Source organism: Schistocerca nitens, chromosome 1, assembly GCF_023898315.1.
Source record: "Schistocerca nitens isolate TAMUIC-IGC-003100 chromosome 1, iqSchNite1.1, whole genome shotgun sequence".
NCBI classification, from domain to species: Eukaryota; Metazoa; Arthropoda; class Insecta; order Orthoptera; family Acrididae; genus Schistocerca; species Schistocerca nitens.
In genome coordinates, this window is record NC_064614.1 from 206,947,547 (window position 1) to 207,235,904 (window position 288,358).

A 288,358-nucleotide genomic window follows, 5' to 3' on the forward strand; every position below is an offset into this window, starting at 1 on the left:
TTACGAGAGAATATTGTTCCTAGCAGTTTGTCATCAGTAGAGTAATTGTACAGCATTGGATTTCTTTTCCTGTCTACGTGCAGTATGTCACTTTTTTTTTCTTTACGTTGAGAATCAACTACCAAGACTGCAGCATTCATCCGTCCTCTGAAGGTCATCCTGCATATCGATACTGCCTTCGAGCGTTCTTACTTTCTTATAGACAACCGCATCATCTGCGAACAGTCCTACGCATTGTAATACACTGATGTTCATAAATTAAAGATAATGCTGATACATGGTGAAACAATGCTCTGGTTGGCGGTTTTCCAGAATTAAATCACATCGGGGTATGACCATTCGGTGCGTCTGACTTGCGGTCGTCGCACGGTGGCGCTGGCAGCAGTCCACATACGCACAGGTGTGTTGGTGCATATCGGAGTACGGTGCAGCGAGTAAGTGTGCAGACGTTTTCAGACGTGCGAATGGTGATTATGTGTTGAAAATGGCTCAAAGAACACATATTGAAGGCGGTATGAGGGGTAGAATACCAGGGTGACTGGAGGTTGGTCAAACACAGCAGGTTGTAGCTTGGGTCCTCAGTGTGCCACAAAGTATGATCTCAGGATTATGGCAACGATTCCAGCACACAGGAAACGTGTCAAAGTGCTACAGTATGGGACGTCCACAGTGTACAACACCACAAGAAGACCGATATCTCACCATCAGTGCCCGCAGTCGGCCACGGAGTACTGCAGGTAGCTTTGCTTGGGACCTTACTGCAGCCACTGGAACAGTTGTCTCCACACACACAGTCTACAGACAACTGAACAGACAAGGTTTATTTGCCTGGAGACCTGCAAGGTGCATTCCACTGACCCATGGTCACAGGAGAGCCCGTAAAGCCTGCTGTCAAGAAAACAGTACATGGTCATTGGAACAGTCCTCCTAGGTTATGTTCACGGACGAGTCCAGGTATAGTCTGAACAGTGATTCTCGCCTGGTTTTCACCTGGTGTGAACCAGAAACCAGATAGCAACCCCTTAATGTCCTTGAAAGGGACCTGTATGGAGGTCGTGGTTTGATGGTGTGGGGTGGCCTTATGATTGGTGCACGTACACCCCTGCACGTCATTGACAGAGGAACTGTAACAGGTCAGGTGTATCGGGACGTCATTTTACACCAGTATGTCCGCCTTTTCAGGGGTGCAGTGGGTCCCACCTTCCTGGTGATGGATGATAACGCACGGCTCCACAGAGCTGCCATCGTGGTTGAGTACCTTGAAACAGATGATATCAGGCGAATGGAGTGGCCTGCCTGTTCTACAGACCTAAACCCCATCGAGCACGTCTGGGAACCTCTCGGGCGACGCATTGCTGCACGTCTTCAAACCCCTACGACACTTCAGGAGCTCCGACAGGCATTGGTGCAAGAATGAGAGGCTATACCCCAGCAGCTGCTCGACCACCTGATCCAGAGTATGCCAACCCGTTGTGCGGCCTGTGTGCGTGTGCGTGGTGATCATATCCCAGCCGGCCGCGGTGGCCGAGCGGTTTTGGCGCTACAGTCTGGAACCGCGCGACCGCTACGGTCGCAGGTTCGAATCCTGCCTCCGGCATGGATGTGTGTGACGTCCTTAGGTTAGTTAGGTTTAAGTAGTTCTAAGTTATAGGGGACTGATGACCTTAGAAGTTAAGTCCCATAGTGCTCAGAGCAATTTTTTTTTGTTATAAACCCAACTTAATGCAATTAACAGTTTAAAGGAAATTTCAGCAATAAAAAAAAATTTTTTTCCTCCAGAGGAACATGCAGCCCCACTCTGAAACATTTCAACATAAGGTGAAAACACCAAAAATTCAGATATTCAAAACAACTTGCAAATAAATAATTTAACGGTTCAAATTGTTCAAATGGCTCTGAGCACTATGGGACTTAACTTCAGAGGTCATCAGTCCCCTAGAACGTAGAACTACTTAAACCTAACTAACCTAAGGACATCACACACATCCATGCCCGAGGCAGGATTCGAACCTGCGACCGTAGCGGTCGCGTGGTTCCAGACTGAAGCGCCTAGAACCGTTTGGCCACTTCGGCCGGCAATAATTTAACGCATCACTCACAAAACTACACGAATTATTTCACACATACAGTCTATTACGAGCTCAACAGGCATTTCTGCCAGCTGTGCGATACCTAAATTTGACTGATACCGAATAAACACAGCTCGAAAGAATGGTCTTCCAACATACTATAAAACAACTTTATAATAAGATGACTGCTTTTTTAGCATTTAAATTTCTGCATAACAGTTTTTGTACTAACAAGCTACAGTTGCTGTCTCTTACTTGCTACAGACAGACAAACACATCCGTCAACAAATGATTGATTAACGAGGTGGCAATTCAGAGCTAGCAACTTCTTGTAACAACTGATTCTCAAATGCTGCCACGAAAAACATTCTACAAAACAGAATCACACAAATTGAAGTTCCACTCACTACAAAATCCAACAAATCACGCAATATAAATAATGGTCACTTCGTAGCAATGGAACTGAAAAACATTACACACTCAAGTGTGCTTCTGACTCACAACAGTTCTTTTAAGTGCATACACCACACAGCTCAAAATCTATATCCCAAGCAATATTAGTAGAACTGGAAATTTGCAATTTAAACGCACGAAGTTTAACAAGATCTAATGTAATAATAATAATAAGTAATGATCATGAACTATAATAAAAGTATATGAAAATTTCGGCCTTAGCCAGGTGACGAGAACCACACTAATGCAGTTTCCTGTTACACTCGAGTGCTAGGCCCAACAAACAGCAGCTGGCCATGGAGAACCACGCTAAGCAAGCGAGCATTCATTCCTCCCCACATGCTCGCAGACAGCCACACTCATCGCAGTCCTTAATCGGCAGGCACCAGTTGACTCGTCGCCGCTGCCGTCCTGTCGCCCCTTTTCCGACGACCAGCCGACCGATCGACCAACTGCCTTCCGTCTGCGTCGACCACGGCCCCGGCGCGTACTTGCACCGTTCGGACCTGCCTGCTGCTGACTGCCAACTCGTCCAACCGCGGAGTAACGACGAACCCGACTCAGTGCACAAGCCAACAGCGACTAAGCCTTACAAGGGGAGGCCGCCAATTGTGAAATTCAGATTCGATTCATACTGCGCATAATAAAAGCTCATGGCCAGAGGTGTAATGTGGCAAAGCACCAAGATGCACTTCTCAGCCGATGTCGAGAAAATCGACAGTTAAAAGAAACCGTTGCGGTGAAATACTCTCTACGAGTAACAATTTTCTACAGTGTCGTGGCGCAGCGGTAAGCGCTCGGGTTCGTAATCCGAAAGTCGCCGCATCGAATCTCGCGCCATGCAATTTTTTTTATTATTAGGTTTTTGTAAGTTATATATATAAACTATTAATGAATTGCTTATGCATCTTGGTGAAGGCGGATCGCTCTCCAATTGTACCGCCTCCATTTTTCCGTTTGTTTAACAGGGTGTATCAAAGCTCTCACGTCCGCACTGATTATATATATATAATTCCCGGCAATCAGTTGCAACAATTATGCATATAATAAGTTGTTGTAAGTCGTTTGTCGTGGAAAAACTGGCGACTTCGAACATCATTATGTTTTCCGCAAACAAAGTTGTATTTCAGAAATGTTATTAATTGTCTTCATAATGTTAACCACGTATAGTTAACGGAAGACGTAGAAACGATATTCCGAAACGAATACTTATAGCGTAAGTCAAACATTCAAATTAGAATAGACACCAAATGGTTCAAATGGCTCTGAGCACTATGGGACTTAACATCTTAGGTCACCAGTCCCCCTAGAACTAGAACTACTCAAACGTAACTAACCTAAGGACATCACACACATCCATGCCCGAGGCAGGATTCGAACCTGCGACCGTAGCAGTTGCGCGGTTCCGGACTGCGCGCCTAGAACCGCTAGACCACCGCGGCCGGCAGAATAGACACCCCACGAACACAAATTTGCTGTGGCAGGTATGAAATATAAACTCCGTTACTCGCTCGTTACACTTGAAGGACAGATGTTGAATGGGCCGAAACGAGCCGCCGCATAACAGCATAGTTGCCTGCTAACTTCGAAAGAAGGTAGATGCGGTCCCTAGCGCAACTTATAACATCGTCGAAAATCAGTGCGGACGGGAGAGCTTTGGTACACCCTGTTAAAAAAAACGGAAAAATGGAGGCGGTACAATTGGAGAGCGATCCGCCTTCACCAACATGCATGAGCAATTCATTAATGTTTGAATTACAAAATACTAATAATAAAAAAAAAATTGCATGGCGCGAGATTCGATCCGGCGACCCTCGGATAACGAACCCGAGCGCTTACCGCTGCGCCACGACACTGTCGAAAAATGATTACTCGTAGAGAGTATTTCACCGAAACGGTTTATTTAACTGTCGATTTTCTCGACAACGGCTGAGAAGTGCATCTTGGTGCTTTGCCACATTACATCTCTGGCCATGAACTTTTATTATGCGCAGTATGAATCGAATCTGAATTTCACAATTGGCGGCCTCCCCTTGTTAGAGCCGACCGACTAACATGCGAGTGTCTGCCTTCTGACTGACTCTGTCGCCTCACTGCACCGACTCCCAGACTGAGCGACTAACCGACTGACCAGACTCGCCGGGGCTGACCGACCGACCCTCTCGCCATCTCCCGACCGAGCCGTCCTCCAAAAACTCTTCCTTCGCGCCAACAGCGCTTGGCGATCACTCCCCCTATCGCTACGGCGAAAACAAGTGAATAATCTTGCGGGTAAATCAAATGAGCCGAGCCGTTACACGGCTCAGGAACTATCCCGGCATTTACCTGGAGCGATTTAGGGAAATCACGGAAAACCTAAATCAGGCCGGCCGCTGGTGGCCGAGCGTTTCTAGGCGCTACAGTCTGGAACCGCGCGACTGCTGCGGTCGCAGGTTCGAATCCTGCCTCGGGCATGGATGTGTGTGTTGTCCTTAGGTTAGTTAGGTTTAAGTAGTTCTAAGTTCTAGGGGACTTATGACCTCAGCAGTTGAGTCCCATAGTGCTCAGAGCCATTTGAACCATTTTTGAACCTAAATCAGGATGGCCGGACGCGGGACTGAACCGTCGTCCTCCCGAGTGCGAGTACAGTGTGCTAGCCACTGCGCCACCTTGCTCGGTCTGGAGTAAGTTACGACCCAAGAATGAAACATGGTGGGGGATAGGATGATGATTTTGGCAGCCATATCTTGGTATTCCATGGGTGCCACGGTTGTGGCTGCTTTACAAGGATTATGTGACCGTTTTGGCTCATCGCGTCTATCCCGTAGTGCAGTGTTTGTTTCCCAATGGTGATGATGTGTTCAAAGACGACATTCCCCCGGTTCACACAGCTCACGTCGTCCAGGACTGGTTTTTTGAGTACGAGGAAGAGCTGTCATACCTCCTCTGACCATCGCCGTTACCATAGCTCGGTATTAATGAACCGTTGTGGTCTACTTTGGGGAGAAGGGCGCGTAATCGCTGTCCACCTCCATTATCTTTACCTGTACTTGCCATTATTTGCAGAAGAATGGTATAAGATTCCCTTGAAAACAATAGAAGTCTTATGTTTATCCAGTCCTAGATGACTGGAAGATGTCTGAATGCCACTGTGTTTCCTCCACCTTATTAGATATAATTGTTTCCATATTTTTGTTCACCCACTGTGTATGAAGACGTTCGATATGCACGAATCTGTTCCACCATCTTGCATTTGCCGACAAAAATGTCAACCGCCTGAGATCACGTTTTGGTCCAAAATCGTTGAAGCAGACCATACTTAGTTTCATGAGGATTAACCAGAAACATTTATGTCTAAATCTGTACTCTTGACAGTCACTTTACGATACGTCGCGAGAGTACTTCTGCTATCTCTATCACTATCGCATTCCTTTTCGCTTTGCGTCTGACGCGCACGAGGATTGACTATAGATAAGGCACACTATTAGCTCTGATTCTCTGACTTTCCCATTAAGGTCAATTCGCGAGATGTGTATGGGAGGAATAAATAAGTTGTCTGACTTTTTTGAAGGTAAGCCCTCGAAATTTTAATAGGAAATCTCTCTGTGTTGCCCAGCGCCCTGTTGCACCATCTACTGCTGGAGCTTGTTGAGCATCCCTGTAACGCTCTCGTACTTACTGAACGAACTCGTGACGAAATGTACCGCTCTTCTTTGGATCTTCTCTGTCTCTCCTATCCCACACATATCTGTTCTACAGGTGTCCCCCTCCTGAGTTTAAACACTTCCGCTGTCCACCTGTCTACCCAGACATGAACATTATTGAGGATATCTTGGGTGCCTTGCAACGTGCTGTTCGGAAGAGCTCTCCATCCCTCGTATTCTAGCGGGTTACTGGACAGTCCTGCAGGTTCATGGTGTAAGTTCCTTGCATCACTACTTCAGACATTAGTCAAGTCCATGCTACGTCGTGTTGCGACCCTTCTGCGTCATCGAGGGGATCCCTACACGATATTACGTAGGTGCACCAGTTTCTTTGGCTCTTCAGTATATATACCGGGTGATCAAAAAGTCAGTATAAATTTGAAAACTTAATAAACCCACGGAATAATGTAGATAGAGAGGTAAAAATTGACACACATGCTTGGAATGACATAGGGTTTTATTAGAACCAAACAAAAAACAACAACAACGAAGTTCACAAAATGTCCGACAGATGGCACTGGACAGCAAAATTGCTACCGTGATGGGTGAGAGGCACGCCGATATGTTACAGAATCGCATCATCCCCAGCCTGGCTGATAAACACCTACTGAAACGTACGATGTTTATGCAGGATGACGCTCTACCCCATATTGCTAGACGCGTTAAAGATCTCTTGCGGGCGTCGTTTGGTGATGATCGTGTGCTCAGCCGCCACTTTCGTCATGCTTGGCCTCCCAGGTCCCCTGACCTCAGTCCATGCGATTATTGTCTTTGAGGTTACCTGTAGTCGCAAGTGTATCGTGATCGACCGACATCTCTAGGGATGCTGAAAGACAACATCCGACGCCAATGCCTCACCACAACGCCGGACATGCTTTACAGTGCTGTTCACAACATTATTCCTCGACTACAGCTATTGTTGAGTAATGATGGTGGACATATTAAGCATGTCCTGTAAAGAACATCATCTTTGCTTTGTCTTACTTTGTTATGCTAATTACTGATATTTTGAATAGATGAAGCGCCATCTGTCGGACACTTTTTGAACTTTTGTATTATTTTGGTTCTAATAAAACCCCATGTCACTCCAAGCATGTGTGCCAATTTGTACCTCTCTATCTACATTATTCCGTGATTTATTCCGTTTTCTAATTTATACTGACTTTTTGATCACCCTATACACACACACACACACACACACACACACACACACACACACATATATATATATATATATATATATATATATATATATGTATATATATATGTGTGTGTGTGTGTGTGTGTGTGTGTGTGTGTGTGTGTGGTCCTCTTACTGCCCTTAATGACACGCTAAATGCGGAAATATGTAAACACATATTGTAGCATTGTGTTCTGCATACAGCAGAACATTATTCCCAAACTTTTTCCCAAACTGGTATTCCGCAGGGAGTGAATAATTGCTCCGCGAAAAATTACTAGTTACATTGAATTCCATTCGTCGACATTTTGACGCTACTAATTACTTTTCTTAAAATTTCTTTATCGTTTCTGTGTTATTATGGTTTAAAATATATGTAATCGCTGAATGAAACAAGTTTTTCTCATTTTTAAAAGTATCACTAACCTCTATAATGAACAAGGTCTTCTACCGATGTACCAGGATTGTCAAAGGGTTGCGTTCAGAGGAAAGGAGAAATCCGTGCAGTACAGGAACAGTTTCGAGGATGATGACTGTATCGGGACGATAATGCACTCTGGCAAAAGGACCATTGTTAGGCAACAGTTTGTTGACAATGACATTCATGAAATGGACTGAACTTCCGGAAGTACTGACCTGAAGCCAATGGAGCGCATTTGGGATGAGTTAGAAGGTCGACTTCGTTCCAGATCCCAGCGTACAATATAAATACCTTCTCTAGTTTCGGTCCATGAGGAAGTATGGGCTGCATTTCTTGCACACACTCTCGGACATCTCACTGACGGTGTCCCCAGCAGAACTGAAGTTTTCATAAAGACATAGGGTGGTCTCACACACACCATATTAGTGTCCACTAATAGATAGGCGGATACTTTCGATCAAATAATTTCGTTATTCGGACATACAACAGCATTCGTAGTTAAGCATGAGTTCATTTACATCTATCGCGAACCATATGTGGGTTATAAAACTTTTAAGACGATTTCAGTCTGTTGAAAACAGTGTGTAGCGTTCTACGGATAAGAAACCATACAACAGCCGAGCCAGTGGAAGGCTGCTATACGACAGTTGGTAAGCTCCACCATGAGTTTGTTCTTCAGGGTATTACAGTTGACCAGCATTACTACTATTAAGGGCCGAAACAATTATTTATTCTTAATACTCCGAACAAGTTTTTTTAAAAAGTTTCTGTGTTTCTAGTCCTTTATTGTGAACAGCACGGCATGCAGCCTGTAGATTGTAAACGGACCTCATCTGCCTTTTCTTCTTGTCACTGGAAAACCTAGAAACCTTACGCATTGGGAAAAAAATCATGCCGATGGAATGAACTAAAAATGAACTCAGGTGAAAAATCTGAAAAAGCGAATGTGCCTATGCACGTGATCTATGATACGAATATTCCTCATACCACCTATTGCCGAAATGGGCACATGATCATGGACGGCACTAAGCACACAGCTCAATTATCACTGCCAGCAAAACATAAGCAGCTCAAAAACGTATTTCTATCAAAATAGTATAACAATAGATTCTCTGTTATACTCCCTTTTAGATGGTAGCGACGAAAAGAAGATGGAGAACTCACTATAATGAAACAGCATTACAATGATTACGTGAAGCACTGTGGTAAAAAGCTGCCTGCACAGTAGCGAAGAGAAGGTTGGCTCCTCGCACAGCTTTGAGTAACAACGTCGAAGTGATCGGAAACAAAATGAAGTGACACCTAAAAATGAATTATTCTCATAACTTACGAGCGATAAAACAAAAATCGTTAACACTAAACCACTCCGATGTAAACAGTGCCTCTGCACGCATGAAGGTTGCTCTACGAATTCAAAACAGCGTTTAATAGAGGCAACTAGTGGGACAAGCTGCCAACAGCGATTCTCCGTGCTTAGTTGTAACTATTTTTAGTCCCCCTCATATCGTCAGTAACACAGTATCTCAGAAATGCCTAGAAACGTATGAGAGCTTATTTTTAAAATCAAGAAAAGATTGTTGTCAGTCTGGCTAACTTTTTTCTCCGTCAGATAGCCTATCTGTTTAGTTCCCAGTTGTGTTGGTTAGCAACGCACTGCAGTCTATATTGAGTCAAAATGCACATTTCTTACAGAACGTTGAATATGCTAAGTGAATTGTTTTTTATTCCTACGGTGAGTGAATCAACTTAGATGATAAAGCAAACAGATTCTGAGGTTCGATACTGGAAATGGAACTATTTTAAAGATCCCACTTATTTTTGCGCAACTCTCTGAAAGCTGTGTCTGCAGGTCGTGGTCTAGGGGCTAGCGTTGTTGCCTCTGGATCACGGGGTCCCGGTTTCGCTTCCCGGCCGGGTTGTGGATTTTCTCTGCCCGGGGACTGGGATTTGTGTTGTTCTCATCATTTCATCATCATCATCATCATTTGTGAGAGTGACTAGATTGGATTGTGAAAACAAAATGGACTGGGTAAAAATTGGGACTTTGTACGGGCGCTGATGACTGCGCAGTTCAGCGCCCCACAAACCACGCATCATGTGGAAGCTGTCACAGTGATTTCACTTCATCTGCTGCTTTAGAAGTACCCTGCAGCACCAGACTCAATTTAGTTTGATTTATGTTTTGTATATGGAATTAGAACTCTACCCTATAATGGTAGCATATTATGTTGCCCATGAAAAAGTGATTGAATAGCACTCACTTATTGAAATCATTTTGCTGCTATGAATTGGACTTTTCTTAAAATAAGACGCTCCAGTTTCTATATAAGCAGCAGTTCTTTTCAGTCACTCTAGACACAGACACGAATCATACTCATGTACCAGCGAGAACTCTTTCACCCAGTAACACTTTGTCACGGACAATAACAGCGTTGCTGTCTCTAGATCGTTGGTTCGACTCCCAGCCGGGTCAGAAATTTTCTCCGCTAAGGGACTAGGACTTTGCGTTGTCCTTATAATTTCATATCATTACTGACGCGCTTGTTACCGAAGTGGCGTCAAATATAAAGTCGAATTGCTCCAGACGCGATGGGTGAAGATCTTTGCACAGAAAGTAAATAGGTCACGTGAGAGGGCAAAGGGATAGACGTGTTAAGCAAAGACCGAATTATTAATGTTAACATAAGTAAAGAGATTTTTCTAAATACCACCTACTCTTTTTTTGCCTATACTCACGACGAATGATGATGTTATAAACTCAGTAAACATCGTTTTAATATTTACTTTAATTTCCATGACCTATGCAGCATCTGTTGTAGGAGTAGCCAGTTCAACACACGTACCAGTTGTAAAATCGGGATTTATGGACCATCACCGAGACGAATAATAGATTTATTGAAAGTAACTGAATAACAACGCGATCGGACTTCACATTTTTCAAGTTTAGTTTTGAGATTGAGAAAAATTCACGTCTTGAAATTTAAGTAAAAACAGTCTTGACGGCAATAAAATATTAATTGGCAGTGGTAACCGGTTTCGGTCAAAATGTGGTGGAGGTAAACGGAGCAGGTATCGTGGGTCAAAGAACGTCAGCTGCAGTCGAGATTGTTTTTAATTCAATTTTAAAATATTTTATCGAGACCACTGATATCCTGCACGAGAAGTGCTGTCAAAAATTAGTAATTCACGTTTTGTTCTGTGAGCCCTTCGTACTGAGAAATTCTGATGGACAATATCGACCTGTTCTTCAAAATAGAAAACAATAACTTCCAACCAGTGCTTTAGAAAAAGGCTGTGGCAGATTGTACCTTATAGCTATGTGGAAAGGCATCCGTTTTACGTGATTACGAGTGAGACTGAATTTTTCTTTGCACGGTTCTAGGCGCTCAGTCCGGAACCGCGCGACTGCTACGGTCGCAGGTTCGAATCCTGTGTGTGATGTCCTTAGGTTAGTTAGGTTTAAGTAGTTCTAAGTTCTAGGGGACTGATGACCACAGATGTTAAGTCCCATAGTGCTCAGAGCCATTTTTTTCTTTCCATTCTCATAAAGTAATTAACAAGCTCCGTTTCTACAACGATTGTCGCCGCTAATTGCATTCCTAGCCTCTCTCTTTCTGCCACAGTCACTTCATTTACCGCTTCTTTATTTCTAATGAAGTTGTCTTCGCCTCCTAGTAGCTACTGTAACCTTCATCGATTTAAGCCTACTTTCTGCAGTCAGACCTTGGTCTCGCTACATACTTCTCTCCACTACCAAATAGACGATTTGTTGATGCCACGTGATACCCTCCGCCACCCTCCGCCACGCACCGTCAGGTGGCTTGCGGAGTATGGATGTAGATGTAGATGTAGACCAGCGGTGTAGATGTCCCTAAAACTGTCTGCAGACGATACGAGGCACATGTTGATGGGCGATGATCTGCACACAGCTCAGTTGGCAAGTCCATCCAAAATCAGGAAATAAAAAAAGTATATTTTCAGCAACATACTGTTTCCACTGTGTCCTCATTTTAGCACTGCTTGAAATGGTGATCACAGAGAGAAGATTGGGTGCAGATACGTTATCGTTTCCCAGCCGGAACGTGAGCAAAAAATGATAAGATTACAAAAATTCCAACTCTGTCATTACCTTTACCACCGATTATAATCTCTATGTTAACGGCATTCCAAGCTCAAATCTGAAGAAATCAAAATTGTCGTGCATATTGTCTTGAGAACAGGTGTGCGCATTATGAGATTAAAGACAATGTTTGGGACACTCACCTTAGGAACCTTAAATCAATAGATGGATGATTAGACAGTGATGGATACTGTAGTAAAATCCTTAGTTTATAGAAGGCAAAGTAGATGCAATAAAAACGATTCTTGAGAGTTCCTTCTGAAATAAGGAGAATCTCTCGACTTACGAAAACGTAAGAACGAATGATGCCTTAAGCTTCAGATAGACTGTGAAGGAAAGCGGATCGCCAAAATCGAAGGGAAAGAACTGTATAATGCTCTGCGAACGCGATGGATGGGGAAAAGGTGTGTACCAGAGCACATAGTAATTCAAGGAAAGTTCATAGGCGTGTTTCTACATCTGAAAAATGATATCTATTCAAGTTACGAGCCAGTCGCCTAAGAGTGGCACTAGTAGCGCTACACTGAGGACATAAATCAGGTTTGCTTTAAATACAAGCTGTAACGGTCTGGAGCGTAAGTTAGCTTTGAGATTCGACGCGGTAAGCGGATGTTGGTCAAGAATGCTTTTATGGCGACAAAGACATCATTATTAACATCTCATAAGTTCGAAAGAGGTCGTTTAATAGCACTAGGATGAGCTAGCTGTTCCTTCTACGATATTCCAGAAAGGTTTGGCAGAAATGTGACCTCTGTACACGAATGCTGGCAGCACTGGTTACGAGAATGTTCGCTCGCAAGAAGACCGGGCTTCAGACGGCCACATGGCGCATCGTACTGCATCCCCAGCAACAAAATGGTTCAAATGGCTCTGAGCACTATGGGACTTAACATCTATGGTCATCAGTCCCCTAGAACTTAGAACTACTTAAACCTAACCAACCTAAGGACATCACACAACACCCAGCCATCACGAGGCAGAGAAAATCCCTGACCCCGCCGGGAATCGAACCCGGGAACCCGGGCGTGGGAAGCGAGAACGCTACCGCACGACCACGAGATGCGGGCCCCCAGCAACAATTGGCACCACACTAGTCCAACGAAATGTTACAAATCGGTTATTTCAAGGACAGCTACCAGCTAGAAGCCCTCCAACATGCAACCCCATACCACCGTTATTTACGAGTTCAGTGGTGTCAAACGAGAGCTCATTGGACAGGCTGGCTGGCTGTTACGTTTCTCGATGAAAGCTGGTTCTGCTTCGGTGCCAGTGATGATCGTGTGCTGGTTAGAAGGAACCAGTTGAGGACCCGCAACAGACCTGTCAGCTTATCAGACACATTGGACCTGCACCTTGTGTCATGGGCTTGGACGCGATTTCGTATGATAGCGGGAGCACTCTCGTGGTTATCCGACACACCGTGACTCAGTCTGTACGTCAGTCTGGTGATTGAGGTGCTTTCCAACAGATTGGTCGTCCACATACGTCTGATGTAACGCTACATGCTCTGCAGAGAGTCAACATGTCGCCTTGTCTTGCTCGATCACCAGTTCCTTCTTCAATCGAGCACATATGGGACATCATCGGACGACAGTTCCAGAGTAGTCCACAAACAGCATTAACCGTCCCTGTACTGGCCGATCAAGTACAACAGGCATCGAACTCCATCCCACAATCTGACATCCGGCATCTGTACACACAACGCATGCACGTTTGCATGCTTGCTTTCAACATTCTGTCGGTTCACCGGTTGTTAATGTACTAGCATTTCATATTTGCAATGGCTTATCTCGCACTTATGTTAATCTGTGGTCTTGCAATGTCAATCACTTAAATATCGTACCTAGACAAAGGCATTCCCGAAATTTTATTACTCTACATTAATTTTTTTTGTGATTTTTTTCCCATCTCATACAATCTTATCTCGCTGTTGGCGTCTTGCCTCGGTGCGGAGAATAACAGATTACTAGAATCCTGAGAGGTCATAGTCTAGTGACGCATGGTTTCCTACTATCGTGAGAGAACCCATCTAGGTTCGATGCTCGTGACGTACAGATTTTACTATGCCATATATTAATAGAATGGATTTTACCTGCATATGAGAAGTCAGAAGACAAATGTCAAACTGATCTCCAAGCAGACGATGAGAAGAATGTCTTAAGATTTTTAAAGTATTTGGAGATGTCTGATTTACTCTGCAAATTAGCATGGAGGCAATTTTGATGTGTCATCAGGGTGCCTGACAAACCCAGGTATTTTTGAATGTGATCAGTAAGCCACACTTTATTTTAGCTGTTATTCTACTGTCGAATACGGACTTTACCAGTGCATTTTTACATCGATATCGTTACAGTCTGCATCAACAAGTATAGTTGGGTAGTTAAATGTTTACGACAGTGGGAAAAACCGATTGTTATCTTAGGTGAGTTTGTATTTCATGTTCTTTTTGTTTTATCCATTTTAAGCATATTTATCTCAGACTGTTTCTGCAAGTCACTAATAATTTCACTGTTTAGTCGAATAAATTCACAAACAAATACTCAAGTGCACTTACGATACGCATTGTTTCGGCTTCACACGCAGTGTTAACATTTTGTAAACAATGTATTTGGAATATGGGTTTGTTGCTATAGAAACCATAGCCCAGACATTGGAAAAGGATATGTTCCTTAAGTAACTTATCCTCTAGTACCATGGAACTTATTCCTTGGTTTATTAGCAGATGCCCTAGCATCTTCTCCCTTCTTCTTGGCAGTGTTTGGCACGTATTCCTTTCCTCGTCGATCACTTAGAGAACCTCCTCATCCACTATCTTATCAACCCACGTAATTTTCAACACTCTAACCCTCTTCTGTTGCGCCACATCTCAAATGTTTCGATTCTCTTCTGTTCCGGTTTTCTCTCAGCCCACGTTTCGCTGCCACACAATGCTGTGATACAAACGTACATTCCTGAAATTAATATCTATGTTTGACGCTAGCAAACTTCTCTTGGACATGAATGTCCTTTTGCCAGAGCTAGTCTGCTTTTTATGTGCTCCTTATTCCACCCATCATTGGGCATTTTGCTCCCTAGGTAGCAGAATTCCTTAACTTCGTGTTCTTCGTGATCCCAGTTTCTGATTATAAGTTTCTCGCTGCACTCAGTTCTAATATATCACTTTCCTTTCGTCTTCCTTCGATTCACTTCCTGTCCATGTTCTCATTAGACTGTTCAGTCCATTCAACAGATTCTCTGATTCTTCTTCACTTTCACTCACGATGCAATCTCATCAGCGAATCTTATCATTGATATCCTTTCTCTTGCACTGTAATTCCACTCTTGAAGCTTTTTCTTTTGTTTTAGGCATTGTTTCCTCGGCATATAGATATGTCAGTAGGGGCAAGAGACTATAATGCTGTCTTATGCCCTTGTAATCCGAGCACTTTATTCTTGGTCTTCCAGTGTCATTGTTCCCTCTCGTTTCTTGTACATACTGTATATCGCCCGTCTTCCCCAATAGCTTCCCCCTATTTTTCTCAGGATTTCGAACATCTTGCACCACTTAATATTGTCGATCGCTTTTGACAAGTCGACAGACCCGATGAACATGCCTTGATTTTTCTTCAGTCTTGCTTCCATTATCAACCGCGACGTCATTATTGCCTCTCTGGTGTCTTTACCATTCCCAAATACAAACTGATCGGCATCTAACAGGTCCTCAATTTTCTTCTTTATTCTTATGTACGAGGGTTGGAACTTAAATAGTGGCAACTATTCATTCACAACCGATACAAAAGAGTTACATGTTTGCACCTGTTACTGTCTTTCAAAGTAGTCACCAGCGTTGTGTAGAACCCGTTGCCAGCGATGTGGAAGGCGTAGTACACCGTTAGCAGAGCCTGTTCTGTTGATGGTGCGAATGGAGCGGTCTACTGCCTGTCGAATCTCTGGAACAGTTCTGAAGCGAATGCCACGAAATGATTCCTTCATCTTCGAAATCAAATCAAAGTCACAAGGACTTAAGTCCGGGGAGTATGGTGGATGGTACAGTACTTCGCCGTCCCATCGACCGAACAGAGCAGCCACGGCTTGCGCTGTATACACCCGCGCATTGTCGTGCAAAATGATGGGTGGGTTGCGCAGAAAGTGTCGCTGCTTCTTTCACAAAGCTGGTCGGAAGTGATACTCAAAAAACGAACAGTAATACTGTGCATTGACGATCTGCCGTGGTAGAACGTAATGCGTTAGGATAACACCATTACAGTCGTACACGAGAATCACCATAACTTTAGACCGCTCCATTCGCACTATCAACAGAACAGGCTCTGCTAACGGTATACTACGGCTTCCACATCGCTGGCAACAGGTTCTGCACAACGCTGGTGACTACTTTGAAGGACAGTAACAGGTGCAAACATGTAACTCTTTTGTATCGGTTGTATTCTGCACAACGCTGGTGACTACTTTGAAGGACAGTAACAGGTGCAAACATGTAACTCTTTTGTATCGGTTGTAAATAAATAGTTGCCACTATTTAAGTTCTAACCCTCGTAAATTGTTCTTGTCAGCAAATTGGATTCATGAGCTTTGAAGCTACGTGTGCGACGGACCTAATGATGGTGGGATTTACCGACTAGTGACGAGACTGGCCGAGTCCGGGACCACACTCGTGCAGCACGTTGACGAGTGGAGTTTTGCACGCGGCGGCCGGCTCTGCTGTTGGCGGCGAGCGGCAACAGACAAACTACGCGACGCCCTGCCCACAGATCTAAGCGGCAATGTTCACTGGCGGATCTGGATTAACTCTCTATATCGCTACACATGTAAAAATAAGATTCACCAGCTTCACTTTTACTCGTGAGACAGGGTTAAACCTCTTACAACACCGAAGTCAATAGCTGAAAGTCATGTAAGTAGAAACGTAACTACTTTCAAGAAAGGATCCGAGCTCTGACCACTGTTGTGAAATATATTCACCGCTAACAGTTCAGTGCACCAACTCCAACCGGCCACTAGCAGCTCTCGACTATAATCACAAAAACAAGACAGAAATACACTTTAAAATTAGTTGGGGAGAGTCACAAAATAAAACGTCGCTTTCAAATTTTTATGGAACGAAATTAAATTCATTGGTACGAACTAAGCAGTGACAACTCCGTCAGTTATATATCCAACTCCACCTCAAGCTAGCTCATGGTTGCGCACTCTGCTGTGAAGTCTTTCTTTTCATCGAACAAGCTCACTCTCAGTAATCCGCAACACATGGCGGGAGAAACAGGAAAATTCCTAAGGAGAATTCAACGCCCTTGCAGGGGAATGCACTTTCGGATGCTTTGCAGGCTTTCCGTGCTGGAAAAGTTGCATCGCTGACCAGAAAAGATCGCTAAGTCCAGTCTTCCGGGACGATAACCACTGCAAAACGCAAACATTGCCCCAGGTGGCCCACGACTTGCCATCTCAACCTCACAAGGGCTGCCTTGTGACCACGCGATTTCACGAGTGCGAAAAAACCGCTCCACGAAACTAAGTACCACAAAGGCCCTTCAGGCAGCCAGAGTCACGGGCAAAATCGTCCATTATCATTAGCCACTTCGTGCTCCCGCCTACAGCGCCTGTTTAATTTGCAGCCTTCCTGCGAGATCTTAAGAACTCTTTGTGCAAAGTATGTTGGAAGCAATGGCTGTCATGGAGAAGTCACACGCTCTCAAAATCTGCCCAGTCGGCTCCGAGCCCCATCCATTCAGAAAAGATCAGGGAGAGTCTAGTCCATCAACTTCACCAGGGACTGCGTCTACACGTCATCGCTGATTTCGCCCAAATTCATAGTACAGGGTGATTCAAAAAGAATACCACAACTTTAAAAATGTGTATTTCATGAAAGAAACATAATATAACCTTCTGTTATACATCATTACAAAGAGTATTTAAAAAGGTTTTTTTCACTCAAAAACAAGTTCAGAGATGTTCAATATGGCCCCCTCCAGACACACGAGCAATATCAACCCGATACTCCAACTCGTTCCACACTCTCTGTAGCATATCAGGCGTAACAGTTTGGATAGCTGCTGTTATTTCTCGTTTCAAATCATCAATGGTGGCTGGGAGAGGTGGCCAAAACACCATATCCTTAACATACCCCCATAAGAAAAAATCGCAGGGGATAAGATCAGGGCTTCTTGGAGGCCAGTGATGAAGTGCTCTGTCACGGGCTGCCTGGCGGCCGATCCATCGCCTCGGGTAGTTGACGTTCAGGTTTCATAACTAACCTTTTTCGTAGGACTCTCCATACAGTTGATTGTGGAATTTGCAGCTCTCTGCTAGCTCTGCGAGTCGATTTTCCTGGGCTGCGAACAAATGCTTGCTGGATGCGTGCTACATTTTCATCACTCGTTCTCGGCCGTCCAGAACTTTTCCCTTTGCACAAACACCCATTCTCTGTAAACTGTTTATACCAACATTTAATACACCACCTATCAGGAGGTTTAACACCATACTTCGTTCGAAATGCACGCTGAACAACTGTCGTCGATTCACTTCTGCCGTACTCAATAACACAAAAAGCTTTCTGTTGAGCGGTCGCCATCTTAGCATCAACTGACGCTGACGCCTAGTCAACAGCACCTCAAGTGAACAAATGTACAACTAAATGAAACTTTATACCTCCCTTAATTCGCCGACAGATAGTGCTTAGCTCTGCCTTTTGTCGTTGCAGAGTTTTAAAATCCTAAAGTTGTGGTATTCTTTTTGAATCACCCTGTGTATTCAGGGCTACGCCAGAAACAAAGTGACAGAAGTAGGAGCTCCAGATTTGGAAAAAATAGCATTTTTGGTGCGCATCGGGCGAGCATACTCTAAGATAAAAAAGAAAAGTGATGCATCACGAAGAAATTATCCGAATGCTACTGCTGAACATTTGAATGATTTATTCAACAGAAAGCGCTTCACAAACTGAGCAAGTCAATAACGCGTTGGTCCACCTCTGGCCCTTAAGCAAACTGTTATCGAGCTTTGTATTTATTGGTAGACTTGTTGGATATCCTCCTGAGGGACATCGAGCCGAATTCTGTCCAATTGGCATCTTGGATCGTCAAGATACCGAGATTGTTGGAAGGTGCTGCCACAATACGTCTAGCGTTCTCGGTTGGGGAGAGATTCGGCGACCTTGCTGGTCAAGGTATGGTTTGTAAAGCAGCAGAAACACTCACCGTGCGCGGGCGGCCATTATCTTGCTGAAATGTAAGCTCAGGATGGCTTACGATGAAGGGCAACAAACTGGGGAGTCGAAATCGTATTTTGCTGTAAGGCAGGCATGAATAACAGTGAAGGTAGTCCTTTGCCCTCCTTCTCGTACCATTAATGAAAATATTTATAAATACAGTATATTGAGCATTATTTGTGGCCGAGCGGTTCTAGGCGCTTCAGTCCGGAACCGCGCGACTGCTACGGTCGCAGGTTCGAATCCTGCCTCGGGCATGGATGTGTGTGATGTCCTTAAGTTAGTTAGGTTTAAGTACCGGGTGATCAAAAAGTCAGTATAAATTTGAAAACTGAATAAATCACGGAATAATATAGATAGAGAGGTACAAATTGACACACATGCTTGGAATGACATGGGGTTTTATTAGAACAAAAAAATGCAAAAGTTCAAAAAATGTCCGACAGATAGGCCTTCATCTGATCAGAATAACAATAATTAGCATAACAAAGTAAGACAAAGCAAAAATGATGTTCTTTACAGGAAATGCTCAATGTGTCCATCATCATTCCTCAACAATAGCTGTATTCGAGGAATAATGTTGTGAACAGCACTGTAAAGCATGTCCGAGTTATGGTGAGGCATTGGCGTCGGATGTTGTCTTTCAGCATCCCTAGAGATGTCGGTCGATCACGATACACTTGCGACTTCAGGTAACCCCAAAGCCAATAATCGCACGGACTGAGGTCAGGGGACCTGGGAGGCCAAGCATGACTAAAGTGGCGGCTGAGCACACGATCATCACCAAACGACGCGCACAAGAGATCTTTCACGCGTCTAGCAATATGGGGTGGAGCGCCATCCTGCATAAACATCGTACGTTCCAGCAGGTGTTTATCAGCCAGGCTGAGGATGATGCAATGCTGTAACATATCGGCGTACCTATCACCCGTTGCGGTAGCAGTTACAAAACCAGAATCACGCATTTCCTCGAAGAAAAAAGACACGATAATGGTAGATGTGGTAAATCCAACCCATACCGTGACTTTCTCGTCGTGCAATGGAGTTTCCACGACAGTTCTAGGATTTTCGGTAGCCCAAATTCTGCAGTTGTGGGCGTTGACAGACCCTCGGAGCGTGAAATGAGCTTCGTCGGTCCACAACACGTTACTCAACCAATCGTCATCTTCCGCCATCTTTTGAAACGCCCACACCGCAAATGCCCTCCGCTTCACTAAATCGCCAGGTAACAGTTCATGATGCCGATGGATTTTGTACGGATAACATCGGAGGGTACGCCTCAGTGCCAATCAAACAGTAGTGTAAGGAATGCCGGTGCGACGTGCGACTGCACGAACGCTGACTTCCCCGTGCGTAGACGAACCCGCTACGGTCTCCATTTCTTCCTGAACTGTCTCAGCAGCGTTACGCCTTGTGCTCGGTCGGCCACTACGGGGTCTATCGTCTAAACAACCCGTGGCTTCGAATTTCGAAATCATTCTCGCCACAGCTGCTTTTGTCAACGGACTTTTTACCCGTTCGAATCCCCTTCCTATGGCGATAGGAGCGTAACGCTCAACTAGCACATTCCCCATTCTGATATTACAGCTTCACTAAAAGCGCCTTTTCAGGTAACGTCATCATGCTGCGACTGGTGGCGCATCTGATTCTCTCTCTCTCATTACAGCTCCTTTTATACACGATTGTCATGCGCAGTCACTGACGTTTTGCTGTCCAGCGCCACCTCTTGGAATTTTTTTTTTGTTCTAATAAAACCCCATGTCATTCCAAGCATGTGTGTCAATTTTTACCTCTCTATGTACATCATTCCGTGGTTTATTAAGTTTTCAAATTTATACTGACTTTTTGGTCACCCGGTAGTTCTAAGTTCTAGGGGACTGATGACATCAGATGTTAAGTCCCATAGCGCTCAGAGCCATTTGAACCATTTGAGCCGGCCGGAGTGGCCGAGCGGTTCTAGGTGCGACAGTCTGGAGCCGCGCGACCGCTGCGGTCGCAGGTTCGAATCCTGCCTCGGGCATTGGTGTTTGTTAGGTTTAAGTAGTTCTAAGCTCTAGGGGACTGATGACCACAGCAGTTAAGTCCCATAGTGCTCAGCGCCATTTGAACCAGTTTTGAACATTTGAGCATTATTTCAGTCTATTTGCAAGGCAAGTAATGTAAAAACTGAAAATAAAAAAGTTTTCGCGTATAATCGATGCACATCCTTGGATTAGCGTTCTGTGCCCCTTCCGCTTCGCCAAGCGAACGAAGTTGCTCGTGTCTCTCCCAACCCGAGTCGAAAATGCTATTTTTTCTAAGCGCTTCGCCTCCTGAAGCTTCCACTTATGTCACTTTCATTTCTGGCTAAGCCCTCCATATATCATAAGTCAGTACGAAATCGGTGATGACAAGTAGGAGCTGTCTTCTTGTCATCCCGAACAAAATCCCACCTCAACTACTAAACGGAAACTAGGCACTCGTAGCCGGTTATATCTAACACTCACGGGTGGCAGATAAGAGATATGTTACAAACTCCTTCGGAGACAGGCAGCTAAGCACGATATCCTGAGAAGAGTAGATTCGAGTACAAATTTAGGAGTCTTGCATTGGTAATACGGTTTATTTCTGCACAGTAGTAAACAAGTGTTTCAGCTTCTTATATGTCCACCGTCCGAGAGCAAGGTACCGACTGGAGGGGTAATCGCGCCGAGAGCTCGTAAAGTGTAGCGGCGGCGAGCCGTGGCGTCATGCGGGCTGCAGATCCGGCTCGCGAGACCCCGAATACGGCAGCAGCAAGCGGCTTAGCGCTCACCGACACTCACCTGGCAACTGGCGCGCCACGTAAACACCGCCGGCCGCGGGGTGGGGGCAGCCGCCTCGTCCCACACTTGCTCTTGAGGCGTCCAAGTTCGAGGACTGCAAAGTGACCGCATCTCCGAGGGCAACGTGGAAATCTCCGAGGCCTACAAGAAGCGACAGACTCACCAGGGGAATAGATGACGGTCCCAACAACTTGCACTTCGAATACACTATGGGAGTGGCAGTGGACAATGTCTTACAAATATTTATTATTGAAAACAGTCTTGACCACGATTTATTTATCAAGGTGACCGGTTTCGACCACTACTGTGGTCATCTTCAGACGTACAAGCTGTATACAAAGCTTTAATTAGAGGACTACATACCGGGTGATCAAAAAGTCAGTATAAATTTGAAAACTGAATAAATCACGAAATAATGCAGATAGAGAGGTACGAATTGACACACATGCTTGGAATGACATGGGGTTTTATTAGAACCAAAAAAATACAAACGTTCAAAAAATGTCCGACAGATAGCACTTCATCTGATCAGAATAGCAATAATAACGATAACAAAGTAAGACAAAGCAAAGACGATGTTCTTTACAGGAAATGCTCAATATGTCCACCATCAACAATAGCTGTTGTCGAGGAATAACGTTGTGAACAGCACTGTAAAGCATGTCCGGAGTTATGGTGAGGCATTAGCGTCTGATGTTGTCTTTCAGCATCCCTAGAGATGTCGGTCGATCACGATACACTCGCGACTTCAGGTAACCCCAAAGACAATAATCGCACAGACTGAGATCTGGGGACCTGGGAGGCAAAGCATGACTAAAGTGGCGGCTGAGCACACGATCATCACTAAATGACGCGGCAAGAGATCTTTCACGCGTCTAGCAATATGGGGTGGTTCTAATAAAACCCCATGTCATTCCAAGCATGTGTGTCAATTTTTACCTCTCTATCTACATGATTCCGTGGTTTATTACGTTTTCAAATTTATACTGACTTTTTGATCACCCAGTACATTAAAGAAAATACATAATGTTATAAAGCTATAAAACGATGAATTACCATTGACTAGGAATCTCTTTCTGTTGGGGAATCACTACTGGAGAAACCAGTCCACGTCTTACTATATGCAATGCAGGCTCCGCCCACTTCTGACGGCATGATGTCATTACTAACCAATGAGTTATAAGTCGAATAACAATTTAAAATTTCTTAGTTAAAAGAACATTGTCAAGAATTAAAAATAAGTACACACTAAACTTAGCTTATTAAACAGTTATTGTCAATTAAGAAGCGTTAAAAATATATAAATATGTAGCATAAATGAACTTCGGTTTGGCAGACATAGGTTGCCCTCTCAAGGCCAACATGTCCACACCGCTACGTTCGTAGTGCGCCTAATAGATGTTTGCTCATCATACTCATTACTCGTGGCAGATTAATCTACCAAGTCCCGTACGAGTTCCGGCATAGCGAGTGCGTTCGCACGAGAAGGTCAATGGCCGGGAAGCCATATTTTAACTATAAATGACGGTAGTATCAGTTCCCGAAATGATGAATGTGGATCTCACGGGAGCGTGAAAGGGATAAGTCCCTGCAGGCGCACTATCCTCTGTGCCCTCGGTGGCTCAGATAGATAGAGCGTCTGCCATGTAGGCAGGAGATCCCGGGTTCGAGTCCCGGTCGGGACACACATTTTCAACATGTCCCCAATGAAGTATATGAACGCCTGTTTGCAGCTAGGGTATCCATTTAATTATCATTTCATTCTAGCAAAGCTGCATGGTCATCAACGGTAACTGTTCTTTCGGGAACTGATACTACCGTCATATATAGTTACTATTAAATAAGCTTATAAGAATCGGCTGATTGGTTTAAAAGAGGGGGAAGGGACCTAACTGCTATGTCATTGGTCCCGTAAAACATGTCACGTATAATAATTGTCTTCAAGTGTCATTGGTCCCGTTCTTGCAGGATATTTTTCCGGCAGCAGCGATGTCGGAGGTTTGATGTTGCACCGGATTGCGGATGTTCATGGTACACTAGTGAAATTGTCAATCGGGAAAATCGCCACTTCATCGCTACCTCGGAGATGCTGGGCCCTATCTATCGTGCGCTAACTCCACGTTCAAACTCACTTAAATCTTGATAACCTGCCATTGTTGCAGCAGTAACCGATCGAACAACTGCTCCAGACACTTGTTGGCTTATATAGGCCTTGCCGACCGCAGTGCGCGTTCTGCCTCTTTACACATCACTGTATTTGAATACGCATGCGAGTGGTTCTAGGCGCTACAGTCTGGAACCGCGCGACCGCTACGGTCGCAGGTTCGAATCCTGCCTCGTGCATGGATGTGTGTGATGTCCTTAGATTAGTTAGGTCTAAGTAGTTCTATGTTCTAGGGGACTGATGACTTCAGAAGTTAAGTCCCATAGTGCTCAGAGCCATTTGAACCATTTTTATCCGTGAACAAGGTATAAGGCATAAAGAAAAGTACCTCTTCCAGTCAGTAAGGACATCGGCTTGTAAAAGTTCAATAACAAATAATAAGATACCAATTTGTAATAGTTCTCCATACAAGATAAAAATTACGCTATCATTCTGACATTTTAGTAAAACCCTAAATCATTCTTACTTGATCACTGGTGGTCTCCATATAAGATAAAAATTACGCTATCATTCTCACATTTTAGTAAAACCCTAAATCATTCTTACTTTATCACTGGTGGTCTCCATATAAGATAAAAATTACGCTATCATTCTCACATTTTAGTAAAGTCCTAAATCATTCTTACTTGATCACCGGTGCTATTCAGTGGCGGAATCTTTGCAACATGTGAAATATAAAACTTGAAACACAGAAGTGCAAAATATCTTACTGCAAGTATTGCAAGATGTCTTGCAGATAAAGGCAATCGAGCAAACACACCACTCAGAAAGAGCGCACTTACACTTGGATAACTCTGAATATTACAGTAAATTCTTTTGGTAAACAAATAAGGAAGTATCAGAACGTATTAGGAAACGCGGAGATTTGTAATTGGCTCCAGAGGAACGTGTACTAGAAATACATCACGAGTTACATAAGTAATCTACATTTGTACTCATTAGGCTGCATCGACCATACACTTACGACCAAACTCTGTATCTCACAATCTCCTGAAAGCTTTACTGACAGGTGTGTTATTAAATGACACTTGATCATAACAAACTGTAGTGTTATTACCTAACACTTGATTATAACAAACTGTTGCAAGGATTACGCGTTTTTCATAGATCTTCGATACTTCGTTGCCTTGAAACGGCATACTTTCATAATATGCAAGTTAAAAATCAAATGGCTCTAAGCACTATGAGACTTAACATCTGAGATTGTCATCAGTCCCCTGGACTTAGGACTACTTAAACCTAACTAACCTAAGGACATCACACATCCATGCCCGAGGCAGGATTCGAACCTGCGACCGCAGCAGCAGCGCGGGTCCGGACTGAAGCGCCTAGAACCGCTCGGCCACAGCGGCCGGCTATGCAAGTTACAATAATTCTTTAACCACCAATAAGACGATTCCCAGAATTTTATTACAACAATTCGTACAAATAAAGATGGATTTTTCGAGAGATCCGCAGTTTACTGGTGCTTAGAAACGTCATATACAGGGTGAGCATTAATAAAACCGACAAACGGCAAGGACTGATTTCTGACTCGAAATGGAGGAAAAAAGGTCTCATGAACATGTGTCCAGAAATGAACGGGGTGCGTGCAACGACAATAAAGAGTCCCGGAATTCAGCAAAGAGCTGCAACGCATCAACATCACAACGAATGTTCAAAGTGGCTTCTATTAGATGCAATGCACGCAGGATGAACATAATCCTACTTTGGCTTACATCATGTTGCGGACCACCTGCCTGAAGCTTGTATTAGGGTTAGTCTCAATATTCTGAAGAGCCCGGTCCTCCAAATCTGTTGTACGTTCAAAATGGTTCAAATGGCTCTGAGCACTATGGGACTTAGCTGCTGAGGTCATCAGTCCCCTAGAACTTAGAACTACTTAAACCTAACTAACCTAAGGACATCACACACATCCATGCCCGAGGCAGGATTCGAACCTGCGACCGTAGCGGTCGCGCGGTTCCAGACTGTAGTGCCTAGAACCGCTCGGCCTGGTGTATGCGCAGGACGCCATCTCCCTAGATGTTCGTCTGTTTCAAAGGACCCGTGATGACACAAAAGTCCAAAAAAGGGCTTGAAATGTTGTTTGATGTGGTTGGTGTCGGTGAGGTTACTTGTTTCGGTGTAGGCCTTGGCCATAACCATGTGCTTGGCTATACACACACACCATCTCGGCTTGTTTTTGACATGAATACCGGACCATTCTCTTGTTTACAGTACATTGCTCAATCACACAGCCTATAACACATAAGGAGCACATGGTTCGTTGTCAGAGGAACTTTCATTCATCAGCGGCATCTACCGTGGCAACTATGCCTTTCTGGACCTTTTTCCCCTTTCCCAGACAGGGATCCGTTCCTGGAGTTTGGCGGTTTTGTTACCGTTCACCCCATACACTAAACGTAGGCTTCAATAGTAAGCCAAAATGGCGCTCCACGACTCTGTACTGATGAGAAAAAGCGTCATCTGACGAGGTGGCACTCTTCCGTCTCATCAGTCCACGTTCAACCGGACGTACAGAATATTTCTGGCATGCTATTCTACTGGTCATTAAAATTGCTACACCAAGAAGAAATACAGATGATAAACGGGTATTCTTTGGACAAATATATTATACTAGAACTGACATGTGATTACATTTTCACGCAATTTGGGTTCATAGATCCTGAGATATCAGTACCCAGAACAACCACCTCTCGCCGTAATAACGGCCTTGATACGCCTGGGCATTGAGTCAAACAAAGCTTGGTGGCGTGTACAAGTACAGCTGCCCATGCAGCTTCAACACGATACCACAGTTCATCAGAGTATTGACTGGCTCATTGTGACGAGTCGGTTGCTCGGCCACCATTGACCAGACGTTTTCAATTGGTGGGAGATCTGGAGAATGTGCTGGCCAGGGCAGCAGTCGAACATTTTCTGTATCCAGAAAGGCCCGTACAGGACCTGCAACATGCGGTCGTGCATTATCCTGCTGAAATGTAGGGTTTCGCAGGGATGAAATGAAGGGTAGAGCCACGGGTCGTAACACATCTGAGATGTAACGTCCACTGTTCAAAGTGCCATCAATGCGAACAAGAGGTGAAAGAGACGTGTAACCAGTGGCTCACCATACCATCACGCCAATTCATACGCCGGTATGGCGATGACGAATACACGCTTCCAATGTGCATTCACCGCGATGTCGCCAAACACGGATGCAACTATCATGATGCTGTAAACAGAACCTGGATTCATCCGAAAAAATGACGTTTTGCCATTCGTGCACCCAGGTTCGTCGTTGAGTACACCATCGCAGGCGCTCCTGTTTGTGATACAGCGTCAAGGGTAACCGCAGCCATGGTCTCCGACCTGTTAGTCCATGGTGCTGGAAACGTCGTCGAACTGTTCGTGCAGATGGTTGTTGTCTTGCAAAGGTCCCCATCTGTTGACTCAGGGATCGAGACGTGGCTGCACGATCCGTTACGGCCATGCGGATAAGATGATTGTCATCTCGACTGCTTCTGATACGAGGCCGTTGGGAACCAGCACGACGTTCCGTATTACCCTCCTGAATCCACTGATTCCATATTCTGCTAACAGTCATTGGATCTCGACCAATACGATAAACCGCAATCGCGATAGGCTACAATCCGACCATTATCAAAGGTGGAAACGTGATGGTACGCATTTTTCCTCCTTACACGAGACATCACAACAACGTTTCACCAGACAACGCCGGTCAACTGCTGTTTTGTGTATGAGAAATCGGTTGGAAACTATTCTCATGCCAGCACGTTGTAGGTGTCGCCACCGGCGCCAACCTTGTGTGAATGCTCTGAAAAGCTTATGATTTGCATATCACAGCATCTTCTTCCTGTCGGTTATATTTCGCGTCTGTAGCACGTCATCTTCGTAGTGTAGCAATTGTAATGGCCAGTTGTGTAGATGTATTCCAATATCTTCCGGTACAGTCTATACCCTCTACAGCCTGGAATTGTATACTAACTTCCAGGTCGGACTTGGATGCGCCATGTGCAGCTCGTTACCGATGGGATGACAGTGCACTGTGGTCTGCATTGTCAAGCCCGCTTTTCACCAGTTGGGATAAAACAAGGAAGATGCCTGGAATACGATCTCAGAGATGCAGCCAATGCCATTGTCAGTGTCTCGAGCGCTTACAGAAAGGATAATTAAGATCACATTGCCGGAGAGAAAATTAGTACACTTGGAAAGATGACGTCGATTTCTATCCGATGATAGCATTTGCTATCTGGCGTGTAATGGATGTGTTGATAATAGTTTCAACGTCGACCGCCAACGGATGGCATAGTGGTATAGCTATCAGAGCGCGATTGTATCTACCCTTTCATAGAGAATGCTAACAGCGGGAACGTTTGAAGCAAGCAGCTAACCATGTCGCGGAGGCGCATTAGTGCTTCCTACAGTCAACTGGGGGAGCCTGAAAGGGGTCAAATTGCTGCCATCCGAGTGCCACAGTGGTCCACAAAAGTTAGACGTGCTGCGTTAGCTGAGCAAAGAAGCCGGTTTCAATGGGCACGTGGACATTATCACACCCGTAGACGGGATTGGTTCAAATGGCTCTGAGCACTATGGGACTCAACATCTGAGGTAATCAGTCCCCTAGAACTTAGAACTAGTTAAAGCTAACGAACCTAAGGACATCACACACATCGATGCCCGCGGCAGGATTCGAACCTGCGACCGTAGCAGTCGCGCGGTTCCGGACTGAAGTTTCTAGAACCGCGCGGCCGGCTAGACGGGATTCTGGACGTCCACGCAACACAGACGCCAGCCCTTACGGTCATACTGTAAGGGCAGCAGTGGCAGACCATACAGCTATCACAGCCAGATATGAGAGCTTATAAACCCAGGCGTGTCGACACGAACTGTAGCGGAACGTTACTAGCAGTGCGACTATGGCCAAGCACACCTATAGCCTCTCTTCCACTCACGCCACATCATCGACGTGCACGCGTTTATCTCATTTATTGTCATCTTCTACTACCGTAAAGCCACCTGGTGTCCTTATTCCATTTACTGGCGTCACTAACTTCCTGCCTTACGTGCCCGTCAGCGGCAGCACAGCGCGTATCGGTAAGTGCACTGTCGTACCATCCCTGGAGCGACCGATAGTATTTCCGGGTCGTCGTGTGTCTGGCGGTCAGTTGGAGATGGACCAGGAGTGCAGTCGGGACGCAGCAGCAGTGAAGTCGGGGGACGGAGCGCCGGTGAGGCGCCGACAGCAAGTGCTCGCCGACCGCTGGCGACACACGTGAACTGTCCGACGGAGGGAGATTGGAACGGGACGACCGTTGGTTGGTCGTTCGGTTAGTCGTCTCAGCGGCCGACGTATATTTGGTCCTTTCACCGTGCTATAGGACTGCTCGTTGGCTGTATGCTGGTTCTTTATATATTTTTAATTTATATTGAACGTGTGTGACCATGTCCTCGCGTTACCTTAGAGAATTGTACTCGACTTGCGTCCTGGCTGCTAATATACCAGGCCCATAAGAAATGGTGTGTATATTGTGACCCTTATTTGATTAACTTGATAAATAAATTAATTATTTTTGAGTTTCTCTAAGATAACACGTTCTGGGGTGGTTGAATTCAAAGCCGTCACTATAGCAGCTGGTAGCCTATCTAAATTCAAATTGCAGGTTATTTATGTCTTTCATTAAGTTTAGGAAATCGAACTGAATAAGATACATCCTACACGTTTCATGTGTCAGGTGACTGGGGGAATATTTCTTAACTGAAATGCTGACTCTCATTTAATAGATTTATTTTCTACTTTGATGAAAACTTCAGAAGCCGACACATTACAATTTTTCTTTAGTTACAAGACTTATGTCTGAATCAGCGTTACCTCTCATGGGTAGGACAATGGCAAAACGAAAACACTACACGAATAATTTGATATGCCACATAATTTCATAATAACACAAAAAATATATGACACATAATTTCATAATAGCACAAAAAATACATAAGTGGGCCACACCGTCTTTAGCGGGAAAATCGTCATTCATTCTTTAAGACTCACTTATCGTCATGCATGAATTACACCACTAGAAATTTAAGGTAGACCACGGCTGAAGGTAGACAACCTCTATCAGAGAAAAGATTCTGCGCAAAAATGATGTACTATTGGCGCCAAAATGAAGTGCGAACTGAACTCACAAAGAAAGTACAAAAAATAATTAAATTTCTCTACAGAAATTTCTCGATCTACCATCCGATACGCAATCTGCACTCATTGAGCTAAAAGTGAAGCTTATAACTCGCGAAATAGCTACATAACTGATGGTTCCTGTTGCATGCTCACTACAAAAAAGCAAAATTTCACAAACAAATTTCAGAGAAAACTATTGCAAATAAATTAAAACCGTAACCTGTACCGATGAAGGTATGTTGAATGCGTGCTATGAGCATGACCTGTCGTGAATTTTTAGCAATATTACCTCATTTCTATCTCACCAAATCTGCGAGCTGCTGTGCTCCCGCGTCTGGTCCGTCTCATGGCTGGCCCCACAGTGCTCTCCACGCGCCAAAATCCGACCAACGTTCCTATTCAGACGCGGTGCAACCTACCCTCGTGCCTATTTTCATCTTTGCTTGCTGCTCTGGCCTACCTGCCGTTATTCTCGTAATGTTGGCAATGACTGCTATTCCCTCAAACTGTTCCCTTTGGTCCATTCTCCCGCTACATTTGACTTCCATTCATACCCATGCTCACTCATACAGGATGGAACAAGGAGCTACATATAAACGGCGTGTGACCTCTTTGTGAAATGATGAAAAGAAATAAACAAATGTGTCACATATTCCTTTCACCCAGCGAAGTACTGAAGCTGGTAGCAATCAAAGAAAAACTTATATCTCGATGTAGAAAACATAATTACTTCCTACTGTAACCTGAGGCAAAACGAAAGTAAAGCCTCAACCGTTTCCGGGCCGGGAGCTGGTCGGTTGGCGTCGAGCAGCGTGGCATTCTTGCGTCTCATCAGTTCAAACGGACGTACAGAATATTTCTGACATGTTAGATGGTTCAAATGGCTCTGAGCACTATGGGACTTAACTTCTGGGGTCATCAGTCCCCTAGAACTTAGAACTACTTAAACCTAACTAACCTAAGGACATCACACACATCCATGCCCGAGGCAGGATTCGAACCTGCGACCGTAGCGGTCTCGCGGTTCCAGACTATAGCGCCTAGAAACGCTCGGCTACCACGGCCGGCTGACATGTTAGATACTGCCTCACACGTTCGGAAAGACTCCCGAACGTGGTTTCTCGACGCTCTGATGTCGGGAGCTCGGCACGTTCAGTTCCCATCGTTGGGAGCACGGTCCATATGGCGACTGCATAAGAGAGCGCCGTCGATGCGCCGAGAGATTACTGCAGCCTGTGTTATCCGTTAGCGTACCCCTGACCTACTTAGGAAAACATTGCTCGGCGGCATAACGACTGGCGCTGCCCACGCCGACGAGCTGGCGTCCTTCCTGGCCGGGTAAGGCCTCCGCGAGGGACGCGCGCGCCTCGACCCTGGCCTAGCGCCTCGCACCCGACACGTCACGCCGTCTCGCCTCGCGTCGCAGCAGCGCTCGCAATTAGCGAAACAATGGCGCTGCCGGAGCCGCGCCGCCTCGCCGAGGTGCGACCACGGTCCTTACCGGGAATGCCTACCTGCCGCCGCGCCGCGGCGCGGGCCGTGACGTCACCGGGCCGAGCTCCCGGCACGTCGCCGCCAAAAACTGCGGACGGCGGTGGTGGGGGTCGGGCGAGCGAGGAGAGGTGCGAGATTTAAAAAGACGTTGCATCAGGAGCCGGGGCGCGGTGGTGGGGGGCGCGCACGGCCGCGGGGAGGGGGCAGCGGCGGGTGGGGGCCGGAGAAGGGCACCGCGTGGCATGACGCGCCGCCCGTCGCAGCGGCCTTCCTGCCGCTCGAGCTAGTCTCGGCCCGGAGCCGTCGGCGAGCGTCGCGCCGAGCTCCCCGCGCACCCCATCTTTCCCTCGTATTACGCCCCCCTCCCCACCGACTGCCTACGCGAGCGGCGGCCGCAGTCCGAGGTGCCCTGCCGCCGGCTTCCAGGCGCTGGCGATGACGCCGGACGCGTGACGTCACCAATGGTGGCGCCGCCGGGGGACGCCGCGGCAGCGCCGGGAAATGCGTCGGTGTCGCCGGTGAGTAGCTGTCACGCACACACGCTCGGCCCGCGGTCGCCCCCTCCTCCGCGGCTCCTCCTCCCATTCAGAAACGCGGCGCGCGCGGCCCGGCTTGCGCCAGTGTCAGCTGGCCGCTGCTCTCGGCCGGTCGCTCCGACGGCCTCGTCCTCGCTCGGTGCGCGTCAACCCGGTGGTGGCCGCGCTAGTTGCCGTGGTGGTGGTGCTCCCCAGTGCTCGACCGACCCCCGATTATTACGACCTAATTTTTTTTTTCATTCTTTCGACCCGCGCGCTGTGCGTTATTTGTGCTGGTGGGGGAGGTATTATGTGCTGCTGAGCTGGCATGGGTGGCGCGAGCAGCCGCCGAGGGGCCAGCGGGCGCCATGCCGGCTGCGACGATGAGAAGGCTGCGGCCCAACGACGAAGACTCGGCCAGTGAATCGTCGGAGGAGTTCGTAGACATCCTGCAGGTGCAGCAGCTGCTGCTGGGGGCGGCGGCGGCGGCCGCGGCCGGCGGGGGTGGCGGGGGTGGCGCCGGGGGTGGAGCCGACCCGCCCGCACCAGCGGTCGCGCCGCACCTCCATGCGCCCAGCGTCGACGATCTGCTGGCGCTCTGGCTCGTACCTCCAGGTGCGCCTTTACTTCACTATCACTGTGTCATCGCCGAAGGTAAAATCTGTGGGTGAATAGCTCGCGTCACGTTACTCTTCAAACTACTCGACTACCTCCATCTGATAAGGTACCACAATCGTACAAAAAGTGCAACTTCCAATATTGGTTAATTTCGACTGTTATGCCATTGTCAATCGGTAGCTGTCGTGTGCCGCGCGGGATTAGTCAAGCGGTCTCAGGCGCTGCAGTCATAGACTGTGCGGCTGGTCCCGGTGGAGGTTCGAGTCCTCCCTCGGGCATGGTGTGTGTGTTTGTCCTTAGGCTCATTCAGGTTAAGTAGTGTGTAATCTTAGGTACAGATGACGTTAGCAGTTAAGTCCCATAAGATTTCACACACATTTGAACATTTTTTGGTAGCCGTCGTGCATGTGGACTGCCCACCATGCTGTCCAACCAAAGGCAAATGGCGGGTAAACATAAAACTTACGACGTGATGTACCAACTCACTGCATGTAAGTCTTACTGCTGCCCACCATACATTGCTAGATGGACAGGCTGGTAGCCATCTACCTCTTGACAATGCTGCAATAGCCGAAACTAGCCAACAGTGGAAAATAAACAATAATTATTGTCATTTCAATACTCGACGTTTCGACCCCTCTGCTGGGATCATCTTCAAGTGTCCTCTGGTATCCACTGTTGGCTGAACCCGACGCGACCTACTCACCCTAATGATGTTACCTTCAAAGACGACGGACACGACTTATGCAATAATGCGCAGGTATGCAACCATAGGTGGTGTGTTGTTTGATACCTGTCTAGTTTCGCTCATTTGCTGCGGTGGCAAAAATTTAAGATTTTAAAGCACACCTTGGCATCGTCGTCAACGCAGAGTAATGTTATTTGGAATTGCTGGATCTGAAGAGTGATGTGATGTAGGAATGTGATGGACTCTTGAAAAACCACGCCTTCCTAAGCCATTCTTATCGAGCGACATTGTCAATACAAACTTAACATTAATAGTGATTACATGAAGCTCTTCTACAGATATAGTACCTAACATGCGCAACACTGTCAGTTTCCATAATATAAATCGAAATTGTCCATCACATCCTTATTTTCTAGTAAGGTTAGAGTCGTAAACGTGGTGTCTCACGATCAGCCTGCGTTTCTTAGTGTATATACTCTGCATTAGACCCTATTTCTAAATAATGTTCCCAGTTACATGATTTATAGATTGTCGAGGAAGCAGCCAGACTATCTACATCACCGGGAATGAAAACGCAGTCGTTAGACTGACGTTGCTCTCGCTTCTGTTACGATTAGGCATCGAGACTGTCATTCAAACAGTTCGGGAAAATGAGTGTTTTATAATCTTTTGTCGCTGCAGTGTCATCATATGCTTGCTATTTACCGCCATCTGATGCTTTATAGCTTTCTTTATTGCTATCAATTTCGATTGTAACAAATAATCATAATCGTTAGGGACAAGATCGATTTGAGTCACAGAATCTGTCTGTATATGCACATCGTGTTCCATCAATATATAAAGCCTTTGGGCCTCTTGGCAATGTCTGTTTCACTGTTTTGACATTAGGTGTAGTGGAGTGTGACATCATATATGCAGCTGCATACATACCGTGACTGAAAAATTTCGTGCGCTTGATGATGATTTGGAAGAATGGGAACTGGTAACGATAGTGTTTTCAAAGTAACTGAGATAGTTCTCTAGAATTTTCAATAAAGTCTGCAAGCTCTGGAGCACGAAATACTGAAACTATTTAAAAAATTGTGATAAGGGACAATTGTAAATGATGCCTTGCCGATAGAACTCTCATGTCCGGTTTCGCGGCTCTGGAAGTGCTCCATTATGTATTTTGATTTTGGCTCAATTATCACTTGATACTGCAGTGCATTCTTCAGAACAAGTGTTTCGATATTGAAAACGTAGCTTAGCGCCGTCGACGTTTCAGCCAGTGCACTATTCTTCAGCATACTGAAACTATAATATGTTTAGGTACATTGCTGTGGTTTAGTTTAAATAGTGATCAGTGTCCGTATTGAGTAAATGAAAATAATTTTGAGACGTTACAAGCGATAATTTTATATGACTCGTCAGTTGCCTGAAGTGATTAGTGCTGCTAACTGGAACAGTCTCAAGCTGTGTACCAGTACAGTTTTCGTCCGATCCACTATCTCCTATGAACACCCAAACTTCCATTAACATGGACTCGCCTTGTTGTGATAGGAAGTGGGTCATGCAACGTTTTATTGCTAATTGTTAATTTAACAATTAATGTGACGGATTTCACCATATCATTTTGTTTCAGCTATCAACGTTAGTGCTTAAGCTGCGGAAGTTCGCGTTTCGTGTCACTTCGCTATTTTTGGTTAAGCGTGGTGTTTAATGCACATTTTCCCTCTACCTCTGAATCAAAACACTGTCAAAAACGATGAACTAACAACTACTAAACGTGAATGTTATGGGCAGATTATCTCCGTGTTTCCGAATCAGTTCTAACAAATAGTCACAATAACGTGACTTCCTTTGTCGGCTTATTATGTAGAAGTAAAGCAAGTAAGGTGCAGACGTCATTCCTCGCACATTCATATCGTTGCCGGTAGCATCTCTGACCTTAGACCCTCTGGAAAATGAGTCACATTTAGAGGTCGCCGGCTGTGAGTTGACTCACGTTGTGTCTGTGCGACAGGTTGACATTGCAGAATGCCTTGCCCGCCACTAAAGCCGCGAGGAGTCTCGTCTGCGACGGAATCGGTTCTAATAGTCTGCGTTTCTCCCGCTTCTGCTGCAATTGGCGCGCCTGCTGTGTGAGTCGACTGTGACGTAGCGCCGGCGTACCGTTAGCCGTACCGCGCAGCCTCTCTGGCCGCTGCCAACTGCCTTTTATGATTCATTTCGCTTCCTTGCAATCAACTGCTCTCCGAGAAACGTGTTCTTGCAGTATATTTCGCAGTTAGTGAGATGGAAACTTCTGCAGTGCAAAGATTACGCTATTTCGCAGAGGACATCTTTATTCGCTGCATTTACTTTGATTCTTAGTCGCCAGTATTTCGACTGGCTTGTAAGCGTCCTAGACCACTTCCTTTCCTAGGCTACCCTTCTCGTCTCTGCATACCTACTAAACTCAAAGCCTCTTTTACAGTATTTCCATCCCTGTCCACACCTATTATTTTTAACGTTTTCAGTTCCCTCTGTTCAGAGATGGTAAAGGATCAACGAAGAAGCTATGTCCTCAAAAGTAGTCATACACTTAGGTGGAAGCGATTTACTTAGCATATCACAGTTCGGATTTCAGAAGGGTTGATCGACTGAAAATGTTGTTCAAATATATTTACTCATCAATTAGCAAAAGCCTTAAATAGTAATAAATCGCCAATAGGTATTTTCTGTGGTCTTTCCAAGGCGTTTGAGTGCGTTGAACACATTACTCTCCTAGAAAAACTCAAGTATTATGAAACTAATCGCTTTACACACCACTGCTCTCAATCGTACTTAACAAACAAATAGCTAAAGGTTGTGCTAAATAATTCAGACAAAGAAAGGAAAAAAACTTTAGTGACTATGGAAAATGGAATCCCACAGAGTTGAATATTGGCTCCACTCTTTCCTTAAATATGTGAATGACCTTCCACGCTGCAGTCATGGACTGTGCTTCTGGTCCCGGCGGAGGTTCGAATCCTCCCTCGGGCATGGGTGTGCGTGATTGTCCTTAGGATAATTTAGGTTAAGTAGTGTGTAAGCTTATGGACTGATGACCTTAGCAGTTAAGTCCTATAAGATTTCACACACATTTGAAAATTTGACCTTCCACATAAAATTCAACAAGTAAAATTAGTACATTTTGCGAATCATACTAATGTTATAATAAATCCCATTAAAGGGAAAGCAACAGAAGAGTTAGTAAATAATATTTTTCGAAGAATTATAAAGTGGTTCTCAGAAAATGGACTCTTCCTAAATTTTGTTAAAACACACTACATTCAGTTCTGCACAACTAAACAGTCATACCAAAAATTGATGTAACACATGAGCAGGAGGCAGTAAATAGGGCAAATACTGCAAATTTTTGATTGTACATATTGATGAAAACCTGAAGTGGAAGAAGCATATTACTGAGATTCTCAAAAAGTTAAGTTCATCTACTTTTGCTCTTCGTATAATTGCTACTCTTAGAAACAAACGTATCAACCTGTTTCGCATATTTCACTCGCTAATATCTTACGGAATAATATTCTGGAGTAACTCATAACTTAGAAAGAATGTATTGATTGCACAAAAGCGAGCAGTAAGAATAATACGTGGTGTTCACCCACGGACTTCATGTAGGTACCTCTTCAACGAGCTAAGTATTTTGACTACACTGTCACAACACGTATATTCGCTAATGAAATTCGTCGTGTACTGTATAATCCTTCACAGTTCGAGAAGACCAGTGTCCATGCCTAGAACCCTACAGGGAAAAAATGACGTTTATTACCCATGTTAAATCTGTTAGTAGTTGAGAAAGGAGTTGAATACGATGCAAAAAAGGTTTATCGTTTGCTCAACAACATAAAATGGCTAACAGGTAGCGAAGCAAGTTTTAAATATAATTTAAAAGCATTTTTCCTGGACAGCTCTTTCTGTTCCATTGACGAATTTGTAGTTAAAAACTGGTAGTCATTAAAAAGGAAGTAGTAATTAAGAATATTTACACGAGTAGGACTAAACATAATAATGTGTTCATTAGCGTTAACATTACATAAATATCGTATAATCTGACTCTTTGCACGTCAACTCGATAAAAGGATCCGTTCAAATGTTCTATAGAAGATGGAACTAACCAACTAAACTAAAACGAAGCTATGGAATATAATCAGCGTAAAATAGGTAATGCTGAGGGGAGTATTTCGGAAATAAGACGCTAAAAGTAGTAGATGAATTTTACTATTAGGGCAGCAAAATAAGTGATGGCAGTCGAAGTAGGGAGGAAATAAAATAAGGCTGACAATAGCAATAAAATAATTTCTTGGAAAAGAGAAATATGTTAGTGCCGAATGTAAATTTAAGTGTTAGGAAGCCTTTATGAATGTATCGGTGTGGTGTGTAGCAGTGTGCGCAAATAAACGTAAGCGAATATAGCCCTCATAAGAAGAGAATCGAAGCCACTGAAATGTAATTCTTCAAATAATTTGTTTGAGTAGATCGTATAACAAATGACTAGATACTGAATCGAACTAGGAAAAACGGAAGTTTATGGCACAACCTGGCTAAACTAAAGGAGTCGGTAATTTGGTAATAGAGGGATGTGTGAGGAATTTAAATTGTAGAGGCAGACCACGTCTCAAATGCAGCATGTGGATTCGAATGAATGTGGGTTTCAGTAGTTACGGAAGGATGAACAGATTTCAACAGGATACATTGGTGTTGAGAGCTGCGTCGAAACAGTCCTCGAACTGTACACAACCACCACCACTACTGCCACTACCACTACCACAACAACAACAACAGCAACAACAGTTCCGTTCAGTGCCAGTGATTCTTTTATATGATACATCCCTTCCATTCTTTTACGTTCTTTCTAGGAGTTACACATTTCTTACTTAACCTGGGTGGTTGATATTTATTTTCCTCCTACCTCACTACCTCATTTTACATACTATCAATTTCTACTTCCAAAGTTTTACACGTTTCACTCGAATGCAGTGCCTTTATGCAGATGTACACACTCAAAACTTCCTCAGGGCTTATCAGTAATTGATTTCAACAAACCACTTACACCGAAGGTAGCCAGCATCAATCTGTTCCTGAATTCTCCCTTACTCTGGCCAGATTAAGTTATCTTGCTTGCTGGCTAACAGAATTATTTGAGTTCTTCTATGCCTTCCGAAGGTTAGCGGATGACCATTCTCCATTCTGTTCCCGTTTATCACTGTCGTCTTCATTTAGATATTTCTCAAACTAATTCCTCTCTTACTTTCTCACTCATTTTAGCCGTTCGTTATCTTTTTATACCCAGGGCGAAAAGGAGTGTCATATTTGGGGCCTCTAGTAATGTTAAGAATTTTTTTTCGCTTCATTTATTGTTTCTTACACATTAAAATTAAACAACAGTGGCTGTAAGCTGTAATCTTAACTTACGCTCGTAACTCGAACTTTTCCCTCTGATATATCTCTTCCTACCACAACTTCATTTTGATTGACATTCTTCAACAGCCTTCAGCTTCTGTACTTTTTCTTGGTAGGATCCAGAGCATCTCAGTAACTTCAGTAGTTAGGACTATTTCCTTCCTCATCCTTTGGAAACAAATGCTCCAGATATGGCAGAATCAACATTTCGCAAAAGTCGTTTATCATAGAAAAAATCTAACCTCCGTTCGAACAAGCCTTGAAGGTCCAAAGGTACCGACCGACCGCCGTGTCATTCTCAGCCCACAGACATCATTGGATCCGGATATGGAGGGTCATGGGGGCAGCACACCGTTCTCCCAGCAGTTGTTTTTATTATAGACGTTTCAGATTTTTTTTTTTATTACGAAGTGATGCCATTGTGAAACCGTGACTGCGCTGAAATTTATTGCAGGATGTCAGTCCCTTTAGATCAAACAAAAATTTTATGGATCATTGGTTTCCACTGTCATCTGAAGACGACAGTTTGCGGGGTTCAGAACCGTTAACAAGAAAAATGTTGTGCGATCTAAACCGCCTGTTTCCCCGTAGTACGTTTATGAATCTTCTGTTATATGCATAATACTGTTAAGTATTCATGTACTACGAATAAATATCTGATAATATTCAGCGACTAGGAACATTTCGATGTGTTAAACATTAAACACTAATGTGTGTAACATGAGAATTGTCACTGATCACTTACAGATGTAAAATTACACATTCGCTATTGCCCGACGCAGAAGTACAATAACTTTCTATCCTCTGTTATCTTTTGATACTGTCTTCTCATTTTATCAGTAACGAATTCACTTAATTTCCACTGTAACTGTTCTCAGATGATGTTTCTGTTCTTTGTATACAATTATTTCCTATTCATACTAAAGCTAGTGTCCCGCTTACTGTTACTGGATTGTGCGTCAGATGCATCCCTCGTTTTGCAGTGGAGTTATTCTATACTGTCCACTCTTCCACGCCATGTCTTATACATAGTCGCCGTCACATTACAGGTGACAGCCGTTGTGGTAGGATATCACTGGACACGTGGTATGTCCACTCTCTCCCAGCTGAGAACCAGAGTGACGTCATGCTTAGTGGATTGCACCACTTTTGGGGCCTAAACACTGACAGCGTGCGTCACTTGTTAGCTATACTTAGGACACTCGACCTAGCTGAGCGCCGAGCGCCACCTCTGGACTACCTTCACAGAGAATGATGTCGTCTTTTACAAGTGCTGGCAACCCAGCATTAACCCGAACCCGACCATTAAAATAAATTGGTACACTGTAGTGAGTAGCTGTTCCACCGAAAAGAGCATTTTCTGGTTTCTAAATAGTTTACTAGACCTAGACTGTCATCGATTAAGCTTGTAGACTGACACGTTAAACAGTGTATATTATAAAAGAGTGTTGTGGACTAGATCTGACACATGACTCTAAATATACGGGACGTAAAGCAACTACATATAAAAGAATTAGATTGTTTGGAGCAGATTAAAAAAAAAAACACTTTTCTTATGTGACAGGTTGAAACCTCCCCTTAGAAAAATTTATGAATGATTTTGCTGATAAACCTCTAACGTTATTTGATTTTCAAACAGTTGAGCAAAATTGAACGTACTCAGACATTTCTCTCTTTACTTATCCTGATCATCACTAAACTGACACACAATATTTTTAGCGCAACGCAATCTTTCAATAATCCCTACAAAAGAATGGCCCTGACTAACAATAACCTATATCTTTCAGGAATCACTTACCTCACAAAAAATCTCCGTTAATCAAACTGCTGCAATACAGCGAGCGCCAATACTGCCAGCTAAATAAAAGATTTTAACTACTGAAGGGAATAGTCGTTATTGTAGTGTTGGGCAGTTGGATGTGAATAGTGCGTAGCGTTGCGCAGTTGGAGGTGAGCCGCCAGCAGTGGTGGATGTGGGGAGAGAGATGGCGGAGTTTTGAGAGCGGATGATCTGGACGTGTGTCCATCAGAGAGAGTAAATTTGTAAGACTGGATGTCATGAACTGATATATATCTATTATGACTTTTGAACACAGAGTATCATGAAAGTTTCGACAGTAGTGATGTTCGAAGGTGATGTTCTGACTGCTGTGTGATCAATATTGTTTTAGAGGTGCTTTGGGAAATGTCATATGCTTGCTAAATTATTGTTTAACACTCTCAAAATAACTACGTCTCGTGAAAAATGGCCGCAGCTTCAGCTAAAAGGGCAGTCAGCTCGTCTGGAGTGTCTGCAGGTGTCTTGTTCACAAGACGCTTCATCTCCCTCCACAGAAAGAAATCCATAAGGGGTCAGCAGAATCTTTAAAACACTGTCAACCTCACTGCAGTTTGAGCACCGTCTCTGGACATCACTAGAGTAAAAACCTTCATAGACGCAGAGCGGGAAAACGGTGTACCTGTGACATTTTTGTCACATGTGAAAAACTCCTCTAAACGTCTAAAGTTTTGTATACGGAATTTTCTTACGCCCTTCATGTTCTGCGCTATTGAATTTGGTGACTGGAGTTACCATATAGGGTAAGAAGTTTCCGCAAAGATTTTTTAAAAAATATGTGATTCCCTACCCGGACTACCAGAACGGGAGAAATCCCAGTAAACTATAAGTGGAAAAATGTGATTTATAGGTATAAATGTCTGACAGGGGTTGTTAGCTGATACTCCAAACCCAGACAGTGGAATTACTTGTAATTTCCTTTCAGGTCAGTGTTGTCTTCTCTGAGAGCTAAGCGTCTATGTGCACTACTAGAGAAATAAAGAATCTAGCATGTGAAGAATATCCCTGGAAGTTCGACTACAAAAAGGAAAGTAAGCGTAGATACATAACTTCCTTTGAATTAGTTAGCTTATATCATCTGCCTTCCCTCAGTTATTTCGAAATGTTTCAGTGACCATGCTCCGTGTTGTACATCACGGTGGCTCGTATTACGTCAATATTAATAGCTTCATGTGCTACGTTATGGGAAGAGCATTTCGATTTTCAGCACTTGATTGGAATTTTCGGAGCTAGTGAATGTGTTCCACTCGGCCCTGCGAACCTAGCAGACGAGATTTTTGACACCAAAAGTGAAAAACTCGTGATCCACAATGACTGAAGCAACGCAGTATTCTGGACACAAATCACTCGAAAGCAGCAGTGAAGCAACAGACTGAGAACGCAACAAGGATTCGTGCGATAGGTCGCCATAAATTCGACCTGCTACACGGTCAACGTGGAGAACTTCAACGGAAGTGAGACAGAAATGGCGCAGGGTTCATTGAACGGGCATCTTGGGCAATGCCGTGTACTGATTGTCAGTGAAGTCGTTCATTCGCAACAGCGGCGTTAAGGCTTTTCGCTGTTTCCGCTTCTCCTATTAAAACAGGCAAACGCGAAGAACTCTTTCGGATATAGTGTTTCAAGTGTTTCTAGAAAATCCTCTGGATTTCGAACAGGGCTGGCTACTCTGACAACACCAAGAGATAGTGAAGCATTACTGAATTCTCTACTTAAATTAGTTGTATTTGTAACAGCATCTGTTTCTTTCCTTGTCCCCATATACTATACATTCTGTGTTAAACTTAAAAAAAAATCCCTCATAATTACCATGTAACGATTATACAAGTATATTCCATTAAAATGTCCTGGAGAGTAGATGACCACAAACAGCAAACATGCAGGGAAAGCCTAAGATAATTTGTGACGCAATAACTAGATTTTCATGTCCACACGTTAGTACTGTTCCAATAATGTACTGCGCACATCACTCACCAGTTCCCTACACTGGTCAGCTTTAAGAGTAGTTCATCGCTCTGAATCAATTCGCGTCATTTCTGCAAGGCTTTGCTCACTGGGTTATGGAGAAATCAAGTTATTTCTGGAAGCCTGCTATTTGGTGTAGTAAGTTCATTGCACCAAATGATTCTTTGCTACTTATTCTGTAGTTTATGTCATGAGACCCTCATGTAATGATACAGAGGCCACTGTTTCTAATATTGACTGAAAATTTCAAGCAGTTCAACAGTGGAGCATGAGGATGCCAACGAATTCGCTCTTCACAATTCTTTCTTGTTTTTGTATAGTACTGCGCACTTTATTCTTAATGAAGGACCCAAAAATTCTCGAAATAGATGGAGTTCCTGCACTTTGTATAGAACGACGGGACACATGATCACACAGATATGTAGAATGTTTTGTGTTGGTTCGAAAGAAGACTGCAACTGGACGCTTTTGTTCTGTCTCTTCCCCCTATGTGTCTTTCAATATCTTCCTATTTCATTGGCGCTAGTTTTGTTTATTTTTTGTTTTAAGGATTCTTGTGATACTAAGATATAGAAGGATGTAACAATTTATTTATTCTGAACTGCCATTGAAATTGTATGACAGCCTTTTATTTCAGAGATGTGAATTTTCCGCTGTTCTGTTGAATTATAATGGAACTGACAGTATTAATGTAAAAAGTCATCAATATGTAAACATAGATATTATTAATCTAAAAAGTCATCAGTACGCAAACACAGAAGGCCTCGTGTTTCGTTAGTACCAGTTTCGTATTAATTTGCTGTTCCTTTGGTTCTTGGTAGAGTATTTTATACATTGTAAATGAGAAAACGCACAACACTGGCATAATTTTCTACAATGTACATACATCTCATTTTTTCCTTCATTTCAGTTACTGTGGTTTAGTTGTCCTGTTAAAATTTTACTTTGTATGATTACATATGTTTCACTTACCTGTTCAGTCTCATTTGTAATATTTTATCTGTTTGTAATACTGGTTCTCTTACGGATAAGATTATCTTCTTCAGTCAACCCGACGGAACACGTTACCAAAGTTTACTATATATGGTTCAACTAATTTTTCTCCTCAGAAGAAACTTCTGTAATTTGTCATATGGTGCATTATTTTAAGTGGCACAGCAAAACTGTTTCATATCTCATTTCACTAAAATAATTCGTCTCGATCTTGTCTGAAATCCAATATTAACATTGGTCACATTTGAAAACCAAATGAGATTCACTTCAGATGCAGGTAGTTTAAAATTTTTGATTCTAAAAAATATCACAGGCACAAATATTTATCTTCGTACGTGAAGATTGTGTAACAGCCGAAAACCGAGCTGTACAACTATAAATACTGTAGAATATTATACCAGTGTTGCGAGCTTTTTCTTTCACAAAGTACCGATTTTGTTAAAATTTTCAAAATCGATGAATCCTAAACAGTGGAAGTTCATAAATATTAACCGTTGTTATAAATTTGTTTACTACTTGGAAATTATCTATCTGCCTGTAGTTAGTTTTGAAGCCAGTTGTCTCTCCTGCTTGATTAAAATATGTTGCTTTTTCCCCTTTGTGGTTAGTTATGATTTTAGCGAATATCTTGAACATTACGGAGAGAATAATTATAAAGTTTTTACGTCTTGTCGGCCTCCTCTCTTCTTAAGTATTACATGTGCAGTAGTGTTTCGGTTTTCGGGAATCGTTTCCTTTATCAGAATTTATGTAAATAATGTTGCGCAAATTCGTTTTGTATGTGAACATAAAGATGCTAATTGCGTATTTCTGGTAGATATTTGAATTCGCTTAAATATCACGCAACTGGGATACCTCAGGCGTAGTGGACGAATTATACGCTTAGATCCACATCAGTGGTCTTGGATACGCTACACTCTTTGAACATTTCAGTTCAACACTCGCGGTCTCGGACACCTTTGAGAAAGCGAGCCGTACACCCACGCACACTTTGCATCGTACGAGTTTCCAATATGGCGGGGCTGTATCGCCAGCAGAGATTAGCTGCTAGAGACACGCTGTCTACTTATCTCTGGGCAGTGAGTGCGGCGTAAAATTTAAACAATAGCTGATAAAGAAACGGGATCATAGTTTTTGTCCTGACGTACACGCAGTAACTCAACCAGCGCAACTGGCGAAACTTCATTGTGGCACGCATAAGGTAACATTAGTCTTGCTCTCTAAATTAATGGCACGAAAACATGTCTACGGTGTGCACACGCGCCTACCAACGAGCGATACGCCGAGAAACATTCACCTACCCAGCTACGTCATGAGTCAAGATCCACGTGCGAATGGCGCGTTTGGGAGCCCAAGTGCTAGGGGAAAGAAAAAAGTGAAACTTTGTTTGTCTGGTCGCGATTATAATATTTTCACTGATATTATGACACACATAAAGGGTATTCTGAGGTACAGTACCGCGAAGAGCTACATGGTGGCTTGTCATCATTGGTAAAAATAGACTATACATCAGAGCCTGTTTCACAAGCGACTTTTTTTTTTATTTAACAGAATTTTCAGAGCATGAGTGGCTACGGAACTTGTCTGTGTCAATTGCTGCGGTACCGTGATGACAGAAGTCGTTTTCATGGTAATTTCCAGCACAGCCTTACGTCATGTTTCTGCGGGTTCAGCGGTGACACCGTTAGCAGAAGACGGAAGACAGAAGGCAACGGTTTTACGTGATGGGTATCATTGTCTTTTGTGCTCCGACATTTCCTTAAGGCGTAGCAAAAGGCCAACGAACCTATTAAATTTGCAGGGTGAAGCTAGTGCAGCTGAAGTACGCTGGAACATCAGGACCTCCAAATTATACCAACACATTCTTTTATTTGGCACTGTATGTGATGTAACAGTATTCATCACTTCTCAGTACAGTTTTTTTTCTTTGTGGTTTACAGGATGGCAAATATATATACCGCTCTTACCAGTTTTATGCCCTCAAGTATTTGTTACAGCGATGTTAACAAAGCCTGTTCTTCCAATTCATCAAATTTCCTGTTGAAGAGGTTTTTTTCCTTAGCGTGGATAAAGAAATTCAGTATACTTCCGGAATTGTTTTACGAATATCCTCTACAGCTACCGGACTTTTTAGTTTTTACGAATGAAAACTGCAAACAGGGGATGCTTAACTTAGCCGTGCCCTCATCGAAGAATACAAATGCAGGTATTCTTTATTATTACTTTTGTTCTTTCTCATAACATATATGTTACTTAAATATACTTCTGACATCAATAGTGCATGCACGAAATCGTATCTATTGATAGTTGAACCCTGAATACCAATGTAATTAAGAGGAGGTACAGTACAGGGGAGAGTGTTGTACAATGGTACACGTTTCAGTTTCACCTCCAGTCAGCATTGCAATGGACGTTAGAAGATATATTAAATGTACAACATGGTTATGTTCCTGTTCGATTGGAATTTAAAAGCGTTCCAGTCGAGAAAATCTTGTCAGCATTCTACTTAATATTTCATTTCTTACATTATTAATCTACTACACACAAACCACTGGTGTGTGAAATCAAATTAAGCAGAAGTATTAACAAAGACTAATTACAAATTAAATACGTTTTGAAATAGAATCTATTGGAATTAACACAAATTTCCATTTCCGTGACAGGTAATACTGTTACAGCGTCAAAGAAACTCATTTCATTTTCAGGTATCACATATCCCACGATAAAAGACCTCCTTCTATTTCAAGATGCAGGATGGCACCCGGCTGACGAAGTATAGCTTAGTTATCCACATGTTATATAAATAATTCCAAAAGTATGTAGCATTTTACTCGCTGTAAAATTCTGTACCCGAGGAATTAACAGTATATTCCGTACAGCTTTAATATATCATACAACTATTAAATGTGTATAACGAGAAATATTTACCAATTCTGCGCAAAACACAACCTAATCTCAAATAACAACAAAAATTGTTGAAAATGGCGGAAACAGCTTATGATGGTCTCTAGTGCGTAATCCAAGTGTGTAATTTTGAAATCAATCACTAGACTGAAGTCCTGACCAACATCACGTTTTCCTACGTACACTATCGTGTAGGTGCAACATTCTCCCCTACAAACTCTTGAAATGATCTTTGATTGTTAATAACTGATCCTTGGGTTCTTACTACCTACTGATAATATATTTCTGTTCCTCTGTTTTATAAAGAATAATGAAGTCTGTTATTCATGTTTAGGTCGAAATAAAAGAGTAATCTGAAACAAATGCTCTTAATAAGAGAAGGAAAAATTGCTGATTTCAGAATAAGTCATAGTCCACTTCTGAATCACATAAAATTCACAAAATAAAGAGATCCAATCAGTCCGCACTGTACTGTCATTGAGTTAAATTTTATTGAACCTGCTAGGTAAATTTTACTTCATTCTGCCTTTACAAATAAAAGTTTTTAATAAGACTTTGAAGGAAAAGCTTAGCCTACTAAAACACATATTTTTAAAATTAGTATCTACGTTGTGTTATCATATTTGATATATTTCGCATTTGGGAATTTTTCTATGAACAGGTTTCACTGTTTCAGCTTTCATAAATTAAGGGCGGGGGGGGAGGGGGAGGGCGTTAGTAATTGTGCGTACTCTTTGTTTTTGACACATTTTAAACCTACAACTTAAGACTAGCAAAGTGGGATTCCATTTATTTGTTGACTCTCTCCGTGGTAGTTAGATACCCTTTGCAGAACGCTTAAAGCCTGTTTCTAAAAGCGTTTCATCACGTGTATGGTGAACAGTTTCAACAACCAAAGAGTTCAACCTATACCATACTTTTAACGTAGGTCAGACTAATCCTGTCGTCTCCATAACGCTGCAAAGCAGTTCCACATGAAGACAAAGGTAAACATGACTACCTACTGCTTCGTACATCATGCGAAATGAATTTTTTTTATTTTCCTACAGTTTCCTACTTTTCGTTGTTGATTCTGTATAATTCAAATTAGAGACTATTAATTTTCCTTCCTTTGCCTTCCACCTACTGTTCTGCTTTTGCTGCTTGTATAAACCTTTGAAGTGACAGATTCGTGTTTCGTTGGGTTTTTGTTGCTGCTACTATGCCATTTCTAATTTTAACAATATTTTGTAGTTAAATGGTAGTATTACTGCATGGCTTCTGTTGCGTTCATAAAGTTTTTTGTCATTGGTTTTCTCTAAAGACAAGATTTAATGCTATTTTTGATGTACATCTACCTCTGGTAATTCGTGGAGTTTGATTCTATCTCTTGCAGAACTCATCTGATTTTTTGCATCCATTGGATAACAAAGATTTTCTTTCCTGTCTACCGTCTTCAGAGAATCACTTCCACGGTTTTCGTTCATTTATGGGCACCAGATTCCCATAATTGACAGCGTTTTTTCGTCATGGTTTATAATGGTTCAGTTTTTTCTTTTTCATTTTTAGTTGGAGAATGATGACCTAACATTTGGACCTACAGAAAAACCCAAAAAGACGAGTCACTTGATAAGAACAGGAATAAAGCCTTTCCTGAGGAATGAAACTAATATAGGTGGAACCGAAAGACTAAACGTAGGTACTGAAATGCTCTCTGTTATACTTCGTGTGGCCCAGTAGGGACCACACGTTAATAACAGTATTAATATACAGCCTCTGACAGTGATAAGGTCTACCAAAAATTTGTAAAATATGGGAGGTGACAGCAAACTGAAGATAAATATTTTTTGTATATCTATACAGGGAAAAAGAGAACCTTAACCAAACAAATAATAGGGTATTTTTGGAACCAGAAATCCATTACAGACAGAGTACCGAAATAAAAAAGGAACTGGAAAAATAAATCACACCACAGAATAAAAAACAACACACACATACTATTTTGGAGCGAAGATCCTCGATTGAAAATGCTATCGATGGTGAGAAAAAAAAATATTGAACAACTTACAGACAAGGAAAAAGGAAATCAATATGGGGAGATGACGCAATATTAAAGAAAAGGGAAAATCAGGAAATAAGACTGAAATTTTTATGTGATCCTAGTTGGTAAATATAAGGGCTACTCAAAGACTTTCAATTACCACCTCAAAAAATAAAGTTACATAATTTGTTGCTTATTTGTTAGCAGATATATATTTGCAGTCCTTGTACGCACTGAAATTCCGTCTCCATAGTATCATAGTACAATAAGAGGAAAGACAAACCAATATGGTGTAGTACATCTCCGTTTTATCAATGGGCTGCTCAGTTTTGTTCGGATGCCGCTAGCAACGTCCTAGTAAAGGAGAGTGAGTTCCAGAATTACAGATATGGAACTGCAAACAGTGAAAAAAATAATTACGTAGCTGTTTTCGTGGGTGTTAATTACAACATTGTAATTACGCGTATACAAATGTGAAAGAAAGCAGCTCGAAAAGTACTCTAATCTGTTTCTTAAAACATTAAGAATGACTTACGTTAGCACGTAATAAATCCGCAGTTGTGAAGCAAGCCCGCTGAAAGATCCGTATAAACGTTATTTAATAGCTGTACGTTGAGTTTCAAAAGTGTAAAATATCGCCCTCCCCTTTGATATAACTGAGTATTGAACTCTGCAATTGCGAGTATGTGGCCTCGGCGCATCCACCCTCGATGCACATTGCGTCAGCACAGATGCAATGCTGCTGCGTAGAACGGAAGATGTGGCTGCTCCACGGTCAGGGTGACCGGGCCGCGTCGATAAAGCGCACCTTCCAGAAGCCATCACTCTGACGGACGGCCCCTTCCATAGCGTTGACCACGTGAGTAATCTTGAGGTAAGACAAAGAAGTGCATACTACTGATAATCGCCGCTCTAGGATGGGGCCCTCAGGGCTAGCAGACTGACCTGCGCAATTCGGGGCTCCGGCTGGGATCGACGCCTGACCACTCGGCTGATACAAGCGTCGTTTAAGCGCCGGACGTCCGCTGACAGAGGAATTATTTGCAAGAAATGCACTTGCTCATACAGTATGTCTTCCACGAGGGAAATACGTTTTCCCTGTCTGTACTTTATGTCCAATAATATTATATTTCACACATTGTGGTTTTATCATCTTCGCCACACACATTTCATGTCAGAATCGTTTTGGTTTCTTCCCTCATCTCTTATTTTGATCTTCAGTCGTCCAACAAAACATGAAATTTTTTTCCGTGATGTTAATATGACCGTTCATGAAAACTATAAGATCCTAAGGGAAGTTAAAACAGACAATTTCGTTTTAGAACTTACTGGCTTAGTGGCTATGTGGATGTGTGACGCAATAGCTTAGTATTCTTTTTCTGTCACCTATCACTTCTTTTACTTCTGGTAATGAGTTATTAATGTGAAAAATTTTTCGGAGTCCACTTTAAGAAGTAGCTGCCCCTACAAATGGCTGTGTTTGTCAGTTCAAAGGTTGGAGGAAGATAGCGGCTTACCACCTCCTATACGCACATTTACCTAGTAAACTCTGCGATGTTGTCACCAAACTCCGTCTTAACGACATATTTAGTTACGTAGTAATTCAGTTTTTACTTCTCTTGAGTGTAAGGTTGCCAATAAAACTTCCATGTTCAGAAGAAGTAATGAAGTTTAGTGATCTGGGTCTTGTGGATATCAAAATTATTAAAACACCAATTGGGAAGGAACGGGCCTAGTAACGCCGTGTGTATCGAAAGCAAATCGAGTGTCTCACATACTGCTCCATCACATTCGATTTCATCTTTATGTTGATACAGATATTGGTCGTTGTACTACCACTGACGAGAAAGTTTTCTTCTTAGATTCCATTCTCTGTTACCAGTAAAACGAAAAATCGAAAATCCGTGTGAAAAATTAGGATACATTCTCTGACAGCCTCTCGTACATAAATACTACTGGCGACTCCAAGCGGAGTAGTCTCTTTCTCATGCATTTTTTCTGGTCTTACGCATCATCAAATGCGATACCACGGGGCAACATATCATATGATGTTAAAACTAGACAAGCTAAGACCAAGAAGTTTAAAATTCCAGCCGTAATTTTCATGCAGAACACATCGGACGCCGCACAAATAGAAAATATGGCATATGGCAAAAATCCATGTGAAACATCTGGATACGCTTTCTGACAACCTCTCGCACTTAAATACTATAGGCAACTTAAAACAGCGTTGTCCCTTCCTCGTGTTTTTTTTTTTTTTTCTTCCTGTCGTAACGCATCATTAAATGAGATACCACAGCGCAACGTAACAAATTGAGTTGAAAGTAGACTAGCCAAAACCAAGAAGATTCAAATTTCAATCTATTTTGCACGCAGAATTCGTCGGACGCCGCAGTGTCGATAGTGTCATCTTTCATCATATCCCCTGCGATACGTTTCGGTCCCTCGAAATGACACTATTACACTCACAAGAGTAGATACTAAAACTCGATATTAGTATTCTAAATGATGAACCAAAAGAGGACCAATCGACAAGACCAATAGAGTAGCTCTACTAATCGCGGATTTTCCTTGTGAAAAGTCTGAACCAAAAAAAAAAAAAAAAATAGACACAAAATGCTACTGTGGATCGTCTCAGTACAGTAACTTGCCATTCGTATTACCAAGTAAATAAAGGGGGATTTCAGTACTGTAAAGGTAACTCGTTTTTACTTTGGGAAAAACGGCTCGTAAATGCTTTTAGCTTACAGAAAAGAGCTTTACAAACTAAACTACGAATGTGTTGTTACTGACAGCAAATTTCTTCCTTATGCACGTATTGTATCAATATCTGTACACTTATCACCGTAGTTTGATAAGGAGTGAATCATCGTGCAGTAGGTAGTCTTGAAAGAGGAAACAATCTGTTGACTCTACGTTTTCATCACATTCGCTACGATATGTACTGGTTTCTTAAAATGGCGCCATTATACTTGCAAGAGTAGGTGCTAAAACCCTATATTAATATTCTAAATACTGAATCTAAAGGGAACCACACATATACACATTTATTAATTAATTAGCACTGTTTTATGCATATATTACCAGTGCTTATGTTTAAACGACATAAGTTCTCAACTGTTTTTATTTAGTTAATTTATTAGCTTGAGCTGGACCATCAGAGCCATAGCTACTTTGTCAAGAATCGACCCAGTGTACTGTTTACAAAATGCTAATTAGCAAAATTATGGACAAAAGAAGTGAATAATACATGAAACACTAAATAAATGATGATAGAGTATACGACTAACTAACATATTACGCAAACAGTTCTCAACTATAGAGAATCTCTGGTACTGAATAGAAGCAGTGTGCCACAAGATAACTTTTTAACTTAAATGTGAAGACTTGGGGTTTTTTGTCTGTTTCTTTTTCGGTGCGGGTGGAGGCCTACACAAAATCAAACCAGCCTAGTAGTGGACACCGTTCTATGCAATGCTTAAAGAAGTATTATCCAAGTGCTAATCGTTTTTCCGTCTAGCGTGAGTGAATGTTGCAGTTTCTTCTGATTGGGTCAACAACAGATTCCACGGTAGGGAACATTTAGGGGGATAGCAGAGTTAGAATGCGAGACACCTAAACAACTGCCTACATGAAGTTCGCTATCTCTCATCGCATATCAGTCTTACTATAAGTCTTGCGAAGCGGAAACAACTTTTTTCTGGCCTGTGATGCGAAACTTCTTACGCAATATGTAAGGTACTTGTGAAATTTAGCAATTTACAGCTGTTTAGTTCTATTCAAAAGTAGTTATAAGTTGATCAATAGTCAGGAAGCTTCTTATAGACTTGCTCCATTCTTCTCAAAATTATGTTAATGTCCCCATACTATTATCTTTTCATGCTAATAATACGTTATTAAAATTAAGAAAAGGGAGATGAGAATCGTTTTTGTGCCTGTTTTACTAAATTTTGGGGCAAATGAAGTGCAGTCGATGATAAGCATTACTCCGCTCAACATAAGTTCCTTTAATTTATTGCGGGAATACGTTCATTCTCAGTAAAGGAGCCATACGACAGTGTGTGATAATTAAAGATTCTCATATCACGTAGAATATAATGCGACTGCTATCGCCTATCTCCAGGTTAGCAACGCCCCGAACGATATGTATCAGATAATCAATTTATCTTTCTAAGCGACTACTGCTCTGCTAACATAAACAATAATATGCTAGGGTCACGTGGGATTTAGCACGTACCAATGACTACGACTACTGGACATAACTGTTACTGGAAAAATACAATTGGAGTAATTATTTTGAAACAATTCACGTAGTGAGTTTCTAACACTCCTTAGGTATCACTGTTACTGGTTATTTAAAGAGGTTGAATAATATAACATACCATAAAAGATAGTTCCAAGAAAGTAACCATAGTCGTTGGAACACCTTGTCACGTTTCATATAGAGTGAACCAAATATCTACACTGTTATCAACCTGATTCACCTGTAGTCTGATGTTACGCTACTGGTGAAACTGTTTTGCAACCAATGTTAGAACAACCTTATGTATTATCCAATACAATTCAGTGAAAAATTTTATTGACATAAAATGAACCATTTCACTTTTCTTCGTAAAAGGGAGTAATGTCCAATTCATAGAGTTTTATTAATGCGCCCCACCGATCTGTTCTTAGCCTCCTGCATTGCTCTCCATAACAGGTGGACACAACAGTTTCGTCTTCATTGCCTTGGTTCTATTAATCCAGTGGATCAATGTAGTGCTCTTGGAGTCCACCGTATGACACCAACTGGGATGAAATAGTTAACATAAACGTCCCTCTTAATCGTCTTCGATTATCGCACTGTACTGATGAAGTCAGTTGCTGTGAAATTGCAGAAAATTGTGCAATGCAACAGCGACGAAAGATTGCATTATCTAAGCATGTCATACCCAACTGACAATCTTTCTAGGTCGCTCTTCGTTTTCAAAAATGTAATATCATTGTGAAAAATTGCGCACGTTACTGTCACGCTGCAGCAACGTAAATATGGTTCATAGAGTGCATTTTGGATTGCTGCCTACCCAGCAAGATCCATTCTTCTCGTTCATGTCAACTGTAAGATCAAAACGCACTCATTTGTAACCAAAGGGCTCTCCAGAGACTCATCGTCCTGGAAACTTTTGTTTCATTTCCAAGCAAAATGTTAACGGCATTTGAAGTTTGTTATATCCCCGTTATAAGAGAATCTTCAGTGTCTCCGGATGAAAATTTAAATCAACATGAATCAGTGAACACTATCTGCAGACGTCATCGCAACAGCTTGCTTCTGGGCATCATCTTGTGCTCGGAGTGACTGGCGGGCATAGTCTCGAAATCCAGAGTCCCCTCGTCGATTTCTTTTTCAAAGTCGTTATGGTCACTTCGGAGCATGTAATCCACTTGTTTATTGCACCTTTCAAGGGAAACTTCCTACTTAGAAATAAATTCCGCAGCGCTCGTGGCCCAGATTTCCAACTATAATTGTTTTAGTAAAATATTTTTGAGGCAAAAGCAGGTGCAGTCTGTTTCAGTGCTCTATAATTACGAAATAGTGGTGTTATCTGTGGTTCAAAATCTCCCAAGTCCTTCCATACTGCACATGTTTACCGCAACGTATTTCACAAGCTTTCGTGTAGTTCTTGATTTTAAGACTTAGTCAAGTTGCCTCCTCCCTAGCGCACTGTCTTTGGCATCTTCTTCCCTTGCTCCAAGTATCTGAAGTTTCTTGGCCACGTGGTCTCTCCATCTTAGCCAATCTTTTCGCAGCGCGCGCAGATTCAAGCAGCCCGGCAGAGAGAGGGTCGCCAATCGTGCTCTTAGTTTGTTTTCCTCGAACCGACGAAACGTAGCTTTTGCTCACCTAGCTTAAATTTATCACATTCGAGAAAGGCACATTTTTAACTTTAACGTGCATCCGAACCAGATGTAACTCATGGAGCCACAGACGTCTGTGAACTTCCCCGTTTTAGCGCGTACAAGAATTCGAATTTGCGCGCGCTACAACCTGATTGGCTAACTTCAATGCTAATTAAATCGGAAACGGCGCAACATATCTATTTTTTCTTAACATTTATATTTCAACACAATCTACCCTACAATACCCTTACAAGACTTTCAGAGTGTTTCTGACCACACTGTATGTTGACCAAGACCTCCCAGCTCGGAAGTTGTCACTGAAGGAAACACCGGCCGTGAAAACTCCATGTACACATACACAAAGAATTTTCCCTGCTCGAAGACGTGACTATTGTTAAGAAGAAAGCTTCTTGATGAATTAATATTTTATGAGTGCAGTACACAACGGAATGCAATGAACAGCTGTTTATTCTGTTCGAATCAGTCGCCAGTTCGAAGCAGAAAGTAATCCTTCGCTATACAGACGACACAAATCCAGCGTGTAGGAAATCTTAATGGTCATTGATAGTGACTGCTTACCTTTCCTTTCTATATTTTCGTCTCTTCGTGTCACTTTCCTGTTTTGGACAGTAATGTAATTTTCACGCATTTAAACTCTAATGTATACAGCTGAACTCAGTGACTGTATAGGGTGTAGAATAATAACTGTTACCAGTCACAACGGAAGGTGAGTTTATTTAACACACTCCGGTTTCGGGTCTATGCCCATCTTCAGGTGATTTGCACTCACGTACTTGTTTCCATACTCAGTGTTGGAAATCGCTAATTAAATCAAAAACAAATAAAGTGAATATGACTAAATAGATACAAATGCAACATTTGGAAGTAGCTAAGCGACATGTGTTGCAAAATACTGTAGTACGTACATAAAACTAGTATATCAGTATCGTTATCACATTTCTGTACAAAATATTTCGTTTTTCACACGTTAACTGTGTCACAGTGCTAATTATTGGTGTTTCCATATTATGTCTTTGGTAAAGTAGTCGCACATCAGATATTGGTAAATTCAGACGCACAAGCGGTGACAACATTCATCTTATTTACATTTGAACACAAAGATGATGGTCAAAGAGCTTATGTCAAGGAAGTGCACAGAAGATACACACGTATATACAAAACATATTACAAATTATGAGAATGAAATTGTTGTATCATTGTAAACCAAACCCTCATTTCGTGCTCCTCCCCCTCACAACTAGCAATTTTTGGACGAAAATACAAAAACTCTATTTACCCTTATTAATTTACCAGTAACCATTCAACATGTTATAAATGACTGTGTGGTTCCACAATCATGTAACAGCTTCATTTTCATAATTTGTAATATGTTATGTACCTGTATGCGCAAAAATTCTGTACTTCTTGGAATTAAGCTGTTTACCCATACCTCTGTATTCCAAGAGTAGCACGTTGGATGTTGTGATTTTATGTGTACCTGAAGTTACCAACATCTAACGTGTCACTACTTTACCAAAGGCTAAATATTGAAGCATCTATAATTAGCAAAGTGACTAATACACAGTTAACGTGCGACAAACGAAACGTTTTTGTACACTAAAGTGATAAATGTAATGTGAAAACGATATAGCTACACCAGATTTATGTAAGTACTATAGTATTTTGCAGCACATGTCACGTAGCCACTTCCAAATGTTTCATTTGTATCTATTTAGTGACCACCACATTACATGTTTTTTTTATTATTATTAGTTGAAAACAGTCTTGGTTGCAATTTTAGTTTTTTTATTTATCAACTAGGCGTTTCACCTTATTTAGGCTTCTTCAGGCTTATCTTAATATGGTATTTCTTAGGACGATCATTTAGACAGTATAGCTAAAGGGCATCGCTATACTGTCTACATGATCGTCCTAAGAAATACCATATTAAGATAAGCCTGAAGAAGCCTAAATAAGGTGAAACGCCTAGTTGATAAAAAAACTAAAATTGAAACCAAAACTGTTTTCAACTAGTACTATTAAACACTGGTTTCCTGATTCATGCCACAGATGTATTGAAAGAATTTCTGATGTTTTTTATTTAAACAGTGATCTCCAACAGGGACAAGGGAACCTCCCCATCGCACCCCCCTCAGATTTAGTTATAAGTTGGCACAGTGGATAGGCCTTGAAAAACTGAACACAGATCAATCGAGAAAACAGGAGGAAGTTGTGTGGAACTATGAAAAAAATAAGCAAAAAATACAAACTGAGTAGTCCATGTGTAAGATAAGTAACATCACGGTTAATCGGAGCTCAGGAGCGCCGTGGACCCGTGGTCAGCGTGAGCAGCTGCGGAACGAGAGGTTCTTGGTTCAAGTCTTCCCTCGAGTGAAAAGTTTATTATTTTTTTTTATTTTCAGACAATTATTATCTGTCCGTCCGTCCGTCCGATGCGACTGTGAAACTGCTGCATTCATTTGTTGCAGTTTATGTGACAAACTCTTATGTTTTCATCACTTTTTTGGGAGTGATTATCACATCCACAAGGAAACCTAAATCGGGCAAGGTAGAAGAATCTTTTTACCCATTCGCCAAGTGTACAAGTTAGGTGGGTCGACAACATATTCCTGTCATGTGACGCACATGCCGTCACGAGTGTCGTATAGAATATATAAGACATATATGACGTTTTTTCCTGTGGAGGAATCGGTTGACCTGTGACCTAGCGATCATATGTTTTCGGTTCCCATTGGAGAGGCACGTCCTTTCGTCTACTAATCGCATTCTTAGATGTAATAAGCGAAATATCTAAGTCCAAGTAGAGCTAGTAGAAACAAGGAAACTGATCACAACAGGGTAAGAGCGAAGGACACAAAGGTTGTCCAACTTGATGATGCGCTTGGGATATCTACAGGGTCGTGACGGTAGGTAGATGAGACATACGTACAGGAGAGCTCAAAGTGAACGTCCATTGCTCGTAGAGATGAAGAAAATTTGGAGTGTGGAACTTTTCACTCGAGGGAAAACTTGAATCAAGGACCTGTCGTTCCGCATCTGCTCACGCTAACCACGGAACCACGGAGCACCTGAGCTCACACTCTCCTTGATGTTGCCTATCTTGCGCAGGGACTACTCAGTTGGTATTTTTTGCTTATTTTTTTTCATAGTTCCACACAACTTCTTCCTGTTTTCTACACTCCTGGAAATGGAAAAAAGAACACATTGACACCGGTGTGTCAGACCCACCATACTTGCTCCGGACACAGCGAGAGGGCTGTACAAGCAATGATCACACGCACGGCACAGCGGACACACCAGGAACCGCGGTGTTGGCCGTCGAATGGCGCTATCTGCGCAGCATTTGTGCACCGCCGCCGTCAGTGTCAGCCAGTTATCGTGGCATACGGAGCTCCATCGCAGTCTTTAACACTGGTAGCATGCCGCGACAGCGTGGACGTGAACCGTATGTGCAGTTGACGGACTTTGAGCGAGGGCGTATAGTGGGCATGCGGGAGGCCGGGTGGACGTACCGCCGAATTGCTCAACACGTGGGGCGTGAGGTCTCCACAGTACATCGATGTAGTCGCCAGTGGTCGGCGGAAGGTGCACGCGCCCGTCGACCTGGGACCGGACCGCAGCGACGCACGGTTGCACGCCAAGACCCTAGGATCCTACGCAGTGCCGTAGGGGACCGCACCGCCACTTCCCAGCAAATTAGGGACACTGTTGCTCCTGGGGTATCGGCGAGGACCATTCGCAACCGTCTCCATGAAGCTGGGCTACGGTCCCGCACACCGTTAGGCCGTCTTCCGCTCACGCCCCAACATCGTGCAGCCCGCCTCCAGTGGTGTCGCGACAGGCGTGAATGGAGGGACGAATGGAGACGTGTCGTCTTCAGCGATGAGAGTCGCTTTTGCCTTGGTGCCTATGATGGTCGTATGCGTGTTTGGCGCCGTGCAGGTGAGCGCCACAATCAGGACTGCATACGACCGAGGCACACAGGGCCAACACCCGGCATCATGGTGTGGGGAGCGATCTCCTACACTGGCCGTACACCACCGGTGATCGTCGAGGGGACACTGAATAGTGCACGGTACATCCAAACCGTCATCGAACCCATCGTTCTACCATTCCTAGACCGGCAAGGGAACTTGCTGTTCCAACAGGACAATGCACGTCCGCATGTATCCCGTGCCACCCAACGTGCTCTAGAAGGTGTAAGTCAACTACCCTGGCCAGCAAGATCTCCGGATCTGTCCCCCATTGAGCATGTTTGGGACTGGATGAAGCGTCGTCTCACGCGGTCTGCACGTCCAGCACGTCCAGCACGAACGCTGGTCCAACTGAGGCGCCAGGTGGAAATGGCATGGCAAGCCGTTCCACAGGACTACATCCAGCATCTCTACGATCGTCTCCATGGGAGAATAGCAGCCTGCATTGCTGCGAAAGGTGGATATACACTGTACTAGTGCCGATATTGTGCATGCTCTGTTGCCTGTGTCTATGTGCCTGTGGTTCTGTCAGTGTGATCATGTGATTTATCTGACCCCAGGAATGTGTCAATAAAGTTTCCCCTTCCTGGGACAATGAATTCACGGTGTTCTTATTTCAATTTCCAGGAGTGTAGATTGATCAGTTTTTCAAGGCCTATCCACTGTGCCAACTTATAACCAAATCTGCGGGGGGGGGGGGGGGGGTGCGATGGGGAGGTTCCCTTGTATGGAAACATGAACCTGAATGTAAACCGCTTGAAGATGGGCATAAGACCGAAACCGGTCGTGTGTTAAATGAAATCAATTTCTATTGTGGCTGCTAGCGGATATTATTCTACGCTCCAGTGCAGTTTCCAGCTAACCTAGAGGGAAGTAACAAGACGGGAGAAGGAATGAAAATGCGCAGGTTTGTGTGTTCGCCACGAGTCGGTGGCGGCGCTCCGAGTGTTTGTCAGATCCCGGCGTCGGCAAAGGCCGTGTCACAGGTTTATTGGTCACGACGGCCCGTTAACAGGTCGAGCCAGGCGCTCGACACGCTCCAGCCGTCCCCTGCAGGCAACGTGCCTCCACTACACGCTCACGGCTCCGTAGCCGCAGCGAGTTATTTGCTCGCTGACGAAAAGATATTTGCTCCACTACGGATAAGCAAGCCTGAATGAGGACGTTGCCGTTTGTTATGCTACAGCTCCACCTTCAAAGGCAGTCTCTGTTACTGATACTGTTTCTATATCATGTCGAACGGCGCGAGTATTTTATTGTGGTGCTTATAACTGTGGTAGCCTCCGTTACCACAGCTGGCTTATCACATTAACTGTGCTAGGGCAACAGTAAAACCAACGCAACATGTCGGGGTAGTGGGTTCCACCGCTGTTCGTCGAATGTGCGCCTTTTTGCGACACGTCAAGAAATTAAGGCTCGAATAGATGAGCGTAGTACTTAGGCCTGTAACCGTGGTACTATATTGACTGATCCACTTAAATTTCAATTTTGTTTTTCTGGGGGTCCGCAGCCTTTAAATACTTAACAAATGAAAACATGCTCCCTCTAGGCTCTAACGTAGACGGTCTTACATAAATCGTGCGGTTAGCTAATTTTAGAGATGCCTGAAAGTGTCGAAATTAGCTAATCGCATGAAATAAAGATCATCTACATTACAGCCTTCTACGGATCATGTTTTCTTTTACTTTATTAACCGCTTATGTCATTTACTCATATTTCTTGTTTCTAAAGACGGTCGGTGCTGGAGACATTGTATCACAACAAGTCAGTGCTCTAAGATACTTCAAACAATAAACTGTACCAGTTTAACAGCATCAAGCACAAAATAAACGGGTGTAATTATACAGGTGTCGGCGTAAAAGATTTTGGAGTTGATTATGTTTAAAAGAGTAGTTACTATAAAACACAGTAGTAGTGCGTTGTGAAAGGAGATACGCCCCAGGGAAGCCCACACAGTGCGCAAATAATTTTTCACAATCATGTAAATTTCTGTTTACACATGATAATTGGAGTACTTATTACCGCCGCCCACTGTGGCCGAGCGGTTCTAGGCACTTCAGTCCGGAACCAAGCGGCTGCTACGGTCTCAAGTCCGAATCCTGCCTCGGGCATGGATGTGTGTGATGTCCTTAGGTTAGTTGGTTTTCAGTAGTTCTAAGTCTAGGGGACCGATGGCGTCAGATGTTAAGTCCCATAGTGCTTAGAGCCATTTGAACCATTTGTTATCGACTGACACTCCGTGCATACTTCCTTAAAACCTTCAAAAATAAACAATTTCATCATGTTGTAGCATCACTAATATATTCTACACACTTTTATTGTCGGTTTATCGTGGACATAACAGTTTACATACACATCGGTAGCATGCACCTGACGTTTCTCAATGGTCACGGGATGGAGCTGTACGCTCATTTTGTGATGTTACAAGCAGCTGCTAGCTGCAACCAACTGCTTGTTCTACCCGTACCAGTTCTGTTATGTAACACTATATGTAATCTGTTGTCGAGACAATGTACCGAATGCTATGCGGTAAGACTGTTCTTTGTAAGTAGAAGAAATTGCAACAGAACGACGGGTAGTGTTCAACATAGTCCCTAATGGAACAAAAGCTGATATTCATTAAAGAGCCAAACACAAAATGCTTTTCAGTTACACTAGTTGAAAAAGCAGTAATTATATCGTAATTACCAGCACCACCGATATGATAATCAAGTCACTTCATAAGTACCGTACCAGATAGGGTTGGGTTGGGTTGTTCGGGGAAGGAGACTAGACAGCGAGGTCATAGATCTCATCAGATTAGGCAAGGACGGGAAATGAGGTCGGCCGTGCCCTTTCACAGGAACCATCCCGGCATTTGCCTGGAGCGATTTAGGAAAACCACGGAAAACCTAAATCAGGATAGCCGGACGTGGGATTGAACACTTCATAAGTACTTAGACGATAAATGCAGTTGAAGTATTCATTGAAAAGCATTGCTCAAAAATTTATTTTGTAGAACTCATCAGAAATGTTAGCAAGCGACAAAAAAATATAACATTCTGTCTCCAAACTCTGACTGGAAAGAAAAGCAAGTTACCACATTCAGTTGTGGAAAAAGTCAGGAAGGATGGTAATAACATACAGCATTACAACCAAAACCTTTTTATGTTGAAAATTATAAACTAGAGAATCTCCATCGACAGCTAAATTACTGTAGTCTGCCTTGGATGACAATCCATAACGGGAATAGACCTAAAACATTAATAAATTTCACTGCACAAGATTATCATAACAGGATTTGTGTTCCAAAAGTCGGCTTTGTCCTATTATAATGATGGCAAGAAACACTAACAACTCACAATTCCGTCGAGGTTAGGCGGCGTTTCCGCAGTCATTCCGTCAACGAGAGAGTCACGCAGCTCTGCAACGAACGGGGGTAAACAAAATGCATACTTGGGTTTCTTTTGTTCGTGTTTCCTGGCAGCTATAAACGGGAGTTTTTAAAGATTAACAATTATGTCTTTTTTTCTATACTGTTATGTTATTTCCCGCCGTGGTGGTCTAGCGGTTCTAGGCGCTCAGTCCGGAACCGCGCGACTGCTACGATCGCAGGTTCGAATCCTGCCTCGGGCATGGATGTGTGTGATGTCCTTAGGTTAGTTAGGTTTAAGTAGGTCTAAGTTCTAGGGGACTGATGACCACAGATGTTAAGTCCCATAGTGCTCAGAGCCATTTGAACCATTTGTTATGGTATTTCGTTAAGAACGCATACATTTTCACTTTAACCGCTGATGTGAGAAATCAACCATAAGTGCTTGTATTCTTGACACAGGGGGCTTGCAGTTCAGCAGTATAATAAGAGACAGATGTTACGCCCATCACTTACTGATATGATTTCGAAAGACTGTTAGTAAAAAATTTTACGAGAGCTCATGAAACATGATGATTAAGTCGAAAAGCCACAACAGAGTCCCACCATTGTATCTCCCTTAAATCTATGATTTGCATAATGCTTTCTGATTAGTCTTTCTCATTCTCAGAACTGCTGCTGCCTCATGAATGAGTTTCCCATTTGCATTCATTAACTGGAGTAATGACAAGATTCTGACGTTGAGATAATTCAAGTTTGGCATGTGCGTTACTTTAGAACACTTCAACATATCGATGCTGATAACTGAATAGTGTGTTACACACATTGGTGTATAAAACTATGAACTTATACTGGTTTTCCTTTCGTGTAAGTAGTTTGTCAGATAGGAGCTTTTGTATGTAAACAAAATATAGCTGTAATTACTTTCTGCCCTCATTTATATGAATGATTTAAAGATGGGATAGACGAATGCAATTCATGTTTTCTGTGAAATTTATGAAACATTAAAAACTAGAGAATTAGAGTAATTGATAGAAAGTGACTTCAGTGGCTTTGAAAATCCTTTGACGTTGTAACAGACGTACCTATAAATATCATTACTTCTCTAAATCAATTAGCCGGTTTCTAGTTCTCGTGAATGTGACTATCGCTAAAAATGTTCGACACTCTACCCCCCCAGGCACTAATTTAACCACTAGAATCCAGAGGTGACGAAGATTAACACAGAAAAATATGTGCTTTTAGGGCAGAAATTAGAGATTTAGTACAGATATTATACGAGAGCAGAGATGGAGACAAAAAGGAGAAAGTTAAAAATATCTCGTCTTCCATGCCTTTGTCGTAATATAAATATTTAGAGCTTTTTCTTTTCACAGAATTTGAGTAAACTTCCTCAATCGTTAAACAAGGCTGTTAAGCCCGACGCTAAGCAGAATAATCTGACAGGAAGAAAGAATTTTTATCCTCTCATGTACACCCAGGTCATTAGAGACGGGACAGTAGCTAAGTTAGACGAGGCTAGAGAAGGAAATCACCCTTAATCTTTCTGGATGATCTTTTTCTGCAATTTTCATAACTGATTTCAGGAAGCAGGACATCTTAAAACCCGGACAGTGAATGAAATCGGCTTCTACCGTTCGCGTGTCTATCGTCTGTACCGCCGCGCAATCTTACTCGGACCGGAATATATCAAGTAACTGATACATGAAACAAGTTCCTTCTTCTTGTACATAGATCACATGTAGCGGACGTCCTGGTAAGAGCAAAATCATTTTACTGGACACAGAAAACTTCTTAGAAAGTGCATCAGGCAAGTATGTTATGTGCAACAACTGAACGACACGGATGCTGTAGATTCGCAATGCTGTCCCAATCGATTGTGACGATGTCGCACTGATAAAACGATGATTATTCATGTTTTGTAACGTAAACCGACTAACGTTTATTGCAGCAAAAAATTCATCGTTATTTCTTTCATTTCAACTCTCCTTTATTAAAAAGGATCTTCAGTGGTCGTTAATAATTGAGTTTATTGGAATATTTGATTCTCTGCTAACTGTTTTCGTACCAATGCAAATGAAAAACTTTACAATGCCCTCAATTTTCTTGTTTCTTTGTCCTCCAGTTTATTTCAGTATACATTTAATAATCTTATCAGCTACACCAGTATTTTCAATTTTAGAAAGCTAAAGGTAAAAGATCACTAACAGCCTTTAATCACAACAGAATAGAGACCCGAGGATGGTTATTGTAACATTAATGACACAGCTAGTTCTACAAAAACTGAATAATTTCAGCAGCTGTTGTTTGAAGATAACCGAAGTATTGTCACATCGATAACTGAACGTTTGCTACAGAACGTTCACACGGAGGTATTCTATCAGACGTACAGCGTAAGGCATGGGCAGTAAATTGATTATTCCACATCAATATAGTCACTTCAGAGAAGCGATTTTGTTCTTTTTATAGACGGCTGCTGGCCCGCTGCATCGCTGCTGTGCATAGCCAGAATAAAACTTCCCTGGCACCTTGCACCTCATGGCGTAAGAAGTGCACGCGAAATCCGATAGATGGTAGCACGCATCCAGTCACGAGTCTTCCCAGATTCCTCTAGCGCGATGTGAAGTACCTCCGGCATTTGCAAATTTGAGACAACTACCATTTTCTGTTGCAGGTTCCTTTCTTTCCTATCTCATAAACAGCGACGTTTCTCGTAGTGTCTTCACTCCGTAGTCCTATTCAGGTGTCACAGAAAACGAGTGGGACATTCATCAAATAATTTGGAATGATTCTCATGGTTTTATGAAACTTACACCATTATTGAAAAGAAAATAGATCAGACATGTATCTGATAATAATTATCGTTCGTACACTTTCCCTCTGTGAGTTTGGCCAAGGAAATACTAGACGAACAGTTTTTCGTTTCGAATGGTTGATAAACGAAAATTGGAGAAAACTTTCGTTGGCGAATTTGTTACAGTTGAATAGAAAATAATTTCTAATTTCATTGACGAGTGATTTATTATCTTACAAACTACTCAAAGTGTCCCACGGAGAAACGGATTAGAGTAACTGCTACATAATTTGTCTAAATAGAAACAAGTACGAGCGATATGAGGTAAGCTTTTCAGGTCATTCAGCTATGTGTAACCGTAAATGTAGGAATCATCTCGTACATTTTGGGAATTTTTACTAAATAAGGCATTTCAGTCTCCTTTCCAAGAGCACTCTTTAACATCATTCAATTGACATAACTTTGTAGTTACACATCTATATATTTGTTTTTTTGTTATTTCATCATGACTGGAATAGTTTAGTGTGAACACCATACGAATGTTTACTCAGAACATTTTGTAAAATTATTTCTGAGTGTGTTCACTTCACGTTTTCTGCAAGCATGCATTATTTATTGACTAGACTAGAAATATAACAAAACGTCACTCTCACAACTATCAACGTTACATTGGAAACGTGCTCACGCTACTCAGTCATTCCACAATTCTCAACAAATAATTTTTACATTCCTTGCCAATGTGAGAATTGTCCGTTTCCATCTGTCATTTACAAAATCTTTTAGTGCCGCCTAGAACAGACCACGATAATTTTATTTATGCCCATGACAGCAGATAATAATTATTGCATTATTCCACGACGTGCGTGCAACTGCCAGACAAACAAGGCCACTTTAACTTTGACTTCGTTACACCGAAAAAGAGGTCTTTTTCCATAAGAAAAAGATCTGCCAATGAACGTCCTTGAGCCTTGTGGAAGTACACGTCTTAGGTTTCGCCTTAAGTGATTCAGAGAAAACGCGAAAAATTTGAATCGGAAAATTCGTTCTGAGAGCAACAGTAGTAAAACGCTGGACTCTAATACGCGAGGGCGGCGTCTCGTATCACCTCCTGACCGTGCAGAATTTGGAATTACGGGTTTCCCCTAAACAGTCAAGTCAAAAAAAGACGTGTCTGATCTGAATTACTTCTCCGATCATGTCGTCTTCAGTGGACGCTAAACCGTAATCTTCCTTCGTTAGAGCTGAAACTAGAACTGCGGTACGGGATGGTAGCAGTTTAGCAACGCGGCCACTGATTTGTTAAAGGAATAGCTACGAAGGAACTAGATGAATAGTATAGCGTGAAATTTCAAGCAGTAAGAACAGTAATGTCCAGCTGAAATAGTATCGATTAGAGGCGTCGCGATTTTCTTTGATGTGGTGAAAACGAGTAGCGGGAAGACGTTCGTCCTTGCAATGTCAAAGTACTGCCAGCGGAAAGTTTCAATGGCGTCACGAATGGAATTAGACGTAAAAACTATACAAAAGTGAGGGAAGACGTGTCGCCTGGTGACTCACGTTTCTGGAACGATGACGCTGCCTCGAGGTCTGATGTAGTGACGCCACAGTGTCTGCGAAGCAAAGTGATAAGTCCGCTGACAGTTGCTGATTGCGAGAGAGCAAATTTAGAGCTTGCGGTTTCGAGGTCAGGGGGCGCGACTACATCTCGGAGAAGAGGCCACAAACGCTCAAATATCAGTGACGGAATTGTAGACGAAATCGTTCCGCTTACGTAATCCAACTGTTACGATGAAGCATCTGCACACTTGTAATAAACGGTCGTCTACGGTATCATCAAAGCCAAAAAAGAAAAAAGAAAAAAAAAGTAGTATTTAAGGGGCTGAGTACAAGTCCTTGCTGATGCACACCGAGTAAGTGACAGCCAAAGCTAAATGGCTGTTTATAAATTATGTGAGTTACCATCCAAACGTCAGACATTTTTTTCCTGATTGTCAGTATGTTACGGTTAGAGGTATGCTTAGAGACTGTAGTGCACGTGCATAATTTTTAATATAAAAATACTTGCACTCCTTGCCACTTAAAACTTTTTAAACAGGTACAAGTACTGTGCTATATTTCGAAGATTATTTGGTATAACGCGCATTGTACACATAGTACGACACATGTTCGTTATACCACACGGATATGTGAGTAATTAAAACGAAATTAATATAACAAGCTGAAAAATAATAGGTAAATAGCAAACAAACATTGAAATACCAAAATGAAAATATGTTGTCGTGGTTCCAACACGCACTAGAGATAACTGATAAGCACTGTCTGTAATCCTCCCACAGTCAGTGTCGAGAATCATAATCATTTCTTTCTGTGGTAGCTATTGACGAATGTCTATAACAAAATGAGTTCTATAACAAAACACCGCATCCCCAGACAGTAGTTACCATGGGTGTAAGAAGAGAGAGTGCAGAACGTAGAAGACGTGTCCAAAAATAGGGGACGAGGAAGACGGAAAAATGCACAACACAGTGGTACATAATCAAGAGTATTGCCCAGGAAGGGCATTCGTCAAAAGCTATCACAAAAAGAAATCATTATGATCTCGACACTGACTGTGAGGGAATTATACGCAGTGTTTATCAATTATCTCTAGTACGTGTTAGAACCACGCCAACATATTTTCATTTTGGTATTTTAATTTTTGTTCGCTATTTACCTATTATTTTTCCAAGTTTTGCATTTAGGCAATTTTCTTGTGGAATGCCACTTGTCCTTTCAGTCCCTCAATTCACTGCATTTATTGTGGATGACTGTTAGCAACCAATTTAAACTGGCGGTTCGTGTATGGCTGATACGCAACAAATCGCTCTTTGAATTTGATACGATTTATCGTACCACTGAATACTTATCCAGCCACTTGAGGCTCATAATCAGATGGAGGTGTTACAGAAACATAATTTTCTGAACCGTGTGCAGCTAGACGCTAGATTCGTGGAGCTAGCAGAAAATATAAGAAATTTGAACACAAGTTAACTAAACTTTAAGAAACGAGAAGTTCATTATGTGTTGGGATACTTACATTGCGCTGCCACAAGGTATCCTAGATACTATCGGAATGATATTGTCCAGGATTAGGTTTCGAACCGATTGTTCGATATTTCTCGTGTTTCACTCTCGCGGCTATTTCGGCATTATAGTGCTAATGTTTTGAAAAATATAAGTATTAAATGCACACAACTAAAGGAGTTTTCATAGTAAATGCGTGGAACAGTAACGCATTACGTAGAACCATGAAACCTCAATAGTTCGTCAAACTCTTGTTGACTATCATTGGTAGAATTCATAGAATTAGTTAAGGGAAAAGTCTGAAATAACAATCAAATATTTATTTTCATATGTAATTGTAGTTCATCAGTAGACCACATAAATTTCATGAATATCTATGAGTTATGAGACGTTGTAAAGTAATGTATTCAAAAACCGTAATCTTTTTATACAGTTTCGACAAACTTGAAACTTTCTGTTAGTTTTATCACATATTATTCTGTACACATTGGTAACAGTTTACCAACTACCTTTCTTCAGAGTGCGGTCTCCTTTAGTATACAGGTTCCTTCAAAGTCTTTGCATTAATCGTCTAATGGTGATAGATCACGTGATGGGGAACAACTTTTGTTAGAAATAAAACGTTCTCTGAAGCTTCCTGGCAAAGCTTGAAGCTTTGCACAATTGAGAGGCGGCATGGCTTAGGTAGTCGGAGGCGTTTCAATGTAATGTGTGTTGCTTACAACCGTCATCTGCTTCGCGCGAAAGATGGTAGACCGAGTTTCTGAAATATCTTTCCCCGCTTAGAGACAGACGTTCAGAAGTTTTTATTGCTGAAACACCTTGTTTATTACTTTGCGGGCTTTGAACATAAAGCTTACACTGTTCCGTACTTCGGACGTAGTTGTATCGCCTTTAATAAGTTCGGGCTCTTTCGTTTGTCCCCTTCTCTGTTGCTGCAGGCGACAAACAAATCGAGTACCTCTACATATGCTCGCCAGCTTTTGAACTCATTACGTGACTCAGAACCAAAGCACTGTCAGTATGAGGAAGAGGAAGAAAGGTTGAGAGTGAGAGGGAAGCACTTACAAAGACGGATGTTGGAATATTCCGGCCAAGCGAAATATTCTCCATCCTGTGCGGACAACACCGGAAACCTCGGCCTCATCTCGGCAACTACTTTCAACAGCCTGCTCCACCAGCAATATTGCCAGGCCATACGATAATATTATCACCCATTGCAGCCAAATTCCAGTAATACTGACAGCAACATTACTGCGGGCACATCTTGTCATAAAATGCAGCCAGCGTAAAAGCACGTTTAGGATATCAAAATAGAAAATTTGTAACTAAAGACGGGACAAGTTAAGCAGACATGTGCAAGGCATAGGTAACTTGGCACTGGGTGGATGGTGGATCAGAGTTGGGAAATCAATGTACGAGCGAATATTAGACAGCAGATGTTCGTGCAAGCTTTCGCTCAAAGGATCAACCGTAAACCAGTCGGTCTTGTGAATTTACTCCTGCGTGAAACATCCACTCGCTTATCGTCCTTATCATTCTGTCGCAATGAACTATGATCGTGCTATATATCGCAAGAGCACTACCTGCAGACATGCTTCTTATCACAACGTACCGTCGCCAAGTACGCGTCCTTAGCGAAGATTGTCACGTCGCAGCGTCTTTTATCACGGAAACGAAGACCACTCGACGTTCGACCTTTCAGATTACAGTCGTTGGAATGTGGGTGTTTATCTCTGACGAATGTTTATTTCTTACGGTTTTCGCGCCAGTTGCACTTCACAATCTTTTGACATCTTCAAATATTACAAATTACTACGGAGGCACCACGTGTGTCGAGATGCCACAGACACTGAATAACATCTTTTCTCCACTTAGGTGCATTTCAACTTTTAGCTGTAACTGGGTAACACTGTCTTTATGTTTCTGATTTCAGTGATTGTACAACAGACACGATAAATGTGTTACATTGAAAAATCAAGAGTAGCTTCTCTTTGTACATCACAGAAGAAGTTTATTTAAAATAGCTTATCGTAGTAAGGCAGCCAGTATTTCTATACTCCAGTGAATGTAAACATTTTTACAACACTTTTATGAGTTAGTAAATAATTATAATAAATGATGAAGTCTCGTACCGTATGATAAGCGATACCACGAAATAAGGCATTACAATTTTTGGAGTCTACTCATGCAGCTTTTCCTTTAAATTTGTGAAATCAGTTAATCACTGTTGCATGTATTACGTGTATCTTAAACATGATCATCTACTTACATAATACACATATCTGAATATGAATGCAAAAATTTACTTACAAAATAGGAAAAATATGACTATTCAGTTAAACTTATTTTTTCAATTATCGAATACCGTCGATTACTCATAGGAGATAAAATAATAATAAAAAAATTAAGTTCCATAGAATTAGAACAGATGACTCACAAAATTAACTAATATTTTTAACATCACAATGTTTTGACAAGAATCAACTGATAAACTTTACAGTAGTTGTTTTAGCAGACTTTCGGATTACTTTAAAAATTTAATCTCTCATTTAGAGAAAAATTTACACATAAAATCTTCACGGAACAGAAACATTAATGAATAACGGACATAAAATCTTCACGAAACAAAAACAATTATGAATAGCGGAGAAATCGCTTGTTAACTTCAAAGTAAAACTTTAAATTCAAGTAGTTATTAACTGTATATTTATTTGATATATTACTAATACAACATAGTACTATTTCGTTTGAAAACCGGTATCTTGAACCTATTTCACGCTGTCGTGAGTCTTAACGTCTCCAGATAAATTTTAACGTGTTTCCTGACAAAAGCGTTCCTTCGGCAATGACGTTTGGAATTATTGTTGGACAGTATCTTACACATAATATGTAATACATGAATTATTCTTGTTTTCAATTTTTTTCCTTACTTGCAGCAAATTAATTATAGTGGGTAGTGACACTGCTAATGAAATGTTCTCTTCTTGAGTCTAAACAGTTTCATCTTTTCTTATGACTTTCTGGTTGTCATATGAGATCAATTTTACATTATATAAATGCAAAGGACTAACTTTTGGTTTTGGAATAATCTTTTGAATTGACGTTTTAATTACCCAGAAAATTGAAAAAATATTATTCTTTAAACATTTAGTAGAGGTATTGTTAAGTCAGTTTAATTTGTCTTGAATTTCTCCATGTCAGTTCGAAGATTCAGTATCAGTGGACATCACATATTGCTGCTGGTTTCATCGATTAAAAACACTGTACTGAAAAAATGGCTAGACGTATTTATCTGATGTCATAAACGAAATACCTTTTTCAGACTTTAATATGATACCTTTGCGGTAGGACAATTTACACAGCTTAGATGAACATAACCGTCAGGAAGCAACAAAAGTAAATTATCACTATGTCTTCATTTTAAAAATAATCGACAAGTAGAGGTAAGGAAAACCCCTGCAACATACCGTTAGCTGTATGTCTTCCTCTCTAGGCAATGGCAACAGTGACGAAAGCAAATTTCCTCACACACTTGGAATTACCTTGTATTGCGAGGACCTCAGAGAATTAGTCTTTGCTCATCTTTGATTACGCTTCTGTGTCACGGTATCTTCATCTGAGAAGATGAGATGTCAGTTCGTCATCTGCAAGCATGACCTCTGCGTTCTTTTAAAAATGTCACAGACTGCAAAAATTCCTACCAGGAGAACCGTAACAGATTTTTTTTTTTTTGCTTTCTTTCCAAAATGGGGACGAGCTTCCACTGTCACACGATTTTTTTAAAAAAAGCTTACAGTAATATTTACAATATTATAATGCGTTTAAAATATAGGATTAAAATCTTTAAAATGTGTCGATGAATGTGATGGCGTTCACGATGTGATGGGGGTGTACTGTTGGTGAATGAGTAGCTGCTCGTAGTAATAATAAATGTGTGGATCATCTGATGGGTGAGAGGTGTAGTGATATTGGTGATGCTGAAGGAATTAGCATAGGAAATGAGACGAAAACGTTGTGGATGAGATTTACCATTGCGGCAACAACATGACTGATGATGGGTGAAGTAGGAAGGATACCAAATGCTCACTGACTAAACCACAAAAAGCATTTTTGATAAAGAGGAAATTTTAACAACTAGTATAAATTAAAATGTTAAGAAGTCTTTTCTGAAGGTAATTGTCTGGAGAACAGCCTTTTACAGAAATAAAACGTCGATCATAAGCAGTTTAGAAAGTAAGAGACTAGAGGCGTAAGAAATGTGGTGTTACAAGAGAATGCTAAAGATTACATAGGTAGACCGAGTAAGTAATGAGGAGGTACTGAATCAAATTGACGAAAAAAGAAATTTATGGCATAATTTGACTGAAAGAAGCACTCGGTTGATATGACACTTCCCCAGGCATGAAGGGATAATCAGTTTTATAAAGGAGGGTAGGGTGGAGGGGTAAATATCGAAGACCGAGGAGCGAATACAGTAAACAGATTCAGTATAATAGATGTAGGTTGCAACAGTTATTCGAAGAAGAGCAGGCCGGCACAAGGTAGAGAAGCATGGAAAGATACATCAAACTTGTCTATGGACTGACTGTCATAACAATAACAGTAATAGCGATAGCAGGTGCTTGGTGTGGCGTTTGTAAAAGGATTTAAATCTCTCGAGTCACGGAATTGATAAGGCTTTTCGTTTGACTGCACAAGAAGAACTCAAATGGAGTCAGATCACGTAAACCTGTTGTATTCTCAAACAGGTCTTCTTTCTCTTCGCCTATCAGAGAACGTCTTATTGTGTTTGTGCTGTATACTAGTAATGTATACAAAGTGAACTGTAACTGTAAGTTGTTTTCGCTACACACGTGTACGAAGATCCAGCGGCGCTTCTTGTCTCCTTCCCTCATGTTGTATGCAGACATGTTGATCGGGTTTTCCGTCCTACAGTGTTAGCAACTGCATGCATAATAAATCAATTTATTATATCGTATTTCACTTTCGACTCACTAGTTTGCGGATCGGGATTACTTTCCGCAAAGTAACGCAGCCTATTAGCCCTTCTACATGCTTCCATACATACATACATACATACACACAAACTCTTCAAGTCACCATAGAGTGCATGGTGGAGGATACCTTATACCACTACTATACTATAACAATAACAGTAATACTGAGAACGGGGTGCTTGGTCATTTACTGTTTTTTTTTTTCCAATCGCAAACGAAGCGACGGGAAACTGAGTTTCTATATGGCTCTGTACGAGCCCCAGTTCACTTGAAACGGTACAGTAGTTTCCGCTCCATAAGTAGCAGGTTTCGCTGCTCGCTCGCACCGGGAAATACACTCCTGGAAATGGAAAAAAGAACACATTGACACCGGTGTGTCAGACCCACCATACTGGCTCCGGACACTGCGAGAGGGCTGTACAAGCAATGATCACACGCACGGCACAGCGGACACACCAGGACCCGCGGTGTTGGCCGTCGAATGGCGCTAGCTGCGCAGCATTTGTGCACCGCCGCCGTCAGTGTCAGCCAGTTTGCCGTGGCATACGGAGCTCCATCGCAGTCTTTAACACTGGTAGCATGCCGCGACAGCGTGGACGTGAACCGTATGTGCAGTTGACGGACTTTGAGCGAGGGCGTATAGTGGGCATGCGGGAGGCCGGGTGGACGTACCGCCGAATTGCTCAACACGTGGGGCGTGAGGTCTCCACAGTACATCGATGTTGTCGCCAGTGGTCGGCGGAAGGTGCACGTGCCCGTCGACCTGGGACCGGACCGCAGCGACGCACGTATGCACGCTAAGACCGTAGGATCCTACGCAGTGCCGTAGGGGACCGCACCGCCACTTCCCAGCAAATTAGGGACACTGTTGCTCCTGGGGTATCGGCGAGGACCATTCGCAACCGTCTCCATGAAGCTGGGCTACGGTCCCGCACACCGTTAGGCCGTCTTCCGCTCACGCCCCAACATCGTGCAGCCCGCCTCCAGTGGTGTCGCGACAGGCGTGAATGGAGGGACGAATGGAGACGTGTCGTCTTCAGCGATGAGAGTCGCTTCTGCCTTGGTGCCAATGATGGTCGTATGCGTGTTTGGCGCCGTGCAGGTGAGCGCCACAATCAGGACTGCATACGACCGAGGCACACAGGGCCAACACCCGGCATCATGGTGTGGGGAGCGATCTCCTGCACTGGCCGTACACCACTGGTGATCGTCGAGGGGACACTGAATAGTGCACGGTACATCCAAACCGTCATCGAACCCATCGTTCTACCATTCCTAGACCGGCAAGGGAACTTGCTGTTCCAACAGGACAATGCACGTCCGCATGTATCCCGTGCCACCCAACGTGCTGTAGAAGGCGTAAGTCAACTACCCTGGCCAGCAAGATCTCCGGATCTGTCCCCCATTGAGCATGTTTGGGACTGGATGAAGCGTCGTCTCACGCGGTCTGCACGTCCAGCATGAACGCTGGTCCAACTGAGGCGCCAGGGGGAAATGGCATGGCAAGCCGTTCCACAGGACTACATCCAGCATCTCTACGATCGTCTCCATGGGAGAATAGCAGCCTGCATTGCTGCGAAAGGTGGATATACACTGTACTAGTGCCGACATTGTGCATGCTCTGTTGCCTGTGTCTATGTGCCTGTGGTTCTGTCAGTGTGATCATGTGATGTATCTGACCCCAGGAATGTGTCAATAAAGTTTCCCCTTCCTGGGACAATGAATTCACGGTGTTCTTATTTCAATTTCCAGGAGTGTACAAACGAAGGCGGCTCCGCCGCCAATTTTATTGCACGACGCGGCCGACCGCGGGTGCAACAGAACCCATGTGGACGGGTGGAAAGAAATGTGTCAGGCTTCATAACACGTATTTATATGTGTCGTGTAGTATGGATTTCTTGTACGTGAATGTGAATCTGCACTTGAACATTCCTAATCCTCCTCACACCTTTCCGTAAAGCGTGGCCAAATCTTTGTTGGGAAGTAGTTCTGTAGTATAGTAGTGCCACCCTTACTCCTGGGTAGGTGATAAGAGAGACAGCAGAGGCAGGTAAAAGTCAAAGACTCTCCAGTGTCACAAGATTTGGGGTGGAGAGGTTGGTCACGGCCAAGTGGTTCGACCACCCCCTCCACCGGGGCCCAGGAAGACCTCCGGCTGCCCGAGATATTCTGGGAGTATAGAGAAGACGGGTAAGCGAGCAGACATGCCCTCAGTGCGTCTGTCTCGATGTTCACGCGTGGAAGAGAGGTATTTGAATATTTTCACTAATTCTTTTATTTCCAGCTTCGGATTACGTAAGGAAATGAATGTTCCCTTCCCCTAGCCAGTATTCTCTACGAATTTCATTATGTTCCTACTCTGTAGAGAACCGCCTCGTTATTTATATTAGCGGTCCACTTAGTTTTCAGCGGCAATGACACAACCGAAACGCTTCGATTGTCGTCTGCTGGCCGGGGTGGACGAGTGGTTCTAGGCGCTACAGTCTGGAACCGCGTGACCGCTAGGGTCGCGGGTTCGAACCCTGCCTCGGGCATGGATGTGTGTGATGTCCTTAGGTTAGTTAGGTTTAAATAGTTCTAAGTTCTAGGGGACTGATGACCTCAGCAGTTAAGTCCCATAGTGCTCAGAGCTATTTGAACCATTTGATTCTCCTCTTCTTCCTCTCAGTTTCTTGAAATTAATTGAGGCGCGTGTGCAGACGGCCCCTTCGACATAAGGCCACGTTCGAACCATCCATCCTCCAGCCGAGCTGGTGAAATTGTCTGTAATGGTCTCAACTTTGGCGATTACTAACTAAAACTTACTTGGCATCATACAAGTAAGACGTATTATAGGTATGTAGCAACAGTTTCTACATCTACATCTACATCCATACTCCGCAAGCCAACTGACGGTGTGTGGCGGAGGGTACCCTGAGTACCTCTATCGGTTCTCCCTTCTATTCCAGTCTCGTATCGTTCGTGGAAAGAAGGATTGTCGGTATGCTTCCGTGTGGGCTCTAATCTCTCTGATTTCATCCTCATGGTCTCTTCGCGAGATATACGTAGGAGGGAGCAATATACTGTTTGACTCTTCGGTGAAGGTATGTTCTCGAAACTTTAACAAAAGCCCGTACCGAGCTACTGAGCGTCTCTCCCGCAGAGTCTTCCACTGGAGTTTATCTATCATCTCCGTAACGCTTTCGCGATTACTAAATGATCCTGTAACGAAGCGCGCTGCTCTCCGTTGGATCTTCTCTATCTCTTCTATCAACCCTATCTGGTACGGATCCCACACTGCTGAGCAGTATTCAAACAGTGGGCGAACAAGCGTACTGTAACCTACTTCCTTTGTTTTCGGATTGCATTTCCTTAGGATTCTTCCAATCAATCTCAGTCTGGCATCTGCTTTACCGACGATCAACTTTATATGATCATTCCATTTTAAATCACTCCTAATGCGTACTCCCAGATAATTTATGGAATTAACTGCTTCCAGTTGCTGACCTGCTATTTTGTAGCTAAATGATACGGGATCTATCTTTTTATGTATTCGCAGCACATTACACTTGTCTACATTGAGATTCAATTGCCATTCCCTGCACCATGCGTCAATTCGCTGCAGATCCTCCTGCATTTCAGTACAATTTTCCATTGTTACAACCTCTCGATACACCACAGCATCATCTGCAAAAAGCCTCAGTGAACTTCCGATGTCATCCACAAGGTCATTTATGTATATTGTGAATAGCAACGGTCCTATGACACTACCCTGCGGCACACCTGAAATCACTCTTACTTCGGAAGACTTCTCTCCATTGAGAATGACATGCTGCGTTCTGTTATCTAGGAACTCTTCAATCCAATCACACAATTGGTCTGATAGTCCATATGCTCTTACTTTGTTCATTAAACGACTGTGGGGAACTGTATCGAACGCCTTGCGGAAGTCAAGAAACACAGCATCTTCCTGTGAACCCGTGTCAATGGCCCTCTGAGTCTCGTGGACGAATAGCGCGAGCTGGGTTTCGCACGACCGTCTTTTTCGAAACCCATGCTGATTCCTACAGAGTAGATTTCTAGTCTCCAGAAAAGTCATTATACTCGAACATAATACGTGTTCCAAAATTCTACAACTGATCGACGTTAGAGATATAGGTCTATAGTTCTGCACATCTGTTCGACGTCCCTTCTTGAAAACGGGGATGACCTGTGCCCTTTTCCAATCCTTTGGAACGCTACGCTCTTCTAGAGACCTACGGTACACCGCTGCAAGAAGGGGGGCAAGTTCCTTCGCGTACTCTGTGTAAAATCGAACTGGTATCCCATCAGGTCCAGCGGCCTTTCCTCTTTTAATTGTTTCTCTATCTCTCTGTCGTCTATTTCGATATCTACCATTTTGTTATCTGTGCGACAATCTAGAGAAGGAACTACAGTGCACTCTTCCTCTGTGAAACAGCTTTGGAAGAAGACGTTTAGTATTTCGGCCTTTAGTCTGTCATCCTCTGTTTCAGTACCATTTTGGTCACAGAGTGTCTGGACATTTTGTTTTGATCCACCTACCGCTTTGACATAAGACCAAAATTTCTTAGGATTTTCTGCCAAGTCAGTACATAGAACTTTACTTTCGAGGTCATTGAACGCCTCTCGCATAGCCCTCCTCACACTACATTTCGCTTCGCGTAATTTTTGTTTGTCTGCAAGGCTTAGGCTATGTTTATGTTTGCTGTGAAGTTCCCTTTGCTTCCGTAGCAGTTTTCTAACTCGGTTGTTGTACCACGGTGGCTCTTTTCCATCTCTTACGATCTTGCTTGGCACATACTCATCTAACGCATATTGTACGATGGTTTTGAACTTTGTCCACTGATCCTCACCACTATCTGTGCTTGAGACAAAACTTTTGTGTTGAGCCGTCAGGTACTCTGTAATCTGCTTTTTGTCACTTTTGCTAAACAGAAAAATCTTTCTACCTTTTTTAATATTTCTATTTACGGCTGAAATCATCGATGCCGTAACCGCTTTATGATCGCTGATTCCCTGTTCTGCGTTAACTGTTTCAAATAGTTCGGGTCTGTTTGTCACCAGAAGGTCTAATATGTTATCGCCACGAGTCGGTTCTCTGTTTAACTGCTTAAGGTAGTTTTCAGATAAAGCACTTAAAAAAATTTCACTGGATTCTTTGTCCCTGCCACCCGTTATGAACGTTTGAGCCTCCCAGTCTATATACGGCAAATTAAAATCTCCACCCAGAACTATAACATGGTGGGGAAATCTACTCGAAATATTTTCCAAATTATCCTTCAGGTGCTCAGCCACAACAGCTGCTGAGCCAGGGGGCCTATAGAGACATCCAGTTACCATGCCTGAGCCTGCTTTAACCGTGACCTTCACCCAAATCATTTCACATTTAGGATCTCCGTCAATTTCCTTCGATACTATTGCACTTCTTATCGCTATAAACACGCCTCCCCCTTCACTGTCCAGCCTGTCTCTGCGGTATACATTCCAATCTGAGTTTAGGATTTCATTATGGTTTACATCTGGTTTCAGCCAACTTTCTGTCCCTAGTACTATATGGGCGTTGTGACCGTTTATTAATGAGAGCAGTTCTGGGACCTTTCTATAGACGCTCCTGCAGTTTACTATTAGCACATTAATATTGTTATTCCCTGTTGCATTTTGCCTACTCCTACCTTGCCGCGTCTCAGGAGGCGTCTTGTCGGGCCTAGGAAGGGAATTCTCTAACCTAAAAAACCCCCATGTGCACTCCACACGTACTCCGCTACCCTTGTAGCCGCTTCCGGCGTGTAGTGCACGTCTGACCTATTCAGGGGTACCCTACATTTCTCCACCCGATAGCGGAGGTCGAGAAATTTGCACCCCAGATCTCCGCAGAATCGTCTGAGCCTCTGGTTTAAGCCTTCCACTCGGCTCCAAACCAGAGGACCGCGATCGGTTCTGGGAACGATACTAAAAATAGTTAGCTCTGATTCCACCCCGCGAGCGAGGCTTTCCGCCTTCACCAATTCCGCCAACCGCCTGTACGAACTGAGGATGACCTCTGAACCCAGACGGCAGGAGTCATTGGTGCCGACATGAGCAACAATTTGCAGTCGGGTGCACCCAGTGCTCTCTATCGCCGCCGGTAGGGCCTCCTCCACATCTCGGATGAGACCACCCGGCAAGCAGACAGAGTGAACACTGGCCTTCTTCCCCGACCTTTCCGCCATTTCCCTAAGGGGCTCCATCACCCGCCTAACGTTGGAGCTCCCAATAACTAATAAACCCCTCCCCCCGTGTGCCTGCTCGGACCTTGCTGAAGGAGCAGCCACATGTCCACTCACAGGCAGAGCGGGTGATGCCACACGGCCAGCCTCCACATTTACCCTCCGCCTCGTGCGCCGCGAACGCCGCTGAACCCGCCACTTCCCTTGGGGAGAGGGTGGCCCAACCGCGCCCAGTACCCGCGAAGATGTCTCGACAGCAGGGACAGTGGGTGAAGCATGTAACACCTGGAGTGTACCTTGCGACGCACCAGACTCCCCACTGCCGCTACACTCCGAGGCAGCAGCCTGAAGACGGCTGACCGCGGCCATTAACACGTTCAGCTGTTCGCGAACAGTGGCCAGCTCCTGCTGCGTCCGTACACAGCAGTCACACATCCTATCCATCCTAAGGAATCTATTTACTGAAGAGAGTTAATCAACTTTTAACTAGACTGCTAATTCACTAAAGGCGGCTGATTATTGACTAAACTGTGATTGCTAGCCACTTCTTGTAGAAAGCAGTGAAAATAGCACTACCTGTCTCTGGACTGTATCGAAAACAAACACTAGCACTACTGGCACTATGGTTGACTAAAGGGACTCTCTCTGACTGTATTCAAAACAAACACGAAATCTATGGAACACTATTAATAGCACTCGACAATTAGAGCTTCCTAAAAACAAAAACACACGGAAGAAGAAGTGACAAGTAAGAAAAATACAGTTAATACTCAAATTAAGGTAGCTCGCTGCACAGCAGACGTGAAGCAGACGGCGGTTAGGACGACAGTTTCCCACCCGTCATAAAGTACAAACGTGTATCCGACACACTGAGGTGACAAAGTCAGGGGATAGCGACATGCACATATACGGATGACGGTACTATCGTGTAACAAGGTATAAAAGGGCAATGCATTGGCGGAGCTGTCATTTGTATTCAGGTGATTCACGTGAAAAGGTTTCTGACGTGATTATGGCCATACAACGCGAATTAAGAGATTTTGAACATGAAATGGTAGTTGGAGTTGGCTGCATTAAATATTCCATTTCGGAAATCGTTAGGGATTTCATTATTCCCAGACCTACAGCGTCAAGGCTGTGCCGACGAGAATACCAAATTCCAGGCATTACCTCTCGCCGCGGACAACGCTATAGCCAACAGCTTTCACTTAACGAGCGAGAGCAGCGGTGTTTGAGTAGATTTGTCAGTGCTAACAGACAAGAAACAACGCAGGAAATGGAAATTAACCGTAGTAATCAATGTGGGATATACGACAAAAGTATCCGTTAGGACAGTGAGTTGAAAATTGGGGTAAATGGGCTATGGCAGTTGACGTTGACGCAAGAGGCTTTGGTAGCAGCACGACATCACCTGCAGCGTCCCTCCTGGACTCGTAACCATATTGGTTGGTCATTATTGGAAAACCGTGGCCTGGGCGGATGAGTCTCGGTTTCAATTGGTAAGAGCTGATGGTAGGGTTCGCTTGTGGCGCACACCTCATGAAGCCATGGACCTAGTTTGGCAGAATGATACTGTGGAAGCTGGTGGCGGCTCCATAACGACGGGCGCTGCGTTTACATGGTTCAAATGGCTCTGAGCACTATGGGACTTAACATCTGTGATCATCAGTCCCCTAGAACTTAGAACTACTTAAACCTAACTAACCTAAGGACACCACACACATCCATGCCCGAGGCAGGATTGGAACCTGCTACCGTAGCGGTCACGCGGTTCCAGACTGAAGCGCCTAGAAACGCACGGCCGCACCGGCCGGCACGTTTACATGGAACGGGCTGTAAGCGTACTGTCATATCGCTGGGTTGGTTGCGGAGTATCTTTGCGGGCAGCCGCGTTTGTTGAGTCGAGCACGGGATACGGAACTGTTATGTTGTGTTGTGGGTAACTCTGCATGTGAGAGGCATAGTTAGTATGGAAGTTGAAGTGTTGCTACAAGTGCTATTACAGTAAAGTGAAAAAATATGGCCGGGCGTGGTGGCCGAGAGGTTCTAGGCGCTTCAGTCTGGAACCGCGCGACCGCTACGGCCGCAGGTTCGAATCCTGCCTCGAGCATGGATGTGTGTGATGTCCTTAGGTTAGTTAGGTTTAAGTAGTTCTAAGTTCTAGGGGACTGATGACCTCAGAAGTTAAGTCCCATAGTGCTCAGAGCCATTTGAACCATTTGATAAAATATGCAAATGATTCAGAGGAAAGTGCGTCAAGATGCAATTTAAAAATGAGCAGTGCTGCTGATAACGTATTTGTGCATCCTCTCGTTGAGTACCGTACCGTACAGTATCAATCATCCGCGCCGTGTTCGGTCTCGCAGAATGAAATAATGTAATCAGAAAAAAAAATTTAGCTACCATAAATGAGTGCAGTCAAGTGCCAGTGTCTTGTAGCGAGCGTGAGGACGTGCGTTCGGTCATCGCGTTCCGCATTATCAACAATCAGCCGAGCCGCGACGGTTACGCGCACGCTTGTACAAGTGAAAAGAGAACTGAAAAATTAACTTTACGAAGTGTTATATCATTACTAGTGTCAAGGAGGACTGGTACCAAATATCTGTGTATGCGTGACGAGCGTAAGAACTTTCGTGCGATCAGTCGGCTTCCGCATCACCAACAATCACCCGCGTCGTGTCAGTTGCGCGTACGTTCGTCCGAAGATATTGTGGACTGTTAAACATCCATTCATTGGGATAACACTTCTGATTTAGTATGTAAACATTGCAACCTGCGACTTTCTTTATCGTCTCAAAATATAGTTGTTCATACCAAACGTAGAACAGTGTCGTGTTTTGACGTTCAGCGGCTCCCCTAACTCGCTTGCGTATTTCGATAGATAATTTCAGGCAAGGGCACCTGTGGAGCAGAATAGTACGAGCGCCGCGGGATTATCAGGTACGTGGTGTGAACAGGGCACTCGGTCCCGAAGTGAGAAGGTAGGTTTAGAATTCCACCCCACCCAATTGTACTCCCGGGCGTGTTGCAGGACTTGGTCCTCTAGCCCAAATAAACCAATCGTTGACCGGTAATGTTTGTCTTCGGCTACTTGGAGCCCATTTGCAGCCATTCATGGACTTCATGTTCCCAAACCACAATGGAATTTTTATACATGACAACACCCCATCTCACCGAGCCAGTTTTCTTCTACTGGTTTGAAGAACATTCTCGACAATTTTGGCGAACAATTATGGGACATAATCGAGGGTTCGTGCACAAAATCCTGCAGCGGCAAAAGTTCCACAATTATGGACAACTGCAGTATTCCTGCAGAGGGCTTCCAACGACTTGTTCAGTACATGCCACGTCTAGACACTGCACTACGCCGGCAAAATGAGGTCCGACGCGATATTAGGAGGTGTACCACGTCTTTTGTCACCTCAGAGTGTCTACGGTGTTAACCTCTGCCACACAGGAAAGTAATTTTTCCCGCATTCCCTAAGTCATTCAAAAAATGGTTCAAATGGCTCTGAGCACTATGGGACTCAACATCTGTGGTCATAAGGCCCCTAGAACTTAGAACTACTTAAACCTAACTAACCTAAGGACATCACACACATCCATGCCCGAGGCAGGATTCGAACCTGCGACCGTAGCAGTCGCGCGGTTCCTGACTGAGCGCCTAGAACCGCTAGACCACCGCGGCCGGCCCCTAAGTCATTCATCATTATTTCTGTCCCATAACGTTGATCACGATTCCAATGAAATTTTTGCTGAAGGAAAGCCACAAACTCTTCTCTTCCTCGTAGTGATTAAAATTCTTCTGGGTATTATGCCGCGTCATTGCTAAAAACTAACAACAATAATAAACTAAAACCGACGTTTCGGCCGAATTGCAACGGCCTTACTCAGGGCACCGATTTTTCGGAGCAATCACAGGGCCGGCCGGTGTGGCCGTGCGGTTCTAGGCGCTCCAGTCTGGAACCGCGTGACCGCTACGGTCGCAGGTTCGAATCCTGCCTCGGAAATGGATGTGTGTGATGTCCTTAGGTCAGCTCGGTTTAAGTAGTTCTAAGTTCTAGGGGACTTATGACCACAGATGTTACGTCCCATAGTGCTCAGAGCCATTTGAACCAACAATCACAGGATCCACGAAATGATAGGTTCCACCAAAGATGTAGTCAACATTCCTAACACAGCAGGTGTTTACGAACAACGGTGTGAGTGCAGAGCTGCCTACACACCAGGTGTACCGGTATGAAATGAGCGTTAAGATACAAATGTGTCGATAGTGAACATTTGTTGTGAATGAGCCTTAATTTTTTTGTTTGGTTGCTATGACATCTGTCAAAGATATTTAGTGTACATCAAGTCATAAAACAAACAATATCATATGTTTTCATCGTGTTAACAATGTTGAAATTTGTACCAGAAAGTGATGATTTGCCGAAAGCATTAATTTTTTATTTTCAAAATGGCTCTGAGCACTATGGGACTCAACTGCTGTGGTCATAAGTCCCCTAGAACTTAGAACTACTTAAACCTAACTAACCTAAGGACATCACACACATCCATGCCCGAGGCAGGATTCGAACCTGCGACCGTAGCGGTCGTGCGGTTCCAGACTGTAGCGCCTTTAACCGCTCGGCCACACCGGCCGGCCTTTTTATTTTCATTTGAAAAAAAAAAAAAAAAAAAAAAAAAGTGCTGTAGAGTCACATCGAATGCTTGTCGAGGCATATGGTGATCATTCTCTATCAGAAGCAACATGCAAAATATGGTTTCAACGGTTCGGAAATAATGATTTTGATGTAAAAAATGAAGAACGTGGAAGACCACCAAAAAAGTTCGAAGACGCCGAGTTGTCAGCAATATTGGATGAAGATGATACTTTCAGTCAGAAGCAAATGGCAGCAATGCTAAATGTTGCACTACAAACAATTTCTGACCGTTTGAAAGCTATGGGAAAGATCCAAAAGTGTGAAAATGGGTGCCACATGAATTGAATGAAAGACAGATGGAAAACCGAAAAACCATTTGTCAAATTTTGCTTCAAAGACATGAAAGAAAATCAGTTTTGCATAGAATTGTTACTGGCGATGAAAAATGGATTTATTTTAAGAATCCTAAACGGGAAAAATCATGGGTTAATCCGGGACAACCATCAACATAGACTGCAAAACCAGATCGATTCGGCAACAATGCTCTGTGTTTGGTGGGATCAGAAAGGTGTGGTGTATCATGAGCTTCTAAAACCCGGTGAAACTGTGATTACTAATCGCTACAGACGACAAATGATCAATTTGAACAATGCATTGATCGAGAAAAGACCAGAATGGGCCACAAGACATGGAAAAGTAATTTTTTTACACGACAATGCACTTGCACACAAAGCAAAACTGGTTCCGGATACAATCAAACCACTTGGCTGGCAGCTGCTACCCTACCCGCCATATTCACCAGACTTGGCCCCTTCCGACTACCATTTGTTTTCATCAATGGGGCCGGCCGCGGTGGTCTAGCGGTTCTGGCGCTGCAGTCCGGAACTGCGGGACTGCTACGGTCGCAGGTTCGAATCCTGCCTCGGGCATGGGTGTGTGTGGTGTCCTTAGGTTGGTTAGGTTTAAGTAGTGCTAAGTTCTAGGGGACTTATGACCTAAGATGTTGAGTCCCATAGTGCTCAGAGCCATTTGAACCATTTTCATCAATGGGACGCGCATTGGCTGAGGAGCACTTCGATTCCTACGAAGAAGTCAAAAATTGGGTGTCTGATTGGTTTGCTTGAAAAGACGAACATTTCTATTGGCGTGGTGTCCACAAATTGCCAGAAAGGTGGTCAAAATGTATAGAAAGCAATGGTCAGTACTTTGAATAGAATGTTTTTACTTTTCAATTCAAAATTAATGTTTCATTTTCACAAAAAACGCTCATTTCATACCGGTACACCTGGTAGGAGAAACAGGGAGACCTGTCAGCTTATGAATAGCAGAACACCAACGCTATGTATGATTACAACAACAGCCGGCCGAAGTGGCCGTGCGGTTAAAGGCGCTGCAGTCTGGAACCGCAAGACCGCTACGGTCGCAGGTTCGAATCCTGCCTCGGGCATGGATGTTTGTGATGTCCTTAGGTTAGTTAGGTTTAACTAGTTCTAAGTTCTAGGGGACTAATGACCTCAGCAGTTGAGTCCCATAGTGCTCAGAGCCATTTGAACCATTTGAACCATTACAACAACATAACAAATCGGCGTTAGCGGAACACCACCGCGACTGTGGACAACCTATCAGGTTCCAGGGGGCCCGAGTACTGGCGGAAGAATCGTGGATGCGAGAACGCAAAATACGGGAGTCGATTGAAGTTATGAAGCAGCCTGACAGCAGCAACAGAGAATATGGCTAGAAACTAACGGCGTCCTAGCTGCCGGAAATCCCAGTCCAACGGGCCGCGAGCGGTCTCGGGGCAGAAGCTACACGGGACACGGGCGTATCTGCACAACAGCTGTAGAGCAACTGTCAGTCCACTTCCGCGCACAGCAGGAGGAAAACTTGCCGACCAGAAGCCGAACGCTGATTGGCGGACAGCTACCAATCGTTCATGACATGGACATCAAACGGTTCAAATGGCTCTGAGCGCTATGGGACTTAACTTCTGAGGTCATCAGTCCCCTAGAACTTAGAACTACTTAAACCTAACTAACCTAAGGCCATCACACACAACCATGCCCGAGGCACGATTCGAACCTGCGACTGTAGCGATCGCGCGGTTCCAGACTGTAGCACCCAGAACCGCTCGGCCACCCCGGCCGGCACATGGACATCCTCGAATAGCCTCTTTCTTTCCATCTTCCCTTACGTCATGACTAACCAATCATTTTAGAGGGCCAAATAAAACTTTTACAACAGTGACGTCAGACATCGATTGTCTGTAATAAACAGAAGCACCTATTCCCATGCAAAACCTGTTGTGCCCTGAGGAAGGCCGTTGCCATTCGGCCGAAACGTCGGTTTTAGATTATTATTGTTGTTAGTTTTTAGCAATGACGCGGCATAATACCCAGAAGTTTGGTTGGTTGGTTGGTTTGGGGAAGGAGACCAGACAGCGAGGTCATCGGTCTCATCGGATTATGGAAGGACGGGGAAGGAAGTCGGCCGTGCCCTTTGAAAGGAACCATCCCGGCATTTGCCTGGAGCGATTTAGGGAAATCACGGAAAACCTAAATCAGGATGGCCGGACGCGGGATTGAACCGTCGTCCTCCCGAATGCGAGTCCAGTGTCTAACCACTGCGCCACCTCGCTCGGTTACCCGGAAGAATTTTAATCACTATGACACCGGCCGCGGAAGCCTTCGTTCTTATATCTTCTCTTCCTCGTTTCGTGAAGGATTCACGACTGAATTCGCGCGCGGATGGCGTCCGGAGGAAACTCGCGGACGCTCGCTGTGGCATCCTCTGGAGAGCGGGAGGGCAAACTGGCGAGCTGGCAGCTGTCGCCTAACACGCCGCTGCCGGCTGCCGGCTGCCGGCCGGAACCAGAAAGCGGTCGTCCGTGCCCGCCGAGCTGACGAACGCTAACAGCGCGCCAAAGCGGCGCGCAGCCTCAAAGCGGCCGCCCCTCACACGCCTCCAGCTCTCGCACAACGGCCCGGCGCTCCCTCACCACAAGCCCACCGCCTGAAAAATGTAGGACCGTGCAGGGCCACAGTAACAATCTGCACCTACTTTGTAAGTTAGTGCCACGCACCAAAACACACCACAACCCTTCAAAGTTCAGTAAAACACTGGCCATTAAAATTGCTACACCACGAAGCTGACGTGCTACAGACGCGAAATTTAAACTACAGGAAGACGGTGTTGTGATATGCAAATGATTAGCTTTTCAGAACATTCACACAAGGTTGGCGCCGCTGGCGACACCTACAACGTGCTGACATGAAGCAAGTTTCCAACCGATTACTCATACACAAACAGCAGTTGACCGTCTTTGCCTGGTGAAACGTTGTTTTGATGCCTCGTACAAGGAGGAGAAATGCGTACCATCACGTTTCCAACTTTGATAAAGGTCGGATTGTAGCCTATCGCGATTGCGGTTTATCGTATCGCGACATTGCTGCTCGCATTGGTCGAGTTCCAATGACTGTTAGCAGAATATGAAATCGGTGGGTTCAGGAGGGTAATACGGAACGCCGAGCTGGATCCCAACTGCCTCGTATCACTAGCAGTCGAGATGACAGGCATCTTATCCGCATGGCTGTGACGGATCGTGCAGCCACGTCTCGATCCCTGAGTCAACAGATGGGACGTTTGCAAGACAACAACCATCTGCACGAACAGTTCGACGATGTTTGCAGCAGCATGGACTATCAGCTAGGAGACCATGAATGCGGTTACCCTTGACGCTGCATCACAGACAGGAGCACCTGTGATGGTGTACTCAACGACGAACCTGGGTGCACGAATGGCAAAACGTCATTTTTTCGGATGAATCCAGGTTCTGTTTACGGCATCATGATGGTCACATCCGTGTTTCGAGACATCGCGGTGAACGCACATTGGAAGCGTGTATTCGTCATCGCCAAACTGGCGTATCACCCGGCGTGATGGTATGGGGTGCCATTGGTTACACGTCTCGTTCAGATCTTGTTCGCATTGACGGCACTTTGAACAGTGGACGTTACATTTCAGATATGTTACGACCCGTGGCTCTACCCTTCATTCTATCCCTGCGAAACCCTACATTTCAGCAGGATAATGCACTACCGCATTTTGCAGGTCCTGTACGGGCCTTTCTGCATACAGAAAATGTTCGACTGCTTCCCTGGCCAGCACATTCTCCACATCTCTCACCAAGTGAAAACGTCTGGTCGATGGTGGCCGAGCAACTGGCTCGTCACAATACGCCAGTCACTACTCTTGATGAACTGCGGTACCGTGTTGAAGCTGCATGGGCAGGTGTACCTGTACCTGTACCTGTTGACTCAATGCCCAGGTATATCAAGGCCGTTATTACGGCCAGAGGTGGTTGTTCTGGGTACTGATTTCTCAGGATCTATGCACCCAAATTGCGTGAAAATGTAATCACATGTCAGCTCTAGTATAATATACTTGTCCAATGAATACCCGTTTATCATCTGCATGTCTTCTTGGTGTAGCAATTTTAACCCAGATAGTCCTGAATTATTTGTTTTTCAAAAATTGATTTATATCTTATCTACAATCATTCACAAGGTTCTAAGGAAGAAAGTAAAAACAATTTTGAGTATTTATTTTTATTTAGTATTTCCAAAAGTGGGCGTCCTTCCAGAAGGACGTCAGGACAATAAGGGAACATGTTTTTAAAGTATATGACATTGCACAATTAATTTGTTTTAGTTTTTATACTTTCAAATAAACATAAATAAATTTGAATTATGGGCTGAAACAGCTAATAAATACAAAAAACAAAGAAAATAACCTATACACATATTTTATGCACTAGTATGATAAGACAAAAAGCAACAAACATGAAGTGGTTCGTCACATCTTACACACATAGTAGTAGTTTTTTTGTGGCAACTTCGACATTTCAGCTGCTTCTTCTTTTTTGTTATCTCGTCCGTTGGTAATTCAGCAACATAATGTTCTCTTCCATCAAATCTAGAATCTTGTTTTGCCCTCTTACTAGGACATCCTCTGCTGGTAGTGACTCTTTTGTTACTTTTAAGAATTGCAGTGACAATTCGACGACGAAATGTCAGATGATCTACGGGTTATTCGTTGTGCTTGTAAAGATCCCAGGCATTTTGCTCTGCAATGTCTATAAAATGTGCAGTGATCGGGAAATACCACTTTTCCCCTCTTATAGAGCATCTATATAGGGATTGATTTTGGTCAGTTCGATCTATGCCTCCCAAGTTAGGTTGAAGCACGCTAATCCTTTTCTTTTGTTCCGTGGAAAATCTTGCTACAGAGCGTAGTGGTTGCACTCTGTCAAAGTTGGTGGCTACAGTAACAACATTGTTGTCATTCCAACGTACAATGGAAATCCCGGATGCTGAGTCAGAACAAATTTCATATGATCCTCTATTTTCTTTTATCATTTTATCTACAAATGATAGAGTACAATTCTTAACTCTGTTTCCTCTTATTGTTCCTGTTGCTTCCACGCCCTTCTCTTCTAGGTCACGTAGCGCTGTAGCATTGAGCTGACTTGCTGGTAATTTATCTACACTTGGATTTTCTTCTGCACCCGAATCTTCATCTGATACGTCATCAGTTGAATTTAGAGGAGGGTGTAATGTTACATTCACACCAGTATTAGGTATTTCCTCATCTTTTGATTCTAACATGTCCAAAAGTTCCATAAGTGTACATCGTTTTCTGTGAATACAAAATGACAACACATTACCCTGACGTCCTTCTGGGATGACGGTTGAAAACATTATTGAATTACAACTGACAAAACTTTCAATCGTAATATGAGCCCATAAATAATATAGGTTAATTCTTTAAGATATTATATGACAAGTTTCAGAATTATTGACGCAATATGAAAGAAAATATACATACCCATCGATGACAAGGTCAGTCAGTTCGTCCATGGTAAAATCGGCCCTGTTTTCAAGACACAGTTTCTCACTCACTATAAACGACAGCGTCAAACTGACTGTCGCAGCGCGCAACTGACTCTGCCTACTTCATATAACAATGCGTCACAGTCCGTTGCAACAATGCGTTATTCGCAAAAGTAAATAATTTCAACAGTGAGTTACGTCGTCCTTCCAGAAGGACGTCAGGGTTATCTGGGTTAATGACCAGTAGTGTACTACTTAAAGCAGTTTAGAAGGAAGTACTTAAGTCTCAACTAGATGAACAGCAGCTTTGCTTAGGAAATATCGAAGCACTGATACATCTACTCCTTCTAAAAGATAATTATTTGCACGTTCCTGAAAGTGATGGGTGTGAGGGCGAGTCTATTTACAGATATGTACGAGGGTTGCCCAGAAAGTAATACACCCCATTACTTTTTCTCAGCGGAAAACAATGCTACGGACGCGAAACGCTACGTATGTATTATTTGAAGTCTCCTGTGTGAGCGCACCAAGTTTCCGTCACTTCCGACGGTTAGCGTCAAAAATTTGTGCAAGATGGGTCCCGCGGTGTCTAACGGTGGATCACAAATCGCACAGAAGAAACATTTGTCTTGATTTGTTGCAACATTTTGAAGCTGAGAAGGAAGCCTTCTTGTCCCGGATTGTGACAGGTGATGAAACGTGGGTACACCATTTTGAGCCCGAAACAAAAGGACAGTCGATGGAAAGGTGCCATTCACACTACCCACAAAGAAAAAATTCAAAGCATCTGCTTCCGCCGGTAAGGTCATGATCACCGTATTGTGTGACTGTGAAGGTGTGATTCTCATTGACATAATGCCAAGTGGCGGTACTATTAATTCTGAAGCATATGTCGACCCATTAACAAAACTCAAGACGCGTTTCCGCCGACTTCGGTGCCACAGAAACCCAGATGTATAGCTGCAACATGAAAACGCTCGGCCCTACACAAATCTGAAGACTGCTACTGCAAAGCGGCATCTTCAAATCCATAACGTACATTAATTTAGTGCCAATGTATGTGGTACACCGTCAAAAATGGTTCAAATGGCTCTGAGCGCTATGGGACTTAACATCTGTGGTCATCAGTCCCCTAGAACTTAGAACTAATTAAACCTAACTAACCTATGAACATCACACACATCCATGCCCGAGGCAGGATTCGAAGCTGCGACCGTAGCAGTCGCACGGTTCCGAACTGAGCGCCTAGAACCGCTACGCCACCGCGGCCGGCGGTACACTGTCATCTAGTCCTGTATATGTATTTTACACACCTGTTTCGGAGCATCCCAGCTTCCGTAACAATGCAAACAATTGATTTAGGGTTGTGCAAATAGCGTATACTATGATAAAAAGTCTGCATTCGTCAAAAAGAATATAAACAGTCGAAATACACAGGGCCAGTTCCCACTATCCTGGAGACAGAAAACTGTTATACGTGCACAAAAATACAGAGGTGCCCGCCAGCGCTGACGAAGTCGCAGCGGCACGTCTGTAGACCAGTAGTTTGCGGGTAATGAGCGAGAGAATATGAAAAACTCACAAGTGGTTTTTGAAGGCTTTGCAGGTACCGCAAAACCCATATGCAGGAGCTTAGTCACCCAATACATGTGGAACCATTCGCAATGTATTTAAAAATAACACTAGACGAGAAACTAGAGCAACATTTTATTAGAATATGGCTTTTCCAACACGTCGTGATGGCAGTGAATGCTGGGTACCAACAAGAAGAACGTAATGTGAAATACAAGCCGCTGAAATGAAATTTCTAAGAACAAAAAGCTACTCAAGGATAGACCACAGAAGAAACAAAACAGCACGACAAGAACTGATAGTAGAACCAGCTGAAAGTAGAATAACCAAATATCGCAGCACCTAGTAAAAACATGTACAAAGAATGGACAATAAATGGTGGACAATAAACAACTTCCCAGAATAGCCTTAGCGTACAATCCGGCACAAGAAGGGATGTTGGAATACCTAAGAAGCGATGGAGAGACACGTTTTGAAGACGGAACAGACTCAACGCCTAACACATGAAGCGTAGGAGGAGGAGAAGAAGAAGAAGAAGACCTAACGTTGAGGAGTGCCATTTAGCCCTCGCCGTTACTGCTCGCCCGCGCTGTCAACAACACACACCGAATCCAGGGACACCGTCTGTTCATGCTCAGCAGGAGTCGGAGGCAAACAAACATTTTACAGGGAAGCGCCATCTCTTCAAGAGCGCTGTTTACCGAGTGAACTCATTCACTCATCGGCAGGATCCTGCTGACACACGAACGGTGGACACGCCAGCGGCGTATTTTACACCGTGAATCAGACTCGCGTCACAAACAAACGAATGGTTGTCAGCATCGTTAGCACGTGCGAGCCAAGTACCGCCGTGTCGGTTAGCTGACCGTGCGTGCAGGTACTCAGCGTGTCAACGGTAACGATTAAAATTTCTTCATTAAATATTCTACCTGTGTTTCTAAGTAGAGATGCGCACCATTTAATTTAGTGAAACTTCAATGGCTTTTGTATTTTTTTTTTTTTCTTTTTCCACTTTAATGCATCTGACAATGCCTCCTACAATCAGCGCTAGCTCTAACTGATAAAACAGTGCAGCTGAAAGGTAATTTACGGTTTGTTTACAATCTCACACAGAATTTTATACACTCCAATACTGTCTGTAGATTAACAGCGAAAGTCAGAACTGATATACGCAGTCGAAAAACGTGTGGTTGGTGTCGTCCTCTTCACCAATCTCATGCGGCAGCGACATTGTAAGACAAGGTTCCGTGAAAGTCCTTTTCTTGAAAAAGACGTGACTTAAGCTCCCTGAATGTTTTAAGTTGTCCTACGAATGACGTAATGGTAGCGAAGGGCCAATGTCTGCGTGAACTCTTCATCTACATCTACATCCATACTCCGCAAGCCACCTGACGGTGTGTGACGGAGGGTACCTTAGGTACCTCTATCGGTTCTCCCTTCTATTCCAGTCTCGTATTGTTCGTTGAAAGAAGGATTGTCCGTATCCTCCTCATCTTCAGGATTAGTGCCATTTTATGTCTCTGTCTTTATGTGGGATTTCACAATAAATATCGATCGCATGTAAATGCCATAAATGAAACATCGACCGCCGGTCGGTTTGGCCGAGCGGTTCTAGGCGCTTCAGTCTGGAACCGCGCGACCGCTACGGTCGCAGGTTCGAATCCTGCCTCGGGCATGGATGTGCGTGACGTCCTTAGGTTAGTTAGGTTTAAGTAGTTCTAGGTCTAGGGGACTGATGACCTCAGATGTTAGGTCCCATAGTGCTCAGAGCCATCTGAACCATGTGAAACATCTACCATTCCGTTTCCATTAATGCGCCAAATTCCCATCATCCAACAAGGGCTGTCGTATGCAACGGGTTCATGGCTTCTTCTGTAGTGTAAAAGTTTCAGGAAATTAAGCGCACACTTGAATCCTGTTCACTCGTCAACAGACTTAAAACTGCACTACGTCGCCAGCCTTATTTCTCTCATTTTGTATATTTCCGCAAAATCTTTTTGCCCAGTGTTGTTAATAAACGTTATAACAATCATATCCTCCGTCGTCTCTCGCATAATATCAAAAAGTAAAACACGACCCACAAAGGAAATGAAAGATAAGGAAATACAAGGGAAAGGAAAGAAAAATACTTAAATACTTCAGTATATATGAGGGTAACGCGTATTAACTAAACAGTCAAGTTTGTGCAACAGTTTATGATATTGTGAGGAGTTCGTTAGGTTCTACATTCTGTATTTTATTGTGTTCATAAATGGCTCTGAGCACTATGGGACTCAACTGCTGAGGTCATAAGTCCCCTAGAACCTATAACTACTTAAGCCTAACTAACCTAAGGACATCACAACATCCATGCCCGAGGCAGGATTCGAACCTGCGACCGTGTTGATAGACCATTGTCAGTAACACTCTTTTCTATCACGAAATTGATACTTTTGTAATTTTTTGTAGCATTGTACACAGCTGGCAGATTAGCGTGGAGAGCTCTCACAGCAAGTAATAATCGCTAGAATGGCGCTAGAAATGTCCGCCCAGTCACCCAAAAGACCCACGTCTACGAGATGCTTCTTTCATTTTCTAAAGGGAACTGATGCACTTACTTCTGTTACTTCCACTCAGATTCATCCACCCGCTTCATTACTTTCGAGAGGCACAGTGAAAGGGGTGTTACACATACAACCCGTGGAAGATGCTGTGGTTATTAGACCTGAAGCACACTACGTTTGGAGAAGAAGACAAAGGAACCGGTGAATGGAAAGCATTCATTTACCGTAAATAAGAATACCTGTACATGACTGTGAAACTTGCTGCTTTATAATACACATCTTACCTCCCTTCTAAAGGATTATAAGGAAGGATGATTAGGTTTTAACGTCTAGTCGGCATCGGGGTCACTGGAATGGAGCACAAGCTCGGAGTGATTCAAGAACGGCAAAGGAAATCGGCCGTACCCTTTCAAAGCAACCATCCCGACATCAGCCTGGAACGATTGAGCGAAATCACGAAAAATCTAAATTTGGAAGGCTGAACGAGCATTTTAACCGTTCACGCTCATCAAATTTTACAAATATTGTAGAACAAATTAGCTCGGTTGGTTTCTTCTGTGAGCTTCCTAAGGTATTTGGCTGTTTGAGCCACCATTTCCTCCTAGATAACTGATGGTACAGCCAACCAATGGATAATGTCATATCCAAAGAAACGAATACAGGAAGCTGTACTCACAAATCCTGCCAATGTAATCAGGGGAGAGTCCTCGACTGGGAAGGAAACATATACGGAGTTCCCCAAAGCTCGAGCTTAGGTCAGCCATTACATTACATTACATTTATCGTTTGCCATGGATCCCCTGGAGAGGAGTCTCTGTGATGCGGAAAGAGTCAAAGGTTTTTTTATTTATTTTTGTTACTCAGATACGTGGATATTGTAAATTTCTGATGGAGACAGAGTTATGAGCTATAATCCTTGCGAAGATATTCAACGATGGAGTAGAAGGAGTTGGCCAACAGGAAGTTCTTTAATTCACTCTCAAACCGATCTTTATCGCTTACAAGAACTTTGATATGCCCCGGTAAGTTATTGAATATATGAGTACCCATGTATTTGACTCCGTTTTGTACTAATGTTAAGCTTTTATAGTCCTTATACAGATTGTTTTTGGTTCTCGTATTATAATCATGTTTTGCACTATTTTGTGTAAAAAGAGACCGGTTGGAAATGACTAAGGACATCAATGAGTATATGTACTGAGAAGAGTTGTTCCTTATACATAAAAACAATCTTCCGTCTAATATATAACACGCAGAATTAGTTCTTTTGCGGATGACACTAGTATTGTAATCAGTTCAAGCATACATACAGAAACAGAAGAAATGCTATACAACGTTCTTAACAGTGTCAATGACTAAAAAAGTACAACGCATTCAGTTCTGTAAGGCTAGAGATACTACAGCAATGAGAAGTGCAACACACGGTGAGAAAATAATAAGTAAGATGGAAACTTCAAAAATTTTAGGTTTTGAAGAGAAGTTAAACTGGAAAAAACAACTTAGTGCAGGCATATTTGCACTTAGAGTCATTGCAAATTTTGTGGAGAGATAAATCAGGAAACTGACACGTATGTTATATTTTCATTTAATAATATCATACGGCGTAATGTTATGGGGTAACTCATCCTAAAGAAAGAAAGTCTTCGTTGCAGAAAAACGTGCTGTGAGAGTAATATGTGGTGCTCACCCACGGTCATGCTGTAGACATATATTTAAGGAATTGGGCATTCTCATTACAGCTTCACAGCATATACATCCCTCATGAAGTTAGTTGTAAATAATTCAATGCATTTCAAAAGGAACAATGATGTACGCAATTAGAAAACCAGGAGGAGAAATGATATTCGTTACTCCACATTAAAGTTGTCTTCAATGCAAAAAGGGGCGCACAATACTGCAACAGAAATTTTTGATCACTTACGCATTGATATAAAATGTCTGACAAACAGCAACGTAAAATTTGAAAACAAGCTGAAAAAGTTTCTGCTTGGGTGGTGTGTAGGAAATACCAACTCGCGCATATATATATATATATATATATATATATATATATATATATATATATATATATATATATATATATATATATATATGTGTGTGTGTGTGTGTGTGTGTGTGTGTGTAATAAATTTAAAAACACCATTAAATGTTCAGCATGCATGTAGACATATTTACAAATTAACTAACAATAATAATGTAAAATGACACATTTCACATAATTACGTTTTATCTTGCGATTGATCTATGGAACATGAAAGTTAGAAAGCAACAGTCTTCCTCCGGAATGCGAATCCAGAGTAGTAACGACTACCCCATCTCGCTCGGTAAGCAAATAGGGCGAACTCTTTGGAGTCTCTTTCCTGCCTTATTATCTGTACCAGACTATTCATAATTTCAAAGCTTCTTGATTATGTCCCTAAAGGTAACAAAAAAATTTTGTAGGTTCCTCTAGAGCGATTTAATTGCACGTTTCCATCTTCTAAGAACGCAGTTCACTCAGGTTAACAGAGAACTCATCTTGTTGATAAAACGCCCCTCTACGCTCTCTTTGATCTCTCCTGAGCGGGAAAATTAGTTTTTATTGCCTACTACGATTCACAGGTCTGAAAGTCACCCCATCAACTCTATTACGAAACTGAGGGAACTCGGTTATTTTACGGTAGCGCGCAGTATAAACCTTTCACTCCTCTACTTCGTACCGAGAAATCAACGGAAAATAATTACTAAGGGGACACGTCCTCCGCCAGGCGGTACGGGGGCTCGTCCCCAGAAGAGGCGAAGCAAACAAGCTGATGAAGAGGTTATTTTAATCTGTGTAGAGCTCCCATTCCGCTCGCCCGGCGCGAGTTCAAAAGCACCGAACGCGCGCGCTGCTTCGCCGTGGGGCCGAATTACAGAAAGAATGCCTCGGAGTGCTCAGTTATCTCTGCGACGGCTACATGAGGATGTAACGCAATCTATTTGTTAGGCGTTAAGCACTTCATATAGACCCCCAAATTTTGTTTATGGAAAATTACAGAGTGGCGGCGGTGGAGAATTTCCATAAATTTTCCGCGCCGCCCCTCCCCCGTCGCTGTGTTTCCTGTCTGCCCGGACGTACCGCCCCCACCGTGCCCACGCCCTCGCAGGCCAATGGGGCCTGGGTGCGGTTCACAATAATTATGATTCCCTCCTGAATGCGGCCATATATAGCCTTACATAATACGCGTTGCACGCACACCAACACGCGGCAGCACGCGCACACACGCACGCCAGAGTTTATGCCGTATACGTTAGACGCAGCGCTAGCTCACACACACACGCACGCCGGACACACGGACACGCCAACGCTCCGGAGACGTCATACGGGGACTACACCCATGGAACCGGTTTGAGCGTCACCTCGCCTCCTTGTTCGGTCCACCACTCCCAATATATCTAGGCGTGCACGTCCAGCCGCCCATGCAACCGAAGCGGCGTCGCATCGGGCGCTAACTGTCACCTTCACAGACTACGCCCCCACCGCTCTACGCCTTCGCTAATCCATCTGACACGTCCTCACCTCCTTTCGTACCGTATGGCCGGGAACGGCATTGCGTAATTAACAGTATACACAACCGCTACTGTGGCAATATTTGTTCGCATAACACTAGTTAAGACCCGTTCACCTCTATTCACGTCTATATCTACATTAACGCACGATCGCGCAATATATTTATTGTGTTCATCGCCTACGATAACATCGTTGAACAGAGGTGACCAGACATATACGTAATTTTTAACGAAACCGTAATGGTTCCACGTAACACAAAGATGTTTTTTACTTTTTCTTTCTTTCTTTTCAAACAAAAAGAAGTAAACCGTCTTTTTATTGTATGTTACTGTATTTTTCTTCTGTACTATCTAGATTTAGGCTTTTACACTATTATCGAGCAGAGTGCTAAAAATTCTTTGACTTACCGTAGGGCTAGTCTTCTTTACCTCCTTAGGTCTTACTTTGCCAAATATGACGTGTTAATGGTCTAAGAACTTTTAGCATTGGACTCGATAATGCCTAAAAGCCAACATGTAGAAGCTACAGAAGAAAAAACAGACGCAAAATCCGCAAGATTGGCGATCTTTTACAGAAGCTCGAAATTTAGCGCGGTCTTCAATGCGAGTGCTTGTAACAGTTTCCACAACGAAACTTTGTCTCGAAACCTGGCACAAGATCCAAAGCGATTCTGGTCGTATGTGAAGTATGTTAGCGACAAGAAACAATCAATACCTTCTCTGCACGACAGCAATGGAGATACCATCGAAGACAGTGCTGCCAAAGCAGAGTTACTAAACACAACCTTCCGAAATGCTTCACAAAAGAAGACGAAGTAAATATTCCAGAATCTGAATCGAGAACAGCTGCCAACACGAGTAACGTAGAAGTAAATATCCTCGGAGTAGTGAAGCAACTGAAATCACTTAAGAAAAGCAAGTTTTCTGGTCCAGACTGTACACCAATTAGGCTCCTTTCGGAGTATGCTGATGCATTAGCTCCATACTTAACAACCATATACAACCGTTCGCTCGATGAAAGATCCGTATCCGAAGACTGGAAAGTTGCACAGTTCACACCAATATTCAAGAAAGGTAGCAGGAGTAATCCACTAAATTACAGGCCCATATCGTTAACGTCGATATGTAGCAGGATTTTATAACACATTTTGTGTTTGATCATAATGAATTACCTCGAAGAAACCGGTCTATTGACACACTGTCAACATGCGTTTAGGAAACATCGTTCCTGTGAAACACAACTTGCTCTTTATTCACATGAAGTTTTGACTGCTATTGACAAGGGATTTCAGATCGATTCCTTATTTCTGGATTTCCGGAAGGCTTTTCACACGGTTACACACAAACGGGTCGTAGTGAAATTGCGTGCTTATGGAATATCGTCTCAGTTATATGACTGGATCTGTGATTTCCTGTCAGAGAGGTCACAGTTCGTTGTAAGTGACGGAAAGTCATCGAGCAAAACAGAAGTGATTTCTGGTGTTCCCCAAGGTAGTGTTAGAGGCCCTTTGCTGTTCCTTATCTATATAAACGATTTGGGAGACAAACTGAGCAGCCGTCTTCGGTTGTTTGCAGATGACACTGTTGATTATCGACTAATAAAGTCATCAGAAGATCAAAACAAACTGCAAAACGATTTAGAAGAAATATCAGAATGGTGCGAAAAGTGGCAGTTGACCTTAAATAACGAAAAGTGTGAGGTCATCCACATGAGTGCTAAAAGGAACTCGTTAAACTTCGGTTACACGATAAATCAGTCGAATCCAAAAGCCGTAAATTCAACTAAATACCTAGGTATTACAATTACGAACAATTTAAATTGGAAGGAACACACAGAAAATGTTGTGGGTAAGGGTAACCAAAGACTGCGTTTTATTGGCAGGACACTTAGAAAACGTAACAGACCTACTAAGGAGACTGCGTACACTACGCTTGTCCGTCCACTTTTAGAATACTGTTGCGCGATGTGGGATCCTTACCAGATAGGACTGACTGAGTACATCGAAAAAGTTCAAAGAAAGGCAGCACGTTTTGTATTATCGCGAAATATGGGAGAGAGTGTCACAGAAATGATATAGGATTTGGGATGGACATCATTAACAGAAAGGCGTTTTTCGTTGCGACGAAACTTTCTCACAAAATTCCAATCACATACTTTCTCCTCCGAATGCGAAAATATTTTGTTGACACCGACTTACATAGGGAGGAACGATCACCAAGATAAAATATGGGAAATCAGAGCTCGTACGGAAAGATATAGGTGTTCATTCTTTCAGCGCGCTATACGACATTGGAATAATAGAGAATTGTGAAGGTGGTTCGATGAACCCTCTGCCAGGCAATTAAATCTAATTTGCAGAGTATCCATGTAGATGTAGATGTAGAAAAATACAACAAAATATATTCAAATGGCCGTTTACTCTTTGAAAAATACCGCGTGACTGTGGATGAGTACCATCGAAATTTTTTTTACGTAGAGAAGTGATGTACACGAGGTGATTTTCAGAAACGAGGACAAACTGCAGAAAAGTGTCCCAGATAGGATAAAAAACAAAGAAGTTCATACGGACATATAGCTGGAAATGCGTTTCAAGTGACGCAAACGTATCTTTTATTGTTCTCATTTTAGGAACGTATTTTGTGTTTAAAGGTTTACTCTGTTCTCTTTCAAGCACTACACCCCTAATGTTCCCCGGTCCGTTTTCAGCATTACTTCTATTGCCTTCAGTCATACGCCTCTCGAAGGAACACACAAAAAATAGAAAAACTTCGCCGCTCTTACTGTATGTGTAACATCTCTAGACTTTCTCTGCAGTTATTTCTGTCTTGTGACAAGTAATATTTTTAAACTCATTATCCACAGGGTGGTCCATTGATAGTGGCCGGGCCAAATACCTCACAAAATAAGCATCAAACGAAAAAACTACAAATAACGAAACTCGTAAACCAGATGGCGCTATGGTTGGTCCGCTAGATGGCGCTACCATAGGTCAAACGGATATCAACTACGTTTTTTAAATAGGAACCCCAATTTTTATTACATATTCCTGTAGCACGTAAAGAAATATGAATGTTTTAGTTGGACCACTTTTTTCGTTTTGTGATAGATGACGCTGTAATAGTCACAAACGTATAAGTACGTGGTATCACGTAACATTCCGCCAGTGCGGACGGCATTTGCTTTGCGATAAATTACCCGTGTTAAAATGAACCGTTTACCAATTGCGGAAAAGGTCGACAACGTGTTGATGTATTGCTATTGTGATCAAAATCCCCAACGGGCGTATGCTATGTATGCTGCTCGGTATCCTGGACGACATCATCAAAGTGTCCGGACCGTTCGCCGGATAGTTACGTTATTTAAGGAAACAGGAAGTGTTCAGCCACATGTGACACGTCAACCACGACCTGCGACAAATGATGATGCCCAAGTAGGTGTTTTAGCTGCTGTCGCGGCTAATCCGCACATCAGTAGCAGACAAACTGCGAGAGAATCGGGAATCTCAAAAACGTCGGTGTTGAGAATGCTACATCAACATCGATTGCACCCGTACCATATTTCTAGGCACCAGGAATTGCATGGCGATGAATTTGAACGTCGTGTACAGTTCTGCCGCTGGGCACTAGAGAAATTACCGGACGATGACAGATTTTTTGCACGCGTTCTATTTAGCGACGAAGCGTCATTCACCAACAGCGGTAACGTAAACCGGCACAATATGCACTATTGGGCAACGGAAAATCCACAAAGGCTGTTACTAGTGGAACATCAGTGACCTTGGTGGGTTAATGTATGGTGCGGCATTATGGGAGGAACGATAATTGGCCCCCATTTTATCGGTGGCAATCTTAATTTCTTTCTGGGGGGAAAATTGAAGGATATTTGCTATCGTGATCTAGACAAGTTTCGTTCTTTGTAGTTTTTTCGTTTGACGCTTATTTCGTGAGATATTTGGCCCGGTCACGATGGATGGACCACCCTGTATATTTCCGACAGATCTGCCCAGTAATTAACAATTACGTTCAACGTTAAAAAACTGTAGCGTAAGCATTTGTAATGTGTAATCCAGCGCTAATCTATATCCATTGCAGTAACAGGGCAATATGTAAGCGGTGTATTGAATGAAGACACTCTTGCCGTGCAAGTGATTGCAGTGGTGTAAAATTGCCTTTCTTTCACGTACTTTTTCTGTCAAAAATATCCAAGGAACAAAATTTTGTTGTAAACATTGTTGACTGTTAGTATGAAAAGGAGTCTCGCTGCTGGCTATATTTCTTCCGTAATCTATTTCGGAGTAAAAGCACTACTAAATGCAGACAGCCGCCGACGTACTTTTATTCAGTATATGTATATGTCAGATAGGATCAGAAGCACTATGAAATCACTTGCTTAAGACGCTGTTGTCTGTTTGGCGTAATGAATGGCAGCTCTCTCTGAGTAATAGGTAAATGCAAGATAACTGAGAGAGACCCAGACAGTAACGAGTCGTCACATCGATAAATATTCAGTTGAAATAATAAGAAACGATATTAAATGGGACGAACACGTAAAATCAGATTTAACAAAGCTGAATGGAGGACTTACATTTTTCATAATCGTATCCAGTCTTTTTGCGAAGCTGTATTCCATCTCCAGATCCGTAGCTGATGAAGTATTTGCTTGGGAAATATAAGTTCCTCAACTAAACTTTATCGTTTTTATTTTATTTACTTGCAATTGATTTATTTGCGAGTAGTTTCTGGGTCGCAGCTTAGAATTGTTGGAATGGTTCTGTAAAAGAAGTTAAATACAGGACGCTAAAGTATCCAGTGATACTGCTTCGACGTTTGGGTCCCTTGTCTATTAAACAAGACAACATGCATCAAAGGAATTTAAAGAGCGTGCGGTTCTAGGCGCTTCAGTCTGGAACCGCGTGACCGCTACGGTCGCAGGTTCGAATCCTGCCTCGGGCATGGGTGTGTGTGATGTCCTTAGGTTAGTTCGGTTTAAGTAGTTCTAAGTTCTAGGGGACTGATGACCATAGACATTAAGTCCCATAGTGCTCAGAGCCATTTGAACCAATTCAAAGAGGCACTGCAACGGTCATAGTAGTCCCGTATAGCCATTACGAAAAGTGTAGCACAAATGCTAAGGAAACTTAAATGGGAATCCTTGTGATAATGGAAAAGTAGTTCTCGCTGTTGGATAAATTCAGGGAAGCTGTATTTCCTCCAGACTGCGCGGTTGAGCTGCCCACCACCGTGTACTTGTCAGTGGTTTGTGGTACATAAACTTCCGAACTTCATCACAAATAAGACTGAGTTCCTATGTGTTACATAGTGACATTTGCGACTGCATCGCGGAATACTTGATCTGTACGTTTACTGATTTTTTAAAGAAATCTAGTCATCATTAAGCCTCCCATTCGAGGAGTTAAATTTCCTGTCCAAAATGAGGCGTGTCCATGACGGTAGTCCGGCGTTCATAAAATCTTATACGAAATTAAAAAACAAAAAAAATTGTTTAATCTACAGGATATTGCGCAGGTAATAATAGTACAGTTTTCTGAAATTTGAGAATAATGGCGGACGTTTGAAACAAAGGTGCGGTTTTGTCGCGACTCTTTGGTTACGTTCTTTGCACTGACTAATGACTAAATTAGAAGAACAAATAGCCTGTTACTCTTCGCGGGCATGCCCGATGAATAAGTCAGCCAAATTTTAGAAAGATATCTTTACTAGTATGCCCGTAGTCCAGTCCTTCAGCTTGAAATACCCAAGTGGTTAAAATACGATAACATACAAAACACAGCTTGCACTACGCACAGACAGCTGGCGTAAACTGCTTCCGTCCATTACGTTACGTTGTCGACTGTGGTAACAGGAAGCTCTTTCGAGCAAAAAGGTAAATAATAAAATAAAATTTGGCAAATCGTGATAAAGCGGACTCACCAAGAATATTCTTAGGCCATAAAAGAACGATCAGACTGATCTCCGTCTGTCAGTTCGCGAACTGTGTGCAGGTCGCTGTTCAGTTGTTTCCGAATTTTACTCTGCCATTCCCATTCCATAATGGGACTTTTTTTTGGTAGTGTTGACTCACTCAGAGGAAAATGCAATATTCATTCACTGGACACCAGACGCGAAAACGGTTTGCACTTGACTTCCATTTCCTTAAGCATTATATAGAACGACGTGTACTATTGGCTCTGAGCACTATGGGACTTAACATGGACTTAACAACTGAGGTCATCAGTCCCCTAGAACTTAGAACTACTTAAACCTAACTAACCTAAGGACATCACACACATCAATGCCCGAGGCAGAATTCGAACCTGCGACCGTAGCAGTCGCGCGGTTCCGGACTGAAGCGCCTAGAACCGCTCGACCACCGCGGCCGGTGTGTACTATTCAGCAGGTCTAATTTTTCATAGGCTTCCAGCAGGAATAGAAAAAATTATTGGTAAATGCCGAGTCTTCAAATCTTAGTTGAAAGGTTTACTCGTGGCACGCTCCTATCCTGCAAAGTGAATTTCTCTCAGGATTTCTTGGTATTTTATAAATTCGTTGCTCTCTTTTTTGATAAGTTTTCCTGTCAGCATTACGTAAACTATGTAAGAAAGGCAAGTAGTTCTCGCTGCTGGGAAAAATCACAGAAGCTGTATTTGCTCCAGACTGTGCTGTTGGTCTGTCCCACCATCGTTCACTGCACGGTGACCGAGCAGCTTTGGTTCGCCTGATACCACAAAACCTGCTAGATCCATACATATTACAAAAAATGGATGTTTGTGTGTGTTTTCCACACTTCCTCCTAAACCACTGACCGATTTCAACTAAACTTGGTACACGTGTCCCTTATTGTCAGGCGACAATAAAGGTAACCACCAACCTACCCTAGTTCAAGAGATATGATGTCATAAAGAATGATGTGCTGGAAAACTTCCTCATAAAGCAGACGCTTAAATTTATTACTCCTGTGCCACTAATTCTATTCGCCATAAATTTCTCACACAGTATTCACAGACACCACTAAATGCTCCTACAAAATTATGTCATTGTACCATACATAGTTCAGGAGCTATGACGTCATTAACCATGAAATGCGTGAAAAACTGCCGCATTGTGCATGACGTTTAAATTTATTACTTCTTTGCTACTAATTTACTCTCAACACGTTTTGCAGGCAATATCTACATGTGCCGCTGAATGGACATATACAAATATATCATTGTAAGACACACAGTTGAAGACATATGACGTCATAAACACTGAAATGCGTGAAAAAATGCCCCATCATGCATGAAGTTTTAATACATTTATTCTTTACTATCCAGACACTCCTACAGAGGAGGAAGCTTAAGGAAATCCCTGACACCTGGTAGCGCTTGTGACAGCTTTCAAATGTGAAGCGCTAATAGCTGTAGGCAAAAACAATAGCTGTTACAGAGGCGTTGCCATACAGACGTTTACAAATCGTGTTGTGGATACGCGAGGCGGCTGCACCAAGCGTACAGAAACTGTACATTTCTAATAGAAAATTGGCGAAATGAATGCTAGGCAATGCCGCATTTCTCAGATAGTATACATAAAATAAAGAAATAAAGCATTCACTTAATAATTTATAAAAATGGCGGTGTCCTAATACTGTGATGCATATTTTATAAATGCTCTCCTCTAATGAAGGAAAACTACCGGGTGATCAAGAAGTCAGTATAAATTTGAAAACTGAATAAATCACGGAATAGTGTAGATAGAGAGGTACAAATTGACACACATGCTTGGAATGACATGGGGTTTTATTAGAAACAAAAAAATATAAAAGTTCAAAAAATCTCCGACAGATGGCGCTTCATCTAATCAGAATAGCAACAATTAGCATAACAAAGAAAGACAAAGCAAAGATGATGTTCTATACACGAAATGCTCAATATGACCACCATCATTCCTCAACAATAGCTGTAGTCGAGCAATAATGTTGTGAACAGCACTGTAAAGCATGTCCGGACTTATGGTGAGGCATTGGCGTCGGATGTTGTCTTTCAGCATCCCTAGAGATGTCGGTCGATCACGATACACTCGCGACTTCAGGTAACCCCAAAGCCAATAATCACACGGACTGAGGTCTGGGGACCTGGAAGGCCAAGCATGACGAAAGTGGCGGCTGAGCACACGATCATCACAAAAACGACGCGCGTAAGAGATCTTTCACGCGTCTAGCAATACTTTTTTTTTGTTCTAATAAAACCCCATGTCATTCCAAGCATGTGTGTCAATTTTTACCTCTCTATCTACACTATTCCGTGATTTATTCAGTTTTGAAATTTATACTGACTTTTTGATCACCCGGTACATTCGCCACGGCAGCCTTGCTCTGGAACGTAATAATAAAAAAGAAACAAAAGACAGGGATCCCCTGTCTCCATTATCACAATTGGACGTCGCACACATTGGTAGAACGCCAAACATTCTTCGATAGTTATTTTGATCCGCCTTGTCACTTTTACGACCAGATGTTGCCGCCTATATTTTTCAACAGTTATTTTTTTGTTGACACTTAAAACGCCGCAACGATGATTCAAGACTTACTTTACGACTTGACGGAGGCATATCTCTGTCGCCCCTGTGCGTGTGGGTATTTTGAGAGCGAATCATCCGCTGCCTGGATGCTTCGCGGCTCTTAGCCTAGTTACTGTGGGGGGGGGGGGGGGGGTATCACGTTGCCATCTTGTACAAGAGCGAGATGAGGAGCACGGAATTAAACGAGGAACGCGGTAGCGCGACGCCGGGACACGGGGGGCTCGCTTATTACGTGACGTTTCGTAGAGGACAACGTGCGGTTATTTATAAGTCCAGGGGAAACAGCCAACGACGTGCCGGGCCCGTTCTGTGTGGATGGATAAATTTAATACGGGGCCGTGGCCGCGGCATTCCTCATGGCCGCAGCAGCGCTCTCGGGTGTGTAGCTCGTCGCTGTTCTGTCCGCGTTCTCTCCAGTAACGGGTAATGACCCTGACAGCGCATCTACACCACTGGCCATTAAAATTGCTACACCAAGAAGAAATGCAGATGATAAACGGGTATTCATTGGACAAATATATTATACTAGAGCTGACATGTGATTACATTTTCACGCAATTTGGGTGCGTAGATCCTGAGAAATCAGTACGCAGAACAACCACCTCTGGCCGTAATAACGGCCTTGATACGCGTGGGCATTGAGTCAAACAGAGCTTGGATGGCGCGTACAGGTACAGCTGCCCATGCAGCTTCAACAAGAGTAGTGACTGGCGTATTGTGACGAGCCAGTTGCTCGGCCACCATTGACCAGACCTTTTGAATTGGTGAGAGATCTGGAGAATGTGCTGGCCAGGGCAGCAGTTGAATATTTTCTGTATCCAGAAAGGCCCGTACAGGACCTGCAACATGCGGTCGTGTATTATCCCGTTGAAATGTAGGGTTTCGCAGGGATCGAATGAAGGGTAGAGCCACGGGTCGTATCACATCTGAAATGTAACGTCCACTGTTCAAAGTGCCGTCAATGCGAACAAGAGGTGACCGAGACGTTTAACCAATGGCACCCCATACCATCACGCCGGGTGATACGCCAGTATGGCGATGACGAATACACACTTTCAATGTGCGTTCACCGTCATGTCGCCAAACACGGATGCGACCATCTTGATGCTGTAAACAGAACCTGGATTCATCCGAAAAAATGACGTTTTGCCATTCGTGCACCCAGCTTCGTCGTTGAGTACACCATCGCAGGCGCTCCTGTGTGTGATGCAGCGTCAAGGGTAACCGCAGCCACAGTCTCCGAGCTGATAGTCCATGCTGCTGCAAACGTCGTCGAACTGTTAGTGCAGATGGTTGTTGTCTTGCAAACGTCCACATCTGTTGACTCAGGGATCGAGACGTGGCTGCACGATCCGTTACAGCCATGCGGATAAGATGCCTGTCATCTGGACTGCTAGTGATACGAGTCCGTTGGGATCCAGAACGGCGTTCCGTATTACCCTCCTGAACCCACCAATTCCATGTTATGCTAACAGTCATTGGATCGCAACCAATGCGAGCAGCAATGTCGCGATACGATAAACCGCAATCGCGATAGGCTACAATCCGACCTTTATCAAATTCGGAAACGTGATGGTACTCATTTCTCCTCCTTATACGAGGCATCACAACAACGTTTCACCAGGCAACTCCGGTCAACTGCTGTTTGTGTATGAGAAATCGGTTGGAAACTTTCCTCATGTCAGAACGTTGCAGGTGTCGCCACCGGTGCCAATCTTGTGTAAATGCTCTGAAATGCTAATCATTTGCATATCACAGCATCTTATACCTGTCGGTTAAATTTCGCGTCTGTAGCATGTCATCTTCGTGGTGTAGCAATATTAACGGCCAGTAGTGTAAAAAGTCTCGCACATTATCAGTCAAGTGGCTCGTACACAACGGCACGAGAAAGGACTTTTTGGCGGGTAGGTCGCTCTGGACAGAAAATCACCATCGCAAATAGGAGTGACGACAGCCGTCTACCACTGGCTGAGAGAGTAGGTAACACCACTGCTTACAATCAAAAATATGGGGGAAATACACTAGCTTATCAAAAGTACCCGGACACATATTAGCAGTTCAGGTGGGGACGCTGGGAAAGCCAGTCCGTTTCAGGAATTTTACTGTCCACAAACCATTGCCTCAGACCGAGCATTGTCATGATGATGCAAACAATCATTACCTCGAAATTTTTCTTCTACTGCGCGCACTACAAAAAGCTGTAAAATGTGTTTGTATCCTTACGCGCTTAGCGTTTTCTTAAACGCAATAAGAGGCCACACCCTTACCACGAAAAACACTCCCCCCGTAACACTACTTGCATCGTACTTCACTGTTGACACCACACATTTATTTATTTATTTATTATCTTTTATTGCATATAGTCACAAACTGGTGACGTTTGCAAACCGCATAGCATTTTTATACCATTTTTGTACAAACTGTAGGAATTTGCAATTCTCATGTACAAGAAGCCACTTACGGGTGATACACTTCGCAATATATGGTACAGTACTTCATAATGCGATATACAGTTGTTACATACTATAGGTATTTGAATTTACAGAATGTTGTTACAAAAATAATATATATTACAATCACCTCAGAATAGTACTTCGTATAGATAGAACAGTTAGGCTTACATTTAAGAATAGCTACATTTTAATATCAGTATTGATTCAGTGAGTACAAACATTTGAGAGTTAAGAATGATTTTAATTCCCTTTTGAATACTTTACCTCTGTGGCATCTTATAGCACTTGCCAGTTTGTTAAACCGTATCTGTCCATTAATCCGAGGACTAAGATCTATTGTCTTTAGTTTACTTCTGTTTCTGAAGAGGCAATCCTTTTGTCTTGTGTTATGCGTATGCACATCAGAGTACTTAGTTTCATTATTTTATGGTCCACAAAGAATGTTATTAATTTGTACAGGAATATACTATTAGATATTTACGTTGTACAAAGGTTTCTCTACAAAGGTTTCTCTGTATCCTAGTCGATGCATGGTCCTGATTGCTCTTTTCTGCAGTGTTAGGATTCTGTTCATGTGTCTATCAGCAGCACATCCTCGTACCTCTATTCCATAATTAATATATGCAAATATTGTCCCATAATAAGCAGTTTTTAATGTTTGTTCAGAGACTAATTTTGATAGTTTGCTATTTAAGTGCAGTGAACTGCTGATTTTATTGCATACAGAATTGGTAAGTCCTACCCATCTAAGATTTTCGTCTAGGTATATCCCCAAAAATTTACATTTGTCAGTGTCTACTATTTTGATGACACTTATATTATCAATACAGATTTGGTATGAATTACCAAGTTTAAATGGTAATAGCTGGGATTTGCTAATATTGACTTTTAGATCTTGATCATGGAAGTAAGTGCTTATTTGACTTAAACCATCAGTTGCAGTCAATGTCAAGTCATTAGTTTGTTTGCCGAAAAACAAAAGTGAGGTATCATCTGCATAACGTACTAATTAGGTGTACAGAGGTGCCTCTAAATCATTAATGTAGAGCAGGAAAAGGAAAGGGCCCAATACAGACCCCTGAGGTACATGATGGAAGTTAACGTTCTCCATGCATTCGTCAAATACGTGCCCTTCCATCGGATTGATTGATTGATTTGGGGGAGTGGACCAAGCAGCGAGGTCATCGGTCCCATCGGATTAGGGAAGGATAGGGAAGGATCGGGAAGGAAGTCGACCGTGTCCTTTTTAAAAAGAACTATCCCGGCATTTTCCTGAAGCGATTTAGGGAAATCACGGAAAATCTAACTCAGGATGGGCGGACGCTGGTTTGAACCTTCGTCCTCCCGAATGCGAGTCCAGTGTGCTAACCACCGCGACTCCTCGCTCGGCCCCATCGCATTGCCGCAGGGTATAACGTGTTCATTACTCCAAAACACTAGTCTGCAATCAACCATTCTCCAGTTGCACCGCTCTTTATACCACCTCAAGCGTCGCTTAGCATTTACTACAGAAATGTGCCGCTTATGAAGGGATGCTCGACTGTTGTACCCCACTGATTTTAATTCTGAAAATACAGTCTTAGCTCTAGATGGATAGAAGGTAGTAGTTTAGAACTCACATAAGCTTCCTTCCTTTGATTCGTGCAATTTTTCTTACAACTGCTCCCCACGATCCTCGATGGCCCACGTTCGTCAGTACCTGAGGTCCACCTGGTCTTGGTTGAAGTTTGCACTTCAGTGTGACAACAGTCGACTTGGTCAGGTTTTGGAGGGTTGAAATGTCCCTGATGGATTTTTTTGCGGTCCATCCAATGCCTAGTCCACGTTCGAAGTACTGATCTCTTCTAACGAACTAGTCTCTTGTTAACTGCTTCACTAGTGACAACACAAAACTCCCTGCCCCCTTTTACATTGGCTAGTTCACCACTCCTGACATCTAGTGGTCAATTCCAAATACATAGCCTTGTCCGGATACTTTTGATCACACGGTGTATAGTCTCTTTCACTGCGTTTCGCGCTCTCTGGATGAAACGCCTGGTTAAATCCGCAGGACAGAACAGGTAGTTGGAATTGTGGAAAGGGGCCAAAAACGATCGGCTGTCAGTTACACTCGGACTCATATAACTTTATTTAGCTGCCCAAACATTACAGCGCAAGTTTCCGAGATTAACTATCAACTGAATATGTCACACAATCTTATGGCTTAAGGGCACAACCTCTTTAATTTTTAAAACGGTTGAAGGCCCATGATTTAGAACACAACTACAATAAATTTTCAAAAGGCAGAAAGCACAAGGTTTTATCCTTAAATAATATTTCAAATGAGGCTGAGGTCCCAACCAATCTAAAACTTGACAAGTAAGGAATTTTAATTTTAAAACGGCTGAAGGCCCATGATTTAAAAGCACAACTACAATAAGTTTTCAAAGGCAGAAGGCCCAAAACTTTATCCAAAAAATATTTTAAAACGGCTGAAGGCCCTTTATTTAAAACCCAACAAAAAGCATACAAATTCAAACTATCGGCTATGAGCCATTAAAATACACAATCAAACACCAATAAGAAAAGGCAGTACAGCCAGCGGCGCCCAGAAGTTTCCGGGGATCGGTCTGCACTTGAAATATTAACGTTCGCTTAGGGGAGACAGGTAGCCGACCCAACTATATCCGATCTGCCGACAACCCAACCAAGAGACAGTCAACGGACCCTCGGACAAGATGACTTGCTTTCCACCTGACCTGTACACGGAACATGGCTACGTGGCTTGTTAAACTGACTGTGTGGTAGTTTTCACACGTATCTGCCCGTGGTACGTTCGGTGTTGTGTGCATGATAATTTTCCGAAAATGCGATGATATGTCTCAAGTCTCATAGATTGTACTCACTAACTTGGATAATGGTCTGATTGCTACTTCTCTCAAAGATTTTAGAAAGTATCAAGCAATGTTATCTATGCCAGTTGCCCTGTTTGATCGAAAGTAATTTCGTACTCTGAGTTTGAAACTGGATCCCATATGTCTTCGAACACGACACTCATTAACTTACGACAGCAGACAATACGTACCCTCCCCCCTTCCTCACGTACAGGCCCTCTGCGTACTGCTTTTCCACCTACTCTTCGCTCTACATTTAACACTATATATTATATACCCTTAAATTTAGATAAAAATGAAATGTCTGCGTCAGAGTTACGGTGTATGCTGATATTTATTACTAAGGCGAAGCTTTCCAAAAACAGATACTTGGTTTGAACATCTTAGTGCTTTACTATGGTTTGTTCTGTTTGAGGTGATACATCCTTGACTTCCTCGGCCATCTGAATTGACTTACGCGACCATTTGTAGGAGAATATCACTCTGTACATTGTCTTCGAGTCATGGTTCAAGTTGCTATTCTTCATACACAAAATCATTCCCACAAATAAAAAAAAAGATAAGTGGCACATAAAAAAGAATCGATCCTCGAAATTCTGGATTTGGAGTTTATTCCTTATCCATCAACCACAATTGACGCACACTTGAATTATTGGCGACCATTATTACATTATGGTAACAAATGGCTGATACAGTGTTTCTCATAACTTTCTCTTCTTGCCTTCCTTTTCCTTCACATTATTTTATTTCATCTACAACATTACGTTTACAAAGTGGCAGCACACATTTGTACTAGTCTGAATCGCCGAAGAGCAATGGAATCAATGTAAACAAGCAAATGACTTATGAAACGTGTTGTATAACACAAGATACTCTTATTTGTAACTGAAGTCAGATTTTTATTTACGCTTACTCCTTGTACTTAATATTTTGATTTAACCTGTTATTTATGTAAGCAAATTCACATGTAATGAATAAGTAATAAAGGTACCTTCACATATACGATGAAAGATTGAGATAAACACACAGAGAAAGCAGGGACTGCTGGCATGAGTGGCAATAGATGCAAATTAAGACACATCATCAGACAAAAAGCACGGATGGTGTATAGATCATATTGAGGATAAGCGATATGATGTGGAACGTGTGCATACTTATTAATAAAAATAATGTACAGTTACCTTCAAGTTCGCCAATTTCAGGTATATAACCAACTAATTGCTTCTGTTTAAGGAGTCGCTTATAGTACAGAGCAAATAACTTCATACTGCATTTAAGTAAATTTCCGTTGCTTGTCAGACGATTTTTATTTCTGTAGGTAGATTATCAAGAGTTTTGCAGCTTTCTACTTCCACGTTGTCGTATAAACGTTAGATTCAGTAGTAGATAGTGTACATCAGTTTTTTTTTTTTTTGTTTCTGTCATTGTGCAATACTACACAGCTAAGAGCTACTCCGCTTCGTAAGCAAGCGTGATTTTACTGATTCATGGTAGCTCTGCCTTATGATGATGCCGTAGTTGCCAATGTTACTTGTTGCTTGATAGTGTTGCGAGTGTCTTTTCATTAATTTCTGAGATATTCATGTAAAGCATGCCGTATTCCGTGAATGAAAGGGTATGTATAGTTGAAGCTTACCTCCGAACCGGTTCATTTAAAAGACTCGCGAAAATTTTGTGAACAACTCACGAACTCCAATGATCCTGCAAAATGTAGATGATAACAAATGTGGAATTGTAAGCGTAAAAATAAGCATTCAGATCGGCCGGCCCTTGAGTATTGCTATAGCCCATGACCCTTACTAGACAGGATTTTTATTTATATATTTATTTGTACGTGTCCAAAACATAACATTGCTAAATAAGATTAGTAGATAGAGAAATTCAGTGCGTTTTGTCATGGGTTCGTTCATTATGAGCGGGAGAATTATGGCAGACGCTACAAGAGAGTTGTTGTGCATCGCGGAGACAGTTGTAACCTCCCTATATTTTGTTGATTTTTAATTGAAATCAAACTATTCTTGATTCTTAATTGAAACTAAACTGTGCAATACCTTTTGGCAAACTAAGCAATTTCCAGAAGACTGAAGACATGGCATTATTTTTAGCCTACCGAAGGAAGGAAATTTACAAATTGGAGATGTATCTCTCTCTGCCACACAAAGACGTGGGCTAGTTCTTCTAAAAAGGATATAAGAAGCAGAAAACTACAAACGAGCTGAATAGGCTGGCTTTCGCTGTGGGAGAAGCTGCTACGAACAAATGTTTGTTATGCAAAACGTAATAACATCATAATGAAAGCTGTAAGCGATAGGTGCCGTTTTGTAATAGGATGTGCAAATAAAAACCCATTCTTTCATTTTCAATTGTTTGGAAAGTTTATACAGTTAATAATTCATTTACTCTGATGATACTTTTATTTAGTTGTGTGTAACATTTTCATCAATATAGTTACTATAAGTAATAGTTTTCAATAATGATCGAATTTTTAAACCTACTTACAAAATTATAAAATGTGCTGAATGTGATTGTGAGCAGAAAAAAAACGATTGTTTTACGGGGATGGGGGGGGGGGGGGGTGAGCGGTGAAGGAGGGGGGGGCGGATTTGCTACTTTGGTAGTTCTGCCAGGAGAGCAGGATTTCTTCAGTACGGTTCTGACTCCATTGCTTATAACAGTTGCACGCGAACCCCAAACTGCCGCCTTAAAGGCACATCAACGGCAGCGCTTGGGCATTGTTGAACGCACTGGCAAGAAATGCCTCCTGCCGGAATAGGCGCGTTTGCCTCCGAATGCTTCAGAGAATCTGCGATTCGTAAGACGTACGAGTGGCTACACCATACCACTGTCGATAGCATTACCTGTTTAGGCACCGGGTCGTTATACACTGAAGAGCCAAAGTGGTACACCTGCCTAATATCGTGTAGGGCCCCAGCGAGCACGCAGACGTACTGCAGTACGACGTGGCATGGACTCGGCTAATGTCTGAAGCAGCGCTGGAGGGAATTGACACCACAAATCCTCAGGGCTGTCCATAAATCCGTAAGAGTACGAGGGTGTGGACTTCTCTTCTGAACAGCACGTTGCAAGGCATCCCAGATATGCTCATAATGTTCATGTCTGGGAAGTTTGGTGGCCAGCGGGAGTGTTTAAACTCAGAAGAGTGTTCCTGGATCCACTCTGTAGCAATTCTAGACGTATGGGGTGTCGCATTGTCCTGCTGGAATTGCCCAAGTCGGTCGGAATGCACAATCAACATCAATGGATGCAGGTATGCAGGTGGTAAGACAGGAAGCTTACGCACTTCTCACCTGTCAGATTCGTATATAGACGTAACAGGGGTCCCATATCACTCCAACTGCACATGTACCATACCATCAGCCTGAATAGATCCCTGCTGACATGCAGGGTCCATGGATTCATGAGGTTGTCTCCATACCCGTACACGTCCATCCGCTCGATACAATTTTAAATGAAACTCGTCCGACCAGCAACGTGTTTCCAGTCATCAACAGTTCAATGTCGGAGCAGACGGTCTCAAGTGAGGCGTAAAACTTAAGTGTCGTGCAGACTTCAACGGTACACGAGTGGGCCTTCGGTTCCGAAAGCCCGTATCGATGATGTTTCGTTGAATGGCTCGCACGCTGACGCTTGTTGATGTCCCATCACTGAAATTTGCGGAAGGATTGCACATTCCGTCACGTTGAACGATTCTGTTCAGTCGCTGTTGGTCTTATTCTTGCAGTATTTTTTTCCCGGTCGCAACTATGTGGGAAATCTGATGTTCCCGGGTTCCTGATATTCACGGTACACTCATGAAATTGTCGTACGGAAAAATCTCCACTTCATCTCTACCTCGGAGATGCTGTGTCCCACAGCTCGTGCGCCGACAAGAAATCCAGGTTAAGACTCACTTAAATCTTGATAACCCGCCATTGTAGCAACAGTAACCGATCTAATAACTGCTCCAGATACTTGTTCTCTTATATAGGCGTCGCCGACCGCAGCGCCGTATTCTGCCGGTTAACATATCTCTGTATTCGAATAGCAGATTCTTAGGCGCTTCAGCGTAATTAAAGTGCAACTGCTCACAGAGGTCCGATGTGGGTTGTAATTATTGTACGGCAGCGTAACATGGTAGATCTTCTAATGCGGTAATGTAGAACCCATACACGCTAGAAAAAATTAGTTCCAATTTTGGCCACGAGATTCAAATCGCGCTGTGAATGCAAGGAAGATGTATATAAATGTTTCCACATGTAACTGATCAGGAACGGGACTAGGGCAGGTATGGTCACACGAGTGATAAAGGCACAATCTTGATGATACTGTTAACTGTCGCTTACACAGTTTATTCAGTATGAGCAATGGGGACGTCGACGAGGTGCTGTACAGCCAGATTTGGACCTGGAGGCTAAAATTTGAACTAATTTTTTTCCAGCATAAATCGGTTCCGCATTAACGCATTAGGATATTACGAGGGCTGTTCCGATCAGTCGCGAAATGAAAACCACAGTGAAAATAAAAAACTGTTTATTCACAAAAGTTAGCCACCTTTTCCAGCTACCTCTCTAAATAGTCGCCGCTCCGACTTAGACATTAGTCGTGGCGTTGTACTAACTTTCCAGTTCCCTCGTCACAGAAAGCAGCCGCATGTGCTTTCCGCCAATTCTCTAAGCTGGTCTGCCTTTCGTTGTCTATGCCAAAATGTTGATTTCATAGCTAGTGGTTCATGTGAGCAGAGAGGAACAACGGAGGGAGCCAATTAAGTGCTGTATTGTGGGTCATCAAACACTTCCCATCGAAAACGCTGCAGCAGCGTCTTCATTGCCCCCGTAGAATGCGGCTGAAAATTGTCTTGAAGAAAGAAACGCATGACATTTATGTTATGTGGGCTGCATAGATTCAGGCTAAATCTCTCACCAGATCTATTTGCTTGGCGGGAGACACTGTTGTTGTAGGCATTTCTATGTGATCATTTTGCGCTCTGAACTGAAAAGAGTGACGTGAAGCGATCGACAGGCACACGAACGACACTGCCCAACACATATGTGCAGAGTTCCATCGGATTTCAACAGTGGTTTCCATTTAGCGCCTAATCTGACCTTGCTTTCCGAATATGCCTCGTACCATGTTTCGCCACTATACGATAATTATGGCCCACAATGGACCTCTGTGAGTAGCTGCACTTTAATCATGAGCAGGCAGTTTTATTGTTAAAATTCCGAGATTGAACTAAGATTACCCCGCAAGTATCATTTGATGATGACGGAAAAATCAGAAAAAATCGAATTTTTAGGGATCCTGTCCGCAGTCGTTTTTCTCACGTACAGCTTTCCAAACGAACAGTAAAAAGAGGGAAAATGTTAGTGGTCCACCAAGTAGCCCCCACTAAACGCCGTAAGATGGCTTGCTCAGTGTAGCTGTTGATGTAGATATCGCAAATTGACTGTCCGCCCCTGGTAGCTGAGTGGTCAGTGCGACGGAATGTCTTACCTAACGGCCCGGGTTCGATTCCCGGCTGGGTCGGAGATTTTCTCCGCTCAGGGACTGGGTGTTGTGTTGTCGTTATCATCATCATTTCATCTACATCGACACATAAATCGCTGAAGTGACGTCAACTCGAAAGACTTGCACCAGGTGGTCTGCCAAACGGGAGGTCTTAGCCACACGGCATTTCCATTTCCATTGTGAGTAGCGCAATTTATTTACATGAGCTACATTAAGTAATGTCCTATAAATACAATCTAATATCATTTATTTTCCACCATAGAGAGGTTATTGTGCGACCTGTTGACTTAAAAAGTGCTGAGTAACGGTGAAATGGAACTATGGACTCAATGATAAAGGAATTAGCCCTCAGCGAGACTCTGTGTTTGCCGGAGATTAATATTACTACCTGTTGTCTAACAGCTCTCTGCAGGGTCTATATAACCCGACGCAAGATTCAGAGTCCTAAAGACACTTGGAATGTTGCTCTCATCCCCTATTACTAAGCAATTTCGGGTTCAGATATTCCATAGTTACATAGTATTTGGTTGCTGATAACGCTGAAACATTGATTTGATTTCTAAATTTCGTAATTACATGTTATGCATCAAAAGAATTCGAAATAGTGTGGTTTGTTTTAATTAGTAAAAAGTGAGAATATCGAAAGTAAGAATAATATAAAATACTGCGATAGTTCTTATATAACGTGTATTTTGAATACAATGATTACGTAAGATAGTGAAGAACTACACTGCTGGCCACCGTAAATGCAACACCAAGAAAGACAAGAGGTAGCACAACAAAATTTATTTTGTAGATAACATGTTGACCAAGTATCAAATGATTACGTTACAGACGTCTGTGACATGTGGTTCCTGCCAGAATCAGTAGCCAGAGTAGCCGCCATTGTTGGAGATCACCGCTGCCACACGTCTCGGCATTGAGTCAAAGAGACGTTGGATGTGTTCCTGGGATATAGCGGCCCAAGCAGCTTCCACACGTTGCCAAAGATCATCTGGTGTGGCAGCTGGGGATGTAATCTGGGTCATTCGTTGAGCAACCATGGACCACATGTTTTCTATCGGCGAAAGATCCGGAGAGCGAGCCGGACAGGGAAACAATTCAATCTGGTTATTGACGAAGAACCTTTGGACAATGCGTGCCACGTGTGGTCGCGCATTATCCTGTTGAAATATGGCTGTGGCCGAGCCCTGAAGGTAAGGAAGGACAACTGGCTCCAGCACCTCGGATATGTAGCGCCGGCTATTTAAAGTACCGGCAATGCGTACTAGAGGCGTGCGAGAGTAATATCCAATACCGCCCCATACCATAATACCCGGTGCAAGACCAGTGTGGCGGTGCATAATGCAGCTGTCCAGCATCCTCTCTCCACGGTGTCTCCACACTCGAATCCGACCATCGTGGTGCTGCAGACAGAAGCGTGCCTCGTCAGTAAAGACAACGTCATTCCATTCTGCCGTCCACATCCGTCTGTCATCACACCATTGGCGACGGAGACGTCTGTGGTTCTGCGTCAATGGTAGACGAAGCAATGGACGTCTTGCGGACAGACCACTCTGCTGTAAACGGCGTCGAATGGTACGCGCAGACACTGGATGATGCGTTACAGACGCAATGTACCGTGCTATGGTTCGGGATGTCACTGAGCGATCCGTCACTGCCATGCGCACAATTTGCCTATCAGCACGTGCAGTGGTGCACCGAGGTGAATGCGATCGACCACGTCGGTCCGTCGTACCCTCCTGCATCCAACGGTCACATATCCGCATTACAGTTGTTTGGTTTCGTCCAACACGACTAGCGATTACTCTGTATGATAATCCACAATCTCGGTAAGCCACTATCCTTCCTCTGTCGAACTCGGATACTTGATCAAACGATGTTCGCTGTTGTCTACGAGGCATAACTGATCGTCTTGTGAAACAACCACAAGGTAAACACACGTGCCGAACGTACACTCGTCGAAATCGCCAAGCCTTAAATGGCGCTATGAGGTGGCGCCACAGGCACGCGTGATGTGCGTCTGCGCTGAAATTCTAATCAGTTGCATATCTCATCGCTGCAAACTCATGGTGTAAATTTCACTCGATTCGGATGCTTCCTTCAGGGTGTTGCATTTACGGTGGCCAGCAGTGTACTTTAGTGAACTGATCTTTATCTTGCAAAGATATTAACAATAATGTGTTTATCGTATCACCTAACGTCTCGACCAAATGGTCCTACCCTCACCCACCCCTGTCGTGTCCTGAAATAACGGAACGAAGACAACATCAGCACCACTGCAAAACTGGGTCGGCCTGCCACCGTGAGTGGACGACCTGTTTAAACCGATTGTTCCCTTTCGAATTCCGAACTGGCACGAATTCTTAACTGTCACGGAAGTTGAATAAAACATAGCTTCTGTCGTCAGTACATCAGGAGAAACAAGAAAAGAATATTGAAGATCAAGTGGCTTACCTACTAGAAGCCCTATTTTAAAATAAAATGAAATTCTGTGTGAAGAGCACCCTTGATAAGTAAGCGATCCGGATGTAAACAACTAAAACGTTTTTATCTAATTTTTTAAAGCGAGGTTACAATTTTGTACCCTATCACCATCTAGCTTATTAGAGATGAAGCCTAAGGCAGCGGGATAACAGATCAACTGGCCGCGGTTTTCTCGAAGGAAACATCGCCACATTTACCTGAAATGCCATACGGAAATCACGGGAACCTAAATCAGGAGACAAGGAATTTAAATTACGCCTCTTTCTAACGATCCCTCTGTCTTATATAACGTTTGTCGTTCCCAAAGAAATTCACCGATTTCTGGAAAAAAGAGAAAAAATTAATTAGTAGAGGTACAAAGGCACTAGGTATGATTTACTTAGTAGACTTCCAATCTGAATACCTTGTTTCGCTTAGCAAGAAGAAGCTCTCATTGTCAGATATAAGTTAACGTTAGATTTAAGTAACAAAGTACAAACATTATCCCATATTGAACGAAGCAACAAGTTTACTGTTACCAGTCACTGTTTATTTATCTGTACGACGCGTTTCAGAGGTGTAAACCTCCATCCTCAGGTGGATTTACATTTGTTAGTACGATATGTGTGTGTGTGTGTGTATGTGTGTGTGAGTGTTATGTTATGATTTTTTTGTGGAACGTGTGGCACTGTCTAATGGGAGAAACAAAACACTGTTTCAGTACATAGTTTTCGGTTTCTTTTGACAAAAAAACTAAACGTATATCTAAGGGTAATAATAAAATAAGTAAAATAGAGTACTTGCAGTGACCACTGGAGGTATGTATTTTACTTATTTTATTTTTATTTTTACCGTTGGATATACGTTTAGTTTCTTGTCAAAAGAAACCGAAAACCATATTCTGAGGTAGTGTTTTGTTTCTCCCACTAGACAGTGCCACAGGTTCTTCCAAAAAATCGTAATACAACAGACACACGTCATACTAACAAATGTAAGTCCACATGATGATGGAGGTTTAAACCATGAAACGCGCCATGGAGATAAATAAACAGTGAATGGTAACTAAACTTGTTGTTTCATTTAATATCAATGACAGTTACAGTAGAGCCTAACCTAAAATGTTCGCATTTGAAATGATTCCATTTGATTGTGTATCTGATAAGAATTTAATTCTGCATTTACGTTGGATATTCCAGCACTGTTGTTAATGGATACTCTGCGAACGTAACTGTGTAGCATTATTTTCAAACGGCCCACAGGTACTGCAGTGCTTCATTAGGTACGGTCGTGATCATAATACAATGCCTGACAAAAAAAAAAAAAGGGACGCGTCCAGAAGGTGAGGAGGAAACAAAATGAAAATTCACGGGTTGAGATGTTACCTGATGTAATTCAGTGGTTACAAAATCGAGTAAAATTTAGGAAGAAGTTAGCAGTAGTGGCCATTTATCAATATGTTTTGCAACCCATCTAGACGAAATGCATTCTGTGACTCAGTTGGGAACGGTGTCAGAGAGATTTTGTACCCTCTCATGAAGAAAACTGGTCCACACCGGCTGTAGCTGGTTCTGGATACTGGCACTGAGACAGATTTGGCGCCCAGTCTGATCCCACCACGTATGTTGTGTTGAGGGCATATCTCGGGATCTTGTTGGCTACGGAAGAACCTCATCACGCAGACAGTTCATAGAGACTCGTGTCATGTGTGGACGAGAATTGTCCTGTTGAAAAATGGAACCACGATACTGTAACGTGGGAGGTAACACATGAGGATGAGCCGGCCGCGGTAGCCGAGCGGTTCTAGGCGCTTCAGTCCGGAACCGCGCGACGGCTACGGTCACAGGTTCGAATCCTGCCTCGGGCATGGATGTGTGTGATGTCCTTAGGTTCCTCGTGATGGCTGGGTGTTGTGTGCTGTCCTTAGGTTAGTTAGGTTTAAGTAGTTCTAAGTTCTAGGGGACTTATGACCACAGCAGTTGAGTTCCATAGTGCTCAGAGCCATTTGAATCATTTTTTTTGTCCTTAGGTTAGTTAGGTTTAAGTAGTTCTAAGGTCTAGGGGACTGATGATCTCAGATGTTAAGTCACATAGTCCTCAGAACCATTTGAAACATTTTGAACATGAGGATGCAGGATGTCCATGACGCCCTTTGCACCGTCAAAGTTATCTCAGTCATTACCATCTCTCCACATCATGAGTCCAGGAGTCTCACCTCCGTGCCACTCCAAAACACTGGAAGAACAAGGCCGCTTCCCAGCCACCTGGCATACACGCCGCCGATGGTCATCCAGAGTGGTGCAGAACCGTTATTCATCGCTGAACGCAATACGGCGGCATTCATCAGCGGTACTTGCTTCCCTGTCGCTGCACCACTCCAAACGCAAGCGTTTCTGTTGAGCCGTTAATGGCAGCCTGCTAGTGGGACCGTAATTCACTGATCAGGTGCAGCTAATCTCCTATCAAAAGTGCGGGATTTTTTAAGCCTATGTACCTCGGTACCAGGGTGTGACTTACACTTATGTATACTGTGAATTGTCAATACCAACTATTGTGTAACTTTCCCAGTGGTGAGATGGGCTATAGGCGCGTTCCGAAAGCAAATAATAAACAAGAGAAAGGATCGAGATGACACGCATTGTTACAGGCAGTCCATTACGTGTTCTCGGATGGCAGACGCAGCTGTGACAATGGGTACAATGTGACCAGAATCTCAATGATGAACCCTGCCTGCCTACACATTCCCATGCAGTCCAAAATCGGGCCACTGTCACATCCGAATGCCCCACAACTCTAGGTACTGCACGACTCGACCAGCTGACCAAATGGAGGCCCACAATGAAGCCTCAGCGAGGTGCTCATAATGCTATCTCACACGAGTCGCAGCCTTTCTATGTCTTCCGCAATGGTGACTCAAAATCTGACGCTTTTCACGCTACTTCTGTACATGGTGCGGCGATTAAATCCAGACAAATTTCAATTTGAATTTTCCGCCATATCGTACTTTTTCCGGAGGTCGCGATTGGCGTTCTTGAAAGCCATGGGTATCTAGTAAACCGTTAGAACCTCAGAATGACCTAGATGTTACGGCCAAGTGCGGAGTAAAATCGAAGAGCCGCGATTATCGAAGGTCTTCGCGCTGGGCGTTCGCCCACTGAAATAGTTCGATTCTTAGAGTACCCGAGATCAACTGTTTACGATATTTTGGCCGTGTATAGTGCTTCGGAGAAGTCTGGTTTTCGCGTCACAGGTGTTGTGTCCAGTGAGGGTGGCATCATAACACTTCTTTGAAAAGGGACAAACTGTCACAAAAGAAGTTTCCGGAATGAAATTTTCACTCTGTAGCGGAGTGTGCGCTGATATGAAACTTCCTGGTAGATTAAAACTGTGTGCCGGACCGAGACTCGAACCCGGGACCTTGGCTAAGCCATGTCTCCTAAATATCCTTTCTTTCAGGAGTGCTAGTTCTGCAATGGTTCGCAGGAGAGCTTCTGTAAAGTTTGGAAGGTAGGAGACGAAGTACTGGCGGAAGTAAAGCTGTGAGGACGGGGCGTGAGTCGTGCTTGGGTAGCTCAGGTGGTAGAGCACTTGCCCGCGTTAGGCAAAGGTCCCGAGTTCGAGTCTCGGTCCGGCACACAGTTTTAATCTGCCAGGAAGTGTCACAAAAGAAGTTTATCTGCAATTTTTGACGAATGTCGTGAAACCGTGAATGCTAAGTGTGGCCTCGAGGAGACTATATATTTTTGAACAGGACGTTTAGTCCAAAACTGGCTCTCGGATGACGTTGACATGTTTTGGTCAAAGGAGTACCGGCCCCCGAATAGCCCGGATTTGAGCCCCTTCGTCTACTATGTTTGGAGCGTAATCGAAAGAGTTACCAATAAGACGAGGCACCCCAGATCGCATCTCCATGCACCGCTCTAGAAGCAGCATTCGCGAATATGAGCATTGCTGTTTTAAAGAGTGCGTGCGACAGCTACAGGACAAGATTGGAGGCGGTCTTTGCGGCTGAAGGAGGCTACATCCATTAATGTTCAAAAAAATGGTTCAAATGGCTCTGAGCACTATGGGACTTAACTGCTGAGGTCATCAGTCCCCTAGAACTTAGAACTACTTAAACCTAACTAACCTAAGGACAACATACACATCCATGCCCGAGGCAGGATTCCTCTTGAAAGATACCAGTACTTATATGTAAAAGGCTTTTCAATTTAATTTGTATTTTGTTTTAATAAATTTGCTTCTTTAAAAAAAAGTCATGTGTCCGGATTTAAGCGCAGTACCCTGTACCCTACCAACCCTGGTAACAACTATTAACGCGATCAGAACTACGATGCACTCTAGAGCCCTTGTACCTATTACAGAGAATTGTAATTGTAATCATTTACATATCGACTGATTGTGTGTGTACGAGTACAAAGTTACGTTGACATCTGACTATGTCTTCGGGGTACTTCACGTTTTGTCAGGCAGTATACTATGATCTCGCCTTGCTATAAATTGGAAGCAACGTAGCTTGCAGGTTGTAGAGCTATGTACAGTTTAACAGGGAATATGAAAAATGCAGGGTTGGATTTTTAGACGTACTTAATGAGCTGCAAGCAGTTAAAGTGACGTTAACAGAAATTAAAAAATCATAAAGCACCAGATAATTGAACCCCCGAACTTTTCGACTGCAGTGGAGCAGTTGCTCGCGCGGTACAAGAAGGAAGAGATTCGGAGTTGATGCTAAACTTGCGGAAACACGAATGGAGCAAGTGCTCTGGAAATAAAGATCATTGCCATAGAATGCTGATTGCACAGTCTACAGAAAATGCTGATTCACTGTCGCTTTTCACGCTGATTACAACACCTCTTAGCAAGCTAGTCTGCTCTGAAAAACAAGGATTGTGCAGCGCCTCATGTTGCTACAGTCTGTCAGAGAGTGCTTTGTTATCACAGAGAAACAATGGAAAAGAGATTTTGTCGTCCGAAGGGAGTCGGAGCTGTTAACAAACAGGGCTCACACGAGAGGTGACGCAGTTGAATAAACGAGAGGGCAGGAAGCGCCCAAATCCAGCGAATAGACCCGGCACGCACCGGTACCGAGGACATACGCAATGACGTCGCCGTTACGTCATGGGGTGTTGGCCGTTATCTGGCGCGTTAGGTATTGGTGAGATGTGCAACTGCGCACTGATTACGTTCACTACGTCACCGTACCAGGGTGCATATCTCTCACCTATTCCCTGAAAATGTAGAATAGAAAGGAGATACGTTGCGTCTCTGAGGTTCTTATCAGCACCCTCGAAGAATGAGATTCCCACCTAATCTTTCACAACGGACACTGTGTAGAATACTGAAGCAAAACACACTAATCGTGCCGTTTCTTTTGCTCTCTCTCTCTGCTACTGTGTGCGTGTGTGGGAGGCGGGTGGGGCGGGGGATGGGGGTAGGGCGAGGGGGGCTGTGTGACCAGTTATTCAAAGATTTGAAACCAACCTCTGCTTTCCTCTGGTGGCAGTCTCTTCAGGTTTCCACACTTCTCAGTAATTCTTGTTTCAGCTAGACAGCTTATCGACCGAAAAGCTAATGAATTCTACTACCCTTGATATCGTATAGCCTGCTTTCCTCACCCGTTATTACTCACAGTTCGTCAATAATTATTCCACCTACCCCTTAAATTTCTAGTTTTATTCTGAATTCCTATGGAATGTTCTCTACTCCGGGGGCCTTGTTTCGACTTAGATCTTTCAGTGCTCTGTCAAACTCTTCACGCAGTATCATATCTCCCATTCCATCTTCATCTATATCCTCTTCCATTTCCATAATATTGTCCTCAAGTACATCGCCGACCTCGGGGAAGATCAGTTTGGATTCCGTAGAAATGTTGGAACAATACTGACCTCACGACTTATCTTAAAAGAAAGATTAAGGAAACGCAAACCTACGTTTCTAGAATTTGTAGTCTTAGAGAAAGCTTTTGACAATGTTGATTGGAATACTCTCTTTCAAATTCTGAAGGTGGCAGGGGTAAAATACAAGGAGCGAAAGGCTATTTACAATTTGTACAGAAAGCAGATGGCAGTTATAAGAGTCAAGGGGTATGAAAGGGAAGCAGTGCCTGGGAAGGGAGTAAGACAGGGTTGTAGCCTATCCCCGATGTCATTCAATCTGATATAGAGCAAGCAGTAAAGGAAACAAAAGGGAAGTTCGGAGTGGGTATTAAAATCCATGGAAAGAGAAATAAAAACTTTGAGGTTCGCCGATGACATTGTAATTCGGTCAGAGACAGCAAAGGACTTGGAAGAGTAGTTGAACGGAATGGACGGTGTCTTGAAAGGAGGGTATAAGATGAACATCAACAAAAGCAAAACGAGGATAATGGAATGTAGTGGAATTAAGTCGGGTGATGCTGAGGGAATTAGATTAGGAAATGAGACACCTAAAGTAGTAAAGGAGTTTTGCTATTTGGGGAGCAAAATAACTGATGATGGTCGAAGTAGAGAGGATATAAAATGTAGACTGGCAATGGCAAGGAAAGCGTTCCTGAAGAAGAGAAATTTGTTAACATCGAGTATAGATTTAAGTGTCAGTAAGTCGTTTCTGAAAGTATTTGTACGGCGTGTAGCCATGTATGGAAGTGAAACATGGACGATAAATACTTTGGACAAGAAGAGAATAGAAGCTTTCGAAATGTGGTGCTACAAAAGAATGCTGAAGATTAGATGGGTAGATCACATAACGAATGAGGAGGTACTGAATAGGATTGGGGAGAAGTTTGTGACAGAACTTGACTAGAAGAAGGGATCGGTTGGTAGGACATGTTCTGAGACATCGAGGGATCACCAATTTAGCATTGGAGGGCAGCGTGGAGGGTAAAAGCGTAGAGGGAGGCCAAGAGATGAATACACTAAGCAGATTCAGAAGGATGTAGGCTGCAGTAGGTACTGGGAGATGAAGAAGCTTGCACAGGATAGAGTAGCATGGAGAGCTGCATCAAGCCAGTCTCAGGACTGAAGACCACAACAACAACAACAACAGTGGCTCAAATGGCTCTGAGCGCTATGAGACTTAACATCTGAGGTCATCAGTCCCCTAGAACTTACCTAAGGACATCACACACATCCATGCACGAGACAGGATTCGAACCTGCGACCGTAGCAGTCGTGCGGTTCCGGACTGTAGCGCCTAGAGCCGCTCGGAGGCAGCGGCCTGCTTTCAGTTCCTCCCTGTGTCTTCTTTCGTGATTCTTCCATGGTTCATGTTTGACTTCAATCCACTAACCAGCTTCTTGCAGCTTGTTTCTGCACCTCGTCTCATCGACTGAGCAATCCCTTGCCCCATATACTTCCCCAGATTAATTAGTTCTTCACCTTAAATGAAAACTAAGTCGATGTGGCAGTAAACAGCAGACGCCGGTCCTTCCTGCTTACCTCGTATTATCTTAACCTACTGCCTGCTCAGCGGACACCTCAATTATTTCACTTCGCATAATGTAATTTCTCCAGTTTTTATATCCATTACTTGACTTTATGTCACCTCTTATTATCTTTCATTGTCACTATCTCACTCCTGCTTCTGAGGTTTAGCGTCTGTACTTTCTGTTTGACATTCCTTTATTTTCAGCCTTCAGAAGAATATAATTTACACACCTTAATATTATAACCTGTGCCCTTTACTCGTTCATTGCTGTGCTGAACTTTCCTTTCCTTTTTTTGCTGTTTTTAATACGTTTCAGTTAAGCAGCAATAACAATGAATTGCATTCCTGTCTTACTGTTTTATCTGTCTGACATTTCACTATCTTTCTTACATTTACAGTAACTTAATTCTTTCTGTACCTAAATGAACATCTTATTTCAATTTATGACACCAGAGATAGCCATTTATTTATCTGTATTATTTCTTTGAACTCTAAATTCAGTTCGATTTATCCTCATAGACATCTGTCATATAGCTGTCTGTCCTGCGTACAACTTATTCGTATCTTAATTTCTCGTGATCCATTTCTTCCTTTTTCAATTCGCTGTACTTGTAATTTCTTGTGTCATCCAGAAGCCGAAACCTTTCCATTTTGCTTTTCTTTTTTTCTGTACACACCCCTCCAGAACTATATTTATGATTTAACTTTTCCTTTAGCATCCGCCAAATCGTTTTTCCATTCTTCTTTCTGCATTTATTGCATGATACCTGCCAGTCATTTTTACTTATTCATATCTCATCTTGTCGATCCATTTTATCTTTTCCATTCTTCGCAACATCAACACCTCGAATGTCTCCAGAATTCAAATTTCTGCATCGTGTAATAGAACACTCCATAGAAGACGTTTGATATGTCGTTTCCCTTGTTGACGTCAACATTCCTACGAAATATCGTCCTGTTCTTTCTTCTTAATTTCTGTTGTTGTTTGTGTTTTTATTTCTTGATCACACCTTTCAATCAATCTTTATTTTACTTCCTAAATATTTTGGCTCTTTAAGATAAACCAGCTTTTCTCCATTCAACAATGTTTGTAACTTGTTTTGCTTCTGTTTGTATAACTGTTTATTTCTTTGCGTTGACTTTCACACCATAAGCATTGCCAAAAGACTGCATTGTTTCACTACTTGCTGAAGTTATTTTCGATTGTTCATGTGTTCATATCTATTGGGTACTCGACCACGTATGATACGATGAAAGCTCAGGCTAACACTGCATTATCGTAAACAATGTTTTAAGCTGTCATTATATTTCACTAACCGCTTGATTGCTTTATGTCCGCAAGTAGTTCTGTACCTTTTACTGAAATATAATTTGTTCATTGTTGGCGTACAACGATTCAAAACACAGGTCCGTGAGTTACACAGTGCGGCAAAAATTCTCTAAAATAACTCTTCAACAACAAAATTACTCTTGAATATTCAAATGAGGAAGGAACAACCTGAAGGGTAGCACGTGTCCGTTTTTACATATAGATGTTCAGATTTCCTGTTTGTAGAGTTTTTCTCTACTAGAATCCTAACCAACTTAGAGTTAAAATGGCCCGATTTATCTCACAGCTAGTTCGTCTGCTCAAGCAAATTAAGTTTTTACATGTATATCAGTTGATGTATTTTACTTCTACATACATGCATACTCCGCCAGCCATTGTATGGTTCATGGGGACGGGCCCACTACAAATAATTTCCGTTCCAGTTTCCCATACAGAAGGAGCGGGGAAAGAACGATTGTCTATATGCTTCCACAAGGTTCTGTAAATTTGCTCAACAATGTTCCGTGAAACGAAAATGGTATTCCGTCCAGGAAATCCCTTTTGAGTTCACGAAGCATATGCGTAAAACACGCCAGTCGACAGAGCAATTTTAGCAATTCGCTTCTCGATGGGTTTCTTTAATCCGATATGACAGGTATCCCAAACACTTGAACAATACTCAAGAATGGGTCGTACTGGTGTTCTGTTCACGGTCTACTTTTCAGTTGAATCATATTTCCATAAGTTTATCCCAACCGTTCCATTTCACATAGCTTTGCAACTTTACGCCTAGATATTTAATAGGCGTGACTGTCTCGAGCAGCACTCTACTAATGCTGTGCTCTAACATTACAGGATTGTTTTCCTACTCATCTACATTAACTTATATTTTTCTACATTTAGAGCGAACTGCCATTCATCACAAAAACTGAATTTTTGTCTACGCCGCGAAACCTTCCCGTACACCACAGCGTCATCAGCAGACGGCCACAAACCGCTGTCCGTCAAATCATTTAAGTGTATGATGCATAAGAGCGACCCTGTGACAGTTTCCTGTGGCACTCGTAACGCTAACCTTGTGTCTGGTCAACACTCGCCGTCGAGGATAACTTACTGACTTCTATTACTTAAGAAATCTTCGATCTGCTCGTGTCATAGTTAACAGTCTGCAGTGGGCACTATCTTCAACACTCTCCGGAAATCTGGGCATATGAAAGCTGCCGGTTCCCTTCATCCATGGTTCGCAGTATATCGTGTGAGAAAACAGCAGGCTGAGTTCCGCACGAGCTATGTTTTATAAATCCGTGCTGATATTTGGACGGTAGCTTTCCCCTCTCAAAAAAAAAAAAAATTATATTCGAACTGAGAATATGTTCACGCATTGCCCGCATCTCGTGGTCGTGCCGTAGCGTTCTCGCTTCCCACGCCCGGGTTCCCGGGTTCGATTCCCGGCGGGGTCAGGGATTTTCTCTGCCTCGTGATGGCGGGGTGTTGTGTGCTGTCCTTAGGTTAGTTAGGTTTAAGTAGTTCTAAGTTCTAGGGGACTGATGACCATAGATGTTAAGTCCCATAGTGCTCAGAGCCATTTGAACCATTTTGTTCACGCATTCTGCAGCAAACCAATGTTAAGGATCTTGGTCTGTAATTTTGCGGGTCCGTTTTTTTATCCTTCTCATATACAGGAGTCACCCGCACTTTTCCAGTCGCTGGTGACTGCGCTGGGCGATAGATTCGCGATAAATGCAAGCTTAGTAAGTGTCCATTTCCGTTAATCCCGTCCTAGCGACTTGTTTCAGCTCTTTCAGTTGTTTCTCTGCGTCAAGGATGCCTGTTACTATGTGCTCCACACGGGAATCTGTGAGACGATCAATCGACGACAAATTTGTACGATCTTCGTGATCTCTTAACACTCCGTTATATGTGTCATCCTATCGAACGTCGGTACACGCCTGGTATCTCTGAGGTACACATTTAGTTAACTGAAAAAAAAAAATAATGTTTGCTTTCACAAATGAAGAAGTACACATACAACATCAAACTTAGAACGTTACTTATTACATAAACTGTGTTTAAACTTTTTTTATAAATTAATTCATGGAAATTCAGTCAAAAGAACTAAACCTGACTAGTACCACTAGGATTAGTAAAAAGAAACAAACAAAAAAAAAGTCCCCTACAACCTCTACTTTTACAAAATGTCTCTGAATGATTTTAGTCATTGTCATGATCAATTTTACACCCGCCGACGCAAAAATAGTCACAGTGTTGTGGGCATAAAAGTTGGCCGCATCCTCCGCATGTGTATTTGGTGGGTCTTTTTTCATCGTCCCAGCAGGGTTGGCTGCGCATTCTTTTACGAGCTTCAGTATCAATTGTCCGCAGCTCGTGGTCTAGCGGCTAGCGTTGCTGCCTCTGGATCACGGGGTCCTGGCTTCGATTTCCGGCCGAGTTGGCGATTTTCTGTTCCCGCGGACTGGATGTTTGTGCTGTCCTCCTCATTTCATCATCATGATCATAATCATCATCATCATCATTCGGGACAGTGGATAGATTGGACTGTTTAAAAAATTGGACTGTCTAAAAATTGGGACTTCGTACGGGTGCCGATGACCGCGCAGTTCAGCGCCCCACAAACCAAACATCATCATCAGTATCAATTGTTGCAGAGTTACTTAAAATTTGTGCTATTTGACCCTCAGGAAGCAGTTCTCAAGGACGTAAGGCGATAGTGCTCGGCAAGCGATGGTGCTGTGATCACCTAATCCAGTGATCTACTATGAGCTCTTTTCTCAGATCACTAAGGAAAACTCGGCGTGGTGGCACGTTTTGCTCGTTCCTCAGGCATATGAATTGGCTGTTGATACCAGCTACGTTTAGGATTTTGAAAACAGTATCATTGGCCACCTTTTCGTGCATCTTTGGACACTGTAAGCTGAACACATTTTGGCAGCCATGTCCACACCAAGTTCATATTTATTGCAATATATAATAATTTCTGGTTTTCTTTTCTCTCCAACTGCTTCCTCAATTGTTCCGTCCGAATGCATACTGGAAATCAAGTGCACATTCTTTTCATTGTTTTTGTTCTGTGGCAAACATGAAAACATAGTGCCTCCTTTATAGAAAGGAAAAAAGTTGGAGAATGCCTCTGTGCTTCTCAAATCTTTCATTTCTTTAGGAATCTGCTGTTTGTTCTTTTCAGAGTCCCCCCACAGGCCAGACCGTGTTTTGTTGACAAGGTGTGTAGGAGATTAACATCACTGAACCAGTTGTGAGCTATTATATTATGACCTGATTTAATAAGAGGGCAACCAGGCGCGAACGACATACACGAATTTATTACTAACCAGTAAAGGGCTAACAGCTTGCTTGCCTGCGTAAATTTCCATGCTTCACTTATAATACACGCTTGACGGCAGCAAATATTTTAACTCCATGTTTAGCTGGCTTGGAAGGTATATATTGAATAAAGTTGCACCTACCCCTAAAAGCCTCCAATTTCTCATCCATGATGACGTCTTCTCCTGTACAATGACTCTCTTTACAGTTCTTGATGAATTTCTCAAAACTGCCCCTGATATGGGCAGTGCGATCGAGAGCATTTTGCTCTTCTCTGGTTCGCCTGTCATCGAATCTCAGAGTCTGAAGTAAGAAACGAAACTTATTGATACCCGTGGTGAGACGGAATATTTCAATCCCGAATCCATCATTAGCCCATAAATCTGAAAGGTTAAGTTTTCTTGCTTTTGAAGTTCCAGCAAATCCAGAGAAGGGCAGTGAACGCTTTTATCTTGGTTTTGTCGGTCTTTTTAGCGGCTCTGTTACGTGAATAATTATATTGTATGCTGTCACTATATTGTTTAGTTAACATTACAACCATTTCTAGCACACTGCCATCAAATAAACAGAGCCAACGTTCCAGAATAGTCTGTGACTCTTTTGCCCTTCCGACAGGGCCTGGGAGTTGTCTAATGGGTTTGTGTTTACGCCTACTCTTACGTGGATAAGGTGTTTTTCTCATCAAACTGAATCTAATATTTTTCTTCCTCGCATTTTGAGACATACGCAAGAGGTCTCGTCGTCTTCACAATCAGGTGGTATGTCTTTTTTCAGTGTCAGTCTTCTCTTCGCGTTGTTGAGCCTCCTCTTCTGCATCAGTGTCAACTAACTTCCTCTTCCGGAACCTCTGGGGTGAGGTTTGACGTTCCTTCAGGAGCTGAAGCTAATGAAGGCAGACTTTCTTCGTCATCACTCTGGTCAAAATCACCAAGTAGAAGTCGTGAGTTTGTCGGATGACGTATGGGTTAGCGAGATCACACTACTGTTTTTTGTCGCCGTTTTGAACATATCAATGAAAAATACTTGGTTTTGAAGAAACAAATTATGTACGAATAACGTGGACAAAATAAAGTCACTCAGAAGATTTGGAATAGTCAAACTAACATAAATGCACGTGTTGTATTAGAGAGATACATGAGTACGTATTAGGTACGCAAATCCATTTTCACAAAAACAATTATAATTGCAAGGTACAACATCGTTCGCTAAAACGAAAATTGAAGAGTAAAATAAAAAAATGAAACATTTAAAAAACTTAACTTTAAAACGCATGGCGTATCTGTCAGACGCAGAAATAAATTAATCACATCTCGAGCGTGGGACGCGCGACAACGTTCGACTAACCCGTTGAGGAACGACGTGCTTGAGGAATAGGAAAGAGGAAGACAACGTCGCCCTCGCGCGGCTAAACCTGTCATCAAACACTCAGGCATGTAACTGTCAGATACATAGCGTGTAATGGAGTGTAAAATGCGAAATTTTATACTTCAGCTTTCGTTTCGCTGCATTCTATTGTCACATCAGACTGGTGAACAAATGACCGCCCATGGCTTCATTTCAGAAAATTTGTCAGTTTTGGTAAGTTAATGCAACAACATTTATAGTTGTTTTCTCTTTAATGTAATGTGGATCTGTCCTTTGTACGGGTACACAGCTTCTGCGCAAGAAGGTCGCTTGATTAGGTAATTGTTTTAGAGTGAGGTGCTTTCCCGCGACGAAACATCTCTGTTGGTTGATAACCCAAAACTGAAACGCTCGTTCGACTCAAACTTTGCTGCGGAACCAAGCGTATGACTATGAGAGAGAAATGCAATAATTATTTTCCTTCTTTCCAAGATAAGAGACAATGAAGAATTGAAACTAATTAACGATACGGACTCCATCAACTGACAGGTCGTTTAAAGTTGTATGCGTTGTAGACGCTCGAAATTATTCAGGGAGTAACGCCACTGTAAAATGGCTGATGTTGCGCCTGTCCGGAACGTCTGTTACAAACATACTTGCTCGCCATCAAATATTTTATTTTGGTTCGTGATAGAGCCAGCTGCGCTTTTGGTGATTTCCAAACAACCAGAAGCTGGAGTTTCTAGCTGTTCTATCGTAATGTGTACACCTATCGCCCAATGATATTTATATAGGAAAAGAAAACAAGCAAGAGTCTCATGACATTGTTGACTTGGAGACCTCGTGGGGCAGGTCAGCCGATTAATACGATCTTTCTTCGTAGTGTTTGACAGTTCTGTCGTTCAGTGTATGTGTTGACTGTAGGTGACTGTGTATGATGTTTAAGAAGGTTAACCATGAAGTTTTAATTATTACCTTGAAAAAATAAAATTATTTAATTATTTTTGTTTGTATCAGGTACAAGTCAGCAGTCGTGGTTAGCGCTGAAATCCCCGTACCATATTACCGTGGCACGCTGCTATGGGATCCAAAACAAAATGGACGAACTCAGTCATAAAGTGTAGCCTCGTACAGTAATTCATTTGCAGCAGCCTTGGAAATGTTTCAGCTGTGTGAGGTGGTTTCTTTAACATGCATTTAATTTTGGATCCTCTAACGGCGTGCTGGCGTCAAGTTCAGTATGAAATATTATTATCTTTTTTTTTTCGTAACTTAACTCGAAGGAAAAAAATACCAGCTTCTGTAAATATAGTGCTTCGCATAAAGAACAATGCATCTTCCACGTCGTCTTCGAAATGGAATCTGCTGCCAGTAATTGTGTGCATCTCAATATGGATGTCATAAAATCAATGTGACCGACGAGATTTTGCAGGTCTGAAGATTTCCTGCGTCCGAGCACGCTCCAAAACCTCACTCATATTTGCCGCTAGTTCTTCCCTTCCACCTCCAATCCTATGTGACCCCAAGAACAGATAGTACGTTATCTCTATCCTCTGTGTACGTATTCAATATTTGCGGTATACTGGTTTCCTCTCAAGGTATTCAACGTAGCGTAGTTGCACCAAAAAGTTACTCGCAACAGAGACACACCCTGACCACGCCGGGAACCACCGGGCATACTGGGGCGCTGCTGTCGCAGCAGGGAGTAGGGGCGGGTGGTGGGGGGTGGCCGATGGCGGGGGTGTGGTGGGGGTGGGCTGGCCGTGACCTTGCGCTCGGGGGGTCGCCGCCGCTGCCGCTCGATCGAACGGCCTGCGCGCTCTGCCGCACCGTGAATGAAGCGTGACGTCACGCGCTGTGCGGCTATCAGCTGGGCTAATAATACCGCAGCCCGACGCGGTGCGGCGCGGCGCGATAACGCCCGAGCCCCACGGATGGGTCCAGCGCGCAGTCGACGTCCTCGTCATCTTCATCGTCTCTTTCCAAGACACTTCCATATGTCTACATCTGCACTCGGCAAGCCAGCTTACGGTGGACGGCGGAGGGTAATTTTTATACCGTAGCCACTCCACCCCCCCCCCCTGCCCATCCCCTCAATTTTTCCTGTTGCAGACGCAAATAGTGCGCTAGAAGAATGATTGTTAGCAAGTCTCCGTACGGGCATGAGTCTCTCTAACTCCGTCTATAATGACCTCGCTGTTGACCGGACGTTAACCCTTATTTTTTTTCTCTAATTTTACCTTCATCGTCTTCTAACAACATATAAATAGGAGGATGCAGTAGACTAGTTCACTGTTTCCATGGAAGGACGCCGATTTACATAGTAAACCACAGCGTGATGGCCGGCCGCGGTGGCCGTGCGGTTCTGGCGCTGCAGTCCGGAACCGCGAGGCTGCTACGGTCGCAGGTTCGAATCCTGCCTCGGGCATGGGTGTGTGTGATGTCCTTAGGTTAGTTAGGTTTCAGTAGTTCTAAGTTCTAGGGGACTTATGACCTAAGATGTTGAGTCCCATAGTGCTCCGAGCCATTTTTGAACAGCGTGATGCGCAACGCCGCTCTTGTAGCGTCTCCACTGGAGTTTCCTGACCATCTCCGAGACGCTTCTGCGCTTACTAAATGAAAAAGTAACAAACTGCACACTTTTTCTTAGGTTTTTTTATGAAGCCTGTATGATACGGACTCCAGACTCATGAGCAATTTTCAAGTACTGGTAAAAAAAATGGCTCTAAGCACTATGGGACTTAACATCTGAGGTCATCAGTCCCCTAGACTTAGAACTACTTAAACCTAACCTAAGGACATCACACACATCCATGCCCGTGGCAGGATTCGAACCTGCGACCGTAGCGATCGCGCGGTTCCGGACTGAAGCGCCTAGAGCCGCTCGGCCACAGCGACCGGCAGTACTGGTCAAACGAGGGTTTTGTAGTTTACCTCCTTTGTGATTGGGCTACATTTCCAGGGGATTCTATCAATGAATCTGAATGGAATTTCCGTTACCTGCTATCAAGGGCGCTTATATCCGGAGGCAAGGGGGGAAGGAGGGGGGGGGGGATGACAATCCCCTCTAGGAAAGGAAAAATTATTGTGTAGTCAGGTGCTTTTCTTTCATGAAAATTATATAACAGTCGATATTACACACGTTTTTAACAGAAACGTAACTGAAAGCTTTTTATGGTTACTTAAAAGTCACCATTCGGCCTCCAAAATGTTAAAAAATACTCCTTACGCACAGATCCAGGCCCCTCCTCCCCCCCCACCCCCTGCAAAATAAAATATTGTACGGGAGCCTTACCTGTCATTTATTTTTTCGTGATCGTTCCATTTAAAATCGCTCTGTATCCACATACCTAGACGTTTTAAGCATGTAACTGCTTGGAATGAGCCGGCTGGAGTGGCCGAGCGGTTCAAGGCACTACATTCTGGAACCGCGAGACCGCTATGGCCGCAGGTTCGAATCCTGCCTCGGGCATGGATGTGTGTGATGTCCTTAGGTTAGTTAGGTTTAAGTAGTTCTAAGTTCTAGGGGACTTATGACCTCAGAAGTTAAGTCCCATAGTGCTCAGAGCCATTTGAACCATTTGCTTCGAGTGATTTTTGTGCAATCGTGTAATCATACAATAATTGATCTTCCTTCCCGTTTATGCACAATAGGTCATAGTTGCTTATTTTGAGCACCAGTTGCCAATTACTGCATCAAGCGTTGATCATTTTCTAGGCTTCCTGGGTTTCGGCACAATTTTTTACCGTTGCGGTTTCTCAGAATACAACAGCATTATCCGCGAAAAGCCTCATGTAACTTCCACTACATCAGTTACACATTCTGTAAAGAGTAATGGTCCTACGGGAGTGTGCTGAAAAGTGATATTTCCGAATTTTTATGTGAAACTCTTACGGAGTTTTAAATAAAAATAACTTTATTAACATTTTACATCTCTCCTATCCACATAGTTTCTTCTCGACATAGTCACCCCGGCGACGAACACGTTTCTCCCAACGAGAGACCACTTCGTCGTTACTGTGACTGTAGAATATTTGACTTTGTTGACGGAAGCACAACGTCACCTCTGCTTTCACCACTTCATCAATGTCAAAACGAATTCCTCGAAGGTGTTCTTTAAGTTTAGAACAGAGAATCGGATGGGGCTAAGTTGTGCAGAAGGAGATGGTGCTCCATGTTTGTGCGAACTCCTCAAATTCTGAACTCAGTTACAGCACACAGTTTCTCACGCACCGACAAAGTTACGTTACATACGGCCGTTTTTCACCCTACAGATGGGAGCCCTCTAGCGGCAGATGGCAGCCAAGCAACACATCAGTCTGCCTCCTCATATGGTTCAAACATAAACATCCTACAGAAATGCAAACGATTTTTCCTGCCCGTTGTGAACGAAATTCTAAAAACACAAATCCCTCCCACCTCAGACTTGCCCAGCAGCACGACAGCATCCAACAAATGATGACTACCAACACGGAGCTTCTGCCACTCCTGATATATAAATTTCAAACCATTGTGAATTACATGTCAGAAAGTACCTATCATTGTACGAAGTGTTAAGGTTTCATTCGCAGTATGTTGAGGAAGGAGGATGTCTCTGTGTTTCCTGTAATTTTTGTTCTTTTTCTTCGCGGTCCCTACAGAAGCGAGACTTTGGGACTGTAGTTCTCGGTGATTATAATTAAAGTGCGGTTACTTACCGATGTGCAGGGCGAGTTGAAATTATCGTATGGCAGCGAAACCTAGCTGATATTCTAATGCGTTAATGCGAAACCGATTTACGCTGCAAAACAATTACTTCCAATTTTGGGCTACCAGGTGCTAACCTGGCTCTGTTAATGCAAGAAAGACGTACAAAAATATTTCAATATGTAATCGATTGTATTGTATTGAACTGGGGACCTAGAAACGACGGAGAGGCGTCGTCCCCGCCTTAGCTCTCAGTGGTTCACAACCCCACAACGAGCTACAGCAGCCCACTCACCCCACCGCCGCCCACACCGAACCCAGGGTTATTGTGCTGTTCAACCCCAGCTCGGATGTCTGCATTGTGTCTAAAATTCGCAATTCTAATCAATAAAATATCTCAGTACCAACTTACTGTTGCACTGAATGTCGGCTCTTAAACATCGTGTTCTATCACTCATTATGGAAAATAAAACAAAAGAAAAAGAATGAAATTCTTCATCTGCTACGATTGTATGATTCTAATTAATAATAACACAACCTTCAGGATTAAACAGAATGAAGGAAAATTAGAGTTTAGCGTTCCATTGACGTCGGTGTCATTAATGACTGACAACAAACTCGGAATAATTCAAGGATGGGGAAGGAAATAGGCTATGCTCTTTCAAAGGAACCATCTCGACATTTCGCCGGAGCGATTTATAGATCTCACGGGCAATCTAAATCTGGATAACAGGAAGCTGATTTGAAGCGTAGTCCTCTCGAATGCAAGTCTAGTTTAGTACCCATTGAGCTACTTCGCTCGGTACTTACACGCAAGAGCAGAAGAGCTGCTGTTCATTAGCTATATCATTTAAATAAGAAGGCATGCACGAGGTTTACACATTTCTTTTTTTTTTCTCCAGAAATACTATTCAGCGCTCTTATTGGAAACATCATGTCGAAATACTAAGAGCATCACCCGAACACATCTATAACTATTCCATTTATAGCTCAGCCGTATGTGTGTGTGTGAATGTGCGTGTGTGTGCGTGCGTATGTATTTACCGCGCTCGTGCGTGTAAAGCTAATAATACGTTCGTGGCCTCCTCCGAGGCTGTAAGGATTCCTAATCCTATGAGCAAATCTCATTAGATGCACATTATCTTTGTATTATAACTAAGTACATAGCTCGTTATTATTGTATTATGTCGCCCCACTCAGTCTAATTTTGTAAGGCTCCAAACATTATAGTATTCAAGACTGGTTCAAACGACGGAGCAATGTATCATTCATGTACGAGCTTCCCGCTGTAATTGTTTATACTGCTGATTGTCTCTTTAGCAAGGATCTGTTTTCTGTATGTTTCCCCGTTTATCGCAAAAACATACCCGCTAAATCACTTAAATATACCAAAGTATATCAACACCAGCCTCAAAAGGCTCCCGATGACAATTACCGTGTCATTTTTGAGTACTGTAAACATTTAAACACCATTAAGAACACTATCAGTTATGAAAACCTGTCAAGTAGTAAGCTCCGTACTCAAAAAATGGTTCAAATGGCTCTGAGCACTATGGGACTTAACTTCTGAGGTCATCAGTCCCCTAGAACTTAGAACTACTTAAATCTAACTAACCTAAGAATATCACACACATCCATGCCCGAGGCAGGATTCGAACCTGCCTGCGACCGCAGCGGCCGCGCGGCTCCAGACTGTGGCGCCTAGAACCGCTCGGCCACTCCGGCCGGCCTCCGTAGTCAAATGCGTTGTTTATTTTATGATAGTGTCAGCTTTAACGTAGACTTTTCGGAAGGAAACAGCAAAGTTTCAAATTATTTTTGTCTGGACATCGCAAGCTAACGTACTTCATTAGTAATATCTGCAAACATTCTGAGCTAGTTTACTGTGGCTTTTACGCATACTGTAAAGCGAAATTATTTCCTTGAGAGATACACAGTGGTATGGTAACTTCTGTTACTGCATTCGCAAAGATGACGATAAATGGAACACATTATTAAGATCGTTTATTCTGGCAACAACTACTTCTTTTTACAAATCTTAAATATTCTTTTTTAGGAAAAAAATTGCCCCAAAATCAATAGTTCTTAAGAGAGCCAAAGCAAATGGCTAGCCATCTTCGTTAAACGAATCAGTTAATTAGGTCCACGGATATATTCTGACGTTTACATGTCATATTAAACTCTGCCCACTAGGAATTCTTCTGTTAAGCCATATTCTAAAGTAACGTACTGTTTAGTAACTTACAGCTCTGTTTCAATGGAACATCTTTTGGAATACGTGCCATTTAGCTAAGGACTATTTGAGGAATGTAAACGGTCAGCGCAGTTAACTACGTTCTGAGTATCAGGCAACTATCGACTGTGTTTAGTGTTTTCTGTGAATAGCTAAGCGAGTAATAGTGTTGTGCTTTGAGACACATCCAATGATGCACCCTCTTCTGGTATCTCATCCCAATAGAAAACAATGGAGTACTATTGTTAGCCCCTTAATACCTGAAAAAAATACTAAATATAAGAAAAAAATAAAATATTATGCCCCTCTAGCGGTACCTAAGACAGTCAGGAGATGGCAGCACATGTCACAAGCATTGAGAGCTTCTTGTGAAATCTGCACTACCAACACTAGTGTTCTATCGCAGTTAACATTCCATTTATTAGCGTCCCATTCGTATGATGCGAATTAGCGACTCTTGGTATTAAGGCGCTACGAGACCGTCAATACGGTTTTAGGCGCTACAGTCTGGAACCTCGCGGCCGCTACGGTCGCAGGTTCGAATCCTGCCTCGGGCATGGATGTGTGTGATGTGCTTAGGTTAGTTAGGTTTAAGTAATTCTAAGTTCTAGGGGACTGATGACCTGAGAAGTCAAGTCCCATAGTGCTCAGAGCCATTTGAACCAACCAACCGTCAATACGATCTATTTGGTAAACAAATACTGCGTTTGTGTACTAATCTATAGTGCAGAATCTTAAAAAGATTTTACGGAAATGAAAACAGTCTGATTTCTAAAGAGTTTCTGGCAGAGTCCAGCAACAGATTAGCGCCTCCTTCGTCGGGCAGGCCAGTCGAACAGCACTGAACTGCCCGAACGTCTCGCCGACTTCTGTGCGGCAGGAATGTGACAGCCGGCAGTGGCGAGGAAAGGCTGCCAGCGGCAGCGGCCAGCGGCCGTGACGTGGAGACGTGACGTGTCGCTCGCCGTGTTTACGTGTACTTGTAAGGGGGCGGAGGAGGCCCGGCCGCCTACGCGATGCCGCCGCACCGGCTAAATATACCGCGCGCTGCTATCTTTGCGTCCACTTGGCACGCGAAGCCCCTATTTCTAATTCCTCGCCGATGGTGTCATCGGTACGTAACGGTAGCGCGCGCTCCGCCCGCCGCACCGGCTGACCGCTTACATAACAGCACGTCACACGCTTGCTGGCCGGTTTATTTGAGGCTTGACTCACGGCTGGGGCCTTGGACGCCCTTCAAAAATGGAATCGCGGTCGTCGCCGGCTCGCATTCTGCCAACCGGCGTCGTGTGCTTCGAAGCACCGCTATAGAGGAAACGGCGGTGCTACAGTGGCAGCGCCTCAGTGCGACGGTCGCAGGAGGCGCGCGTCTGCGAGGGGAAGAGAGAGCTCTGGCGGGAATGGGCGCGAGAACAGCTGTACTGTTCGCGCAAGCCGAAGCGGTGGTGTTGGTATCACTGCCGCCTCCCGAGCGTCGGCGAAACGTGCCGATCGCCGGCTGGCATTCCTCCGCCCGTGACGTCGAATTCGCGAGCCCTCGGCAGCGTTCGGCCCTTTCCGATCACCTTAAAAGGAGACGCCGCTGCGCAGCACTACAGAAGACTCTTCAGGGTGCGCAGCATTGTTGCGGAAGCAAGGGACTTGGCCGAGATGTACGGCGCGACCGTCGCTAGCGCAGAGCGTCCGCCGCGGCGAGAGCGGCGCTGCTATATCTGTTCGATTACGTCACCTTGACGTCACCGTTCCGCGGCGCCGTGGAGGGGATGGCGGCGCCCGCCGAGTGACTGACGCCGCCGCGGGGTGGGGATGGCGCGCGGTGGGGGGAAGCGGAGGGAGGGGCCGCGTGCCGCCGCACTCTCATTGGCTGGCCGGCCCCGTCGCGACTTCCAAATATGGGACACGAGCTTCATTCATAAAACTGGTGACGGAGCCCGGCGGCGCGCTAGTGCTAGAGCAGACGCCGAGGAGGGAGGACGGCTGTCACACTAAGTGCGCGTGTGTTTGCGTGCGTGCCTGCGCGGGTGACCGATAAGCGGCTTTTGACAGCCGAAGGTGACGCGAGTACCTCGACCCCTCGCGTGGGAAGGACGCGACGACAACAACAACAACACAACAACCCTGTCGGCTACCGGTTGTGTGTTGGTGCTCCCCCTCCCCCAGTCACCCACATCCTGGACGTGCCACCTATTCGCCGCCGCCTCGGATTCGACGACGTCCGACTCGGCGAGAGGAAGTGACGCACCGCCACCGCCGACCACTCCGTCAGCCTCGCAGCAGGAGGAGGAGGAGCAGGCAGGGCTAGCCGTGCCGGGCGGACCCGCAGACACCGACACGCTGGTCTCTGACTGTCCAACAGGAGGAGGCGCCGCCACCGCGCCCGCCAGCACCTGCTCGCCGCCGACAATGATCATGGACGGCGTCGAGACGCTGGCGCCGCACCCGCCCCTGCTGCACCCGCACCCGCTCTTCCTGCCGGCCGAGAGCGCGGCCGCCGCCGCCGTGGCCGCAGCCGCCCACCACTTCAACGTGCTCAGCTTCGACTGCCTGTACTCCGGCAAAGACGCGGTCGCGGGCGCGGCCGGCTCGCCTTCCAGCCCGGCCACCGCCGCCTCCGCCGCCGCCTCCTCCACCGTCCCCGCGCCGCTCGCGGCGGAGCCGGCCGCCCCCGAGCCGCAACCCGGAGACCTAAACACGCCCGTCACCACCTCCGGGGACATTCCGTCCTTCTTCGGACCGTCCACCGTAGTCGAGCCACCTCCCATTACAGGTAGGGCGGCACCCTTCTCACTCGCGGTAATAAGTCCCGCGACCGGCGCCAACTCGATTCGTGTCTCTGTGTAACAGCGGCTCCCACACCTCTAACACACACACACCAGACGCAGACGAGTACCGGAAATATAGCCCGCTTTACGCTTGTATATACTGTCGCTTATCGCTCCTGGCTTCCAAACACTGCTTTCGGTCTCCCGGAGTGACAATCTATCCATTTGTTTATAATGTGTTAGCGTCAAGCTGACGCTCTCCAATAGCACGCCTCTGCCTTTTAAGTTGTTGTTTATGTTTTTCTTATACTATGTAAGGCAACGACCTTGCCGCAGTGGATACACCGGTTCCCGTGAGATCACCGAAGTTAAGCGCTGTCGGGTGTGGCCGGCACTTGGATGGGTGACCATCCAGCCGCCATGCGCTGTTGCCATTTTTCGGGGTGCACTCAGCCTCGTGATGCCAAATGAGGAGCTACTCGACCGAATAGTAGCGGCTCCGGTCAAAGAAAACCATCGTAACGACCGGGAGAGCGGTGTGCTGACCACATGCCCCTGCTATCCGCATCCTCAACTGAGGATGACACGGCGGTCGGATGGTCCCGATGGGCCACTTGTGGCCTGAAGACTGAGTGTTTATACCATGTAAACATCGTGATCCTGATGATGACTGTCTGCTATAGTGATCGAAATTTTGCTTTATTTTAGAACAAATACAGTATTCTTATTTATTAAATCAGCTTCTGATTTTGGCCTCACAAGGCTCAGTGGACTCGGTTCCAGTCTTTTCCCTCCAAAAAGCAGGGTGGTTACTGAGAACTGAAGGCGAGACCGGCGAAAACTACTAGACCACGAAGACAAAGCTGTGCTGGAGACACGTAAGAGCCACCGGTCAGTGCCATCGTCAGTACAGAATGTTCATTCTGTTACTCGAAGTCGATCAAATAATACATTTAATTGCACATTTTATGTTGTTTTTTATGTTCTTTTCATGCCGTCTAATTGTAGCCAGCTTGACGGTGGTTACCAACAGTAACGACCGATACGTTGCGGAATTTCACAATAAATGCCGTCACACAGACAGCTGTCTGGCGAGACTACGCTCAGGTATTGCGCTATTTGCGCAGAATTTAGTGCAAACTGTACGTCTCGTCGACGCTGAGGAGCGCGCAACGCTAGCGGACGCAGCCGGCAACCGGCAAGCGGCTGGTGACTTGTTGCGTGTGGCAAGCACTGACTCATCTCCGGGCAATGAGTCCCGCTGGCGCTCAGAAGCACGTGCCTGCTGCGCCGTTGGCAGCGTCGCCGCGAGCGATTCAGGAGCGCCGCGAACGCAAGCCGGCAGTGCCAGCGGCAAATGCGTCTCGTGCGGAGGCTGCGCTCTGCTATGTCAACCGACGTTGTACACAGAGCTCGAAAACTAAATGTACTCTTCAAACCGTTGTGTGTCTCGATTCTGGCCTTTTGGGACTTCTCAGACTGTGACTAACTGCTGTGCCCCTTCCTTATGATTTGACAATGTACTGTCAGTCTTGTAGTTAATCAACACGACTTCAGTAAATACCGATTTGTTTATAAATAAAGCTTACTTAGGAGATTTCCCATATGTTTCTGACGTAAGATAAATTCCGACCACTAGCTTATTGAACCACGATTATCGTATAATTTTTAGCTAACGTGTCTGTCTTTCAAAACTACCTGGCTTTTGCTTATGTGGCACGATTGTATTACTGTATTTTATTCAGCGCAGACAAACCGTACATTAAACTTACGCCAGCAAAGTAATTATTTTGTATTTAAATATTCATTATTTTCTTATCAAAATATTTATCAGTTTCAAGAGTGTCGCGCTGTTTGAGACGCTTCCTGCTCTAGGAGCCTCTCCTGATTTGAGCTTATACCGCCAAATACGTTGTAAATACAACGTTTAATCAGCGAGTAAGCAACAGAAAAAAAAGAACAGTGGACGTAGTGATTCAAGTCTTACGTTCTCATGCTTCTCGTTGATTCGTCTCAGCAAGTGCTGCATCACATTGCTTTTCTAGGACTTGAAATAAAAATTATGAGAGCCATATTCCCTTAAAGAATAATCCTTTCCCAGGTACAGATATTGTATCAGCAGTGCGAATTGCAATAATCAAGAAAGAACCATATGCGTCTCCCTCCTTTTCCGCTTTATTAATCGTGTTGTGAAGTCTAGCGTCTGCTCAGTAGCCACAGAGTTCGCTAAAGCGCCGACAGGCAGCGCTAGTTGCACGAGACGCCGAGGGCGCTCGGATAGCCTACCCCTGCTGGCATTTGAGGAGCGCAACACTCGATTTTTACGTCAAATACTGTTGTTCAGTTTCCTAATCATAGAGCTCATTTGCATTGTTTTCTCTCCATTGTTTCCTCAACTTCGACCCTTCCCCTCTGTCGCCTGTCTTCCCTCCTTGACACATCCCCCCCCCCTCCTTTTCCCCAAATGGACGCTATCAATAAATCGTAAATATGAGTACTTATAGCTTCATCTAATATTCAATTTCCCAATGACATTCCATGCATTTATGAATTAAGCTGTACATGTATACACATTCCAGCTGTGTTTAGAATCGTGGTGTCTGACAATATGCCAACAGCATTACAGCCACAAGGAATTTTATACGTTTAACGAAATCCAGTCACATTGTATAATTTGTTCGTCAGAGAAACCACATATTGATAATAAGCAAATTTTATCAGAATCGTGTTTTGATTGCTTTGTTATCCAGTATGAATTTTTTGTATTACCATCACTATCAGATGTATTGATTTTCTAGAAGCTGATTCAGTTCCAACGGAGAACAATCACACACGTTTGAATCTTTGAAAGATGGAAGAATCATTGAAGATGAATCATTCTCAGCATTTTCTACAGTATTTTTCCACACCTTCATTGATACTGTATACTATAATGACACTGTAAGAACACGATATTAAATCAACATTTCAAATACCCAGCCTCATAAGACAGAAGTGAAATTAAAAAGATTTAAAAATGTTTTAACACGTTTTGACGATGTCTTAGTTTAGATTATTCACGTGACAGGGAGATGGAATGACATTACAATATGTGCTATCAATATGGCTGAAGCTTGTTCATTAAACGAAGTACGATTAAAATGGTTATTGATGTCTTGGTCATTTTTCACCTATTTTATTCCTTCATTCCGTTCAGCGCACCACTGCTAGAGAAATTTTTTTCCTTGTTATGTGCTCAAACGAATGTTTGCTAAAGAACGTCAAATTTCATTTATGGCAGTCGAAGGTTTTATTCTGCTGTTTGCAATTTCGGCGTTATGCCACTGTCAAGCATTGAGAGTAGCAGAATAGAAAATTCTACAGCCATAAGTTGAACATAACACCTCTTAAAAATCCATACAAGCTGCAAACACAATCTGCAAGATGCTAATGAATTCCACTTCCCTTTAACGAATGATTTTTGTAGTAAATGTAGTTTAGTAAGGAGAGAAGCTCTAAATTTTCCCTTCAGTATTGCTCTTTACTAATAAGTTCTAGAGGCATCAGCGTTCTTCATAGTAAGCGACTCACTGACGAAACAAAAACTGAAGAATACTACTGTTAGAATCGTTGTGGATGCTGTACGTAATGTCGAGTATATTTTGAGCAGCTGACTGTCGACTGCCACAGTTTTTGAGTGAGGACCTTTAGTATCTGCCAGGAAAAGACTAGTCCTTAATCAGTGGTTTCTGTAGTTTTACTTTCCCCTTAAATATTACTCTCTAGTACTAAGTTCTATCTATACCAGCGTTACTCATACTTGAATGATAAAATGGAAACTGGAGAAATCACACTCTCATGTTGCATTGTGGATGAGGTACAGGACGCTGAGTTCACTTCGCGCAGGTTACCGCCGATTATTGGTGAAACTAAGGAAGGACTTTTGGAATGTGTTTCGGTATATAGGCGGTGAGAGTACCGCTGCCTCCGGCCCTGTCACCTGTCTGAGCGTTCGCCGCTAGGTACAGGAGCACCGCCCACGCACCGGCGGCGCCCCGTCAGCTGATCCGGCGCCCGGGGCCTGGCCGATCAATACGCGACGTCCATTCATGAAGTCGCAGCGGCGCGCCGCCCTCCAGAACTTTCACGCGTTGACCTAGCCCTGTCCGGCCATTCACAAAGCCTGCATCCCTCGACACTCCGCAGAGAACGCCTATTTGCCGGTGCCGCGCGAGCTACGATCGTATTGCAACATTCTGCGCCGATTCAAGGTCTTGTTTTGTCTCCTGTTGCTTATGTAATCAGAGTCAATATGCTGGTGTTATTCTGTCTTTCACTTTTGTGAACCGATCCAGTAACCATCTATATTACATTGATCAAATTTTAAAAAAATTAAGTGCTGACACAATCTACCTATTAAGAGTTACGATCTTGTGGTAAAGGTTTAACGCGATAACTCAAGTATTACACTCTGAAGCTGTGTATCACTCTGGATGCATGGCGCGCAAGTGACCCAGACTATAGTCGTACAGTATTTGAGAATGTGAGCACTTAGCAATTTCCAACTAATTTACACATAATTTCTAACCTTTACGAAACTTTTTCTCGCTGATGGTCCCCACCCCACTCAACCCCGATAAAATCAGGAAAGGAAATAAGTTCATCGATTACCACATTTCCACTGTTCCTACAGTAAGACTGCAGCATCAGACATTCATTTTCATTTATTATTTCTTCACTACTGATTATATTCGCAACAAATTTTGTAGACAGTATTCACATATATCGCTGAATGTACCTGCGAAATAATATCGTGAGACGCATAGTTCGAGAGATACGTTTTATTCATGAGATGGGGATTTAAGGCTCAGTCTAGGAGCGTTCCTTTGAAAAGGACAGAGCAGATTATACCAAAGAAGTCACTGTTTTGGTGTCTTCAGACCGGCTTAGGTCAAGCTGCTACTGTTCTCTTTTTTCCTGCAGCAGCGGCTCTTGTATAAATCTGAAAAGCAGTCTATTCACTGACTCATAAAAGCGACTGTAAATTTTATTTTGTGTTGTTATTGTTATTACTATAGACGTTGAATAAGTAATGCAACACTTTTTTTTTCTCAGCCAGTTTGAAAACTATACGGAATTCGTTGTGGGGATCGTGGAATATTCCTGCTTCATCCCCTTTAGTTACATGAAGTTCCAACAGGTAGCAGCGCTATACGTAGCCCTCAAAATGGCGTCTGCAACAGAGGTGCGTTCGAAGCAGAGAGCTATCATTGAGTTTCTTTCGGAGGGAAGCCAGAGCATCGCAGATTCACAGATGCTTGTAGAATGTCTACGGAGACGGGGCAGTGAACAAAAGCGCGGTGAGTCGTTGAGTGACACGACTGCCATCATCGCAACAAGATCGTGCAAACCTGCCCTATCTCCCGCGTACCGGCTGGCCGCACACAGCTCTGGTTTCTGCAGTGTTGGATCGTTCGGACGCTCTCGTTCGAAGTGAGCGACAGATGGAAACGAACTTCCTCTCCCCCATGACAACACAAGACCAAAAAATGTCTGCTTATATGATGACTGGGTGTTGTGTGATGTCCTTAGGTTAGTTAGGTTTAAGTAGTTCTAAGTTCTAGGGGACTGATGACCATAGATGTTAAGTCCCATAGTGCTCAGAGCCATATTTGTCTGCGTATCCGAGAGGAGCTAACGAAACTCCATTGGACTGTTCTTCCTCAAAGAGGGATGCACTCTGCATGAAGCACTACTTGGAAGACTGGGAAGTCATTGATGCAGCGTGACGTTGACTCTGTCGCCGACTTGTAGATTGGTACCATGTGTGCATACAGGCCAGTAAGATTGGTTAAGGTCTTCACACTGAACGGAGATTACGTTGAAAAATAGGCTTTTGCAGCCAAAAGAGTGGGGAAATATGGTGTACTGGAATCTTGAATAAAGCCAGAAAAAGTGTGTTACATTAGTTATTGAACGCATCTCGTATATTCCGTTTAGACCTACATCGTACCACGTACTTACTACTTTTGGCTAGCTTTCCTCTTAGCCCAATAGTCTCTCATTCTTCCGCTATGGGTGTTTTTCCGTTTCTGGGTTCATTTAACTCCAGTTTCTGGACGCAGTTTACTTCTGTTAGAGACCAGAGAGGATCTGATGTTCTGATGAGCATTCTGTACTGATCTCTGCCTTGAATGTCGTTGTGGTCAACGTCTTTCCCGACCACCTCTGTCCACTTTGCCCGAAGATCCTTTATTTATTTACTTGTCGTGCGTGAACTTAAAATTCGTGGGAATGAAAACTGAAAAAGACAACATTGCCTTTTGATACTGAATTATTTTTCTTAAATTCTGTTCACTTTTTACAGAACGATTCATGCACTGCGCAGCTTTCCTTGTATATCGAGTGTGAAAGATTTCGGCACCGATCCCCTGAAGTCTATTCCGAATAACATGGTGGCATGACTTGCGACTTCTTTTGTTTCAAAGTTGAACAGCAAGGAAATTAGATATTTTGACACAGACTGGGCGGGGATTTGGGCGTTACTGTGCATTAGTAATAAGACCAGCGTTTCCGGTCTCCATTGTTTGCTGCCTCTGATGTCTACTATAGCGTATTCTCTGGGTTCTGTTCCCGATAACTGCTTTAGATTGCAACGTTTTATCAGACTGGCTGAGAATAATGAAACTTTCCCTTATTTACAGCGCTGTGTGAGCTCGCAATCGGGAATGCGGGATGTAATCCTCGTCCGCCATCAAGATGTATCTTTTCTAAGGCGTAGTCTAGGAGTGTTCCTTTGAAAAGGACAGAGCAGATTATACCACAAAATTCAGTATTTTGGTGTCTTCAGACCGGCTTGGGTCAAGCTGCTACTGTTCAGCTTCGCTGTTTTCCTGCAGCAGGGACTCCTGTATAAATCTGAAAAACGGTTGCAAAGATGAGAGGGTGAAATACTAACTCGACTCAAATGGAACGAGTCTTCTCGCATCACTAAGGTGCCGTATGTTATATGTTATTGGTGCAACTGTTTGTCAAACTTGAGCTGTGTCTAAACTTTTATCAGAATGGAGTAAGTACACAGCAGTGGAGAAGCAGTATAATATAGACATCAGTACAACTGCCGGTCTTAATCGCTAATCTATGGTACAAGAGTACATGAGACACGTGAACAAGATACAGTGTTTCGAAAATTTAAATGCTATTTTGAGAATGGCTGTGGCCGAAACATGTTGACGTGAAAAAAAAAAAAGAAAAAAAGCCACATTGAAGGTGGGCAGTTATATTGAGTGGTGACAATGATCACAGTGTCGTATAGTGATTTCATGGCATTTACACGTAATATAGACGTCAGCATTGAAGTAACATTTCAGAATATGTCTACTCCAGGTCGATCAATAAGACGCGTAGCAGAAACAGGGGAATGGACTCCCAGTATATTTAGCCGTGTACGTTGCTGGTGCTTCGATTCTTCAGCATCTGCTGCCGTTGGGAAAACAGTTTTCCCGAGTAAAGCTGCACCGGGATTCTCAATGAGCATCCAACTGCGTCATCCCGGCGCTTACGTATGAGGAAGGAAACAACGCCGCAGGCTGTCTGCGAGAATCCCTGTCTTTCCTTGAAGCGACTGCAGGAAAAATTATGCGCTCGAGAGCACTCGCTGTCAAGGGAAGCACCAGATGACTTACGAGTCATTCTTCGGGGACATTTTCGCGACATGATTTAGAACTGAGAGCCAGGTAAAATCTTTAAAAAAGTCGACTCTCAGGGGCAGTTTTGACTTTTTCACCAAAAATACCATCAGTGTAACGTGCACGCAGTAAACACAAATTAACCTCTCCATCGTTCACAGTGTCGCTATAAAAATTTTGTTCCAGTGTTGTTTAGCTAACTGCTTTGCATCTTCTACCAGTGCTTTCCGACACTCATAGAATGTGCATCAAGAGACCTCTTGCGTTTTGCTCACCTGACAACGGATTCAGAAAAACATTTTCTCGGCATAGACTTGTGTGACTGGAAGCTGCTGAAACTGTGCTGTGATTCCATTCAGGTTTCCAGCTTTTGCGCCCGTCAAAGATGAAGTGCACAAGATTTCAGTACAACTTGCTTTTCGTAACACATGTACGTCAACATAAAAATTTTGAGAACGGGATCAAAGAATGTGTCCATCGTTGAATACAGTCTATTACCAAATCATCCGTTGAGTAAATGCGAAACACGGCCTCACTCTGCGAGCGTAAATTGCGGAAGCTAAGCAAGATACGAATCAGATAGGTTTAATAAAATTCACGTGCACAAAAAGAGTTACTGCCTTCGTAATTAAGTGTTACTTATGTAATTGCAGTATCGAGGACCGTGTTCGATTATGGGTACTACAAAGGACGTGACGCGTGAGAGGAATATAACGGTTGCTACTTCAAATGGCTCTGAGCACAATGGGACTTAACATCTATGGTCACCAGTCCCCTAGAACTTAGAACTACTTAAATCTATCTAACCTAAGGACATCACACAACACCCAGTCATCACGAGGCAGAGAAAATCCCTGACCCCGCCGGGAATCTAACCCGGGAACCCGGGCGCGGGAAACGAGAACGCTACCGCACGACCACGGGCTGCGGACACGGTGTCTACTCATTCACTCCACGACAACTGTAAAGTTATTTAACGAGCAAGTAGCGGTTACGGTTTCAGTTGCCTACATTAACAGGCGGGAGAGCTAGCTAATTAATAACGTGTCCCTCCCACAACGCCTTACAGGGTGCTGTAGAGATCCCCAGTGTGCGGGTTAGCGGGGTTAAAAATGGTTCGAATGGCTCTGAGCACTATGGGACTTAACTTCTGAGGTCATCAGTCCCCTAGGATTTAGAACTACTTAAACCTAACTAACCTAAGGACATCACACACATCCATGCCCGAGGCAGGATTCGAACCTGCGACCGTAGCGGTCGCGCGGTTCTAGACTGTAGCGCCTAGAACCGCTCGGCCACTCCGGCCGGCTTAGCGGGGTTAGCGCACATTTTTTGTCTACCAAGAGAGTATGTAGCATTTTTATATACTACAGCCTGTATCCTACCTGGATCACATCAACTCACTAAAGGGGTGTTCTTCGTTTCATCGAACTCCTGCCTACCTCTTTAGCGCTTGACTGGAAGCTCAATAGCTCTCGTGACACAGCTTCTAAGGAACGAAGAGAGTATAAAACTTTTTCTGTTTGGCGTGTTGTACAACTTCAAAGCATTTAAAGAGCGGCATCATGAAACCACCAAAAGCTATTGTAAAAATATTTATTCATAGGCAAATAGTTTCGATCAAGTGTCCATCTTCATGTCACGGATTAATACTACGCCAAGTTTAAGGAAAATCCCTTAGCGTCAAATAAATAACTTTTTAGTCATTGCGCCTACCTCACAGATGCTGAAACTGAAAGCAATCATGATTTTTACGCCAAGGAATCTTCCTTAAAATTGATTTAGTGTCAAACGGTGACTTGAAGATTATCACTTGATCGTGAAAATGGTACAACAGTTCTCAATTATTCCGCGACGCCGTTCTTTGAATACAGCACAGAGCGAAGAAGAAGTTGAATAGTGAAAAAAATCCCACGTTCCTTCCCATTTTTCACATGCACGTTCATCAGTGTCAGCTTCCTCTAAAGGTCTGTCTACATCCTTATTAAAGAGAAAAGCGTTAAGGCACTTGCGAAAGAAAGACACGCTCTGTAGTATTTGGAGTACTAGAAGATTCGCTAGGAGCTGCCTTAACTTGTTTGAAACACTTGCTCTTCTCTCGAGTACCAGCGTGCCTTCCGGCGGAGTGACGCCACGGAGGCTGTGGCGTTGGCGCCGTACGAGAAATCAATAGCGCCAGCCGCCGAGGCGCGCAACCAGGGGGGCGGCGCTCCGTGGACGGGACGGCGATTGCACGGTGACGCAGTTCCCTCATCTCGCGAAACGACCACGCCTACCAGAGACGGTGCTAAAATTCCTGACAGACATGTATATTCCACATTGGAAATACATGCAGCACAAAGAATCGGATCGGTCCAGAGTTCGACTCTTGTATGGATCCAGGAAAGTTTTTCAATCCAGAATAAAATTTTCACTCTGAAAACGAGTGTGCGCTGATATGACACTTCTTGGCAGATTAAAACTGTGTGCAGGACCGAGACTCGAATTCGGGAACTTTGCCTGTAGCGGGCAAATGCTATACTGACCGAGCCACATACGCGCGACTCACAACCGGACTTCTCAGCTTTTGCACGGGTTTCCACCTGCAATTTATTTTTTCCATGTACACCCAAGAACATGGCGGATTTTAGAAATAAATAATTCAAATATGATATAGTTTGGATGAAGGTACAAACAAATTAGAGGTTTTACCATCAAGCGAACACCCAATCCTATTCACTATCTGTCGAACGCAACTACACAATTTTCCTCCAGTAAGACTTTCTCAGTAAGCAGGAATGGAGTGGCTACGTATCCCTGTAACTATTATGCTTGACTTGTATTTATTCATCAAACGTGCAGCACTTCCGCGGGAAACGGAAATTTCCCGATTTCGAGTCTCCGACCGGCAAACAGTTTTAACCAGCTAGGAAGTTTCAAATTTTTCAATGTTAAACTATAGGTCTCCGTCTTGCTAGTTGGCTGAGATGGTTGAGGATTAGTGTTTCAGTTCGCGCCGATGACGAAGTCATTGGAGATGAAGCTGAAGCTCGGACTGGAGAAAATGCGGAAGGAAACCTCCAGCATCGCTTTCGTGGGAACCATCCGGTTCAAATGGTTCAAATGGCTCTGAGCACTATGGGACCTAACATTTCAGGTCTTCAGACCCCTAGAACTTAGAACTACTTAAACCTAACTAACCTAAGGAAATCACCCACATCCATGTCCGAGTCAGGATTCGAACCTGCGGCCGTAGTGGTCGTGCGGTTCCAGACAGAAGCGCCTAGAACCGATCGGTCACACTGGCCGGCGGAACCATCCGGGAAAATTTAGAGATATGATTTGAGGTGAAGTAAACGTATGGAATATCACATTTCGTGCTACCATGCCTAGGAGAAACAGCCTTCGAACTGACAGCTGCTTTCCTCTACTTATTTCAACTAACGATATATCCGCCTTAGATTTTAACGAGTAAAACTCTGCATAACAATACCGTGTAGTGTTTGGGACACTTCCGTACGACCAGCTCTAGCCGACTTACAAGGAGTCCCAGAAATGATGCGATAAACTTCGACGGTGTCTAGAGGAACAAATCGAGGTTCGGATCCCGTGTCTAGAAATGTCATCCAGTGACGCTACAGACCACCCCTTGGCCGGTAAACTTAACTTTGTACGGTGACAATCGCCAGTGGAGAAGGTGGAGCTAGCCGCTATATAGACAGCCTTGTCTACTGTGAATGCGAAACTCCGTTGCTTCGGTGAACGACGCTTTGGCACACGGGATTCCATCTGCAATTTATTTTTCCCATTTAGACCGAAAAGCATTGGAGATTTGATAAATAAATAATTCAAATATGAAATAGTTTGGATGAAGGTACAAACAAATTAGTTGTTTTACCATCAAGCGAAAACCCACTTCTGTTCACTAGCTGTCGATTGCAACTATACAGCCGGCCGCTGTGGCCGAGCGGTTCTAGGCGCTTCAGTCCGGAGCCGTGCTGCTCCTACGGTCGCAGGTTCGAATCCTGCCTCGGGCATGGATCTGTGTACTGTCCTTAGGTTAGTTAGGTTTAAGTAGTTCTAAGTCTGGGGAATGACGACCTCAGATGTTACTCCCATAGTGCTCAGAGCCAATTGAACCATTTTTGCAACTATACAGTTTTTCTCCAGTGAGACTTTCTGAATAAGCAGCAGTAGATGGCTACGTATACCTCTAGCTGTTCTGTTTGACTTGTATTTATTCATCAAACGAGGAATCCAGGATGCAATTGTCGCAAAAAAGATGGACGGGGATGAGGGATAGTGGACTAATACAGATTTTGTCTCTTTTCACATGTGTTCATGTATTTTATCCAAGTCTTGAACGTGGAAGTGTCATCTCTCTTCTGTCCATCGAAAGAGAATACTAAATACAGAGAAAATGTATTTCTTCCATAATGGATAGGGCTGAACTGCGGGACTGTTCCTTAATAGGGTTCAAATGGTTCAAATGGCTCTGAGCACTATGGAACTCAACTGCTGTGGTCATCAGTCCCCTAGAACTTAGAACTACTTAAACCTAACTAACCTAAGGACATCACACACACCCATGCCCGAGGCAGGATTCGAACCTGCGACCGTAGCAGCAGCGCGGCTCCGGACTGGAGCGCCTAGAACCGCACGGCCACCGCGGCCGGCCTTCATAGGGTGTAGAATAATAATGGCTACCAGTCATAATAGAAAATGATTTCATTGAACACACAACCGGTTTCGGGATTGTGCCCAAATTCAGTTGGTTTACATACATGATTTGATTTTGATCACATTATTTGTTTTTAATTTAAACAGTGATCTCCAACATTATGGAAACATGCATCTGAATGTAAACCATCTGAAGATGGGCACAAGTCCGAACCAGTCGTTTGTTAAATAAAATCACCTTCTTTTGTGACTGGTAGCGGTTATTATTCTACACCCTTTTAAATGAAGGTGCCTCTCATCTGTTGATTGGGGAGAAAGAAGCTACGTAATCGTACTGTGTTTCACCCTCTCACATTTCCCACCGCCATCAGCACACTAGATAGGAATGGTACTGATATATGTTAAACGGTTACCTTTAAGGTAAGGCATTCACATTTGGCCAAAGGAAAGGAGGAGCCCATGAGCGTGGATGCAGGAGAATCTTCCAATTACGCACATGAACCAAACCACGAGGTATTCCAGCAGCCTTCCAAAGGGCATACCCGATCTTTCCCAAATATGAGCTCCTATTTCGTCCCTAATTACGTCATCAACGAAGGGGCATTAAACTCTAGTCCTCCTTCCTAGCCCTCCGGCCCTCTCCAGTCGCTCATAAGCCTGGAGTACGTTTCGCCCACGCCCCCCGTAGCGCCTCCGAGAGCAGATGCCTCGCGTGCGGTACCGGAAGAGCGCGAGCCGCGGCCGAAGCTGGCCAGGAATGAGGTCGCGCGGCTCTCGCGCTTGTCGGGTCTCGAACCGGTGACCTTCCTGACAGCGACCGTTAAGCCGGGACAATAAAGCGTGTTAATAGGCGGCGCGGCGGGCTCGCAGCTGGCCCGGCAGCCGGCGCGACCGCATAGCTGCGTTAGGCGGGGCGCCTGACCCATATGCGCCAGTTGTCACCGCGGGCTGACCCCGTTGGCTCCAGCGCGGAGCACCTCTTTGTTCCCCTCGGCGCGCGTTGCTCTACTGGAGAATCTGCCACAGCATCCAGCCGCGTGGACCCGGCTGCTGCTCCTGCCAGCAACATCGACTCCAGTTAATACTCAGTTCTCAACAGTCACACCCTGCACACAGAGGCAGTGATCGGAGCACCTGATCCGTTTTGAAAAATACTTTTTTATTCAAAATTGTCTATGTCTATATCTCATATATTAAACTGTCATACAGGCCATAAAATGCCAAGAAGCACCTAAGTGATATATATATATATGTATATATATATATATATATATATATATATATATATCACTTTGGTGCTTCTTGGCATTTTATGGCCTGTATGACAGTTTAATAGTTTCGTCTGTTGTCAGTCATCACCTGAACCACTACTTTGTTACCAAAGCAACAAGTCAGAAGATCAACCAGGGCCCATCGTGCTAATTTAAATCGTCGATCAGTTCTTAAGTGACAACAATGGGCGCTATATGACCATCCGACGTGTTACTGTCGTAAAAAGGTACTCAGTGATAGTGTATAAATAACAAACGCATTTCTGTATGGTACATAACTGCAAATTTTTTAGTCTAGTGACGTCCTGGAGGAGTAATGGTTTTTTGATTTTATTCTTTTTTTGTTTGTATTTCTTTCAACGTAACTGGAATAGACATGGAAACCGCATTACACTGATACGACAGAGATGCAATATTCTTTCATTCTTAAAAAAAATAAAAAATAAACAGTGACTCTTTTCACTATAGATGCATAGAATGCATAGCTTTCACCTCAACTCCTAAATAGTGCCCTTCGGTAGCTGCGATGTCAGCGCGGCAGATTGCTACCCAAAGGGTCCTCACTTCGATTCCTGTTTTTGGAGATTTACTCTGCTCGGGGACTGGGTGTTGTGTTATCCTTATCTACGTATCGTCATAACTAACATGATAGCCGTCTGCATTGCGTCACATGGCAAGTCTAAGCCTACGTAACTTCATACCAGGATACGACTTCACCTTAACGAATCTTCTGAATTGGCGACGCACACTGTCCTATCGACATTTCACTGTTGAGGTGGCTGTGTGGGCACGTACCGAAGGCCAATAAATTAAAAAAAAAACATTACATAACAAGCTAAAAACTACAATCTTCCGGAATATTTCCCAGTTAAATTTAATATGATATTTGACTGAAAACAAAATTACTTGCATATAGTTTATTAATGGAAATATGTGCCTCTTTGAATTGTGTGACTTACCAAGTGACGTATTTCAGCCTTAATATATTTTCATAAATTGATCATGTACTTAATAGTAAGGAGTAATTTTTTCTATCTGGTACTCTACTGAAAAATAAGCACGTTATGTTGAGTTTCTGTCGTTACGAGCCAGTATAATTGTATTCCTAAGATTATTAACATTGATGTATATTACATTCAGTTATTTGTAATTATTTGATTTAAGAGCTCTGATAGTTGTGAAGAGGGGAAGCCCTGTGCTTGTTTTCGTGAAGCTTTTTAACATAAAATGGAAAGTGTTTCTTTCTTAAAATCTGGAACAAAAACGTGGCGAAGAACCACCCTCATTTCTCACTCCCGGTCTGTCTGTGGTGTTACGTTTCGATGATTCCGTTGGACGAATATATTACATGTGCCAAGACGATAGTTGTTGCAATGGTTCTTCTATGGAGAGCCCATTGCTTTGATTTTTAGCTCTGTTTTATAATTCGTTCAGAATGCCTCCGGCAGATTAGCCCTGAAATTTCATGCATCACTGCCAAACTAGGCCACAATACATAGAAAGTTATAACACATAAATACGATTAACTTAAAAAGAAAAGTTTTTCTAGTATTGTTTGTTAATAGTCTGTTGTCGCATCAATAATAACCGGTATCGTTCGTGTTGTGAATGTTTTCAGATCTCTTAAAACAAATTAAATACACGACAAGTTTTGATCTCATTTAAGTAATTTGAAACATATGTATAATTAGTTATGTAAGATCGGAACATTAGCATGTCTTTTATTTGTTTTGACTTGTGAGTAAATGTTCAGAATATAAGCGAAACTTGTTATCATTTTAAAGACAAATGCGACAGTAGGCTGTAATAAGAATATAATAATTCTGTTATAGTGAATTTATCTCCAGTTAACAGGAAGTCCCGCTTCCATAAAGAGAATTCTTGATGAATGCAGACTTTCAAAACTTGTCCACATTTAGCTATTGGTACTCACACAGATTAACAGAAAAGTTACTAGTAAACGCAGATAACTGTAACAAAGCTGCAATCATGTATCAAAGAAACTGCAATAACAAAACACTGTTTTTTGTCGTGGGATAAAATGACAGTGCAACCTCTGTGGAACCAATAAATTTCTGTGTGACACTAACGTCAATCTAGTGCGCCCTGAGCGTCATAGATTCAAACTGGATGACGCCACATCCATACATACTGCACTACGGTTGCCGGCCAGAGAAGCGAGACGGCGAGAGCGACGGACCGCCAGCGCCGCGGTCCAAGGAGGCTGTGAGGTCGCGCGGGGGCACGCCGAATCTCAGCGAAATCGCCGCACGCTCCACATTCAGGGCCATGATTCACAGGACTTGTCGGCGGGGGCACCGTTAATCGCTGGTCTACTTACTCATAACCAACATCTCACACCGGCGGCGGCCGCGCTGCGCCCTCAGTCCACAGCGCGCGCCACACCCTCCACCAGCTATGGGCCTCCTCCAGCCCTGCTTACTCCAATGATCTGCTCAGCCCGCGTCGCTATGCTAATCAGAAAGCCTACCATTGAACAACAGTTTCAAGGTATACCTGAAAATTTGCTGCCCAAATACACCTCATCGCACTTTCAGTAATACCTACATTACCATAGTGGCCGAGCGGTTCTAGACGCTACAGTCCGGAACTGCGCGACCGCTACGTTCGCAGGTTGGAATCCTGCCTCGGACATGGATGTGTGTGATGTCCTTAGGTTAGTTAGGCTTAATTAGTTCTAAGTTCTGGGGGACTGATGACCTCAGAAGTTAAGTCCCATAGTGCTCAGAGCCATTTGAACCATTTGAACCTACATTACCAGTCCTCTTGAGTGAAACTTCCTGGCAGATTAAAACTGTGTGCCGGACCGAGACTCGAACTCGGGACCTTTTCATATCAGCGTACACTCCGCTGTGGAGTGAGAATTTCATTCTAGAAACATCCCCCAGACTGTGGCTAAGCCATGTCTCCGCAATATCCTTTCTTCCAGGAGTGCTAGTTCTGCAAGGTTCGTAGGAGAGCTTCTGTGAAGTTTGGAATGTAGGAGACGAGGTACTGGCGGAATTAAGGCTTAGAGGACGGGGCGTGGGTCGTGCTTGGATAGCTCAGTTGGTAGAGCACTTGCCCGAGAAAGGCAAAGGTGCCGAGTTCGAGTCTCGGTCCGGCACACAGTTTTAATCTGCCAGGGAGTTTCATATCAGCGCACACTCCGCTGTAGAGTGAAAATTTCATTCTAGACCTCTTGAGTATTCATACTGCTGGAGGGGGCGCAATTGTTTGCCGTACGTGACTGGTACTTCGAGGGAACTGGGTATATATCCTTGTCTGGCTATAGAAAATAGGATTTCCTGTGATTTTACCGTTTGGCAGAATCAATTATTCTACATATTCCGGGTGGGGGATTTCCTCCGACAAACATGGCCGTTTGCATTTCTTATACCTGCCAAACTGAGCTTGACTTCCTTCTTCTATTGTTTACATGGTATGTACAAAAGTTTCATCGGGGCTCGCTTCAAAGTAAGCTTGAAGCGAATGTGTCAATGGAGGAAACAAATTTCCTTAGCGATCATTGTGAATTTCTGGAAATAAAGCTGTCTATATAACGTATTACGAATAAAGAAATATACGGCAGAGTGCTGGAAAATAATGCCTCCGAATTTCTCAAGTGAAAACTCTTAAAGCTTTTTAAATGACACGAACGTTATTAACATTCTGCATCATTACTCTTCATGTCTATGTACTTGCAGCCCTCTGCCGCTTGAGCACAGGAAATTGCAGCGTTAACATGACGGTATGTAACGGGTGTCGGTGCGTGAGAAACAGCGTGCTGTAATCGAGTTTCGAATTCGAAAAGTTCGCCCACACACACAGCGCTCTCACCTTCATAGTAGACCCCAAACGTGCGCTCAGACATCTGCAACAATCCGACACCTCCGGTTCACCGTCGTCGATCATTCTCCATACAGTTCCGTCTTGGGCCCATTCCATTTTCTTCTACTTCCCAGATTTAAAGAATGTCTTTGAGGTGATCACTTCGATAGCGATGAAGCGTTGCAAGCAGAGGTGAGTCTGCGGCTCTCTCAACAAGCACAAACATCCTACAGAGGTGATATCAACAAACTGGATTTTCGTTGGGAGAAATGTGTTCGTCGCCAGGATTACTAAGTTTGGAAATAAATATGTAGACATGAAGGATAAAGACGGAGAACTTTAATAACGTTTGCTTTATGTAAAACGCTTTAAGAGTTTTCGCACAAAAAATTCAAGAGGCATTACTTTTCAGCACGCCCTCGTGTTAAGCTTTATAGATGGCTTTATTTACACAAAAACGAAAGGACTTGAATTTTATGAATGAAACAGGAGCAGATTCCTACCAAAACCCAGAAGTAAGAGAAGTTACTCTGATGAATGCAAGGCGCCACGGATAAGTCATATAGTGCCGACATAGTTCAGGTGTGAACACCCGGATTTCAGTGACCAAGGAGCATTATATTTAGGCGTGCGACCTCATTGCCATCACAAGACGCGCTGACGAACATTTCATCAGCTGTACAGACGATAGCAACAGGATAGCTTGGACATTAACATCCTACTGTTAAGACGTGAATTATTTCGTCACGAATTTCGCCGCGAGAAGTTGAAGAATCACAAGTCCTATGTTGGCTAATTTTTGGAACATGATGCTTCTGGGGGATTTTTATACACGTAAGAACTTTGTCATGCTATAAGATTAAGCTTTACGTCCAGCTTGATTCATTACTCTTGTTGGTGTGGTTGTGTGAACTGGAAGCACTTCGAAATTACACCTCGGTCGCTTTTGGTCTGTAGAGAGCTATAGGAAAACTGTCCGCCTTTCACAGTACGTTCGTCACATCGAGCTGTTGCCTTCCCCACGAAAAATAAATGACCGTAGAGACTAGCACTGTGGCGACGACATAGCAGGAAGTCGTACTGCATCGTCGGTCAAACGTATTTCCCAGTACGTTTAAGTGTTAAGCAGAAGTCTGTCTGACCATTTCCTTTCCTCCTTCTGTTATATCGAGGTCCCTACGACAGGATCACTAACTAAAACCAGTGAACTGTAGAATAATCAGTCAGTGGTTACACTCAGGGGACATCTCAACATGTAAGGGGCTAGCATTAACAACAGGGCGGAAGACACGTATAAAATGAAGGATTGTAGATTCAGATAATGACACTTTCAGCGGTGTCACTCGTTTAACTACCTGCTAAGGTTAGTAGCTGTGGAACGAATGACTCGTATGCTGAAGTACCCAGCTTGACAGCTGCCCTAAATTTTTTTGGGTCTTCGCAACAAGGCCAATCGCAACAGCTCCACATAGTTACAGAGATATCCGCCTCGCCACTGGAACAACACAACTTTCGTTTTGTGTTCCAGAGGATATGATATCCCATTTTATAATAACGTTGCGGTAGTATACATAATTTTAAACTCTTAAGTCTGCCAGGTGATGACATAAATAGCAGAAACAAGATGCAGCATGATGTTTTAGCAGCTTTGTTGCGATGTACATAAAAATGTCTTTTATAAATCTGTCGAGCACTGACTAAAGAAGATTTTAAGGATTCTTCTTCATTTAAAATAAGGAAACGCACCAATACAGACGTATCATCAAAGAAATTTGTGAAGTGACTAGTTTGGGCGCAACGCTTACGGCATACTCAGGTGCGCTATGAATCAAACTGGTACTTTTATTCCTTAGCCCATGCGTCGTAAAACCCATATAAGCCAATTATCGTGGACTGTATACATAAGGAGTATTAGTCTATAACGTGTTGTCACCACTGTGATCACATGGACATGATGTCCATGTAATGTATACACACTTAATGTATGCAATCCACAACTGGTATTATATGGCTTCTACGATACATGGGCCACGGAATGAAAGTACTCTTTGGTTTATAGTGGACCTGAAGATGGTGTAAGGGCTACGCTGGGACTAGTCGTTTGATATAAATTTGTTTGATGATACGTCTGTGGTGTTTCGTTTTCTTTATTTATATCATCAGCTGTTGTCCCACGTTTGCGAGAACGATGGACTTCCACAATACTTCTCAAGTTCGTTAAGACTTTTTATTGCCGTTTTCGCCATTCCCATTTTCTTCGCACTTTAAGGTACTGTCGATGTCCATTGACTAGCAAAGCAGGAATATCCTTCCAGGAGCGTCTTGATATTGTCTGTAGCGATTCTGAAGAATCTTGACGAAGCAACATCAGAATAGTCAGTCCAGTCAAGGATCTAAGACCGACGTCTTTCGAGTGGAAAGTCTGCTGTCTTAAGCAGTGTTTCACGTTGCTCTTGCAGTTCCAGAAGTTTATCACCAACTCTACAGACTCGAAGTAGATGTTACATTCACTACCGTACGTGACTGCAGCATTAGCAGATGACACAGTTCGTGCTCCGTGTGCGTACTTTCATTCCGGCACAGCCGCCCTTCACCGTAGAGACGAGCAGGGGTCGGCCAGGTGATGGCAAGACGAATGTCAGGGTGTTTGCTACTGACCGGTCGCTGTCGACGTCCCACGCTCCTGCAGGGTCAAGGCCGCAGCCGTGACGTCACCTAGACCAGCTGGGCTCGCTCGCCGCGTGGTGTACTGGCGCACGGCTGCGCGGACGGCATACGGAATGCCGCCGGTCGCCTGCAGCGTTCCTTACATCAGTGTCCCGAGAAAGACACGCCGCTGATGTCACGGCGTCCGCCGTTAGTCACGCGGGAGAGCTTCTGGGCCCAGGTCCGCCGGCAAGGCGCAAGGCGCCTGCCGAACTCCTGAGTCACGGGCAAAAAACGACCGTACCGCGAAGGAGCGGCGGTAATATTTGCCTGCCAATTATTCCGCGTCTCGCGTCGTGCGCGCTTCGGGCGAAGCGTGAAAAGGCAATAGTGGGACGGCGTCGGCCCCACCGTACGTAACTGTGGAGTGGGTAATATGTGTGTTCTCAGTATTACCTACAGATGAATCAGTTCGTTTGTCTAATACAGTCGAAGGACGCTCAAGTAAAGTCTTTGGAGATGTTAGCACACTACTTTGCAGTTCGGTGGAGGATCTATTCACTGAAGGAACTGCAATATCTCCACACTCTGAGTTCACTAGTTGTCACGGATACGAAATGGAAAAAGACAGCAACAGAATGGGTGAGAAGATAAATTTTTATTCTTTTGACTGGAATTTTGCTAGCTGCTTATAGTGTGAATGCCATTAAAAACTGGGTACCCATCAGTTTGATAAATAAACTGGTTTAGAGAAAACAGGAAAACAGTCGCTTTAAAACAGTAGCTAAACTAGAAGTTTTCTTCCAGTGGCCTGTGACTGTATAGCCAAGTGATGAGCGAGAGGGATAAAGAGAGCGAGAGAGAGAGAGAGAGAGAGAGAGAGAGAGAGAAGAGTGGTAGGGAGAGAGAGGGGGAGAGGGGTGGAGGAGGAGAGGGAGAGAGAATGTCATCCCACGCATCCATGTTGCTATACTAGCATAAGGAAGCCCCTCTTATTAATGGGTGTTTCTTGCTTATTTTAGAGTGTTACACGACTGGAAAGGGGAATGTAGGACGGTACTGATATTCATACGACAGACCCACTTAACAAATGTAGCGGCGAAACAAAGCTACCTTGCGAAGATAGACTCGAAACGCAATACTGAAGAACGTAATAGGTATTAACCTTCGTAGGTTAATATTCGTCACTTTTCTGATATCTCACGCTAGCAACAAAACAGGGACCTACAACGTCACCACAATGGCTAACGGTGACCAAAATACACTAACTCTCTGTACGGTCCTTTATATTATTCCTGTATCTTTTGTGAATGGAAATAAAGACAAATAATTATCTCTACTCTTCTCGAAGGATCTCCAGTCCACTTAATTTAGCACTTGTGGTAGCTGAGCAAGATACTCCATTGATGAATGTTAATATGTTTGCACCCTGTAACAAATAATAATAGCTTTGTGGCACAGTGGATAAATGCCATATTACCCATCGAAAGGTACCTCGAAGTTTTTCTGCCACACGTCGTCTCTTTCATCTCTGCTCTTGGTTTGTTAATGTGAAGAAAGCTGAGTTGCACTATGGTTCGGAGTTCACGCTAAACTGTAGGCCCTTGTGTAGCTGCTACGTAAGCCAGTTTAAAAGTCGGAGGAAGACAAAAGCACACCACTTTCTGCATGACGATGCCTAGTTAAACACTTTAGTCTTCAGACCAACATTCGGCTTGACGATGGCTTTGCTTTGCTAATGAAACTCAAAGAATTTCGGCAGGAGAATATTATGTTCTTTCTTCTGATAGTTACGTGCGTTTCCAAGCGCCTCTATGGAAACTCTTCAGCTGTAATTTATCCTTTCTGGGTAATAGTAAACGATGTCGCTGGTACAAAATACATTCACAGCGGAAAGCATTTTATCGCTTATATTTACTGTCCCTGTTTGCATAAAATTTAATCTAGAGATCGTTATTAGGAATGAACATTTTGCGGTTGTAAACCGTCAGGTGCCTCCGCCACTTCGGCTAGTGGTACACCGCCAAATTTCTGCACAGCTGGCAAGTTCATCTCTGGCGCTAATACAGAAAGCCCTCACAGGAGTGGAAGCGCCACTTCCTTCTCAGCAACATCTGGCAATCAGCTCCGGCTACCTGCTTGTCAGTGCCACAGGCCCCGTCTTCCCCTTGCAAGCTGTTTGGAGATAAGCAGCTCCTGACAATGTGTCAAATTATCTGTTTCCCCTCTGGTATCTCTCCTCCAACAGTGGAGTTCGGCTGCATCTATGACGTCACTGATATTCGCACGAAAACATGCTTATCTGTGTATCAGCTTTTACGACCTCGAATGCCTCAAAGATATATACTGACGTATCAGTTCCGTAAGTCTTAAACACAATGGCATAAGTAGGGGACGGCAGCCGAAAAGCGTGCTCTCAGTGGCACTTCCATAGAGGTGCGTTTCTGTGACAGGCGGGAAAATGAGGAAGAGCAGAGGAAAAGAGGAAGAGAAAGTAGGAAGTAGAAGCAGGAAGAAGATGGAAAAATTAAAAAGAAAGAAGAAGAAAAGAAAGGACTGGAAAGCTGGAGATATATGGATCCTGAGGAGATCTGGACTGGACTGCGCTGCGTAATATTTCCACAAAACTTACATTTCCCTAGTAAGGAGACGCTTATTTCTTGTTTTCGGATACTAGAGGAGACCCTGTCGTTCCGCCAAGCGAACCAACGCAACGAAAGTATAAAGAGTATAAAATGCGTTTGTTGTTTCAGTGGAACAATGAGAAAAGATAGCAGTATTCTTCCAAGAACTGCTGCATTAGAGGATGAGTTGGTGTGTGTGTTGTATGATAAAAAAAAGAATTATTGAAATGTAAACTTTTCATCTTATTTTTAAGTCTTGTTCATCGCAATAAACGAATGAACAGGCTTAGCAGCGATGTGGACATAGAAAAAAGGGCCATATCGGTAGGGTGGGAGAGGGGGGAGCCGGGGTGGACTAAGTTGTAGTTTACCTTCGCTCCAGTTACACTAGTTACACCACTACCTAAACACAAGACTGTAAAACAAAGTGAATTTTTTTCTCTGAAAACCTGTAGATTTGGAGAGAGATAGAGGGAACCGAATTCCTGGCTGGCTGGCTGGCTCTGAGCACTATGGGACTTAACATCTGAGGTCATCAGTCCCCTAGAACTTAGAACTACTTAAACCTAACTAACCTAAGGACATCACACACATCCGTGCCCGAGGCAGGATTCGAACCTGCGACCGTAGCAGTCGCTCGGTTGCGGACTGAAGCGCCTAGAACCGCTCGGCCACCACGGCCGGCGAACCGAATTCCTGTGACGTGAAGGAATATAGTAGCGTTTAGTAACATTTCATCCAAGGAACGAGATTTTCTTACGGGTCTATTTAGAAAGTAGTTGTTTATTTGACTCGGATACATAGATAATGCCTCTATGCAGCCACCGTAGCAAACAAGCAAATTCGTTCTTCGACACTATGGCCAATTTTAGTCCACAAAATGTTATCATTTGTTCCTTGCGCTGCTCAGATTATTTCTTGCTGCCAAGTTTTCTGAAACTGCGCAAGATCTCCACCGGTTTTTGCATTCCATCAGAGCGCAAGGACACGTCACGTCTATAGCAAACTGCTTGTCTGCTACCACAGCCTGTGAGCTGATTGTTCTCAAGGACACTACCCAAAGCCGACTACCAGCCGCGCAAAAACACGTTGCAACAAGTGCATTCATAGTAATGAAAACGTGTTCGTTTTTTTTTATTTTTTGTTTTTTTTTTCTCTCTGTCTCGTCGCGTGTAAGTCATCACACAAAAGAAATGATTTCATCGTTGAAGTTCTGCCAAAACTTGGCCAAGACAAGTTATCTGAAAATTTCTTGAGAAATGCATCTTAAGACGATGGAGGATTGTGTAGATTAAAGAAAATTACTCCTCAAGTATTTCGGTCATAGTTTCCACCGCAGCTGTCTGTTGGGAATTACATTACTTACAGCAATCTTGCAGTCCATTATTTAACTTTATTCGCTTAGGCAAATTATTCTTGGTAACTCCCGGAATTTGTAGGAAGTTCTATGATTGCTTTCTACAATACATGACTTAGGTTTCAGTTCCTTCATTGAGGTGTATCTTTCATAGCATTTTCAGAACACTGCAAACGTCCTTTTGTTCAGCCGCCAATGTTTCCGTTCTGCGTCTCTACGAAACAGAGTGGCATCCCCACCATTATCGGCGCTTGCTCGAACGCCGCCTTCCTCCTGCAGACCACACTGAGAAATTTCGCGGCTCATTCGTAAAACTATTCCCACAGGGAAAACGCGTCACTGGTTATCCCAGGTGCCACTTGTCCATTCAGCAGCATGACGCCAGTGTCCGAGCGTCGCAACAGTTTTCACCGGGCGCCGCCGCGTGATTCGGGCTTTCCCTGAGAGGGCAATAGCGCGCTGCCAGCCGACGAGCCGTAAGGCTTGCGGGGGCCTTGAGCTCTACAGCGGCCGGATGGACTTTCTCGTCTTGTGAAACGTCTTCAGCAATAACCTGTCGTTTCCTGTTGCTGCTTAACTGAGCTGACTACCTCATCTACATCACAAAACTACATACTTCCCCCTGGTTCGAGCCTTCTCCGGTGGCCATGTCTGGTTATATGCAGCTCGTCTTTTTGTACTGAAGGTGGTTCAGCCACCACTACCTATGGGTTTTATGCAATCCGAAATTCCGTCAGAAACACATGTGAGATTTTCATATTCTCTCCCGCGCTATGAGCAGACTACTAGTCCTACAGAAAAAATGAACATGACCATTTTATAATATATTTAAGATACTTAAATTTACTTTAAATTTTGTACTGTAATATGTTTCCGATGGAGGCCACAGTTTTCGAGTTATTAAAGAAAAACGCGTTTGAAGGACACTTTCGTACATTTTCCTTGAATAATTCGAAATTTATGGTCTCTAGCTAAAACATATCCCTGTACAAAATGTGGCTACACCAAGTTTACTACAAAAAGAGCCCGTTCATTTTTCTGTGAGTGGCACTGAGCACTATGGGACTTAACATCTGAGGTCATCAGTCCCCTAGAACTACTTAAACCTAACTTACCTAAGGACATCACACACATCCATGCCCGAAGCAGGATTCGAACCTGCGACCGTAGCGGTCGCGCGGTTCCAGACTGAAGCGCCTAGAACCGCTTGGCCACAACGACCGGCTTTCTGTAGGTCTAAATAGTTTGCATTTAGCTAGAGACAGGATCTGAAAATCTTGCTCATGGTATCAGAATGCCTTGTGGGTTGCAAAACACCCGCAGATAGGGGCAGATGAACCACTCCGTATAGGTCAGACGAGCGTTTATACGAATCTGAACATTTATAATCTGATCTTTTTGTATCAAGCACTATATCAGCACTAACAAGCAGACCTCATAGAAATCTGGTGCAAGGCTTCCCAAAGGTAGCCCCCCTTTATAAAATGCCACTAGGAAATTAATAGTATATGCCGGCGCTCACAAAGGGATGTGTTATTCTCTGTAGTCTCCGTAAGCCAGTGCAGGATCTGTAATGAGGATGTTTGCAACAACTCTCTCTGTAGCAGCTCAGGTACCTTATCACTGGAATGCAGCTGCACTTAAGAGGTAAATAAATGCCTTTACAACTCACTTCTCCAACATCTTGCTCACCATTTCATCCCACGACGGATTACAGCAACGTACTGCTGCACAGCGGAAAGCACAATTACCAGGACGCTCCGTAACCGCTAACAACTTGTCATTTACTAGATATATTATCATAATCGTGTTTTGAATGACAGAGTAACGAATAGAGGGGTATAGCCGTCTTCTGTCACCACCCATTCTCCCTACCGACTTACCCCTCTCCGCACCCCCGCTCCCCCCCCCCCCCCGCCCTTCCTATTTCCCTATCCAGTTGCCTCAGATCTACACTTTCAGCCTGCAGTTTCATTATATGTAGTCAGGGTTTTAGACTTCCTCATGCTTCACAACAGGCGAAGAAATCAATCTCGCTGAGCAATGGCGAGTCACTTTTGCATGTACACTACACGACACGACATAAGAACACCTGTAGAAGGGGAATTATAAGAGCATTTTCTCTTTAGTTGCAGCAACAGCGCTGTTGACTACAGTGGCCCTACTACAATATATATATATATATATATATATATATATATATATATATATATATATATATGCTAACGACAATGTCACCACTAACGCGCACACATCCCCGAATACTTCATAGTTCATCTTTAACTCAGCAGTTACGCCTGCCACCACTGATTACTGCCAGTCATCCACCCTAAAGAGTCACTACGTGTGAAAGCCGAAGCAGAGGAGAAACACGAATCATCAATAAACGTGAATGTCATTGTCCTGTTGCGGAGCGTCAGTCAGGTTTCCGCAACGGCCTCTGAGAGCTGGACACACTGATAAAATGTCAAACTCTACGTCCGCGTCCAGCGTGGAGGAGAAAGACAAGGTCGACACTGCATCCTGGGAAACCCGAGACGATACATCGCGACCGTGCTGCGGCGCGCCGTTAACAGAGAGGTGTCGGGCACGGAGGAGGCGCACGCTCAGGGGTCCGCGCTCACATTCCGGCGCTCGACGGGCCCAAGGCCGTGAACAATGGCGCATAAAGGCGCTTACCAGCCATTCACAAGAGCCGCGCACGCGGATACGCTCTGTAGGTCGACACCTAATGTCATCCAGCGAGCACGTGCGTTGGGTGCTCCCTACTTAGCAATCATATACAACCGCTCGCTCACCGATAGATCTGTACCTACAGATTGGAAAATTTGCGCAGGTCGCACCAGTGTTTAAGAAGGGTAGTAGGAGTAATCCATCGAACTACAGACCTATATCATTGACGTCGGTTTGCAGTAGGGTTTTGGAGCATATACTGTATTCACACATTATGAATCACCTCGATGGTCACGACCTATTGATATGTAATCAGCATGGTTTCAGAAAACATCGTTCTTGTGCAACGCAGCTAGCTCTTTATTCGCACGAAGTAATGGCCGGTATCGACAGAATCTCAAGTTGATTCCGTATTTCTAGATTTCCGGAAAGCTTTTGACGCCGTTCCTCACAAGCGACTTCTAATCGAGCTGCGGTCCTACGGGGTATCGTCTCAGTTGTGCGACTGGATTCGTGATTTCCTGTCAGGAAGGTCGCAGTTCGTAGTAATAGTCGACAAATCATCAAGTAAAACTGAAGTGATATCAAGTGTTCCCCAGGGAAGCGTTCTGGGACCTCTGCTGTTCCTGATCTGTATAAATGACCTGGGTGACAATCTGAGCAGTTCTCTTAGGTGGTTCGCAGATGATGCTGTAATTTACCGTCTAGTAAGGTCATCCGAAGACCAGTGTCAGTTGCCAAGCGATTTAGAAAAGATTGCTGTATTGTGTGGCCGGTGGCAGTTGACGCTAAATAACGAAAAGTGTGAGGTGATCCACATGAGTTCCAAAAGAAATCCGTTGGAATTCGATTACTCGATAAATAGTACAATTCTCAAGGCTGTTAATTCAACTAAGTGCCTGTATGTGAAAATTACGAACAACTTCAGTTGGAAAGACGACATAGATAATATTGTGGGGAAGGCGAGCCAAAGGTTGCGTTTCATTGGCAGGACACTTAGAACATGCAACAAGTCCACTAAAGAGACAGCTTACACTACACTCGTCCGTCCTCTGTTAGAATATTGTTGCGCGGTGTGGGATCCTTACCAGGTGGGATTGACGGAGGACATCGAAAGGGTACAAAAAAGGGCAGCTCGTTTTGTATTATCACCTAATAGGGGAGAGAGTGTGGCAGATATGATACGCGAGTTGGGATGGAAGTCATTAAAGCAAAGACGTTTTTCGTCGCGGCGAGATCTAATTACGAAATTTCAGTCACCAACTTTCTCTTCCGAATGCGAAAATATTTTGTTGAGCCCAACCTACATAGGTAGGAACGATCATCTAAAATAAGAGAAATCAGAGCTCGAACAGAAAGGTTTAGGTGTTCGTTTTTCCCGCGCGCTGTTCGGGAGTGGACTGGTAGGGAGATAGTATCATTGTGGTTCGATGAACCCTCTGCCAAGCACTTAAATGTGAATTGCCGAGTAATCATGTAGATTTAGATGTAGATGTAGCTCTCTCAGTCCTGAAGGTGGTTCGAGTGGACGTGTGATTGACGCAAAGTCAAAGCGTTCTCCTCTGGACTTCTTGCGCCTTTCGTAACTCTCTCAAGTGAATAATGAACTAAAACCTGAAAGAAATAACACAGATGCTACATTTCTTGAGTTTCCATATCACTTAACAGCACTGCACTGAAGTAAGACTTCCCTGTAGAATCCCGACGACGAAGAGGTAATTGGAGTTGATGCACACGCTTTGGCTGACAAAGAAAGAGGGGTGCCCGTGCTCAAAAGAACCATCCAGACATTCCCCAGATCGTTTTAGAAAAACCACGGAATGGGATGCTGATTTTCTCTCAAATGCGAGTCCATTCTATTGCAATCGCGTTATCTCACTCTTTCTGTACCGTCAATCCATGAACTGAAACGTCCGCAATTTGCTTCCTTGTTGGTACTTGCGAGATACGGTATGTCTTGTAGTTAAACGACTTTTACATCTGCTAACACATTCAATAAGGAAAAAAAGGTACACCCTCGTCCCTTTTCCAAATTAAGCCGTAATTGCGCTGGTTGGATGAACCGCTACTCAGGTAGAAGAAAGGCAAAGGATATACATACAATTTGATCATAAATATCAGTCTTCGTGGATAGCTGTACTCCAACAGAAATCTATATATTTTTGGTGCATGTACGTGTATCGAGCTCCGGTAAAACTGGAATATTCCATAAATCTAGAATCCTCAGGAGCTGATTAATAACACCATTTCAGCTATTTCAAGCTAATTATCGAAAATTTTTGCAACAAGTAAAGTCAATTTTCATCAAAAGTGAATAAAGTTGTCTTATTTACCAATTAAAATCTTGAAGGAAGCAGAGAGGCTCAGAGTTTATCGACGCATTGATGTCGATGTAACAGATCTAGCACAAAGAAAAGATATCCTTTTCCAGTTAGCAAATGTCAACTGATTCGGGGTATGAAATTAAATTCGGTTTTCCGTAAGGACACTTTTCAAATGTCTCTGTTAATGTTCCTACCAATGCGAATATACTTTAAGTTACAGCGTCAGCTGTGTCTTTTCCTGAACACAGTTTTGGCGGTTGTGCTTTTGGAATGCTGCAATTTCCCATCAGTACTGAATTGTAACTCTGGAGGAAGTTGATGGAAGAAGAAACGGACTATGGCTTTGTTGTTGTTGTGTCTTTAGTCCAAAGACTGGTTAGCTGCACTAAGTCCTGTGCAGGTCTCTTCGTCTCTGCATATATACCGCAGTCTACATTCATTGGAATCTACTTACTGTATTCAAGTTTCCATCCTCTTCACGCCTCAACTGTTAATCGTCAATGTTTCACTTCCGTACAAGACTGCATTCCAGACCACTATATTCAGAAATGACTTCTTAACATTTAAATTAACATCCGATTAAAAAAAATTTCGCGCTATAGCCAGTCTGCCTTTTGAATGCTCTCCATTTCGGCCATCGTCACTTTTCTTGCTGCTAGATAGGAAAAAAGCCATCTATTACTTCAAATGTTTCTTTTTCTGATCTAATTCGCTCAGCATCGCCTGATTTAGCTCAACTTCATTCTCTGATCCTAGTTTGACTTTCGCTGATTGTTGTAATTATTATTTTTGTGTGTAGCAGTTTGTCGAAAGCACTAAATGCTCGACGCAGAATTAGATACCTCCCTTTCCGAATTGAGTCAGTGGCTCAGTGGTACCTTCGGTGCAACTATCACGATCTTAAACCTGGACTTAACGAAGGGTGGTACAGTGTAATACGAGCTGAAACGCGATGCGTTATGTGTACATTGAAGTTGCTCACCCTTTAGACACGTGTTTCTAGTGATGTAAGCGCTACAGGCCGCGCCCAGCAACCAGTGTGAGGGGTGAAGGCGGCGTCTGTTGTGAGGGTAGCGGCGCGCCGCCTGGGCTGAAGGTCGCCCCTCGGCCCAGATGAGGCACCGGTCGATAGGGGTCGATGTCCCGCGCTGCCCTAACCCCGCCACCAGCGGAGCCGCCCCCGCAACGCTCCGTAAAGCCTCTCCCTCTCAAATGGTTCAAATGGCTCTGAGCACTATGGGACTTAACATCTGAGGTCATCAGTCCCCTAGAACTTAGAACTACGTAAACCTAACTAACCTAAGGACATCACACACATCCATGCCCGAGACAGGATTCGAACCTGCGACCGGTGCGGTCGCGCGGCTCCAGACTGAAGCGTCTCTAACCGTTCGGCCACACTGGCCGGCTCTCCCTCTCATTCCGCTGCTAAATTCTACAGCTTCCTCATCACTCTTCAAACAACTCTAATACTCCCTCTGACTTAAGCGACAACTCAGTTTATGCCGTCTGTTGCTTATCTCTATTACTAAAGAGCTAACCCAGGGTACGATCCCAGTTACAAGTTCCTTTACAAAAGGCCTCTACGGGCCACAAAATTAGCTTTTTAATATCTCATACAACATACAGGTGGCAGGGGTAAAATACAGGGAGCGAAAGGCTACTTACAATTTGTCCAGAAACCAGATGGCAGTTATAAGAGTCGAGAGGCATGAAAGGGCAGCAGTGGTTTGGAAAGGAGTGAGACAGAGTTGTAGCCTATCCCCGATGTTATTCAATCTGTATATTGAGCAAGCAGTAAAGGAAACAAAAGAAAAATTCGGAGTAGGATTTAAAATCCATGGAGAAGAAATTAAAACTTTGATGTTCGCCGATGACATTGTAATTCTGTCAGAGACAGCAAAAGACCTGGAAGAGCAGCTGAACGGAATAGACATTGTCTTGAAAGGAGGATATAAGATGAACATCAACAAAAGCAAAACGAGGATAATGGAATGTAGTCGAATTAAATCGGGTGATGCTGCGGGAATTAGATTAGGAAATGAGACACTTAAAGTAGTAAAGGAGTTTTGCTATTTGGGGAGCAAAATAACTGATGGTGGTCGAAGTAGAGAGGATATAAAATGTAGACTGGCAATGGCAAGGAAAGCGTTTCTGAAGAAGAGAAAATTGTTAACATCTAGTATAGACTTAAGTATCACGAAGTCTTTTCTGAAAGTATTTGTATGGAGTGTAGCCATGTATTGAAGTGAAACGTGGACAATACATAGTTTAGACAAAAAGAGAATAGAAGCTTTCGAAATGTGGTGCTACAGAAGAATGCTGAAGGTGAGATGGGTAGATCACCTAACTAATGAGGAGGTATTAAGTAGAGTTGGGGAGAAGAGAAATTTGTGGCACAACTTGACTAGGAGAAGAGATCGGTTGGTAGGACATATTCTGAGGCATCAAGGGATCACCAATTTGAGTATTGGAGGGCACCGCGGAGGGTAAAAATCATAGAGGGAGACCAAGAGATGAATACACTAAACAGATTCTGAAGGATGTAGGTTGCAGTAGGTAATGGGAGATGAAGAGGCTTGCACAGGATAGAGCAGCATGTAGAGTTGCAACAAACCAGTCTTCGGACTGAAGACCACAACAACAACAACAAAACCACAGTGAATTTCAAATATTACAGAGAAATTATGTATATTTCTTGATAAAGCGTAACGCATTGCGCGCAAACTACCCAGACTATATTCGTCCGTTATTTGAGAATGAGGGCACTTAGCGATTGAAGCAAATATTTCTCGCTGACACTCCCACTAAATGATGAAAGGAAGAACGGCTATCGCTTGCTTTATTTTAGCTATTCGTGTGGTAAAACTACGGCTTCAGGCATGACGTTTTAATTGATTACTAATTATATTCGCTAAATAACTTGCAGGCAGTGTCCACATATACGAATGACTGTGCCTGCAGACTTATATTATTATAAGGCACATAGTTCGGGAGATATGGCGTTTTCTATGCGGGAGGTCGATTCTTTAAAGAATCTGCCGTGAGGGCTTACTTATCAACAGTAATGGAAACCTAGTCTCTGTTAGTATTCTATATCTCGACGCTTATCCTCCGCTAGATATTGAAATGCGCTAAAAAATGGAACAGAAACTAAAGCAGAGTGCTGGTTTGGCATTCATGCCTGGACTCGCCCTCTTTCGTTGGCAAAGGACTGAGCTCTTATAGCACCCTGCTCAGCCCAATCAAAGCTTCACTCGGCCAGTATATCACCTCCTGCCTTATAAATTCTACGACTATTAGTGCAATTGCATGCGGAGTTCTTGTGCTTGATTCCAGGTAGTATCAAGTATTTTTCCTTGTTGGTCTAGAACGGGATGCACGACCTCGTTAATGGTGAATTTCCTTCAATGAAGAGTAGCGGACGCTAGGTGGGGAGTCCGGAAGAGCGGTATGCTAACCACATACCTCTCTAGATTGTGTCCACAAACGCCAGAGGTAGAACATGACACGACAGGCGGTCAGTTAACGTTTAATGATTTTCAATGTTTTGTACTGCAACATGAATTCATATATGAAACTTTACTTCCATTAATTTTGAAACGCTGACATTTCACAGGGTAGGTCATGCGCTATGACATTAGGGAATAATTTCTGAGCCGGCCGCTGTGGTGGAGAAGTTCTAGGCGCTTCAGTCCGGAAGCAAACGGCTGCTACGGTCGCAGGTTCGAGTCCTACCTCGGGCATGGATGTGTGTGATGTCCTTAGGTTAGTTAGGTTTCAGTAGTTCTACGTCTACGGGACTGATTACCTCAGATGTTAAGTCCCATAGTGCTTAGAGCCATTTGAACCAATAATTTCTGTGGTATTATAGGAAGTTGTAGAAAGTAAAATGTGTAAGAGAAGGCAGAGATTAGAATATATCTAATAAATAATTGAAGACGTTGGGTGGAAATGTTTCTCAAAGGTGAAGAGGTTGGCCCACGAGAGAAAATCGTGACAGACTGTCTAACACTAAGACAGTTGGAAGGAACAAAAAGTGTTAGTGTCTTACAATGAAGCAAGACACTGCTCTCCCAAACGTTGTCACGTTCCGATCTAGTAACCGCTACTTCTCGTTCAAGAACCTTCTCGATCAACGAGATCATGAATCCAGTCCACCAAGGAAAAATAATTGTCTGTACTGTTTTTATTACGCATTTCAGTAGCTAGAGGAGGATGAAGCGTCAAGAAACAGAATAGTAGGAGAGAGTAGATCTTCACTAGAGCGGATAAACAACAAACAGCTTCGGTCGAGTTTTTGCACCAGTCACAGGGAGCGTTAGAATGGTTGAAATGGAGCTGGGAAAACTGTAGTGCTATGAAATGGGAGGCAAGGCTAAACAGATCGGCAAAAGAAGAAGTCTAATAGCTCGAAGATGTACAGTTTATGTATATTTATAGCAAGACGGAACTAAGTAGACGCTACAAATAGGAATCATGTGTATTCAGGAAATGCAAAGCTACTACATAATTATGAGCCATGGAATATTATTTACCATAAACCTGTACTTTGCCATCCGCAAAGCTGCGGCCAGTTCTACTGCTTGTAAAGGAACTTCTGCTGAAATGTTCATAGTCTTCAAGTAACCTACAACCGCTGATGGGTCGTAAAAAAAGCTTGTAAAAGCGGTTTCATAGTCGCGAAACAGCACTCACCGTTCGCCTGCAATAGCACGCTACACGCCTAGGTCATGATATCCGCCAGCTGCGATAACCCTGCCGCAGTCCTGCCGCGTCACTGCGAGGTAGGGAGAAGGGAAACTATTTTGGATCCGTGATGCAATTAAAGCACACATACATACAGGCGCAAAGTTCACTGATAAAAAGTTACGTAGCGGTTTACGTCACTATTCTTGGCGAAGCCGCAAGAAGTCAGCCGGAGGAGATAAGAGAGAGGAACGTTGAGCTGTTCTAATGTCACGCCAAGGACACCCGTACCAGTAGTTATCTGAGAGGCAACGGGGCGTCTCAAGAAAGCGTGGATCACTACTCTTCCCCGAGATCTCGCGGGCGTTGGTTCTACCGGAGGACGTTCGAGACCTTCCTCTGACAAGCTTAGGCGACTAATACAAGCCGATGTGTCTAAAAACGTACCTACCCTTGATCTTCTCCGTCGAATTCTGAGATGGTCACCTGAAACAGGCCGAGGCACAATTTCTAGCTTATCTTTGTATAGCGCTCTCTTTCGGTGAATTTTACGCCAATTTTTAAGTACGACTCTTTTATACAATATGTTATAGCAGACCGTGAGTGAATACACAGATTTATTGCAAAAATGAATAACGAAGATATTGCTTCCCTTAATTCAGCCAGTTTCAGATACACTTTTCTTAATCGTCAGTGGCGGCTTAAGAAATTATCCCTCTTCATTCAGTTGGCAGTTTCTTTCTTTCTTGGGCCTTTATCCCGCTCCAACGCGGGGTCGGGTTTGTTAATGCCAAAGGATGGCCGGATGCCCTTCCTGACGCCACCCTGAACCCCCCGGGACGGAAGTGTGTACCCCGGCTGTCTGCGTCATGAAAGACTGCGAACGTTTTCAAATGTCTGAGGCCGAACTTGGGGACCAGCCCGGTATTCACCTAGCGGGATGTGGAAAGCCGCCTAAAAACCACATCCAGGCTGGCCGGCAGACCGGCCCTCGTCGTTAATCCGCCTGGCGGATTCGATCCGGGGCCGGCGCGCCTACGCGAGTCCAGGAAGCTCTCGGCTACCCTGGCTACCCTGGCGGGTTCTTCATATAATTGGCAGTGAAAGTGCGAAATTCCTAACGTATCTTTTTTTTTTTTTTTTGGTAAGCCAGTACTACTCACGAAAGTGATTCAAACGAGTGGTTATATAAGTGATACTCGCTCCTCATTTCGTTACGCGTGGAAAATTATGAAAGTCTCATATCAACTGTCGGTTCGACATTGTGTTGCGACAAAAAGCTGTAAAGCTGTGACTACTTATTCTACAGTGCTTTGCTTGCCTTGATGAGTATCGAACGGCCCTCTTTCTTTCTTTAGGAAGAGACGGCGCGCCTGTGTGTGTGTGTGTGTGTGTGTGTGTGTGTGTATGCGTGAGAGAGAGAGTGTGTGTGTTTGTGTGTGTGTGTGTGTGTGTGTGTGTGCGTGCGTGTGTGACGATTACTTTCACAGTTTTGGGATGGTGCGACGGGCGAGTTAACAAGAAAGGCAAAAATGCCGTAGTCGTAGGACGGGTTATGCATTAAAATATAGATTTGATCTACAAATGCAGAGATAAGCCTTTTAAAAGTGCCGTGGGGAGTGAAAGGTTGTGGAGTGACAGGTAATAGATGTTTAAAGAAAGTGTTTTTCATGTAACAGTAAGAGGCGCTAATAAATGAAACATTTATATACTAGCCAGCTAGTTTGGATCGAAACGATCACCACTGGCAACATAAAACTGTTATAGCAGATTATATGGCATTACTTCCATTGTGGCATAAATAACAAAAGTGATGGCAAACAGGCTGCTATTACGATTTTGTGTTACTTGAAGGCGATCAGTGCGACAGAAACCGGTGGCATGTAAAAGTTTTATTATTAGCTCTTGGTGTTGTATAAAAGTAAAGTTCTTGAAATATTTACGAGCCTTAGGGCAACACGTGCACGGTATAATCACGTAATGTATTTCATTGTAACGAGGTGTCGAAATAAAATATGTTTTCTCCTAATACACATGAATCTGCTGCACGATTTTCTCCAGTGAAAGGGAAAGGTGTGCTATATGAGGTATCTGTGACATCGTGATATCGGCAGCGGAGCACAGGCCATGTAGGGAACATAAAGAGAAGGAAGGCTGTGGAACTGTGGCCTTTGCAGCTTTCCTCTGGTTTGTGCGGGCCACCTGGACTGACGGCTCTGCGGAGCGCGAACCGTTGGCCCGCCAGAGGCAGCCTTAGTCATCAGCGTTTCCTCAGAGCCGCCAGAGCGGCGACGTCACGCCGTTTCATAACCACCGGCCATTATCGTTCGCGCGGGAAGACGAGCCGAAATCCCTGGCGAGGCGCGAGTTCGCGGAACAATCTGCCGACCAGCCAGGTCACTCGCGAGTGTGTCCGTCTACGGCAGGCCCCTCTACAGAGCAGAGGGAACGCTATTTCGTGGCATTTGTTAATCAGTTGCATCTGTTCTAATCGATAGCATTACGGAGCGGGAGACTCTGTACACTTTTATGTGCACGCTGATGGTCGCTATTGTTTCTTCTCGGCTCTTATGCAAAATACAGAATGTACGAACTGTTCTCGTTTCTTCGCAGTAGAAAAAGAAACGTTACGATTTGGCCCTAAAGACTACGCGATGCCTACCTGCTACCGTGTCACATAAGCCAAGTCGATTGGATGAATTGTGGGGAGCATATAGGGGCATAATGCTAACCCGCCGTTCTCAGCTTTCCGAATTTGGCAGCCGATGCTTCTTTACCAAATGACTAATTTTTCGTCACTAGGATTCGCAGTCATATAGAACTTCTTAAATATGCATCACCGTTGCCTTAAGCTGATAAAGTATTTGCTCACAGATGTCAGATATTTTTAAAATTTTAACATGCAGCTAACACTTTTTTTTCTGGACACAACTGCCGAAAAGATACTGATACACTGTGGAGCATGGCCAAAAGAAAATTTTGTTCGCATCACGTAAACTATAATCTACATCTCAAGGTAAGATGTGGTGATAAGATAGCTACGTCCAGGAATCTGCTTGTCGTGATAAAGGGATTACACTACAAGGATAGTACCGAAGAAGTGTTTCTGGTTTTTCTCGTCAGAATGCTACTTCAAGCTATCGAATTCAACTATATGGTGAGTTATGTGGTGTCAAATTATTCCTTCGTTATAGTTTTCAAATTCGCTATTTTTTGGTAGATGATTTGTTGGTATGTGCATTTATTACTAACACACGAGTGTATTTTATTTATAGTACAAGGACTTTCTTCTCAGTGACAAACACCTCGAGTATCTTCCTTAATATTATTTGTCTTTATTTTTATTCCAATGGTGGGTGTACCACATCGAGCAGCACAGGAACAAATGGACTTCCCAATGCATCTAGGCACGAATACATTTATGTCGAATGTGAGTATTCTAAGGTGCAGTGTGAAGAAAGCAATTGTTATCTCACATGCCTCATTCCATTAACATTTGCTTGGCGGATCTAATGTGATGTAGTGTAGTATCGCGCTTCCTAAAGAAGATCGCCTCTATTATCGTATGTATATAAACTCCTATTTACCGCGGATTCCGTGTCTAGGAAAGCGGGTGTTCGAGTAAGAGACATACAGACAACCCCGAGCTTCATTATTTTGAATTCAGAAATCCGTACTAAACAACAACAATGACAGCTTATGGAAATATCTTCTGCACTCTGAACAGTGACTTTAGAAGCAATTATTAGTCACTTTCTCTTCTCGAAATCAGATCATCCCTCATGACTGATTTAGTGTATTACTTGATGGCAAATATAAAGATGCCCTCTGTCCGGAGACTGTTCTGAACACTTCGGTACTTTAGTATCCTTGGACCTTGCTCAACTGTGACCTTTGAACCAGCTTCAAAACTAGTAATAGAGGAATCTAGTGTTTAACGCACACCCCGAATATTGAATGTTTTCACTTATACAAATCGTTTTCAGAGGTAAAATTGGTAAACAACAGAAAAAATACTAGGTCTGACTCACAACTGAACCAGAACCTTTCAATTTGTGACCTGGCCATTTTGCCACCATGTCACAGACGACTTATTGATGCGATATTTACCTCGATTTTGCGTCACCCACTCCCCCTATGAAGAGTTCATACTGCATGTGAAGACATTTCTAAAAAACGTATCTCATTATTTGATGGTGATCACTCTGTAAAGTCACAGAAAAAGTGCAGCACTAAAGGTTCTTGACTGATCGAGTTTCTCAACAAGTCTTGTTAATGTATTTCGTAGGCGGCGGCGGTAACCAGTATTGGTATTTTGCCTGTTACGATTAAGTGATGCGACATGTCATGTTCAGCTGCTCAGTTTGTGTATCTCACGGACGGGTATCTGTGAAAGAATGCTAAGAGCCTTCCAATAAGTGTCTCCGAATGGAGGAATGGCCTGGCCGTTGCGCCAGGCTAACTACTGTTGACCTCTGACTTCAAATTAAGGCACTTTATGACCCAAGGCTGAGCTATAAGGCGCGTCCCAGAGGCGCGCAGGCGCAGAGATGGGACGTGCCGGCTGAACGAGGCAGCACCCGCCTCAAACTGCGCTTTGTGTACCTGCTGGGTCGAAAATTAATGAGACCCTGCATAAATCGCCTTCCGTAGTGGTTATGTCCCGGCACGCGCAGCTAACACGCCGGGGATTTGCATATGAATGCTTCCAGGTTGCATAAACTGTAATGTGTGGATACGACCGACAAGCGAATACAATAAAGCGATGCTACATTCAACAGGAATGGCTATTCAGCAAGTGCGCTTGTTGTATTCACCTTATGGAAGGTGCACACATGCACACGCCATTTCATCGCTTTGGAATCACAGCACGGCCTGGAGATAATAACACTAGTGACACACGTTCGTTACAAAGTCGGCGTGGAGCAGACATTACAGGGGAAGGTCCGGGTTCGAATCCAGCTCTGGAAGTTTTATTGCTGCATACACTTTGCTGAAGAGGGAAAGATTAATTTTATGTACAACCCCCGTCTTCTTCCATATCATTTCTAAGGGTTCCTGTGAAGTGTGAGAAGTATTCCCACATTAAGGTTTTGTCTGACGAAGACTCATTTTCGGAAGGTTCGGTTAGTACGGGCGTTTACATGAAGAGGCGAAAGCTCTGGTTCCAGTCCCAAGCCACAAGATATTTTTAAACTTCTAAATACTCTCATTATGGGAAGAAATTTCTCAATTATTGGGCATCCATTTTCATCATCACTCTTTAAAGCTAATTTATTTTTCCAATACTGAAGGCAGGAAGTTAGGAAGTTATTTTGTTAACACACTATGGCTGTAATGTGTCGAAAGATTATTACTTTCCGAGTGTCAACAAAAAAATCGTAAAGTCCAGCTGACACTCGGCTTTCGTTTTTGATTAGGGGCAAAATATTGCTAACAGACTGTTAAAAACTGGCTCTGAGCACTGTGGGACTTAACATCTGTGGTCATCACTCCCTTAGAACTTAGAACTACTTAAACCTAACTAACCTAAGGACATCACACACATCCATGCGCGAGGCAGGATTCGTACCTGCGACCGTTGCGGTCGCGAGGTTCCAGACTGAAGCGCCTAGAACTGGTCGGTCACAGCGGCCGGCCGCTAACAGACTGTCCTCTGGAGTCCACAAGGTAATCGTTTAATCTTCTGCAGCTTTCCACATATTTTCGAAGCATCATTATGATGATTATCAGCTTGTGGGTCCTTCACTGCAACCACTTTTCTTTGATTTATGCTGTCATCAGTTCTCGTTAATTTATGAATTTTTTTCCGTCAGTAAATTCTATTTTGTTTCTTTGCCTTACCTTGTGTTTATTTCCCAAATATTTTTGCTACCTAGTATATTATTTAAAAACTTAATTTGTGTGACTAAATATAGTTTCATTTTTTTTAATATTTGGTATGATGTTTCTTCGCTCGTTAAACTCTTTTAAAACATCTCATTCGATTCCTATTCTATCCGGGCGGTCCTCGATTGCCTGCTCCAAAGCCAAATTTCCGTCTCTTCTAGGCGCTTTCTGTTTTCAATAGTGTCCAGCTGTCACATTTTCCAAATTTACATATTCAGAAAATATCGTCTTTTCTGTACTAAATCTTTTCGTTTTATGTTGAAACAACATCGGAAACGAGACTTTTTATTTTTATTTTAGGCTTCAGTGAGTAATCGAGCCTGACGAGTCACCCAGCAACATGAGCAGTGTAACGAAGAAATATTGATTAAATTCAACAGACCACCGGGAGTTAACTAATTGTTCTCGCTGAGATAACTGTTACTCTATTCCAGTAGTGAGTGCGGGTACAAAATGGTTCAAATGGCTCTGAGCACTATAGGACTTAACTTCCGAGGTCATCAGTCCCCTAGAACTTAGAACTACTTAAACCTAACTGACCTAAGGACATCACACACTTCCATGCCGGAGGCAGGATTCGAACCTGCGACCGTAGCGGTCGCGCGGTTCCAGACTGTAGTGCCTAGAAGCGCTTGGCCGCGGGTATAGGGCGACGACGTATCTAAAGCACACTATTTCTCGCAAAACAATGACCGGCTTTTTACACCACTGTTGCAATATTGCAGACCGCGGAGGGCTTTTGGGGCGAGGAGGGTCAGTGATCCTGTTGGGCAGAGCTCGGTAGCCGAGCAGCCTGGCGGCCCGGCGTCCCGTGCCGCGTCACTCGCGGATCTGACGCCAAGGTCGGCGCGTCACGGCTGGTGGCTGCGGCCCGCGGCCCAGTTCCGCATCCCCTTCACCCGCTTACCAGCAGCCCGGCCGTCTGGCTGGTTGGCACTCTGTTTTCGAGGCACCACCAGTGAGGGACGTTCACCTGTGCCACAGGTCTGAACTAAGGCGCTGGGGCTCCTAACCAACAGGAGAGGTGCTGACCCGATATGTTCTTCTCCTGGAACCACAGTTTTGTTTAGATATTGAGACCGCTTCCGTAACCGAATGGATAGCGTCGCTGCCTTCGGTGCGGAAGCAACCGGGTTCGATTCCCGGTACCTGCTCGGATTTTTCTGGTGTAGGGGGTCTGGGACGAAGTCTGCTCATCCTTGTTGGGCCAAATTAGGAGCTGCTTGAGTAAAAAAAGCCGCGACATCACCTGGATTTAACAACTGGTAATACTGAATGGAGGGACTGGCAACATACTTATCAAATTTCCCACGATCACAGATCGCTTCACGTACCACCTTTGTACACAAAAGTTGGTGAGTCGTAACAAGCCTAAGACCTAATCCGTGAATGGCGTTCACTTGTACATCACTGGGACAGTACTAACGAAGATTAGTAGGATGTTGAGTCGCCGGCCAATGTGGCCGAGCGGTTCTAGGCGCTTCAGTCTGGAGCCGCGCGGCCGCTACGGTCGCAGGTTCGAATCCTGCCTCGGGCATGGATGTGTGTGGCGTCCTTAGGTTGGTTAGGTTTAAGTAGTTCTAAGTTCTAGGGGACTGATGACCTCAGATGTTAAGTCCCATACTGCTCAGAGCCATTTGATGTTGAGTCCCATCGTTGACGAGATCCTTAGAGACTGAGCGTCAGTTCTCACTGTGGAAGAGTGAAGGCGAGAACCGGCCTTTTCCCTTCGAAATGAAGTATCCAGCTTTCAACGTTAACGGAATTAGGGAAACAATGGAGAACCGAAGTCAAAATTCAAAATCCTGTTCTCCCGAAAGTGCATCCAGTGCCATAATCACTGCACCACCTCGCTCGGTAGTCATTAGATATGTTACCAGTTTCGATTTCCACGACTTAATTAGATTTTCTGATCGTCTGAAGATGGCAAGAAGTCGTCTTGCCGAAATATCGCACCTTTTGGACGACGCTACCCAGCTGAATACCCGAGAAATTTTCAATATATGATATTGAAAAGAGATCGGTGCCAGAGGGGAAAATTTACACAGAAAAATTCATTTTACTTCACAGAAAGGAATACTCTAAGGAACCAGTGAGGGAATATTCCAACAGTGAGGAAACGCGTTACTTACTTTCTAGTAAAACATTACGGTTCCGTTATAGCAATCGAGACATGTATAGCTGCCCAATCACATTTATGGCGCTCGCACGCCATCTCAGGACGAAATGCAAAGGGGTCAGTGATAAGAACCCGTGGTCCACTGCACAACAGCATTCCTTTCATCATATGTTGCTGTAGACTAGTTCTTAAACCTGCACATTGCCTGCCACTTAACATCATTATTTATGATTAATGTTCGCAGTTTTCCTTCTCCAATTCAATGCTGTTTTCCGAAAATCGTCGTAGACTTTACGTTAAACCTTCTTCCTTTTTCTAAAGACAGCTGTTTCGGTTATAGTACTGAAACGGGCTGTTCCAGCTATATGTGGCGTAAGTTCGAGAACCTCTTGTCGACCCCTATTCAATAGTCTGGGAATTCTGACATTGCCCTCACAGTATATATTTTCTTTAATGTCGTTTGTTGTTAGCAATATTAGTTTTTTCCCAAGAGTTAGCAGCTGTCACTCAGTTAATACTAGGCAGAAATCAAATCTGCATGTGGAATGCACTCCCTTGACTCTTGTGCAGAAAGGAGTGCACTATTCTGCTGCATCCATTTTCAATAAGCTACGACAAGAACTCAAAAATCTTAGCAGTAGCCCAAACGCTTTTAAGTCTAAACTGAAGAGTTTCCCCATGGCACACTCCTTCTATTCTGCCGAGGAGCTCCTGGAAGAGCTGAAAAATTAAGCAAATTCCAGTGTTACATTGTTGGTTTTCTTTATTTAAACTTACGAATTGTCGCCTGAATACTTTTCTTATATTTCATTTTATCTGTTTCTAATATCACGTTATAATTTCATGTACTGACTCGTTCCATGGCCATGGAGACGTCTCTTTAATAAATAAATAAATAAATAAACGAAAAGATATCATCGAATGTTAATAATGACGACGGCAGGAGAGGCAGTAAGGTAATGGCGCGTGTCCGTTGTGTTGTTGCAGGTTCGTTGGACCCCGAGGAGCTGTCGCTGGAACCCTCCGCTGCTGGAACGCCCTCAGCCGCGACCGCGAGTCCCGCCCTCGTCGACGCCAAGCCGGAGGCGCGCCTCAGCCCGGAGCCGGGCACGAGCGCCGCCCCCGCGCCCTCCTCCGCCCCCGCCTCCGCCGCCACGCCAGACGAAGAGTCGAGCAACACCGCCGGCAGCACCATGTACCCCGGATCGCAGGGCAGGGTCAGCTACAGGGGCATCTTCACGGCCACCGCGAGCGACCAGTGGCTGACCGACAAGCTGGCGCAGCAGCAGCAGCAACAGCAGCAACAGCAGCAGCAGCAGCAACAGTTCTTCGGTCTGGCGCCGCCGCAGTCGTACCCCGGCAGCCCGGCCAGCGGCGCGTACGAAGATGTGCGGACCCAGCAGCAGCAGCAAGCGGAGCTGCTGGGGCTGTCCATGGACAACCTACCGCTGAAACAGCCGCCCGGCTACCCCAGCTGCGTCAGCGACGTCTCGCAGCAGCCCGAGCTGTACGGCCGGCCGTCGGGCAAGTACCCCTGGCTGGAGCAGCAGGAGTACGCCGCGGCGGCAGCGGCAGCGGGCCCCTCCGGGCTCGTCCCCAAGCAGGAGCCGCCCACCTCCGCCGCCGCCGCGGTGGTCGCCGCCGCTGCGGCCGCCGTCTTCGGCGGCGACGTCCAGCAGCCGCCGTCGGCGCAGGGCAACGGCGGCGAGCAGGCGCAGCGCCCGTCGCAGGCGTATTCCCCTCAGGTGCAGCTCGCCGAGTACAACCCGTCCACCAGCAAGGGCCACGAGATCCTGTCGCAGGTGTACCAGCAGTCGAACGTGCCGCTCAAGCTGGTGCCGGTGAAACCGCGGAAGTACCCCAACCGGCCGAGCAAGACGCCGGTGCACGAGCGGCCGTACGCCTGCCCCGTCGAGAACTGCGACCGACGCTTCTCGCGGTCCGACGAGCTGACGAGGCACATCCGCATCCACACGGGGCAGAAGCCGTTCCAGTGCCGCATCTGCATGCGCTCCTTCTCGCGCTCCGACCACCTCACGACGCACATCCGCACGCACACGGGGGAGAAGCCCTTCAGCTGCGACGTCTGCGGCCGCAAGTTCGCGCGCTCCGACGAGAAGAAGCGGCACGCCAAGGTGCACCTCAAGCAGCGCATGAAGAAGGAGAGCAAGCTGGTGACGAGCACGTCGACGGCGCAGCAGCAGCAGCAGCAGCAACAGCAACAGCAGCAGCAGCAGCAGCAGCAGCAGCAGGCGCTGCATCACCACCACCACCTGTCGCACCACCACCACGGCCACCCGCACGGCCACCACCCCCACGCACACGGCCACGCGTCGACGAGCGGCATGCAGCAGGTGGAGGACGCTCTGGCGCTACCGGTCACGACGTCACTTTGAGCCCCACCTGCCGGCTCCGACGCCGGGCCACCACCACCACCACCACCGCCACCATCACGAGCCGACGGCGAAGTCGAGGCCGAGGCCGAGATCGACTCCGAACCCGAACACGAATCCGAACCCGGAGCCGAAACCGAAGGCGACCCCGAACCGAGGGCGGAGCCCGCCGCCCGCCTGTCGCCGGTTCCCACCGACTCCCCCGTCCCTCGTCTCGTCTCTTCGCCCTCTGCGTCCGTGATCCACCTCTTCTCCGACTCCGTCAACCACTTGTGGGTGTACAGGTTCAGGAGCGTCATTCTCATCGTTCTTGTCGTCGACTTGGCGGCCGACGACAACGGAAATGAGACTGAGAACGCAAACGGCGCCGCAGACGCTTAAAAACAAACGCGAGAATCTTTTCCCACCCCTTAAGCCCCCCAAAAAGTGTCGGAACCATACAAACACTTTACCGCGTTGTAATGGAGCGTATTACGCTACTCCGGAAATTCCGTGTGTAACAAACAGTTCACTCGCTTCTTTTCGTCAATTTGGAGAGAAGAAAATATATCTGAATTGATGTTGTTGTAAATGTGTGTGTACGTGTAAACTATTATTGTTGTCGTTTCATATATGTAATGTCTATACAAGAGACTCGATGACTGTGGAGAAGTTTCCCCCTTCTTCGACGAAAACAGAGAGAGATGGGCTCGACGGAAGGCGCTGTGCTGCATTTTTTTTTTCTTTTCCTTCTCGGAAGAACCCTGTGGCTGTGTGTGTGTGCAAAAATCGCGCCCTGCCACGGCAGTCCTATTTTTGTACAAGTTTCATTTGCTAATCGGATCTTTACAGTTTCTGACACGCCGTGTGTAATAATCCGTGCTTTAAGTTGTTTTAATGCCAGCCGGTTTGCGGCTTTAACATGTATAGAGAGAGAGAGAAACAAAATAACAAAATGGCTTTAATTAATTGAGTAAGGTGAACAAGTAAGAAAAAGAAGAATAAGCTGTTGTATTTACATTTTTGTAACTGTTACATACTTGAAGTGTTGCCAAATAACAAATGTTTTATCACAAAACAACATTCCGTAAATTAGATTTTTTTACACAAAAGGAAATTAGTGTCCTTTTTTATTTTAAAGAAACAGTTGGCTAAGTGTGTATAAAAAAAGAGGTTGTTCAAATTACCTGTGGTTGTAAATTTTTTAAAAGTCTAAATTGATGTTGATGTGGTCGTTTTTACTAGCTACAGTCATACACGCACAGATGGTGGAGAAAGACGCATTGTTTTTTGCGAACAGGCCGGCGTAGCCGGGAACTTGCCTTATTAAAATTCTGCATTCATATCCAGAGTGTTTAGCATCAGTAGCGAGCCAAACTGTCCCCAGTCCGTGGCCACAGAGATTTTCAACTAGCGCTGTCAATGTTGTAAGTAGGAAAGGCTCTCTGTGTTTCTATCGGAATTTACCACTCCACGAGAATTACTGATCTTGCAGAGAAAACACCTACATGTTCCATGCATACCGTTAGTAGTTTGGCTCCAGTACATTGGGCTATTCACTGTTGTAAAATACATTCATTCACTTCATTTAGGTGTGCAGGTAACGTTAAGTGTTAATGATCAATTTATCACCCTTAACCCATTCTTACGCTATGTAATTAGTGCTATACCGATCCTTCTTCCGTGTCTGAGCGTCACCTATTGGAAAGTCTTCATGGTGCCTCTCAGCTACAGTGGCTAGTTACCGTTCTGTGGTCACGGACGTGCACTGCAAAATATTTCCGATCTCGTTTCGTTGGTGCATCAAACCTGCGAAAGTCGTGCATAAGTGTGTGTGAATAAGCTTGCTCCATCTGCCCCAGTCTCACAATACATGTTCGAGATGAATAACTTTCTGTTTCCATTCTGACAACAAATTATAGCTGAAATTCTTACACTCTATTTCCTTTTCTAAAGACTGCCGTAGGTTGGCAATAGCGAGCTTTAATTTGCCCCGTGTGGTTTCTGGATTAATTCATACTTGTACGAATGTGCGTCATGCGTGTAAACAGTTTCATGTCAATTTGCACCCCTTCACAAGCTCATGTGTGTGTTGATGAAGCTTTAACCAAAGTCGCGATGGATCTCTGCTTCTTCTCATCCCAAACACAACGATGCTAAGCAGACTGGCTATTAAAGAGAGTACAGGATAGAAGGTTAGATAGAAAAGAAAGTTTTTCGTATCGTGTTGCAGTTGTTATGGTGGAACTTTAACCACCCGAAAAAAAGAAGTGTACAAATTTTAGGCCTAAAATGCCATAGTAGCCAAATAAAAGGGATTAAAATCGTCGAAATGTGTATATATATATACATATACTAAAACTGAACTGTAAATAAATTATCTCTTTAAAAGTGTAATATTGTTGACCTATTTCTTCTGACTGCTGTTACTATTGCCACACTTGGCCTCCACTACCCGTGTTTCTAACTGTTGTACAGAAAAAATCATATATTAATTCCGCGTTACGTGGTTTAATTGTTAACATGTGCTTAGTGAAGATGATGTATTTTCGTGAAAGAAATTGTGAAACTTAATATTTTAAATGTGAACAGTGTTTTATTGTCACAACACACCGAAAAATTTATGCTGCAGAAACCTCGATCCTCCTTGTCAAATAATTCTGTTACTCGTCACAATCTATGCAGGTTACTGAAATCTCTCGTGAGGCTGTTTTTATAAATGTGATATTTGGAAACGAAAGAATTGATGAATTTAAAATGAACATGTATCTATTATAAATAGTGAAACACTCACTCAAAATATTTATTTGTACATTCTCCTGTCTCTGAGCATTAGATGTACAAGTTGATGTTTTCTATATGATCACTTTAAATGGCTGTAATGTGTTGTTACAATGCGATGGGAGAATATGTTGTCAAATTTAAAAAAAGGAATATAAATGCTGAACTAAAAATATTTTCCTTGTGTTCTTAATACCCCTTAACTCCCTAAACCTCTCAGTAAAAGTTAAAAAGTTCTGATTAGAAACATTACGTGGAACAACAATGAGAACTGTGGCAAAAAAAGAGTGAATCAAAATAAATAGGGTAGGTTATAAACTGCCGAGAAACATACAAGTAAACATCTCAGATATAACATAATTTGTACTCATTGATTTAAACACACATATCACAGTAAAAGATGCGACGTACCTGATCAAAAAGCGTATCATATTTCATTAAAAAAATGTTTAATTTATTGCTACAGGCAGACGTAAGATAAAATAATGTTTCACTCGGTGGCTACACACACACACACACACACACAGAGCGTATGGTAGCGACTCAATAGCCAACATGTACAGGACACGTTAGGAGAAAATAATTAACCTTACGTTATCCTTCAAGAATCAGTATGTAATGATTATTAGCTGTTAGTGGAAGGAATACTACACTTTTACATCCGGTTGATGTTAAGATCATTAGAGTCGAAACATAAGTACGGATGACTCAAGATGAGAGAAATGAACCGGCAGTCTTCTTTTCAAAAGAACAGTGGCACTATTCAGCTTTCTCAATTCGGATAAACTACAGAATACGTAAATCTGTATTTTTGGTCGGGACTTTGAACCTCTACTCTCCCATACGAACATCCCACTGTAATACCAGGCGTGAAGACAACAGCCGCAGCTGTATCATTCAACAACTTTGTGTCATCCAAACGCCTACTGAAAACCGGTGTGTATGCCACACTACACAGGAAACACAAAATAATACCAACTGAACTGGAACACAAAGAGTGAACAAGCATTATGAGAGTTCAAAATCTGCAAAATGATTCGGGAGTTCAAACTCAGACGAATTGCGGAGCAATATTCAATCATAATAAAAATCTTTGTACTAAAAACAACCAATCAAACAAACCCGCAACAACTCGAAAATTTCGTTCAAAGTTTCAAGTCTATTCGTGCAACATTGTTTTAAACAGCTTTATCGATCAATAACAAATTGCAATAGAGACAACCACCACGCAATGCATAACACACATCTTCACTCTAATAGCATTGTGGAAAAACAACAGTTTTCATTTTTCTCACGACTGTGTAGGACAAAGACAAAGAGAAGTGTGCAATGGCCAAGACGAACACATAACAACTTATTATACTAACAGGCACTAATCTATTGTAAAGAACACACAGGAAACGTGATATCAAATAACTAAAATAAAAACAGAAAACCAATAGTTGCAAAAGCTGAAAAAATATGAAAAATAAATTGTATGAATCTTTTCAAATTTATTCATATATTTATTGAAGTAACCAAAAACTACTAATTGAAGAAATGGAGGAGAATCGTTGGCATTTTTCAGAAATTATTCAAATATTTTGGAACATATAGCAAAGAAATAAAAAAATACCGTTCTGCACGTTGCCTCACAGATGCAAATACAGTTAATACACACAACATTTCAAGACCTGTGATTAACACAGCATAAATGACGCGTTGTATGTGTGATTTGTTTTATTTCCATCACCAACAAAAAAATTGGTGACTTCTTAACAATAATATTGAGAACGATAATCAGTGGATGTGATACGTACTATTTCGGGACTACACTGGTGAAAGATGACAGTAAATCCACTAATTTCAGAACATATGTATTTCAGCTGCTCCGACCAGACTTATTGTGGTATTGGTAACATCCAGAAAAAGACGTTTGCACACAAAAACAGATATCCAGAAAAATTTAACATTGACGCCAATCATCACCCGACACACATCATGGAAACAATTTGCTATAAGCACGACTAGTAGCAATTTCAGTCTGAAATTGAACGTAATTAATGTACCGTTAATTCAGAAGAGGATACGGAAGCCAGACATTCGTTACAACATTCTTAAGAGCTGTAGGTAAGCTTCATATTTGTCTATGGCGCAAATGAATAGGCTTAGCTGCAAGAATGATTATATTTATTTTATATTTATTTTATTTGTCCTGGAAATATTAGGGCCAAAATTAACACTTAATTTTTTTCCTTGGGTTGTGAAGTGAAAATCTTGTAAGTACAGGATTACGATAATGATATACAAGTTACACTGCTCTTTATAGGAGATTTACTGCCTAAATAACCATTAGCTCATTTTACACTGCATTTTACACACCTTTTGTACTGCTGGTCCCAAGCAACAAAAATTATAGACTTTAATGTCAATCACCAACATGAGGAATTTTTACTGAAATACCTAAGGATAAGAATAAAAGTGGTAAAACTCATCGAAAGTGTAAAATTCAATAAGTTTGGTTTAAAAAGAAAAATATTCATTCCAATCTAAGTCATCATCACATTTCAAAAGCTGGTACCTCACATCAGACAATATGGCGTAAAATCATGGATCCAGCGAGAAATTAAAAGGAAACTATCTTATAAGGAATATGTGAACCAATATATGTATGTGGCTCACCTAAAATTAAGTAGCAATACTACTCATTTAATATCTGAAATGATTTCACACTTTATAAATACTTTAACATCCATATCAGAATTATACGCAAAATAAAATCAAACACCTAATGGTAAAGCAATACCTCAGTGCCAAAACGAATGACATAATATCTCCATTCACTTTCACAAAACAGCCATCAACATGACTGAAATTGATTTCAGTTATCAAAAACAAAAAGTATTGCATCAAGGATTAAAATTATACTACCGAACTAGATTCTACAATACTCAACACAAACAACTAACAGCCGGTTAGTTGTTGCTAGGTGGGGTCACTTCAGAGATATGAAGGTCAACTTTTTTTAATAGGATGCTATAGTTTGGTACTTATTTTCTGATAGCGGCTATCGAGACGAATCCAATGATGTTCAACAGTAAGGTCTCTGAAGGTCAACGAAGGTACAAAGGTGGCATGAACGTCCATTTACAGAAGGTGTTCGACGTGATGACAATTGGTATCAATGCAGTGCTGCAATCTTCTCATTGAGTGGTATTCCTCATCTCTCTCGCATATCTTCAGGTGTAGTTGGAACGTCTTTGTTAACAATGTCTCTTACGAATACCTACAAGAAAAAATCCAGAGGTGTCAAGTCTGGCGAACGACCCGGCCACTACTTCTCCTATGCGTCCAATCCAACGATTTGGGAACTGTCTCTGCAATTCATTTCTAGCCATCAGCGAAAAATGTGCCAGACTTCCATCGTGTTGATACCACATTCTGTTCCTTGTTCTTAAAGGTATTTCTTGCAATAACAGACCTAATGTTTCTTATTGGAATGTGGTGTACTTCCTACCATTAAGATTTCCTTCGATGAAATAAGGACCTATAATCGTGTCCTCAAGAATCCCATACCACAAATTCACCGAGCACGGTTTTTGGTGTGCAACATGCCGCAGACAACATGGAATTTCAGTTGCCCAATAATGCATTTTCTGCAAATTAACATTTCCATAGTTCGTGAATGTAGCTTCGTCAGTAAATAAAATAAAATTAATGAATGTGTCATCCCTCTCAACCTGAAGTCGAGCCTGTCGGCAGAATTCAATGTGATGCACACGATCCGTGCCAGTCAGTTCTTGGTGGAGACGGGTATGGTAAGGATGATATTTATGGCGATGCAGAACACGAATAACACTACTCTTGCTCATGTCAGATTCCCTTGTGATTTGACGCGAACTGACTTACGGATCTCAAACCACAGTGGCAAGAGTACCAAATTCCGTTTACTCGTTAGTAACTTCTCTTTGCAGGATATGTTTCCGATGCGTTAAAGATCCAGTTGTTCTCAATTTATCATGTTGTTGTTATTGTAGTCTTCAGTCCAGAGACTGGTTTGATGCAGCTCTCCATGCTACCCTACCCTGCGCAAGCCTCTTCATCTCCGAGTAACTACTGCAACATACATCCTTCTGAATCTGCTTAGTGTATTCATCTCTTGGGTTACCTCTACGATTTTTACCCTCCACGCTTCTCACCAATACTAAATTTGTGATCCCTTGATGCCTCAGAACGTGTCCTAACAACCGATCTCTTCTTTTAGGCAGGTTGTGCCACAAAGTCCTCTTCTCTCCAATTCTATTCAGTACCTCCTCATTAGTTACGTGATCTACCCACCTAATCTCAAGCACTCTTCTGTAGCACCACAATTCGAAAGCTTCTATTCTATTGCTGTCTAAAGTATTTATCGTCGATGTTCCACTTCCATACATAGCTACACTCCACACAAATACTTCGACAGTCGACATTGTCAAAAGATTTCTCTAAGTCTACAAATGCTAGAAACGTAGGTTTCCCTTTCCTTAATCTATCTTCTAAAATAAGTCGCAGGGTCAGTATTGCCTCACGTGTTCCAACATTTCTACGGAATCCAAACTGATCTTCCCCGAGGTTGGCTTCTACCACTTTTTCCATACGTCTGTAAACAATTCGTGTTAGTATTTTGCAGCCGTGACTTATGAACCTGATAGTTCGATAATTTTCACACCTGTCGACACCCCCTTTCATTGGAATTGGAATTATTATATTCTTCTTGAACTATGAGATTATTTCCCCTGTCTCATACATCTTGCTCACCAGATGGTGGAGTCTGAGCAGTAGCTCAAATGGAATGGTGTCTACTCCCGGGGCCTCCACTTAGATCTTTCAGTGCTCTGCCAAATTCTTCAAGCAGTATCATATCTCCCATCTCATCTTCATCTACGATCTCTTCTGTTTCCATAATATTGCCCTCAAGTACATCGCCCTTGTATAGCTCCTCTATACACTCCTTCCACCTTTCTTCAAAAACGGCTCTGAGCACTATGCGACTTAACTGCTGAGGTCATCAGTCGCCTAGAACTTAGAACTAAGTAAACCTAACTAACCTAAGGACATCACACACATCCATGTCCGAGGCAGGATTCGAACCTGCGACCGTAGCGGTCGCTCGGCTCCAGACTGTAGCGCCCAGAACCGCACGGCCACTCCGGCCGGCCCACCTTTCTTCTTTCCCATCTTTGCTTAGGACTGGTTTTCCATCTAAGCTCTTGATATTCGTACGGGTGGTTCTCTTTTCTACAAATATCTTTTTAATTTTCCTGTAGGCAGTATCTATCTTACCTCTAATAATATGTGTCTGTACATTCTTACATTTGTCCTATAGCCATCCTTGCTTAGGCATTTTGCTCTTCCTATCGATGTCGTTTTTGAAACGTTTGTGTTCCTTTTCGCTTGCTTCGTTTTCTGCATTTTTATATTTTCTTCTTCCATCAATTAAATTCAATATCCCTTCTGTTACCAAAAGATGTCTACTAGCCCACGTCTTTTTACCTACTTGATCCTCTGCTGCCCTCACTATTTCATCTCTCAAAGCTACCCATTCTTCTTCTGTTGTATTTCTTTCCCATGTATTTGTCGATCGTTCCCTACTGCTCTCTCTGAAACTCGCTACAACCTCTGGTTCTTTCAGTTTATTTAGGTTCCAGATCCTTAGGTTGCCACCTTTTTGGCATTTCTTCTTTTTTAATCTACAGATCATAACCAATAAATTGTGGTAAGAGTCGGCATATGCCGCTGTAATTGTCTTACAATTTGCCGGTCGGAGTTGCCGAGCAGCTCTAGGCGCTTCAGTCTGGAACACGCGACCGCTACGGTCACAGGTTCGAATCCTGCCTCGGGCATGGATGTGTGTGATGTCCTTAGGTTGGTTAGGTTTAAGTAGTTCTAAGTTCTAGGGGACCTCAGATGTTAAGTCCCATAGCGCTCAGAGCCATTTGAATCATTTGTCTTACAATTTAAAATCTGATCCTAAATCTCTGTCTTATCATTATATAAACTATCTGAAATCTTTCAGTGTCTCCAGGCCTCTTCCACGTATACAGCCTTCTTTCATGATTTTTAACCAAATGTTATCTATGCTTGAGTTATGCTCTGCGCAAACTTCTACCAGGCGGCTTCCTCTTTCATTCCATACCCCCAGTCCATATTCACCTACTATTTATCCTTCTCTTCCTTTCTCTACTGTCAAATTGCAGTCTCTCATGACTATTAAATTTTCGTCTCGCTTAACTATCTGAATAATTTCTTTTCTCACAATATACATTTCGTCAATTTCATTATCATCTGCGGAGCTAGTTGCCATATAAACTTGTACTACTGTGGTAGGCGTGGGCTTCGAATCTATCTTGGCCACAATAATGCCGGCCGAAGTGGCCGTGCGGTTATATGCGCTGCAGTCTGGAACCGCGAGACCGCTACGGTCGCAGGTTCGAATCCTGCCTCGGGCATGGGTGTGTGTGATGTCCTTAGGTTAGTTAGGTTTAAGTAGTTCTAAGTTCTAGGGGACTGATGACTTCAGCAGTTGAGTCCCATAGTGCTCAGAGCCACAATAATGCGTTCACTATGCTGTTCATAGTAGTTTATCCGCACTCCTATTTTTTTTATTCATTATTAAACCTACTATTGCATTACTCCTATTTGATTTTCTATTTATAACCCTGTATTCACCTGACCTGAAGTCTTGTGCTTCCTGCCATCGGACGTCAGTAATTCCCACTAGATATAACTTTAACCTATTCATTTCCCTTTTTAAATTTTATAAACTACCTGCCCGATTAAGGGATCTGACATTCCACCCTCCGATCCGTAGAAAGCCAATTTTCTATCTCCTGATAACGACTTCGTCCTGAGTAGTCCCCGCCCGGAGATCTGAATGGGGGACTATTTTACCTCCGGAATATTTTACCCAAAAGGATGCCATCACCATTTAACCACACAGTAAAGCTGCATGCCCTCGGGAAAAATTACGGTTGTAGTTTCCCCTTGCTTTCAGCCCCTCGCAGTACCAGCACAGAAATTCCGTTTTGGTTAATGTTACAAGGCCAGATCAGTCAATCATCCAGACTGTTGCCCTGCAACTACTGAAAAGGCTGCTGCCCCTCTTCAGGAACCATACGTTTGTCTGGCCTCTCAACGGATACCTCGCCGTTTTGGTTGCACCTACGGTACGGCTGTCTGTATCGCTGCGGCACACAAGCATCCCCACCAAGGCTCATGGTTCGTGGTTGAATTTATCATACACATATTGACATGTACGACGTGTGGGGTGAGTATGTTAAGGTTATCTTTCAGCGTGTAAGTCTCTAGCTCTCACTGAATTTCGTTGGAATTCTCCTTAAATGAGGAGCATATGGACTTGTCTTTCGAAAGAATACATCATTCACATTCCCTTGATTCGAAGATACTAGTCTTATGGTTCCTATTAGTGTTGTACTGCGAAACCGTCGGATGGTGTTTACATGTCAATGACACGTTAGATGGATACGCCGCATGCAGCGAATATTTACTATTTGCGCGATATACGAGAGAGAATTGTCAGAGCATATGCTCGATAAGTACCGAAGTGGTAAGGATTACCATTCAATCAATGATAAGAAGATTGCAGGATGCACTGATACCAATGGTCATCACTTCGAACACCTTCTGTAAATGGACGGTCATGTCACCATTCTGACCTTTGTTGAACTTCAAAAAAATGGCTCTGAGCACTATGGCACTCAACTGCTGTGGTCATCAGTCCCCTAGAACTTAGAACTACTTAAACCTAACTAACCTAAGGACATCACACACATCCATGCCCGAGGCAGGATTCGAACCTGCGACCGTAGCAGTCGCACGGTTCCGGACGGCGCGCCTAGAACCGCGAGACCACCGCGGCCGGCTTGAACTTCAAAGACCTTACTGTTACACATCATTGGATTCGTTGCGATAGCCGTTTTCAGAAAATAAATACCAAACTATAACATCCCATTTAAGAAAACAAAGTTGACCTTCATATCTATGACGCGATCTCACCTAGCAACAAAAAACCAACGTCATATTATGGCCCCCGTTGTTCCATACAACTTTTGTCCCATAATCTTTTCATCTCCTGTAAGACTTTCTGAGTTATTCTTGGTGGCAATAATTAGTGACTCACCCTGTATACCCATGAAACCACAACACCAGAGCACCACGGACTCCCTGAGATACACAAACAGTTTGTTCCCATATGTCCTTAGCAGACAATGTTAACAGCCCCACCTACCACATAAGCAATGTATTAAACTATCTGCTTAACAAAATTTACACATACAACAACAATATACAATAAAGAATTACAGATAACTGGATAAAACCACCAAAGAAATGAAAATACCTCCAAATACAAGATTTCTGTCTTTCGACATTACTAACCTATACACGAACATCACAATCCAGCAAACAATAGATATCACAGAACAAAATCCACTTAAAGACAGAAGAATTTCGAAACAAAGCACTACGGAAATCATACAGCTAATAGAACTAGTCTCCCACCAAAATTACTTCAAACCTGACAGAGAAATGTATACGCAATTCGATGTAATATTCCAGGACCATAGCGACATTTTCCTTAAGAACTTTGAAGAAAAATTCTTCAGAATGCAAAACTTTACTAATCAAAAAATCATGTACTGCTAGAGATGTGTAGACGTCACTTTAATGCTTATAGAAGGTATCATCACTGACACGGATGAAATACATAAAGCATTGAATAAACTAGACCCCAAAATGAAATTTACCTTAGAACAGAAATCTAACAAAGCAATTAACTTTCTCGACTCACTTATTAAAAATATCGGCAACAAACATTGTTTCGAAATTAAGAAAAGCATATCACAACGTACTGTATTATCAACGCACACTCATGTCATCTCAAAGCCCATAAACACACATTTTTACGCAATATGGCTAAAAGATTGATAAATTTACCACTAGAAGACAGAGCAATTCAGAAGGAAATAAAAATCTTAGAATGCATAGCTCAACAAAACAATTATGACCCCAAAATTATGCCGAAACTATACTACAGTAGAACACAACAAAAACGCGCAGTATCTATAAAGAAATAACACTAAACACACACAAATGAAATAGAAGAAAGCAAAACAGAGGCTACCACAACTTATCTCGGAAATATCTCTAACAAAAATAACAAATTATTCATCAAAACTAACATGGCCTTTACATATCAAAACAAATACAGCCTCAAACACAAAAACGGAGATGGCGCAGTGGTGAACACACTGGACTCGCATTCGGGAGGCCGACGGCTCAAAACCGCGTCCAGTCATCCAGTTTTGGGTTTTCCGTGATCTCCCTGAATCGCTCCAGGCAAATGCAGGGATCGTTCCTTTGGAAGTGCACGACCGATTTCTTTCCCCATCCTTGACACCTACCGAGCTTGTGCTCCGTCTCTAACGACCTCTTCCTTCCTTTCTTCCTCATTCGAACACAAAATCTAAACAGGCAACTAGGCAATCCGCTTGCATAACAACCCCGGCATTTACAAAATCTCATGTAACACATGCCACGGATTCCACATAGGACAAACCAGCAGAAACTTCAACATTATACACAAATAGCACACCGGAGACAGTAATAACAACTCATTCACATTCTTTCAACATTTGCAACCAGAAAAACGCGACGTAAAATCCATAAACGGAGCAAAAGAGAGCAATCATGAACATTCTTGAAGCAATAGAGATATATTGACATGCACACCATAAACCTCTACATTTATTGAACGAACAAATCGACCTCAAATACAAAAAATGTATTGAAAACTTCATTGATATTATAAATCAAGAAAACGGTCAAAATAGACAAAACAGAGGTACTGCGCTGAACCGCCGATCCTGTCGCAGCAACTCAGCAACGATGTCTGCAGCAGGAGAAAGAAAGGGAATCTGCAAACCAACAGGCTTCACAACAGCCTAACCGTGTACCCAATATCGACGGTCCACCGCAGGTCAAATTATAAGTTCTTTTCCCAGTTACTTGAAAAATCCATAAAGGAAAAATTAAGCTGTAGCAGATTCAGCCTAGAAGATCAGGATAGACGCAGCAAAATTCACCAGTCCCTGTTGTAGACAAGTTTTAACGTAAAAAATTTTTTTTTACATTTCAACGAAGTCACAGATTCTCTATATATTCGGTGTGCTGTCTGACACTTCTTGATATCTTTGCCAGAATAAATTGAAATTCTCCTGATTTTTCCTTAAATAATTAACTAATGTCACTAAAGCATCAATCCTGTTCTCATTCAACGAAATATTCCACTTTAAAACCGATCCTCCCGACCACAATCGCCGATAAAGTTTCAGAACCGAATCCTAACACACTTCACAGTATCGATTATTTTCAAAATATCAATACGTGTCGACCTCTCACCAATAAAACTTCACCGAGCGAGGTGGCGCAGCGGTTAGACACTGGACTCGTATTCGGGAGGACGACGGTTCAATCCCGCGCCCGGCCATCCTGATTTAGGTTTTCCGTGATTCCCCTAAATCACTCCAGGCAAATGCCGGGATGGTTCCTCTGAAAGGGCACGGCCGACTTCCTTCCCCATCCTTCCCCAATCCGATGAGACCGATGACCTCGCTGTGTGGTCTCCTTCCCCAAAAACAACAACAACAATAAAACTTCAAACACGTCAACCATTGGAGATCGTCCACACTCTCGCCAAAATCCTGCCAGAACCTCTTCAAGAAGTCTGAATTCTAATAAAACTTGCAAATCTCACATATAAGTAATATTTACGATGCATGTTGTAACAACAGAGTCAATTGACTGTTCCAACTTCCAACTCGAAGTTTATTTAACAGTTTATAACCAACTGTCATCCAATTATAAACTTGATCCTTCCACATTCAACATTGAACTCGCTTTTCATTTTATAAAAAAAAAACATAAAACATGTTTTAATAAAGGTCAGCATGATGTTTCAACGGCTCTTCCAGCCGCCGGCCGTCGACTACGATGCAATAGTGGTTAGCTCTCGTCGTCCGCCGCGTCTGTAGTCCCCACTGAATCATCTTGCTGGCACGCTCGACATGAAAGAAAAGAAACAAAATCTTTTTAAATAACACGTCTCCACTTAACATAATATATATATATATATATATATATATATATATATATATATATAATGTTAAGTGGAGACGTATATATATATTAACATTTCTTACCTGGCGTCGCTCAAGCGACTTTTGAAACACCACAGTACCAAGTAACACACAATCATTGTAATAGCGTAAACACCCTACAATAAAGATGTAACATGAATAAATCATCACAAATCATATACCATAACAAAAGTACAATTTAAAAATAAAAATAAAACACAATAATCTCAACACAAAACAGAAGAAATTTCAGATAAGAAACAATCAGAATCAAACCGAAGAAAATAAAACGTAATCGAATCTCCACACATCACCTACTTCAAGTGGTAAATATGTAAACATGTAATATCGCTGATCCACTGTCTACCAAGCTATCAAGAGGGAAAATAATGCAGAAAGACTCACTAATATATATCTAAAAATCAGATATAACATTACATCTACAACGAACGGCCAAGTAACGTCTAGATACAAATGAGAACAGAGACAGCATATGGCAGCATCAATATTACGCGTAAGGTAAAAACACCAATCGAATGCGTAATATCTTTATGATTATAGCTATAGTTTACAGTATCAAGACTATCACCTGTTAATGTAATTACAGAACAGCTAACGATAGCACTGTGCCAAAATGAGCTCATCGTGATTTACGCAATAAAGCTCGTAGAACGATTATTTAGACTGTGTACTGTGACAGCAATGAACTTGAGGAAAGAGTTGTGGGAAAATTTGGAAATTTATAAGTTCTATGGGACCAAACTACTGAGGTCATCGGTCCCTAGGCTTCACACACCCATGACCGAGGGAGGACACGAACCTCCTACGGGGGCAGCTGCGCGAACCGTGACAAGGCGCCTCGGATCGCACGGCTACCCCGCGCAGCAGAGTCGTGGAAGTCTGGGGAAAAGATGCAATACAAGTAATGGAGAAAGGGCAAAGAGAATTGATGAGGTTTGTGGCTAAGAAAGGAAAGAGAATAAGAACAGCACTGAAAGAGGAAACAAGCATTTGCTTCACTGTTCGACAGGACAAATGTCAGTTGTGTTACGTTTTGAGGTGGTTATTAGGATGAAAATACTTCAAGTTTTCCTTCGTTCATTATGATTTTGAACTGCTCTAATGGTGGGCAGAAACATTTATGACCGTACCGACGTTTTAACAGATTAACAGCATACTGATTTCCAAATGGCCGTTAGTTGTGGTGCATGTAATGCTACGACATAATCCGAAAAAATTGGAAATTTGTGGTAAGGCCTTGTGGTACCAAACTACTGAGGTTATCGGTGGCTAAGCCTACACACTATTTAATCTAACTTAAACTAACTTAGGCTATGGATAACAAACACACCCATGCCCAAGGGAGAACTCGAACCTCCAACGTTGGGAGCAGCACGGACCGTGCAAGACGCCTCAGACCGCACGGCTACCGCGCGCGGCGCATAATCCGACGTACATCGTCGCCATACTGGCTGAAATAAGTAGTCTAGCGACAAAATGTTTGCAGATTGTTCACTCGGCGCTGAACAGCAATGGGTCGATATTTCTCCAATGCAAGGAATAGTGAACAGGTCTTATAAGTGTACAGTTCGTAGTATTACGTGTCATTTGCTTTGAATTTGTAAATTCAGATTATTCCATATCATCGACATAACATTTTTATGGTCTACATTATATTCAAATTCGAAAACAGCTCGCCAGTCACAGATCACACTTCATTAAACTATCTCTCATCATAGTTAGTAAATAGCATTCACAATACTTTTTTTTCTTTGAAAAAGAATAACAGTAACGCATGTGCAGTTAGAACAGACGTTATGACAACCTCATTTGAAGTTACAGGAAATAAAAGCGTACCCGTGATTCAGGAACGTTACTGAAACTAGAACTGAAGAAACAATGAGCATCACAGGTTCTACACAAGAACAATAATCCGAAAACATCTTGTGATTAGAATCAGTAGGTATTCCTTGACAACTAGCTTATTACTTCAAATTTTTATTATTAAGGATACTCAATAGTTTACGTAGGAGTAATAATATAGCAGCTGTAATTAGAGTAAGTAATAATCTACAGTACAATACTGCATCCTTGTATAATCTATATGCGTTTTCTTTAATACAGTAAATCATCTGAAATGTCAGCTCTGATAGATTACTTTTTAAAATGAGACGGCCAAAGTTTACACGAACTGTGAAGTGCTGCCGTTTATCTTTGTGTCTGTTTTGCACCGTCAATATCTGGAGAACAGTGGAAATATCGGCGATTTGTAGTTTGTGTCTTATTCGGAAACAATCATGTTCCGTTGACTCATTATAGTTGCTATTGATAACAGCGATGTCCACTTTCCTCTCCACTTTCCTCTCCACATTCAATAGTGCTGTGATCTGACTCGGATTGTTCATCTGGCAGTGTTATGTTGTACGTTAACAGGGATACGCTTTACAATGAGATGACAAAAGTCATGGGATACCTCCAGGTATGACGTCGGGCCTCTTTTTTTCAAGGCGTAGTGCAGCAAATCGATATGGCATGGACTTTAACAAGTCGCTGTAAGTCCCCTGCAGAAATACTGAGCCATGCTCCCTCTATAGAGGTCCATAATTGGTAAAACTGTTGCCGATGAAGGATTTTGTCCACGACTTCACCTCTCGATTATATCCCATAAATGTTCGACGGGACTCATGACGGGCGATCTGAGGCCCAAATCATTCCAATTGTCCAGATTGTTCTTAAACCAGTCATAACAATTGTGGCCCGGTGACATTGCGCTGTGGGACTATATGGAATATGTTTTATTCTCAAGAAATTATGACGTTTTTGGAAAATAAATATCTCCTCTATAAAAATCAACACAGATTCCTTAAACAGAAATCATGTGAAACTCGCTCGGTCTGTTCCTCCATGAGATCCACATCGCAGTGGACAACGGCGCTCAGGTTGATGCCGTGTTCCTTGGTTTCAGTAAGGCATTTGACACCGTCCCGACGTTTAATAATAATAAAAAAATATATGAATTTACCAAGTATGGCAGCAGAACTGCGATTGGATTCAAGACTTTCTTGCAGATGGAACTCAACACGTCGCTCTTAACGGAACTAAATCGACAGACGTAAAGGTAATGTCCGGAGTACCCCAGGGAAGTGGGGTAGGACTGTTGCTGTTTACAATATACATAAATGATCTAGTATAAAACGTCGGATGCTCTTTAACGCTATTCGCAGATGATGCACTTGTCTGTATCAAAGTAGCAATGCCAAGAGATAGTAAGAATTAGCAGAAAGACCCGCAGAGAACTGATGAATGGTGCAGGGTCTGGCAGTTGACCCTGAAGTAAATAAATGTAACATATTGCGCATACACAGGAAAAGAAATCCACTACTGTACCAGTTACACTATTTATGACAAACAGCTGGAGACAAACGTGTGCCTTAAAATATCTAGGGATAACTATCCAGGGCGACCTTAAGTAGAATGACCATATAAAACAAATAATGGGAAAAGCAGATACCAGACTCAGATTCATTGGACGAATCATAAAGAAATGTAACTCATCAACGAAAGAACTGGATCGTAAGGTGCTTATTCGCCCGATTCTTGAGTATTGTTCATGTATCTGTGGTCCCTATCAGAAAGGACATGTAGAGGAGATAGAGAAGATCCGACGAAGAGCGGCGCGTTTCGTCACGCGATCGTTTAGCTGGCAAGAGAGCGTTATGGAGATCCTAAACAAACTCCACTGGCAGAAGTTACAAGAGAGACATTGTAAATCACAGAAAGATGTACTATTGAAATTTCGGGACAGCACTTTTCAAGAATAGTCGGACAACATGTTACATGTTACTGCCCCCCCGTCCCCTTCCCCCACATACATCTCGCGTATTGACCGTGAGGAGAAAATTTAAGAAATTAGAGCCAATACAGAGCCTTACCGACAATCATTCTTCCCACGCACTATTTGCGAGTGGAACAGGGTTGGAGGGATCAGATAGTGGTGCAGAAGTACCCTCCGCCACACACCATTAGGTGGCTTGCGGGGTATAATGTAGATGTAGATGTAGATCTAGGGGAAGTAACCTATGATGCACATTGTAACGCGGCTTGCACCCTACGTCCATGAACATTTGTTGTACATATTCCAGTCTCTGTCTTCCCCTACAGTTCCTCTACAGCTTCCTCTAACACCATGAAGGTTAACCGCTAATGTCCCTTATGGCCTAACACACCTCCTCTCGTCCTGTCCGTTCCTCCTGTCAGTGTATACGTATAATGTGTCCGTTTCTTCGCCGGTTCTGCGAAGAATATTCTTCGTAGCACCACATCTCAAACGCTTCGATTCTCTTCTGTTTCGATTTTGCCCCTCTCTATCATTCACTATCATACAATGCTGTGCTCTTAACGCACATTTTCAGAAACTTCTTCCTCAAATTAAGGCATGTATTTGATTCCAGTAGACTTCTCTTGGCCAGAAATCCCCTCTAGTGCATATGCTAGTCTGCTTATTATATGCTCATTGCTCCGTCCGCTATGGGTTATTTTACTTTCAAGACTTTAGAATTTCTTAACGTCGTCTTCTTCGTGTTCACCTATTTAGATGTTAAGTTTCTCGCTATTCTCATTCGTGCTACTTTTCATGACGTCAGTCTCTCCTCGGTTTAATCTCGGTTCATATTCCGTACTCATTAGTTGATTCGTTCTATTCTGCAGATCCTGGAAATTCGATTTCACTGACAAGGGAACCTCCCCATCGCACCCCCCTCAGATTTAGTTATAAGTTGGCACAGGGATAGGCCTTGAAAAACTGAACACAGATCAATCGAGAAAACAGGAAGAAGTTGTGTGGAACTATGAAAAAAATAAGCAAAATATACAAACTGAGTAGTCCATGCGCAAGGTACGCAACATCGACGAGAGTGTTAGCTTACGAGCGCCGTGGTCCCGTGGTTAGCGTGAGCAGCTGTGGAACGACAGGTCCTTGGTTCAAATCTTCTCTCGGGTGAAAATTTTAATTTTTTGTTTTCAGATAATTATCAAAGTTCAGGCACTCACACATAATCAACTTCGCTCTCCAAAATTCCAGGACATGTTCAGATTTGCTTGGACATATACAGAATTTGACGGTCTACGCACGGAAACATTTGAAAACGTAAAAAACATATGTTTTGACAGAGCACAGGGAAAACTGTGCGACTCTGAAACTTTTGCATTCATTTGATGCAGTTTATGTGACAAACTCTTATGTTTTCATCACTTTTTTTGGAGTGATTATCACATCCACAAGAAAACCTAAATCGGGCAAGGTAGAAGAATCTTTTTACCCATTCGCCAAGTGTGCAAGTTAGGTGGATCGACTACATATTCCTGTCATGTGACGCACATGCCGTCACCAGTGTCGTAAAGAATATATCAGACGTGTTTTCCTGTGGAGGAATCGGTTGACCTATGACCTTGCGATCAAATGTTTTCGGTTCCTATTGGAGAGGCACGTTCTTTCGTCTACTAATCGCACGGTTTTGCGGTGCGGTCGCAAAACACAGACATTAAACTTATTACAGTGAACAGAGACGTCAATGAATGGACAGACAGATCGTAACTTTGCGAAAATAAATAAAGTAAAATTTTCACTCGAGGGAGGACTCGAACCAAGGACCTTTCGTTTCGCAGTTGCTCACTCTAACCACGACACCACGGCGCTCATCAGTTATTTTTCTCCTTTATGTTGCCTATCTTGCATACGGACTACTCAGTTTGTATATTTTGCTTATTTTTTCATAGTTCCACACAACTTCTTCCTGTTTTCTCGATTGATCTGTGTTCAGTTTTTCAAGGCCTATCCACTGTGTCAATTTATAACTAAATCTGAGGGGGGTGCGATGGGGAGGTTCCCTTGTGAGAATAGCAGTGTCATCAGCGAATCTTATTCTTGATATCATTTCACCCTGAATTTTAATTCCCTGTCTTTTATCTCCGTCACTGCGTCTTCGATACTGAAATTGAACTCTCGGGGTGAAAGGCAGTATCCTTGTGTTACACACTTTTTAATCAGGGCACTTCTTTCTTGGTCTTCCAGTCTTACTGTTCCCTCTTATTTCTTGAACATACTGTATATTACCTATGTTTTCCTCTAGCTTACTCCTATATTTCTCAGAATTTCGAATATCTTGCACCATTTTACATTGTCAAAGCTTTTTTCAGGTCGACAGATCTTGTGAACGTGTCTTGATTTTTGTTTAGTCTTGCTTCCGTTATCAACCACAACGTCAGAACTGCCTTTCTGGCGCTTTTACCTTTCCTACAAGCAAACTGATCGTCGTCTAAAAGATTCCCAATTTCCTTTTCAAATTTTCTGGTATCATTCATGTTAGCAAATTGGATTCATGAGCTGTTAAACTGATTGTGCGATAATTCTTGCACTTATCTGTCCTTGCTATTTTCGGAACTGCGTGGATGTTATTTTTCCGAAAGTCTGATGGTTAGTAGCCTATTTCATAGACTCTACATCCCAACTTCAACAGTCGTTTGGTTGCCGCTATCCTCAACGATTTTAGAAATTTCGATTTTGAATTCTGACTAACATTGGTTTCTCTATGTCTTCCACACCGATTCCAACTTCTTCTTCTATCACGTCATCAGAAAAGTTCTGCTGTCATTCAGCTCTTGAATATATTCTTTTCACGTATCCGCTCTCTCCTCTGTGTTTATCAGTGGTATTCCCATTACACTCTTAATGTTACCCACCCTTGCTTTTAATTTCACAGAAGGTTATTTCCACGTTTCTGTATGCTGAGTCAGTTCTACGGAGATTATTTATTTTTCGTTTTCTTCTCCTCTTCCTGCAAGCTTTTCGCCTTGGCGGCCCTGTGCATGTTATCTATTTCATTCTTAAAGGATCTATATTGCTGTATTTCTTTCTTTCTCTGGACATTTTTGTACTTCCTCGTTCGGTAGGTCAGTTGAAGTATTTCCAAGGTTTCTTCGGAGTTACATTGTCGAATGTCTGTGACTGCCCGTTTTATAGATGTCCATTCCTCTACTTATATATTTCTTATGGTAGTGTCCACATCTTTAGCGAAATTCAAACGCATCTCATCATTTCTCAGTACTTCAATATCCCACCCGCTTCTCCACCGAATTTTCTGTACGATTCTCTTGGTCTTCAGTGTACTCTTTATTATTATTAAATTGTAATCTGAGTGTATATGTGCCCCTGGCTATACCCTGCATTCCAGTGTGTGAGTTCGGAATCTCTGTTAGGCCATGAAGTAATCCAGACAGAATCTTCCCGTGTCTCAAGGTCTTTTCCTAGTAGATCTTCTCCTTTTGTGATTCTTGGACAGAGTATTCGCTATTACTAGATGAAATTTATTACAGAGCTCAATTAATCTTTCTCCTCTTTCGTTCCCAGTACCAAGCTCATATTCTCCAGCTACGCTTTCTTCCACTCCTTCCCATAGAACGTTACGCCAGTTTTCCGTTAGTATTAGACTTTCATCTCCATTTACGTACTGAGCTATTCGTTCAACATCCTGATACTCTTTTTCTATCTCTTCATCTTCTGCCTGCGACGTCGGCATGTATACCTGAACTGTTATTGCCGGTGTTAGTTCGCTGTCGATTCTGATGAGAACAACTCTGTCACTGAACTCATTCTCCCCCCTAAATCCTACTCGTATGTAGTCCTACTTTCGTTATACCTTTTTTCTGCGGTTGCTGCTGGTATTACCTCACATTCGTCTGACCATAAATCCTTATCTTCTTCCTATTTCACTTCACTGACTTCCACTACGACTCGACTGAGCCTTTGCACTTCCCTTCAGATTATCTACCTTTCTTAGTGCGTGCATACTTCCGACATTCCACGCTACGACTTGAAGGCTGTTATCCCGCCGTTTGTTATTCCACCATTTTCAGATGGTCACCTCCACATCGGCAGTCCCCTCCCAGATATCCGAATGGCGGGCTAATTCAGTGTTTCTCTCAGTCGGCAGCAAATGATTTGCCTTCATGACACCTCTAAGTTATCCTCTTTGCATCTCAAAAGGTTTGACAACAATACCTCTGGACCAAATGTTTTGTTTATATAGCTCACTTCGTACTGTTTCACTATTACAACAACTCTAAATATCCCTACTGGAATTGTGGTATGTTCTCAGCTTTACAGTCTACGAGGACATCAATGTTGTAACCCCCCCAGAGAAATTTGAATGACAATATTTAGTAGAAATGGAGCCAAGTGTAAGCTCCCCAGAGAAATTTAAGATAGTATTTTAAATGAGAATAGACATATAGCTATATGTAACCTCCCAGCAATTAAATTTAATGACAATGACAATTAAATAAAAATTAGCAATCTGACCCTAATGTAAGCTGCCCACAAAAAATGTAAGACAATTCAATGATAATGAAATCTCAGTGACAATGAAAACACAAATAGACCGAAATGTCGATCTTTAGGCCCTGATTAAACTCAAATTCTTACCTCAGTACAACTAGATCTGCTCTTATTTTTCGCCATAGCTCGAAGGAAATGCATTGCAAAAATTTTGAATTTAAGGGAAACTTTTCTTTAAGGAATACCAAGGGAAATATTTCTTTCAATAAAATGTTTCTTTTGTTAAAATGCTTGGTTTGAAAACAAATTATTATTGGGGCGATTCTTGAACAAATTAGTTACAGTTAATTTACATTACATTATCAAATGTGCGCAATGCTGCTTCATTACCTTATTTAAAAATCTACCTCGTCCTGAATCTTGACCAGTGCGCCATGTCGACGCCCGCCGACTCCTCACACACAACTGCGACTATCTCTCGCGCGCTAGTACCACAGACTACGTCATCTCGCATGCGCTACTACTCTCGAACTCTAACTCGCAACTGAACTCTCGCGCGGTCAAGCGCAGACTAGGAACGACAAATAGCTCTCTGGTCAGAGACTCTGCAATGCCTCGCCATCGCCGCCACACAACATACGTGTTTCAATGTTCAAAATCTTCAGTGTCTTACCCGATCCCACTATCTCAGAACATTTAGCGACTCTGAGAGTAGCTAGATACTTTAAATTTCGTGGGTAACAACATGTCGGTAAGTTCTGTATTCGTATCGGATCAGAAAACTATATTAAGGTGGTAGTACTAATGTCATCCAAGATCTGCAAAGCCCAACAAAAAGCTTACTGAAGTGAGATTCTCGACTATCTTGTTTGTTCGTGGTGTGAATATGGCGACAATGTTCACAATGGTGATCCTGCGTCTTTCTGTCCTAGTCACCAGTTGCTGTTCTAAAAAATTTGGATATTTGTTGGTACTACATTTTTGTAGATATGGTCACGCTGTGTAACTCCTGTCCAGACCCAACACAGTAGACTCATGCTACCCCAACGTTCTGGGTTCTCCAAACTTCCATTTTCCAGAAATAAGCCAAGGCTTTGCATCCATGAAGTAAAGGGGAGAAACGTCTCGTCGGTGGTAAGTAATCCTGTAGAAGCTGAAGCTAAAATTCATCCAAATAGTGCGTATTGATAGTGGCAGCATCCGTGCTTCTTTATTTGGATTTATGAATACTTTTTCATTTCCAGTTTGACATTTTGGTGACACCAAATTTTGTTTTTCACTTTTCGTAGCTATAAGAATCCAATGAATCTTCTCCAGGTTCTCATTAACTCGGCGTATTTTAGTATGCGAAGGCTGGTGGTAACCTGTTTCATACGTACCTGGTACGTAGCTTCCGCAACTCGTTCCATCGGATGGCTTACGTTCCCTCCTTCATTGTATTTCCCGAGGACATGCTGCTGTACTGTGTGGCTTAATGACGGTGGCATCCTGTATAGGATGTGAAGAAATCGCTTCTCGAATCTCCGGGCGGGGACTTCTCTGGTGGTTAACGTCATCAGGAAAAGCTAAACTGGCGTTCTACACGTCGTAGCATGGCGTTTTATATCCCTTACTAGGGCAGGTAAGTTAGAGAATCTAACAAGAGAAATCGATAGGTTGATGTTACAGCAGAAATTAGTGAAGCATGGCGGAAAGTAAGATTGGACTTCTTGTCAAATGAGTACACAGTTATCCACACAAAACTAAAAAGTGATAATGCCGGAGGTCTAATAATGAATAAGGAAACGGGAATGTGGGTGAGTTACTTTCAACAGTTAAGGTAGCTCATTATCGTAAGAAAGACAGATACAAAGCAAACAACGACTACAGCAGACCACGTTTATACGTCTACAGAGATCGAAAGAAGGTATGAAGAGATAACAGATTATTAAAGGAGACAGAAATATAAATTGTGATAGCGTACTGGAAATCGTCAGTAGAAAAAAGAAGAGAAGGAAAAGCAGTAGGAGAACATAAACTAGGGAAAATGAATAGAAGGGGAAGTCGCCTGGGAGAATTTTGTACGTAGCATGGTTTAATAATTACTAAAACCTGATTTAAAGATCGTAATAGAAAGTTGCACCCGTGGATGAGACCAAGAGACAACAGAAGGTTTCAGATAGATTTGGAAACCAGATTTTGAACTACATAACATTTCCAAAGGCGTGGACTTTGACCATAATACATTCTTTGTGAACTGAAGATTATAAGAAATTAAGGAATGGTAACCTGGATGACTTAAAACCCGAGGGTGTTGACACAGACGGGGTCTTAGGCAACAATTCACAGAAATAGGGGAAAGGAGTGCAACAGAAGTGGCTGGACGGCTTTAAGATATGAAATAGTGAAGATAGCAGAGGATCAAACAGGCAGAAAGACAAGTCTGAATACAAACCTTGAATAATACACGAAATACTGAATTTAACTGACGAAAGAAGACTATAAAAATTCAGAAAATGGAACAGCAAAAAGGTAATGCAATCATCCAAAACATAAAATAAATAAGAAATGCAAATCGGCAAAGCACGAACGGGTAAATGAGGAATACAAGGCTGTAGAAACATGCATCACTGTGGGAAAGATAGCTACAGCACACAGGAAAACTGCAGACACCTTCGGAGAAAAGAGAAGCGGCATGGTGAACATCAAGAGCTCACTTGGCAGACCACTACTAAGGAAAGAATCCCTTCTGGAAGGCTGAAGGAATATATGGAAAGGCTATTCAAAGGGAAAAAAAACTTATAGACACTAACACAAAGAAAGAGGAAGTAAATGAGGATGAGATGGGAGATATGATACAGGTAGAAGAATTTGACAGACCAATGAAAGACCAACATCGAACGAAAGCTTCTAGAGTACCCAACCATCAGCTTAGTAAGTCATGGCTGCAAATTACTGACACGAATTATTTCCAGGACACAGAAAAAGCTGATAGAGGTCTACCTCAGAGAAGAATTGTTTGGTTTCGAAAGAACTGTAGAAATATGTAAAGCGTTTCTCGCTCCACGTCGTATCTTAAAAGATAGACTGAAGAAAGGAAAGCAGTGTAACTGACTGAAAAAAGAGAAACCTACCTTCAAATCATCTGCAGGATTATAAAACGCTTTTGACAGTGTTGCCCCAAATAAATTTTTTGAAATTCTAAACCTAGAAAGATATAATACGGGATTAAAAGTATACCTGCAACTTGTAGCGCAACCACATATAGTTATGAGGCGGAAGAGATGAAAGGCAAGCAGCAGCTGAGACGAAGTGAAACGGGATTGTAGTCTATCTCCAATGTTACTCAACCTGCACATTTAGCAATCAGTGAACAAAACTATGGAGAAGTTTCAAATGGTTCAAATGGCTCTAAGCACTATCGGACTTAACATCTGAGGTCATCAGTCCCCTAGACTTGGAACTACTTAAACCCAACTAACCGAAGGATATCACACACATCCATGCCCGATGCAGGATTCGAACCTGCGACCGTAGCAGCAGCGCGGTTCCGGACTGAAGTGCCTAGAACCGCTCGGCCACAGCGGCCGGCGGAGATGTTTGGAAAGGCAATGAAAGTAAGGGAGAAATGAAATCTTTGAGGTTTAGCGATGACAGTAGAAGACTTAGGAGGTAAGTTGTACGTTAAGAGACGAAAATCAACGAAAATGTAACGAGAGTAATTTAATGAAATTAAATCAGGTGATGCTGAGATAATTAAATTAGGAAATGGTACACTAAAAGACGCTGGCGATGTTTGCTGTTTATGCAGCCAAATTACTCACGATGGAAAAAGTAGAGAGGATTCAAAATGCACGCTAGCAGTAGCAAGGGAATCATGTGTGAAAATGAAAAAATTGATGTCATCCATGTTCGGGAGTCTTTTCTGAAAGTATTTGCCTGGAATATAGCGGTGTACGGAAATGGCCAGTTCAGACGAAAAGCGAATAGAAGTTTTTGAATTTTCATTCTACATGAGAATGCCCAATATTATATGGTAAACATCTTAACTACTGAAGAGGCACTGAATCGAATTGGAATGAAATGATACATGCGGCAAAACTTGACTAATAAGAGGGTCTGTTGATGGAGGGCAACAGTTTATGGGAGGCAACAAGGAATAACCAATTTGGCAGTGGAGTGAAGCGACACCAAAGCTAGAGTAAGGCAAGCAGTAAGGTAAGCAGATTAAAATGTATGTAGGCTCCAATAGTTATGCATAGATGGATAGGATTGCACAAGATGGACTAGCGCTGAAAGCTGCATCAAACCAGTGTTAAAGACCTGAATCCCACAACACCAAAGAAGACGATCTTGAGTAAATTTATGAAGATAAAAGTAAATTAAAAAAGAATATATTCTTTTTATATAGTGTGAAATCTGGCAAACTGATATACAACGGATTAGTGTAACTCTAACCAAAAAGTCTGAAAGTAGGATCAATTTTGTTGTATAAACATAAAGACCACAATGTTCGTCAAATTTAATAGTTGTTCTAATTCTATTGCTTGTTCTTCAACGGAGGTATGTGCCTCATGGCTCATAATGAAACCGAATGAACACTGATACGGATACGGATTGTAAAGATGCTGTACCTCCTTTCGCCGGCGTAATGCAGCAACTCGATGTGACATTGACTCAACACGTCATTTGATGTCCCCTTCAGAAATATTGAGCCACGCTACCTCTATATCAGTCCATAATTGCGAAAATCTTTTCGGGGTAGGATTTTGTGGACGAAATTGACCTCTCGATTATGTTCTGTAGATGTTCGATAGGATTGATGTCGGGCGATCTGGGTGGCCGAATCATTCGGTTGAATTATCCAGAACGTTATTGAAAGCAGTAGGGAGCAATTGTGTCTCGATGACATGACGCATTGTCACCCACAAAAATTCCATCGTTGTTTGGGCACTTGAAGTCCACGAATGGCAGCAAATAATCTCCAGGTAGCCAAACGTAACCATGTCCTGTCAATTATCCGATCGACCAGATCGCTCAGTCCATACCATGTAAACACAGCCCACACCATTATGGAGCCACTACAAGCTTGCACAGTGCCTTGTTGACAATCTTGGTCCACGGCTCCCTGGGGTGGGGCCTGCGCCACACTTGAACCCTATCATCAGCTGTTACCAGCAGAAATCGGAACTCACTGACAAGGCCACGGTTCTCCATTCACCTAGGGTCCAACCGATATGGTCAGGAGCCTAGAAGAGGCGCTGCAGGTAGTGCGTCGTTAGCAAAGACACACCCGTTGGTTGTCTGATGCCATCGCCCATTAACGCCAAATTTCGGCGTGTTGTCCTGACGGATACTTTCGTCCTACGTTGCATATTGATTTCTGAAGTTATTTCACGCGGTGTTGCTTGTCTGTTAACACTTACAACTCTATGAAAAACACTATGTGAACGCCGTTGCTCTCGGTCGTTAAGTGAAAACCGTCGACCACTGCGTTGTCCTTAGTGAGATATAATTCTTGAAATTAGATATTCTCGGCACATGCTTGACGCTGTGGATCTCAAGACTACTGAACTCACCAACGATTTCCGAAATGGAATGCACGAAGCGTCTAGCTCCAACTATCATTCCGCGTTCTAATTCTGTTAATTCCCGTCGTGCGGCCATAATCACTTCTATATTTTCATGTGAATCGCCTGAGTACAAATGACAGCTCCGCCAATGCACTGCCCTTTCAATACCTTGTGTTTGCGATACTACCGCCATCTACATATGTGCATATCGGTATCCCATGACCTTTGGGACCTCAGTGTGTATGTAATTTGCTAAAGGTACTTACATAAGTGTGTAGTTCCCTTACACTCAAGCTAATGATTAATTGATCAAGAGACAGCTGTTGTGTTGGAGACAAGGCATCACTGTCGTCAATACAAGTGGAATATTTCTGCGTGTTCCGAGGGACACTTCACAAATAATGCATTCTAATTTTTTTCACTTACACATTTTTTTCAGTATCTATTTACAGTCCTTCAATATAGTCTCTTCTATGACTGAATCGTAACGTCTTGGAAGTTCTCCATCCGAGACACCACTTCTGTTCATCTGTCGAATGGTTCGGGTAACGGTGGTAGAAAGCTCTTCCAAAGAAAGGTAACCACGTCCGTGCACAAGTTTTGTCAACTTCGGAAATAAGTCGAAGTTTGGTGGACTTATGTCTGGGCTGTAGGTAGTATGCGGCAGCAGTTCCTTAATCGCGCAGTTTTTGGGCTACAACATTGCCGATATGCGGACGAGCATTGTCATGGATGATGAGTGACCCAGTCTCGAGCGACTGAGATCGGGTTTTGTGCATTTTTCTGCGCAGATTTTGCAGGAAGTACGATAATACACTGCTGTGACAATTGTACCATGTGGGATTCTATCTGTCATGATTCCTTGGTGATCATAACCAAAAACCATCATTTGCTTGAGCTTTTATTGACCGCGTCGAAATTTTTTTGAACGTAGAGAATCTGAAGCTCTCCGCTCACTGTGTTGTGATTTCAGCTCTGGTTCAAAGTCTCTAATCCACGTTTCATAAATAGCAACAATTCGACACGAGAATCCTTGATCTTCGCGGTCGAATTGATGTTTGAGCAAGGTTGCAATGTCCTCGCATTTCTGCTTTTCTCCGGCAGTGGACCAGTGTGGGACCCATCTCGCAAAATTTTTTCTCTTCTTTAAATCATTTGTCAGAATAGGAATACTGATGTAGGGGAAATTCCCGTGGCTTCAGACAGTTCGTCAAAAGTGACACTGCGATCTTTTTCAAGAGCATCTGCCACAAGTCTCACAATTCGCTCATCTGTTGACGATTTTTAGCTTTCCAGATCTTGGAGTGTCATCAGTGCTCATATGACCACTACGAAACAGATTAATCCTAAACACACTATAATCTTTACTTAAAGCACTGTGGATTTCTGTCCGCAGCTCGTGGCCGTGCGGTGGCGTTCTCGCTTCCCGCGCCCGGGGTCCCGGGTTCGATTCCCGGCGGGGTCAGAGATTTTCTCTGCCTCATGATGACTGTGTGTTGTGTGATGTCCTTAGGTTAGTTAGGTTTAAGTAGTTCTAAGTTCTAGGGGAGTGATGACCATAGATGTTAAGTCCCATAGTGCTCAGAGACATTTGAACCATTTTGAACGACTGTGGATTTCTGTCGGGTTTTTGCCGCTTAAAGTTTATGTCTTGATGTACGACCTCTGGTCTTCCACTGTCACGGTAGCAGGTGCCCCTGCAAGGTCCATTTCTACCTCTCGTCAATTTTATGTTAGAGTACACCGCAAATATAAATAAATAAATAAATAAATAAAAATTAAAAAATCCACGGGCTTCATCCTCAAACTTCCAACTTCATATGATGTAATTTCATTCTTGTTGCACCAAACAGTCCGCAGTAATATCAATCTCAGCACTATTTATGATATGTCCTTCGTATTTGATTGGCAGCCCCTCAGTCTTGTATTGGCCGTCAGAGTGACATACGAGCTCAAAATCGTGCCTACTGAAGTGGTTGTGCAAACTGTGGACGTTTAAATTGTCATAGTATAGGTGGTGGACGGTGAGTACTTTGATTCGGAGAAAAGTGACGCTACCACAGTCAACTATTTCGGATAACAATATCTTGATGACAGGGGTGAATTTTAACTGTGGGTACAAGGTAAGGAATGAAACAAAGCAACCGTGAGCCTTCGTCAGTCCAATGCTGGACTGCCAAAAATTGGTGTGTAGCCTTCCCGCGTACAAACATCTTCCTCGTTGTGGAGTACGGTTGTCACCAGCTCTCTTGTGCAGCGCTGCCCGCCGAATGTCCCAGGATACAAAAATCAGCGTTGTCGTTCGAACACCACTGCCACCGGAGGAACGAAAACGTCACCGCTGAAAACTTGAATTCTGTCTTTAACTCATAAACAGTAATATTCGTTGATACACTCTGGTAACATAATACGGATACGTCGAAACCTACCTGTATGTGAGCCTATGCACTAATCTTGTCGGCAGGTCACCGTTGAAGCAGCTGATGAAGGACTGTGTAAGAAATGAAACTGGGTTCGTGATGCCGGTCTCTGTGGCCGAACCGTTCTAGGCACTTCAGTCCGGAACCGTGCTGCTGCAAGGGCCGCAGGTTCGAATCCTGTCTCGGGCATGGATGTGTGTGATGTCATTAGGTTAGTTAGGTTTAAGTAGTTCTAAGTCTAGGGGACTGATGACTTCAGATGTTAAGTCCCATAGGGGTCAGAGCCATTCGAACCATTTGGGTTGGTGATAGTTTTTAAAATCGAATTATACAGCACCCCTAAGCTGAACAGTATCTTCAGCAAGATTCATTCCTGGACTGTGTTAGAATGGTGTGAGGAAGGGTCTACGGACATGAGGTTGTTTTTGTGTGGCCTGCCATATGCTTGGTCTCAGTTGTAATGTAGTCACCATCGAGCGTCGTGAATTCATCACAGGCGCCAGATACGGGAAATCTCTGTGAGCTGTGATCAACGGTAATAGATGAAAATGGAAGTTCAAAACTTTTGGAATCTCGCTGAGTCCATGCTACGACGTGTAGATGTGGGAAACGATTGATGGAGGTTGCTAGGAAAAGTACCTCCAAGTCAGTTTTACATGAGTTCATAAAAATGATTATATACCCACCATGCATGCAGATATAAAGAGTCAAAATACGTGGAAGGGAAAATGTTCTTGAAAAGGCAGTGAGACAAGCCGATGTCATTCAGTCTCTTAGGTTGAAACAGGAGTGGAGGAAACCAAGGAGATATATAGAAAACGAATTAAAATTCAAAGTAAAGGAACAAAAACATTCAGGTTTACCACTGACGTTTCAGTTCTGTCAGTGACGACAAATAGTTCGGAAGAGTAGTTGCAAGGACTGGGTCCTATTTTGATAAGAGATTTAAGATCAACATAAAAAAAAATAAAACGAGGGTAATCGAATGTAGTCGAATTAAATCAGGCAATGATGAGGGAATTAGATTTGGAAATGAGATACAGAAAGCAGTCAATGAATTTTGCTGTTTGGGCAGAAAAGTACCAGACAATGACCGAAGCAGGAAGGATCTAAAATATAGACCGGCAATAGCAAGAAAAGCATTTCCGAAAAAGAAAAATTTGTTAACATCAAATTTTAGTTTAAATGTTACGAACTCTTCTGAAGGCATTTTCCTGGAGCGTACCCTTCCACGTCAGTGAAACGTGGACAATAAACAGTCCACACAAAAAGAACAGAAGCTTTTCAATAGTGGTGTTACAGAAGAGTAGATGGATAGAGCGAATAACTGTACCAGAAGATACTGAATAGAACTGAGGAAGAACGGATTTTATGGCACAAATTGACTAAAATGAGACGTTGGTTGATAGGCCTCATCTTAAGGCATCAAGGAATAGTTTGTTTGGTAACTGTTCGAAGTGGGGGAAGTAAAAGAGACTTGCACAGGATATACTAGCATGGAGAGATGCAGCAAACCAATCTTAGGACTGAAGACAATAACGTAAGCAATAACATTAATAACCGATCATATATACCTGGTGGGAAGAATCTCAGTGCCGAGTTTAACCGTAGTGAACTGGTTCCGAACAATCGAGTATTATGGTAAATGTACAAAAAAAAAACATTTCGAAGGTAATTAAAACTGACTTTGAAGTTACTAAGCATGTCGATTAACTGTAGTACAACATAATTAGTCTAATTTTTGGATTTTTCCGTTATTTATTGGTAGAACAATTCTATGTATCAGGTGGAGGAACAAGTATACAGTTTTTGTTCTACTGATTTTTGTTTATTTCTATTTTTCAGCATATTGGGTCATCTTCAGTGAACAACCGACGAGCTTCTTCAAGGGACACTAGTTCTTAGGCAACCAACATTATATGTAAAGACACAATCCGCTTGCACAGAATATTGCGCACCAAATTTGTTTTTTAACTTTCAGATTACACTTTACACAATGGACAATATTAAGCACAATAAATAATAAAACTACACAATATTACATATTACCTGGTTATAACGCTATACTTTGTGAAGTATTGTGATAGGTTGAAAAACTGCCAAACGAAGCAACGTTCATTTATGCTGTGCAGCAGACATGTTTTTAACATCTTAAATTACGCTTACACAATGGACAATATTAAACACAATACCTAAAATACACAATATTACAGTGTTACAGGTTATATTGCTATGATACTATAGCTTGTGACGTCGTGACATTGGTTGCTACTTTCTTGTCGAGCACTAGTCACTTATGTTGTACAACAAATTTGTTTTATATGTTAAATTTCAGTTTACACAATGGGCAATATTATGCACAGTACACGATAAAATGCATAATATTGCGATATTGCAAGTTATATTTCATAATGTTGAAGTTTGTGACGATATCAAGGTGAGGAATATGAGATTCTATTGTGTTTTTAATTTTCTGTAGTAATATATGTCATGGTAGCAGTCTGTGGGTACGTGACTGATTGATTGCATCATGTGAAAGTCAGACTCCATGTCTGATGAACACGAGCTACAGGAAGAACACAAATACCAAGTCCACACAAAAGTAATATGTATAACCAACAAAGGAAGAAAACTAATCTTTTCAGAAGCACTTGAGATACTCAAACATTTAGCACAAAATCATTTACAGCCGAACACATCCCCACTTTCAAGTTTAACGTGATGCAGTCAACCAAAAACATTTTCACAATCCACCATAATAACACATACTGCTATACACAAAAAGTATCAGTTTCCTGTTGCTTACCTCACAAACTTCAACAAAACTTCTAATACTTTAATATTGTATGTATTAACCATATATTGTGTTTAATACTTGCCATTGCATAAAAATGTAACTTACAATGTAAAACACGTTTGTAGCGCAATGTAAGTTACTAGTTCTCTGCTAGATTGTTCTCAACCAATGTCACGACCTCACAAAGTATGGCATCATAACCATACGATCTGTAATACTGTAAGATCGTGTGTTTTAATTATTGTGTGTAATACTGTCCATTGCCTAGAGTTTAGTTTACAATGCTAAACGACATTTTTGTAGCACAACATAAATTATGAGTGCTCAGCTTAATTGTTTCTCAGTCAACGTTAAGACTTCACAAAATTTAGCATTATAAACAGATAATCTGTAATATTGTGTAGTTGAATTATTTACTGCGCTTAACATTGTCCAGTGCATAAAGTGCAACTTGAACGTTCAAAAACATGTTTGGTGCACAACATTCTGTGCAAGTGGATTGTACCTTTGGTTATGTTTGGCTACATAAGAACTAGTGTCTCTTGCAGACGCTGGTCAATTATTTTCTGAAGATGGCCCGATAAGTAGGAAAACTAGTTAGAAATAAGCAAAAATCAATAGAACAAAAACAGTGTACTCGTTATTCAATCTTAAACATAATCAGTCTGTCGGATGTGAAACCGATTATCTTTGACATGGCGTGATGTTCGTCTCCGGTCCCCGAGGGTTAGGAGCCTTTTGCGACCGCTTTTCTTACGTCGTGTTACAAGCAGTGTTATCGCAGAACACAGTATAGATGTGCAATATATCTTCCTGCTGTCTTGCTGCAGATCCAGAGGCTATCTTAGCGAGGCAAAAAGAAGGATACTACTGCCAGGAAAGACTGCTTCAGCGGCTACCGGTGATGGTGCGTCAGCCGCCAGAGGCTACGTAAGGATTGAAGCGAACGTTCTTCTCCGTCTTGGGGGCCGGCTGGTACTGGTGCGTGATGTCACACAGCTAATCCCGGGCACCGCTGGTTCTTGCCAATCTGCAAAAACCTTCTAGTTGATTCCTTCATCCACTATGTGCTTGGAGACCCATTCCAATCACCACCTGCCTCCCCTCACACCTCCTGCCAATCCGTTATCTGACATACAACCGTCGTGTGATTAGTTTGTTTTCCTCCATATCCACAATTTTCAACTCAGTATAAAATATTCATACGTCCAGCATTTTGGATGTTACGAAACAGCAGCACTTACTGAATTATGCTCTAAGAAGACAGCCAGAGTAGCGAATGAAATAGATATTTACGAGGTGCATTCAAGTTCTAAGGCCTCCGATTTTTTTTCTAATTAACTACCCACCCGAAATCGATGAAACTGGCGTTAACATTTTTCACAACGCTGACGCCATGATTCCATGGCAGCGGCGAAGGCTTCTTTAAGAGTCTGTTTTGACCACTGGAAAATCGCTGAGGCAATAGCAGCACGGCTGGTGAATTTGCGGCCACGGAGAGTGTCTTTCATTGTTGGAAAAAGCCAAAAGTCATTAGGAGCCAGGTCAGGTGAGTAGGGATCATGAGGAATCACTTCAAAGTTGTTATCACGAAGAAACTGTTGTGTAACGTTAGCTCGGTGTGCGGGTGCGTTGTCTTGGTGAAACAGCACACGCGCAGCCCTTCCCGGACGTTTTTTTGCAGTGCGGGAAGGAATTTGTTTTTCAAAACATTTTCGTGGGATGCACCTGTTACCGTAGTGCCCTTTGGAACGCAATGGGTAAGGATTACGCCCTCACTGTCCCAGAACATGGACACCATCATTTTTTCAGCACTGGCGGTTACCCGAAATTTTTTTGGTGGCGGTGAATCTGTGTGCTTCCATTGAGCTGACTGGCGCTTTGTTCCTGGACTGAAAAATGGCATCCACGTCTCATCCATTGTCACAACCGACGAAAAGAAAGTCCCATTCATGCTTTCGTTGCGCGTCAACATTGCTTGGCAATATGCCACACGGGCAGCCGTGTGGTCGTCCGTCAGCATTCATGGCACCCACCCGGATGACACTTTTCGCAAATTCAGGTCGTCATGCAGGATTGTGTGCACAGAACCCACAGAAATGCCAACTCTGGAGGCGATCTGTTCAACAGTCATTCAGCGATCACCCAAAACAATTCTCTCCACTTTTTCGATCATGTCGTCAGATCGGCTTGTGCGAGCCCGAGGTTGTTTCGGTTTGTTGTCACACGATGTTCTGCCTTCATTAAACTGTCGCACCCATGAACGCACTTTCGACACATCCATAACTCCATCACCACATGTCTCCTTTAACTGTCGATGAATTTCAATTGGTTTCACACCACGCAAATTGAGAAAACGAATGATTGCACGCTGTTCAAGTAAGGAAAACGTCGCCATTTTAAGTATTTATAACAGTTCTCATTCTCGCAGCTGGCGGCAAAATTCCATCTGCCATACAGTGCTGCCATCTCTGGGACATATTGACAATGAACGCGGCCTCATTTTAAAACAATGTGCATGTTTCTATCTCTTTCCAGTCCGGAGAAAAAAATCGGAGGCCTTAGAATTTGAATGCACCTCGTATTCAGTAGACAACCGGTTTCGGATTAATACCCATTTTCGAACTAACCCATGTATATTTTTTCCTTTCCTTATTGTTATTTCATCGCTCTCGCTCTCGCAAGGGACGGGAGAGGGGGGCATACAGTTTGCCGCTCTTCAGTCACGTGAGATTAAAAGTTTTAAAATGTTGTATAAAAAGTGGGCGTGGCATTTGACACAAATGAATGTTTTGCGCAATAAAAAGACAAATCGTCAGCCGCATACATTAAAATTTAAAAGGCCGGTGTGTCGTTTGGTTACAATACAGTGACGAAAGAAGATCGCAGCATCAAAAAACATTAATGAATAATATTGAAATTTCAAGAGTTCATTTGTCTAGGTAATATATTTAAGTGATTAATATCACAAGATCACCGGTTAACGTATGCGCGAGATACGCCGTTGCAAAAGTGGAATTCTGGTACATCAATAACCGGTATAACAGCCAGAACGTTAAACGCAAACATGTAAACGTGTATGCAGTGTGTTGTACAGGTGCCGGATATCAGTTTGCGGGATGGAGATCCATCGCTGGTTCACTTGGTCGGTGACTACAAGGATCATTAAAGATGGTTGTGGATGACACTAGAGTAGTCGTCCGACGATGTCACATGTGTGCTCGACTGCAGACAGAACTGATGCTCGGGCAGGCCAAGGTAACATACTGACACTCTGCAAAGCGTGTTGGATTACAACAGCAGTATGAGGGCGAGCGTTATCCTGTTGGAAAACACCTCGTGGAACGCCGTTCATAAATGGCAGCACAACAGGTCGAATCAACAGACTGACGTACAGATTTGTAGTCAAGGTGTGTGAGATAACCACGAGAATGATCCTGCTGTCATACGAAATCTCCCAAGAGGATAGCTCCAGGTGTAGGTCCAATGTGTCTACCACTTTCATCTTCGGAAGGAAATAAAAATAGAATTACAGTTACTGCGTCTTTGAACGTGATCGTTGCATGTGATCATCATAAACTACTGTACAGTGTTGACGAGAACAAACTGTTTAGCAAACAATACCTACCTAAATGTCCTGTGTGAGAGCTACGTCTGATGCTTCAGTGGTATCTCACTGCACCTTCAGTGCAGGTGGCCTCTGCCGGTATACTTTATCCTCTAATGTCACACAAAAGTAGAAGCAGACTTTTAGATCTGGAAACAATTGTGGGCGTCTCCTTAACACAGGCATACTCTCTGCATAAAATGCTGTGAGCGTGGGATTGATCCGTTCTGTTATTCTGCGCAACGGATTAATCTGAGATGTACCCTTTACCCTGTGGCTCCTGCAAGATGCAATTGTCCACCCCCGCACTACTACAGAAGTCAGACAGACGCTCCTAACGTTCTAAAGAGAAATGCCTGAAAAACTTTCAGCAATAAATATCTTCTGGAGTCGTCTGCTGTAAGGAAATGACAAAAAAATTCACAAAATTTCTTGCGTAAGTAGTGGTATACTTGGGTACAGGAGTAGTGACAGTGTAAGAAAAACATGAAACTAACGAAAATTATTATTTATTTGGCAAAAATTCACAATCGAACTTCTAGTTATGATTTGCACAAGTAATATCGTGGTTCTTTTTGGAATGTGAAGTTACCTCTCAAGGATAGGATTCGCTAATGAAATTTCTATACAAAGTTTAAGATTGTTATTGTCTTGGCAGAATGGCTGAGAGCTGCGCCCACTCAACTTGAATAATTATCTGTTAGAACGTTGTTAGGTGCGGTCGAGGTTGTTGCGTGTGAAATGCAGTGACGTGTACTGTTGTGGAGGAAATATGGGGCTCACAAGAGCTGTAGCACACAATACTGTAAGCTGTGATGACTGCTGTCTGCGCCGCTCGCTGCTGACAAATAAGATAGTTCTCGTTCTATCTGGATTGACCTTCGCCAATCAAACTCTCCTTATGCCTTGATGAAGTCAAGGACCCCTACCCGCCCCTAGTCTAACTGTTGGCGTGGTACACCAGTCAGATAACCAGTCCACCGTGATGCCACTCAAAAATTCGCTCGCAGGCTTTTAACTATAACTCTCTCCGTTCACACCGCACAGTAAGTGTGTCGGCCAACACAGTGAACAATGCTTAATCGCAAGGACTCAATATAGAGTCGCACTTGGATTCGCTCTCGACAGAGGTGCTCTCCTAGTGAAGTACTGAGGAGAGACTTGTTCCTCGCTCCAAGAGCGACAACGGAACGGCGCCTCTCCACGCCAGACGTGAAGGGGTATATCTTTCGGTCTCTTCCATTACTCCTTCAGCTCAAGGCGACAGAAATATCGTCTGCCAATCAGCATTGCTCTTCTAAAACGGGAGAATGACGTTTCGTTTAAGGCGACCAATCCGGAATCCTGTAGTATCGGCGTTTGGCGTTTTCTGTCTCCCTGTGAAAATATCTGAAACTGCGTACTGTGTGTAAAAGATGCGTAGGCTGGCCGCTCCCACACAATGTAGCGGAATTTGCTTCTAAGCCGAACACGGGGTCGTTCCTCCTTTCACTCGGGCAACCGCTGTCTGCTCTATGGGCGGTCACCGGCCGACGTAGATAGACTGAGTCGTCCTCTGAAGCGACTGGCCCCCTGGCGTGCGGTTTGCGCCTCCTGAACTAAAAGCAAGCTCCTGCGACCGTCGTGTCTTTAATGTGTGTGTGTACGCCAGCCTCGAGTATTTCAACCACGGTGCACTTACTTGTTATTTGAATATCGTTCACATGAATTCATACAACATTGACTTTATCTTATCGAGTTTTGGTTCGAATGAAGCGTCTTGGTGTGCGGAATATGATTGTGAGGGCAGAATATGTAAGCAATGAAGGTCAGGAGACCACGACGTCTTACAATGCTCTTTATAGATAAGAGAAAAATGCAAGTAGTTACGCTGTGTTAGTTTCACAATATATTCACTCTCATGAAACTTTTGTTTTACAGCCGTTCAAAATATGAAAACGTTATTCGACTTCACACTCATGACACAAAAAATACATATTGAGCCGTGGTGGGACTGGTGCCAGGGCTCTCTTCGGTTAGGCACTATCGATTTCCTCTGGCAGATCTTTGGAGCCTGGGCAGGCTCTGAATATGGCTGGCAGTACGGAGGGGAAAGGGACAACAACGTTGGGCATGGCACGCAGAAGTGCGCGTATTAGCGAGACGTTGGAGAGACGACAGCGAGCACGGTGTGCCTGAGTACGGGCGGCAGTTAGCGCTTGATCGTACTGGGACAGTAACAGCGGGCCGGCGCTGTGGCTTCTTGGCAACCTCGTGAAGCTATGTATGTGCTCGCTTCCGTGAAGGAACACGCTGTTACTATCGGACTAAGCAACGTCTGGTGTCTTCGCCACATCGATCCAGCAGCTGGCATCAAGTTGAGAAATTCAAGTCCTACCAAAGATTAGTGAAGTATAATGATGATTGCTCTTGAGGCAGCAAAGCGTTGCAAGGACTGTGATGTGATATTTCATCCCTCTTATTGTGTGCTTCGCTCCTTAATAGTATTGTTCTTACTTCAGCTGGCAAGTGTCTAAAACATTGATACGTGGGCGCAGCCTTACTGAACGATCTGTATTCCGTGTCTGAAGATTGCCGTTTGGTACCTTACAGGCCCACATAACGTGCTCCATGTGATGCTTGGGTTTTAATGAGCCAGTTCCGTTTGCATCATTCGTGTACGTGGTTCTGCTTAAAGGAATGAAATCAGTTTTTGTCAATTTTATCGAAGTAGTTTTCTGTATAAATTAGAGTATTAAGGAGAAGGAAGGGTTGTTTGGTTCCCTGTTGTCGCTTCTGATGTTTTAGAGATCGGAAGCAGTGGGCCACCGAAGTGCAGAGCCTCCTCTTTAAATTACTGGCGGGCGTACGGGCGGTGGACTTCGTCTGAGCTCGCGTTTGCTGTTTGGTTCCGATTTCGGTGTTCTGAACGGGGTGGAAGTACAAACGGAGTCCACATTTTAATTCGAAGATACGTACTCAGTCGCCTCCACCGTTTGTGGCCCAGTCGCGGCCTCACAATCGGGAGCCTCAGTTATTGTACAAGCTGAAGTTTTTCTAAAACTTGTGGTGGCTCTGCAAAGTTGCCCAGGTTAAATGTTTTAAATATTGAAATTCAGCCTTAGTGGTGTATGTCAGTTTTCATGGGGAAATAACTGGGTTATTATTGATCAAAGTGTCTATAACCTTGTAAAGTTGTTTGGTAATATCTCGCCCGGGAGGGGCGGTTTTCCATCTATGTGGAAATAATAATTGATTTCCTGGTTATTTGTTGTAAAATTTATTTTAAATGATTTACTTGGCCAGAGTGGCGGTTTTTTAAATGTTTGCAAAGAGATTAATTCGCTTGTGGTTTCATATAACAAGCAGTTTGTAAAACTGGCCTGAGTGGCGGGTTTTTAAATATTATTAAAGAGATTAATTCATTTGTGGTTTTATATAACAAGCAGTTTGTAAAGTTTGCCTGAATGGCGTTTCTTAAATAAATTTTTATCTGATTTATGACTGTAATTCTCTTAATGATTTATCTATGATGCAAATAAATGTGTTGAAATGAGATGGTCACTGTATGGGTCAAGTCATTCCACTTAATGAAATTGCAGTTCAAAATAGAAATAACGTGCCACATATAATGTCTAGTATTCAAAATTTGAGTTGACTCAGTGTACCCAAGTAAATATTTGACCACGGCCGCAGTGAGTGCAAAGTACTGTGAGACAGTAAACAAGAGATTATGAAAATAAACTGAAAAATAATGTTTTCAAAAACATATTTTAATCTACATAGGAGGTTATTGCGTATGCGTGTCCTTACACATAGATTAATAAAAAGTATATACATATTAGAAAACAGGACCATTCAAGATGGAGTAGTTGTTTAAGAAAGTTTTGTAGTTTTATAAACAGACACTTTCCACATGGAAGTGAAATATCACGAACCTTATCCATGGGACATGAAAACAACCAGCAAACGAACTAGAACATCGTTCTAATTGTAGGTTTAAACCCGTTTTTCAAAGTTTCAGAGAATAGGTTTGCTGAACTGGAGTCAGCCTATATCATTATTCCGCAATTTCTTATTGATTCCTTACTTCATTTTAACTATCTTCAGCTGCAACGTTACGTTAATGTCCTTTAATAATTTTTTCCCAGTTTTTGTAAGTAGTGAATTAATAAATGAGTTCAGCGTAATCTACTGCAAGGAGCCACATTTCTACTTTCAGTTGTTGAAAGCGATTCGTATTCTGTCAGAGAAGAATTAACCACGGAAATAAGAATAATAGTAGTATCTAGCTACTGAATTGAACGAAACGCTTCAAATAATTTATTACGGATTTTCTCGTCGCTCATCTCATCCAGATCTGAGAAATCTTAGATACCTGAGAAATCACCTCTGTAGATATGGATGTTCACGGGGCAAAATATTAATCATCGTTTTAAAGGACCCAGCTGGTCACATGGGAAAACTGGTGCACATCTGGTGTAGAACAGGTATCAGGCAGTCACGTGACCCTCCAGCGCTGACGCATCGAAGTGATCTGTATGCCAGTCGGTTATATAAAATCAAGATATGTCGACAAGGCAGTATAAGAGAATGGAGAAATGGGTGTTGTGTTAAACGTGCTGATTACCACATTGTGAACAACGTTTCCGGATTTGTTGGTGTGCAACGAAGACTGTCCAACGTGTCTTCGGGGAATGGTGTACCCTCGCAGCCATGTTACACGTGGTTAGAAAAACAGTCCCAGTCATAAAAGGATCCCCAGCGACAGAGCCTGGATACGAATGTCACGCCGGCCGCTAGTGGCCGAGCGGTTCTGGCGCTTGAGTCCCATAGTGCTCAGAGCCATTTGAACCATTTCGAATGTCACGACTTTCAAAGACAATCTGTTTCACGCCCGAGTGGAACTGCCACTGTCAGTGAATACGAGTACATCTCAACCAGTTTCCGAGCAATCACTGCACTGTATGAAGTGGACAATGAAGTCGTATACCTAGTAAATGACCATTGCTGCACTTAAAAAGTTGCACATTTTCAGGGGTCTAAACAATATAGAAACTGTTCATTAGCAGACTGGAGGAGTTCAGTGTTGTCCGACAAGTTTCGATATTACCTCTTCTCAAGTGATGTATGTTTCGGGTACACTGGTGGTCTAGAAAGGTGTTTAGCTCTAGTAGTATTAAGATGGGTTAAGTACTTTATATCCATCTTTCCAAAATATTTTAATCCAGTCATGTACTTCATACTTCAAAATTCTGAAAAAAACTGTTTTGATTATTTCTGCTACCAGATTACCTAATTGTTTTAAAATTTTCAGTAAAACTTAACACCAAAAAAATTGAGACTTAGTAGTGGATGTGAATTGTCACAAGCTACGTCATATTCATATGTCCATGTTCAGAACCCTTCTTACAAATCAATATGTCTATAAAAATTGTTATGAATAAAAGTCAAGGACAGTTAACGATGGTCGCATTTTTAATTTTTTGTGGCTATCATAAAGTAACGCTTCCTCTCCCGCTTTTGGTTGTACACGTTACGGAAATTGCGCTGATGTTGCTAAGAGTGTGCTAAACAACTTTTTAGGTTCTGGACCCCACTTACACATCAATACCTATTTAAAAGGTATATTGTTAATAAAAGTTAAGAACAATTTACGAAACTCTTTTTTCTTTTGGTGGTCGTAATGTAGGCTACGTCCCCTACCTGGTAGTACACGTTATGAACAGTGCGTCAGTGTTGCTAGGGTTAACCCGCAGAGTGTATGTGTGTATGTGTGTGTGTGTGTGTGTGTGTGTGTGTGTAGAATAGATGGGTTGGGGGGCGGGGGGAGTTCAGAGTGGAAGTGGTTTTGCTATGTTTTAGAGCGTTTTCTTATACCATGTTCAGACCCACTCATTCAGGTACCTTGAATATAAACAAAAAATTTTCAAAAAAATGTTCAAATGTGAATGAAATCTTATGGTACTTAACTGATAAGGTCATCAGTCCCTAAGCTTACACACTACTTAACCTAAATTATCCTAAGGACAAACACACACAAACCCATGGCCGAGGGAAGACTCGAACCTCCGCCGGGATCAGCTGCACAGTCCATGACTCAAAAAGTTTCCATCTATATCCTCAGTGACCAAGTGTTTCTACATCTGCATGGATAGTATGTTTTGGACACTCTTGGCTTCTGATGTGACAACAACCATGTTTACTGGGTGCACGCAGACATCCCTGCTTTAATAAACATACAGGCACCCTATAGCAACTCGACCGGCTCTCTAATTACCCTGACTTAATCCCTCACTAAACGAGTAGGAGTATTTGGAACTGCTTGTAAGACTTAGCAGCCAACTCCCCCGCAATTTGTTGCTCTGTGAGATGCAATCATCCCGAAAGGCTTCATATTGATATGGCGTACCTGAAGAAACTTGTGGATTTTTGTCCTCACCGAACAAAGGCCATTATGAAGGCTAGGAGCAAGATGTGAGCAATTTTTTTACCAGTGTCTTTGTCTTTATCAGGTAATAGTTCCCAGGTATATAGCCTTCTGACTAAGGCTTCCTAGAACCGCTGGAAGCCTACTAAAATACGCTTTACGAGGTGTGTGAGAAAAGTAATGAGACTGCTTTTTTTATGTATCAAAGTTTTTATTTATTTATCTCTTTATTTTTCTCAAACAACAATGTTGCCTCGTTCAAAGTAGTTCCTTTCGGAAGCCATACATCGGCGGAGTTGTTGTTTCTAGCCTTAGTAAGAGATATGAAACACTTCAACTGCTAGGGCCTTCAAAGTTCGCCGGCCGCGGTGGTCTAGCGGTTCTGGCGGGACTGCTACGGTCGCAGGTTCGAATCCTGCCTCGGGCATAGGTGTGTGTGATGTCCTTAGGTTAGTTAGGTTTAAGTAGTTCTAAGTTCTAGGGGACTTATGACCTAAGATGTTGAGTCCCATAGTGCTCAGAGCCATTTGAACCAACCTTCAAAGTTCCGGTCACATTCTTTTGAATGTTCTCCATAATCCCAAAATGGCGTCCTTTCAAGATATTTTTCAATTTTGGGGAAAGAAAAAGTCACAAGGTCTCAGATCAGGTGAATAGGAGGGCTGTGGAACAACAGGAATGTATTTTGAGGTAAAAATTTCTGTGATGGAAGTGGCCATGATGCAGTATCCACTTACCTGCATTGTCCGGTGTTACTCGATTCACCTTATTCCTGAGCACATCTAGATGATAGTATGTTCTGGAGGGACCGATGACCGTAGCAGTCTGGTCCCTTTAATCCCACAAACCAAACAACTAAGTATGTTCTGGATGAAAAATCTCCCAAGAGCACTCCTACGTTCGACGTTTTCGTCTGTTTTTGAAGTTGAATGTCTCTCTGAGCAAGGTTCACCTTCAACGTGTTCTAGATTTTCCTAAAAATGATTTGTGCCAGAGAAAACTTATCCTCTTGGTCAGGAATGTTCCCCATAGGCCTGTTTCAACTTTTCAAAGGTCACACTTGCCGATTCGCCAAGTTTAACACAGAACGCGATGGCTTAACATTGCTCCCAATTCCGCTGTTTCATTTTGGTAACACACAATAAAAAGGCAAATTCACTGATGGCGCTCTCAGAAATGATGTATGGAGCTGAAACTCGAGCTGAGCATCTGGAAAGGATGAATACACCGGCCTACATAAGTAGAACAACACAGCATTGCCAGATCGCTCGCAGAGTTGTCAGCCTCATTACTTTTCTCACACACCTTGTAACCGAGGACGCTTAAGCTTGGTTGACGAAGAGACGGACATACCTGCAACTGTTTTGATATTAGATGTAGAAACAGATAAACTGTGCAGATACTGAGCGTTTGAATAGGACAAGGTTTTATTTGGCCCATTGTAGGACTCTCTGTAGCTGTAGCTGGAGGTTTGGGCGGTCCGCGGAAGGCTCGAGTTGGGCGAGGCGGCAGCGTCGCGACACGACGGCGTCGAGTGGTCAGGTGAGCCGCGCCGACCACGCAGATTGCGCCGTATTAGGCCGCCCGCCGTGACGTCACGGCCCCACCTAGGCCGCCAAGCGTTCAGCGCGTCTAATATGGTGCACCCCACGCAGGTCAACGGATCCGCGCTTCTTCGCCACACTGCTTCCTGGATTGCGGCAGCCTCCTTTCAGGGTGCCCCCTGCAGGTCGATGAACGTCGAGTCGATGACCCTGGGGGATACGTCGTAATCCTTCCAAAACAAAACAAAAATCGTATAAAACTTACAGCTTGTCCAGAGCAGGAAGTGTTTCTTTTCCATTTTTACTCAATGTCGAAGTAATTCTACATCTACATCCATACTCCGCAAGCCACCTGACGGTGTGTGGCGGAGGGTACCCTGAGTACCTCTATCTGTTCTCCCTTCTATTCTAGTCTCGTATCGTTCGTGGAAAGAAGGATTGTCGGTATGCTTCTGTGTGGGCTCTAATCTCTCTGATTTTATCCTCATGGTCTCTTCGCGAGATATACGTAGGAGGGAGCAATATACTGCTTGACTCTTCGGTGAACCTATGTTCTCGAAACTTTAACAAAAGCCCGTACCGAGCTACTGAGCGCCTCTCCCGCAGAGTCTTCCACTGGTGTTTATCTATCATCTCCGTAATGCTTTCGCGATTACTAAATGATCCTGTAACGAAGCGCGCTGCTCTCCGTTGGATCTTCTATATCTCTTCTATCAACCCTATCTGGTACGGATTCCACACTGGTGAGCAGTATTCAAGCAGTGGGCGAACAAGCGTACTGTAACCTACTTCCTTTGTTTTCGGATTGCCTAAATGCCTAAATGACATTCTGAGCAACTACCAGACAGATGAAAACTATTTGTGTAACATCAACAACTGGGATAGATATTCATGACGTTCAGCGTATTGCTTTGTTGATGGATCATTACTTGTATTGCAGGTTCTGAAAGTAGTCGCCGTGTCGCAAGACACGAAGAGTTCGATTCTACGAGGATATATGCTTAATCCATTGATAACTAATGAAGATTTCAGAAGTTGATTCTCTTTTTCCGCTGTTTCCAGTTGCCGATGAAAAAAAAAAAAAAAGATTCAAATGGCTCTAAGCACTTAAGGTCTTAACATCTGAGGTCATCAGTCCCCTAGACAGAACTACTTAAACCTGACTAACCTAAAGACATCACGCACATCCATGCTCGAGGCAGGATTCGAACCTGCGACTGTAGCAGCAGCGCGGTTCCGCACTCAAGCGCTTACAACCACTCGGCCACAGCGGCCGGCTTACCAGTGAAACTCAGTTGTGTGACTCTCCTATACTTCTCACTGACGGCTGACATCTACAGCACTCCGTCTTCAGGCCACGAGTGGCCTACCGGGACCATCCGACCGCCGTGTCATCCTCGGTGGAGGATGCGGATAGGAGGGGCGTGGGGTCAGCACACCGCTCTCCCAGTCGTAAGACAGTATTCTTGACCGAAGCCGCTACTATTCGGTCGAGTAGCTCCTCAATTGGCATCACGAGGCTGAGTGCACCCCGAAAAATGGCAACAGCGCATGGCGGCCTGGATGGTCACCCATCCAAGTGCCGACCACGCCCGACAGTGCTTAACTTCGGTGTGATCTCACAGGAACCGGTGTATCCACTGCGGCAAGGCCGTTGCCGCGGATATCTACAGAAGTGTGAACATTAATTGGGACACAAAGATCAAATTTTAGTTGTGCATATTTATTACTATATGTATAATACTGTTAGTGGCTCAATAGTTATAACTAATTTGTCCTCCTTTGATTTAATGATCTTCTGCAAACGTTGTGACATGGATTTAAGCATGTTAGAGCAAATGTTTCCTAGTTCATCGTCATGACTCCACACGTCTACCACATTTACCAATATGTATCCTTTTGTTGAACAGTCCAGTTTACCGAGACGCCATTTCGCAATACTCCACAAGTTCTCGATGGGACTTAAGTCTAATGAATTACTAGGACAATGAAACACGTTAATCTTCCAGAATGAGATTTTCACTCTGCAGCGGAGTGTGCGCTGATATGAAACTTCCTGGCAGATTAAAACTGTGTGCCGGACCGAGACTCGAACGAGGTACTGGCAGAAGTAAAGTTGTGAGGACGGGGCTTGAGCCGTGGTTGGATAGCTCAGTTGGTAGAGCACTTGCCCGCGGAAGGCAAAGTTCGCGGGTTCGAGTCTCGGTCCGGCACACAGTTTTAATCTGCCAGAGTGTTTCACGTTAATCTTGTTTTCTTCCATAACGTCCCGACTGTTGTAGATGTGTAACACAAGGCCAGATCATGTTGAAATGTTCGTCCATCATTTGTAAAGGGCAGTAGAAATGGCAGAATCCTGGGCCTAAGGCTTTCCATCTATTTGTTTGAGTTCATCAAGCCATCAACTGGAAATTATGCACCAGGGCCACAAGCAGTGAGGAAAGCCCAAAACATTTTTTCTGAGGGCAAAGTCAGGACATGCGGGGGCCAAACACCAATCGGTATTGTAATTATAAACTGTCTAAGCTGCATTGGTAAAGTACCGGAACTTCAAGCGCTGATAGAAAGCACCGAAGCTGAAATCGTTATAGGTACAGAAAGCTGGCTGAAGCCAGAGTTAAATTCTGCCGAAATTTTTACAAAGGCACAGACGGTGTTTAGAAAGGATAGATTGCATGCAACCGGTGGTGGCGTGTTTGTCGCTGTTAGTAGTAGTTTATCCTGTAGTGAAGTAGAAGTGAATAGTTCCTGTGAATTATTATGGGTGGAGGTTACACTCAACAACCGAGCTAGGTTAATAATTGGCTCCTTGTACCGACCTCCCGACTCAGCTGCATTAGTGGCAGAACAACTGAGAGAAAATTTGGAATACATTTCACATAAATTTTCTCAGCATGTTATAGTCTTAGGTGGAGATTTCAATTTACCAGATATAGACTGGGACACTCAGATGTTTAGGACGGGTGGTAGGGACAGAGCATCGAGTGACATTATACTGAGTGCACTATCCGAAAATTACCTCGAGCAATTAAACAGAGCCTGCATCTCGTGGTCGTGCGGTAGCGTTCTCGCTTCCCACGCCCGGGTTCCCGGGTTCGATTCCCGGCGGGGTCAGGGATTTTCTCTGCCTCGTGATGGCTGGGTGTTGTGTGCTGTCCTTAGGTTAGTTAGGTTTAAGTAGTTCTAAGTTCTAGGGGACTTATGACCACAGCAGTTGAGTCCCATAGTGCTCAGAGCCAACTAAACAGAGAACCGACTCGTGGAGATAACATCTTGGACCTAATTATAACAAACAGACCCGAACTTTTCGACTCTGTAAGTGCAGAACATGGAATCAGTGATCATAAGGCCGTTGCAGCATCCCTGAATATGGAAGTTAGTAGGAATATAAAAAAAGGGAGAAAGGTTTATCTCTTTAGCAAGAGTAATAGAAGGCAGATTTCAGACTACCTAACAGATCAAAACGAAAATTTCTGTTCCGACCCTGACAATGTTGAGTGTTTATGGAAAAAGTTCAAGACAATCGTAAAATGCGTTTCAGACAGGTACGCGCCGAGTAAAACTGTGAGGGACGGGAAAAACCCACCGCGGTTCAACAACAAAGTTAGGAAACTACTGCGAAAGCAAAGAGAGCTTTACTCCAAGTGTAAACGCAGCCAAAACCTCTCAGACAAACAGAAGCTAAGCGATGTCAAAGTTAGCGTAAGGAGGGCTAAGCGTGAAGCGTTCAGTGAATTCGAAAGTAAAATTCTATGTACCGACTTGACAGAAAATCCTAGGAAGTTCTGGTCTTACGTTAAATCAGTAAGTGGCTCGAAACGGCATATCCAGACACTCCGGGATGATGATGGCATTGAAACAGAGGATGACACGCGTAAAGCTGAAATACTAAACACCTTTTTCCAAAGCTGTTTCACAGAGGAGGACCGCACTGCAGTTCCTTCTCTAAATCCTCGCTCAAACGAAAAAATGGCTGACATCGAAATAAGTGTCCAAGGAATAGAAAAGCAACTGGAATCACTCAACAGAGGAAAGTCCACTGGACCTGACGGGATACCAATTCGATTCTGCACAGAGTACGCGAAAGAACTTGCCCCCCTTCTAACAGCCGTGTACCGCAAGTCTTTAGAGGAACGGAGGGTTCCAAATGATTGGAAAAGAGCACAGTCTTCAAGAAGAGTCGTCGAGCAGATGCACAAAACTATAGACCTATATCCCTGACGTCGACCTGTTGTAGAATTTTAGAACATGTTTTTTGCTCGAGTATCATGTCGTTTTTGGAAACCCAGAATCTACTATGTAGGAATCAACATGGATTCCGGAAACAGCGATCGTGTGAGACCCAACTCGCTTTATTTGTTCATGAGACCCAGAAAATATTAGATACAGGCTCCCAGGTAGATGCTATTTTCCTTGACTTCCGGAAGGCGTTCGATACAGTTCCGCATTGTCGCCTGATAAACGAAGTAAGAGACTAGGGAATATCAGACCAGCTGTGTGGCTGGATTGAAGAGTTTTTAGCAAACAGAACATAGCATGTTGTTATCAATGGAGAGACGTCTACAGACGTTAAAGTAACCTCTGGCGTGCCACAGGGGAGTGTTATGGGACAATTGCTTTTCACAATATATATAAATGACCTAGTAGATAGTGTCGGAAGTTCCATGCGGCTTTTCGCGGATGATGCTGTAGTATACACAGAAGTTGCAGCATTAGAAAATTGCAGCGAAATGCGGGAAGATCTGCAGCGGATAGGCACTTGGTGCAGGGAGTGGCAACTGACCCTTAACATAGACAAATTTAATGTATTGCAAATACATAGAAAGAAGGATCCTTTATTGTATGATTATATGATAGCGGAACAAACACTGGTAGCAGTTACTTCTGTAAAATATCTGGGAGTATGCGTGCGGAACGATTTGAAGTGGAATGATCATATAAAATTAATTGTTGGTAAGGCGGGTACCAGGTTGAGATTCATTGGGAGAGTCCTTAGAAAATGTAGTCCATCAACAAAGGAGGTGGCTTACAAAACACTCGTTCGACCTATACCTGAGTATTGCTCATCAGTGTGGGATCCGTACCAGATCGGGTTGACGGAGGAGATAGAGAAGATCCAAAGAAGAGCGGCGCGTTTCGTCACAGGGTTATTTGGTAACCATGATAGCGTTACGGAAATGTTTAGCAAACTCAAGTGGCAGACTCTGCAAGAGAGGCGCTCTGCATCGCGGTGTAGCTTGCTCGCCAGGTTTGGAGAGGGTGCGTTTCTGGATGAAGTATCGAATATATTGCTTCCCCCTACTTATACCTCCCGAGGAGGTCACGAATGTAAAATTAGAGAGATTCGAGCGCGCACGGAGGCTTTCAGACAGTCGTTCTTCCCGCGAACCATACGCGACTGGAACAGAAATGGGAGGTAATGACAGTGGCACGTAAAGTGACCTCCGCCACACACCGTTGGGTGGCTTGCGGAGTATAAATGTAGATGTAGATGTAGACTTTACAATCTGTTCAAGATGCTTAGCTGTCATTGTATCATGGGTGCTTCGCCTGACAACCTTGCTCTGTAACCTTGAACAATAAAATGTGATTTGTCACTGAAAATTACCCTTTCCAATCACTGGAGGTAGCAGGTTTATATATTTTGGCTCATACCAACAGTTTCTTTCCTTCATGGTAGGTGTTAACAGCCGCTTCTTTATTAGCTTCCGTGCCTTCTGCTCAAGATCAAGAAACCTATTTCGTACTGTTGAAGAGTCAGTTTCAACCCCAGTAGCCAATAAATCTCTCTGAAACTGACTCGTATTGTGAGGATGAAGTTAAGTATTTTTAAGCAAAGTTTTGTCAGCCGTTTGGGTGGTTTTTCGTTTTCATTCACATCTGCCTTTTTTTCTTTGAAGAGAATGAGGTAGTATCACTATGTGCTCTAATAAACATTTAAACATGACGTTTTCCCCCACCCACAACAGAGGTAATGTTTCTTATAGTCGTAGATGTGTGTTCTTGAAGAGCAAATATTTAACACAAAGTTTTCTTGTCAAGAACACGGAAACACACTGAGGAAGAAAATGACAACACCAAGAAGGAGTTATACGGCACAAACAAAATCTGATAGGAGTGTTTCTACATCTGAAAGATGCTGTCTATTCAAATTTCACGCCAGCCACATAAGAGTGGTGTTAGTAGCGCCACCTTGAGTGTGCAGATCAGGTTTCAGATTTGCTTTAGAATACAATGGTCCTGAGCGCTACTTACTTTTGAGACTGGACGTGGTGAGTTGATGTTAGTGAAGAATGCCATTAAGGCGACAAAGAAGACATTATCAGCACCGCACTGAGTTTGAACAAGGTCGTCTAATAAAGCTATGAGTAGCCGGATGTTCCTTCTGCGATACTGCAGAAAGACCTGGCAGGAATGTTGCAACAGTGCATGACTGATGGCAGCGGTGGTCACCAGAATGTACGATAGCAGGAAGACCAGGCTCCGGACGGTCACGTGGTACTACCGAGTGGGAAAACCATCGTGTTAGACGTATGGTTCTGGCACAACGCACTGCATTTTCAGCAACAATTTGAGCAACAGTTAGTACCACAGGGACACAATGAACTGTTACAAATCGGCTACTTCAAGCACAGCTCCGAGCCAGACCCCCTGTAGCGTCGCCATTCGCGACCACAGTAGCGTCAAGCGAAAGCTCATTGGAGGGCAGGGTGTAGATCTGTTGTGTTTTCTGATGAAAGCTGGTTCTGCATCGGTGCCAGTGACCGTCGTGAGTTGGTTAGAAGAAGGCCAGCTGAGGGCCTGCAACCAACTGTCACACTGGACATACACCCAGAGTTATCGTCTGGGGTACCATTTTGTATGACAGCAAACAGTGTCTCGTGATTATCCACCGTGGTTGAAAATTTGATCGTCAGTCTGGTGATTTGATCTATTGTGCTGCCATTCACGAACAACATTCCAGGGGATGTTCCCCAACAGGATAACTGTCTCCCATATACCGCTATCGCAACCCAACATGATCTACAGAGTGTCGACATGTTGTCTTGGCCTGCTCGATCACCAGATCTGTCTCCATTGGAGCATGTATGCGACATCATCGGACGACAACTTCAACATCATCCACAATCAGCCTTAACCGTCGCTGTATTGACCACCAAGTGCAGTAGGCATGGAAGACCAACCCACAAACTGACATCCATCACCTGCACGACACTATGCATGGACGCTTGGACGCTTGAATTCAAGAGTCTGGTGGTTATGTCGGTTTTTCATGTACAAGCACCTCACATCGCAATGGCGTCTCTCGTCCTTATATTACCCTGTGTTCTTGGAATTTTAATCACTGAATTATTTACATAGACAAATGCATTCCTGAAATTTCATTACTCTACATTAATTATGTTTTGGTGTTCCCGGTTCTAGGCGCTTCAGTCTGGAACCACGCTGCTGCTACGTCCACAGGTTCGAATGCTGCCTCGGGCATGGATGTGTGTGATGTCCTTAGGTTAGTTAGGTTTAATTAGTTCTAAGTCTAGGGGACTGATGACCTTAGTCATTAACTCCCATAGTACTTAGAGCCATTTGTTTTGGTGTTCCGATTTTTTTTTTTTTTTTTTTTTTTTTTGTCGTCAGTGTAAAACGCTGTTGCTAGACATTCAAGCACTCAACTGAAGTGGAGGGAACCTACAATTGTTGTTCATATTCAAGGCAATAAGTCCAACAACGGAGCGGCTAAAATTGGTTACAGCTAACCAACTTCATTTCCTTTTAAAATATGAAAAAATCTTAACGCAATTAATTTTCACACTATTGCCCATACCTACTACCAAGGCTGTGCACCGTGCGTGGTGGAGGGTACTTTGTGCCTGTCCTAGTCTTTGCCTTCTTATCTTTATGGTCAAACGATGTCTCCTCTCTTCCCCTCAAAGCTATATAGCGCACTTTTTACCAATTGGAACTCCCTAGGAACTGGCAGAAAATTTTATTAATCTTTTGTACAGTAAGACCATGGACGTAACGCCATACGTAGGAGCAGGCGATAACTGTGGAAGTCAAACTCGCGTAAGTCGGGGTAAAATTTTGCGTATAAGCACACACAATTAATGTTTAATTATTACCAGCGACTGAAGGGAACAACGTAAATTAGATTGAAAATGTTTACTAAAATGCTCAAGAATGCAACAAATCATATTACAATGTAGTATTACCCATTGGAAGATGTAAACTGTAGTTACTGTGACGCAAAAGGCTTCATAAAATATAACAATGTCTGGCGAGTCTTTTTTTCTCCTCACGCAAAATTTCCTCGTAGTACCCTAATTTTTTTAATTCTTTATATTGTTGCAGAAATAAGCATTACATTGAAGTCTATTTTTTCTAAAATTTGTAATCCTTTTTCAATTGAACTGAGGCCTTCTGTCAAGTCTGCAACCCTCATTTGATTTTTGATTGACTGCGTCTAGAGAATCAGGTTGTTCAAAATTTTGCTCTTGTCATTGCATTTCTCGAAGCTCATCAGTGGTCAGCTCCTGATTGCATGAATTCAGCAGTTCTTGAATGCCATCACCACCATCCTCTAAATTTAATTGTCTGGCAAGTACGACCACTTATTCAACCATATTATCCATTTTAAAAGCATCTGGTGTCGATTCTCCATTGGCTTCAGTGGTGAGAAAAATAGTCGCTGCTTTTTCCAGACTCAATTTAAAGGTTTTTGTGAAATTTCATTCCAGGACTGTACAATAAGTTTCACGGCAAATAATTACTTCTGAAAATCTTTAGAAGAGAGGTCGTTGTTTTGTCTGTGGCTTTATGTAGATACGGGTACGTTCGTCTGTAAACTTTAAATGATTTAATGACTCTCTGGTCCATCGGTTGAAACAAGCTGCTTGCTTTCGGTGGCAAAAAAATGTAACATTCAGCGTGGGTCTAAATTAATTAGGGTACCAGGAGGATGACTTGATGCACTGTTGATTAATATCATTATTTTAAATGGGATTTGTTTTAATTGGCAATAACGTTCTATTTCTGCTTTGAAGCAATGACCAAACCAGTCCTTAAAAATAGAAACTGTCATTCAGATCACGGATATCCAGATTTACATGTATATTTTAAAGCTCTTGCATCTTCTGAGTGATAAACTAAGGAAGGTTTTAATATACAGTCGTCATCCGAATTTGCACCACCCTTCATTGTCAGTCAATCTTTTGCGGCTTTAAAACATCTAAAGGTCTACTCTTGACGCGCCATAAAAGCCTTTTAGGCATTTTCTTCCAGAATAGACTTATGTCATCTACGTCGAATATGGTTCTATCATTGCCTTATGTTTCTATGGATATAGCGACGCAGTCTTTTCATCAACGCTTGCCGCCTCTTCACTTTCTACGAAATTATGTGTAATCAACCGTTACCATCCCACCATATCATTTTACGATCTCTTTGACGAGATTGTATAGAAACTACCCATTATTAATCACTCACTTCTTGAGTTGCCGAATTAATGACGAACCACTTCTAAATTGTCTGAACAAGCCAGCCTCACTACCAACCTGTCCCTTAATCTTGGTAGAGTTTTCCACATGTTTCTCTCCTCTCCGATTCTGTGCAGAACCTTTCCATTTATTATCTTATCACTCCATGTAATTTTCAACTTCCTTCTATAGAACAATGTCTCAAACACATACAGTCTCTTCTTTTTCATTTTTCTCACAGACCACGATTCCCTTTCATACAATGCTGTATTCCAAATGTACAATCTCAGAAATTTCTATCACAAATTAAAGCCGGTGTCTGATACTAGCAGAATTATTTTGGTCAGGAATGCCCTTCTTGAGTGTGCTAGTTTGACTTTTATGCAAATCTTGCTTCGTCCATCATGTGCTATTTTACTTCCGAGGCAGCAGATTTCCATCTCTTCATGTGCTTCATAGTCCTCAAAATGTACAAAGTGAATAACATCGGGGAGACTCTGGGACCCTACCCCACTTCTTTCTTAAATACTGTTTCTATTTCGTGCTCTTCGATTCTTATAACTGCAGTCTACTTTCTGTACAAAGTGTAGATAATTTTCCCCTCCGAGTATTTTATTCCTCCTGCCTTCACAATTTCAAAGAGAGTGCTTCATTAACATTGTCAAAAGCTGTCTCTATAGCTAAGAATTCTGAAAATTTAGGCTGGTATTTCTTCAGTCTATCTTCACAGTAAGTTGTAGGTTGACTATGGCGTAGTTCTCCTACATTACTATGGAATACAAAGCTACCGTTCGCGAGGTTGGCTTCCGTCAGTTTTTCTAGATTTCTGCAAACAAACCGTGACAGTAGTTTGCAACCAAAACTTGTCGTTTAGAGTCCAACCAATTTGGTCACGAACCAAGGAGAGATGGTGCTGTTAGCAAAGGCACTCACGTCCGTCGCCTGCTACCATAGGCCTCTTACGTCACATTTCGACGCACTGTCCTACGGGTACGTTCGTTGTACGTCTGAAATTGATTTCTGCTTATATATCACGTAGTGTTACTTGTCTGTTAGCAATGACGACTCTACGCAAACCCTGCTGCACATCTTGACACTGTGGATCTCAGAATTTTGAATTCCCTAACGGTTCTCGAAGTGAAATGTCCTATGCGTCTAGCTCCAACTACCATTCCGTGTTCAGAGTCTGTTTATTCACATCGTGCGGCCAAAGTCACCTTTTCACATGGTTCACCTGAGTACAAATGATAGCTCCTTGACTGCACTGCTCTTTTATTCCTTGTGTAAGTGATACTAGCGCCATCTGTAGATGTGCATATCGCTATCCCATCTTTTTCCGAGCTCTGTCACGTTCTTCTCGCAATATCACATCGACCATCTCATCTCCGTTTACTTCCTCTTCACTAACATTTAATCACATATTGATCATGCAAAGCTATCAATTAGTTACTACTGTTATATAATTTACTGCTAATATTTACATCAGCAATTCTACACTGCTGGCCACCGTAAATGCAACACCAAGAAAGACAAGAGGTAGCACAACAAAATTTATTTTGTAGATAACATGTTGACCAAGTATCAAATGATTACGTTTACAGACGTCTGTGGCATGTGGTTCCTGCCAGAATCAGTAACCAGAGTAGCCGCCATTGTTGGAGATCACCGCTGCCACACGTCTCGGCATTGAGTGAAAGAGACGTTGGATGTGTTCCTAGGGTACAGCAGCCCAAGCAGCTTCCACACGTTGCCAAAGATCATCTGGTGTGGCAGCTGGGGATGTAATCTGGGTCACTCGTTGAGCAACCATGGACCACACGTTTTCTATCGGCGAAAGATCCGGAGAGCGAGCCGGCCAGGGAAGCAATTCAATCTGGTTATAGACGAAGAACCTTTGGACAATGCGTGCCACGTGTGGTCGCCCATTACCCTGTTGAAATATGGCTGTGACCGAGCCCTGAAGGTAAGGAAGGACAACTGGCTCCAGCACCTCGGATATGTAGCGCCGGCTATTTAAAGTACCGGCAACGCGTACTAGAGGCGTGCGAGAGTAATATCCAATACCGCCCCATACCATAATACCCGGTGCAAGACCAGTGTGGCGGTGCATAATGCAGCTGTCCAGCATCCTCTCTCCACGGTGTCTCCACACTCGATTCCGACCATCATGGTGCTGCAGACAGAAGCGTGCCTCGTCAGTAAAGACAACGTCATTCCATTCTGCCGTCCACATCCGTCTGTCATCACACCATTGGCGACGGAGACGTCTGTGGTTCTGCGTCAATGGTAGACGAAGCAATGGACGTCTTGCGGACAGACCATTCTGCTGTAAACGGCGTCGAATGGTACGCGCAGACACTGGATGATGCGTTATAGACGCAATGTGCTGTGCTATGGTTCGGGATGTCACTGAGCGATCCGTCACTGCCATGCGCACAATTTGCCTATCAGCACGTGCAGTGGTGCACCGAGGTGAATGCGATCGACCACGTCGGTCCGTCGTACCCTCCTGCATCCAACGGTCACATATCCGCATTACAGTTGTTTGGTTTCGTCCAACACGACTAGCGATTTCTCTGTATGATAATCCACAATCTCGGTAAGCCACTATCCTTCCTCTGTCGAACTCGGATACTTGATCAAAAGATGTTCGCTGTTGTCTACGAGGCATAACTGATCGTCTTGTGAAACAACCACAAGGTAAACACACGTGCCGAACGTACACTCGTCGAAATCGCCAAGCCTTAAATGGCGCTATGAGGTGGCGCCACAGGCGCGCGTGATGTGCGTCTGCGCTGAAATTCTAATCAGTTGCATATCTCATCGCTGCAAACTCATGGTGTAAATTTCAATTGATTCGGATGCTTCCTTCAGGGTGTTGCATTTACGGTGGCCAGCAGTGTAGCTGGCTGCAACTACACATGCTTCAAGTGAAAAGGACTGATGGAGGAGAGATTACGAATTAATAAAATTACTATGACAAAAAACAATATTTATGACAAAAGTATGTTTTCTTAAATTGTACATCGAAAGGAAAACATGCAAGCTATCACAGGATTAGAACAACCTAGTGTAACTGATGCTCTCATTCCGCAGTGAAGCATCGATCGAGCTCAATCCGCCTTCCAACTTGAATGAAAATACAATTCTTTCTTTCTCCGTACGCCCACATCAATTTAAGCAACCCCGTTCCTATGTACATGAGTGGACGGCCAAAGGTGGGTCGCTCGCCACCACTACGCATGAATGCGGAGTCGACGAGGGTAAAGACAAACACACTCGTCTAACAGGTTCTCCCTGACTCTGTCAGCTAACGTTGTTACACTGCGCGGCTCGTCATGTTAACAATGCTGATACCTACATTCAAACAATGCCTACGATTGACTAATATTTATTACAGAACGTTTATTACAAGCAGCTCGTACGAATTTTTGGCACATTATACTACTCTGTCAGTTTGCTCCCTACTGAATACGTATCGAGCGATGTAGAGCAGTGGTTAGCATAATATACTCGAATTCGGGTGGACGACGGTTCAAACCCGCGTCCGATCATGCCGATTTACGTTTTCCGTGATTTTTCTAAACCGCTTAACGCAAATGCCGGGATAGTTCTTTCAAAAGGACACGGCCCTTTGCTTCTTCATCCTTCCCTAATCCTAGTTTGTGCTCCGTCTCTAACGGCCTCGTTGTCGACGGGATGTTAAACACTAATCCTCATCCTCCTTCCCTACTGAATTACTGTGAGGGACGACTTGTGCGTGGACCAAAGACAGAAGGTATTCTTAGGCGTCCTTCGTTTTACTACCACGCGAGTCGTTTTCTGAACCTTAAATTACTGATTTAAAAAACTGTTTACTGACCACACTGTATCAAATTTCACATTTAGAAAACTTTCTTGAGAAAGTTTGCAATAAAAAATCGGATTTATGAAATAAATAACTTGAAGCAGCCTTCTTACACATTAGCAATTACGCAGTGGCAAAGGGCACCGACTCCACAACTTTCGCGTTTTCCCCCTCGTACTTCTAACGCTTCAAAATGGCAATTGAATCTCAATGTAGACAAGTGTAATGTGCTGTGAATACATAGAAAGAAAGATCCCTTATCATTTAGCTACAATATAGCAGGTCAGCAACTGGAAGCAGTTAATTCCATAAATTATCTGGGCGTAGGCATTAAGAGTGATTTAAAATTCAATGACCATATAAAACTAATCGTCGGTAAAGCAGATGCCAGATTGAGATTCATTGGAAGAATCTTAAGGAAATGCAATCCGAAAACAAAGGAAGTAGGTTACAGTACACTTGTTCGCCCACTGCTTGAATACTGCTCACCAGTGTGGGATCCGTACCAGATAGGGTTGATAGAAGAGATAGAGAAGATCCAACGGAGAGCAGCGCGCTACGTTACAGGATTATTTAGTAATCACGAAAGCGTTACGGATATGATAGATAAACTCCAGTGGAAGACTCTGCGGGAGAGACGCTCAATAGCTCGGTACGGGCTTTTGTTGAAGTTTCGAGAACATACCTTCACCGAGGAGTCAAGCAGTATATTGCTCCCTCCTACGTATATCTCGCGAAGAGACCATGAGGATAAAATCAGAGAGATTAGGGCCCAGTCAGAAGCATACCGACGACAATCCTTTTTTCCACGAGCAATACGAGACTGGAATAGAAGGGAGAATCGATAGAGGTACTCAAGGTACCCTCCGCCACACACCGTCAGGTGGCATGAGGAGTATGGATGTAGATGTAGATGTAGATGAAGATGATTAATTTTCCGGCGAAGCTACAACACCTGACGATCAGTTGCACACTTAGGAGCATGTAAAATTAACAGAATAGCCTATAGTTAATTATAATTCTTATTTAATATTTCGGGAAACGTCTTCGAACCAAATATGACGACACTGTGCTTTACTGTGAAGCTGCAATGGCACACATGTGTTCCCTAGTGTCACTGACTAAATGGCTGTCAGGGCCAACGTTACGTTGTCACCCAAGCTGACGAAGGGACTGCACTGTCTTATAAGCTGATGGAATGATCGTAATCATTTCTACACTGTAGCGGTGCTTCTAATTGCTAGTAGTTCTATCAAGAGTGAAGCTATGTCCTCTCTCACCTCCCATGTCAAAGATGATTCCTCTTGGAAGTATTGGTTCACATCGGAACTACATCACTCCCTTTTGGAGCATTTCAACATGGAAAGTACAGTAGTGAAAAAAAGGAACATAATAATCGTAGAACTAACCAAAAGTAGTTGCTTTTTTTTTATCTTGAACAAAATAGTTCAAATGGCTCTGAGCACTATGGGACTTAACTTCTGAGGTCATCAGTCCCCTAGAACTTTGAACTACTTAAACTTAACTAACCGAAGGACATCACATACATCCATGCCCAAGGCAGGATTCGAACCTGCGACCGTAGCGGTTGCGCGGGTCCAGACTGTAGTGCCTAGAACCGCTCGGCCACCCCGGCCGGCGGATCTTGAACAGATTAGGTTATATCTCATGACTATGCCTATTAACACATGTATACAGCTTTCGATAACATGTACGAAAAAAGTCACAAAGCGACTATGTGCAAATTGCAGAGCCTCACTCTTTTAACATCGTAGTGACGTTAGTGATACTGTCTGTGTCTAGTACTGTGAGTAGCATGTGCAAGGACATATTTTCGCATTCTTCCGTAAGTCCGAAGAGTTTCAGGTCGTGAATGAACAGGTAACCTCTGATCCACCTTAGTACTGGCATTTTGCTTTCTTTATGCAGTATAATGCTTCCACGTCACTTAAGTAGAGATTACGTGTAAAACGTGTTTTCTGTTACACGCTCATGAGCAATTCAAGTACAAACACTTCTAGTCTCATGTAGCACCCACTTTGCCTTGGCGACGGTCGAGGAGGCGTGGCTTGGAGTCCATGAGGCACATGAACCGTTAGTCAGCCATACTCATACATGACCGCTCAGCCGAAGCCAATATCTAGCAAAAAGTGATCGTTGTTTCCTACAGGCAGAAGTATCGCTCCACAGCTTCCAGTACGTACTCAATAGAGTGAGGTCAGTAGGTCTGGGAGGCCATACGGGCATCCTTTATTCCATGGAGTGTTCCCCAAATCATTTTGACAGCTTTGGAGTTTTAATGAATTCGTGAAAGTACAAGTTAGTTGGGGACTGCTGCAGGTGAAACATCGTATACACATGACGGGGCTGTAGCATCTTGAACTGATCGCAAGTGAGGGATGATGGCACACGTACGGCATTTCAGTATACAGCCCCACGCTAGATACTCCCCTACCTGCCTGACTGGAGCCGTCTTGGAAATTAGCATGTCTCGTCTCATATGGTGCATCACTATTTTTGCGTCACTGTAGAATGACAATAACAGCTGCGCTATTCCATTAACCGAAGTATTCAGGCTAAGCCTTTGAAATGGAAAATTATTTTATTATTATTTTGAGCTTTTCCTCATTACAGAGGCTTATCTCCAACATAATAATTTACTTGGAAATTACAATACTAACAATAAACGTTCTTAGACTATATTCTCAAAATATTTCTCCAGGTGTTTCGATCTTGTGTGTCTTCTTCCTCTGCGCCCATTCTCCTCATTGTGTGCTGTACATTTTGGAGCCAGGTGGTCATAGGTCGTCCTCTTCTTCTTCTCCCCTCCGGTTCCCACTCCAGTATCAATTTTGGTATTCTGGTTTTCTCCATTCGTTGTACATGCCCGTACCACTGTAATTTCTTCCTATCCATTACGTCATATATTCTTTCTTTTATTTCCATTCTCCTTATTACTTCGGTGTTCCTTATCTTTTCTTTCCTTGAGATTCTTGCCGATCTTCTCAAAAAGTCCATCTCTAGAGCTTGTAATTTTTTAATGTGCTTCATGTTAATTCTCCAGGTCTCCGTTCCATACAGAACCACACTCTCTAATATGGATTTGTATATTAATTTTTTAGTTCTGCTCATTACATTCCTGCTCCATAAGACTGAGTTAAGCATCCCAATGACCCTCCGTCCGCTACTAATTCTTTTATTGATTTCTGACTCTGACTTTCCCTCGATTTCTAAAATGGATCCCAAATAACAGAAAGTGTTTATCTTTTTGATTTTCTTTCCTTCAATGTATAGCTCATCTGAATCATTTGTCAAGTATTCTGTTTTTTTGGTAATTAATCTTCAAACCCCAAGTTTTGTATGCTACTGCTAGTTGATTGCACATATAGTTAGCATCCTCCCCATCTTGTGCTACGACTACTTGATCATCAGCAAATAATAAATGATGTAGGTAAACTCCATCTCTTATTTCTAATCCCATACTATTTCATTTACGAGACCATGTTCTAAGGCTAATATCTATATAGATTTTAAATAATGATGGTGACATGGGACAGCCCTGTGAAAGGCCTTTGCTTGTTCTAAATTTCTGCGAAAGTTTATTACCAACTTTCACTTGGCAAATGTTATCTTTATACATCTGTTGTATTATTTTAATCAAGGAATGGTTTATGTTTGCCATATGTAGTGCTCTCCAAAGTAATTTTCTTGGAACAGTATCATACGCTTTTTCTAGATCTATGAAAATTAATCCTATATTTTTTTTATTTTTCCCTATGTTTCTCCAAAATCTGTCGTAATGTGAAAATATGGTCTACACATGATCTCCCAGCCGTGAATCCACATTGTTCTTCTTGGGTTCTAAAATTTTTTCCAGTTCGTTTTTAATTACTTTCGCAAAAATTCTCATTAATGTGTTTGTAACACAAATTCCTCGATAGTTTGAACAAATTTTGCGATCCCCTTTCTTAAATATTGTATTAATGTAACCTAGCTTCATCTCGTTGGGTATTGAATCTCCATGTATCATTTTGTTGAAGAGCTGTGTTATCAGTTTCACAATTTTGTCACCACCATATTTCAGACACTCCAGATTGATATTGCCTGGTCCCGGTGATTTACCATTCTTTCCTGTTCTCAACGCCTGAAGTACTTCACTTTCTAAAATCTGGATCTCATCATGCCCAGTCTTCATCTTCACATACATAGACACTTCTAAAAGCCTTCATCTGTGCGTGACGTACCTTGTACAACTGCTACTCTCTCTCCTGTTCTACTCACAAACAACTTCGTGGTCCTCAAGCGAGTTGTAAGTTAGTGGCAGCAAAATCGTTTTGCTGTCGGTTGCAAATGCCGACTCTCTAAATATTCTTAACTGTGTTTAATAGTATGGCAATGTACATCTGGACAACTTTTCACTTAAATCACCTAAAAAGGTCCACGTAGGTTAGAAAATCAGTAGCTATACTACGTATGACAACACAAGCCACGCCCTAATTATCAATGACACCATATCATCTTGTGACAATGACGTTTTTATGCCCTTCCCTCCCCCTCTTACTACCCTCTCCTCTTCACTTTCCAATCCTCAAATCACATACCAGTACTTTACAGTCCGTTATACAGCCTAACACAATGCTCCCAAAAAATCACTATCCGGGGCTGTGCTCAAAATTATCCGAAAGATTTGAATTTTTTGCGCCATGTTCAAAACTATTTATCCAAAAAAACACATAAAGGGAGTATCTCGCAGTACTTCAACATCTAAAATACTTCAGCAACAACCCCGCCTCCTGCCCCTCCCTCCCCCCCCCCCCCCCCACACACACACAAAAACATCTATGGACACACAGTGCTTATGCCATGGACTTATTACGGTAGTGAATGTGCGAAGTTCGAGCTCTGTAACATACTACGACAAAACGGAGCCTCAAATTATTTTTCCACATGTAAATTGTTCTGTGATGTTTCTTAAGGATAGAAAGGTTATTTAAACTTTTAAAATGTCTGCAAAAAAACAAGCAAACAATACAAAAAAGCGTGTTTTTGTCAAGTGTCGGAATGGTATTTTCCACACAGACACATACACATACAACCCGCATATTCTTGCCTGAAACTTGGTTATGAACTTTCAGATCAAATACCCCAACGTTATGTGCATCGGTAAACACATCATGCTAAAAAAAAATGCAAAATGGATACTAAAACTTCACAGAGATATTTTCCACACACAACCATATATCCATCAAATTGGTGCCTGAAACTTGACTGTGAACTTTCATATTAAGTGCCCTAAAGATATTTACATGAGAAAACACATCTGGCTAAAAAAAATGGTAAATGGGTAGGTTAATTTCATGTTTAGGGCTAATTGAGGCGATGTACTAAAACTAATGTGATCAAGCTCTTAATTGCAGGAAACACATGTTGGTTAAAATTACGCAAAGCACGCAAGCACACAAACAAGTAGGCAGTCTGAATTACTGCCAGCTTGTGGAAGAAAGTAATTAATTCCATTTTTAGGCCTGCACATGGTCTAAGGACAATGTAGCTTGAAATTAATCATTTCCAAATCTAATTCTTCTGTGATGCTTTTCAAGTGCTACAGCGGTCTCTCTATACCTGAAATACTTAAACGGTATTGTCATTTCGATCTTAAAGTATGTTGCTGGTGTTTCATAGAACAAACTGACATCAACTATCCTTTTTCAGTAATTTTCCCACTTAGCAAGCATCATTTTAGGAGGAATGTTTCATGTTCAACACTAGAAAAAATAATCAATGTTATTAGAACCCCAATAGTACCTTTTATTTGCTTTTCAACTATATACACTATGTACAAAACGAACTTTCGAGGCATGCAACAATCTTTACCGACTGCAACTATAGTGCCAAGGTACAATAAAACGATTACAGACTGTATTTCCTACGATCAGCTACTAAATAATACCAAAGTATAATAAAAATACATGATGTAAGAAAATAGACACAATGTACCCCAAAGACAAACTGACTGACTAAACATGATTTTTAGGAATGAAGAAGCTAGGTGTTCTGAAGAGATTTTGTTATTGTGCTGTAACAGTCAGCATATTTTCATAATACACTAGCCCGAATCTCGTGGTCGTGCGGTAGCGTTCTCGCTTCCCACGCCCGGGTTCCCGGGTTCGATTCCCGGCGGGGTCAGGGATTTTCTCTGCCTCGTGATGGCTGGGTGTTGTGTGCTGTCCTTAGGTTAATTAGGTTTAAGTAGTTCTAAGTTCTAGGGGACTGATGACCATAGATGTTAAGTCCCATAGTGCTCAGAGCCATAATACACTAAGAGAACTTCTTGAGAGTGTACATTCATCAAAACACACTCAAAGGTGGTGGTGGAGGAACAAGAGAGAGATGATACATGTCCAAAGTTAATACTGTAGTTGAACAAAAAAGAGGTGGAAAGTCGATGTCTAGAAAATACAATCGTTGCGATCGAAATTAAATTATTTATTGTAATAAGCAATAAATGCAAGTCCAAACACAGACACAGACACACACACACACACACACACACACACACACACACACACACACACACACACACACACACACACACACACAAACACACACACTGGGACTGCTTACCATAACATGCAATTATAATTACTCTGATTGTGGCTCAAAATCTGAAATTAGCAACAAAACATATTATTTCTAAAAAATGAAGACTTAAACACAAAACGAACTTGGCTCTAAAACACTGTGGAACGTACAGAGACAATTTTTACTCCGTTTTTTATCCAGCTAGACAATGCCATGAATACGTATGATAGTGCTCCTACTGGAATAGCTGATCCTATACCCCTGACTAACCACAAACTGAGTCCTTGTAAAAACATATTGTCGAGGTCGTGCAGAAGTATTATGTAAGATGTTAATGCATCATACTGGTTGATATAAACAGACATGTACCACAGTTCACACACCCAATTATCTACTTGAGACTGTAACTGATTCATGCACAGTGTGAAGCACAGTTTAGACATTCAGTTTCACGTTTAAATGTAATCATGTTATTTAGTAAAACTGAGCTGAAAGATCCTTGCAGCAGTCAACTTTACAACTCTTCATAAAATATAATTTGCACTTCAGAAAACTAAATGTCTTTGCACTTGGGTAAAAATTAAACTTTGATTAGTAAATGTAAACAATAATTGCATCTCTGATAGGTTCGTATTTTGAACTTCAGTATTTCCATGTATGTACAGAGATTACTTTCAAGACTTTATTCAGATAAAAAGACTTGAATTTATGCAAGACTACTTTAAATAATAACTGAAGGGCTATGTAATTCATAATCTGATAAGTACTTCAAGAGACGCTAGCTGAGTGGAACGGTTATTCACAAATTAATTCTCGAGGTATTTGAATGTTTTTACAAAAAAGGGCAGGACATGTGCCTTACAAAAGAGTAACTTCTTGGTTTACACATCTGCCTCTGGTGACTCGGTTTACACGCCAGTATTCAATGCAAGTGAATTGATGACGGCTGCCAACGAATTGCAAACACGGCATATATTTTTTCAGACTAGCTACAAGACAGTGAGAATTCTCTCTAAAGCCTCTGTATGGGCGACCAGAAATGTCGTCATCGATCACGAGCAGAAGAGATCTCTCAGCTCTCATCCACGTCCAAACTCATCAGACTCCAATCAGTGCCACCGTTTACTTCCAACCAGTCTGCACATTCACCGTCATAGTCACCTTACAACCCCATATTTTCCTGCTATGCGATGCCCAGTTCCAACAGCTTCTGGTATCAATTTTTAGAAGCGTCATTCGAAAACTTTTTCTTATCCTGCCATTGAATTCTTGCAACTGTTATTAATATTTTTGTTTAGTCCAGTTCATCATCTCCTAGCTTACAATGATTTTTTCTCACCTAAAGATAATCGGTTTGTTAGGAAAGAGAAAAATAATTGAAAAGAAATATTGGTTCCACTCCATATTGCCTGTCTGATGCAAAGGCCGATTATGAATATTTTTGAATGAAAACAATCTCGGTTGCAAAGATGGAAAATAAATAAGATTTATCGATGGCACAAAGATATTGTGTTCAAGTAGGATAATATTAATAAGCTGAACGACTGCTAGACAAATAATTGCATAAGACACTGCGCTGTATAATTTTAGTTATTAAAATACGATATGAATCTATACCTACATTTCTTTGCGTATTCAAATCTTGCGTAGACGGTACAAGTAATCTTGAATGAGAGTAAAACATAGCTGCGGAAGGCAACAGGTAAATGTGATTATTAACATCATACCGAAAAAAAGAATCAACAGCCAAGTGATGTCATCGAAATTTCAAATGAATGTTATGGTTAAAGAGGAGATTAATTTAGGGCTTGCTTTTCCTTAAGGATAATCTGCGCTAATGTCATTTCAAATAATAGATCCATGAAGATTCGTAACAACCTAAAATGAATCGAATATTTCTACACAGACGTCTTCAAAAAATAAGACAACGAATTCAGAAGTTACAAAGAAAGAAATCGGCACAAAGAAGTTTCAATTGACTGAATTTTCTGTAAAAATAAAAAGTTTCCGGTTTCCGTGGATAAACCACAACACACCTCAAAATTCGGATACCTTAAATAGTTCGGGTTTTTAATGATATTTCCTTCGTGCAGAACCATAGTCATGTAGAACTTTTTCAAAGAACTTTCCACCATTTGACTGTAAATTACTGTTCATTTATTTCACACAGTCATCATTTCGGCTTTATAGACTTTTTAAGTGCATGGTTATTCACTGCACGCTCTATCAGTCATATTATGTATCTTCGATATCAACTAATCTCTGTAATACGACAGCTGGTCTATAAGAGTTGAAATATGTTTCTCTTATTTTTTTATTTTTTACTTTTATTTTTACGATGATATGACACACAAACAGATCAGACAATCTGTAACATTTCAACATGCACTTTTCAATGGCTATAAGATCGGAAGCTTGATTCTGTGAAATAAATAAACAATAATCTATAGTCAAATGGCGGAAATTTATTTCGAAACGTTTGAGTTTTGTTTAGTCACACAAGAATAACATTAAGAATAGGATTGTAAACCGTGGTACCTACGTCAAACGGGCACATTGGTGTCAAGTGGAAGCAGCAAAGCTACAAATAGTGACTAGTGTATCAAGATCACATTGAAGTTGTAATATCGTAAATCGATTTTTCAAATTAGTTAGCTCTCGTTTAATATTTTGCACTTCTCAAACAAACTCAATTCACAGAGCAAACGTTGAAACGTAAGATCTGCACCTTTGCGAACTTTACACTACGTTGTCAGGTAATCACAGAGTACATCGCTTACTCTCCATTATAGCGTTCACATTCTCAGACGGAGCACCGAGTTCCAATGTCTAGCCAACTACTGACGGCTTATTTTTAATTTGTCTCTCTTCGAGACATAAAAGTGGCAGTAGTTTGTATAGGCTCAAAGAATCAGATTTCTTAGAATTACCATTTTCAGCAGAAGAAATGTGAATTCTATGATTGTTTATCATAAATATCTTTTTTCGAGTACTGCAATGTAATTACTTTTATTCCACGACGTTAATGGTTTTGCTTAAGGGATAAGATCATACAAATCATAAATCTGGAGCAATATATTTTGAGGTAGTGAAACTCGCACCGTGGGAAAGAAAGGAACTTACAAACCAGAAGTAGGAAGAGAGTGATGCTGAATGAGGGGTTAAGTTGACATACACATTTTTTCTATCGCATCTAAAAGAACTGAGGGCTAGGATTGCAACAGGAAAACAACTTAAATATATTGCATCTTCCATTGTAGTTTCAGTGCGATGAGGACTACCAGAGTGGAAAGACTGAAAGTTTCCTGAGTCCCAGTGAAGTAAGTACATTCTTTGACGTAATTTCATAATTCTTTTGGCCATTCCCTTAAAATCTTGAATATGGGAAACCTTCTGAACAGTTGGCATGGGTAGAGTAGTCCACAAGAATCGTATTCAAGTTCTGAAATGCCAGATAAAACTTTTCTGGAACAGTAAGGAAGATATCTTGTCCAAAACGTCATATTTGAACAAGGTGGTTTATTAGCTTGGAGGCATGTTGCATAGAGCTTATGATCACTCGCAACGTTTTTGTAGATAGATATCCGCTGCGGTATTTCACTAGCTTTTGATTATTTTAGTTGCAATTTTGAAATGAGGAATTACAAAATGAAGTGCGAAAGACTGTAGCATTCTGTTCAGACGTTGTAATATCCCCACGGAAAATTACCCTCTACCACGCACTAATTAATAATGATTAATCAAATCATCCATATTTATTTACGTTTAAAAAGTATCTGATCAGATTTTCTAGTAAGATATGCGCCGACAGCTCGTCGACGCCAAGGTAGTTTTCTAGTACGTTTATTCTCTGGAACAACAGAGGTAGAGATATGTATGCTCCATGGTTATTATAGTTGGGATAGAGAGAGAGAGAGAACGGAATTTTTTCCAAAATCGGATTGTTAAAGAAGTTTTAGGTACTCTTCTTCGCACTAAAGCGAACAAGGAAAATTTGTGCCGCTAGTGGGAGAGATAAAGAAATAATAAACCTGTAAAAATAAATCTCCTGAGATTTAAATTACCCGAAAACGGAATCTGTACAACAAAGGATTTAATATAAACCGTTCATCTGAAATCAGGTTTGTGAACATTTTATTACAGAGTGAATGAAGAATGAGTTCTCTGTATGAATCATTGATGATTGTCTGGGCCTGTAATTAATTGGGAAGTTTCAGCTGTGACGAAGAGAACCTGCAATCTATGAGTTTTACAAATCGTCCAAAAAAGCTTCGTCCACATCTGAAATATTAGATCTGTCGTAAACTGAACGAATTGTTCAAACGATCGATTTTCCCAACTGAATGCAGCGCTTAATAATAATAACAAACGTAAAGATCTTTTCTAGCAAAACTGCCGCTGAATATTAAGACGAGGGGCTCTACCAGAGATTCGACGAGGCTGATCTCAAGTAATATATTTTCATTGTACACAGATAAATTATAGAGAGAGAGAGAGAGAGAGAGTGAATGTAATTCTAGAAATTACTTACAATCCTCCAGTAGTATAATTGTTTGTCTGTCCTTTTACGGATCAGCCAATCATAATCCACGAAGCCCTGACTTTACTGTACTGATTCAGGCGTGAGAGTGAAGGAGCGATAAAGACGACAGTTACACTTCTGTACAGACAAACACTACACCAAGTTAGCGGCAAGCTGCATTCAACACACAAAGACTTTCATCACGATTCAAAACATCACAAAACAATAATAAGAAAGAGTTTTAATTAGAATGGCCAATCCGTGACAGGACACGTTTTTGGACGTTGTTAAAATAATTTTGTTCTTTGTTTCATGTGAACGACGACGAGACAACCTAACTTGGAAAAAAGAGAAGAAATACTCGCAGCTGAATTAGTGGGGTCTACGAATAAACAGCATGCAGGGCGCAGAAAAATAAGGCCAGATCTATAATTTTTTTACTAAAGCTTGCTTGTATGCTGGAAGTAGACGTAGATTTGAACATTGACTAATTGTGTTCATACCAGACGTAGTTTGACCTGCCCTAGTTGCATTTAATTATATAAGTAATATATGAAACTGTTATTGTGTGGAGGGAGATATATATAAATCTTGACTGTAGAACATTTATATGGTTTTAACTAGGGCAATGTTTAAGATGAGTCAAGCAGAGCAGAGCAACACGCAACAGCCTTCAGCTGTGAGCACCGACGATAATGAGGTAGTAAGAAGTGTTGTAGAACCGATCGCTACAGATAGCGCAATAGAACGCCCGGTAGACACGGCTGGAGATGTAACAGCAGGGATGCAACATGGATTAGATCCATTAGTAATTATAATGAGACAGATGCAAATGATAACCGAGAGTATGAATAATATGAAAACCGATATTAACGCGAGATTAGCCTCAGTTACTGAAGGGCAGGAAAATTTGAAAGCTGAGATTAAGCAGCACTTACAGGCCAGTTTTTCCGAATTAGAGCAGCGGATAGAGGAAAAGACAAAGGAACTAAAAGATCAGGCCGAAGAGACGGAACGAAAATTAACTGCACAAATAGAATTGGTTAAAGCTCAATGTGAGGAATCTACTCAACGTGTACGTGTAGAAATGAAGGAGTATGTGGCCATTAAGATAGATACCGTACGCGAACAGGTGGAAATGGTTCCGCAGTTAGTACAAAAGCAAGATGCCATGTCATGTGCAATTGCGCAACTTCCTGAATTGGCACGTACGCAGACGAACCTAAAGGAAAGTGTGGAACATCTGACAGAACGTCAAGACGTTATTGACCACCAGATTAATGTATTAACGGGTAAATTATCCGAAATCACATTAGAAAACAAAAGGCTAATGTGTGAAAACGTTGAGCAAAATGCTAAAGCAGCATTCCAGAGTCTATGCGGCAAACACGAAGAGAATTTGTTTGCGAAAGGACTTGAGGAAGTGCGACAGCAGATAGGTGATGATCTCGAGCATTGGAAACGAACGATCGAAGAATCGATACGCGTTTCACAACAAGGCTCAGAACAAATGAATACAGGTCGACAGCAGAAGTTGTCAGCGACTATAGACCCAGTTACTGCACATTCGCACACAATACCGACATGTGTAAGTAACTCGAATATCAAATTGCCACGAGCTAGTTGTTCGCGTGATGTCCTAGCGGATGGAGATTACGAAAGCCTTTGTCATGCCGAAGAAAAAATGATAAAGCATCGGCAATTTCAGATTTTTAACACTGACAAAAGGGGGGTCCATCCGATTGTTTTTATTCGAAGTTTTAGAGGAGTGCTACCCAGAAATTGGTCGGAGTGGCAGAAGATCAGTTTCGTTACTGGGTATATACAAGGTTCGGGGGCGATCTGGGCCTCGGACATGACTTCTGTTTGCTCGACGTATGAAGATTTTGAAAAAGCGTTTTTAGCGAAATTCTGGTCAGAAGGAGTACAGGAACGCCTAAGGCAGGAGGTGCTCTACCCCGAGCCTTTCTCTTTTTCGAAGGGAAGCCTTAGGAAATATTTTGAAAAATATATAAATAAAACAAGATATTGGGACAGACCTATGCCTTTGCCAGACATAATAAACATACTTAAGGCAAGATTACCAACTAGCATCCGGAATCAATTAATTTACGGCAACGATAAAGACCTGGAGTCGTTCCTCACGACGTTAGATCATATAGACATTATAGAAGAGAACAGCCAGAAAGCACATAATAGCAGATTCCAATATAGGGAGATAGAACCTCCGGCTAATGGTAGGCAAGGGAACGCACAGAGATCGATAAATAATGGAGAAACTCATCAAAATCTCAGCAATAATACCGGTAATAGTCTTGCGAGGGGCTATCCAAGGAATAACAGGAATGGGAAAAGATACAATCCCGTATGGGGAAACGAAAGGAATTTTAGACCGCAAGCTTGGAACAATAACGGTAATAGAAAGTGGAATCAACCGGGGGGAATAAACTCAAACAACCAACATCAGTGGGGACAGACATCTACGAATCAACCGGTAATTACCGAAGTGACGGACGATGTCAACCACCAGGCGAATCAAAATCCAACAAACTTGTAAGGACCCACTCGTGCCCCGGAGGAGCGGTCAACAATAGGTTGAGGGGCAACAGGATATGTGTACCCATGCTGACGTATAATGATGGAAGATTACTGGCAGATGAATTGACCGAAGACTTAGAACCCCAAGATGAGGATAAGGAACAGGTGGCAGTAGCCGAAGTGCAAGTGATTTTGGAGACTGTACCTATAGGGGCAGTTTTAGACACAGCTGCAACCACAAATGTTATTTCAGAGGCTCTATTCAACAAGATCAGAAATATAAGGAGAGTACCAATTTTTCCAGTTCAAAATTGCAAAATAATAGGCGCCGTTGGGGCTCGATCGGCGAATGTAAAAGTGCAGTCACTACTTAGTGTAGAAGTAGGAAATGTAGCAATATTAAGCACATTCCTTGTTGTGAAAAATTTGGTGGTAGACTGCATTATCGGAGTCGACAGCCTACGTCAATACGGATGCAGAATAGATTTTAAAACAGGAAAAATTTGGTTAAATATAAATAAACAAGAAATTGAGTTGGACTTGTTGAAAAAGGAAAGCCTTACCAGAAAATATAATAGTGGGATCAGCGTGCAAGTAATCAAGACTGCACAGAATTCTAAACAGCACGCAAATAATGAGTTCCAAGTCAAAGGAGATTTCGGTCAATTAGTGTATGAGAAGTTAAATGAATCTGACTGCATCACTGAAGATCAGAAGAAGCAGCTCAAAGAATTATTATTAGTGTATGAAAACGTGTTTGATGAAAGGCCAGGAGTGATTAAAGGATACATATGCCATCTCTACGTTAAGCCGCACGAAACATATTGTCGAACATTCTATCCTGTTCCCTGGAGGTTAAAGGCTCAAGTTCAAAAAGAAATAGATCGCATGTTGAAATGGGGTTTGATCGAACCCTCCACAAGCCCCTACTGCTCACTATTGTTGGTCGTGCCAAAAGCATACACGGGATCGAACAAAATAAAAGGGTTATTTCCTCATAACGACTTAAAAAGATATAATGAAGAATAGAAGATAGGGAGGAATGATGTTCCGAGTGCCAGAGATGAACACTCGTAAAAAATATAACCATAAACTGTGTGTGTGTAGTGTTAAAAACATTTAAAATGAAATAGTTAATCAATGACATAGAATATAGAAATAGTGACTAATTATTATTATTGGATGTTGTAAAAAGGATAGTGGAGATAGGCTTCACCTGTGGTTTGAGTGAACATAGGACTTTAGCTTTGCTAATGTGATCAAGATGTATAAAGTATCTGACTGACCTGTGAGAAAAATGAAATGTTTCCCGCAAAAGGACGCTGAATAATCAAAAAAGGTTCAAAGTGAATATTCAGATATAATCTCATGTGAACGCTTAGATGTATAAACGTGTGAAGGGATGTGTTGTGGTAGTGAAGCGTGAGTGACGGTTAACGCTGCAAAGACAATTTCCCGCGCAAAACAGTTGACGTCGGCGCGAGAATTAAAATCGATAGAGACGACACAGATATGTTTTATAAGAGACTCGCACCAAGCGCGAGAATAAACTCATTCAGGTTGAACTTTAAAAGAAATAAGTGTCATAATTAGGAGTTAAGAGTTTTTAATTTATTAATGAATAATTAAATAAAGTAATATGTATAGAATTAATAGTTGTTAAATGGTTTGTGTTCGTTTGGGAATTCTGTTTGAAAAATCCAGTTCCATAGATGCGCATGGATGAACGCAGTATGAATCAGAGAGAAAATGAAAGAAGCGAATCCGCATTCCTCAATGCTAATAAATTTTACAATTCAGCACTAAACCGAAGAAGTATATGTGTTTAGAATAAAAGGTTTTGAGGATAGCTAAATTATATGACTTATTAAGGGAATATGGATGATGTCTGGTATAAAATGAACTACACTTTCCATTATTCGATGATTTGAATCCAAAATCTATAGTAAGTTACATGAATCCTTTAAATTACGAAGGACAAATCAGTCATAGAAAATCTGTTAAAGCGTTTGGACTTCTAAGTACAAGTGGGGAGGCAAAGTCAAAAGGAGTATTCAAACGAGAGTAAATCGGATGATGCTTTTGGCAACATCATTAATTAAGAGTTGAATTCATTGAAATACGTCGTAACAAAAAGGATCCATGAAGCCATAAGGATTTTGCTTTCAAAAAGGAGAATCTTGGACGGTGCAACCTAATCAGTTCTCTTACAGGAAGAGTTTCCTTTTTGTTCACTGCTAATTCTTTTGGGAATGAATGTTGCATGTCAATTCGAGTATCCCGGTTCCTTCTACTCTTCCCATTGTGGGCCGCGTAGAAGATCTACTACAAAGGGGGCCGCGTAGAAGACCGACTACAAATGTGGACGTCGGGGACATGCAAGACCCGGGGGAGTTTAGCACCGCAAGATATTGTACTAGGAGCAAGATTGTAAAACGCAAATTCACGTTATTTATTGTAAAAAGTTTTTTGCTAGAGGCACAAACTACCTTTTTCCAAATTGTGAGACAAATTGATCCCTATCTTTTCTTTAAAGACAAATGTCAAAATTAATTTTGTTCTTCTATAGGCTTTCCTATCTCCTATGTATCGTAGGCTGGGGGTCTAAGCTTAAGAGGTTTTCCAAGGTTTCCCTGCTTAAGAAAGTTCCCGAATGGGTAGACCCTGACAACAGTCTATGAAAGATCATCTTCCTTGGTTGTGCACAGCAAACATAACACCGAGATGCACGTAAAAGCAATACAGCCGCGATACCTGTCTCTTCATTTCTTCTGTTTTCCACATTTCTTTTCTTCGTCTGTCTCAAACATAATATTCTTTTTCAGTCGGAGGACTGACAATCATCACTTCCGGGTTATCCACATTAATAGATAGCTCGCGAAGTGTGTTCGGTGAATCAAAATTGAGCTCACAAACTTCGCTCGCTGCGAGGGGCATTGTAATATCCCCACGGAAAATTACCCTCTACCACGCACTAATTAATAATGATTAATCAAATCATCCATATTTATTTACGTTTAAAAAGTATCTGATCAGATTTTCTAGTAAGATATGCGCCGACAGCTCGTCGACGCCAAGGTAGTTTTCTAGTACGTTTATTCTCTGGAACAACAGAGGTAGAGATATGTATGCTCCATGGTTATTATAGTTGGGATAGAGAGAGAGAGAGAACGGAATTTTTTCCAAAATCGGATTGTTAAAGAAGTTTTAGGTACTCTTCTTCGCACTAAAGCGAACAAGGAAAATTTGTGCCGCTAGTGGGAGAGATAAAGAAATAATAAACCTGTAAAAATAAATCTCCTGAGATTTAAATTACCCGAAAACGGAATCTGTACAACAAAGGATTTAATATAAACCGTTCATCTGAAATCAGGTTTGTGAACATTTTATTACAGAGTGAATGAAGAATGAGTTCTCTGTATGAATCATTGATGATTGTCTGGGCCTGTAATTAATTGGGAAGTTTCAGCTGTGACGAAGAGAACCTGCAATCTATGAGTTTTACAAATCGTCCAAAAAGGCTTCGTCCACATCTGAAATATTAGATCTGTCGTAAACTGAACGAATTGTTCAAACGATCGATTTTCCCAACTGAATGCAGCGCTTAATAATAATAACAAACGTAAAGATCTTTTCTAGCAAAACTGCCGCTGAATATTAAGACGAGGGGCTCTACCAGAGATTCGACGAGGCTGATCTCAAGTAATATATTTTCATTGTACACAGATAAATTATAGAGAGAGAGAGAGAGAGAGTGAATGTAATTCTAGAAATTACTTACAATCCTCCAGTAGTATAATTGTTTGTCTGTCCTTTTACGGATCAGCCAATCATAATCCACGAAGCCCTGACTTTACTGTACTGATTCAGGCGTGAGAGTGAAGGAGCGATAAAGACGACAGTTACACTTCTGTACAGACAAACACTACACCAAGTTAGCGGCAAGCTGCATTCAACACACAAAGACTTTCATCACGATTCAAAACATCACAAAACAATAATAAGAAAGAGTTTTAATTAGAACGTAACTAATAATCTCTTCATTACAGCACTTCCATCTCATCTCTTAACATCTAGTCGAATTATGATATCAGAAGCTATTCGCCGTTACAGAAAAGCAGGCCCATGAAGGCAGTCCTACTCTGGTAGAAAAGAAGGCGTACTACTATCTTGACGCACAGTCCTATAAAAATGAAATGCTAGCAGAAAGATCTAAAAGAACCCAAGTTCCATTTAGTAGTCCTATTCGACGCAGGAGGCCATAGGCGCTAGAAGTAAAGAAAGAAGGCGAGCAAACATTTACAGGAAAATGATTCTGAAATGAAAGAATGAGTAACTTGTCATATTTAATAAGTTATGTTGATTATTGGGATAGCCTCAGTTTCACACTACTCATAAACATTAAATTTACGTTTATTTTTCAGATCTTATCAACGATAATTCTATGCGAACTTATCCCAGTGAGTAAGCCAACTTTCCCGTAGGCTGGTATATTGACATGATTGTAACTTCTTTGTACTGAACATTTTACTCATTCAGCATACAGTTTCAGGTGGCATTTTCAGAACTAATTACTACTGAAAGAGTAATGCTATCAGCAGCGCTGATCATGTACATAATAATATTACAGGAAAAATTAAAAAATGTCAGCCATTCTTGGTGTCCCTGATTTTAAAATAGTGCTTCGGAAGGATTTTAGGGATCAGGTGTGCACATGGAATAAGAACTGAGTGTCGATAGTGTAAAGATGAGAGCATTGAGTTTCTAAAATCATTGTTGTATTGGTTAAAGTACAGTTAAAATGTATAGAATACTACCAGTTATTGCTGATAAAGTATGAAAACCTCTACCTCTAATGCAAACGATTGATAATATTAAACGGTTAGCAAGGAGCTACCCTGCACAAATGCAGGCTATCAGTTGCTGAATATCTCAAAATTTCGGAGATGGGAAACAGTCTTCGAAAATCTGTCAAAAAAGTACAATATTAAGTAATCTGGAGGAGAACAAGCTTCAGATACGTCACTTATTCTCTTGTGAATGATATTAACTTTGGTGTTTACTATTACTGATTTCCGCTGCCATATTGTGACATTTTGCAGTTGGCAGCAGTAAGCTGAAATGAAACCAGGTGGGATTTGTACTACATAAATAAAAGAAAGACAGTTGAATGGTCAGCGCTGCAGAATGCCATGCGAGGGTACAGAGTTCGTTTCTCGGTCGGTTCGAGGATTTTATCCCATCACTGACTGGTTGTTGTGTTGCATTCCTCATCATTTCATCCTCATCGACACGCAAGTCGCCGAAATGGAGACAACTAAACAGACTTGCTCCAGGCGACCTGCCTGCCCGACGGGAGGCCGTAGCCATACGCGAATTTCATTTACTATTTCTGATATGAGTATATACACAACATTGCAATTAATTACATGCCATCATACTAACAGTCACGTCACCACACACCAGCAACCAGGGAACCCAATGAGCATCTCATTAAATTCCGCCTAATAGAAAATTAGTGCAGTTAATTTTCCGTCCGTAATAAACTTAGTATTGCACGATTAAGTACAAGATCAGTTCATATATCACTTGGTTCTCAATTTATGTGTATTTCACACTGTGTCCCGGCAGCTGGATTCTGGAACTTCTGTTAAAACGTAAGTTTCAGGTATGTGTCTAAATGTTCAAATGTGTGTGAAATCTTATGGTACTTAACTGCTAAGGTCATCAGTCCCTAAGCTTACACACTACTTAACCTAAATTATCCTAAGGTCAAACACACACACCCATGCCCGAGGGAGAATTCGAACCTCCGCAGGGAACAGCCGCACAGTCCATGACTGCAACACCTTATACCGCTCGGCTAATCCCGCGGGGCTGTAGGTGTTTGTGGCATGCTACTTAAAGCGTTAAAATGTACCAGGTAATAGTCTGTTACATGGAAAAAGAGTTGACGTTACAACTTTCGTATTAAATCAAAGTCTTCTACAAAAACACTGACCACGGTAAAAAAACAATTTCATGCACTCCAGAATACGCGACAGTCTTGATATGAATCACGCACCAGCCTCCTGACTGAAAAGCCCAGCGTTTCTATGTGATGAGCCAACATGATTGTCGTGTAACAAAACAGTCTGTGTACCACGGAGCCAGCGTTCCTGGAAGTGAATTGCGTTCTTGTTCTGTGAACATGAAAATCCCCAGCCATCACTTTTCCGATCACAAACTATTTCATCTTCATCTGATCTTTAATTATTGCCATCAGTTCCTATCTACAGCCAAAAAACGGACTCTTAAAAGTTAACTTAGGGTTCAGTGTCCGTAGATGTTAGCAAAAATCAAGGACAATTTCAGTTGAACAGTGATCGGACAGGAACTCGATTGCAGACTCTTGGGATAAAAATCCCTAATTCGCCTCAAGTTACAGCGGAAACGGCGGAAAAACTAAATTAGAAATGACACTTTCAAGCATATTAAAACTGATGTCGGACCAGGATTTCCACCCGGAAGCTTTGCCTTTTGCCGTCAGTCATACAGTATTAATCTATCAAGAAGTTTCAAAACAGCGCACCCTGTGATGCGGAGTGAACGATTCTTTCTGGAAGTATATCATGATTCACTATCGAGGGGTGAATCTCTTGCCTGTCGAATAGACGTCCAGTGTCTTAATAAATGCATCGCTTCGCTCGTAGGGACACGCGAAACTTTAACCAGCTATAACAAAACTGTTGAATCCTACGAATTACTGAGTTATCGGAGTTCAGAACAATGACTGTTGTCCAGTCTGTAGTAAATAAGAGAAAATTTACTTCGCTGGTGCAGCAAGATTTCTCACTAGCTTTACAAGTCGCTATATTGAATAACAAAATGAAATGTTAGGTTTTAAGAAACCTTCGACGGCTTTGGTCTTCGGGTCATTACAAGAGCACTATATTGCGTTAGGCCTAGTTCTAAATTTTTGCTATCTTTTTTCTGCAGTGAATGGTGATTCTTTAGATTTCTGAAAAGACGCCGTGATAGCTCCATTGCTTTCACAGATATTTAGGCCGTAAGCTTTGTAAATATTTGTTAACCAGCTTTTTTAACAGATGACAGGTCACAGTTTACAACTGCCTCATTTATTTCAATTTGGAGCATTTTCTGGTCGTAATATTTCAACTGTAAGTGTGATCGAGAATCTAAGCTGCCTGGTAGAAACTTCAGGAGATGTTCCCACGTTACAATACGCTGCATCAGGTAATGTAAGACTTATGTTCGGTGACAGAAAAATAAGTTTGCAGGCGGAAACGCCGCATGTTGCTAGACGGGCATCGTCAAGAACTGCTCAGTGCTCACGAAACAAGTATGGTATTCATGTTGTCTTTTTTTTTTAGTTCTCCCTTCTTCCTCTGTTTCAATTATGAAAGTCTTATAGTTTATTTACCGTCTTTTCCTACCATAGCAAATGTCGTATTTAGACCAAATGAGTTTTGCTTTATTTCAAAGCATCTACAGTGGTCACTGTAACAATCTGGTTTTTCTTACAAATCTCTTTGTCAACATCATAAACAGCACTCATGTTTTCCATTACTACCATTAAAAAGTATTAAATTGTGTTATTCACGAATTTTTGCTTCCTACTTCATTTACAGTGTTCTTCCACACATGGCTACTCGATTTTTGGAATACTGCATATCACCGACACTGGATACATTTAGTTTTCATGTTGTGTAGATACACTTAAACCTCATATACTTTGTTTTGATAATGCGAGATGAGATGGTCTTTTGTTCTTCTGTGGCTGTTGAATGTCTGCTACTCCAGTGTTTGTGTGTGTTTATATTTCTCGACTGCTTCGACTATTGTGTATGTGTGTGAGTGTGTGTGAGAGAGTGCGTGTGTGTGTTTTAAACAAGGAATGGTCTTAACTTGTAAGAATGAGTGAAAAAAGAACACACCACACTGTCCGTGAAGTCAGTGAAGTGTAATGTTCTAAAAATCGGGGACCTTTGTGTGGAACAAAGTTACGAATGAAATAGGAAGCAAAATACTGTTTAATAACAGCAATGTAAAACATAATACTTGTTTACTGTATTGACAGACGGAGTTGTGACAAATGGCACATGTTATAGCGACCACTTGAAGATGCTTTGAAATAAAGAGAAACACTTTTGTCTGAATAACACTTTTATTGCATTAGCAAAAGACATTATATAACCAATAATACATGTATGATATTATCCATACATAAAAATCCTAATAGAAATATTTTTTTTTGCACGTTTCCTATTACGGATGTGCAGCAGTAGTTGCTGCAATAATCATCAGTTACGGGATGAAGCATGTAGTAGTATTGACGACCCTTGGGCGAGTAAGTTAATGGAAATAAATGATTTTTAACATTAATTAGAATACGGCCGTTTCATTTGTACACCACAACAAGAAACATGTGGAGTAATTAATACACTCCTGGAAATGGAAAAAAGAACACATTGACACCGGTGTGTCAGACCCACCATACTTGCACCGGACACTGCAAGAGGGCTGTACAAGCAATGATCACACGCACGGCACAGCGGACACACCAGGAACCGCGGTGTTGGCCGTCGAATGGCGCTAGCTGCGCAGCATTTGTGCACCGCCGCCGTCAGTGTCAGCCAGTTTGCCGTGGCATACGGAGCTCCATCGCAGTCTTTAACACTGGTAGCATGCCGCGACAGCGTGGACGTGAACCGTATGTGCAGTTGACGGACTTTGAGCGAGGGCGTATAGTGGGCATGCGGGAGGCCGGGTGGACGTACCGCCGAATTGCTCAACACGTGGGGCGTGAGGCCTCCACAGTACATCGATGTTGTCGCCAGTGGTCGGCGGAAGGTGCACGTGCCCGTCGACATGGGACCGGACCGCAGCGACGCACGGATGCACGCCAAGACCGTAGGATCCTACGCAGTGCCGTAGGGGACCGCACCGCCACTTCCCAGCAAATTAGGGACACTGTTGCTCCTGGGGTATCGGCGAGGACCATTCGCAACCGTCTCCATGAAGCTGGGCTACGGTCCCGCACACCGTTAGGCCGTCTTCCGCTCACGCCCCAACATCGTGCAGCCCGCCTCCAGTGGTGTCGCGACAGGCGTGAATGGAGGGACGAATGGAGACGTGTCGTCTTCAGCGATGAGAGTCGCTTCTGCCTTGGTGCCAATTATGGTCGTATGCGTGTTTGGCGCCGTGCAGGTGAGCGCCACAATCAGGACTGCATACGACCGAGGCACACAGGGCCAACACCCGGCAACATGGTGTGGGGAGCGATCTCCTACACTGGCCGTACACCACTGGTGATCGTCGAGGGGACACTGAATAGTGCACGGTACATCCAAACCGTCATCGAACCCATCGTTCTACCATTCCTAGACCGGCAAGGGAACTTGCTGTTCCAACAGGACAATGCACGTCCGCATGTATCCCGTGCCACCCAACGTGCTCTAGAAGGTGTAAGTCAACTACCCTGGCCAGCAAGATCTCCGGATCTGTCCCCCATTGAGCATGTTTGGGACTGGATGAAGCGTCGTCTCACGCTGTCTGCACGTCCAGCACGAACGCTGGTCCAACTGAGGCGCCAGGTGGAAATGGCATGGCAAGCCGTTCCACAGGACTACATCCAGCATCTCTACGATCGTCTCCATGGGAGAATAGCAGCCTGCATTGCTGCGAAAGGTGGATATACACTGTACTAGTGCCGACATTGTGCATGCTCTGTTGCCTGTGTCTATGTGCCTGTGGTTCTGTCAGCGTGATCATGTGATGTATCTGACCCCAGGAATGTGTCAATAAAGTTTCCCCTTCCTGGGACAATGAATTCACGGTGTTCTTATTTCAATTTCCAGGAGTGTAATTATGTAATGCTGATAAGCGATGAGAAGTGTTTAGTAAGTATTCAAAACCAGCATTTAACAGGCTGTGATATTCACAAGAATAGCATCAAACAGGATATGATTTTTCTTGTGGTCGACTTTTAATAAAAAAAAGTCTCTAAGCACTATGGGACTTAACATCTGAGGTCATCAGTCCCCTATACTTTGAAGTACTTAAACCTAACTAACCTAAGGACATCACACACATCCATGCCCGAGGCAGGATTCGAACCTGCGACCGTAGCAGCAGCGTGGTTCCAGACTGAAGTGCCTAGAACCGCTCGACCACAGCGACAGGCAGACTTTTAATGGAGAAAGCTGTTGGAAACGAACTATTTATTCGAGATTTCCGAGATACAACTAATAAAAAACAGAGTGTGAAGGGAATTGTCATTGAAGTGATATTGCCATGAATTGTTTACCTGTTTAACCCCAGCGTTGTAAGTCTCATTCAAAATCAAAGGTACGCATGAGGTCTCATTTACTCTAACACGTGAGCTTGATCAGAGTGACTATCTACGCTTATTCTTACAATTGCTATCTGGAATATTGGCCGAACGTCTGAACTTTTTACTCCACTAGCTGGTTACACATTACGTGCGTCCATTTCCTTACATGCTTTAGATGTAATTAATTACCACCGAAGACGACACGTAGAGTTTCGACGAGAGACACGGACGCTGCGGTCACACAAGGTGAGCCTCTCCACAGAGCACACAGGCTGTGACGTCACCTCCACTGCCGCCTCCGGCTGCTCAGCTTCTTCCGGCAGCTGGCAAAACGGATGTCTGCCGGAACATATACCGCCGCTCTACATTCTCTTCCCGGAACGGCGAAAATTATTCCAAGGATGCACCGTATTTAGCGCCACATTACAACACTTCTCTGGGCAATTCCCCAAATACCCAGTTTCTGGGCAATTCTTGGAGCCAATGATGCTTGCAAAAGCGGAATCTTGTGGTTTAACATAAGGAACATCCTTATTATGAAGACTACGGGCGAAGGACATTTTTCCGAACGAAAGTGGAGCCATTGCGACAGAAATATTCCCCATGGAATGACAAAACAATACAAGTGCACTGAGACTGAATCAGTGTATCTGTAATGCCATCTAGTACATCTCTATTCGAGGGACTCTTTTGCAGTAAAAATGTTATTGAGACAAACGCGTTTCGCTTTATTTCAAACCATCTTCAGTGGAAAATGTGACATGTATCATTTCTCATAACTCCGTTTGTCAAGACAGGGAACAGTTATCATGTTTTACATTAGTACTATTAAACAGTATTTTGCTTCCTATTTCATTAGCAGTGTTCTTCCACACTTAGGCGCTCGGTTTTTAGAATACTTGAAATCACTGACACTTGATGCATTTTCGTTTTCATGCTGTGCGGATGCGCTTACATCTCATTTAATTAGTTTTGTTGTTGCGAAATGAAATCGTTTTCTTTCTGTGGCTGTGGAATGTCTGCTATTCCAGTGTTCGTGTATTTTTATATTTCTAGTCTACTTCGACTACTGTGTGTGTGTGTGTGTGTGTGTGTGTGCTTAAACAAGGGATAGTTAAAGGAAGATGTGGTTACACCATGAAGAAGTGGGGTTTCCGCCCATCTGTTGGCTGCTATTGCGGGGCGCAGGATCAAACAATAGATCATATTTGACGATGACGTGAGGATTTTATATCAAGTGACGGAAAGTGCTCTTCACTGGTTGTCAAAACTGGAGATTTCCATTTCATTGTAGATATTGTTGTAGGCTTGTAACTCAATATGATAGACAAATAAATAATAACGGCGATTTTACCTGATTGGCATACCCATTCTGTACTGTATGGCCTTCGGAAGGAAATTCTTTGCTCGCCCCTTATATGTAAAGACTGGCACAGACATAACCCTTGTCAACAAAGAGGAGAACTGTCCATCACAGAAAATTATGGAAACTATGATATTGATGCAACAATCATTTGCTGTCACGTGTTTTGGCATGTGTATCTTCGATATGCTATATCCCAACCACTACGTCAGAGAGAGTGAGAGGAGCAGACATGTTTAGTGATCAGTTGAAAGGAACACAAAGTTTTACTGACAATAAAAAGTTATTGAGTGTTATGAGAAGAACAATTCGTGGAAAACATGTGCGATATTGATTGTCCAAAAGTATAAGACTGGAAGTTGGTTGACGAAACCTGGAAGTGGTTTGAGAAAACATACACCAAAGTCTGCAATGGAAAACTGAGTGGTAAAATGGGCGGACTTGGTCTGTAGAGAATAAAAATCGTAACTGTGCGAAAAGATACCGAACACCGAACAACATAGATCGAGTGAAGGAAAACCTGGAATACAGTCTGCGAAATCTCAGCGCCGTTTATCTCTGCAGATGGGAGTTAAGAAATCGTCGTGTAGAAACCACTATCAAAAAGGTTCTCCATCTGCTTCCTTAGATGTTGACTGTTGCGCTTGAGTTCACGCGTCCGGTCGAATTTCCGCGTGTTTTGTTCTGCTGGTGGTTTCTGAATGAAATGGAATTAGGACTTTTGCATCCCTGGTTTTTCTTTTCTTCAGATTCCGCCTGTTTCAGGCTAACAGGCTGTTTGAATTCACAAAACATGCGCATTATGTATCAGGAAATCCACTTCAATTGTTTGGAAGGCCGTTGCGTGATCTCAAGATTGGTGTTTAGTCACAGGTCAGGTGTCCGCATCTTAACAGGATTCTTTCACCAGATTGTTAATGCTAACCATTATGACCAGGAATTGTTTCATCCATATGTGGATATACTCACGTAACTGAATGACTATATGGATATTTTCAGCAAGCCTTGACAACCTTGTCAGGAGCGCATGAGGTGCTCGGTGGAGACAGGACACGCAGCAGAGAAAATGCAGTCTACAGAGTTTCAAGGAGAACATAAGGGAACGATTGACAGGAATGGGGGAAAGAAATAGAGTAGAAGAAGAATGGGTAACTCTGAGGGATGAAATAATGAAGGCAGCAGAGGATCAAGTAGGTAAAAAGACGAGGGCTAGTAGAAATCCTTGGGTAACAGAAGAAATATTGAATTTAATTGCTGAAAGGAGAAAATATAAAAACGCAGTAAATGAAGCAGGCAAAAAGGAATACAAACGTCTCAAAAATGAGATCGACAGGAAGTGCAAAATGGCTAAACAGGGATGGCTAGAGGACAAATGTAAGGACGTAGAGGCTTGTCTCACTAGGGGTAAGATAGATTCTGCCTACAGGAAAATTAAAGAGACCTTTGGAGAGAAGAGAATCACTTGTATGAATATCAAGAGATCAGATGGCAACCCAGTTCTAAGCAAAGAAGGGAAGTCAGAAAGTTGGAAGGAGTATATAGAGGGTTTATAAAAGGGCGATGTACTTGAGGACAATATTATGGAAATGGAAGAGGGTGTAGATGAAGATGAAATGGGAGATAAGATACTGCGTGGACAGTTTGACAGAGCACTGAAAGACCTGAGTCGAAACAAGGCCCCGGGAGTAGACAACATTCCATTAGAACTACTGATGGCCTTGGGAGACCCAGTCATGACAAAACTCTACCATCTGGTGGGCAAGATGTATGAGACAGGCGAAATACCCACAGACTTCAAGAAGAATATAATAATTCCAATCCCAAAGAAAGCAGGTGTTGACAGATGTGAAAATTACCGATCTATCAGTTTAATAAGTCACAGCTGCAAAATACTAACGCGAATTCCTTACAGACGAATGGAAAAACTGGGAGAAGCGGACCTCGGGGAAGATCAGTTTTGATTCCACAGAAATGTTGGAACACGTGAGGCAATACTAAAATTTCGACTTATCTTAGAAGAAAGATTAAGAAAAGGCAAACCTACGTTTCTAGCATTTGTAGACTTAGAGAAAGCTTTTGACAACGTTAACTGGAATACTCTCTTTAAAATACTGAAGGTGGCAGGGGTAAACTACAGGGAGCGAAGAGCTATTTACAATTTGTACAGACACCAGATGGCAGTTATAAGACTCGAGGGACATGAAAGGGTAGCAGCGGTTGGGAAGGTAGTGAGACAGGGTTGTAGCCTGTCCCCGATGTTATTCAATCTGTATATTGAGCAAGCAGTAAAGGAAACAAAAGAAAAATTCGGAGTAGGTATTAAAGTCCATGGAGAAGAAATAAAAACGTTGAGGTTCGCCGATGACATTGTAATTCTGTCAGAGGCAGCAAAGGACTTGGAAAAGCGGAATGGACAGTGTCTTGAAAGGAGGATATAAGATGAACATCAACAAAAGCAAAACGAGGATAATGGAATGTAGTCGAATTAAGTCGGTTGATGTTGAGGGTATTAGATTAGGAAATGAGACGCTTAAAGTAGTAAAGGGGTTTTGCTGTTTGGGGAGCAAAGTAACTGATGATGGTCGAAGTAGAGAGGATATAAAATGTAGACTGGCAATGGCAAGGAAAGTGTTTCTGAAGAAGAGAAATTTGTTATCATCGGGTATAGATTTAAGTGTGAGGAAGTCGTTTCTGAAAGTATTTGTATGAAGTGTAGCCATGTATGGAAGTGAAACATGAACAATAAATAGTTTGGACAAGAAGAGAATAGAAGCTTTCGAAATGTGGTGCTACAGAAGAATGCTGAAGATTAGATGGCAGATCACGTAACTAATGAGGAGCTATTGAATAGAATTGGGGAGAGGAGGAGTTTGTGGCACAACTTGACAAGAAGAAGGGACCGATTGGTAGGACATGTTCTGAGGCATAAAGGGATCACAAATTTAGCATTTGAGGGCAGAGTGCCGGGTAAAAATCGTAGATGGAGACCAAGAGATGAATACACTAAGCAGATTCAGAAGGATGTAGGTTGCAGAAAGTACTGGGAGATGAAGAAGCTTGCACAGGATAGAGTAGCATGGAGAGCTGCATCAAAACAGTCTCAGGACTGAAGACAACAACAACAACTAGCAAACTCACCACTTTATCTCTCTCCACGTGTTTCTTACCTGCGGGGCAAATTGAAGGGTCAGATGTTCTCAAATAATCCTCACACACTGAAAGACCTGCTGCAAGACGTTGAAAACACTATTGGTGCTATTCCTGAGGGAGAACTGCTACGATTGTTTCACAGTTTGGTAAATTGATTACAGTGTTGAATCCAGTCAGCGGGGTCCACTGCCAGCATCTTGTGTGAAGTTTTTCTACGAATATCAAACCCGCGCCCGTCTTACTATAAATACGTTCCATGCCTTTCTTATTTTGTCCGATTTGCTGTCGTACAATGAATAGCAAATAGTGTACAGCAACGGCACAGTTATTGGAATTGCAGTTGTTTGACTGTCGCATAAAAGGAAAAAAAAGTTATAGAAGAGAACAAAGAGCTGGAAGTGAGAAACAGTAAGTTGGAGATGCTGTTGTTAATTATGAGCAAAGCGGAAAGTGTTTCGATCAGAATGTAAGGCAGATAGTAAGGCTAGATGTAATACAGTGCTAAAAACTTGTAGTTCCACTTGCGGATAGACACTATGGTAACATTTGTAAAAAAAAAAAAATATATTTCATACGATAATGACGTTAACGTTGCGTTTATTTTAAAACACTTTTCTTGCTCCATGAAACTGCACTGAAACACTTTAATGCAACACTTCCCATTAGAGACGTGTCTGTTATCAATATATTATTTTAGAAATTTGTTTGTGATGTAACCGCTTTTGAAATATTGGTCAACTCTTGTAAAACTGGTCCTTAAGATGACCGTTGCTTTGAGGAAAAGGCTCTCGCATTTCTTATTGCAGCACCGTGGTAGCTAATAAGAACCAGCAATCAATTCATTTAGTTATTTAGCTGTACGGATTTAAGAGGTTTAAGTCCTTTCATTTCCCTCTTACCACTGTAATTACGAGGGTAAGTCAATTATTATCCGCAAAGTGGTTATAAAATTTTATTGTAATGAAATCATTACAACAACATCACTTTCGACATAGTCTCCTTGAGTTTCAACGCACTTGATCCATCGTTATACAAGCTTCCTGATGCCCTCATAAAAGAAGGTTCTCGGTTGAGCTGCGTGACAAGACTGCACCGTTTCTTTCACTGCTTCGTCCGAGGCAAATCGACGGCCCCTTAATGCCTGTATGAGTGGACTGTACAAGCGATAGTCAGAAGGGTGAGACAGGGACTATATGAAGGATGATCCAGTACTTCAAATTTGAGTTTCTGGAGCGTTTCAGCACTGTGGGCAGCAGTATGCGGACGGGAATTGTCGTGCAACAATGCAACACCTTTTGACAGCAATCCTCGGCGTTTGCTTCGAATTGCAGTAAGCATCTCACTGTAACATACATTGTTTATTGTTGTGCTCCTTTCCCCATAATGTTCCAGTACTGGACCTTGTGCGTCCCAAAAATCCGTAAGTATAAGTTTTCTGCGGACGTTTGGGTCTTGAACTTTTTCTTGCACGGCGAATTTGGATGTTTCCATTCCATACTCTGCCGTTTACTCTCCGACTCGTAATGATGGATCCATGTTTCGTCACCAGTAATGATCCTGTCTAAGAAATTGTCCTCTTCGTTACCACAGCGATCCAAATGTATTTTGCAGATGTCCAAGCACGTTTGTTTAAGCAACTGTGAGAGTTGTTTTGGGACCCATCTTGCACAAACTTTATGAAACCCAAGTCTGTTGTGGGTGATGTAGTAAGAATAACCGTGAATAATTTTCAGACGATGTGTCACTTCGTCAATAGTTATTCTTCTATGTAAGAGAATCGTTTCACGTGAACGCTCAATGGTTTCTTCATTTGTGGCGCTAAACGGACGTCCGGCTCCTTCATAGTGCTTAACACTTGTGCGACCATTTCGGAATTTTTCAATCCATTCGTAGACAATCCGTTGCGACAAAACACAGTTCCTGTATTGTACCGACAGCCTTCGATGGATTTCGGCCCCTGATACGCCTTCCGACCACAAAAAACGGATCACTAAACGTTTGCTCTTCTTTGGTGCAAACAGACAGCGGAGCAGCCATGATTAACAGCACGGCAGCGATAACAAAACTAACTTAACAGCTTGAAAATTGCAAAGATATAACAACAAATAAACAACGCATGTGTCATCAACGTAAAACGACAGTACTACCAAAATAAATAAAAACATAACTTAATTGCGGATAATAATTGACTCACACTCGTATGTTATTTACGTGTAACGTCCTATTCATTAGGTACAACTGGATAAATTGCTTCCTTAATTCTAGGTGGGTTTAAAATAGCAACATAGTTATTCTGTCCTTTTCTGGCTTTCTTTCTTTCGCTTCTCCTTCCTTTGGTAAAAAGCCATTTTTTCGTGTAGTAGGAGAAATTTTGTACCTTTGTGTGTGATCCTCCTAGTACTTTGCTCTTCCTTTTATTTGTGAATAACCACTTTTTTATACGCTAAATAGCCTGTAATAACTTTTCTGTACGTTGAGGCAATGTGCTCATATCATGAGCTGGCACTGGCGATGCACGTGATCTATGTCAGACATATATGACTCCATTAGAGCTGTCAGGCTGTTTAATCAAGTGTAAGTAGGAAGTTTGGGAATGTGGCTACTTTTCCTTTATCGTATGTTTTGGATAACTAGAAGGGGAAGGGAGAACTTCTGTCTTGGAATTCGTCAGAGGGTATGATTTCGAATAATTTTTTTTCCAGAAACGAAACTGGAATGTGCTGATAGCAGACGCAGTATGTTCAAATGGTTCAAATGGCTCTGAGCACTATGGGACTTAACATCTGAGGTCATCAGTCCCCTAGAACTTAGAACTACTTAAACCTAACTAACCTACAGAGATCATACACATCCATGCCCATGGCAGGATTCGAACCTGCGACCGTAGCGGTCGCGCGGTTCCAGACTGAAGCGCCTAGAACTGCTCTTCCACAACGGCCGGCGCAGTATATTCCAAATAAAACTTACAAATACATATAATAAAGGCTGCGAGAGACCGCAATACTTACAAATTTTGTTGAAATTTTTAGGTTAAGTTTGTTTATATAGAAACACCAGACATTCTCATGTCCTCTGTGTTAACCATTGTTAATTAACTCCTTCTCTTTTTAATCACATTCATAATATTAAAATCAATCGACGGCAGAGGTATCATTAAATATTCTTATCAGTGGAGAAGGTTTCCTATCTAAAAATTATGAAATGAGAGAAATAACTGGTACTCGGAAGGTCTGACTGCGGTAACTACGTGCTTGGTGACTGAACACATTGAAGTAGTAAGGAGTTTCCTAAGGTTCTTTAGAGTGATACTTCTTGTGTTTTAGATGAAAGTGGCTTGCCTTAATGTTTTTCAGCCACATACCTTTCGTGCACACTGACGGACGCTTTATCGTCAATTGTCAGTAGAAGCATCAGGCGAGTTGCACGAGTAATAGTCTAGGCTGGGTCGCTTGAGTATTTTGTAAGCAATATCCTTTGTAGACTGAAAGCTTTTTCCTAGTATTCTACAACGAACCGATGTCTGACATCTGATTTATCTGCAACTGAGCCTTCGTCGTCGCTCCATTTCTTATTCCCACAAATTATTACAACCAGTTACTTGTATGAGTTGACCGATTCTACGGTGACTGACTGATATTGTTTGTAGTTACAGGGTACTGTCTTTTCACATTATGCGAAGTGCGAAGTTTTACATTTCTGAACAATCAAAGAAGTCTCTGAATCACTCTGAAATATTATCAAGATTTCACTTAATGTTTGAGCAGCTTTTTTCAAGCTGTGACTCACTATAGGTAACTGCAAAAATTCAGAGTTTATTATTAATATTAATTGCAAAATCATTAATATACAACAGAAACTGCAAGGGACCCAGCACACTTACCATGGTCACACCCGAATTTGATTGTACATCTACTGAGGTCTCTCGATCCAATAAATCCTCAGTCCAGTCGTAAATTTCACGTGATACCCTACATGATCGCACGACTTCGCAACGTCCCTAGTTGTCCAATCAACGGAGGATAATAATGGAGAAAACTTCGTGTACTCCAAAGTTTTTGTATAAAAAAATGGCTCTGAGCACTATGGGACTTAACATCTGTGGTCATCAGTCCCCTAGAACTTAGAACTACTTAAACCTAACTAACCTAAGGACATCACACACATCCATGCCCGAGGCAGGATTCGAACCTGCGACCGTAGCAGCCGCGCGGTTCCGGACTGCGCGCCTAGAACCGCTAGACCACCGCGGCCGGCAGTTTTTGTATAGTGCTACGAGGGAGTGGCATGAACAAAATACTAAAAATCCTGACCGCTTGGGTGTGAGCGTGGTGATGGGGAGACATTTAAAAGTTACTTTTTTACGTTTTCCTTGAATAACTAGGAAATCACCGTTTTTGACGAAAATTGTTTTCAGTACTAAACTGAACTACGTTAAATTTCCTACAAAAACGTCAGTTTCATTTTTTTCTAGGACTAATATTTTTCGAGTTGCGAGGTACGAAAAAATTGCAGTTGTTAAAAATAGTTTTTTAGTATTAAAAAATGGTTCAAATGGCTCTGAGCACTATGGGACTCAACTGCTGAGGTCATTAGTCCCCTAGAACTTAGAACTAGTTAAACCTAACTAACCTAAGGACATCACAAACATCCATGCCCGAGGCAGGATTCGAACCTGCGACCGTAGCGGTCTTGCGGTTCCAGACTGCAGCGCCTTTAACCGCACGGCTGTATTAAAAAGGTAATGTTCGTTACTAAATAAAGAGGGTTAAGAATAATATTAAATACTGTACCACGTATAAATGAATTAGAGCGGGGGCGTGTAACTGGGTAAAGCGGCGGCGAATAGAGGGCAGATGCGTCAGGAATGAGTCATGCCCTTCCCTCCTTCATTGCTCTGCAAAATGAAAAGCGTACAGGCGATTCCTCACTTTCACTACCCCACTACGTCACAAGAAGCAACTAAAGGGTGTTTATGGATTTCCAGCATACTGGATTAATTTTTAGGACAGAAACTCGTGTTAACTATTTCGATTTTGAAACAGTCAGAGGTACAAGGTTCACGTTTTATTCAATTGATAACTAGTTTCAGGTTACCAAACCCATTTTCAATTCATCCATACAGACAAAACAGTATATTCCGAAGCGAGTCATTAACTGAATAAAAAGTGAATCTTGCAACTTTGGATGTTTTATATCGAACTCGGACAGTGTGCTTTACAAAGCCACACAGACCCTTCCGCAGTGCGCCTTATAAATCACCGGCGACGCAGTGCGCAGACATTCCCGGGGAAGGCTATTTTTCGCGGCGTGCATTAATACTAAGTGGAACACAGATAAGAGTTACTAGTAATATTAATGCAACAAACGCATATGGACAGGATCTACATAAATCTTCGCACGCTGTTCGACACTGAAAGAGAGGAAAATGATTTTTAGTCATCCTGTACGGCAACTCTAGCGTTGTTTCACGAATGCCAACTTCCCCCACCAGTTTACAGACAAACTAAACCTCCCCAGCATTTCCTGCTCAGCTCTCTTATGTAAGTAGACAAAATAACTTCACAGAGCTTGTGTTCATATAGTGTTGTTATTTTCAGTTTATTAAGTTAGAATTTATTTGCAGCTGTCAAGTGTCTAGAATATATATACAGGGTGGTCCATTGATCGTGACCGGTCCAAGTATCTCACGAAATAAGCGTCAAACGAAAAAAAATACAAAGACGAAACTTGTCTAGCTTGAAGGAGGAAACCAGATGGCGCTATGGGTGGCCCGCTAGATGGCGCTGCCATAGGTCAAACGGATATCAACTGCGTTTTTTAAAATAGGAACCCCCATTCATTATTACATATTCGTGTAGTACGTAAAGAAACATAAGTGTTTTAGTTGGACCACTTTTTCCTCTTTGTGATAGATGGCGCTGTAACAGTCACAAACATATGGCTCACAATTTTAGACGAACAGTTGGTAACAGGTAGGTTTTTTTAATTAAAACGTAGAACGTAGGTACGTTTGAAAATTTATTTTGGTTGTTCCAATGTGATACATGTACCTTTGTGAACTTATCATTTCTGAAAACGCATGCTGTTACAGCGTGATTACCTGTAAATACCACATTAATGCAATAAATGCTCGAAATTATGTCCGTCAACCTCAATGCATTTGGCAATACGTGTAACGACATTCCTCTCAACAGTGAGTAGTTCGCTTTCCGTAATGTTCGCACATGCATTGGCAATGCGCTGACACATGTTCTCAGGCGTTGTCTGTGGATCACGATAGCAAATATCCTTCAACTTTCCCCACAGAAAGAATTCCGGGGACGTCAGATCCGGTGAAAATGCGGGCCATGGTATGGTGCTTCGACGACCAATTCACCTGTCATGAAGTATGCTATTCAATTCCGCTTCAACCGCACGCGAGCTATATGCCGGACATCCATCATGTTGCACGTACATCGCCAATCTGTCATGCAGTGAAACATCTTGTAGTAACATCGGTAGAACATTACGTAGGAGCCGGCCGAAGTGGCCGAGCGGTTCTAGGCGCTACAGTCTGGATCCGCGCGACCGCTACGGTCGCAGGTTCGAATCCTGCCTCGGGCATGGATGTGTGTGATGTCCTTAGGTTAGTTAGGTTTAAGTAGTTCTAAGTTCTAGGGGACTGATGACCACAGTAGTTAAGTCCCATAGTGCTCAGAGCCATTTGAACCATTACGTAGGAAATTAGCATACATTGCACCATTTAGGTTGCCATCGATAAAATGGGGGCCAATTATCCTTCCTCCCATAATGCCGCACCATATATTAACCCGCCTAGGTCGCTGATGTTCCACATGTCGCAGCCATCGTGGACTTTCCGTTGCCCAATAGTGCATATTATGCCGTTTTACGTTACCGCTGTTGGTGAATGACACCTCGTCACTAAATAGAACGCGTGCACAATATCTGTCATCGTCCCGTAAATTGCCGGCCGGAGAGGTCGAGCGGTTCTAGGCGCTACAGTCTGGAGCCGCGCGACCACTACGGTCGCAGGTTCGAATCCTGCCTCGGGCATGGATGTGTGTAATGTCCTTATGTTAGTTGGGTTTAAGTAGTTCTAAGTTCTAGGGGACTGATGACCACAGCAGTTAAGTCCCATAGTGCTCAGAGCCATTTCAACCATTTCATCCCGTAATTTCGCTTGTGCCGAGCTGCAGAACTGTACACGATGTTCAAAGTCGTCACCACGCAATTCCTGGTGCATAGAAATATGGTACGGGTGCAATCGATGTTGTTGTAACATTCTCAACACCGACATTTTTGAGATTTCCGAATCTCGCGCAATTTGTCTGCTACTGATGTGCGGATTAGCCGCGACAGCAGCTAAAACAACTACTTGGGCATCATCATTTGTTGCAGGTCGTGGCTGACGTTTCACATGTGGCTGAACACTTCTTGTTTCCGTAAATAACATAACTATCCGTCGAACCGTCCGGACACTTGGATGATGTCGTCCAGGATAGGGAGCAGCATACACAGCACACGACCGTTGGGCATTTTGACCACAATAGCCATACATCATCACGATATCGACCTTTTCCGCAATTGGTAATCGGTCCATTTTTACACGGGTAATGTATCACGAAGCAAATACCGTCCGCACTGGCAGAATGTTACGTGATACCACGTACTTATACGTTTGTGACTATTACAGCGTCATATATCACAAAGCGAAAAAAGTGGTCCAACTAAAACATTCATATTTCTTTACGTGCTACACGAATATGAAATAAAAATTGGGGGTTCCTATTTTAAAAAATCGCAGTTGATATCCGTTTGACCTATGGCAGCACCACCTAGCGGGCCAACCATAGCGCCATATAGTTTTCCCCTTCAAGCTGGAGTACTTTACACAGTAGAAGGGCTACCAAATACATCACTCCAGCCTCAGCTCTCCCAACGTCTGAACAAATTGGCTCCCTCTGCAACAGAAGGAGGTCCCCTAGGTATTACGGAACGTCAATCAAGCAATATATTACAGCAGATTACTATTTTAACTTGAACATGATCAGTCTCATTCCATCGGACGAATTCACTCCCACCTCGTAAGGTATGTGGTAAGTGTCCCCAGTCAGTACAGCATATTCCACAAGTCCCAGCAATTACTGAACGGATGAGATTGATGCAGGCTAATGGTAACACTGTTAACGATGGAGAAGTGCAGTAATTTTCTGGTTATTCGTTACTTCACCTCCAAGTAACTGCAACACGATCACATGGCTTTCCAGCAAACTGTCATTATTAGAAAGTAGCAATGTGTCACATTTACCATTCCAATCCCTTTCCCAGCAATACTACACAGACCACTGACATCATCAGACTTAGAAATGAAGCACTTCTATACTCGTTTTTACAGGAACTTATTTTAGATAAGAGCTGTCTTAACAACAGAAAATAAACAAACACTCAATAACATGAAAATGTACCCGTGGTCTAGGGGATGCCGGCACGGTAGCTCAGCGTGTTCGGTCAGAGGGTTAGCTGCCCTCTGTAATAAAAAAACTGAATTAATCGATGAACAACGAACTTAAACGGATGTCTTACGATGTCCGCCCCCAGCAGATGCAACGAACAAAAGCGAATAAAATGAAATTGAAAAGAAAAAAGGGGTAGCGTCTTTGATTCATAATCAAAACGTCTTCGGTCCCGGGTTCGATCCCCGCCACTGCCTAAATTTTGATAAATAATCGGCATTGGCGGCCGAAGACTTCCGGCATAAGGAGTCAGCCTCATTCTGCCAACGGCCTTGTCAAAGAGGGCGGAGGAGCGGATAGAGGTTCAGGGCACTCTCTTGTCCTAGGGGTGGGAAATTGCCCCTAAAGGTGGAAGAATCAGCAATGATCAACGACATGAGGATGCAGAAGGCAATGGAAACCACTGCATTAAAGACACGTAACGTGTATCTACAGGACATGTGGCCTGTAACTGAAGAAGTGTCATGATGATCTCTCCATTGGCAAAATATTCCGGAATAGTCCCCCATTCGGATCTCTGGGAGGGGACTGCCAAGGGGGAGGTTACCATGAGAAAAATATTGAATAATCAACGAAAGGATAACGTTCTACGAGTCGGGGCGTGGAAAATCTGAAAAGGGAAATGCAAAGGCTCAATCTAGATATAGTAGGGGTCAGTGAAGTGAAGTGGAAGGAAGACAAGGATTTCTGGTCAGATGAGTATCGGGTAATATCAACAGCAGCAGAAAATGGTATAACAGGTGTAGGATTCGTTATGAATAGGAAGATAGGGCAGAGGGTGTGTTACTGTGAACAGTTCAGTGACCGGGTTGTTCTAATCAGAATCGACAGCAGACCAACACCGACAACGATAGTTCAGGTGTACATGCCGACTTCGCAAGCTGAAGATGAACAGATAGAGAAAGTGTATGAGGATATTGAAAGGGTAATGCAGCATGTAAAGGGGGACGAAAATCTAATAGTCATGGGCGACTGGAATGCAGTTGTAGGGGAAGGAGTAGAAGAAAAGGTTACAGGAGAATATGGGTTTGGGATAAGGAACGAAAGAGGAGAAAGACTAATTGAGTTCTGTAACAAGTTTCACCTAGTAATAGCGAATACCCTGTTCAAGAATCACAAGAGGAGGAGGAGGTATACTTGGAAAAGGCCGGGAGATACGGGAAGATTTCAATTAGATTACATCATGGTCAGACAGAGATTCCGAAATCAGATACTGGATTGTAAGGCGTACCCAGGAGCAGATATAGACTCAGATCACAATGTAGTAGTGATGAAGAGTAGGCTGAAGTTCAAGACATTAGTCAGGAAGAATCAATACGCAAAGAAGTGGGATACGGAAGTACTACGGAATGACAAGATACGTTTGAAGTTCTCTAACGCTATAGATACAGCAATAAGGAATAGCGCAGTAGGTAGTACAGTTGAAGAGGAATGGACATCTCTAAAAAGGGCCATCACAGAAGTTGGGAAGGAAAACATAGGTACAAAGAAGGTAGCTGCTAAGAAACCATGGGTAACAGAAGAAATAATTCAGTTGATTGATGAAAGGAGGAAGTACAATCATGTTCCGGGAAAATCAGGAATACAGAAATACAAGTCGCTGAGGACTGAAATAAACAGGAAGTGCAGGGAAGCTAAGACGAAATGGCTGCAGGAAAAATGTGAAGACATCGAAAAAGATATGATTGTCGGAAGGACAGACTCAGCATACAGGAAAGTCAAAACAACCTTTGGTGACATTAAAAGCAACGGTGGTAACATAAAGAGTGCAACGGGAATTCCACTATTAAATGCAGAGGAGAGAGCAGATAGGTGGAAAGAATACACTGAAAGCCTCTATGAGGGTGAAGATTTGTCTGATGTGATAGAAGAAGAAACAGGAGTCGATTTAGAAGAAATAGGGGATCCAGTATTAGAATCGGAATTTAAAAGAGCTTTGGAGGACTTACGGTCACATAAGGCAGAAGGGATAGATAACATTCCATCAGAATTTCTAAAATCATTGGGGGAAGTGGCAACAAAACGACTATTCACGTTGGTGTGTGGAATATATGAGTCTGGCGATATACCATCTGACTTTCGAAAAAGCATCATCCACACAATTCCGAAGGCGGCAAGAGCTGACAAGTGCGAGAATTATCGCACAATCAGCGTAACAGCTCATGCATCGAAGCTGCTTACAAGAATAATATACAGAAGAATGGAAAAGAAAATTGAGAATGCGCTAGGTGACGATCAGTTTGGCTTTAGGAAAAGTAAAGGGACGAGAGAGGCAATTCTGACGTTACGGCTAATAATGGAAGCAAGGCTAAAGAAAAATCAAGACACTTTCATAGGATTTGTCGACCTGGAAAAAGCGTTCGACAATATAAAATGGTGCAAGCTGTTCGAGATTCTGAAAAAAGTAGGGTTAAGCTATAGGGAGAGACGGGTCATATACAATATGTACAACAACCAAGAGGGAATAATAAGAGTGGACGATCAAGAACGAAGTGCTCGTATTAAGAAGGGTGTAAGACAAGGCTGTAGCCTTTCGCCCCTACTATTCAGTCTGTACATCGAGGAAGCAATGATGGAAATAAAAGAAAGGTTCAGGAGTGGAATTAAAATACAAGGTGAAAGGATATCAATGATACGATTCGCTGATGACATTGCTATCCTGCGTGAAAGTGAAGAAGAATTAAATGATCTTCTGAACGGAATGAACAGTCTAATGAGTACACAGTATGGTTTGAGAGTAAATCGGAGAAAGACGAAGGTAATGAGAAGTAGTAGAAATGAGAACAGCGAGAAACTTAACATCAGGATTGATGGTCGCGAAGTCAATGAAGTGAAGGAATTCTGCTACCTAGGCAGTAAAATAACCAATGACGGACGGAGCAAGGAGGACATCAAAAGCAGACTCGCTATGGCAAAAAAGGCATTTCTGTCCAAGATAAGTCTACTAATATCAAATACCGGCCTTAATTTGTGGAAGAAATTTCTGTGGATGTACGTCTGGAGTACAGCATTGTATGGTAGTGAAACATGGACTCTGGGAAAACCGGAACAGAAGAGAATCGAAGCATTTGAGATGTGGTGCTATAGACGAATGTTGAAAATTAGGTGGACTGATAAGGTAAGGATTGAGGAGGTTCTACGCAGAATCGGAGAGGAAAGGAATATGTGGAAAACACTGATAAGGAGAAGGGACAGGATGATAGGACATCTGCTAAGACATGAGGGAATGACTTCCATGGTACTAGAGGGAGTTGTAAAGGGCAAAAACTGTAGAGGAAGACAGAGATTGGAATACGTCAAGCAAATAATTGAGGACGTAGGTTGCAAGTGCTACTCTGAGATGAAGAGGTTAGCACAGGAAAGGAATTCGTGGCGGGCCGCATCAAACCAGTCAGTAGACTGATGACAAAAAAAAAAAAAAAAAAAAAAAATATATATATATATATATATATATATATATATATATATATATATATATATATCACCATATAAACACGCCTCGGAGAAGTTATTTTGTTCACTCACACAAGAGAGCTAGGCAGGAATTCTGAGAAGGTACAGGCCGTCTGTCAACTGGAAATCGAGCATTGCTCTTGGTAGTGGAAGTCGGTACAACTGCTGCTCAGGATGACTAGGATCAATATCCTCCCTAGCAGTGAAGTGTGTAGAGATTTGCATAGAATCTATCCATGTGCTTTTCTTGCGTTTGTATTTTTAGTAGCTCATATCTATATTCCATGTAGTGTTAACGCATTTTACGGAAAATAAACAACCCCAGGGCTATCTGCACACTGTGTCTTCAGTAAATCATAATGCACGCTGCGGAAGGATAGGTATAACATTTCTGAAACTTCCTGTAGTTGTTTCTTGTCACGTAGGGGAATAGAAAGAGTGGGAAATCACCTGCACGCCGTTTAGTCTGTAAACGTATGAAGGAGGGAAGGGCTTCACCACAATGCGGTGACCTATCTTTCCTCACGTGTCAACTCTCCAGCCCCTTCCCCCGCTGCACCCACCACCTAATTCAAGGCCCAGAAAAAAATTATCCTTTAATTAGGTTCCAGTGCACTTGGGGAGCACACAGATAATATTTGCTATTGACACCCTTCATTTAACAATAAATATTAACTTTTTTACCAATAAAAAACTATTTTTAAAATCTACGATTTTTTGTCCCCTGTAATGAGGAAACCAATAATTCTAGAGACAAAATGAATAATAGAGCCTTTTTCTAGGAAATCAAATCTAGTTTAATTTTGAGCTCGGAAAAATTTTCGTTGGAAGCTGCGTTTTTCGAGTTATTGAAGAAAACATAACAAAGTGACCTTTATACGCCCACTTCCCCCACGCTCAATTCCCACCGGCGAGGGATTTTAGTGTGTTGTTCGTGGCACTCCCTCTTATACTATACAAAATTTTGCGACTGCACAATTTTTTCTCCTATACGACCTTTTTTGGTCTTCGGAGACTGGCCTAAAAGCTCTATGTACTCTAGGTGTAATGTGTCTGACACACTTCTGGCATCTTTGTCGAGGCTTGTCCAGTTTGACGGACAAACGGGGGTCGGAAAGTCTACTGCCATCTCTGCGTAAGGATTAGTTTTCACTAAAGTGAGGGGCCGCAGGATATGGGTACTGCGATGTTTGCGTACGTCTGGTTAAGGTTAACCATTGGAGATAGATTGGGTCGAAAGTCGAACAAAGGGTAGCGGTTTGAAGGGCAGAGGAAAAATAGTGCCAAGGCAAGAGCCAAGGGAAAGAAACCTCTGCAATAGTTAGGTCGGGTGGTAAGAGCAGTAGCAGATGTCTTGTTGCCTGGGATAGGTCATGCAAGGGTAGGCTTTGTTAGTGGTGGGTATCATGCATGTCGATACCTTTGACGTTGTGCGTTGCTGTTGCTCGGCGGCTGCCGCTCGGTGCCGGTGTTGGTCTCTCGGTCAGCGTCAGCAACCTGCAACAGTTAGGTTTTACCATCTTTTTGTGTCCGATAGGTCATATATCACATGCACAGTGTAGGGTGATGTTGGCGATTTGTTTGTGCGTCAGTGTGCAGCTCGTCGGTTTCCCTGTTGTATCCTGTTGGTCGGCTTTAATAGCAGCTGGTGTATCCAGTCAACGTTGCTGATATGCAGGGGCTAGCCGACGTTTATTGCTTGTAGTGTATGTTAGCTTGCCGTAGGTGGTTATGTCCTAGACTTTGGCAAAGAGATACTAGTATTTGAAATGCATTTTAAAAGTGTGTACGGAAAAAGTAATAACTGAAAGATGGTAAAATATCTCTGAAAGTATTTTGGTTGTAGAACTAAAAGACTCGCTTTGTTTTGTTGAATTCTGAAAAAAAGGTGACTTTGTTGTTAGGCGGAAGTTGTGGGAAATTATGTAAAAATAGGCTGTACAAAAGTACTAATATAAATGATTTAGAGTCTTCAAAACAATACCAGGATCATCATTAGAGACAGCAAAGCAGTTGTCAATAGAGCCAGACGAGAAATACGGAGACAGGCAGGGATGCACTTTGCTTCTGACACTATGAAACACGTATGTTGTGTGGCGGCGATGGCGAGGCATTGCAGAGTCTCTGACCAGAGAGCTATTTGTCGTTCCTAGTCTGCGCTTGACTGCGCGAGAGTTCAGTTCAGTTGCGAGGCAGTTGCGGACGAGTTGGGCGAGAGTGCAGTTGTGGTCAAGTTGTAAGAGAGTTCAGTTGCATGTAGGGAGTCGGCAGTTGTGTGTGAGGAGTCGGCGGGCGTCGACATGGCACTCTGGTCAAGATTCACGACAAGGTATATTTTTTAATAAGGTAATGAAGCAGCATTGCGCACATCTGATAATGTAATGTAAATTAACTGTAACTAATTTGTTCACGAATCGCCCCAATAATAATTTTGTTTTCAAACCAAGCACTCTAACAAAACAAACATTTTATTGAAAGAATATTTGCCTTACATTTCCTTAAAGAAAAGTTCCCTTTAAATTAAAAATATATATATATATATATATATATATATATATATATATATATATATATATATATATATTTGCGATGCATTTCCTCCAAGCTATGGCGAAAAATAAGAGCAGATGCAGTTTTACTGAGGTAAGAATTTGAGTTTAATCAGGGCCCTAAGATCGACATTTCGGTCTATTTGCATTTTTATTGTGACTGAGATTTCATTAACATTTGAATAATTTTCTTTTACATTTTTGCGGGGAGCTTACATTTGGGTCAGATTGCTATTTTTCATTTAATTGTCATTGTCTTTAAATTTAATTGCTGGGCGGTTACAATTAGCTTTATGTCTATTCTCATTTAAAATATTATCTTTTAAATTTTTGTGGGGAGGTTACAACTATTAAACATCTATATAATTTACGTGTTAAGAATGGGACGATACTTCTTTGGGAAACTAACAATATGTAAATACTTTACTCCTTACTGACGATCAAGTAATTACCTACCACATGTACAAGTGTTGACTGAAAAGTAATGCCTCCACCTTCGTAACTCTTGAACAGTTGCCAGCATTGGTATGAGTCGGGTCTGGCTTGTTCCGTAGCCTCTTCTCTACAGCTCCAGTTGGCAGGAAGCCTTAGCATTGAATGGTTGTGTTGTTACAGTGTCAAGTATGGAACCCTGCGCAGACGGTCGGTCAATGCGATTTAAGCAACGTGCTGTCATTGAATTCTTGACAGCAGCAGGTGTCACCCTAAGGAGCTTCATCAGAGAATGAAAGTAGTTTATGATGATTGTGTTGATGTGAGTACTGTGCGTCGTTGGGCGAGTTAAGTTTCAAAATGTTGCGGCGGGAATATCTGACCTGCGTGACAAAGAGTTGGACGTCCTGTGACAGCAACCACAGAGTTTCACAACCAAAATGTTGACAGATTGCTTCAGGACGATCGTCGTATCACTCGGAGAGAAACTGCAAGCACAATCGGCATTTCACAAGAATGTGTGGGTCACATTATCGCTTTGCTTGGCCATTGGATGACCTGTGCACAATGGGTACCCCGGATGTTGACTTCTGAAATGAAACCGCACACACTTGAAATTTGCCAGGAACTCCTCTCGCATTACGAGACAATGGTGACGCCGTCCTCCATTCAATTGTGACGGGAGACGAAACGTGGGTACACCATTACGACCCGGAGACGGAATGTCAGTCTATGGAATA

General features: G+C 42.9%; 1 protein-coding gene across 2 annotated transcripts; it reads left to right on the forward strand.

Annotated features, from left to right (window-relative positions):
- The first annotated feature begins 32,095 nt into the window (after positions 1 to 32,095).
- On the forward strand, positions 32,096 to 189,183 carry LOC126245939 (early growth response protein 4-like). 2 transcript variants are annotated; one of them, XM_049948358.1, is made up of 2 exons: positions 32,096 to 32,285; positions 184,860 to 189,183. In XM_049948358.1, exons 1-2 carry the CDS (start codon positions 32,269 to 32,271, stop codon positions 186,610 to 186,612), a joined length of 1,770 nt encoding a protein of 589 aa, XP_049804315.1. In that variant the 5' UTR covers positions 32,096 to 32,268; the 3' UTR covers positions 186,613 to 189,183. The 2 variants fall into 2 exon arrangements, with proteins under 2 accessions (XP_049804315.1, XP_049804314.1); XM_049948357.1 differs by lacking the exon at positions 32,096 to 32,285 and adding an exon at positions 141,293 to 142,128 and having other exon boundaries at positions 184,860 to 186,412.
- The last annotated feature ends 99,175 nt before the right edge of the window (positions 189,184 to 288,358 follow it).

Coding starts and splice junctions, on each gene's coding strand:
- LOC126245939 (XM_049948357.1), top strand. CDS start 141,765: ATGATCATGGACGGCGTCGAGACGCTGGCGCCGCACCCGCCCCTGCTG. Junction 142,129..184,859: donor CGAGCCACCTCCCATTACAG/GTAGGGCGGCAC, acceptor GTGTTGTTGCAG/GTTCGTTGGACCCCGAGGAG.